This window comes from Rattus norvegicus, chromosome 1 (genome assembly GCF_021556685.1).
Source record: "Rattus norvegicus strain SHRSP/BbbUtx chromosome 1, alternate assembly SHRSP_T2T, whole genome shotgun sequence".
Lineage (NCBI taxonomy): Eukaryota > Metazoa > Chordata > Mammalia > Rodentia > Muridae > Rattus > Rattus norvegicus.
In genome coordinates this window covers 206670866-206958079 of record NC_141534.1, presented here as the reverse complement: position 1 = coordinate 206958079, position 287214 = coordinate 206670866, and the positions used below count along the sequence as shown (strand labels likewise).

Sequence of the window (287214 nt, the reverse complement as noted above, 5' to 3'; positions counted from 1 at the left end):
TGCTTTGGGAAACTGGACTGCCTCCCTTCTGGCCATCCTGCAAGGGCTCCTCTGACGAGATCTATACCTAGACATGAGGATAACTGTGACATTCTCTCACTAAGAAATGTCTCAAGACTAGGAAGAGAACTTTCCAGAAAAACACTGGCCAAGGGTATGGACTCTGGACTCTGGTTAAGATTGTAGTCTTCTGTGTGACCTTGGAGAGGGTGGGGGTGGAGAAGGGGCTGCAGCCGTAGAGCAGGGGCTGGAAACACAGCCCGAGGCTGCCACTCAGCCTGAGATCAGAGATGCATTTTACTATGGATCTGAGTTGGGGAGATTTTAACATCTAAGTAGTGGGTGAGGTGTGGGAAGGGAAAGACACTCAGGAAAAGGCAGACACAGAACCAAGCAGGCCTGTGGCCCACTTAAGAGAGCCACACTCAAGCGTTCTTACAGTAATAGGAATTTGGTGGCATCTGAAGTTATGTCTCAGGGGCTGCTAAGGAACCTTTCCTTCCTCGGTACATAAGAACAAGCTGGCTCCTGGTGTGCACTGGATAGGCTAACAGCAGAAAAGGTAACACTCTAGGTCACAGGAGTAATGTGGAAGTCGAGTACTTAATGTAAAAGTTTTATGGTTGTCTTTGCGAGGTTTCACCCAAAATTTAAAGTTTCTATCCAGATAGAGTGAGACCATATTTGAAGGTCATAGACACGAGAGTCTTGTTATTTTAACATTCTTGGGACCTTCTTAGGATTTAAAGTATCATATGAAGGGGAAGGTAAGAGGGCTTGCAAAAGCATAGCTATTTTATGATTTAAAAAAATTAGCTGGGAGATGGGAGGAATAATTATCTCTGTGGTAAGAATGCACACTACAGGGCTGGAGAGATGGCTCAGTGGTTAAGAGCACTAACTGCTTTTCCAGAGGTCCTGAGTTCAAATCCCAGCAACCACATGGTGGCTCACAACCATCTATAATGGGATCTGATGCCCTCTTCTGGTGTGTCTGAGGACAGCGACAGTGTACTTATATACATTAAATAAATCAAAAAAGGGGGGATACTTATATACATTAAATAAATCAATAAAAGGGGGGAAGGAAAAAAGAAAGAAAAAGCAGGCAACCAGGAGTGGATGCACATGCTTAAAAAACAAAAACAAACAAACAAAAACCACACTATACCAGCCTGGAGAACCTCCTGAATTGCAGCTTATAGACCTCTGCTGCTTGTTTTGTTTTTCTGAGTTCTAACCCAAAAAAGCGTTTCTCTCTCTTCCTCCTTTCTGGTTTAAGACAGGGTTTAACTTACTCTTTAGATCAGGGTTGGCTTAGAACTCAGAGATCCACCTGCCTTTGCCTCTGGAGTACACCATCACTCAGCGTCCTCTTAATTATAAAATTTAAACATCTCGGTGTGTGTGGGTGTGCCAGCGTGTGCCATGGCACCCTGATGGCCACAAGACAACTAGTGTAAGTTGGTTCTTCCCTACCATGTGGGCTATGGAGACTAAAGTCAGGTCATCAGGCTTGGCCATCCCTGGCCTCTATCTCTCTCCTATGTCTTTTTTTGAAGTCAGCCAAGCTCAGAAGCTTGCTTGCCCTAACCCACAGGGCATTCTTATCCTTCTCTGAAGGTCCACCCCACCCCCATGTAGCTGCTCACAGCTGATTATCACTAATGTTAAAACAATGTCTCATGGGCCAGGAAGATGGTTTTGCCATTAAAGGTACATGTTGCCAAGCCTGATGCCCTGAACTCCATTCCCAACGAACCCACATGATGGAAACAAAGGACTCCCCAAATTATGCACACATATGCGCACCACACACACATGTACATACATATGTACATATACATGCACATACACAGGTACACATGTACACATACATACACACACACTTTTAAAGGAATGGCTTTCTTCCTACCCTTTTCCTTTGTCCCAGCTTTCCTGCCTTGTTTTTCTCTCAAATAAAATGGTCCTCAAGCTTCCTTCCAAATCTGTTTTCTAAAATTACTTTTGTTTGTGTATGTGTGTTGTCTACATGTATGTGTGTGTATCATGTAAGTGCCTTGTGCCCACAGAGGCCAGAAGGGGGTGTTGGGTCCCCTTGCCTGGAATTAGATGATTGTGAGCTGCTGTGTAGTGCTCTAGAAGAACAGCCAGTGCTCTTGTCCACAATGCCATTGCTCTAACCCTTCAAATACGTTCTCAAATTCTTTTGTTTACAAGACTAATAAATTCAAAAGGGGACTCTATGTTCCCTGGTTATGTGCTCAGAAAAACACATCGGCAGAGTAGAAGCCAGGAGAGGAGTGAGCATCGTCTGACCCAAATCTACCAGGAGAGGGGTTATACCCATTCAAACATCCAACATGCACCAGAAGACAGGGACTATTCCGCCTAGACACCCTGACCCATTCAAACATCCAACATGCACCAGAAGACAGGGACTATTCCGCCTAGACACCCTGAATTTCCCAGGGTGAGAGGCTAATGCAGCTCAGATACTTCAAATCCAGGAGAGGAGTGTTATCTTAGACCATCCCCAGAATCTACAGTGAGGGAGAAGTTGCATAGATACTCCAAGGATCTAGAAGCCAGGGGCCCAGTCAGGATCAGGTCAAGTCTTAACCAGAACTTACACAAGAGGAAACAGAAAGCCCGAATAGTTTTCTGTCTGTCCCCAACATCTGAAAGAAAAAGCTTTGCGTTTATAGTCACACTCAGAGCTGCCCCAATTGTCCATGCAGCCCCTGGATTAGTGTCAGAAGGATTATGGGGGTGAGGTGGGGTGGCACCAAGAGATTTTAAAGTTGGGGGTAGGGTAGGGGTGGGCAGTTGCCCAGGGATCCTATAGGGCAGAGGCATGTCTGGGGCTAGGTGTCACTGTCCCTGTGCAAACAAAGGGCCAAACCAAAGGACGGTGGTCTGAACAGGATAACGTGCGCCACTGAACAAAGATGGAGCTGCAGAAGTCAGGGCAGCAGCCTCCCCTCCCCCGGATCAGTGGAAATTAGGACACCCTTGTGGCTTGGCTGAAGGCCCCCGTCGACCCGATTGGTGGAATCAGCGACAGAAGAGAACAGTTTGGCTTGCTTGCAGGATTCTTCCTTTTAATGCAGCTAAACCTTGTATAGCCTCAGAAAGGAGTCAAGTCTATTAAAAGCCGCAGCCTGTGGAGCAGCTGAAGACCCACTAGTCGCTGTCCCAGCCAGTCCCCACACCGCTGTGGGAGGTACTTGTCATCCCTGCTGACAACACCACTTTCCTAGTATTTTGTGTTAAAAAATATATTCTGAGGCCGTGATGCTGGTGGGTGAAGTGAAAGGTTTCCAGTGAAAGGGGGAAAAGAATGGTCTTTGTTCAAGGTCATCTCCAGTTTCAGTCTCCTTAACTCCTCCTGAAGTTTCTTAGTCTTTGGGGAGAAGAAGAGATGTAAGTTAGACCAGTCAGGACAGATGAATCCCCACCTCGGTGCATATGGGGTGTGTGCAGGGAACACTCAGGATACCTTTTCCCCAGACACCCACAGGCTGCATCTTACTGTAGTCTCCTCAGTGGTGTGAAGGGGCCACACCAACTGGACATGTGGTAGCTCTTGTACCATCCTTCCAGAGAGTTAGCAATCTCATGAGCCACTTGCCACAGTGTCCCCCTGGCATGCCCCCCCAAGACTTCTGTGCAGGCAGCAATATGAATGAGGGAAAAGAGAGGCCCACTGAGGCTGGTACTCCTGGTACCTGGTACCGTACAACTGCGGCTTGTGGGTGGGATATCACCCTAAACATAATCCCAGCCAAGGCTTCTAACTGCCCAGGAGCAGAGCCAGCCAGCCAGAGAGGGCCAAGGAAGGAAACTGCCCAGCCTAGAGTCAGGTCTGTGCTTTGTGTTCTGTGTTCCCCAGCCCTTCTGTCAGACATGAAAATGTAAACCCAAGGAAGAAGCCTGGTGGTCCCAGGTGGGCAGTGTTATCAGTAACCAAGCTCTTCTCACCTCTGCCTGCCCAGTGTCTCTCTGCTGTGGCCAGCTGCCTGGTCCTTAGGTGGAAACCTTAGCCCATCCCTCCACCCCTCCTGCTGATGTCCTCCAGCCCAGCCCCACCGTCCTGGCCCAGCCCCTAGAGAACGTCCCCACCCTGCAGAAGCCTCAGCCCAGCTGAGGGTGTGCCCACTCTCAGCTCTTCAGTCCACACCACACCAGGCAGCATTGCTGTTGGCTGGTTAGTATCTGCCTTGTGGAGCCTCATTTTAGACTTTGCTGTTCCCTTTGTGCCTGTTACTTGGTGTTTCCAAACTGGACACCTTCCTAAGCTTCTGCTTCTCTACAAACCTGCTTCTTTCTCATAGCCAGATGCTCTGGTCCTCTGATGCCCCGGCAAGCAAGGTCTCCTGTTTTTGTTTTTGTTTTCCCTCCCCCCTCTCTCTCCCTCCTTCCTTTCCTCCCTCCTTCCCTCCCTCCCCCTCTCTCTTCTTGCTCTGCTTATCCCTCTCAGACAACCTCCATGGGTAGAATTTATTCCAAGCCCTCTAGAGAGGCTGGGCAGGAAATAACGTTTTTGCAGGCCCGAGGATCCTCCATAGCATTTGTGCTCGGCTGACCTCATCCTCCATGGTCAATCTGGCAGTAGGATCATTGAGTGCTTGGTCAGGACATCAAGCTTCCAACATGTGGACTACCCTTTCTCTAACTGAGAGTTTTTCTCTTTTGAGACAGGGTGTCGTGCAGGCCCACTCTAGCTTGGGCCCCACTACATAGCCACGTGTGACCTGGGACTCCTTATCCTCCTCCCTTGATTTCTGGGATGGTAAGCATGTGCCAGCATGTCTTGTGTGCTGCAGAGCAACCTCAGGGTTTCACACATGCTAGGGAAGCTAATTTTTTATTTTTAAACGTTCCCTTCACTTACTCCGGCATCTCCTGGACTATGCTAGCACATGTTGGACCTCCTGGACCAATCTTCTAGTTGTCTTAAAATCTTGTTTCAACTCTGTTGTCCATATCCCCTTTTCTTTACATTGTGCTTCCTGGGGCATTTATTTAATTTCACCTCCAGGCACTTGCTATGTTTCTATCGATGCCCGGGAATTAATGCTATTATCATTACTGTTATTATCATTATTGTCGTCTACTTCTAACATTTTAGATGCTTCATCTGTTTTATGTGTATGAGCTTTTTCCTACATATATGTATGTGCACCACATGAGTGCCTGGTGCTAAGGGAGGTCAAAAATTGCACTGGGCCCTTTGGGACTGGAGTTAAACATGGTTGTAAGCTGTCATGTGGGTGCTGGGAACTGGATTTGGATCCTCCAGAAGAGCAGTGCTCCAGCCCTACTGTGAGTTTCTTAAATTTGGTATCTGCTTATTCCTTTTGGCTTTCCTGTGGGCTTGCCGAGGCCTCTCCTGAGGGCCGAGTGCAGGCTGGTTCCCCATTCATCAGGATGAGATCCCATCACCACCAGACCTCACAGGTGTTGCTGGGTACCCGCTGGCCACTCTGTATTGGGTTGGTTCTAGGGAACACCTGTGTAGTCTGTCAGGTGAGAGGGTGGATAGTAAAGAAGGCTCTTCCTGCCTTGACAGAGGCAACCCATCCAGCTGGTGGAAAGCAGAGGCTTTGTGACAGTGGCAGCTGGGTAGCCATGTAGTTGTAGCTCCCTTTTTACGTTCCTAAGACCTCAGGATTCCAGGGTAGCTCCCCCACATCTACCTGCTCACTAAGGGCAAACCCCCAGGTACTCTCCTCAACTAGGGTGACAGGTCCTTCCCAGAGCTCAGGCAGGCATCATATAACCATTGTCACCACACCTGATCCCCCAAGAAGGACAGGTTCTGCTGTGTGGGACAGTGGAGACAGTGGTTCAGGGGACAGACTCTCAACTTTTACCCACTGTTCCTAGGTTTGAATTTTTTTTTTAAACTTTTGTATTAGTTCCTTTGAGATCGTGTTTTAATCATATTTCTCACCTCTTCCAAGTCTTTCCAGATCCACACCCCCTACCCACCTAACTTTGTGCTCCCTCCCACCTTAAAATTCATTAAGACCAATTTGTGCTTCCCAAATAGTCTTGGATGTGTGGCTCACTGAGGCGTGAGATTGACCAAGGACCACACTATCACCCGGGGCAGACCCCTAGGGCATCCTCCCTCTCGCACCTATCGTTTGCCGATAGCCTCTCTGCTAGGGGTGGGACTTTGGACCAAATTCATGTTGGAATTTGGTCTAGGTTTGCATTCTTGTGTCCCAGAGTTCTAGGGAATAAGTCTCACAACTGGTTGGTGTCCCCCCCCCCGCACCCCCCTCCCCCCCGCAGTCAGGCTCTTAAGACTTTATCTCCAGGGACTTTCTTCTTATAAAACTTTGCTGGCCTCAGTATGTGTGCTAGGATACAGGCTCAGTTGTTATGCCAAAGGTCAGATAACAGTGACTGAAAACCAGGGCGTGTGGCTTCTTGGGGAAGCCAGAGCCCAGTGCTGCAGACTCACTGCAAATGTTACTGGGGATCCATGGATTTCACCTCAAAGCTGTCCTGCCTCTACTGTACCTGTCCAGAAGGGTAGCTCCAGTTTTGTTTATTTTCTGGCTGTGGAGGATCAGTGATTAATCTGGCTGAAAATGTGATGTGCTGACCTGGAAGGCTCAACCTCATGGTGGGGTTGAGGCCAGGATTTGCTTTTGTCTATCTAGATAAAACAGACATAGAGCCACAGATAGGCTGTCAAGAAAGGCTGGTCTTGAGCTAATGCCAGACTGACCTGGAACTAAGCAATGGTGGAGCTGTGGGCACCCAGGTACCACTATCACAAAACCTCTGCCTCCTTCCACCAGCTTCCTGTCAGCACAGGAAGGGCCTCTGCTCTGTGCTTCGCTCACAAGCTGATGATGTCAGTCACTATGTAGGAATGTAGTTAAACTCCAAGAGTCTGGGAAGGGCTTAGGGACACAGTTTGCCGTGTTTAGGAGCTTAGGACCACGGTCATACAGACTGTCGATTTGACACAGTCTTCTCTTTCTAGACAACAGCATCGAGCCCTTTCCAAACAGCTCCCTTTCACAGGGCTTCAGCTCACCGACGGGGTGTGAGGCCTTAAACAATGACTTCACACACTCGTGGGGTAGACCAGTTCCAGACCTGATGCCCGTCCCTGACCTCAAAGGCCCTCAGCTATCACGTTCATGCCATTGTGTCTGGTGTGGCTGAGGGCTCAAAGTGTGGCCAGGCTGTTTTCTGGAGCTGCCGCTGCACCCACTACAGACAGGGCAGGCAACCCACATGGTTAGAGGATATCTGCTCAGCAGTGGTGTAGAGAGTTCCCTCCATTAGTGACACATTCCCACGCAGGCAGCAGACACTCACGGTTTCCAGGTCCTGGTTGGCCGTCTTAATGTCTTGCGTTGGGTTGGTACCCAGGAAACTGCGAGCACGGATCTGCTGTGTGTGCCGCCTTATCTTGTCCTCCAGCTCTGCCAATGGTGAGGTGCTGGAACACAGACACTTGCTGTTCGCGATGCTGGCCTTAGGCTAGAAGTGCCCATTACAACCAGAGAAAGTGCCTTTTCCCTGTAGCCCACTAGGCATCCTGAGGCACCAGGTAGCTATGGCTCCTTGTCTCCCACTAGAGATGCTGGGCTTGAGGAAACATATTTTTACCCACAGGGCCACTCTGCTTTAAACACCCTCAAGTTGGGGCTGGAGAGCAAGCTCAGAGGTTAAGAACACGGTGGATCTTACGTAGGACTGAGGTTCAGTTCCCAGCAGCCTGGTGGTGGTTAACAACCACCTAGATTCAGTGACAAAAGATATGACGCCCTCTTCTGCTCTCCTCAGGCACTATACATACATGGTACACAGACACACGTGCAGGCAAGACACCCATACACATAAACATAAATCTTTAAGTACCCTCAAGTCCATGTGTGGCTTTGCCTACCTAGAAGCCTGTTCTATGCAAGTGGAGGACAGCGTTTCTTTTCATAGGTGAACAGATTTACTGGATTTACCAAACCTTTAGACAGAGCAGAACATCTCACTGACCTGAGATTCTAAACACATCTCTATCTCTGTTAACTGTCACTCTAAGGTTACTATTTCTTGACTGTAAATGCCATGATTTAGAGTGGCAGAAAGAGGTCAGGAACCGCTCTGGCTAAATGCAGGGGACCCCTTCCCATCCCCTTCCTGCGCGGTTCATTCTCTGCCACCTGCGCTGGACACTGCAGTGCTTCTCCAGGGTCCCAGTGGCTTGGCTCAGATCTCTCCCCTTCCCTGTTGGTCTTTCATTGGCACCTAGCTTCCCCAAAGCAAACCCGAGCTCTAGGCGCGTCTGCCAGCTGGTCAACTGCCATGCCACCAGTCCTGTTATATCCCCCACAGAGACTCTGATACTAGGGCATCAAATCCTAAGGTACCATGAACTGGCCTTCTCTTGTGTTTTCCTGTCTTTCTTTTGGCAGAAGGCACACCCAGCATACCACTATGGGAAGGTTAGGTGTAGTCTTGAGAGCAGAAAGGTCAGAGCTGGGGGTGAGACAAGTGGTCAGGCACTGGAATAACTGGGGCAGGACTGCGGGGGGCGGGGGGTGTACCTATAGGAGTATCCCTATAGGGGAGTCGTCTAAGTCTTCCTGATCATCTGGCAGGGTGATAGAATTCCAAGGGCAGGGACCATGTCTTTCCAGATTGCTCTCTGTGCTGAGTGTTCACATAAGGCTGGACACTCAGAGGCACTGAGCTGGGGAGCAGAATACACAACTGTCACCAACCTTATTTCTATACGCTTTTGTGCTATCCCCTCTCTTCTGGGCTTTACTTTCCCAAATGGACTCGCTGGCATTTTCTCATAGTCTGTCAGATCTGTGGCAAAGGGAATCTTCGATGCCATCTAAAAGAAACCGCAACAAGGTGTTTCTATCAACGGGCGGGCAGGAAGGCTGCTCTTCCCACAGGCCCACTTGCCAGGCTCACAAACCTTCCCTTCCCCCTGCTAGGCCACCCAGGGACAACATAGAGGGGACATTCTCTACAGATGCCCCCGCATCTCTCAAAGGCCCCAACAACACAGGCTGGAGTACAGGCAGTGCCCATCGAGGGATGCTGGGTATGTTCAAGGTTGCCACAGTTGACCCAGGATACCCTGAGAGTCTATTACATGACAGAAAACACACTACAGTTAACAAGACCAAAGTCATTCATACAGGTGGGAATTAGTTTTAAAATCACAAAGTTTCAAGCTAATATGTAAGTGCTGATGCAAACTGAGTATATCAAGTATAGGCCTTAAACTTGGCCAGCCTGCAGGGTAGCGTTGCAGGCCATGGGTCTAGACATTGCGGGTGGGACAGGTGTCTCAGTTGTTCCCTCTGATAGAAGAGCAGCTGCATTCCGAGGGAATGTCCAGATATGCCTTTTGGTACAGCCACCCCCCAAAATCCTTGGCCCTTAAGGCCAGGTAGTGCTAGATCTTTCAACAGCCTGGAGTGCCCTCAGTGTTTCCAGGACATTCCTCAGCCATTTTGCCATGTTGCCACAGCAGCCCTTGTCTCTGATTTCAATGAATTGTGAGAGCAGAGCATGGGGAGATGGGCCCAGCCCAGAGCAGGGACTTCTATGCTCTTTGTAATATTAATGGGTTACTTGGAATCATGGAAAGAGTCCACCCCTCGCAGCCCCCTAGGCACACTTATTTCTAGCCAGCCTGATGCCACTCAGGATTTATGGCTGCCCACACCTTATTTGGCTTTCCTTACCCACTGTGGTCCATGTAGACACTGAACTGGTCTCCCTTCAGCAGCCCTGCCTTCTGCTGTAGGCCTTCCTCCAGGGCCTGGGTCAACTGTCTCCTGACTGCTGTGGCCTTCCTCCAGGGCCTGTCCTCAAGTCACAGACACACCAAATCCAGGCTAGTCTCCAAATTCTCCTCTGATTATGACCCAAGAGATCTCCCGTCTGCTCTCAGCTTCTCGTGCCCATCCAGTGCCTGTATCTTCCTTGCTCTGCTCAGCCTCAAGAGCCAAGCAAGGCTCAGCCCTAATCCTGACTCCTTCAAGAACTGAGCTGTCCTGTTCCCTTTTAATATTGGGAGGCGAGGGGACTTCATCTTGTTTGGTTTAGGACCCTGAGACAAGAGACTAAGGTGCATATTTTACATATCAAAGCAGACCTGGCCTCCAGGTTCTCCCAGCAAGCCTCAGTCCCTACCTGGCATATCCTGCCCTCAACTCTGAACTTTCCAGCCTAGGGACAGGGCTCGAGCCCCTCCCCACTTCCCCTCTTTCTCCTCATCTCTCTATATCTCTGTGCATGTGTCCTTTCTCTCTTTCTCTTCCCTTCCCTCCCCCTCTTTCCCCATGGTGATTTCCCTGGCCTCAGTCCTTGGGGCCAATGAACTCAACTGAGAGCAGTTTCCTAATAAACCTCCCTTTAATATAAACTAATCTGGCTTGAATTGGCTCATTTCATCGGCAGAGAAATAACTTAACACATCTCCGTGATTAAAGAAACAGAAGTTGAGACTAGACACATTTCTATCTTTCTATCTTCCTCCCAGGTCTCCTGCTGTAATGGCCAGCTTCCTGCACAGCCATTAGATGGCACCTAAAGCTGTTTCTGCAGCTCCAAGCAAGCCCATGTGCCCCAATAGGACCTGCTAGTAAGGGCAGCAAGGACCACGTGACCAGAGCTGCTCACTGAGCTGCCTCCAGGGGGTGCTGTGGGGAACTAACCCAGCCCCAGATTCAGGACTTTAGGTGTGTGTGCATGCATTTGCAAGGCGCCCGGTACGCAAATGGGGAGGCAGGTTGAGAGACTCCAAGGCTGGCTTAGTAGAGTGAGAGTGAGTTGAAGAGGAGGAAGGGATGAGTTTCCTGCCACGGCTCCTGCTGTGCACTATCTCCCTGCAAGGGTGGACTTTGAACTCAGCCAGACCCTGCCTCCCTATCAGATCTGCATCTTCCCTTCCGAGCAGAAGATTTCCAGGGCTGGAATCTTAACTGCCAGCACGTGCAGTTCAAACCCAGCATGCCTGACACTCGGAAGGGCCTGGGACCCAGGAAGACACAGTGAGGGGACAAGAGCTACCACACCCTTCTTTTACAGCCACCCCCACCCCGGAAATGCACAGGGCCGGGACACATCGGAATTTTGCATGCCTGCTGACTGTGACAGCTGCCTCACCTCGGGAGACCAAAAGTCTTTCAAAGAAATTCCAACAGAAAGAAATGTATGATGTTAAGTCCAGGTGATTTTTTTTTCTCATTAAAGTCAGAGACTTTACTTGTTTTAAAAAAATAAAGGCATGTTTGTATGGGGCTTCATCTACACGAGTTTACTATTACAGAAAAATATAGACAAGAAAAAGTCATCCAAATACCTTATTCTCTAAGAACAACAACAAAAATCTAAGTGCATGAAAATTGAGCAACGTTTTAGGTCCAGGGAGCGTTGGTGGCTGGGGAAGCTTCTCATCGGCTTTACAAGAGAGTGTCAAACCCTCAATTGCTAAGGAGGCCTAGGAAAAACAGGCTCAAAGGTCACAGGCAAGGCTTCACAACAACATGGAGAAGAGAAATGTCAGCGTTTCTGAATAGGGTGGTAGACCTGGATGAGTCTCACCAGTGTCCAACCTCAGAAGTCTTTTTACCAGGCTGCACCTGCACAGGATACGACCTACACACTCATGGGTAACAAGAAGCAAGGGAAAGGCAAGTGGGCTCAGTTTGGATTTCCCCAGTTTCCCCACTCATACGTGGTGATTACTCAGCTTGGTGCACAATGCTCAAGGCTGGAGCATCAGCTCCACCCAGCAGCCTCTAGCCATGCTCGGCACCCTAGCGCCCTCTAGTGACTTCTTGCCCAACTGCAGGAGCCCATACAGGTTGAGAACTCTTCCAAGGCTGGCACAGGGATGCACCTTCTACTGTGAGTCCCAACTGTGTGTGTGTTTCTGCAGATGACAAAATACACCACCAAACCTCTTTGCTCATTGCTTCCTATTAGACTGCTGTCATCTCTGAAGAATGAACTCGACAGAGTCTCCAAAGACACTATCTTGTTTGTTTTTTGAGATGAGGCCTCATGTGGCCTCAAACTCCATTGTCAGCTGATTCTCCTGTCTTTGCCTCCCGAGTGCTGGGATTACATTACAAGACCATGCCCAGTTTCTGTCGTGCTGGGCCTCTCACCCAGGGCTTTGTGAGTGCTAGCAAAGCCCTCACCACCTGAGAGATATCCTCCGTCTGCTTGTCCTGTTACTGAGATGATCTTCCAGGAGGCTGCTGGGGCTGTACTCACAGAGTGCTTACAGTGCAGGGTTCTTAGCTGGACCAGTGAAGTAGCTCATACACGATGAGCTCATACCTCTGGCCATTTGGGTTTTCTCTTGGGAACTTGCCTGTCACATCCTCTTCCCATTTCTCTCTTAATCTTTGGTTTCTTTTTAAAAGGTTTTTTTTTTTTTTTTTTTTTTTTTTTTTTTACTTTATGTATACTGAGTTCTTTGCCAGCATGCCTGTATGTGCACCATGTGTGTGCCTAGTGCCCAAGGGGACTAGAAGAGGTCGCTGGTTCCCTTGGAAGTGGAGATGGTTATGAGCTACCAGATGGGTACCTGGAACTGAACCCAGGTTGCAACAGCAGCAAGTGTTTGTAACCACTAAGTAATCTTTCCAGCCCTCTTTGGTCAGTCCCTCCCTCCTTTCTTCTTTCTTTCTTTCTTTCCTTCCTTTTCTTTCTTTCTTTCTTTCTTTCTTTTTTTTTTTTTTTGAGACAGAGTTTCCCTGTGTAGCCCTGGCTATCCTGAAACTCACTCTGGAGACCAGGCTGGCCTCCCCAGGGCTGGGATTAAATCAGTGAACCACCACTGTCTGACTGATAAAATTATTTTTAATTTTTTATACGCATGAAAAGAAGCTGGGAACTATAGAAAGAATGATGGACAGGAAAGTGAACAAGGAAAACACACTCCTCTCTGACATCACACACAGTGCAGAAGGCAGTACCACGGTGGACCAGAACAGAGCATCCTTCAGAATGAACAGAGGAACCAAGGCTAGCTTTCAGCATGTTTTCCCTGAAAGCCTCTGTGGTCCTCACTATATCATTTAGGAAGATCCTGTTTCAGGGTCCAGGATGGCTTTAAAGAACTACTCTTGAGAAAGGCTTCCTGGGTAAGGAGTGTCCGTGACATGAGGTCCTGTTTAAGCTGGAGGAGCCCAAATCTTTTGAACTTCTATCCCAGGAGATGGCAGCGCTGTGTCTCTACCAGCCATGAGCAGTGGACCCACATCACCCAGGGACCCTACCTGCATCAGAATTTGAAATCCCTACCCTGTACCTTCTGTCACTCTCCTATGACGTTCCTCTTTCTTCCTTTCTTTTTCTTGTTTCTTAAGATAACGACCCATTGTTTGAGTTGGATGAACAATGGCAGCCTGCCCTACCCAGCCATCAGCTGCCCAGCCCCCACTGCTGATGAGCCACACCAGACATCAGTGACAACAATGAGTTCTGCTTAGACATCAGCAAAGGTCTCTGCTTCAGGAAAGTTGCACTAGAAGTCAGTGACAAAGGGGCGTGGCAGATGGTCAGCAAGGCCCTGCTACAGATTTGGTGATGACGGTCCTGGTAGAGATAAGAACGAGTCTGGAGGCCTAGATCATTCATGGAGGGGAGGCCAGCGTGACTGCAAGGGATAAACATGCTATCCTGAAAGGGATCAAGGCTCGTGTCTTACTTTTCTTTTGCTGTGAAGAGATACTATGACCAAGGTGACTTATAAAAGGAAAAGTTTACTACCGAATACTAAATTTGCTTCCTGATGGTTTCAGTGAGTTAGCCTGGGGCCACCATGGCGGGGAGCCTGGCAGCAGGCGGCAGGCATGGCATTGGAACAGTAACTGGGAGCTTACACACTAAGACAACCATGAAGCAGAGTGGGGGTGGGGTGGGGGGAGGGGATGAGGGAGGGAGGGAGGAAGGGAGGGAGGGAGAGAGAGAGAGAGAGAGAGAGAGAGAGAGAGAGAGCGCGAGCGAGCTAGGAGAGAGAGAGAGAGAGAGAGAGAGAGAGAGAGAGAGAGCGAGCTAGTTAACTGGGACTGGCATAGCTTTTGAAACTTCAAAGCCCAGCTCTGATGACACTTCAACAAGGCCTAGTCTTTCCCAAAGGGTTCTACCAAGTGTGGACCATGCATTAAAACACATGAGCCTGTGGAGGCCATTTTCATTCAAACTACAACAGCTGGGTACATGTGAACGGGTGGCCAGCTGCTCAGAGAAAGATACTTCGTTGCTTTGTGGTATCCATATTCCTAATACAAGTCTCCCTCTCACTAAACCCCAGGACACCGTGAGACACAGGTCAAGCCAGAGCATACCAGGCAGCAAGAATGCTGGTTGACAAGGGGACCCGGCCAGACCAGGGTGCCTGGGTCTTCATATCGCAGCGCCAGGCATGACTATTCTGAGCGCTGCTCTGTGATCTGGGGAGAGAGCGACATCAAAGGAAGAGAGAGGAGGGATGCACAGGACTCTGAGCAGACACTGGAACTTTACTGTAGATTCTAAAACTAGGTGTAGGTGTGTGTGTGTGTGTGTGTGTGTGTGTGTGTGTGTGTGTGTTTAGGATTTGAACTGTGCCCACTGACCTCACAGAGTGGTTAGAACACACCATGGCCTTGGGACCTTCCTCAGTTACTAACTTAACCAATGGCTTGCTTGACATGGGAAACCATTTTTGTTTTTTGACACAGGGTTTCTCTGTGTAGCCCTAGTTGTCCTGAAACTCGCCCTGTAGACCAGGTGGCCTCGAACTGACAAAGATCTTCCTGTCTCTGCTCCCAAATGCAAGGGTTCAGGTGTGCAACACCACCGCCTGGCCAGGCACAGAGAATATCTTTTAGAAAAAGTTTGAGGAGACATTTGTAAACAAGCTGAGCAGCACACTGCCTGTCTAGACACGACTGCAGAGGATACCAGGTACATCCTGGAACAGCAGCCAGCTCCCTGGTGCTGATTGCCCGCTGTGCCCTACAGGACTAGGATCTGCAAGGAGTGCTGTACAGACACCCTGTGAGACACAGCCTCATGAGGACCCTGGGGTCGAGGGTAAGTTGCAAGGCCACTGTTCTTTACATCCCAAAGTGGCTGTCATGTGGGCACACACTTGAGAGAATGACGCCCACAGACACATCTCAGCCTACTGCTTTGAGTCCTTCAGATGGAGCCAGTAGTCAGTGGGCAGAGGGCAGCTTCAAAAACCAGGGCAGCTGCAGTGCTCACAGGGTGGGGCTGTGTGCAGCACCAACTGACTTAGAGGAATAGTCTGGACATTGTGTGTGAGCTCACCCTGCTCACGCATGGGACCAGAGCCAGCTCGCCTGCCACGTACCGTATTCCTATGTAGAGGTTGGAATTTACTGAACTCCCTCCTGTGCCTCATCAGCTGGGTCTGCTCTCTCCAGTCCTGCAGAGCTCTCTTGTCTCTGGAGAAGAAGCACGGTCACATTAAAGTCACAAGCTGCAAGTTACTTCAAGCAGAGCTGGCAAAATGTGCTGTCATTTCGGCTTCACTAACCCTTCTTCTATCTATCTCTCCAGAGCGAGAGACCTGTAGCCTTTTCCTCCTCTCCCCTCTCCTTCAGCTGGGCTTCTTCCACAACACTTCGAGCAGAGACTGGGGTAGGCAGATCCCAACTGAAAACCCCTGGATGCAGTTGCACTCCATGCTGCAGGCTGATACCTTGCTGTGGCAGCTGGGCTCTCCACGTCCCTCTGCCCAGGGAGGAATGAGCTAGGGCCTGGGTACTGTGTCACAGGCTGCAGACCCTGCTGTGGGTCATAGCAGCTTCTCAGATACTTGATAAAGCACATCTTCCATCTCACTCGATCCCTGGGGGCCAAGGGAGCTTCTAGGGATACAGAATGTTCGCAGTGTCCAGAGTGGTAGGGATGGAATGAAGCCTTGCTACATTAAAGCCACCTCTGCTCCAGTGGCTGTTACCCTAAATCCTGTTCCAGATCAGCCTCTTCTTGTCCTCTTCAGAGAGAGACAACTGTGCACTAGCTCGTGCATTTCCTGCCTTGGTTTGGACCTCCCCATCTCTCTTTCCACCCTGAACTCCATTGCCTTAGAATTTCCAGGGCCCTCTGGGTTCCAACATGGCGTATAGAGCTGGGTCCTCCTCTATACCTCCTGCCAGGTGTCCTGCCACCAGCCTAGATGGTCCAAGTCCCCAGCCCCCAGTGCTCAGACATGCTCCAAATCTTCCACTTAGCTCCTGGATGAGGGACTCCATTTCATCAGCCACCTCTCCATCATAAGAAACAGAAGGGATTTGCTCACCTGTGAGGAAGCTCTTAATTCAGAAAGTGAGGGCGCCTGCCCCCCATAGCTGCTCAGCAAGGGAGCGCAACACAGGAGTAGGACAATGGAGAGAAGTCACAGGTTCTTTGTATACAAGGATGTTCTCAACCAAAGTGGACAACCCATTGTGGAAGAGGACAACCGACTCCAGGGTGATGCCATGAATGTTGCTTGTGAGCAATGTGTCCCCAGTTAGGGCCCAGACAAACAGAGGCAGACTTCCTGACTGTGGCCTCAGGAGGTTTATTTATAGGCAGGTTTCAGAGGGGAGGAGTGGGAGGTTTCAGGGACATGTGCCTGATGTGGCCAGGATCCCAGATCCTGACAGAACAGGGAAGGGACAGTCAGAAAAACTAAAACTAAACGGGAGAGAAGACGAAGTCAAAGGCAGCATGTGGGATATGACTAGGAAGGTCACAGAAGCTAAGGACATAGAGAGTCTGTCCTTGCTTTAACCAGCGCTTGCATATTCACCGGGATCCCCCACTGGCCAAACCCAACCATGAGGCTCGGGGCCCTGTGGTACTGTGGATGTGGTCCACTCTGGCTGGCTGGAGGGTGTCCATAACAGGACTCAGCTGGGTTGTCAGCAGAGCTATAGGGCAGAGGAGAATAGTTGTTGAGAATGGCGGGCGTGACAAGCTGGCCATCGGAACTCAAGGGCAGGGAGTGTGTCAGTGTGCCACCAACATGAGAAGCTCACAGGTTGCCAGTAACTTCTAACAATAGTCCTTAGATATGACGACAGGCCCTGGTGATGGGCAGGGGAGGAGAAAGGTACTTGGCCTGTGGGCAGACAAAAAGCTCAAGGCACTTGGAAAATGTAGGCAGGCCTGGGGGGGGGGGGGAAGGCAGGGGACAATAAACTTCTCAAAGGATACCCACTGACTACCATGCTGTGCAAGTCCAACTAGGAGTCTCTGAATGGCTGAGCAAGGGCCTGGGCATCTCTGAGAACTGTAAACCATGTGAAATGTGCAACCCAGGGCTTCCAAATGAGGAAGCTGACCCAGTCTGGCCAGGAGTACTGAAGCCATCAGATCCCTGGTGAGGCTGGTGACAAAACCATACCGACATGCTTGACCACTGGGAGGTCTCCCAGCTCAGGCGCACCTTCTCCGCTGCTCTAGCATTCTCTCCTTCTCCTGGAGCTCCTGAAACGCCATCTTGTGAGTGTCATCCATCCTCTTCGTATGAACTGTGTTTTGGTATGTTGAAGAGAGGTTGGGCAAGATGCCTCTGAAGGAGGTAGACCTCTTTCTAAAATCACAAAGTGTTTATAGCTGAAAATGTAGCTGTGTGATGGCAGTCAGGCTCGCCGGAAAGACAATGGTGAATACATACAGATTTAAAAGAAGATCACAGAGTTAAAGGGTTACATTGTAAGGCCTTGTCTCAAGAGACAAAAAGCAAAACCAAGACCCCAGCTCCTGCTGTAATACATAGCAGGAAAGCTTAAAGCAGGCCTGGTGGTCCGGTCACACTGAAATAGTCACTGTTCCCAACTACAGCAATCCACAGGAAGCTTCAGTACTGATCTGTGTCCTAGAGGACTCTGTCCTCTAGGTGTCCATCAGTTACTGAGCTGAAGTCCATAGGAAAGGGCAGCCTTAAACCATTCCCAGGAGGTGGCACAGTGTCAGCGGGGGGAGGGGACCAGAGGGAGTGTGGTCACACACTCAGTGTTCCAACCTCTCAAGCCACATCAGTCTCTGGTATCTATGTCCGACAGAGAGACAAACTTAAGTACGTTTAGAGAGTGGCCCACGATTGCCGGAATAAACTGGCAGTACTATTCATTACACTGAGCATAAGGGGGAGGAGAGAGGGTTCCACACAGCCGAGCCGAGTGTTTGCTCTCATTGCCCGTGACTCAGAGTGAGAACATTTCAGTAGCCCCAGGCCACCAGGACCACAGGCCATGGTGCAGGGCGCCAAATCATTTTGGCTGTAATGTGGATGTATGCTTTGAGATTTAGATGAACGCCCAAGCCCAGGAACTGCAGAGCTGGCTCAGTAGCTGAAGTGACCGCTGCACAAGTGTGAGGACCCGAGTCTGCTCTCCAGGCACTTGTGTAGAAAGCAAGTGCGGTGGCATGCACCTGCCACCCCGGCAATGTGGGGCGGGGGCCGGGGAGGCAAAGACAGATGGCCGGACAGACTAACAGAAATAGAAATGTTCAGTGAGAGAGCCTGACTGGAAGATCAAGATGCAGAGTAAGACATTTGAAGTCATCCTCTAGCCTCCACGTGTGCACATACAGGCAAAGATACCCTCACGTATGGATATACACACTCACAATAACATTTACACCATTCAAAACCACAGCATAGTTAAAGAGCTAGCTGTTCTCTCCAAGCAGGTCTCTGCCTGCCATCTGACTCCCACAGCTTCTGTGGATATCTTCCCAAATGTCCAGAGAGTTTTAAACCACTGGCTACTGTCAGTTCTAAGAGTCTGTCACCCCAAGGAGCCCATTGTTCCCGGAGATATGATGGAGGGTGTGCGAGCCGGACTGAACACATTCTTGTTCTCTCTGCATGCAGCACCATACAGTTACCACACACATCAGCTGCATGCACAGGCACTGTGCGCCACCCATGAGCTGGATTTCAGCTACATGCCCTACTCTGCCACGTGTGTTCAGGGATACTGGTCTGCTCTGCTCCTATACTCAGGGCTGGACCAATGCACCCCAAACAATGGTTTTAGCACAGGCAAGCACATTAGGAAGTAGACACTGTGCTTCAGAGGACCATGGACTAAATTTACAGCTCTGTGGGTCAGGTAGTCTGCCTTAGCACGGCCTCACCTGAGTGTGGGCCATGGCTTCCTGCACTTTCTTTCCTTGGCATTTATTGCTGCCTTGAGATTTGGTGGCAGCTCAACAGCCAAGAGCTTGTTCTCTTGGACCTCCACCTGCTCATTTTCCACAATCTCCTGCCTCAGCTTCCAGAAGCGCCTGATCTCCTCCTTACTGGGCCAGATCTCAGAGGAGGAACTGGATTTGCGGAGCTCACTCAGGTCCAGCCTGTCCATAGGTGGGAAGAAGTCACCTTTCTCCTTCACCACTGCTGCCTCCTGGTCCAGGACATTAAGCCCGTTCTCACTGGACAAGTCTTTATGGGGCAGAGGGAGCAGAAGGTCGCTCTTAGCTGTTGGGACTCCTGGAGGAATAAAAAGACATTTCAGTATTTGTGGGGTCAATCTTCACTGGATTTAGAATCACCCGGGAGACCCCTGGGGCCTGTAAGAATGTTTTCAGAGAGGCTTGACTGAGATGGGAAGGCCCATCCTCAGTGTAGGTGGCCCTACGTTAAGAGCTGGGGACCCAGACAGAAGAGCTCCAAAGTTATCTCTTTCTGCCTCCCAGACACTGGCACATTGTAACCAGCTATTTCAAGTGCCTGCTGCCATGACTTCCCCAGATGGACTGTCTCTCCTCAAATCCTGAGCCAACAACATAAGCCTTCCTTCCTTAAATTACTACTAGTGGGCATTTTGTCACCCAACATGAGACTATGCCTACAGCAGTGGCTGGTAAGTCAGTGTCACTCTCTCAGCATCAGCTAGCTGTCAGGCCCAGAGCCTTTGTTTCTTTGCTCGGATGTCTGGAAGGTGAGAGGGTGTCCACAGGCTGCCACAGACCTACAGCAGCTACTGGGTGGGGGATGGACACATGTCAAAAGCCCTGAGCTCCTCCCGCCTTCTCTACCTACTCTATCTTTTAGCCCCTGTGCATGAGACATCCTTGCCACCCGTCTGGCATGTCTGCTCCCCTCCCTCAGGATATCTCAAATCTTTATTTCAATGAGAAGCTAGCCTAATGCTCTGCTGACGTTTAGTTCTGGGTGAGCTATTGAGAAAAAAACCAAAACAAAACAAAACAAAAAACCAAAAAACCAAGTCCAAGGACTGCTGAGGTAGGGTGGCACCCACCCAGTGGAGACACAGGCTGCAGATTTGCTCTCAGGCTGACAAAGGCTTGGCAGCATGAGCCAGGAGGTGCAGGACTGGACAGGAGCCAAGGTGCTGGGTCAAGCAGAGTGACCCCTCCACTGTCTAGTGTCTTCTGGTCTTAGGTGCTAAACACCTTGACCACTCTTGACTACCATTGATCCCCTCCTTGTACTTACATAAAACATATCAGAACAGGAGTGACTTCCAGCCCCAAACTCTACCCCAGAGCCAGGGTGTCACATTGACTTCTGTCATCTGTCATAGCATGTGGACCTGGACCCCCACAGCTGTCCCTGTGACACTCTTGTATTATTTCCTGGTGCCAGATCCAGTGTCTTCCTGAAAGTGTGGTGTATTTAACTTCCAATGCTTTTAGTCTCCTCCACCCTGGAGTAGAGCTTTTCCTTCTCTTTCTTGGCATCCTCACTTCTGAATGAACAGAATGCTCTTTCACTGGGGTCTGACATACATGTCCTCTAGTATTCTGCACCACTTGGCCCAGGAGCTGCCCCAGACCTGCTCCAGACCCCTGAGTGCAGTAGCTGATGCTTCCAGACTCTCACCCCTGCCTCTCGGGATTACATAATTCCACGCTTGCACCTGCTTCTGCCAGGCATGCAGTGCTGTCTATCCTGCCTTTCCTCTCTTATCCTGTCCTCGTCAAGCTGTTCTTCAGGGACTGAGGGTGCCATCACAACCTTTCAGAGGCTTGCTATGTGCGGCTTTCCCCTAAATCCTGTGCCTTTGCACAGGCAGTTGAAGGCATTGGAGTTAGATGCTACCCAAAGAGGAGCCCTCAGCTAGGTCCCCATGCAGGCACAGGAACCCTTGAGGCCTAGACTACACACTAGGGTCCCAAGGGCTTGCTAAAGTACTGCTCCCTGCTCACCTTCCCTGCTGCCCAGCGCCACTCCCTCTAATGTTTCTGAGGCACCTCTAAAACCACCCACAGGCTCTTGAATCCCTGACTCAGAGCTAGGGCCTGACACAAGCTAAGGCCCTTAATGAATGAGATTGCTTTAAAACACAGCAACCTGGGACACTCATGGTGGACGATCAAGGCAAATACTGGTACACTATTCCTGTCCCCTTCCTCCTCTCTGGCTGCTCAATATGTTGAAAAAACGGGGCAGTATAAGTATCTGACCACAGGGGGACAACATGTTTGTTAAGCTAGTTCTTGGTACCTAGGCAGGGACAGGATGTGTTCTGTGGAGCTGTTTAAAAAGTTGTCTGGAGGAGCACAAGGCCCTCTCAGAGCAGCTGCTTGCTAGTAGCTTGGTGGCAAAGACTGCTCCACTTGCCTTATCCCATGAACTTTTACCATATCTACCCAGACAGGTGTGTACGGCTCAAAGTGGACTTGAGCCAGGGCAAGGCATGGTGTTTGGGGGCAGTGTATGGGGCTAGCCTTTGCCGTGTGAGCCCCACAGAGGCCGGAGAAGCCATGCTCCCAGTTCTTGTCTAGTAATAGAAAATTCTCTACAAACCTGGAAGCGACTCATCTCCAGGGAAGGCATTCTCCACTGAGCAGATGCGGAGGAAGGTGAGGATGGATACCAAGCCTTTCTGCACAATCAGGTAAGGAGGGAATTCCAGAGGGCAATGTCTCAGGTTCAGTGCCGTCAATGTAGTGACCTGCCCTGGGGTGGAGAGGAAGTTTCAGTCCTCTGCCCCCTTTTTGGAGAGGGACACAGAAGGGAGAGGAAAGCGGATGGACTTGGGGAGCTCCTGAGTTCAAGATCGTCGGCCACATGGGGAGTTCATGGCCAGCTTGGTTTACAAAAGACTGGCTCAAAAGAAGGAAGAGGAGGCAGGAAAGATGGGGATGTGAGCAATGAGAATTGACAGTTATTATTCATTTGTCTATTGTTTCTGTGGAGACAAGGTCTCACCCTACTGTTGCCCCAACTGGCCTGGGATTCACTGTGTAACCCAGGCTCTCCTCAGACACACAGCAATCCTCCTGTCTCAGGTCCCAAGTGCTGGGATTACAGGCATGAGTCACCAAACCTGGTTGGATCGATAATGTCTTAAGGATTCACTTCCCACCCCAGTCTCAAGGCCAGATGAAAACCAACTGCCATCTTCTGTATTTGCTCGTGTGAAGACAAACTACATCATGGTCTCTCCTTCCTCCCACGTTCATTCATTTGGCCACCTTCTCCCACATTCCCACTTCTGGACAGGCTTCATGGTCAACTGACAATGTCAAGAAGACCCAGGGAAGATCTTCTTCCAAAGATAGTTGTCCATCTTCTTTAAAATGCACAGTGCCTCAGTGACACAATGACGTGAAGTGACTCCTGTCCTCGTGCCTGGCCTGCTGCTTCCCTTCCTCCCGTCCAGCTGCTCGAGCCTCCTGCATTTTAGTAACTGGGTGGGCTGCATACAGTTGGCTTCTGTGCTTTTATCTGGCCAGAGCGTCTCTGCCTTTTAAATGGCAAAGCACTGCTCACCACAGGAAGCCAGTGGAGAACCTCTAGTTTTGTATAAGCTAAGGAACATGTGCTAATCTTCCCTAATTAACTGGGCTGATGTGGAAACCACCCAGGTGTCTCCCAGAGGCTTAACTGAGAGGAAGGGGAACCTGCCCTGAACCTGGGGAGGCACCATCCCATGGATTAGAGACCTCGACTGAAAAGGCAAAAAAGTAGAGATGGATGAGCAGCAGCATTCCCTGTTCTCTGCTTCCTGACCCAACCCAACCTGCATACTCCTGTCACAGTGCACCCTGCCACCCCTGCTTTACCATGGGCCAGCCTGTCACAGTGCACCCTGCCACCCCTGCTTTACCATGGGCCAGCCTGTCACAGTGCACCCTGCCACCCCTGCTTTACCATGGGCCAGCCTGTCACAGTGCACCCTGCCACCCCTGCTTTACCATGGGCCAGCCTGTCACAGTGCACCCTGCCGCCTCTGCTTTACCATGGGCCAGCCTGTCACAGTGCACCCTGCCACCCCTGCTTTACCATGGGCCAGCCTGTCACAGTGCACCCTGCCGCCTCTGCTTTACCATGGGCCAGCCTGTCACAGTGCACCCTGCCGCCTCTGCTTTACCATGGGCCAGCCTGTCACAGTGCACCCTGCCGCCTCTGCTTTACCATGGGCCAGCCTGTCACAGTGCACCCTGCTGCGCCTGCTTTACCATGGGACAGCCTGTCACAGTGCACCCTGCCATGCCTGCTTTACCATGGGCCAGCCTGTCACAGTGCACCCTGCTGCGCCTGCTTTACCATGGGACAGCCTGTCACAGTGCACCCTGCCGTGCCTGCTTTACCATGGGCCAGCCGGTCACAGTGCACCCTGCCACCCCTGCTTTACCATGGGATGGGCCAGCCTGTCACAGTGCACCCTGCCGTGCCTGCTTTACCATAAGCCAAAACAAATCCTCCTGCCTTCAAGCTGTTCTTGTCAGGTATTTAGTCACAGCAGAGAAGAAAACAACTCAAGCATGGCCCATGGGTGAATTACGTCAGAAAACACCGTTGTGCTGAGGGACAAGTTGGACCCCATGGGTGGAGTGAAGGCATCGTCTAGAATAAAGTGCAGTTCAAGTGTATGTTAGAAAAGAGGGACGGAAGCCAAAACCCAAGCTTCCAACTCAACAAAGTTGAAAAAGGAACAAGCAAAGCAACCCTAAATAGACCAAGATAAGAGAGAGCAGAAACTAATGCTGTAGAGGAGAACATGACCATCCTCATCTGCAGCAGAGAAACTGCACACGAGGGAGTGAATGGTACCCCGCACCCACTCGGGAACTGAGATTAAATCCAGAGGAGGGCACTGAAACAAAGCAGCTGGGACTCAAGGGTGAACTGGTCCCCCAGGAAGGCAAAGCCATGTGATGGCCGCATGCAGAGTTGTATGGCCAGGTTCTGTTAGGCTGTGACCACATGCAAAGCTCAATCTGGTCTTGGCACAGACAACACATGTAACTGTTAACTCCTCTACCTGAGAACAGGCCTGAGATCTATAAGGAACTTGGAGACAGCCCTCTGGACATGCCTTAGGGTGGCAGTATTATGGTAAGGTTAAATGAAGTAGAAAGACCCCACTACCACCACTGTGGGCGGCGCCATTCCCAGGGCTGGGATCCTGCACTGTAGAAAAAGGAGAAAGTGGGATGAACACCAGAATTCACCACTTTCTGACACTTTCAGGTTCCTGCCTGCTGTGAACCTTTGAACTGTTTTTCTCGAGTAAGCTGTTTTGGTCAGAGCGTTTTATCACAGTGACTGGAAGAGTAACTAATAAACTGCGAGAGGGACTTTGAACACCTTGCTGCCTTAGCTTTTTGGCCATGCCTCTCAACTTCATCGAAAGCCCTTGGGACTTCAAAGCATTTAAAGCCACCTTCCATTTTATTGCTATAGTACTCACCTAGCTCAACAGGTAACGCTTTGATAGGATTTCTTTCTAAAAGCAAAGTTTTCAAATGTCTTCAAGAGAAAGAAAAAATAAACAATTTAGAAAACAGAAGATTAAATGACAGTCTATAAAATATGCCAAAACTCCTCATTTTCCTTTTCTTGCGTCCTAGATGTCCTAACACAGACCTACACCAGCACCATCAGCAAACACCTCAGAGTCTGAGGGCAAAAGGAGTGTGGCACCTGTTCTGTTTTGTCTTTCAGATTTAATTCTTAGAAACCTGCTATTAATTTGTTACTCTCTCCCCTTTTACTTCTCAAGGACCCTCAGCCAAAATCTGGCACAAGCTCTGAGACAGCCTGTTCCTGCTCTGTGCTGTTCATTTGAAGATAGCTAGGCTTTGTCTCAAGGCCAGGGCTAGCAAAGCACAGAACTCTAGGCCTGAGCTACACCCAGAGACTCTGAACGACGCAGAAACCATTGTTCTCTGTATTGATGGGCACAGTGTGACCCCACCTGAAGAACCTGAGGCAGAGAGGAGACTGCTGGGTGGAGAACACTGTAGCCTCAGTGCCCAGGAGGGAGGCTCACCCTGGCTTACTTACTTCAGCATCGCTGTGGTGCTACTTTTTGAGGAATTCCATTAGTTGAAGTTTGTTTTGGAGACAAAGTTTCACTTTATACAATGGCTGGTGTAGACTTTGCTATGCAGATTAGAGTGATCTAAACCTGTCAACAATCCTCCTGCCTCCACCTCTCCAGGATTAAGATTAGGGATGCAAGCCATGTCTTCCTTTATTTGAAGTAACGAATAAACTCTTCTCTCTCTCTCTCTCTCTCTCTCTCTCTCTCTCTCTCTCTCTCTCTCTCTCTCTCTCTCTATCTCTTTTGACAAAATTACTATTGAAAGAAAATTAGGGGTTGGTGATTCAGCTCAGTGGTAGAGTGCTTGCCTAGCAAGCGCGAGGCCCTGGGTTCGCGGTCCTCAGCTCCGGGAAAAAAAGGAAAAAGAAAATTATGTGTGTGCATGTTTTTTAGGGCCTACATGTATGTACATGTACCATATGCCCATGGAGGCCAGAAGAGTGTATCAGATCCCATAAAACTGGAGTTACTGAGTCAAGAACTGTCCACGAGGGCCTTTACAGAGAGCCTAGTCTGCTCCCCAGAAAGCCCTTTCAACCGCTGACCTATTTCTTCCGCCCCAAGAAACTCAACGTGATGTGCACAGGGGTAGGTTACTGCAACCTTCCTGACCCAGCTCACGGGCTCTGCTGTACCGCCTTCAATCTGCTCACAAGGGAACGGCCAGCGAGGATGTGCCAGCTCTGTGGGAGCAGCTGACTGTGATTCAAGAGACTGAGCAATGTGCCGTGGGCTTCTCCGGCACCAGAGCCAGAGCCATTGCAGTCCATTTGGCTTGGCTTCTTTTGGAAGAATCTTTATTTGATACTTAACATTCACCAAATGTTAAGCTGAATGCAGGCAGGACGGTCTCTGCTTTATATAGCAATACCCATGTGATGAAGAGCCCGTGTCAGGCTGGATGTTCCGACAGTACCAGGCTGTCCTCACTGGTCACGTCGGTGCCATCTTAAATTGCACACACATCTGCCAGCTTGTAGTCTCAGGAGAACAAATCAGCAGGCCTTGTCTTAATCCCTGTGCCCATGCTCAAACATCCACGCGTGGTGAGGGCGGGGAGGGGGGCTCTGATGATACTATTGTTTTAATTATTTTTTAACTCTAAAGCCTTTAATGAGCCCATAATTACTTAAAATTTCTAATTAATATGTTTCAGCCCTTCAGCAAGTGGATTCAATTTTAATGACATAATGGGTGTAAAATCAGAGGCTCAATTATAACTTAAGCAACACAAAGCAGCTGGCTTCGCCTATCAAAAATCCAAGGATTCCCGATCTGGGGATGGAGCACCTCTTTGGGGTCGAAACAGGAAGTGGGCCCCTCAGCATCAGAGTTTATGTGACCTTAACCCTCCAGGACAACAACTACTTGCCAGACCCAGTGTTAACAATAAAATGTTTTGTGGATGAAAACACTCAGATATCCCGCATAGAAGATGGTTCCCTTGTGAGGAAGAAAGCCACTCTTACACAAGATATGGGCCCAGAGGACCAGGTGGCCTGGACAGGCAGCCATGACTGGGTGGAAACAGCCCAGAGATCCACTCAAGAGATCCATCCCCGAGGTTTCACCAACAGCTAGCTGGCCAGACACATGCCCTCCCCTTGTCAGTCCATCCACAGCTTGCACTGCAGGACTCAAGGTCCCTATAGCGCCAGAGGAGGGTTCCCGTAGCATCCCCTGGCTCAGACACAGCAAAAGCAAGCTGCTTCCTGCTGAGCTGGACGCTGAAAGCAAGGACGTTTGCTATCACCATCATCTGTGCCGAGTGCTTGCTTTTTTTTTTTTCTCATTTTTATTTACATTTTCCCAAACAGTATAACCTCTGCAAACCTTAGGCTGTTACACAGTGGACTCGTGATACCACCACTGGGACACCCCCTACCCAGGATCTGGGGTCACCCCTGGATGACTCTTGTTTTCTGGTCTCATGATGCCAATCCCAATAGCTCTGAGATGCCCTGAGGCCCAGCTGAGGTCAGCTCGGCCAAGCCTCCTGCGTGGACCTCTTCCCTGGCTGCCTGCCAACTCTTCCTGCTTCTACCCTTTGCCCTACAGCTTCCTTCCTTAGGCAGTGATCTGAGGCCAAGCCTAATTCTAACCCTCCCACGTTTGGTTAGTTCTTTCAAAAGAAGTTTCAAAGTTGAGAACACAGATCCCAAACCCTAGAGGCCTTCGTCAGCTTTGCCTCCTACCACGTCCCTGACACCTGGTAAGCCCCCAGTTGCTTTGAGAATTCTTGTCTGCCCTTTTCCCTCTGTCCCAGCCAATGAGGTGATAGGGGGTCTGAAGGTCAGAGCTAATGCTGGTACAGGGGGACATATGGCATGGAGAGAGAACCCAAGAAAGGAGATGGTGAGCCTGCAGATGGGGTACGGGGTGGAAGTCTGGGTGTCGAGGGTGGGCTAGACTGGGCTCTGCAACTGGGAGTTCCAGGAAATCCTGGGAAGCCAAGGGGCAGGAATGTGGTAGGACAGTCCACACTGCTTGCTTAGAGATTTCTAGCTTTCTAAAGGCGGGCAAAACTCTTCCCCAATAGTCGGGGGGGGGGGATTCCCCACAGCCCATGGCGATATATGGTGGGCTTTTCATATACACAGTGAACTTTTGACCTTAGCCTCCCACAGCAGGGTCAGGTGGAATCAGCTGCCCTAGAAAATGTCAAAGGGCCCATCATGACATGGTTGGCTGCACCTGAGAAGGCTGTCTAAACCATCTGGACTTGGATAGCTGACCATACACCTCTGGGCTCTGTCTAAACCATGTGAACTTTTTACATTTTGAGATGACAGCTCATTATGTAGACCAAGTTGGCCTCACACACTCAGACATCTGCCTGCCTCTGCCTCTTAAGTGCCCAGCCCAGATCAAGACAATCTGATTGCACATCTAAGGACACTTACTTGTGAGAGCCAATCCCAGGTGGAAGAACCCTGATCTTGTTGTAACGGAGGTCCAGCCATGTCAGGTTGGGCAGCAGCTGGAAGAAATCCTGTGGAATCTCGCTGAGCAAATTCCTCTGCAGGTGTAATTGCTTCCACAGAAGGAGACCAGAGGGCAATTTGTCAGCCAGTGAAATTTAAAACCGTCTCCAAAAGGACTAAAACAACCACAGCTACACATCAAACCAAACATAGAGTAGTCTCAAGAACCAGAGAGATTTAAAACCTAAAACTGTTTTCCTTTTTTCTGGCCACACCCAATACCACACCCAGCAAACCCAGTGAACAAGCAGAAGAGCCAGGTCTGATTGATTCCCAGTTGGCAGTGAGGGGAAGGCTACAGGGACACAGACACATTCTGCTGTGGCTTGATTTGTAATGACACAGAAAGAGGCCACCACACAGGCAAGAACATGATACATGTGGCTTGATCTGAGTCCTGTGAAGTGTTGCCCTGACTTGGCCAGGGTAATATTCTATGACCCCTCAGTGGATGCTTGAAACCACAGACAGCACTGGGACAGTCTGATTTCCTGTCTGTGTGCTCCCAGGATGAAGTGTAGCTGCTGAAGCCAGCACAGCGAGAGGTTAACAATAACCAACAATGCAATAGAATGGTCATAAATACATGCATGTTATTAAAACAGTTTGTTTCTGAAATTTTCTACTGAGCACTCCTGGATAAGGGGAAAAGCTACATATGTGTGTGTGTGTATGTGTGAATACACTATATATATCTGTGTGTATGCATGTATGTGTGTATACTATCTATATGTGTATGTGCATATGTGTGTATCCACACATACATGTACATTATATATATGAAATGCACAATACTATATTTAGAATCATATATAATGTATATGTTAGAGATTTTACTATTATTTTGTGTTGCATGTGTGCATGGTGAGCATGCATGCATCAGCACACGTGTAAACATCAAAGGGCAACTTCGTGGATCCAGCTCTTTCCTCCCACCTTCACATGGGTTCTGGGGATGGAACTCAGGTTACCAGGCTTACTTGGCAAGCACTTATGCCTACCTAGCCATGTTGCTGGCCAGAAGTGTGTTATTTCATAGTCTCAGTGTAGCTGCATTATAGGGTATGTTTAACATGCTTCCATGATGTTGCTGCTATATGCTGTCAAAGCATCATTTTGCACGTTTACACTCGTGTTCACACTTGCCATGGGGGCAGCATCACATGTCAGGGATGCTGACCTTAAAGCAAAACTTCCTGAGTTTAAATCTAGGTTTTGAAAACTCTTAGCTGTGTGATCTTAAGTAAGCTCCTACACCTCTCTGTTCTTGGGTGTCCTTGCCTGTACAGTGGGGCCAATGGGGCTTCCCTGGCAGGATCACACAGTAGGTGTGAGTGTATCAGCCATTAGATCACACAGTAGGTGTGAGTGTATCAGCCACTAGATCACACAGTAGGTGTGAGTGTATCAGCCATTACAATTGTGCTGCCTTCCTACTCAAGCAGCCGTGGGCAGCTTCCCCTGTCAGAGTGACACTGCTCCCAACTCTATAGATCCCATCTCCCTGATATAAATGACTTCCAGGTTCTTGAAGAATGTTGATTGCAATAATGGTGTTTTGTAAGCATGAAAATAGAACATCAGTTTGGAGACCATCAGTCCCTGCCTGCTGGCAGCTGGCATGGTCTTTTGAGATTAGAATGGCAGGCAGCTGGCATGCATGGTAGGACACATGCCCTTGACTGGATGCTTATGAATACTTCCACATACACAGAGTGCACGCCCCACATAGAACATGAGAATGCATATCTCCTGCACATACGTTCCTCAGGCACATAAGAATACACATGCACATACATACACATGTGTCTCTAGACATGTGAGGATACATTCCCCCTTCCCACATGTGTACATGCTTTCTTCAGTCATATGGTGGCAGATGTCCCCTCCAACACATGAGGAGACACATCCTTATACATGCATATGTGTCTCTGGGCACATGACACGCACATGCAAGACCCCATCATGGCCCTGCTTGACTTTTTAGAGTGGAGGCTTTAACCTGCTCAGGCATGCTCTTTTCCTCTCTGTGTAAGCTAATCCTGACACTCAGACTGGAAACCAGGGTTCCTTCTGGACACGGGAAAATGAACCTCAGAGAGGGTAACACGCCATCCCTCCCCAGCGAGCCCGGCAAAGCTGGCTCCGTGCTGTCTGGAGTCATCAAAGCACATTCTGCTGTGCCCTTCCTCCAGATCCCAGCGTGAACAGGGTTTCTTTGTATGTCTTCTGAGCACCAATGTCCCTAGCATGGAATTTATACCTTTGGGGACTGATGGCTGCACTGTTGCAAAATGAAGCCCATGACCCCTAATGGTCTAATAGCTCTGGGTAGTTATTTCCTCACAGACTTTTTGGCATAGTAATACATTCATAGCAATGCCTGTTTTCTCAGATAGTTATGAGTCTGGGTTAGACCTGAAGGACTTTGGAATTTCCTCCTTCCTCTTTGAGTAAAGGCAATGGGTACTGCAGTCTCCTTGAGTGGACTCCTGAGAATAGAGAGCTTCACTCCTTAGTGACACCTGAATAACTGTAGCTGGAGGAGGTGGGCCCTGTAATGAAGAATGCACTCCCAGAGGTGATGATAACCAGCCAGGCAAGGCCACGGGGACTGTTGACTCTGAGGCCAGTTTGGGCCACACAGCAAGACCTCATCTACAAAAAAGGGCAAGAGCGCCTGCTCCTCTCAGGCCTTGGAGAAGACGTGGGCAGAGTGAATGGACAGCTTGCCTGAGTGCTGTGATGTCTCTGATGAGGTCATTACGTATTTGACTCTGTGTTCTTACAATGCACCGCAGTACTATTTCTAGGTTCCAGATGAAGCTGAATGCAACTTAAGGACACTCAGTGCCACCAGGGCAGTGCCAGCACTGCTGGGGCATCCTCTATCCTGTCTGCCATCAATGCTGCTTGCTCCAGAAAGCACAGGGACAAGGCAACATTACTAGGGAGTGCCCTGAAGGCCAGTTTGACACAAGGAGAGCAGTGTGTAACATCACGAAAATGAGAGAAAGTTTCCAACTGTTTTCAGAGTGTTTGGGGAGTTCAGAAGGACATGTGTTTTAAATCAGAGACCCAGGGTGTTTGGGCACTGATCTCCACCCAGCTTTCTCAGGGAGAAACACAACCCACGGGTTGGAGAAGGCTGCCCCATCCTGATACCTAGCCCTCTCTGTTGCCTGGCACCACATCTCAATTGCTTTGTTGTGGTTGGCCAGTGAAAGGCCAGTTAACCCCCCTGCTCCTTCTAGAATTCACCTCTCCTAGCACAAGGAACAAAGGGCCAAGCTGATTCTGCTTCTAGCCGCAGACACACGTGCATCATACCCTCCCAGGATCTGGACTTACTTGAAGGTTGGGAATTTTAAAGAACTTTCCCAAATGGCGCAGGCCTTTTTGACTCAGGTCTAAAATTGGTGAGGAAGAATAGATGACCCCTTCAAAATCCACTTGATCATTGTCTCTGGAAAAGGAATCAGGGAGGCTCTTGGCGGTGGCAGCAGCATCCTTGGGATCTTTAGCAGCCTTCTCGGCCACTGCTTGTGGGCTGGTGTCCTCCATTTGATGCCTTCCAGTGGCCACTGCTCATCCTTCTTGGTATGGAGTCACCTGGAGACAAGGGAGGTCAGTGTGTGTGTCCTAGCAACCAGAAGTCACATGGGGCCAGGGGCAGGGGTTGGGGGTGGGGTGGGGTGGGCAGAATAGCTAGGGCATGTCTGTAGGAGCTCGAGTTGCTAAAAAATCAACAGTACCATGAATTTAGCTTTTAAACTTGTAAATACAGGAATATAAGAAGGTACTGGTTAAATTCTTTGCTCCTCACACTGTATCACGAAGTTTGAGGAAGAAAATGATTGTGATTTGAGAAGTGGGGCTCAAGAAGCCCAGATTGGCCTCCAACTCTCTGTGGTAAGCTTCTAATTCCTGGTCTTCCTGCATCCAAGGTGCTGAGATCACAAGCAAGCAGCTATCTGACTACAGTTTATCTTTAACTGGAAAATACCAGTAGAAACAAGCATCCAGCGTGAAAATAGAGGGGGAACTTTTTAAGTTTGCAAACCTCCTGCAAACTGGGGAGAGGCTTCTGGTAAGACAGTTTCCTATTTCCACCCTGCCAATTCCTCTGCTTCTTGTATCCAAGACTGGACAGGAAGCCAGCCCCCAGCTCCCACTCTGGCCCAGACTAGACCAAAGAGGTATCCAGGTGGGCACTGGTCAATGACAACCTTGCATCTTAGTTCAACGATCCTTTTGCTTAGCCGGAGTATACTTTCAAAGCCATCCAAGCAAAGAGGAAGGCTGGAACGCTTATAGGCTTAAGGACAGCTGTCAGCTAGATTGGCACGCATGTCTCGTTTCACTCCCCTTTAAGGAGAAGGTAACTTTCCAGTTAAGGAGCTTGTCTCAAGGGTGTACAATTCATGGGGAGCCTAGGTCTGTTTTGGCAGGAGATATGCCACACAAACCCACAACCCTGGGAGTGGGTCTCCCTAAGGTCTCCAAGCTTTTTACAGTCTGTGGTTCATTGTATCTTTTTTCTACATTTTGGAATTAGGGGGAAAGATTCTGCCTCCAACAGAAATTACATTGGTAGAAATTACATCGGTGGACATGACGTTGGTGGAAAATGTGTGGACAAGAGGGAGGCAGGGGACTAGTGATTCCCTTTCCACAATGCTCTGGGTTAGAGGGAGGTTCGACTTTTGGGTCTCAACTCCCATCTTCCCAGGTACGGCCACTGTAAAGGGGCAGGGGGACCTAGTCATGGTCTCTCCCACCACCGTGTCATCAAAGGCCAATGTTCACAGGATCCTCAAGAGACCACTCACTTCACTGCCCGATGGGGCGGTGCCCTCAACCCCAGAGTCTACGCCCGTTAGTTTGTGACCCCGCCCCGCAACCTGGCGGGTCCCATCCAGTCCAGCCGGCCAGCGGTGATTGACGTAACAGTTATCCCACCCTCCAGCCTCGTTCCTCCTCCCCGCCCACCTGAGACTCCGCCCTAAAACGTCGGCTGCCCCGCCTCCGAGAGGCTCAGGCACCGCCTAACAAACGAGCGAGCTACGCGGCATACACGGTCACCACGGAGACGCTGCTGCGGTACGGAGGCCGGAGGGCATCAAGGCGCGGGTCTTGGGTGGAATGGCTCCAATACGCGTGCGCTTACCGCCTCTTACGCTGGAGGTGGGCGACAAGGCCAAAAAGAAACGTTGAGAGGACGGGCTGGTGGATTCCGGGAGGGCTTGGGGACCCGAGGGAGGTCGAGCGATGCTTCTGCAGACCAGATCGTCTTCCAGAGCAATGGACCCTCGGGCTTCAGGCCTCCGGAGCTGACCGCTGCCCTCCGCGCCTGCGCAGAAGCAGTAGCTGCAGTGCCTGGCTCTTGGCTTCCTAGGCTGGTGCAGGGTTTGCTGCAAAGAGGCGTCCCTTTTGTAGCGGGGCTTGGTTCTGCACAGACCCTCTCCGTGTCGAAACTTGGAGGCTACCCTTTCCCATGTAGAAACCTGCTGGGCAGGGCATTCTAGGAGGCAGGTCAACCAGGTCTGTATACCCTAAACCACATCATCCTCTAGAGAAAAGGGATCCCTCCCGAAAAGAGGGATTATTGGAGCATGGTAAACTGCCTTAATAGCCAGATCTGGTGGGGATAGAAGCCCTGCTGCGGATCCCAGAGGATCCTGAGCAATGAGGTGATATGGGTTACTCCTTTCTGGGGACCAGAAGTTGGGATCTTAGCAGGTTCCACAGTTTTTAGTGAGTAATGTGTCACACACAGAGCAACATGACACGCGATCATATCTAAGGGAAACAATCGGAAATGAACTAGCCTGGACATTGGATTGTACCCTTGGCTAGCGTGCCCATTGATATAATCTTGCTAAATATTTTTGAAGCAGCAAAGCAGGCCTGAACTGAAGGTATAAGACGGAACTAACGTGGAGTCTAGATCTAAAACAAATTTGGTTTATTCGGAGCAGCAAGATGAGAATATTCTTAGAACGTAGGTAGGAGAGAGCCATTTCCACAAAGTTGTCTTGTATGAATGCAATAATAAATTTAAAAATTTCAATTCATTTACTAATAGATTCCTTAGAACTGAAAATGGGATGGGAGTGAGTTGTAAGAAAAGATTCCCAAATAAGAAAACAACAAGGGGTTGGGGATTTAGCTCAGTGGTAGAGCGCTTGCCTAGCAAGTGCAAGGCCCTGGGTTCGGTCCCCAGCTCCGAAAAAAAGAAAAAAAGAAAAAAGAAAAAAAAAACAACAAAATCTAGAAAACTCAAGAGCTGTGGGAGTCCAGTAGCCCTCTGATCAAATGTCTCCTGATGTCCCATCAACACTGCAGAATCAACACTGCAGAGATGGGCTGGCAGCTGAATTTCCCCCAGGTGTTCTATTGGTTACAGGTGGATAAAGGTTGGGGTCAAGAGGTCCTGTGAGACAGAGTAGGCAGGCCATTCCTGCCTGGCCACACATGCCATCAGAGAGGCCCCTTTCTGGTGGCTCTCAGTGAAATGCTTGCCACGCACTCATGGGAACCCCAGAATCCATTTATAAGTTCAGGCACAGCAGTGTATGCCTGTAATTCCTGCTCTTGGGGGACAGATAAGTGGATTCCAAAGGTTCATTGGCCAGCCAGCCTAAACCACTTTGAGAGCTCCAAGCCAATGAGACCCTGTGTCAAAAAACAAGATTGACAGCTCCTTAGGAAGAACACCCACAGTTGTCATTCAACCTCTACACAAGTACATGTACCCACCCACATATGTGTGCAAACATACACACACACACACACACACACACACACACACACACCTTCCCTGCTACTAGGAAAATAGAATTTTATCCAAAATTGGACATTAAGTTATACACATTTGACTGGCAAACGAGACAGTTGGTGTAATGTTCATGTGCTGACAATCACAGGGTCCTGCCTGCAGGGAACTGGTATCCGTAGGCACCTCGGGGAGCCACTGGATACTTCCTCACAGCACCATCTCAGCCCATTGCTTCGTCCCACTGTTGTCTTAAGTTTTCATTTCCCTTAAAAGCCCATCAAATCGGTTATTTTACTCGGTAGTTAATTATATGTAGGAACCTATCTTGACATTTTTCTTGCTCACTCATTATCCAGCTAAAACGCCTCTGTTGAGTCGTTCTCTTGGCAAGTGTTTCTGGGCTATTCTCCTTAAGCTTCCGAATGTACCCTCTTTATTTTCATCTAATTCTTGAAAGACTATTTAACTGGTACGGAGTTCCTTGTTGACAGCAATTTTCTATCAGGATTTTAAAAGCTATTGCTTGCTGGCTGCTGTTGAAAAGGCTGCTGCCAGCCCCACTGCCATTTCAGTGAAGAAATCTGAAACCCTTCTCAAACTCCCACTCCCGTGTTTCTAGGTGCACACTGGGTTTTACTCTGGGCCTGGTGAGGACTATGTCCTCTGCTCAGGCTCTCCCCAGCCTTTTTTCTGTCATTTTATTACATGTTTACATCCTGATCTGGACTCACATTGCTAGCAATCCTTCACTGTGCCCCCTCCCCGACTCAGAATGGTCATTCCTTAGAGTTACTCATCTCTGTTCTCAGGACCATCTACCAGCTCACTAAATCTTTTCCCTGGGGTGCAAACCTCATTTTTCATGTCTAATTCTCTTCTCCCCTCCCTCTGCTCCCCTGTGTGTGTGTGTGTGTGTGTGTGTGTGTGTGTGTGTGAGAGAGAGAGAGAGAGAGAGAGAGAGAGAGAGAGAGATACACATGTGACATTATAGACATTTGATTGGCAAAATGATTTAGTATATTTGTAAGTGCACCGTAACTATCTTCAAACACACCAGAAGAGGACATAGGATCCCACTACAGATGGTTGTGAACCACCATATGGTTGTGGGAATTGAACCCAGGACCTCTGGAAGAGCAGTCAGTGCTCTTAACCACTGAGCCATCTCTTCAGCTCTCAGTGGTCATAGCGTATGACTCTAGGTTCTTCTTAGAGCAGCTGTTGAAGAAGTGCCTCTGCTGGGCTAGGGCGTCCACAGCAGTGTCATTTGATTAAGCAAAGAACTGCAGAGGACTAGAGAACACATGGATTGGTGAGTTTCATGAGTCAGTGGAGCATCTCACACCTCTTCCTGACTGAGAGCAATGGCTGCCAGCAGCAGTGAGAAGGGACCTCAGTGTGACACACCCTCATGATGGCTAAAGCTGAGCACAAGTGAATGACAGCAAGAGTGAATGATAATGCTAAAGCAAAAGTAGATGGAGGAGCATCCCATAGTCCAAGGCTGGGAAGAGGGATGGCGGGAGTGTACCCCATGGTCCAAGGCTGGCAAGAGGGATGGCCGGGTGTATAGAATGCTGCTATGGATTGGACATGAGCTCATATTGTCACAAGTAAGTAAGTAAGGTCAGACTGGTGAGGGCTGAGTACAGGCTTAGTCTGAAACAACTACTGTAATGGGGCTGAGCCTGGAGTGGGGTGGGGTCTGGGGAAGCCAAGTTTATCCTGGACTCTAGGTCTCTGGGCACAGCTGTCTCTTGCTACTTTGTGGGTTCTTTCTTCCACCCTTTCCACCCCTACACTAGGTACAAAAGAGAAAAAGGGGTAGAGGGGAAAGGGGACAATGTTATGCTAGACTACTTCCTGCTGATTAAGGGTGTCGAGTTCCTTGGGGCAAGTCTGATCTTTGCTATCAGGATGTCTAATTTCTTCCTCCTCTTCCTCTCCCTCTTCTCATCTCCCTCTTCCTTCTCCTCCTCCTCCTCCCTCTCCTCCCCCTCTCCCTCCTCCTCCTCCTCCTCATCATCCTCCAACTTCTCTGTGCATGACTACTTAACAAACCACAACAACAGCCACCCTGCCTCTTGGGATCCTAGCATTTATATACCTTCTGAAGCTTCCAGAGTTCCACGTCACACAATCACAGAAATTATCTGCCACTGGCAAAGTCACTGCCCTGCTAGAGCACAAGGCAAATCATAGTCATCTGCTGGGGACAATCTGAAGTAGCCCCATATCCCACACCTGGGATTAAAATGAAATTCTTATTTAAATGAATAGTCTTACACTATTCTCTCTCTCTCTCTCTCTCTCTCTCTCTCTGTGTGTGTGTGTGTTTAAAGAAACTACAATTCTGAAAATGTCATTACATCTGGGACTCATAAAGGGAGAAGGAAGGATAAGAGAGGGTGGAGCTGGATTCAGTGAGATCAGAGAAGGGAAACATACAAGAAAATGGGAATGGGCTGGTTCATGTGAGGTTCATCAGGGTTTGCACACCGCCCCCCACCCCCAGAAGTGCCCAGCCTGCAGGGGTGGCTCAATAAACAAGAAATACTTTTGGCAGACTTGAGGGTTCCTGGAAAGTGCTAGGGAGGTGATCTTACTAGTGAGGATTGAGCAATTAGAAAAGTCTCTATCAGTTGAAAAAGTCCCTGGCTGGAACTCTGTCAAGGGCAGATTCTGTGTTCACACATTAGTCTTGACCCCAGTTCTTCATTGTGTCACTGTGTGGAAATGAGGCCGTTAGAGACCTCAGCAGAGTGAAATGTGGATCTATAAGTGGGCCCCGATCCAGTGTGACTAATGTCCTCATAAGAAGAGCCCAGGGCACTGCCACAGAGCTATGGAGCGTGTGAGGGCATAGGGAAATGTCATCTACAGGCCAGGGAGAGAGAGCTCCAAATGAATGGGTCCCACCATGCCAGCATCTTTTCTCCCAGTCACCACAAAAGTCAGGAATAAATCTGATTTGTTAACCCGACTGCAGGACTAACTTGGCAGTACAAGCTGACTAACTGTGGAGGGAGTCACTCAGCTCAGGCCAGGGAGAGGCAGGAAATGGGTGTGGGAGGCTGATGTGGGAGTCGGAGTGAGGCAGATAAAGAGGGAAAAATCCATCTTCCTGGGTATTTAGGCAGAAGTTAAACACTGTCAAAACACTTGAAGTCATGGTTAGTGCTCACACAATCCTTTAGTTTCTTACAGTAAGCACTCCTTCCGATGCTCATCTTCCTGTTAGTCAGTAAAGATCATGGGAGGTGGGGGCGATTTGGATCTCTAGTTAGCATCTGTTGAATTCCCCTTTGCTGCCCTTGCTGCCCCTGATGCCTTGAGCCAAAGGATTGCCGGTCAAACCTACAGCCAAACACGTAGACCATCACAACTGTTTTGAACAACCCATAGATGTCCTGAGACAACTACAACTTCTTGTTCTGGCTCCCGAAGGCACAGCCCCAGCCAAGGACATTTCAATTTGAGTGGTTACCCTGCAACCATTTTCACTTAGGCTAGAGGAAGCACGCTGCCCCCTGGTGGTCAAGTAGAGAATCACTGTGACTGGTGATAATAGAGGTTAGGGGGAGGGGGCAGCAACTCCCTTCAGAGAGATGGTCACAGCAGTTGGTACTGGTCAGAGGCTACCAACAAAGGTGGTCTGTGGATGCCACCCGGAGCAGGGTCGGTGCATAATGTCAGATAGTTCCCTGTGCTATATGGGTGAAACAGAATTCTTATTTCTGAATATTACAATGACTAGAAAGTGGGCTTCCACCTGTTTTGGAGTGATATGGGTCAGGAGGGACCTTAGTAAATCCACGTTTGGTAAAAGCATCTGGACCAATGAGAGACTTTCCAATTCCTTGGAGACTAGTGTTTTATTTTTCATCTCCTTGGCTATCTAAGAAGTTGAACTTTGAATCTGTCTATTTCTTTTCAATTCTGTTCACTTCTGCTTCCTCAGCTTGTTATACTGGTTTTCAAAGAAGCTGTAAGACCGATGGTAACTGTCTTTGAACAAAGAATACACACGCTGTATGCTTCAGAAACAAATACACTGGGGGTGGGGGACTGTTGCTTTATGGAGCACATCATACGTAAAGGGGACAAAGAACTGTGTCACCACCTTTCAACGTCAGCTTGTCCACTTTTAGGAAGTGCTTTGTGGATTCAGGTTCAGAACTCAGTATTTGTTGGACCAGCTTTGACCATTAAAACCTGCCGTGCTGAAAATGAACACAGGCTGTGGACCTGGAGCCATGGTTCCTAGGAAAGAGTGCTTTCTCAGCACACACAAAACCCCGTGTTCTAGCCCCAGTACTGCATAAACTGGATGTTGTGGCTCATGCCTGTAACCCGGACCTCTGGAAGTAGAGGACCCAAAGTTCAGAATACCAGCCCGGGATGCATGAGATTCTATCTTGAGAAAACAAAATGACAAAAAAAGGAGGCCTGCAGGTGCCTCTCCCTCACCAGATCTCTGTTCTCTAGGGACTTGACTGAACCTTGGTGTGGACCCAGCTTCCCTCCTTCTGTTGGCCTGCCAATGCTTCCTTCCTGGGACTCCCTCTAGTCACACCAGGCAAGGACTCAGGTTGACAGTTTTTACTGTCTTTCCTTTCTACCATTGCAAACTTGCCTGTCTCACTCAGAGTCTGTAGCAGCCTGTTTGGAGGTGGCTCTCCTCCCTCCTCACCTGGGTTAGGTTCCTCTACAAATATACAAACATTAACAGCCAAGATAGCGTTCTTCCACTAGAACATGGTAACCTTACTCCAGTAGGCTGGGAGAAACGCAACGCAGCTGAAGCACTAGAACAAGAGTTCAAACGGCAATATGTGCAAGGCCTTAGAGGGGATATGGATAAATCCCATACTCAACTCTGAAAACACGAACAATAGAATGAAATGACGAAAACAATTCACAACGTTAAAGTAGAATTCAACAAAGAAATAGGCTAAAACACACCAGCGAAAATCCCAAAAAGAAATAAAAGCAGAAGAGGAAAATTCAGGAAGTCAACCAAAAACTACAGAGGTAAACGTCACCAAATCCGACTTGGAAGAGAGACTCTCAGACATTAAAGCCAAGGTGAAAGAGCTGGATAGCTCAGGCAAAGAAAATGTTAATTCTAAAACATTCCAGGCACCAAACCTTCAGGAAATCCAGAACGCTATGAAGAACATCTATAAATAATAGGAATTGGGGGTGGGGAGAGCAGGGTCAACGGAAAGTATGTTCTGTAGACTCTAAGGGACCACAGATTCCAGCCTAGACTACTGTGCTCATCGAAACTTTTAATCACAATAAACAAAACCAACTAACCAACCATTTCATCATAAAATCAAATTTATGCCATTTTTGTCTACCAATCTATCTCTACAGAAGGCACTAGGAGGTCTGAAGAGGTTAAACACACTCAAGAAAACAAAAAATAAATAATTCCATAGTAGCAAAGTCAAAAGAAGGGGGAAACCCACACACTGTAACAAAATAACAGCAAACACTTCTCATTGATAACTTTTAATATTAATGACCTCAATTCCCCAATAAAAAGATAATACAGGTTGGATTTGAAAACAGGATCCATATTTTTGCTGCATCCATCAAGGATAAACACCACCTCAGGGTAAAGGATAGAAAAAGGTATTCCAAGCAAATGGACCCAAGAAACACGCAGGGGCATCCATTTTAATATCTGACAAAATAAACTAGTAGATTTGCCCTTTTCTCAGGAGCCCATGGAACTTTCTCCAAAACTGACCACATTTGTGGTCAACAAATCAAGTCCCAACAGATGTAAGAAAATTGAAATAACAGTTTGCATCTAAGCCATCCACCAGGGATTAAAGCTGGATATCAATGACAGAAAGTGTGCAAACTCAAGGAAACTGAGCTGAAGGAAAAATGGGTCCAGACAGAAATTAAGAAGAAAATTAAAAAACTTTTTAGAATTGAATAAAAATGAAAACAGCATAACTAAGTCTATGGAACCCAACGGAAGCAGTTCTCAGTGGTGAGTTCATAACAGCAAGTGCAATAAATACATTAATAAATAGGAGAGAGCTCATATCAGTGACAAAAAGAAGAAATAACACTCAAAAGAGCAGATGTCAAGAAATTATTAAACTGGGCTGGAGAGATGGCTCAGTGGTTAAGTGGCTCTGTTCTTCCAGAGGTCCTGAGTTCAAATCTCAGCAACCATACATATGGTGGCTCACAAGCATCTGTAATGAGATCTGATGCCCTCTTCTGCTGTGTCTGAAGACAGCAACAATGTACTTATATATAATAAATCTTAAAAAAGAAATGATTAATCTTAGGGCTGAAATCAATAAAATAGAAAGAACAGTAAAAACAAACAATACAACGAACCCAAGAAACAAAGAGTTGGTTCTTTGAGAAAATCCGTAAGATTGATAAGCCCTTAACCAAATTAACTAAAAGATGAAAAGATCCGAATTAATAACATTAGAGATGAAAATAGGGACACACAAGAAACATACAAGAGACATACAAGAGACTAGACTGGGTCAACAATAGACATTACAATAGAAATTTAAAGATTCATAAGGACATACTTTAAAAATCTGTAATCCATCAAATTGGAAAAACCTAAAACAAATTGGTACATTTTTTGATATACACAACCCACAAAAGTTATATCAAACTCATATAAACACTTTTAAAAGATCGATAACACTTAGTAAATAGAGACAGTAATTAAAAGTCCCCCCAATAAAAACAACAACAACAACAAAAACAGGGCCAGGTAGACTCAGGGAAGAATTCTACCAGACCTTCAAAGAAGAGTTAACATCAATACTCCTCAAACTATTCTGAAAACTACAAATGGAAGCAACATTACCCAATTCTTTTTTATGAGGCCTCAATTACCCTGATACTGAAACCACACAAGGACCCTTCAGAGAAAGAAAATTACAGACCAATTTCCTTCATGAACGTAGCAAAAAATGCTTAATAAAACATCAACCAAATCCAAGAACTCGTAAAAAAGACTATTCACCACAATGTAGTAGGCTTCATCCCAGAAATGCAGGGATGGGAAGCAGTATAAATCAATAAATGTAACCCACCATATAGACAGACTGAAGGATTAAAAGCACATGATTAGGTGCAGCAAAGACCTTTGACAACATCCAGCATCCCTTCATACAAGTCCCGGGGAGACGGAGGATACAGGCACATACCTCAATATGACAAGGGCAATGCACAGCAAACTCAGGGCCAACATCAACCTAAGTGGGGAGGAACTCCAAGCATTTCCACTAAAATTGGGAACAAGACAAGGATGTGCATGCCTCATACCTATTTAATATAGGTATTGAAGTCTTAGCTAGAGCAGTAAGACAACAGAAGGAGATCAAAGGGATACAAATAGGAAAGAAAGAAATATCTTTATTTGCAGATGTGATTTTATACATGTAAGACCCTAGAGTCTGCAGCAGGAACTTCCATAGCTGATAAACATGTTCGGCAAAGTAGCAAGATACAAAATTAACACACAGAAATCAGTAGCCTTCCTATACACAAATGACAAAGAGACAGAAAGAAATCATGGAAACAGTATCTTTTACAATAGCAAAACAAAACAACGAAACAAGAAAACCCCAAACAAACAAACAAATCCCAAAACCCTTGATAATTTTAATCAAGCAGGTGAAATTGTGTAATAGAATATTTAAGACACTGAAGAAAGAGTTTGAAGAAGACACCAGAAGATGGAAAGATCTCCCATGCTCATGGATCAGTAGGATTAATATAGTGAAAATGGCCATCCTACCAAAAGCAATCTACATTTTCAATGCAATTCCCTTCAAAATTCTAACACAGTTCTTCACAGAAATCAAAACAATTTTCAACTTCATATGGAAACCATGAAATAGCTAAAACAATCCTGAGTAATAAAAGAACTGCTGGAATAATCCCATCCCCCACCTCAAATTGTCCTACAGAGTGGTAAAAACCACAGTAATAAAATGGTATTTCGGGGTTAGGGATTTAGCTCAGTGGGCAAGGCCCTGGGTTTGGTCCCCAGCTCCAAAAAAAAAAAAAAAAAAAAAAAAAACAAAACAAAAAAAACAAAACAAAAAAACCCCCAAAAGACATAAAATGGTATTGGTATAGAACAGACTGAAGATACACACACACACACACACACACACACACACACACACACACACACACCCCTGCATATATGCCTGCTTGCCAGAAGAGGGCACTAGATTTTACTATAAATTATTACGAGCCACCATGTGGTTGCTGGAATTGAACTTAGGACCTCTGGAAGAGCAGCCATCTCTCCAGCCAAGTGGGACCTGTTTTTTGACAAACCAAAAATACACAGGGGAAAAAGGACAACGTCTTCACCAAATGGGGCTGGTCAAACTGGGTTTCGGCATGTAGAAGAATGCAAATAGATCCATACTTATCAACCCACACAAAACTCAACTCAACATAAAGCCAGATGATACCCTGAACCTGATAGAAGAGAAAGTGGGAAATACCTGAACTCATTGGCACAGGGAAAGAATTTCTGAACTGTTAGCACAGGCACTGAGATCAACAATAAGTGGGCCTTCATGGAACTGAAAAGCTTCTGTATAGGGCACAGATTGAACAAAACGGAGGCTACAGAACGGGCAACGATCTTTACCAATGACACCGCCAAGAGAGGGCTAATATCTAAGACAGAGAACTAAAGAGCTGGGTGAGAAGAAAACAAAAGTGGGGTACGTATCTAAACGAAAGTCTCAAGTGAAACACAAATGACCGAGACGTTACCTAAAGAAATGTTCTGCTTCCTTAGTCATCAAGGAAACGCAAATCCAAACTACTCTGAGATTTCAGAATGGGCAAGATCAATAAAACAAACGACAGCTCATGGTGGTGAGGATGTGGGGAAAGGAGAACACTTATTCATTGCTTGTGGGGGTGCACACTTGTACAGCCAGTATGGGAGTCGGTGTGGCAGTTCCTCAGGAAGCTGGGAATAGATCTAGCGTAAGAGCTGTCTCTTCCACTTTTGGGCACATACCCACAGGACTCCACATCCTACTGCAGAGACACTCGCTCATCCTTGCTCATTGCTGCTCTACTCATAATAGCCAGAAATTAGAAGCACCCTGGATGCCTATCAGCAGATGAATGGATAATTAAAAAAAGTGGTACATCTACATAATTGAATATTATTTGGCTGTAAAAAAAACCCAAATTATAAAATTTGCAAATGAATGGTTGGAGATAGGAAAAAATATTCTGAGTAAGGTAAGGTCTGGACCCCAAAAGACAAATACTGTATATATTCTCTTTTATGTGGATGTCCATTTTTAAGCCTTTGATAGGCATGCTACAGAGGGGTTAGATGTAGAATAAAGGACTGGGGGAAGGAGGAGATCTTCCAAAGAAGGGGAAGCAGAATATATAGCTATGGAAAGGCATGGGCAGAAGGCTTAAAATGGGTAGAGGTGGGGAGGAAAGAAGAGGGAAGGGGGGATACAGGGAGGGACAGCTTACACTAGGGGCCCTTTGAGGGGTCATACTGAAACTATATAAGGCCCAGGGAGAACCAAACACTGTTGTTCTGCTAAAGGAATGCAGCAGTAAAAAGATTTGTTAGATCAGTCGGTGCCTCGCCCAGCCATCATCAGGGAAATTTCCTCACACAGTAGACAGGAACTAACACAGAGCCCCACAACTGGACAATGTGCAGAGAGTGACAGACTTTGGAACACTCAGTCCTGAATGGTCTGTCTTCATCAAGCCCCTTCCCTTAGAGGTCCGGGATCCATGCAGAAGAGGAGACACAAAGATTTTAAGAGCCAGAGGGGATAGATGACATCAAGGAAACTGTCTTCCAGGCACAAGAGGACTGGCAAGTCAGAGGAACTCAGAGAGACTGTGGCAGGATACACAGGAAGCTGGGCCTGCACAGCTTCAAGTCAGATTGGATCTCAGTGCTGAGAGGGGGAAGTGAATACAGACTTCCAGCCATCACCAAGAAGCTATCCCTAACTGACACTTACTTGCAAAGGAAAAAATAATTTCCTCCAGTGAAGTCTCATGGGTATATTAACCACACTTAAAGGCATTGCCCATGCGCAGAAGCAGACTGGGAAGGCATAACAAACTGGTATTATCGTAGACATTGCTTTGTTTGTTTGTTTTTGTCTTACTGGTCTTTTGCTGGTGTATTATGGTTTCTGATTTTGTGTCTTTATGGGTGTCTCTCTCTCTGTGTTTCTTGTGCTTACTCTTTCTTTTTTCTAAATTATTGTTGGTTTGGTTTGCCTGTTTGTTTTTTTAATGAAGACCCCCTGGTATTTGGTATTTTAAAAACAGTGAGGTCAGTGGCCGAAAGGTAAGTCATGTTTGCTGTCATTTGCAGTCTGCCTATAGATACTTTGTCTGCCTTTCGGTAATGCTAATTGTGTGTCAAATTGTATCTACCACAGTAGGCAGCAGGTGAAAATAAGTTGCTTAATATGCCTTCAACACGACGAAACTCTCTTTCCTTGTAATTTCATATATCCACTTTCAATAACATATTCAAAGCTAATAAAAACAGGAAGGAATTCGTAGCTTAATAAAACAAATCTGTTTACCTTTGCAGTTACTTTAGTGATTAACATCCTATATTGTTCCAATGTGTATCCAGATAGGAATAAAATGTAACATTTTTTTTTTTAAAAAAAGCCAATTCTGCCATTGGTTTAAACACAAGTCTCTGCATGGGCATTGTGCTCTATTTGGTACTGCTCAGGGTATCTTAGGAGAGACAGCCTCCCTGCGCTCCCTCGCTGGTATTTCAGTCTTAGGTTTAATAAAAAGGCTCCCCGGAGTGTGCTTTTCTTACGTGCTTTCAGTAGAGTGGGCTGAGCTTGTAATATGAAGGGAGAAGCACCAGTACCCGATGACGAGTGGCATCGAAGGTGATGGCAACAGTGGTAGAAACAGCACCAGCTACTGCACCCAGAGTCACTACAGCCTTAGCAGCCAGGAGTCACTGTCAAGGGCTGAGCAACCAGGACTTCTAGGAGGACCTGGAGAATTAAGGTTACCCAAGGACTGCAACAGAACTGTAACACTAGAGGGCAGCACTTGCTGCTTCTCCTGCAAGCCTGGGACCACTATTCCCGTTGATCAGCATCTGAAGAGTTTGTCCTTGCCTACCCAGGATTCCTATCCAGGCAGAGTCCTAGCTAGGTGACTGGGAGCAAGAAGATGAACTGCTAGGTGGGGGCCAGCTGTGGGCGTGTCCTTGTTACACTTCAGGGCAGTCATATGTTCCTTAGTTAGTGTTCTATTGCTGTGGACCCTATCTGGGTCCTCTTACAAAGGAAAGCATTGGGAGCTTGGCTACAGTTCCAGAAGCCTGGTCCATTATCAGCATGGCAGGGAGCATGGTGGCAGGCACGCCAAACATGGTGCTGGAGTATCTTGATCCACAGGCAGAGAAAGAGCAAGCCTGGGTCTGCTATGGGCTTTTGAATCCTCAGAGTCCACCCCCAGTGATACATTTCCTCCAGCAAAGCCACCCTTCTGATCCTTTCAAAGAGTTCAACTCCTTGGTGGCTAAGCATTCAAATATGTGAGTTTCTGGGGGCCATTCATACCCCCTTTTTTGGTGTTTATAGACAGGGTATCTCTGTGTGTATTCCTGGCTGTCTTGGAACTTGCTCTGTAGATCAGGCTGGCATTGAATTCACAGAAACCTGCCTTCCTGTGCCTTCTGAGAGCTAGGCCTGTGCCCCAACTGTGTGTGGGTAGTATCCATTTAAACACCACAGAAAGGTTAAAGCTCACCAGATCCTTATTATTATTATTATTTTTTTTTGGTTCTTTTTTTCTGAGCTGGGGACCAAACCCAGGGCCTTGCGCTTCCTAGGCAAGCGCTCTACCACTGAGCTAAATCCCCAACCCCAAGATCCTTATTTTTGCTACAGCATTTGATAACATGCTCTGATCAGGTCTGGAGAGATGGCTCAGAGGTTGAGTACTGTCTGCTCTTCTAAAGGACCCAGGTTCAATTCCCAATACCTGCATGGCAGCTAAAAACTGTAACTCCTGACCAGGCTGTCATGACATCTTCATATAGACATACATACAGGCAAAACACCAATGTACGTAAAAATAAAAATAGACAATTTTTTAAACAGAAATTGATATCTGTTTTAAAATGTGCTCTGACCAAAGCAACTTAACAGTTAATTTCTCTTTGGCAGTATATTAAAATTGGAATGGTATATGGATTAACATGGCCTCTGAACAGGATGACATGGAAATTTCTAAAGCATTTCATATCTTTTAAAATGTCTATTTGGGCTCAGGGTTCAGGTAACAGTCTATCATGGTTGGAAAGTAACAGTGACAGAACTAGAGGGAGCTGGTCTCATTGTATCCAGTCGAGAGGGGACATGCCTGTTTAGTGCTCAGTTTGTTTTCTTCACTGGCTACAGTCCAGCATCCCCTGCCCAGGTAGTGCTCTGCCCACAATTTTAGATCTCAATCAAGAATAACAGTACCCATAGGATCCTGTCCCAGGTGAGCATCCATGGAGCATCTGAGGCCAGGTCAGAAGGTATAACCATATTGTGAAACTATTCCTCACACGCGTCTGTTCTGGGAAAGCTCTGAGCTGAGAAGCCTGCTGGTCTGGTTGGGATGCTGGGCTGGGTCTGTACGGTACATAGGGCTACGGTTACTACCTCTCTAGTGAATGCTACAATCTGTATCCGTGGCCAATAATGCCTATTGGAAGCACCCAAACCTGCCAGGAGCTTCTGGTGGAAAGTCCGTAGCAAAGTCAGGTGGCTGTCCCCAACCCCACCTCTGAAGACTGATGTTGTGCTGCAAAACCTGCCTTTTTTTCCCCCATAGTGTCAAAAGCGGATAAGACTCTAAGCCTATTTTGAAAAGAGGATCGTGGGCTGCTAAACCCAGATGATTTGGGGGAATTGGTTTGGCCCTTTTCTAAAGATTCTGGAAGTATTTGTACAGGATTCCCTCAAGAGCAAGGATGGTGTTGATGCAGAAAGGAGGGTGGGGTCTTCACTCTTGACAAGCCAGTGGTTTTATAATTTGATTTTAATTTAAAGTGATAGTGGATGCTCCTGAAGAGAACCATATGACCGCCTCTACAGTGCTGGAAGCTAGACTTGTTATCCTGGTTTTATACCCAACAAATTGCACAAGCATGGTAACCCCTGGAAATGAGAAGGGAGGTAGCAAATTGGTCCTGCTCCTGAGCCTCTAGGCCAGAGGTTCTCACCCTTCCTAATGCTGCTGCTTTTAATACAGTTCCTCATGTGGTAGTGACCATAAAATTATTTTGTTGCTGCTTTATAACTGTAGTTTTGCTACTCTTATGAAATATGTATATGTAATCCCTGTGAAAGGGTTGGTTGACTTCCCCCAAAGAGTCTGCTTAGTCTCCAGGTACCTATCCCACAGCAGCAGAGCACAAGAAGGATCTCTCACCATTCAACATTTTGTTCCATGTATTTATCTAAAATCACCATCATCACCATCATCATCACCATCACCATCACCATCATCATCATCACCATCATCATCATCATCATCATCACTGTGCTTATGGTATGTGTGTGCCACATGGCAGGAAGAGTGTGTCTGTCTGAGTTTGTACCATGTCAGCCAGAGCAGGGTGCAGAGGACTTGGGCCAGAACCAGGCCACACATCACAAAGGTTTTACAACCTTTCCAAACAGCATCAGTAGCTGGTGACCAAGTGGTCAATCACAGGAGCCTGTGGGGGACAATTTACATTCTAACTGCAGCACTCCGTGGAGATGAAAAGATGACGGAAAGAGGAAAGAAAGACTTTGGCCTCAGCCCACCGTGAAGATTCCCAGTGGATCTGTAGTCCCCACCAACACAACTTAGCCTCAGAGAGCCTCTGTGCTCACACCCCGAAGCCTGTCTGCGGTCTACCCCGTTCCCACCCAGTCCAGTGAGCACTGACATCCTGTCTGTCTCGATTCTTTGCTGGTCTGGGCATTTCTCACAGACGGTGTCCTGTGACGCGGAGGGTCTCACGTGGCTCCGTTTGTTTGGTAGGTGGTTGTTAAGGCTCATCTGTGCCACAGCAGCTGCTGGTGCTCCATTGCTCTCCCCTGCTGGGCTGCACTTCGTGACATCGGTAAGCGTCTCTGTGTCCATTCACTGGGGGACAGACATTTGGACTATTTATAGCTTCCAGTTATTATGAAATAATGCTGCTATGAATATTCATATTCTGAGGTGCATGGTAAGTATGCTTAACAATTTAAGACAGCGATTTTCCAAAGCAGCTGTACCACTAGATGTTCCTGTGAGCCAAATATGAGTTCCAGACCAGCTACCTCGTGTACTCAGTGTTGTTTGTTTTATTACCACTTTTTCATTCTTCTGAGTAGATAATCCTGATTGTGGTTTAGACTCCCCTTGCCTGGTGACTTGTGATTGTGGGTCCCAGTTTCATGGGTCTGGTAGCTGTTTGTATGACTCCTTTACTGTAGCATCTGTTCAAGCCTTCTAGCTACTTTGTAATCGAGTTGTTTTCTTGTAATTGGGTGTGAGAGTCTTTTATGCGCTCTGCGTACAAATCTAGTTCTAGATATAGGATTTGGTATTGGCCTCATCCACTGCCTTGGCCCAGTCTGGTTTTTTTTGTTTTTTGTTTTCTCTCAATGGTACTCTCTGCCATATCAAAGTTTTTATACTGTTAACAGGGATCAACTTACATTTTTCTTTTAATGGATCATTTTTTTGTTTCGTATCTGTAACATAGTTAACTTCTGTCTATCCCCAAATTAGAGCTTACTTCTAGTTTTGTAAGTGTTAGGGTTTGGTTTTGCCTCTGCTTCACTTTGAGTTACTCTTTGTGTAAGGGTTTATGTGTTGCTCTTGTGTGGGTATTCATAGCCTCAGCCGACTTCAGTTTTCTTTGTGGGGAAGTTTTTAATTACATGTTTTGCTTTTTTTTCCTGTTCCTTTTCTTTCTCCTTCTTTCTTTGAGACAGAGTCCTTTTCTAAAAATATCATTACATTAATTTATTCAGTTTGTGAATGTGTGTGTGAGTGCATGCGTGCTTGCAGATACGCACCACAGGGTGTGTGGAGGTTGGAGGTCAGTTGCAGGAGTTGACTCTCTTCCTTCACTATGTGGATCTAGGGGATTGAACTCAGGTTGCTAGGTTCCACAGCAAACTGCTTACGGTTGTATTGTTATATAATCAGGATGGCTTTGAACCCACACGCCTCTACTTCTAGAGTGATGGTAAAGGTGCAGGTATGCACCACCACACACAGCTTAATTACAATACTTCTTTTACACATATGGGTTGTGTTACTGTCCCTGAGAAAACATCATCTTAAAACCAGGTATAATAGTACATGCTTGTAATCCTAGCACTTGGGAGATGGAGACAGGAGGACCAGGAGTTCAAAGTTATCCTTAGCTGGGTAGTAGATTGGAGGCCAGTGTGAGAATCTGTCTCAAAAAAGGCAAAAAAGAGGAAAAGCAAGACAGCTGGCTGGCTCCATTGCTTCAGCCAGAGCGTCACACAATGAGTGTGTGGTACAGCAAAGTGTCTCACCTTATAGCTAGAAGGGTCTAGAACGACACACCTGGAGAGGGTCCATGATCAGCTTCCTCTAATAGACCCTGTATCCTCTTGGTCCACCCACACTGGACTCAGGTGATTCACCCACTGACGACAGGAATGCTTCCATGATCCATCAGTGTTGAACTAAGCTTTCAATATTGGAGCTTTTGAGAAATTCCTCTATTCTGACAATTATGTACGAATTACCTTTTTCAAAGAATTTTCCTAATTATCCTGAGACGAGAATATATTGGAGGGAAACTTTCATAATATTCCTTTAATGTGTCTTTAAGGGTCTCTCCTGCTGACCCTTTCTTCATATCTGATATGGAAAATTTCCTTCTTATCCTGTAAGGCTAGATAAGGTTTTTATAATTTTTATTGATTTATGTTTTAGATCTCTGTCTCTCTGCTTCAGTCTCTGTCTGTCTCAGTCTCTCTGTCTGCCTGTCTCTGTCTGCTTGTCTATCTGTTGCTCTGTCTCTCTGTCTCTGTCTCTGTCTCTGTCTCTCTCGTGTGTGTGTGTGTGTGTGTGTGTGTGTGTGTGTGTGTGTTGTGTTCGCATGCACCTGCTTGCCTGGTTGCTCATGTACTGCTAAGAGGGCAACTTTTGAGAGTTCGTTGTCCCCTTCCACTGTGGGTTCTGGGATCAAGGTCAGGGCATCAGGCTTGAATGTTGTCTTAGATAGTGTTTTACAGCTAGGAACAGACACCTCAACCAGGGCAACTCTTATAAGGACAACATTTAATTGGGGCTGGCTTACAGGTTCAGAAGTTCAGTCCATTATCATCAAGGCAGGAGCATGGCAGCATCCAGGCAGGCATGGTGCAGGAGGAGCTGAGAGTTCCGCATCTTGTTCTGAAAGTAAACAGGAGAAGGCTGGCTTCCAGGCAGCCAGGATGGGGGCCTTAAAGACACACTTCCTCCAACAAGGCCACACCTCCAAATAGTGTCACTCCCTGAACCAAGCGTATTTAAACCACCACAGATGTTAACCACTTTTACCAGCTGAGACATCTTGCCCACCCTTTGAGATTTCTTAAAAAGACCAATGATTTATTTTGCTTATTTTGTTATCACCTGTAATGTTCTGCTTCATAGATTTATGACAGGGCGTTTCCCCGTTCTTTTATTCGCATGATGTTTAGATTCTTCTCTCTCTGAAGTGCCTCCTCTCCCTCCTTTTTCCACACTCATTTTTTCTTCCCTTGCCTGTAACTTCTCACCTCTGTTAGATTGGCTTATAGAGTGATGTTTTAAAGTATATAATATCTTCAATTTTATTTATTATGTTCTTTTCAATTGACAACTAAAATTGTGTCCATAGATTGTTGAGCGACATTCTTGTCTTGCCTGCGTCCATCCAGTGTCCCTGCATGAACTTCAAGATACTCTCTATGTCCCCGCAGAGCTGATCCTTTAATGGGCAGGGACTAGATGTTTATGCCCACTTGTCTGGGAGTAGCTTAATAAACCCTAATGTAGGAGTGGCTGGAAAGACATTTTGTGGGTGTGGCTGACTTTCAGCACAGGAAGTGGTCCTTGATAATCTGAAAGGGGCTTGTACAATGTTCTGAATGAGATGGTTAGAGATGTGGCCTAGGAAGGGTTTGGGGGTGGAAGGACAGGTGAGAACACATTCCTAGAAATTGGATGAAATGCATCCCCTTCGTAACACAGCAGAGATCAGGAGGGAATAGTGTTCTGTGTTGAGTGAAAAGTGGAGGGAGAACCTTGGACGTGAAGGTGAGATTTTTCAAGCACAGTATAAAGATGTTGAGCCTTTGTAAAAGTGGAGGGAAGAAAAGGAAGAGACAAGCAAGATCTGTTAAGTGAACCGAGTTAGCGCTTTATCACTTGGGAGCCTCCTGGCTTATCCAGGTCACAAAAGTTGCTCAAATTAGGAAATTCACTGTGTGAAAAAATACATCTAGATGGTTGCCGAGGTGATAAAACTGAATGAGGAGTGGAGACGGGTGTCTAGGACTCCATTGCACTCTTCTGATAGAATTGGGAGATTCACAAGGCCTTAAAGAATGTTCTGTCAGCAGAAATGCTGCCAGCTGGGGTTGGGATGGACAGATTCAGGACAGTGAGAGAAAGCTGCTGGACTTCCATGATTCTGCAAGTAGAAAACTGGCTGGATTGTTACACTGAAATGTGTGCTACGTTTCAAGACAGAGGAAAAGGACCTCTGGACCACCCAGAGGCATCAAGGGTCTCTCCAGGCCAGGACACGGAGCATGGAGTACAGAGGAGTCTTAGGAGGCCTGCACTCTTTCTACTAGGTTTCTTTTTGCTTGGGTCTGGCTGTTTCTTCACCTCATATTTCCTTCTTCAGAATGGAAGTTTCTGCCTTGTTCTCATCTTGGTCTTACAACTTGGAAGCAGATAACCTGTTTTCTAGGTGCTGGGACCCCAGGTGGAGGGAGGTTTTGAGTATATCCAAGACCCCCAGAGAAGCCTTAAACAGAGGGTAGCATGTACATGTGCATGTGTTGCACATGCACAACACACACACACACACACACACACACACACACACACACACACACACTGCCTTTCCCATCTTGTCAAACACTATGGTATAAGTTTAGCAGTTTGGTGAGACAGCAAAACTAGCACATATTTCTTCATAATTTCACAGACAAGGTTTATTCTTAACCACTGATCTTAGCAATCTCAGTACAGGATTGTTTATTTCCTTCATAAGGGGAGCATTTTCCTCCTTTTCTTACTTTCTCTTGGGCACATGTCCAAATCCTTAGTGTCACTGTTACTCTTTGGAGCAGGCATGAAGTCAAGTCACTTAACCATGAGTACCCACCCACTGGTTCTAATAATGGAGAGGGGGCTCCCAGTGAGGAAATGGTTGAACTAGGCTTGCTGATCACTAGCCTGTCCCATCTCCTCAGTGCTGGCATCACCAGTGTGCAACACCCTTCTTTGCTTTTGGCACGAGTGCTGGAGATCTAGCAGGCTTGTGCTATGAGCACATTACTGACTGAATTAGCTTCTCAGCCTCTGTAGCTAACGTTTTTGGACAGCAGTTTACCCAGGATAACAGAAGCCACTGAAAGTGAAAATGTGTGGGGATGGAGGGGAGGAGTGTGTGCTTGATTTAGATGAGGAGATTCGAGACAGAGCTGAAAATACCCAGGTGGGATTTGAGACTTGGTGTTTATGTTGAGACTCTTGGAAATATTAGAGAGCTTGGGAACCCCTCCTAGCCTTCTAGCTCCCCTTTTAATCATGGTTGGTTCCGACTCTAGCCTCGGTGGTGGGAACAACATGCAGCATGCAACTGGGTAAAGCAGTTCCTGTCTTTGTTCCTGTTATGAGCTCTTCATTAGCCTGGTTCTTACTGTCTGTCCTCTGAATCTCTGGAGCCAGATCTATGGATAGAAGCAGGAATCTCTCAGTTTTCCATCAGACATTTTATCTCAGTGGCAAATACCTGAATGTACTAGCTAGCTTTAACTCTGAACTTGACCTTGAACCTGAGAAGGAAACCGGAGTTGAGGGATTGCCCAGACCAGACTGGCTTGCAGGCATGTATGTAGGGTGTCTTGATTGGTATAGACAGCTCAACACCATCCCTAGACAGGCTGCATAAGAAAGCCAGGTAAGCACGAGCCTGTGAGTGAGGCACGGATGAAGCATCCCCTGGGCTTTGTGCTTCAAGGTCCTGCCCTAAATTCCCCGGAGGACGCACTGTGGTCTGTAACTGGAAGAATCCCATTCCCTTCCTAAGTTGCTTTTAGTCAGTGTCTTACCACAACACCACACTGAAACTAGAACAGTAGTGGGGCAGAGCTGCTCATCATGGTGAACAGGTACAGCACGTCTGTGCTGATGGGCTTCTTCCTCCTTCCCCTTTATCCCACCCAGGACTCCATCCTATGGGTTGGTGTGGCCCATGTTTTGGGTTGACCTTTCCCACATGTAAGTCCTCTCTGGAAAAACCATTTGGGTATCTCTCAACCCAATGAAGTTGACATTCAAAATTTAATACTTGGGCAATCAGAGGCTTCGATGTTACTGCTTCTTTTAATTCACCCTTTACTTATTTTTTGAGACAAGGTCTCTCACTAATCTAGGAACTCACTTATTCAGTTAGACAGGTTGGCCAGCAAGCCCAGAAATCCTTCTGCCTTTGCCTTCCTATGCTAGGATGACAGTCATTCAGCCATGACTGGGAACAGAACTCATGCTTATGTGTCAGGCAAGCACTTTACCAACTAAGCTGTCCTCCAGCCCCTCTCCCATTTTGTCTATGGCACTCTCTTCTTTCTGTCCCCTAGGCCGTTCTTAGGAAGCCAGGGGTGGGGAGGAGGGACATAACTCTGCATTTTATTTACTTCCTGACATTTTTAGAGGTCTGGGAGGGAAAGGTTGCCACTATTTGGGTCAAGGTCCTTGAAGAATTCTGATGTGCAGAGTGGGTTTGCTGGCTTTCACTCTCTCCCACACAATGAAAGCTGAGGACCTCCTCTGAACAGGCCGTGCATCGGGTCTCAGTAGGCTTATGGGGTCCTAATGGAGCACATTACAGAAGACTGTAGACCTCTGCCGGGACTTATTTCACTGTCTCTGCCTTGGACAGTGTACCTTGAGACTCCTTGGAGACTTGTGGTAGCATGGCCGATCCCCCTACAACCTCTAAACATCTGAAGCCTCCCTCGTGCTCTGTCCTGGGTCAGCAGACAGCTCTGTTCATTATCTGGCCAAGAAAAAAAGGGCTCCTGTTTAGCCAAGACCTGGTTCTAGCTCCTAAAATGCTGGCCCAAGAAAGACCTAGGTTACCTATACTTAGCTTTTTCCAGCCAAGCAGGTTGGGGGCGGGGGCCTTCCTGAATTCCTAAGTCGGTAGGGGTGGATGAACCTGAGGGCTACTGTAGAAATTATGAGAGGGAAGAACCTGCAGCCTTGTGGTCACCCATAATCCACATAGGGACAGAAAGAGGGTCATTTCAGGTCTTCCAGGTGGTGGAGAGGGGGGCTGTCTTTGTGACCAGGTTTTAAGGCAGACTTAAGCAGGCAGAGACTTCCAAAGGTCAGAGCACTGAGTAACCGAAAAAGAGTTCCCAGTAACAAGGCCGTAGACACTGGAAGCCAAGCATCCCGACCTCGTGAAGGAGCAGGAGCAGAGACAGAAAGGCTAAGCTACGCTGCAGGCTTCCCGACATGCAGTGAAGACCCTAGCGAGTACACAGGACCCTACATAACTTGTGTTTCTCACCAGGCCTTTGGCGCAACCTGTACTAGGGGACTCTATTCAGTGCCGGATAAGCTATACAAAGAGGTCAGAGGAGCTAGAATAAGCACAACCAAGTTTCTGGACATGCGCATCTGTACATATGCGCCTTCTTGTAGCTAAGGGTCCTAACGTCCGCTCTGGGCGGGGATTCCGTGCCAAACTCCGCCCTACTCCCACCCTCCTCAGGCATCGAGATCCCGCGCCGCCTGTGGCCTCAGAGCGGGATAGCACCCTGCTGCCACCGCACGGCAGCTTAAATACTTCTCGACCCCCCCCCCCCCATTAACGCGCACAGTGCAAAGCCGCGGCCTAAAGTTTGAGGTTTCTAAGGATCGATTGGCAGAAATCTGCAATTGACTTTTTGTACGAAGACAGCGGAGGTAGGAAGGCCTAGGGAATTCCTGATTGCTCGCCAGTCACAGCATTCCTGAAGGGGTCCCAAAAGTCTCCGCCGCTCTGTGAAGGTAAGAGTCCTCATGTGTAGCCTCTTAGGCAATTCAAGATAGGAGGAAGGCGATTAGCATCTGTCCTCTCTCGCTTTTATCTCCGCTGCCTTTTCGGTGCAAGGGTCGAGCCTACGCAAACTAGACCCTTGTCCGCTGGTAGCCCGCGCGGCGCAGGGAATCTAATACCAGCCCCGCCTAGGCCCCGCCCCGGTTCCGGACTCCACCCTGAGTCCACCCCTCCGGCCCCGCCCCGCTGCTCGCAATCAGCGGGCGGGTCGGCTGCCCCGGAGAGCCAGAGCCAGTACTAGGAGCAAGGCCGGCGCTGCCGGCCCTTAGCGCTCTGCTCTCGCAGGGTCGGGCGCGGGCCATGTTCCGGGCTGTGGCCGCTGCGCATACCCAGGCCTGGCGATGAGGAGCGGCGCAGAGAGAAGGGGCAGCAGCGCCGCGGCGCCCCCCGGTTCTCCACCTCCCGGTCGTGCGCGCCCCGCGGGCTCCGATGTGTCTCCCGCCCTGCCGCCGCCGGCAGCTAGCCAGCCCCGGGCTCGGGACGCCGGCGATGCCCGCGCGCAGCCGCGCCCCCTGTTTCAGTGGAGCAAGTGGAAGAAGAGGATGTCTATGTCGTCCATATCGGCATCCAGCGCGCGGAGGCCGGTGTTTGACGACAAGGAGGATGGTGAGTGAAACCGCCCACTGGGGACTCCCGGGGACAGCCGGGTACCCGGGCCTCTGGAGACCTCGCGCGCTGTCTCAGGGTGGACGCGGGGGTGGCATTTCTCTGCGTTGGGATGCAGTCGCCACCTGGGTGGGACCGCTTCTTGGGCGTCTGCGTTTCCGGGGAAACTATTGGACCACGACTGAAGTCCCCGTGGCGCGTCCTGATTCCAGTGACAGCGCAGCGGGCAGATGAGGCTCTGGCCCGCCTTTCGAGGTGAGAGTCGGCGATGGTGGAGGCTGCTCCGGGCTCAGGCGCGACACCGCCCACTAATGCACACCGCACATTTTCATTTTCCTGTATGGGTGGTGTGCAGGCTGCGTGGTTACTTTTCATTCCAGGAGATTCTGCTTGTTGTGCAGTTTGTGAAGTGAGGTGGCTGTCCTACAGGTGGCACAGGGGCCTGGGCCCTTCAGTTTGAGGTGTTCCACACGGCAAACCCAGACCCTACACCGGATTATGCCTCACAGTTTATCCATGGCTTTGTGCTAAGACCCTCGGGAAACTCGTGCTCTGTGAAATCTTTCTGCAGAGATAGCTGTTGACCTGGGGGACCTGTGTCTCTTGAGTAGCAGCAGAGCAATCTGGTGGGGAGGTGGGGATGGGAGGTCCCAGACATCTGGCCCTGTAAGCACAGCAGCTGGAGCCGTGCTGGGTACAGGGACCTTTGACTTAGCACCTGCTGGATGCAGCCTGGGGGGGGGGGTTGGGATGGAGTCACATGTAACATATAGCTTTTCCCTACAGAAGCCATGCGAATAATTTTAAATGGTGCAGTCATGACACATTTGATGTTTTTTTGACATTTTCTTAAAATAGTTGAATATGCATTTTCATTTGTAGGCAGCCTACAGAGGTATGATGGATTTTTTTTTATAATTTTAGAACACAGTTCAGCATAGGAGCCCAAGCTACTTATTTCCAATAAATAATTTAAGCATTTAGTAAATTACAATAATCAGAAGTCAGGCCTGTGTTGGAGAGCATGTGAGGCTACATGCTGGCATTCCTATTGGAAACAGGAGGCGTGAGGCCAGGCTAGTGAGTTCCAGGCCTCTGCTGAGTATGGTCAGCAGGGGAGGGTCATTCAGGTCAGCCTTGTGTTCTGAGGTGGCTGGTCACTGTGCTCTGAACTTGGGGACAGCAGGACTCACATGCTTTCATTGTCAGTAATCAGAGTTAAAAACCAACCAACCAAACCAAACCAAACCAACCAACCAACCAACCAACCAACCAACCAACCAACCAACCAACCAGCCAGTCAACAAACCAAACAACCAATAAAACTGCCCCGTTGAAGGAAGCAGATCATTAAGTTGGTTTGCATCGGGTTTCTGGCTACAAGACGAGAGGTCTGGGAAACACATTTGCTTTCGTACTTGCTGGTGCCAGCTAAGGGCTGGCCACCCCTCCATGTCTCTGAATCATGTCTCCAAGGCAGCAGGGTAGAAACAGAAATTGACGTAGTGCAGGGGCTGCGGTTGTTGGTCTAAGTCTATGTTTTCTTCTTCACATTGTGCTGCCTCAGAACTCTAGGGTTAGCAGAGGGGCACGGAGCAAGACCAGCTGTGGTGCTCTCTGCCACTTGAGAACCTGCCTCTTTACTTGCTTGCAGTAGAAAGACAGAGGGTACTAATTGCTCTGGGCTTATGTGAGGTGAGCTGCTGACGTGCCTCACCAGGCCTTGTTTTGTACGATGTGTCACAGGCAGTGCTCATCATTGGCTGTGTGGCCCTGGACTGACACACCTCGAGAGCTTAACTAGGTTTTGGTGGGTTCGAGTGACCAAGTGGGTCCTGCTGGCTGAGAATGCTCTCTGGGAGGGTAACCACTTGGTTCTTCTTGTCTATGTCATTATCAGGGCACGCATAGAGTCAGGGTGTAGCGTCTCCTTCCATGCAGTGCCTTGAGTGAAGGTGTTAGGATTCGTGTACACAGAACGAGTATAGCCGGACCAGAAGAGCAGCCTTCAGGTGGGACTAGGGCCTGGACTCCTGTGTTCCAGGGGACACAAGTCACCCCCTTTTCCTGATGTAGTGGGGCCTAAGAGGCAGCCGTGCTGTGCTGGTGACTTGCATGTACTGGAACTATACAGTTGCCATGGCAATGTGAGACCTTCTGATGAGTTTTTTTTTTTTTTTTTTTTTTTTAGATTAAAACACCTAATTAATATATCAAATTTGCTCAGCAAAGGGGGAAAAAAGGAAGAAAATAGGAGGGCAGTTTAACAAAGTAGCAGGTAAATTGCAACTAAAGAGTATAGTCTTGCCAAATAAGATCTTAAATGGCCTCTGTTTCTATTAGTCCTCCTGGAACCCAGCGTGGCTGTTCCTCCCTGGCTGATATTTGGGGCAAGAGAAGAATTCCTTGCCTTTCTTTTTTCAACCAAGGGCTCTATTTGCTTTGCTCTTTGCTCTGGCTTCTACTAAATTCGCTTGGAGAGTGGCCTCCTATCACTACCTCGGTGCCTCTGATACTGAGGGGTTTCCAGTACCTTCCCACTCCAGTAACCCGCTGAGACATTGCTCCATCCCAGCAAACTAGGGCTTGCCACTGCAGACCCACTGTGGTGTCCCCTTCACAGGAGGGAATTCCTGATAGCTGAGAAGACTTGCTCCCGTCCTGGACCCTGGAAATGAGTGAGGGTGCCTCTCCAGTGTGGTAAGTTGGGGAGCACAGTGGAGGACATTTAAAACACTCTTTTAAAAAGAAATGAAAAGAAAACCATTTTTTTCTAATTAGAAGTGTGTTGCAATGTATATATTTGAAAAAGAAGTTATACTTCATGCCAGAATGCACGTTCAGCATGGTGAGGTCCTCAGGCGAATGTCTGGGTGCCTGCCCAACCTCAGGTCTCTTCCAGAGACCCAGGAATGCAGTCACACCTACAGCTGTGTGGACACCCTTTCCCCGGCTTTTGTACAGAAGTGGGACCACTTTCTACACACTGTTTTGCTGTAACCTGCTCTTTTATTTATCAACATGTCACCAACATCTAAGAGATTGGAAGCATCTCTGTCGGCTGCTAGATCCCTGTCAGCAGCTCTCCACCTGGGTAGTGTGTCACATTCAGTGGGCACTCTTGAAGGACACCAAGTCCCTTCCTGGAAAAGCTGAGGTTCAGCTCGTGGAGATGGGCTGGCCCAGGGTGAGGCTCAGACATCTCTTGTCTACATCCCCGTGACTCTGAGGAATAGGCAGCCCTTCCTTCCTCTGTGTAGATGTAATTTCTCTGATTACTTAATTTCCAATGGGAGGACATTTTTGAAATACAAGCTACATGGCCATGAATGTCTTTGCATGCTCATCTCTGGCACTGTCACCTTAGGATGAAGTTTCAGGACTGTCATAGCTATGTAGGGTGGAGATGGAGACCGGGAGACAGCAGACTTGGGCCCTCATACTGTAGCACATATATGGAAGTCTGAAGACAACTTGAGAATGTTGGTTTCGTTCTGACATGTGGCTTCCAGGGAATAAACTCAGGTTGTCAGGCTTGGTAGTCAGTGCTTTTACCTGCTGACTCATCTCCCTGGCCCAGTTTTACTTTTTATATTGAGAATTCACCCACTGAGAATGGTAACACCTTGTTCTCTGAGTTCCGCATTTTCTTGGACTGAGCATGTTGAAGGTATTTGTAGGCTCGGATTTTTTAGTCTTCTTGTATGTTGGTTCCATCGCATTGCTGGGCTGGGTCCCCCCCACCCCCCTCCACTGGTTCTGCTTTACGTGGTTAATGTTGGCTGAAGAGATAGTTGGTTCAAATATTCATTTGCCAAGCATTGGTCATAATCTGAGACAGGAGGGTCATGACAAAGCTGGGCTATGTAGTGAGACTGTCTAAAAATCAGAAAGCAGACTGACCAACCAAATAGCTACTTTGCTAAAACCCTTGCTAGGTTTTATAACATTCTGGTGACTTTTGTTGGGTGTCCTGGGAGGTCTGTTATGCCACCTGCAGCCCAGGGCTCTAGATATAGAGTGACATTTGCCTCTCTTTCATTGATGTTATCCCCCAGAGCTCAGAAAGCAGAGTCTGAGGCTCTTCTGTGTTTCAAAGTGTTGTTTGGCCCAGTTTACTAAGTGTATATGGTGTGTGTGTGTGTGTGTGTGTGTGTGGTATGTGTGTGTGTGTGTGTGGTGTGTGTGGTGTGGGGTGTGTGTGGTGTGGCATGTGTATGTGTGAGTGTGTGGTATGTGTGTGGTTCAGTGTGTGTGGTGTGGTGTGTATGTGCGTGTATGTGTGTGTGTGGTGTGTGGTGTGTGGTGTGTGTGGTGTGGTGTGGGGTGTGTGTGGTGTGGCATGTGTATGTGTGAGTGTGTGGTATGTGTGTGGTTCAGTGTGTGTGGTGTGGTGTGTAAGTGTGGTATGTGTGAGTGTGTGGTGTGTGGTGTGTGGTGTGTGGTGTGTGTGGTGTGGTGTGGGGTGTGTGTGGTGTGGTATGTGTAAGTGTGGTATGTGTGAGTGTGTGGTGTGTGTGGTGTTGTGTGGGGTGTGTGTGGTGTGGTATGTGTATGCATGGTATGTGTGAGTGTGTGGTGTGTGTGGTGTGGTGTGTGTGGTGTGGTGTGTATGTGCGTGTATGTGTGTGTTTTTGTGTGCTATGTGTGCATGTGTTATGTGTATGTATGGTGTGTGTGTGTGCATGTGAGTATGTGATTGGTGTGTGGTGTGTGCATGTGTGTGATATGTGTGCTGTGTGTGGTATGTGTGCTGTGTGTGGTGTTTGTGCAGTGTGTGTGTGGTGTGGTGTATGTGTGTGTATGCTGTGTGTGTGGTGAATGTGTGTGGGGTGTGTGATGTGATGTGTGGGTGTATCTGAGAGTGTGTGTGTGGTGTATGTATGTGTGTGTATGGTGTGTTTGGTGCGTGTGTGTGGTATATGTGTGTGTGTATGTGGTGTGGTGTGTGTATGTGTTTGTGGTATGTGTATGGTGTGTACATGTATGTGGTCTGTGTTCATGTGTGTGGTGTGTGTGCAAGGTGTGTGTGTATGTGTGTGTTATATGTGTGGTGTGTGTGGTGTGTGTGTGTAGTGTGTACATGTGTGGTGTGTGTGTGTGGTGTGTGTGTGTATCTGAGAGTGTGTGAGAGTGTGTGTGTGGTGTATGTGTGTGTGGGTGTGTATATGGTGTGGTATATGTATGTGGTATGTGTGTGGTATATGTGAGATGTGTGATGTGTATGTGGTGTGTTCATGTGTGTGGTATATGTGTAGTGTGTGTGTGGTGTGGTGTGTGTAGTGTATACATGTGTGTGGTGTATGTGTGTTGTGTCTGGTGTGTATAGTGTATACATGTGTGTGGTGTGTGTAATGTGTACATGTGTGTGGTGTATGTGTGGTATATGTAGTGTGTACATGTGTGTGGTGTGTATAGTATGTACATGTGTGTGGTGTATGTGTGGTGTGTGTGGTGTCTGTAGTGTGTACATGTGTGTGGTGTGTATAGTGTGTACATGTGTGTGGTGTGTGTGGTGTCTGTAGTGTGTACATGTGTGTGGTGTGTATAGTGTGTACATGTGTGTGGTATATGTGTGGTGTGTGTATGTATCTGAGAGTGTGCATGTGGTGTATGTCTGTGTGTGTGTGTGGTTGGTATGTGTGGTGTGTGTATGTGTGAGTGTATGGTATGTGTATGGTGTATTGTGCGGTGTATGTGTGTATGTAAGTCTGAGTGTATGGTACGTGCATGGTGTATTGTGTGGTGTATGTGTGTATGTAGGCCTGAGAGCAGTCTTGGGTGTTGTTCTTCAGCCTATCTACCTTTTGTTTGTTTTGTTTTTGAGACAGATCTCTCACTATCCTGCAGCCTGCCTAGTAGGCTACGCTGTTTGGCTAGTGAGCTTCAAGGACTCTCCTGTCTCTGCCTCCCCAGTGTTGGTATTACAAGTGTGTGGCATCACATTTGACTTCTAGAGTGTATGTTCAGGGGATTGAGGTCAGACCATCACGCTTGAATGCCAGTTGTTCTACTGAGGAGCTGTCTCCCCAGCCCTTTGCCTGGAACTCCAAGGCAAGGGAGAGGAGGACTCTTGTGTAGCTCAGACCTGGGTTGTTGATGATTCTCTCTCCCCAGCCTTGGAGAGGCTTCGGAGAAAGAGGCTCTTCCCTGGTTGTATGCCCTGTCTGAATGGCATCAGGTGTGGGTGGTAGAACATGTTTACATGTTTGGAAGGAGGGCATCTGATCCTGACCAGTAGTTCCTGTCTTGGCCACTGTGCCCCTGCTTCTCTAGATGTTTGCTCTTGAGTTCCTGAGTTCCAGGTACAGTATATATGTCCAGGAGGATCCTTGAATGACTGTGAAGCCGAGTGCTTCTTTTCCTTCTGGCCAATGAGGCCCATCTAGAGTGGACTTGGGACCCACAGTCAGACATTTTTATGTAACAAATGTCATCTCTGTGTGTCTATCCATCTGGTTGTGCAGTTTACAATGCTAAAAATAAGCCAGCTTTTTGTTTAAAAATTTAGCCACCCAGTTTTCAGTTGAGAAGCAATGCAGATAACACCGAAAGTCATTTTTGTTCAGAGCTTCTCTCAGCTGGTGAGGCCCACAGAAATGGAGAGGGGAGTCTTAGGGAGGCCATGCTGTGCGAAAGCATTTCTCCCAAATAGTTGGATTGAAGAGCTCACATAGATTCTCAAAGTGTCGTGAGTGCCTCTGTGCCCCAGGGGGAGGGACCTGAAGACATGGATTCTGGTTCAAGAGGGTCTAGAGGTCTAACAGACCAGCTCCCAGGAAATGTTGCTGGTCCACTGATGCAATTCTGATAGCAAGAACTTTGAGTGTACAGTGAATGTACAGTACGTGTGTTGTTGAGCGAGGACAGGGAGCTGGTAGGATCTGCATATCTTGAGCCCTGATGAGCTATGAGCAGTGAGGAGGATGTCTGTCTGGTTTTGCTGGGAGCTGGGCTTGACAGACTCACCTGTGACTGAGGCTGTTGTCACTTCCCACTGAGCTACCTACCACTTGCTCCCACTGTCACTAGAGCCTTGTAGTCAGTGTGTTTTTTACACCTTGCTTCCTCTTCCAGGTGCTTAGGAAGGTCCTTTCCCATGTGTAACCACTGTGCTCGTGTGGCCCATTTGCTTGGTAACACAACAGTTTGCCTCTAGGCATGGCCGCTGAGAGATGGCTGTCCTATTGGTCACTGTGTCTTTGTTTTGCAGGGGTAGCTACGGGAAGGTTGTGCGTTCCCACCAGCTTCCATACCTCTGGGTGCTGAGGGGGCTGTCCATGCTGCCAATGGTCCTGATGCTGAGGGCTGGTGCCCTGTGGTCCCAGTTGCTTTTGTGGTTCATTTAACCAAAGGGCTGGGGTCTCCACCGGCGCCATTCTTCCTTCCCAACTCGACTTTTCCTTCGCACCTGAAACTATCATGAGCGGTGTTATATGTTGGATTTGCTCCTCAGGCACTATCTACCTATTGTTTGCTTTGGTCTGTGCCACAAGCCCTGCTGCAGTGAGCTTTTATTGCTAACATGCTGGCACATGGCAGGGGTCTGGTCTTCTCAGCTGTGCCTCTTGCATTGGGCAGGGTGCTGTCACCCTGGGTAAGCACCGAGTTCCAGTGTGCCTTATTCTTGCTGGGGTCAGGGCCAGTGCTCCCCTCACGACCCAATCAGGCAGAGACTCTGTTGCTCTTTTCATTACTGTGACGAAACACCTGACAACACCATTTAAGAAGCATTTATCTGGCTCATCGTTTGAAGGCACAGTCCGTCATGGCAGGGAAGACATGGTGGCAGGAGTGTGAGTTAGGTAGTCACACTGCATCTACAGTCAGGGAGCAGGAAGAGGTGAATGCTGGGGCCCAGCTTTCTCCTCTTTATGCTGTGCAAGGACCTCAGCCCCTGGAATGGAGATGCCCAGAATCACTGTGGTTTTTCCTACCTCAGTTAACCGAATGCAGTAACTCCCTCACAGACATGCCCAGAAGCTTGTCTCTCAGGCAATCCCAGATCCTATCAAATTGTTGATATTAATCACTACCATCCCACGTGTTGAATAATCATAATGATCAAAGTTTAAGGATAATATGGAGCAAACCGAAATTAATACAACGTTGTTATTTTTGAAAACCAGAGTGTCTGCTTCATTAAAAACTTATTCCCTGCTGACTTGAAATCTGTTGTTTAAAAGAACCACGGTGGTTACACAGGTCAGCACGGCTGGGAAACCAGCACAGACCCAACACTTGCCAACTTGCTTGGGTCCAGCTCTGAGGCAGGAGTTCTTCCTATCCCTGTTCCCCAAAATGTGACCTGGTCTTCAGCACGTTTCCTCCCATACCCTGGCCCGTGTGGATTGTGTGAAGCCCTAGCTTGCTGTTATTTCAGTTCTGAAGCCAAGGAGATGCTGTAGGTGGGAGGCAGTGTCGCCCCCAATTTATTAAAAATAGGAACAGGCACACTCCATTTTTTCACAGCGATTTAAGAAGTTGACTTTGAAAAGGTTTCTGGGCTTTCAGAATTACCATCTGACTCTTCATGCTTCGAATGCAGAAGGCTTAGCTTATGACCACAGCAAACACTAAACACCATGTGTATGGAGTTTCTCCGAGTTCACTCTGGGGGTCGTTGTCACATAACTATTTGTGCGTATGGCATTTTGTTCTTGTTGTTTTGAGGTGAGGCCCTGAAGGTAGGAACCTTGAAGCAACCTTGACTGCCATCTTCCTTCCGGGCACCCCCACCTTTCCCTAGGTGCTGTGGTCACCATATCTAACCTTGGGGGTGCTGCTATTGTAAGCCCATTCATGGATCAAGACAGACCCGCTGACATTGTCTCTCAAGGCAGACTCACTTGGTGCTCTGGGGACCATCGTGTTGGTTGTCTTTTCCTTGTAAGGTACACCAAAATATAGTGACTTACACAATTTTATTGTTTCTTGTGATTTCATGGGGTCAGACATCAAAGTGGCTTTCTCACTCACGGGTTAGATCATAAGAGTTCTTGCTGCTGCTAGTGTTCGGATATCCTACTGTTTTATGAGTCACCTCAAGGCCTGATGCATTATCCAGCCGTCCCCTCGAGTGGCCTTCACAGCAGAGCTGCTTGGTTATCCTTCCGAGATTTCCATATGTCCCCTGGGATGCCCTCTCTGAGGGCAGAGGGGCTGTGGGATCTGCTTCTAGCCTCAAGTCTCCACCAAATGAACTTTCAGGAATGGCACCCTCTGAGGTCACACTACCTCAGCCTCGTCCTTCTAGAAGTTAGGAACTAAGGAACTCAGTGTACACTAGGCAGGAAGGTTGGGGGTTGGGCTCAGCCTTCTGAAAGGAACACCCAAGAACCTGGGGATGCATTTGAACTCAGTTGTCCTCATGGTCTCAGGCTTATTGCTTCCCATCATCACTGAGGTGGGTACAGAGCAGAAGTGGAAGGTACCAGGCTTCTCGAGGAGCGGGCTTGAAGGCAGAATCCCTTCTCCTGTGTCTGCTGCGGAGGTCACTTCCAGGCTCCCCTGGGACACAGGAAAGGAACTTCCCAGGGCTAAGGTCCCCAGTGAAGCACCAAGTCTGTCCTGGTGGTACAAACCTGAGCCACGCATGATGCCAGTTCAGCTGAGGCTACTCAGCACACGCAGAGGTCCCCAAACCAGTTGTCACACAGTACCTGAAGCACCAAGGTGGGGGCAAGGTGTGTGTGTGTGTGTGTGTGTGTGTGTGTGTGTGTGTGTGTGTGTGTACTTATCAAGTAAGCAACTTTCTATTTTTGGAAAGTGAGTCCAAAGAGTCAGGGGTTTGTGTCTGCTGTGGGCTGTGTATTTGTGAATGTGGGGGGATGGGTCACTGCTCAGCTGTGGCCCTGTCTCCATCTGGTTGGGGGGGGTCTTTTCTGGAAACCTCTTAGACTCTGGACTCAGTTCCTAAGAGGCCTCTGTAGGATCTACCCAGGTCTGTCCAAAAGTCTTGTTTGTTTTAGCCCCATCGTTTTGCTTTTTCCTCCTGTTTTTTTTTTTTTTGGTGTGTGTTTGTGTGTATGTGTGTAGTTCATGTATATGTTCGTGTGGGTACGTGCAGGTACGTGTGCACATGCCTGAGGAGCCCAGAGGTCAGTGTTGAGTGTCTTCTGAGGCTCTCCCCTTTGCTTTTTGAGATAGCTTCTCTCACTCAGCCCATACACTGGCTAGATCGGCTTGCCAGCCAACTCTGGGGACACACCCATCTCTGCCTGCTAAGTGTTAGGTTATAAATGTGCAGCACTGTGCTCTGCTTTTTGTGTGTAGCCGGAGATCCGAACTTAGATCCTTGTGCAGATACTTTACTGGCTACGCTACCACTCTGTTTGCTTTCTTGTGTCTCTGGAGTCATATATTAGTTCCACAGGCAGAAAAGGGGTTCTTTAAAGCTCAGTGACAGAGAGATGAAGCAGGGGGGATGAAACTAAGAGGGGGAGAGTGCAAATGGCTTTAAGAGAGGCCGCAGGGTCCCAGGCCCCTTGTGTCCCTGCTCTCCTCAGGCCCTTCCAGCAGTGCCAGGGTGTCCCCAGCCAGAAAGGCTGTGACTCAGGAGTTGGTTGGTAGTACATGAATGGGCTGGCTATTCTGAACATACAGGGCACAGTTGCTGAGAGGGTGACCTTAGGTGTCCTGAGCTGAGATGGCTGCCCCAGAAGGGTCAGCATGCGAATTTGAGTGGTCACCAGTGACTGAGTTCTGACTTATTCCAGGAAGAAAGAGGGTAAAGATTGCCACCCTGCTTTGGGCTTCATACAGGCACCAGCAAGCAAGGGTGGGGCGATCTAGGAGGAGCTATTCTGGATGGGGAGGTGCCCCAGGCCCTTGCCTTATTTTCCTATGTCACATCCCCTTTCCCATCTGCAGAGACTCCTTCTGCCCTTCTTTCCCTAACTTGACCTCCCTGCTGACCCTTATGTTGCTTCCCAGGGTTGTTGAAGATGACCTAGAGACTGTAACCTGTGAGCCCTACTTCCATACAGTGATCAGGCACCTAGGGTCACCTGGGACATTGGCTTCCAGCTGCTGACCCAGCATGGTTATTAATAGTGTCCCCTTTCCCTTGTGACGGTGTCCTGGTTTGGGTGATAAATTACATAGATCCTCTACCGAAGCGCCAGATACTCACCAGACGATCTCCCCCCGTTTATAGCTTTTTCTTATGTAATGAGAGTGACAAGAAAAAAAACTTAAGAAATCCGTTGTCTTATGTAACCAGCACTCATGCAGAAGCCATTTTCCTGTTTGTCATCTCTCTGTCTTACCCACACTTGCACATATACAACAGAGACATTTCTTCTTAGCAGTTTTTCTCCCAAGACATTTACTTTAGAACATGTAGATTGGTAGGGAAGTCGTGGAGCTGGTAGGGGACCCATATCCCAGTGTTTATGTTCTTTCACATGAAGATCTTATGTTAATGTGATGTGTCGGCAGTCTGGTGTAATGGTACACACCTGTAATCTCAGCACTGGGAAGGCTGAAGCAGGAGGGATGTGAGTTTAGGGCCAGCCTTAGCTACATAGTCGGATCCTATTCCAAACAAAGTGCAGGGTATGTCAAAGCCAGTGAGTGACACAGTAGGGCTACACCGTTGGTGAACTGTGTTTCTGCCGTATTCAGACTTCTCCAGTCATCCCTTAATGTTTCCTCTGTCTCCAGACCCCACCTGGATCCCAGATGAGATTTAGTGTTGTAACTCCTTAGTCCTTTCGTGGTTGCTGTAGGATCTCTTGTCCTGTGTTCTTGATGGCCATTCATATGTCCTGCAGCGTCCCCCTCCCAGTCAGTAGTTATTCCATCCTTCCCTGGGGATTAGTCGGGGGCTGTGGATTCGGGGAGGAAGACCTCAGAGGCAAAGGACCATTTGATGTGGCTGACTGAGAACTCACACAGCCCACACCACCCATGGTGGCATCTATTAGATGGCATGGTTAAGGTGCTGTGTGAGTCAGCTTCTTTTTGTCACTGTCGTGAAATACCTGACCTAGGCTTCTGAGACACAGAAGGAGGTTGCAGGCTCAAAACCTAAAATTGGGCAGGAGGAAAAACCATTGTCTTGGCTCTGGAAAGAATAGCAATGAGTGGTTCAGTGTGTGTATGTGTGTGTGTGTGTGTGTGTGTGTGTGTGTGTCTGTGTCTGTGTCTGTGTGTCTGTGTGTGTGTGTATCTGTGTGTGTCTGTGTGTGTGTCTGTGTGTGTGTCTGTGCGTGTGTGTAGAGACAGAGAGACAGAAAGATAGAGAGAAAGACAGAGACAGAGAGAAACAGAGAGAAAGACAGAGACAGAGAGAAACAGAGAGAAAGACAGAGACAGAGAGAAAGACAGAGACAGAGAGAAAGACAGAGACAGAGAGAGACAGAAAGACAGAGACAGAGAGAAAGACAGAGACAGAGAGAAAGACAGAGACAGAAGAGACAGAGAGAAAGACAGAACAGAGAGAAAGACAGAGACAGAGAGAGACAGAGAGAAAGACAGAGACAGAGAGAAAGACAGAGACAGAGAGAGACAGACAGACAGAGACAGAGAGCACATGAGTGTGCACAAGCAGGTGAGCCGTGAGGGTTTTGTCACCTTGAGGTGACCCCTGTTTCTGCATAGATGATTTGTCTCTTCTCCCACTATGTGGCTGTTCAGCCACTTGTGTTACGATGTACTCTTGTTTCATGGAACGGGCTGTGATCCAGCTCTACCTAGCACTGCTGTTCGCATTGCTCCCCTGGCTCCATTGGCACGCCTCATCAACATTTGTGGCAGCTTTTTGTTGAAAATGTTCTTACGTCCTGGCACACAATATTCCAAGCTTAGCCTGCATGCTTCCTGACCCAGCCCTAGGGTCAGCCAACTCTTCAGGGAACACTGGCTTCTGTTTCTAGATGGATGTTGTAGATCTGAGCTCTATTCACTGGGTGAGCTCCTCGCTTCTAGGGGGATTTAAGCCCACGCCTGGTTGTATTGTTTATGATCCAGCTCTTCCCATTGCTTCATCCGTTCAGCTCATCTTGCTCTCCGTACTCTCACTGCGGGCCATTTGTGTGAGCATGGGCTCGCTCCTCACTTTGGAAAAGTGTCTTGTCTTTTGAGGCTGCACTTCTCCATGTCCTATGGGATGGGCAGCAGCCAATACCATTGGTAGCTGGCCTGACCCTCTTAGTGGGGCTTTGCTATTCTCTGTGGAACACAGAAGATTCACAGAACACCCCATAAAACTCTGATACCTAGGACCAGGACCAAACAAGACCTTTACCTCTGAATGCCACCTGAAACATGACATGTCTCATCCTAAACCATGAGCGCCCACCTGGGCTAGCCTGAGCGAGGACTGCTGCTCCTTACACTGGCTAACATGGGGACAGTGTTGCTTTGCCAGCCACGGTTTCAGGTAGCTTCATTGTTCTGATGGAAGTGTTATGAAGATGCCCACCCATAAGGTTACCCCATATGCTAAGCACATCAAGGCTCTGGTACCTCAAACCCTTGGAGTTCACCTACCCAAAGCCCTAAGTCTTCTCAAACACCATCTTCCAGAGGCACCCTACCTCCTCCATGGTGTCCCCTCTCCCCCTCAGATTGCAATAAGCCTTAAACCCACCTTGTTCAGGCACAGGCTACTTCTGACTTCTCTGCTTAGAGTGTTGAGCCTATAGCCCAGCAAGTATAGCCCTGAGTAGACACCCAACAAGATGTCCATGTCTTTGTCTTCAGAGGCACAATGGCAATGCCCATATGGCTTTGTGTGGGCACTAAGAGTTGGAACCAGGTGACCTACAGGCCACATTCTTGTGTGTTGATGCCACAGAACCCTTTCTCAATGGAACAGAAGACCTGCTGCACATGGCAGCATGGTACAGCTCATAACCATGCTGCTGAGGAAAGGAGTGGGGCACAGAGTTCTTGCTGCTCAGCCCCACCTGGAAGAAAGCTCAACAGAGGTGTTCTCAGACCTCCACTGGCAGCTGGGGCTTGTCTTTCTGTGTCCAGCCTCTGATTTGACTTCATTCTCTCTATGTCCTGTGAGATGTTCCAGATTCAGCATGGTCGAGAGTAAGCCCCATAGTCAGGCTTGTTGGCTCATGCCTGTCATACTAGTACTCAGGAAGATAGGTCACGAAGACAGCTATGAGCTCAAGGCTAGTTTGAGCTACTCTGCCTCTAAACAAACAAACAAAAAACAAACCCCACACTCTGTAAATCCCTCTTCAACCTGGCATCTCCATGTTTTTAAACTCTTCCCCACAGGTGCTTCTTGTCCCCCACCATGATCCCTGCCTGTCAGGTCATTTCTCTGTGGATCTCAGCTGCAGACTCAGAACCATGACCTCTACAACGTGTCCCCAGGTCTAGGCCCAGTGCTTTCTCTATTCTCCCTGTCCTGAGAACTCTCCCTGAAAGTTAGAGATGCTTCTGGACTCTCAGTGATCACCACCCCTGAGGGGAAGTACTGTAAGGTTCTTCAGAGAACCCTGGATGCAGGGAATTTGGGAGGTGAGGGTGGTGGTGTTAGTAGTGGTGGTGAATTATGAGTTGTCTCAAGGTCCTAGCTGTAGGGCAAGGTGTGTGTGTGTGTGTGTGTGTGTGTGTGTGTGTGTGTGTGTGTGTGTGTTACAAAGGGAGTGCATGGGGTTGCAAGACAGAATTATTATCTGGGGATTGTGCAAATTTAGTTGGTGACTTGTCGTGCCACAAGCTCCTGAGGGGGCATGAGGGTGGATCATGCATTTTTTTGTGACCCTCGAGTAGAGCTTAACATGGTCGCCAGGTGGCATTCCACATGTGGTTGCTGAGTGAATAAGCAATGTCTTTTTTTTTTTTTTCTCATGGTGGGGAAGATTTACTCGATCCTGTGTCCGCACTTCTTAGCACCTCCCACCTTCTCAGCCTTAGCTCCTGAGCTGTCTTGTACAAGTCCCTTCCACTGACACCTCTTCTTTTTTTGCCCAATGACTGGGGGGGGGATACACATTCTAGGGCCCTTCTCATCCTTCTTGACTGACCCCCTCCCCGGGCTCCATCAGGCTGGGGCACCCTCCCTCTTCTCACTCCACTCATGCGTTAGTGATCTCATGGCTTCAAATGTCATCTATATGCCAGCATCTTTAAATTTACATCCCCAGCTGGGGCCTGTCTTCCACGTCCCACACGCTCTGCCCAGCTTCTGACCCCATGTCGTTCCCTATATGTCTTTGAAAATGCCTCACACACTTAGCATGGCCAAAGCTAAATGCTTCTTCTGCACCTCCCCGTGTCAGCTCCACCAGAAGCAATGGTGCTGCTGTCTTGTGCTGGGTTAGGCCTTTGACTCTCTCTTTTTCACAGAATCAGCCTTTAGGATGCCCTCTTGGCTCCATGTTCAGAGGAGTGTGTCAAAGCATGGCCTTGTTTCCTCATGTGTTCTGAAAACTATCCTCAGCCAGGTCTGGTTGTGTCCCCAGGGGTCTTTCCTCTGTTCCCAGGGCAGTGACCCCATCTTCCTGCTCTTGTCTGCTTGGTGTTTACTTGGCTTACCTGATAGTCGGGATGGTGGGACACACTTCAGTGACAAGCCCTGACCCCCTTCATTGCCCAGGATCACAGAACTTTCTTCTGTCTCTCATTCCAAGTCCACCTCCTCCCAGGGGGATAGCTGCCTTGTCTCCTCACATTGGCCCAAGCAAAGGTTCGGGGTTGGAGGCAGTAGGGCTTTGGAAGGGTCCCTTGTTGGCAAAGACTTTCCATGACCTGAGAGTGACTCACAATTTAGCAGTCAGAGTGGCAGTCTCAGAGGTTAGCAGGGACGGTTGCCACACCCAGGCCTGATGATGGAGAACGGTCACCACCTGAAGTCTTCTTGCCTTGTGACACCTGCTCTTCCTTTTGCTTTTTCATGCCACTGTCCACAGTACGTCACGTGTGTCCTCAAGAAGGTGGCTCCTGGGGCACAGATCTCTGAGCTTCATCACTCCTGTATCCTGAGAAATTTCCGCCAATGCTGGGAATGTCTGTAGGACTATAGACATGGGGTATAGGATCCCAGTGTTGTTTCCCTGTCGTGGAAGTCATCAGCACAGTATCCATCCTTCTGTCTGTCCCATGGAAGGGCTCAGGGAATAACAGCCAGCCAGAACTCAGCCAATGTTCCCAGTTCCTCACCCTGCTCCTTCCCAGAGGACCTAGTGGTTCTGCGACTTCAGATATGATTCCTGTGCCAGGTAGAAAGGGACCTGGTGTCAAGCGGTCAAGTAGTTCTGGGCTTCCCTGCCCTTCTGATTATCAGCCTCCCAGGCCCTGTAGGGCAGCTTTCAGCTGCCGTGCAAACTCCCTGCCCATTATCTTACAGGCACATTTTTGTCCTGTGCTGCTACCACCCTGCAGGCTATCTCACTGCATGAGCTATCTCACTACATGGAGAAACTGACAAATAAGTAGAGTGGCCCAGTGAATGGCTGCCTGAACATCTCAGGAGCTGTTTGAGGCTGCCCTGCACTTTTTAACAGCCTGAATATGACTGTTGGGTCTTGGTCACTACAGGCACACCTACCTGGAAATCCTTTCCCTGAGGCAGGAAGGAAACTCTGAGTGGAGCTAGTTAGGAATCAACATGAGCTGGAAATCTGGTTTGGGGAATGGGCACAAGCCGTGAGGGGGCAGCTTTGAAGCATGCTCAAGGGTTTGTTCTGAGTCACGTACAGGTAGATGAAGCACCTATGCTGAGTGGGTCCCTGAGCCATCTCAACCCAGGCTGGGCTGGTCTCAACACTGTAGATATCAGGGCTTGGTAACTCCACTGGAAAAGCTCCCCTCTGCACTGTAAGGTGTTGGCAGCATCTGGCCTCTGTCCACTGCCACCAGTAGCAGCCTTCTCCGTGTTTGCAGCTAGTCACCACATATCCCTGTGAGCAGCTGTGCCAGCAAGTGAGAACCCTGAGATGTGCTACTTCTGCAGCTGCTGGGGAGGGGTGCAGTTGCAGCCATAGCTGAGTATGGCAGGTAGGTATTGCTTCCAGAGCCTGGCTAGGGCTCATAGACTCCATCGACAGCCAAGGCCAAAAGCAAACTGGAGAGAGGTTACTCTGAATAGCCTGTAAAGGGCACTGGCCTTATGTGGATCATAGGGGGAGGATAAGGATAAGGTCTCCCAGAGTTGTATGGGATAGCCCATCCTTGCTGGCCTATTGGATAACCATAAGACCTGTTTTGGTTGGAGGAAGAGTTCCAGAGATCCAGGCTATCCCTGAGGTTCTGTGGGTTGACGTGTATGAGTGAGTATGTAAAGGTGTGAATGCATGTATGGATGAAGCGCTCACTTGTGTAAGCATGAGAATGAATCTACAGGAGAGTATAGGCAGGCAGGTGTGTATGTGTACATGCATGGTGGTGTGAGCATTCACACTATGTGATAGCGTGCATGGGAACTGTGGCTGGTGGAATCAGCAAAGAGCCTTGGCTGCCAGGCTGTACCAGGGTTTGCAAGCCAGGGTTAGGTTGGGGATCCCGGATGATTCTGCCCCCTTGACCGTCACATGTGTGGATACCTGGCACAAGTGTTAGTGGTGGATCTTGTTATTCAGAGAAGTCTGTACTTGATGCATCTTTAAGAAGTGGCTGGAGCATCAGAGTGCTGTGTCTGCTGGGACCCGAGGCCCAAGCCAGGAGGTGCTCTGTCCCAGAGTAGCTAAGAGGGCCTTTGGGTCTAGAGAGTGTCCTCCCAAGCTGGGGAGGGGAAAAGAGGCTGGTGAGCCGCCCTGTATGAACCTCACCTCTTCCTTGCAGGTTTTTGTGAGGCCTGTGGGAGGTGGTTGTCCCCTGACACACAGACACATAGGCCTCTTTAGGCTGCCTGAGGTGTGGTCCGGCCGTAGGTGTTTGTGTATGAGAACAGATTGTATAAGTGTAGCACTAACCCAAGGCTAGTGAGGGGACTTCTGGGAGGTCCAAGGCCTACTCTTATCAGAGACTCTGCCCATTCTCACATGAGGCCCTGTTCCTCAGAGATGGCACTGAGTCTTAGCTTCACGCAGCACAGCTTAGCCACAGACCTATTAAAGACTGACAAGAGAGATGTTGTAGCCAAAGGATCTCTGGGTCCATGGAAGGCAGAGCTTGCCCTTTCACAAGAATGACACACATCCTAAAGCCCCCATATGTACAGTCTGGGAGTGAACATATCATGGACTGAGAGAGTCCAGAGGGTTCAGTGGCTGCCCAGAGCCAGGTGGTTCCTTCCAGGCTTTGGTCTTGTCTGTGGTGGTGTCTGGTGGACTCTACTATGGTGCACTCTCCAGAAACCTTTGCCCAAACAAATGCAGATTCCTTTCAATTACACTCTAGTACCCTCGAGAGTTCAGCCTGCTCCTCACAGACTGAGCTAATTAAAAAGTTCAGAAGTTCCTGTTAATTACACCTGCCACCGAGCAGGCTCTTCGCTCACTGGTGCAGTTGCTCTCTCGGCTGTCTTCCTGCTGTATGGTGAGTTGCAAGTGAGTCATCTGGAGAAAACTGAAAAGCAGTCAGGTGAGCTGGATGAGGCAGAGGCTCTCTTCCAGGTCTGTTGGTGCCTTGCCCATGCTGACTTTCTTGGGTGTCCTGGATGGGTGTCTCACTTCATCATCTTTGTGTGCGGTGTCCATCAATGAATGCCTGAATGGATGTCTCTAGATCCTGCGTGTGATATTCTTCATGATTCCCTGTGTGTGTGTGTGTGTGTGTGTGTGTGTGTGTGTGTGTGTGTGACCCCTGGGCATCCCTGGGCAAAGAGCTGGAGTCGTGGTCCCTCGGGGCATCAGACCCTAGTGCCTCAGGCTGTGGGCAAGAGGGTGGTGCTTCAGGCCTCATCCACAGGACTTCCAGAGGCTTTTGACTTCTGAAGGGCCTCTGGGAGCATCATGAGTGTCAGTTCAGATGGTCCAGCCGTAGGATCTGGGATTTCTATTTAAAGTGACATCTATTATGAGCCAAGTAAACACTCCTACACACCACCAGTGGACAGACACTTTTCCAAGAACCACCTGAGGCAAGAACTCACGTCTATAGCAGGTGGAGAAGCTGTGAAGTCAGGGGCCACATTATGCTCACTCAGAACTTCACCCGGCTTTGCACAGTAGGTGTGTGGTGCATACTGGTTAACTAAGGTGGGCTGGAAAGAAAATGGACAATTGATACGGAAGAACTTAGACCAGGCACTCTGGGAGCTGGACTTGAAAATTAGTGTCAGGGAGTACACAGTGTAGAGGACCACACTGTGCTCCTGGGAATGATGTTTCTTCTGTGGCATTGACAGACATTTCCAGAGGCAAAGACCCAGGAACTCTGGCTTTAGGAGCCTCCCATTTCCTGATGACTATTAATATTGACTATTCTTTCAAGTGCTTGTTGCTTGCTATGATGGACCTAATGTTTGGTCCCCTCCCCCACATTGATTACCTGAAATCCTAGATCTTGAGATAACAGTGTTATGAGATCCGGTATTTGGGAGATGACTAGGTCGCATGGGTGGATTCCTCATGATGGAATCAGTGTGTCTTTATCTATTACATGAGGGTATGTATGGAAGAGGATGGGCATGCCCCAAAAAGTGGGCCTTCACAAGCCGTGACATCTTCTAGGCTTGACTTTGCGTTTCTGGACTCCAGAACTGTGGGAAAGAATAGTAATGTTTAACCCTGTCCATGGTCATTTGTTGATAGCCTGGACTTAGAGTGTCATTTTGTGAAGTGTATGTTCAAGTCTTTTGCACTGTGTGTGTGTGTGTGTGTGTGTGTGTGTGTGTGTGTGAGAGAGAGAGAGAGAGAGAGAGAGAGAGAGAGAGAGAGAGAGAGAGAGAGAATATTGAATCATAGGATCTTCTTAAGTCCATATTCTAGTTCCTGGATGAATATATGCACAGATCCTGTCTTCTGGGCTGTTGCTCACTTCTTCATTCTTCCAGAATTATCTTTTGATGAATAATCTCTTTTCTCCTTCCTTCCTTTTCTTTCTTTCTTCCTTTTTTGAGATAGTTCTTTCCCATGTGGCTCTGGCTGTCCTGGATCTTGATCTGTATACTAGGCTGGCCTTGAGCTCACAAAGATACACCTGCCTCTGCCTCCCTCTGCTGGGATCAAGGGTGTGCGCCACCACTGCCAGCTGAGCAATCTTTTTTTTTCTTCAAAGATTTATTTTATGTATATGAGCACACTGGTACACTGTTGCTGTCTTCAGACACACCAGAGACGGCATCAGATCTCATTACAGATGGTTGTGAGCCACCATGTGGTTGCTGGGATTTGAACTCAGGACCTCTGGAAGAGCAGTCGGTGCTCTTAACCGCTGAGCCATCTCTCCAGCCCCGAGCAGTCTTTTACAGTTAGTGATTTCTTCATTCTCAGGATGTGCTTTATGTTGATGAGCACTCTGTTTGCATGTAAACCTGCACGACAGAAGAGGACGTTAGATCAGATTCCCTTCTACATGGCTGTGAGCCACCATGTGGGAGCTGGAAATTGAACTCTGTAAGAGTAGGCAGTGTTCACAACTGCTGAGCCATCTCTCCAGCCCCTGCTTTCTTCGTTTTTGTCTAAGAAGTCTTTTTAATCGAATGTTGCCCTCAGGATCATCATTCCATGTACGTGTCACAGAACTGCACGCCTGTCTTCCGAGATCTAAGATGTATTTTAGATGGATATTTTTGCGCACAGAGTGTGAGTTGGGGTGGAGGTTCACGTCTTCCTCGTGAATGTCCAGTCATTTCAGCACTCCACACTGAAAGTAATTGCCATTTCTTCTCTGGATGCCCTCTAACCTTGGACAAACCTCAGTAGTAAGTGTTGATTTCTGTCCCGTCCTCTCGTCTTTCCTTATGCCAGCCATACACTGACCGCTCTGCTTGTTTAGCTTCACTGTAGATCTTGAGTGGAAGTGGCAGTGTGTGTTCTCTAAACTTGTCCATCTTTCTGGACTTATTTTTAAGATTTATTATATGGATATGAGTGTTTTGCATGCATGTATGTATATGTGCCGTGTACATGCTGGTGCCTGTGGATCAGAAGAGGGCGTCAGAGCCCTTGGAACTATAGTTGCAGATAGTTGTGAGCCACCACGTGGGTGCTGGAAACCAAACCATGGTCCTTTGCAACAGCAACAAATGTTCTTCACCACTGAGCCATCTCTCCAGACCCCAACCTTGTTTTGACCATTCTAGATCCTTACTATTCCCGTATAAATTTTGAGTCAGTTTGTTTTGAATCTATATAAAACCTGCTAATGTTTTGATTGGGATTGCATTAAATATATAAACCAATTTTAGGGAGACCAGACATCTGTATTCCTATCTGTTTTTTTCAATTCGTCAACATAGTATATCCCATCTGTTCACTCATCCTTTTATTTTTGAGACAGGGCTGGCCCGGAACTCTCTCTTGAATCTCTGTGACTAGTGGGTTTATCTTTTGGTAATCAGGTCTTACACAACTCTAGCTAAATTTGTCTCTAACTGGTTATGGTTATTTGGTGCTATTATAAGCGGCATTTTTCATATGATTCTTTTTGTTGCAAATACATGTGAATACAGTTGATTTCCAAAATCAGTTCTATTGAAATATAGATTGTAAAAAAAAATTGATCCATTCTAAGGATAATTCAGTTACTTATTTATTTATTTATTTATTTTGAGGACAGGGTCTTCTTATTTATCCTTTGTTGTCTTAGAACTTGCCAGTAGACACAACTGGCTTTGAGCTTACAGAACTCTGTCTGCTTACACTTTCTGAGTGATGGGCACAACAGTGTGAATGGCCACACCCCAGCTTTCAGTGAGTTTTGAACAGAATCATACCACCACGTAACCATGGCTACTGTCAGAGAATGAAAACTCTGATCACCCGTGAGCCTCCCTTGACACTTTCTTCCCACCGACCCCACATGTGTGTGCCTTACTTTTGTTCACAGGAACCATAATGAACATAGACGTTCACCAATTCTGCACATTCACCATTCCTTTTTTAAAAGATGGTTTTATAGTGGTACTTTCAACTGTAATAAAGGTGTGTGTGTGTGTGTGTGTGTGTGTGTGTTGTCCTTTTCAATTTCTTATATAGTTTATTCTTTTTGTTTTCTGCTAAGAAATATTTCCCCAACTCAGAGCTACAAAGATTTTTCTCCCGTTTCTTTTTAGTGGTTTATAGCCATTAATTTTTGCCTGTGGTCCACATAAGGTAAGGGCTGAGGGTTCTCCTCCTTCTTTTCTCATCTTCCGTCTTTTTGTCCACTAGTGCGCATTTGGCCCAGCATCATTTGTTGAGTTGATGAGTAGGTGTATTCCTGGGGCCTGGAGGACTCAATACCGGATGCCATGTTGACGGTAGTCCTTTGTGAGGCAGATCTCTTGACCCAGAGAATTTGGCAGGGCTGGCCTTGTCAGCTATCAGTTAAGCGAAGCTGAGACAAGCTGATGATTACCGGCTCTTGACAGCAGATTGGTGCTGTGTCCTCTTGAGCCACCTATAAGCATCACAGTCATGGCCCCAACTCAATGGTCAATGGGATTTCACAGCTGAGTGGATCTGGTCACTAAGAAGCTGTGTTCAAGAAACTATCAGGACAAGTGGGTCAGTGGCGGTGTACACCTTTAATCCTAGCACTTGGGAGGCAAAGGCAGGAAGACCCCTGAGTTTGAGGCCAGCCTGGTCTACAAAGTGAGTTCTAGGACAGCCAGGGTTACAGAAAGAAACTCTGTCTTGAAAAAAAATCAAATCAAACAAGCAAACATAAACTACCAGGATGCCTGCCTAAAGGACACTGTGCCTGGCTAGCTGTTTCTGGCACCCAGCGAAGGCCAGGGCTGGCATTCTGTTCCACAAGGACACGTGGCTCAGAAGAGGCTGCGTGGTGAGTTACTTCTCTCTGGAGAGTGGCAGTGGGTGGCTTTGTGAGGCCCTGAGGGTGCTGCTACATCGTCTGCACCTCTCAAGCTCTGCCTGAGTATTTTAAGCACAACCCAGCCTCTTGCTCGATGCACCGACTGGCTGGAGTGTTATACAACTTAACACCTCTCCCCACTCAGCACGTGTGGTACCCCCAGACCTGTAGGGTACAGATGGTGACTCTACTCTTGGGCTGCCTTAAAGGGAGGCGCCCCGCACGGCACCGTGTGCAGAGGTGGCCAGCTGGCAGCTCGTCTGACCACAGTTCTCGCCGGAGAGCCAGCTCCCATAGAGATGTACTCCAAGGAGTATGCTCACATCCTGCCCTTGCTGGCCCAGGCTCCTCAGGTTGGGCTGGGATGACTATTCTTTGGCTGGGTCTCAGCTGACAACAATTGGTATTTTCATCACTGATGCTTCAGGGCTTCTGTGAACCCCTGAGTCAAACTCAAAGGACCTTCGACGTCTGCAATATTCATGTTTTCACTTGATAATAGCAAATGCATCCGAGGACTTCCTGTTGGAGTAGTCTCTACCTGGGAGACATTTACTCTGGCTAAGATTTTATTTTCTAGCTACAGAACAAATTCAAAGTCAGCCTGGGCAACCTGATGAGACACGGTTCAAAATGCACTCACCGAAGAGGACTGTGGATGTCGCTCCGAGGCAGGGCACTTGCTTCCCATGCAAGAGGTCCTAGGCTCAGTCCCCCAGGTCACCATGAAACAAAACCACAGCAGCAACAGAAAGCAATGGCTAAAACACCCAGAGGTCAGCTTCTGAAGCTGTATTATCAAGGTTGAATATGTGTCTATATTCTTAAAACTTTTTTTTTGTTAAAAATGCACATTTCCACAGAGCCTGCAGTTCAGGTTCAGGACCACAGTCCAGGGAGGTAAGCTGGGGACAGTGACAACTGATTCTGCACAAGGTCAGTGGGTTTCTGTTTTAATTGTCAGAGACGTACGAGAGCCAGTAACCTCACATTCAGAGAAATGGTCCTCATGTTCAAGTTCTAACATGGCCGTCTGTGGTGGAGGCGAGTAGATAGAAAGGCTCTTACCAGCCGCACGCGCTCATGCACACACACACACACACACACACACACACACACACACACACACACACACACCTCTCATGTGTACTTCTTCATGTGTGTCTTCACACGCATTTCTTTATGTGTCTCTACATGCTATGTGTCTCTACATGCTTCTTCTTCTGTGTTTTACACATATGTGTTTATGTGTCTGTGGTTACTCCAGAGAAACCGTAGCATATAAGAAGAGTCCCATGAAACATGCTCTGAATTTTTTTTTGAGAATTTTTTAAGTTTTAGAATTTTATTAAAGTTGACATTCCATAAGGTCACTCAGATCAAACTACAAGAAACTCCAGGAATTCAAACTACCATTTGTAGAAATGTAGCATCTTCTCCAGATGTCAAAAATGTACATGATATGTAACAAGTCTTTAGGAAGTAAATTCCACTGTCCATTTGTGTTGGGTAAGAATCATTCATTTCATGGAATCCATATTAAAAGAATCCTGTGTTGGTTGTGTAATATCACAGCATTCTTGCATTAATCCATTTTCCTCAGTTCCCCATCATGGGCTGCCATCTTGATTTCTCAGTGGTAAAGTCCATTTCAAACTCTTCAAGCTGGGTGTAAATGCTTCGATGTCTATAGTATATGCCTTTCACTCCATCTCAGGATTCCTATTTTTGATATATACAATACAGAATTTCCCAAGGGTTCTCCTTTATTCTTAAAAACTCTATTGTCTCAGTCTTCAAAATGGCACACCTGGGATAAAAGCTGATTAATCAGATAAAGGAGGATTAATCAGAATCATCGGCAAGCAGGGGTTCCACAGTGCAGCTGCCGCCCTCTCCCAGCCGGCTTGGACCGCAGCACAGCGCCGGGTTGTGTGTGCAGTGGGAACGCAGTGGCCCGACCCGGTGCTCCAGTGGCATCGGCCCTCCGCACATGTTCTGAATTTCTATAAACACTTTATGTTATCTCCATCTGTTTTTTTAAATCAGCCTATCAATCTATTTAAAACAAAATGACACATATAAAATAATAACGTAAAACATTTTTATTAATTCTTTGAGACTTTACCACACACATACAGTGTATTTTGATAATTCCATCAATTTCTCTGGGATCTACTCCACCCCCATTCCAACTTCACATTCCTTTAAAAAACGTTTGGTTTTGTTTCTTTTTTTTTCTTTTTCTTTTGTCTTTTACAATTCACCAAGTCCAATTCGTGCTACCTGTGTACTTGAGTGTAAGGCTTCGCTGGAGCAGAGTCAGCCTACCGGGAACCAAACTCTTAAAGAAGACCGACTCTTCCTCCTCTGGTGTCTGTCGGCTGTCAGTAGCTCCTCAGGTGTGGGTGGGGTCTGGGAAGCCCCTTTCTCTTTCATGTGGACCCTGTGCAAGTCTGTGCGACCTACCACTCTGCCCAGTCCCTCCTCGCTCCTTTATATTTCGCTTTTCTTGTTTTCTTTTCTTCATGTGGCACTGTATCCACTTGTACATTCATATGTGTGCACTATTGGTTAGAGTCTACACATGAGAGAGCACATGTGTTCTGCCTGTATGCATAATCTGTGACCCATGTGTGTTCAGTGCCTGAGGAGGCCAGAGAAGGAACTTGGATCTCCTGGAACTGGAGTTATGGGTGGTCATAAGCTGCCCAGTATGGGTGCTAGGAGCTGAACTCTAGTGCACTGGAAGAGGTATATGTGCTTAACTGTGCAATGTTCCCTTTGGCCTCAAGCTACTTCACTTTTAATACTGCATTTCACTTTAGGGTGCTATCCCAGGACAATCCCTGCCTAGAAGGGCCCTGGCTCTAGTTTTGCACTTAGCTGTTAGGTGTTGCTCACTGACCCAAGGAGATGAGATGGGTTTGAGGTTCTGAGTCTGCAGAAGGTAAAAACTCATTTTCTCATAGTAGGACAGCATGGATGAGTGGTCACTCTTGACTTTGGTCACTGTTGCTGATAACATGCTACCATGGCATATGGGTGGCCCATACAGGCTATGAGCACTGTTTCATTTGGTAAGTCAACACTCCTTGGCATGTCAACTGCATTTAAGCTGGGACAAGGAGGCCACATGCTCCTGCCTGACATGTGGCTTTTGTAGATAGGTCCCCGTATCCTTTTCAACCTTTCTCTTGGGTTCTTTTTCTTGTCGATTGGTACAAGTTTGTTGCACTTTAGGAAAATTTGTCCCTGATATATCACATCTATGCAAACACTTTTAGCTGCTTCATAGAATTTTTCTCTTCTTTCCTTTTGTTTGTTTGTTTATATGGGGAGTAGGGGTGTATTTGGCTCATGATTCTGGAGGCTGGGAAGCCCAAGAGCTCAACTTTGTGCCAACCTGTGGGGCTTCATGGCACACCCTCACATGGTTGCAGGCACTTCGTGGTAAGACAGTGCTCTAGACTGTAGAGCCCATTGTTGTAGGATGGTGTTGATTTTTCTCTGTTTGGAAGTGGTGGGTTAGGTGCTTCAAGACATCTATCTGAAATCCACTATTTCCCCTTTGGCTTCTGGGGTTTACTTTTTGCTAGGAAAGGCTTTTCCTAACACAAAGCTACAGATAAACCCTCCACTTCTCATGGCCATAGAACGTTAGGAGAGAGGGGGAAGGGAGGGAGGGAGGGAGGGAGGGAGGGAGGGAGGGAGGGAGAATTTTGCTGCATCTGCAGATTATTTTGTCATTAGGAATGAGGTAGAAATCCAGGTTTCTTCAGCTTCTCCTCTTACGTGTCACATATTGAGTTCCTAGTATTCTGGATCTTTCTAGAACCCTGCAGGAGCTGATGACCTGCCTCATCTTGCTCTGTTCTGACCCCTTTAGTTCTGTATCTCCTTTGAATATACAGCTGAAGGCCAGGTTATAGGATGTGCCTGCAATGAGGAATGGACAGAGAGGGACTCTAAGAGATCTTTGGGTCTAGGGTCTGTCCCTGGATAGAATCCATCATGACCAGCCCTGCCTGATTCCAGAGAGCCCAGAGTCTACAGGACAATTAGCAGAGACTGGGCTGTCCCGGAGATGCTGGGCTGGGATGTTGGAGCACTGGATAAGAAGCCAGTCTCCTGAAGCATGTGGTAATATGAAACATTCCAAGTCAGGGACAAATAAAGTCCCCTCTAGGCCTGGGAGCATAGACCATGGGGACTGTAGGCAGGAACATGACAGCTGTGGCTGCCTATGGGGCTTTCAGGTTGGAGTGCTCAGGGCAGTGGTGAGGCTGAAGACAGGCAGGCTTTCTAGGCTCTGGAGAGCTGTCAGTAGGAGAGAGAAGCTGCTTAGGAGGGCTGGAGAGACAGCATGGGCACAATCTGAGGTCCAGAACAATGGGTGTGGCCACAACCATCCCAGCCTTCCTCCTGTCATGAACAGAGTGTGGACGGGGCTGTGCTAGATTTGTGGTATCACTGTGCTGGGGTCTGGAGGCCTAAGTCTGGTGCAGACACTGGGCTCTGAAGTGGCTTTTAGGGAAGACCCTCAGACCAGGCTGCCCTTGTCCAACCATCACAGAATTCCTGACTGCCCTTGTCCTACCATCACAGGCCGTGTCTGGCCAGGACACTTATTCTGGAAACCACAAGTTAGAGATGACTCCTATCTCTGCTGTAGTTTTGACTCTTATTTTTGGAAACATCAAAGAGAACAGAAGTCTTATGCTCTGTGTAGAAATAATGTCTTTCCTTAATTCAATTCAGTTGGTTAAAAATAGGTATGCCCCTTTGCAGGGCAATAATCCCATCTCCTGAGCTGGAGGAGAAGAGAGGAAAGGAGCTGGGGGAGGGGCCACCACTGCCTATTCCCTCGGAGAATGAGCTGGAGTGTAGCTGTGGCCTTGAGTCTTCAGACCTTGTGGTTTCTGGTCAGTTGGAGATGAATTGGCCAGGCCAGGATAACTGGGGCTCTCAAGGGATAGCTGGATGCTGTGTTTGCTCTAGACAGTCATGGATGAATGGACTAGACCAGTTAAAAAATGCCATTGGAAACAACATACTCTGTGTTTGCTGGACAGACAAGGAGGGGTGGATCAGGCCAGGGTGACTGAGATCCTCAGAGATAACCACACCCCTTTGTTTGATGTGGACATATCAGGGAGTGTCAGGCCAGGCTAGGACAGTAGAGGAGTCCTTGAGATGGGATGTATTTGTATTTGAAAAGCATTTGGCTACACAAAAACTACAACTGTGCCTTGTGGATGGGTGTCCTGGCATTTGTGAATACTAGAAAAACCCCATTAAAAACACCTTTTAACTGGCTTGGGATGGTCATCCTGACCTGGCTCTTATACTTCAAGGAGGTGTGTCTAAGGGAAATGAGCCAGAGAACCTATGGGAGACTGATGAGTTTTAGAGAGTAAGTTAGTGGGGGTTGGGGGTTCAGTGCTTGCACTTCATCACTAATCACTGGTGTTGAGCTAGCCTTTGCAAAGCCAGCCCAGGGACTTGGTTTCTTTCAGTGAACAGATGAAAGTTCATCCTGCCCCCTCACTGGGCAAGCCTTGCTGTGGTTTCTGGACAATGTTGTATTTGTGTCTGTGGAGCCCAGTATCTGAGACTGTACTTGCTATGCTGTAGGACCGTGTGGAAGAGTGTGAGGGTCTCAAAGGTTGTCCTGGGAGACAGTGAGTGTGCGGAGGATAGACCTCCAGGACAGTAGTCCGGGCTCAGGCCAGGGAAAACTTGGGTGGAATTGGCTCAGGCCAGGGTGAGACTGGCAGCACCATGGACAGCTCCCTTGGGTCCTAGCTGCCTTTGGGACCTGTAGGAAGCGTTGTCTCCTCACTATGTAGTAAAGGCTGGGGTTGATTTTCTTAGAGTTTTGGTTATGACTGTTTCCTTTGTTGTTGATCCTCTCTTGAAGCTGGGGTGTTCTCTCAAGAGTGGAAGAAAGATGAATTGAGGCTCCTTTTAAAGGACCTCTGGATATGACCCAGTTTGATTTTCTTGACCCTGAACTCAGGTGACCTGGAGCTTGAGATGCCCCAAATTCCAAGGAGCCACTGGACTGGGCTATCTGTGATTGGCTGTTGGACAGGCCAGTACCTGAAGGATTGATGCATGTAAGTACATGCTGGGCAAGGGTCAGGGTAGGGTCTGTGATCAATCCTATTAGATTTCAAATGTTGAGTAAATGTCAAGCCTTTGATTCAGCTTTCACAGACCAGTAAAAGGCTCTATCAACACACATTTTCTGAAAAAATAAATAACCATGTGACTTGTTAATCCTCAAATATCGACTTTCCGTCAGAGCATATACAAAGGAAAGGAGTCCGAAATAAAACCTTATATTTACCATGAGGTAGAATTTAGAATAGCAACTTTTCCTCCACAGTGATGCGTCGCTTCTGTTTACCCCATTTGAGATGGGACTGATGTTCTGCTTAGACCCCATACCCCCTCCTGAGTGTGGAATTGGAGCATGGCCATCTGCTGCCTCCCAGGCCAGATGGGATCAGTGTGCACGGGCATGTCAGGTGGTGAGGACCATTCTCTTTTCACAGGCTCTGCGGGGGTTGGGGTGGGGGAGCTGTTGCTTGTGTCCGCACTTTCTGGAGGCTTCATTCCTTGTGGGCTCTGACCTGTGGCCTCTTCCTTCATTCTCCAAGTCCTCAGTGTCATATCTTTCCCTAATCTTCCCATTGTTTCCCCTGGTTACATCCTCCTCCGCACCATCCATATAAAAACACTGTGATTACTTTCTATCCCACCAGGATAATGCAAGGTCCTCGTGTTCTCTCAAGATCCTTCACTTTGCCATACCTGCGAAGTGCCCTTTAGCAGGGAAGGTGACTCATTCACAGGCTCCAGGGATTGGGGCCTAAAGAGCGTCTGGCTATCATTCAGCTAAGCACACACTGAGTGTGGTAGCCTCCTGGATTCTCGTAACTATGGGTGCTACTCTTAACACTGCGCCAATGAAGCCAGGATGAGAGATCAGCTGGCAGATTCCTGCATGGTTGCCAGGAGACTGTGACCATGGGTGAGGAGCCCTGCTGTCAGATACAGAGTGGAGGTGCAGATCTGAGTTACCCTGCAGGGTTTGGGGGGGGATAGGCCTGGCTCAAGAGAACAATAGTAAGTCACATTCAAGAGAGACCATTCTCAGGTATCAGTTGCCATGGCCTTGGCAGGCTGAGGCCTTACCTAGATTTCCCCCACTACTGACTGTAGGGCTTGAAGGCTGCAGCCTCTATAGCTGTGGTTTGTGAACCACAGGCATCAGGAGAAGCCTAGGATGAGGAGGAACATGGGCTATCCCACCTTTTCATTGTGCAGTAGGGGTTCAGCATGCTCCTGATGAATGTGGTACAGAACAGCTTGAGGTCTTGTGAGCCAGACTGTGGGGGTGAGGCCATCTACTGCCTGTCAGCTTAGCAAGCAGTCTCATCAGCTGGCTGTCTGCGGCCCAGCAGCCAGCCAGGGAGGAGGTAGCAGCCCCAAGCAGAGTAGCGATGGTGATAAGTGGTTGTGAGCCCCATGCTCTCCCTCAACAGCAGGTTGGGATGGGAGAGAGCCTCTGAGGTCTCCTGGGAAACTGACTCAGCTACCAGCATCTTCATTCCACATCCCTTGTGACTCAGACCACAGAGCTGTGTCCAGGCTTTGAGGAAATGTGTGTCAGTGAGGCCTGAAGCAAAGCAAACCCTCTCAGAGAGAACCTCGCATATGACCTCTGTGAACTACTGTGTGCAGTTTACACACACACACACACACACACACACACACACACACACACACACACATGCACGCATACAGATACAGGCACAGAGCTGCACCCTCAGAGTCATGCATGGCACACAGATACAGCTTGCACATGCACACACATGGACAGAGTTGCACTCACTGGCACATTCCTACATACATACATACATACATACATACATACATACATACATACATACGTGATCTGAGGTGTATCTAAGAACTCTGGCGAATTCTGTGCACAGACATCTCCCATTATAGCCAGTTTTGAGGCAATTCCAAAGACAGACCAGCAGCCCACACTAAGTGCCCTGCTTCTAAAGGGGAGCATGGTTCCCAGTACATCGGGTTCCTCCTGCACTTCTGAGCTGGGGCAGAGAGCTGACATAGTATGGGGATGAATCAGAGGGGACTTCTAGGTCACTGTAGGTCCAGCCTTGGGTTTTGGACATTGCTGTCCACTCAGCTGGCCCAAGTTCCTGACATTCAAGGAAGTGGTGGAGGTGGAGCTTTGGCTCTTTGGGACCTGCAGCATCCACCAGCCCTTTCAGCCTCCATTGCTACCCCTGGGCCCAGACTGGCTCAGAAATTCTGTTGATCTGATCCACCATAGCACTGCTTTAAAGGCTCTCCTTGTATCCCCTCCCACTGCCACACCCATCTTCAGTGCGCAGTCTCTTTAGGGTCAACTCCCTGTGACTCGGCCTCCTGTCCTTTTTACCCCACACCATCCCCCAACCACAACCTAGCATTATTCAGATCAGCCCTATGGTCTGCCTCTCTCACCTTTTGTCTGTCTCTGATGCTCATCCTGGAAACAGATTTGGGTCTTGTTGGCACTGCCCCTCAGCTGGCTGTGAAGAAGTCATTCAACTACTGAGGTTACTGAGGGTCACTGTCATCCAATAGCAAACACTTCTCCAGAAATATAGATTAAATGTCTAACATTCCCTGTAAGACCCATAAATATGTCCGGCTTTTTTTGAGTTGGAATTACAGGTGGAGATCAGAATCCCACAGACTGAGAAGCCTTGGTGAACATGCATTCCATGAAGCTACAACCCCCTTCCCCCCAGAATACAGAATATTGCCATCACTCTAGAAAGCTCCCTCCTGTTCTCTTCCAGCCATTTCTCTCACCCCAGTGACAAACATGGAAAACTTTTCACCATTCTTGGCTTTTGTTTCCCTCCCTCATTTTATGTTTGAGAGTTTCTCACCATGTGGTCCAGGCTGGCCTTAAACACTCCAGCCCCCTATACTTCTGGGTTCTGGAGTTACAGGGTGTGACACTGACCCAGCTGTGAGTCTTGTCACATGGGTTGATATATCTGTTCTTGAACAAATGGGCTTGTGTAATATTAAGGCTGACCTCTGCCATTCACGTGCATTTGAGATTCACCCCAGTCATTCCGAGTCAGTAATCTTAGCAGCTCAGCAAGTCACTGAGCAGTGTCTGTTGCATGATTATAGTAAGCAGGGTTCCCCTGCATGAGAGTTCTGTGGACCACACCCTGTGGTTTCCGGCACTTGGCTGTCTCCACACCTCATTTCTCTTGGGCTGATATCCAACAATAGAATTACTGGCTGTGCAGCCAGTGTATTTTTTGACTTTCTAAGAAAGTTTTGTGCAGTGACTGCGGCCTGTCACGCTCCCGCTGTATCCTGTGGTTCCAGGGGTCCCCTGAGTTGCTCACACAGGAGACACAGGTTTTGCTGTTACTGTAGATGCAGGACTACGGTTAGGGTCTAGTTGGCATCTCTTGATGAATAACGAAGGCCAGCTTCTTTTGTCCTGCCTCGGGTCTTTTTCAACTCCTGTCCTTTTGCTTGCGTTTAATTGTCTGTTTGTTAATGTGTTGATTTGTGGGAGTTTCCTGTATCTTTGGCTTATGGGGCTGAACCCCGCTCTGAGCCTCAGTAAGAAGGAATTGCATTAGCCTGGGTGGTGCCCTGAGGACTGCTCAGAGCCTGGCTGATGCCTGCTGCTTTTAGTCTTTGTTTTTCAGACATGCTGTTCTCTCTACTAGTTCAGGCTCTGGCAGGTTCTCCCAGATGCAAGGATGTTTGCAGCCTCCTCCAGGTTCAGACCCATTATCCTAATGAGCACTGGGGTGGTCTAGAAGCCATCAGAGCAGGGCAGAGTGTCAGGGAGCTGGGCCCTGGAGAACTGGGCTACATTGGAGGAAAGGGACAAGTGGGGTTGGTACATGGAAGGGCAAGCACAGGACCCCATGCTCTGGTGTTCCTCATGCCCAGGGCTGTGATTGTGGGACCACAGTTACAAGGGCGTGGTCACAGTGCTCAGTGTCTCCCTTGTTTCTCTGATGTAGAGGTGCACAAAATAGTTGTGACCCATCCCCAGTACTTTCTTAAAACTTGGCTGACTAGACATACTGTACAGGTTTGACAAGCAGGGCCCAAAATCTGATTGAACACAGTTTAATGCTGTTTGCAAAGAGAAAGAAAAGCCAGAATAAAGCTGCCTTGACTGGTCATGGTTAGTCTTTGTGGGAGTTTCTGCCTCTACCTCCCAACAAGGGTAACGAGCTTGCACAAAGAGAATATCATATGCACCTTACTGGCTTTAGGGTTATGACATGTCTCTTAGCTATGTTCACTGTCCCTGCATTAAATGGTGCCCTGTGACTACTGCTAGTTCATACAAGTAGGGCACAGGTTGAAGCTAGGTCCAGATGCTCTGGGATAGCAGCATTGTGTGTGGGCCTGAATGGCTTCTGACAGTACCTGCTATTAGGGTGTTTGTGATAGTAGCACTGTCCCCTTTTAGAGGTGTGGTCTCCCAGGTGAGAGATGGGAACCAGCCCCCCCTGTCAGCACCTAGGACAGTGCCATGACTACTTTGACATGCTCAGGGCACTAGAGTTTGTGGTAGGGCCTACTCTTGCTGGTGGGGGTTGAGTGAGTGCAAGGGAGTGGATTTCATGTTGGCTGTGACTTGGCTGTGAGGGATATGGTGCTGTTCACCTAACTCTACTAAGGGATCTCCTCATACCCTGGTTCTCTTTTGAGCTGGTCATTCCTGTACAGACAGCCATTGTCCTAACTAGTGGCGGGGTTGTTTTGGGGTGATGAATCTCCCGGAGTCTGAAGAAGTTCCAGGGAGCATGGCTATGTTTGATAGTGCAGGGCAAGCAGTTATTTATGGCCTAGTGTCAATGCAGGTCCACAAGCTGTGTGATCACTCTTTTGAGCACTAGGGTTTTAGCTGGATTTGATTTTCCTTGGACCAAACTCAGTGATGTTTGGGTTTGTGATGTGCATACTGCAGCCTTAGTGATACACGGCTTTCATCAGGAACACACATGGAAGACTCACTAGTTGCAGGGAACCATAGCAACCCATCCCTAATGACCAGTTGTCTATGTTAAGGAATGTTGAAAGCTTGCCCCCTGACATTGGTGTGCCCTGCCCCAGCTAGGCACATGTCCCAAGAAGATGGAAATGCTTGGGGACAGATAGCCACCTGAGAGATTTCTGGAAAAATGACTTGTCTTGTTCTAGAAATATGACTTGTCTTACACTCTTTTATCCTGGGAGGAAGAAAAGACGCAAAGCCAACTTCCCACCTGACTGAGGGTCTGGGTGGGAGAGGTGCAGAGCAGGGCATCTCACCCTGGGTCTAGACAACCTTCCTAGGGTGAGGCCTGGGAAGAAGGGGGTCAAAGTAGCATTCACAAGGTAGTCACAGTGCTGTGGGTCAGGACTGGCTGGTTGACAGTCCCTCTGGGGTGACAGTCCCACTGGCGAGAATTCAGGTGGGCCTACATATTGAAAACTTATAAACACACCAATGAGCATACATGTATGTGTTTACACATGCAAGCAATTCATAACTGAGCACAACATACAGGAATGAAAGTTTTTGACACACATACAGGTACACATGGCATAATCACATCATAACACACACACACACACACACACACACACACACACACAAGCCTTAACTAAGCACAACATGCAGACATGTGTTTGATACAAATATACACACGTGAATATGCAGGCACACAGCGACCTGTGCCAGAAAACATGAATGTGAGCACACATGCAGGCACCTGTACATGTGAATGTGTAACCGTGGTCTCACCAGTCAGACTCCTTGGTCTCACCAGTGAGATAGCATGATTCATTGCCACCCTAGTACCCTGGGCCTCTCTGCTCCTGGAACTGGGGTCCTGGATCTCCCTTTATAGTCTGTACTCTCATGTTCTACTGGTTCAGCTGCCTCCACAGAATCCCACCCTGCCACCCCGAACCACCCAGAAATGCCTGTCTCCTTTCTGTGGGACAGCCCAGCTCCCTCCTCTAGGAAACCATCTCTGACTCTTCCAAATGGCTCGAGGACCCACACTGCATCCCTTAGTGCTGGCCTTAGTGCATCACCGAGGCTGAGATACCTATTTGAGATTTCCTAGTGGCTCAGGTTTGGAGGCCTGCCCTGCAAAGCTCTCCCACATTTCTAAGAGTCATTGGAGGCATGCTGGGGCAAGGTGGGGCCTGCCCCAGTGGACTAGAATCTCAATCCCAAATTTACATTTTGAAAAGAAGTCCTCAGAACAATTAGTCTCCAAATAGAAATGGTTTCTGATTGAATGTGTAATGATGGGTTTGGGAGGTGGTGGCATTGCCCATTGCCCACAGTTGCCAGAGCAGCCATCTCAGTAGGCTGGGTGGGGACAGTGTCTCTTAAGAGGTCTGCCTGGGGAGGAGGCCACTGCCTGACAGCCTTCTTAGGACATGTTTGTTCAGCAAACCCAGAACCTGGGGATGATGCAAGACCTTGCTGACACTCTCTCTCTCTCTCTCTCTCTCTCTCTCTCTCTCTCTCTCTCTCTCTCTGTGTGTGTGTGTGTGTGTGTGAGTGTGTATAGAGAGGACCTCTAAGGACCTTCCCTACATGACCCTGACACCAAGGAGCATCACCTGTTAAGCCACTGTAAGGGAACGTAGCTTAGAGAAGAGTCCTCCGCTCAGCACTTTCTGAGTCCTCACCACCTTCAGGAATTCCAAGGGGATTCAGTGCACATTCATGCGCAACTGGGGCTTAGAGAGTTCCCTGAGGGTGTCCACATCTAAATCCATAGAAGCTCTGACTGTCACTTTACACGGCAAAGAGGACTTTGCAAATGTGACCAAGTAGAAGGTCTTGAGGCTAGGAGGTTGCCCTGCAATACCTGGGTGGGCTCTATATGCAAACCAGTAGTCCTCATGAGCAGGGGGCAGAGGGGCAAAGGAGGCTGGGAGATGTGAGCAGAGACAGAGGTTGGGAGAGGGCGACTCCAGGAAGGCAGGCTGCTGGCTGTGGATGGAAGAGGAGTTGCCAAACAGCGGAAGTTTACTCCTCTCTGGAAACTGAAAGCAAGGAAGAATTCTTCGCTGGTGCCTCAAGGAGATAGGCTGTTCTGCTTCCCAGGGCTGTTGTCACAAACACTTAGGTCTCACAGTGCAGGAAGCTGGAAGTCCAAGATGAAGGCACTGGCAGACTTATCATCTACTGAGGTCTGCCTCTTGGTTCATGAATGGTGTCTTTCTGCCATGTCCTCACTTGGTGGACATGACAGGGAGTCCTTTGGGGCTTCCTTTATAAAGGCACCAGGGGATGGGACATCCTCAGAACTTGACATCTCTAAAGGGCCCTATGGCTTAGTGCCATCACCCTGGTGGGGATGTTTGGCCTGTGCAGCTGGACAGACACATGCCATCTGCCTGATGACACTTGGATTTTAGCTCAGCCAGACCCACATGAGACTTCAGCCCTCAGAGCTGTAAAAGATCAAGTGTGTACTGTTAAGCTACATCATGGTCACTGGTTAGTGATTAGAGGAAGTGAATAAGTCCGGGGACTTGATGGAAGAGCTCCCCTTGGCAATGTCTCTGGGTAAGACGCCCCAGAAGGAGAAATGGGAGAGTGTGCACCCATAGCAGATAGCCATGCGGGTGTGAAAAGAACCACCCAGATCAGTATGGGTAGATCCATAGTCATAAAGAGGAGTGAGACCCCAGGGGCACATGTGACATAGGGGTCCTGGATAAGGTCTGAGGATACTGAACGGATTCCTGGTGTGGTGAACTAAAATTGAGTGGCTAAGGGTAGTTTAGGGAAAGGATGACTAGTAGGGGGAAGTTAGGGTGTGTAGAGGGGTCCACAGGCTCTGGACCAGTCTCCTGTCTGGCCTCGGGACTTGCTCTTCTGTTCTCTTTATGACTTGTATGCCTTAAATGTTTCATGAAATGTCTAAAAATGGCTGAGGAACCAACATGAATTAAGGAGTGTGGGACTCTGATGGCTGTGCCCAGGGGAAGGGATCTCAGCATTCTCAGCTTGGCTACTGTGTCCCAGTGTCCCCAGCTCGTAAGTTCTGTGAGGTGAGCTGTAATGGAGGCTTGTCAAGTTCCACAGTGTCTTTTCTTGGGACTCTGCTGGGTAGAGCCAGGAAAATCAGGTAAGACAGTGTGAACCCTCCACCTGCCATTGCCTTTCCCCAAGTACACAAGAGGACATTGCCTGGGTTTCAGGAACCTAGCCGTTCCTCCCTTTGGTTCAAAGTCTGAGATTCGGAGGTGACCAATCTCGTTGTGTGAGGGTCAGCTTCCCAGTCTTTACTGTGCTATCAGTTCATGTCAGGGCTGACATTTACATGGCACTGGGCAGGACTCCTCATGCCAGCCAGCTGGGCTTGGGGTTGGACAACCGAGTAGGTTCCAAGGCTCAAAGCACAGCAGACACTGGGGCCAGGCTTGGTAAGGGTGGGGGTGGGTACCTTGGAGATCGAGAGGTGTAGTTCTATGTCACATACCTCTGAGAGCCTCTACTGGTCCCTGTCTGTTCCTTCAGAGTAAGAACTTAAAACATGGTTTCAAGTTCCCTGGCTGTTGCAGGCAGGACATAAGTGACCAGTGGGAAGTGAGGCTTCCCAAGCTTCTGGACTGGGTGGAGAGCAGATATGTGTGTGTTGGGTGGGTGTGAATGCCGTGGGTGTGAAATCGTATGAGTATGTGTGAGGATGCGAGTGTGCCTGTGCTAGTGTGGGCAAGATGAATGTGTGAGTGTGTAGGTGTATAAGTGTGTATGACTTGTGCTCTGAGTGTGTAAGACTGTGTCTTGTGCTCGGGGCCCTGGGTTGTAATGAGTATGAGGAAACAGTCTTCTGCTGCTTTGGTGCATGCACAGACGCTGACGCTCCTGTATGCTCCAGACTCCTCCCACACTGCACTTTGCCCGTTGCCTTAGCAACTTTCTGAGCACTGGTAAACCCCTGTCTGTGGAAGGATGTAAGAGATGCATCCTGCTGAGTCTTAGATGTTTCTCTTTCATGGTCAACCCTCCAGCTGAAGGAGATAGGGAGGGTGTGGGAGTGGGAAGTGGGGCAGGACCTGTCAAAGCACGGGGAGGTAAAACCCAGAGGAGGGACCACATGGTCTTGCATGTCTGAGGACTGTAGCCTGCTTCCCTGAGAATTGATGGGCAGTTGTCTTAGGTCAGCCTCCTAGCCACTCCTTCCTGCTGCCCTTGATCATGTTCATCCCAGGGCCTGGTGGTGAGGGCCAGAAGGCAGCAGCTTTTCCTTTAGTCTCCTCCCAACCCCTCTCTGCTGGAGGCTGCCGCTGGGGCTCATCTCCTAAAGACATCTATGGGGTTCTGTGTCTGCAGCTCTCTTTAGAGACCAAGGCAGCATTCAGACAGAACTTTTGGGTTCTGGTTGAGGGTTGGGCTGCTTAGACCCAAGGTTCTAGGGTTCTTCCTCTCAAGTGGGAAGGCAGAGAAAAGTGTGTTCTGAACAAAGTACTTGTACCTGCAGTGTGTATCAGGTGGAGAGCTCCACCATCCACCAACATGTGTGAGTTGTCCTATGGTTAAGGCACTTTAGCAGGGAGGATGCCTGGGATGTGGATTTCATGAAGGGGCTTTCTTGGGGTGGCTCTACTCTGGCTGTGACCTAGCCCTTCCCCTCTGTTTTCTAAATCCAAAGGGTGGAGGTGGCTGGCCCCTCTGTGTCATGGTAACAGTGTCCAACTCTGGCATCTCCTGGTTCAGTCCTGAAGGCCACTGTGAAAGAAATGGCTGTCCTTGAGCCCCGAAAAGCTTCCAGGCAGCGAGTGAATCCTGCCTTTGGGACAATGTGGAGGGATGCTTTTAGCAAGTTGATATTTTTCTACCATTTATTGTTAACATTTTTAGAACAAAACTCTTTCACGATGGAATGCCCTGTTCTCGCCCTTAGTCTGTGTGTGAGATGTGATTTTTCTGTAGTGAAATAAATGTTTCCTGTCCCAGTTCTTGGTGCTGTAGTATCTGACATGTGCCCTAAACTGTATAGAAAGGACTGAAGCATAAACATTGGTGTGTGTGTGTGTGTGTGTGTGTGTGTGTGTGTGTGTGTGTGTACATCCTTTTGAGAATCTGTGTGGATTGCATGAACAGGGACTGACAACTGGGACTCAAGCCACACAGGGACCATCCCTGAGCCCCAACTCTTGCCCCTGCTGGACATGGAGGAATGGTAGAGAAAGCTTTGAACCTGTATCTCATGGATCAGGATGCGAGTGTGGGGCTGTGCCATTCCTGACTTTGGCATGCCGAGGAGAAAGGGCACAGAGCATCCCTTGTCCTCAGTGAGCATCCTTGGCAGGCAGGGTACCAGTTGCTTCCCCTGTGCCCTTCATTCCAGGAAAGAGGAGGCTGAGGCTGTGGGAAAGTGCTGTTGACAGTCAGGGAAGGTGTTTTCGCCTCTGTGGAAGTGCTAATGTGTGTGAGAGTACTGAGTGAGTTCACACCTGCCTGGTTGTGAAACCCTGCTGCCTGCGCTAGGCAGATGCTGGCACTTCTCCCTTCCCCTTCTCTGCGCACTGGGTGTCTGCAGGTGATGGCGGAGAGGAGGTGAGGGCCTAAGACTGTGCTGGGCTTTGCTTCTTTCAGTAGCCCTGGGGTCTACACAGCCCTAGCCTTCATTCCCACCCTCTGGGAGGGACCGAGAAGTGAAAGTGCTGGGGGCAGCTTCCCCTGCAGCTTCCCCTGCATGAGGCCTGCCAGGCTTTTCCTGGCAGCTGCTATCCGAGGTCCTGACCAATTTCAGACGCATCAGAGTTAAGCACTGGTGTGGAGCCTCCCTGGGTTCTGTGGCTCTTGCGATGCTGCTGTCTTTCACCCTGCAGGATCTCAGCCTCTTTCATATCACATATTGCACAGTAGATGGGGCTCCCCTACACAGGATGTGATCTAGAAATGCAGAGACTCAAGCCTTCTCCCGCAACTGGGGTCTAGTACCTATTGCTTCTTCCTAGGACCCCTCCGTCTTCCCCCAGGCTGCTGATGGCCTGCAGAGCAGATGCCCAGATGCTGCGGCAGCCAGTGGAAGGGCAGCTTTGAGTCAAACTCCTTCAAGCTTTTGGCCTGGCCACATTCCCTCCACTCACCTTCAACCATGGTTTCAGGCAGAGAACTTGTTTCCCACACAAAATCCAGTTGCTGGCAAGGCCATCCCAGGTTCCTCTCAGGATGGCCTGTCTGCTTCATATTTTCATGATGAGGCTAATACATTCCTGGTACCACTCGGGAGAGCTAACTAGTGTTCTAGGTCCTTGGCTGGACTCTTGCTGTGTGAGGCTACTGCTGTACTCCAGCAGCCATCCACCCCAGCACTCAGGAGCACATGTACTCCAAACCTAGAATTCATATCTGCTGGGGGAGAGGGTTCCTGTGGTACTGAAAGGGGCCAGGGTGGCTTGCAGTGGAGGAAGCTCTGAGACCCTGAGCAGTGTGGAGGTATGGATAGTCCCTAGCAGCAAAGAGGTCTACAGAGAGTATGTATGGCTGTGATCAACTTTGGGGCAGCAGAGGACACCACAGGTTTCCTGTCTGCGATCCTGGAATCCTGTGACACAGCTAGACCCCGAATCCTTTAGGCCTCTGCAAGGGAAAGCCTGGATAAGAACTCCACTATATCCTGCCTTACCAGCTCAGAGATTTGAATGATGGGAGCCCGGGCAGGTTTGGCTCTCTGACTCCCCAAACACCTGAGACCAGGAGCTGGTGGAAGTCCAAGTCTGGTGGTGACTAAAGCCAGCTTGGCATTACAGCAGTGGTACTCCCTAGGTCTCAGTGTTAAGTCATGGCAAGAGAAAGTAGAGCCTATGTGCAGGTATGTGCGTGCATGCACGTGCACACACACACACACACACATGCACACACATCATCAGGATCAGTGTGTTCTCCCTTGTCTAATGTGGGGTGCTAATGGACTTGAATCTCCCAGGTCTGTCCCTGTGATTCTAAGGGTGTCGAGCACCTGAGGGGTTAGGAGAAGACAGGCTTTGGACAATAGGCTTCCCTGGGCCTTCTTGGGGGAAGCACTGCTACCCACAACTGTAGGAGAACCCCATGTTCCGGCCAGTATAGGGTAGGCTCTCTGCCCATACCAGGCAGCTTCCCCACAAGCCCCAGGAGCTGTGCTGTGGCTGGCCAGAGCCACTGTATTGATCTGACTGCTGCCCTAATTATTAATTTATGGAAGTTTCCATTGCAGTCTGGGGATGTCAGAATGGAACACGGGAACAGGATGCCAGATTGGCTCAGGTGGCAGGGCCAGGGTAGGCAGAACAGTCTGGGAAGTCATTACCAGCGGAAGCATTTACTGTAAACAAAAGGTGGGGGATGGGCCAGGTCATTGCCCCTACAGAGTAGTGGTGGAAGATCTCCAGGTTCCCCGGCCCTTGGCATGATCCTGGTTATGAGAAGCCAGGATTGTTCTGGAATCCAGGATCCCTCGGGAACTTCAGCTTTATCACAGCTACCTCTAAATCCCATGTCTGCTGCAGGGAAACACAGGAAGAGGTCTTTACTCCAGCCCCAGGGCTAGAGACAGAGACTACAGAAGATACAAGGGCAGGGCTCTGAGGGGCACCAGACCTCAGCCAGCTTCTGAGAGAAGGCCTGAAGGCAAGCATCAGGTAGCTAGGCAAAGAGATGGCAGAGGATGTTTCCAGACAGGACCAAAGGACCTGGCTGTGTTTTCCTGTGTGGCCTGGCTAACTGGGGTGACAGCTGAGGACAACATCCCTGGCAGTCCACAGAGTGACAGAGGCCACAAGTTCATGGCCCTAGAAGGCTACAATGCTCTGCTTGGGGCCAGCATGGTGGGAGATGGCTGAGGGAGTCTTCTGGGACTCACATCAGTAAGTACACTTGACTATTGCCTGCATCTTTGATGCTCTGGACTGAGGAGTCCAGCGTCAGATCCAGAGCAGACATCAACTTCCATACTCCTTACATCTGAACGTTTGTCCTTGGGGCCAGCAACATCTTCAGGATAAGGAAAGAGGTAACGTGGGGTCCAGCCAGGGCAGAAAATATTCTCCATTTTCACACCTTAGGACCCTAGATTTCTTTGCCGGCTAACTGGTCGATCCCATTCAGCTTTCTCGAATAGGAAAGGGTGCCATTTTAGTCTTGAGCAGCTCAGAGTCAGTCAGTCAGTCAGGCAGAGAGGGCTGCTCCTGGGTCCTGCCTGTACCATGTAGGTGTCCAATTGCAGAAAAGAGTTGGATTTGCTGGCTCTTCACTGGTTCCTACCAAGGCAAGAGACTGTACCCCAGGTAGCCCATGATTCTGGGCCACACATTTTATAGAAGCCATGGGACCATGGCCAGCCAGGCCAGTCATTCCAGGTGGAGGATTTTCCTCATGAGACTTTTCTGGGTCATGGACTGAACGGTGAATTTTACTTGTACTGTGCAATCTTGTCATCACTTTAGATGCTTTCCCCCTTCATGTGGAGCTGTCCTGTGGGTGAGGGACTGGCACTGTAGGAGGATGTGGAGGACTTGAGGCTCTCACAGGTTACCAGGAGAGAGAGTCCGTACTGTGAAAGGCTCCCAGCCTAGACTCCATCTGAGGCTACTGGCAGCACCGTCCATCCTGGCTTTTCTCTGTCCAGCACTTAAGTTCCTGAGTCTCTCCTGGATTTGGACAGGACTCTCTGGAGACATCTTGGGAATGTGGAGAGCACAGCTGCCCCTCCAGGCCTGCGGGGGAGGCCTTCAGGCTGTGCATTGATTGTGTCACGGATAACAATAGAATGACTCACGGTGCAGCCCTGAGTCTATTTTTACTTTCCCGGGGACCATCTTCCTTCTGCCTTCCTCACAGGGGCATGCTTTTGTCTGTTTTAGGAAAGGACCGTGTTTTAACTTAGAGCCTAGTGACTTAGCACTTTCCCATTGCTTCCTCTTGGGAAACAACTGCTTTTATGCTTGCCATAGTCTGCCTGGTGAGCTCAATGTCAGAGCTGAGGTGGCCTGTTTGGCAGGGGAGGAGGCCTGGCCTGGTCACTTGCACCCAGATTGTTTGTTTATTTTTTTAGGAGAAGCATGTTCAAATACCTGTTGGTTTTGCTTAGAATTTTGTGTGAACTGTGATGCTTTTGGCTTTTCCCTTGACTGTTTTTGATATTGTCATAGGAATGATTGCGTCATCTGCCCCTTCCAGCTACCCTTCATTTGCTTACCATCACAGGACCAGTGGGCAAGACTCCATGAATGATCTAAACAGGCCAAGGACTCTTGTGTGAAAAATGCCTGCTCGGGCCCCACTGTCAGAGCAGCTGGCAGACACAGAGAAACCAGAAAGGAAGGAGGCCGTGCTGACCATCTTCAGCCAGAGAGCCCTTGTCTTTCCTTTGGTGTGTGTTTCCCACCTCACTCCCTCGGGGTTGAATGAAGGTCTCGGGATCATGGTCAGACGTCACATCGAGGGCACACGTGTCTAGAAGTTGTCTGAGTTCCCAGGCTGGGACACTGAGATACCCTGTTTGTTCCTGCTGGGTTTAGTTTTGTGGTTGTGAACCCAACGAATGACTTGAACAGCACTCTGTGTGGCTCCTTGGTACCCCACATCCTTGAGAAAAATAGTTTCAGGGCTCCAGGCACAAGAGAGATGACCTGCCCCATATAGCAGTGACTGCTTGCAGCCACACTCTGCAGAATAAAAGCTTCCCTTGAAGAATAAATATTTTAAAAACCCTCGATTCTGAAATATTTATTTGCCCCGGGAAGCGTCTGTGCCCACGCTCTTCAGCGTGTAGTACGAATGGAAGGCATCTGGAGGCCTGGAGCTCTGAGCTGGGCCACTTCCTTGCGTGCGAGACAGACCGCCTCCTCTTCAAACACCAGTTTTGATTGGAGCAGGGGATGCGTACATGTAAGATGAATCTGTTGGGGATTGAACTAGTGTTTTCTTCTTCTTACTTGATAATTTATGAGGTGTTGAACACTGGGGATGGGTGATTTCACCTCACAATTACAGGACGAATAGCGCCGTCTTGTACAGACTGTCCTGTTCAGCCCTCATCTGGGCTCTTTCTTCTGCCCAAGGTCAGCTTCGAAAGTGTCCCCTGTGGTGATCTCCTAAAAACGGGCAGTCTGCACCCCCTTTCCCAAAAGCCCTTCCACTCATTTACCTAGTGTATTTTCTTCCACACCCGAGTTTTCATGTCTCCCAAATGAGGAAAAGACTGAAAAGAGGCCCCAGGGCTTCAGATTCTTCTGGGTACCGGGTTGGGGGAGCGTTGCTGTTATCTGGACTCCTGGCTGCTATGGGACCCTAAAGAGAGGGGGAGGAGCCTGCATCTGGGGATGGTCTGCATCACGGCTGGTGCTAACCATCTTCGGAGCTGAGGCCAGCCGAGTTTGCCAGGAGACTGATGGTAAGTAGAGCTGGCCTGGTGGCTCACAGGGACAAGCCTGTAGTTGACAAGGCAGGTTTGGGGAAGTCAGGAATCTCTGTTTTGATTTTTTTTCACACCAAAGACAGCTTCACATGCCCATTGGCCATTGTTGCCATGAAAGTGGGTTGTCTCAGTGAAGAACTTGGTACCCTCAGCTTGGCGGAGTCTTCCTTGTACAAGCCATGTTCACTTCTGACTGGGGAACTCCCATAGCAGCCGCATCTCCCTGTTTTTATGAATTGGTTATGAAATGATTGTGCCTGAGAGGCTTGTGTACTGAAACTTGAAGCCACCTGGCACCTGCTTCTTTTCAAGGCCACAGCCAGCATAGAGTTGTGCCTGCCTGGCTCCCTCACCTACTGCAGGAGCTGGCAGAGGAGATCCTCATGTGCCCCGAGCAGAGGAGGAAACCAGAGCTCCAAGGAGATGGGCACACGGGCAGCAGCCACAGAGCTGCCCAGCCCACCACAGGAAGCTGAGGGCTGGTGGGAGGCCACAGACAGGCCAGTGTCCAAACCACCGGTCTCACTGAGCCCACGCTGGCTCTGCACCCAGCAGATCCTGTAAGGAGGAGCCTGGAGACTTGGTTGTTGTTGTTGTTTGTTTGTTTTATTTTTTTTCTTTTTTTCGGAGCTGGGGACCGAACCCAGGGCTTTGTGCTTGCTAGGCAAGTGCTCTACCACTGAGCTAAATCCCCAACCCCTGTTTATTTGTTTTAAAACAGGGTCTCATTATATATCCTTGGCTAGCCTGAACTCGATATTTAAACCAGGCTTGCCTTGAATTTGTAGAGACCCACCTGCCTCTGCATCCCAAGTTCTGGGATTAAAAACATGTGCCATGACACCCTGCCTTCCTAGAAGGCTTCATCCCACACACCTGGATGGTGATATTGGCTGTGCAGGTGTCTGAGCATGGCGTAGGACAGACGGCTGCGGCAAGATCCCCACATGCCTCTGACCTGTTATTTAACGTATTTTATTCCCTATCCTTTCCTGCCAGAAAAGATTAAACTCAGAAAATCACTTGTGTTCTGCAAAGGCTAGTTGTCTTAGCTGAGTTCCTGTGTGAACTCACAGCTGTTGGGTAGACACTTGATGCTCTGCCTTCTGCCGGATGCCGAGGGGCTGCCAGGGACATCACAGTGAGCCGCCCACAAGCAGGGGGATGCCTAGTTTGTTTCTCAGGTGGTTTGGGGCTGGACTCTAGGCACCACTGGGGCTGGGGGTAGGGGTCCAACAGACAATGCTGGCATTCTGGAGGTGGGCAGGGAGTCTCATACTTCTCTCCATCTGTTGGAGTGGATGAAGCTGCTAGACTGTGGGTGGGTGCTTGGGGGAGTTAGGGTCTCATGTGCAGCTGTAGGAGGCCAAGGACCTCTAGATAGCAGAAGCTGTATTTGAGTTCAGAATGGGCAGGCACAGGAATCAAAGCTTGCTGGTGGAACCCAGTCTCCAAAAACTACACCGTGGCTGGCCCAGGCTTGTTCCCCTCCATCAAGATGCTGGCACACACCCTAAGGTTAGTGCCTAGCCTCCACTCACAGCCTGCTGATTCTGCTTCTGATGCAGACCCCTTCTCCAGTCGCTGATCATTGCAGTTAGAACCTTGTGTGACACTTCATCACATCTATCCCTTCACCTTGCTTCATGGCTTTGTGCAGATCCAGGGCTATGTGGCAGGCTGGAGCCTAAGAGAAGATCCCAGTACATCGGAGCCTCTGTTGAATGGTGTCTACACATTCCCACTGTGCCCACCATGCCGCCACTCCCTCACCATACTCTTTTAGCTTTGTCTCCGCATGAGTGGGCTTGGACAACCAACCTTCCTGCCCTAGCTGGAAGATGTAATGGCTTGTCCCAACAGCAACTGTGTTTTCCTGCTCATCGGAGCGGGGCAGTGGGGCTGGCTGCCACCCACCCTGCTGTGAGTGCTTTCTCATTGCAGTATTCGGGTTTTCTCAAAAATAAAAGAAAAGCTGTAAAGTGATGAATGGCTGAGGAATGAGGTTCGGATGAGTTTGAGTACTGAGGGCAACGTATGTGTGTGTCGGCGGGGGTGGGGGAGCTGAGGTCTCCAGCAGGTGGCTACCAACTAGGCTGCCTTAGGGTCAGAGATCCCAGCCTGGAACATGCTGTCGCATGTTGTTCAGGCCTGGTGAGATGCTTGTGTGTTCTCACCCGTGAGACCTGCACCCATTCCCTACAGGCCTCCCTGACATGCTTGCCAGCCCTGGTGCTTGGCACCCTGTCTGTTTCACTTACTCCTCAACCAACCTAGTTTCCACTCGGGCAGCAACACAATGCCTGCCTCATTAACCATAAGCTAGGAAGAAATGGAAATCCCACCCCTCCCAAAATCTCCAGAGAGAAAGTGGTTATGGAGTGAACGTGTAAGGTTCCAGGAGCCACAGGCAGCCTGGGTCCTCTCTGGGGTAGGCATCTATTCAAAAAGGCCCAAAGCCTTGGGTAGACTTCCAGGTGGAGTGGTATACACTTGAGGACCTAGGCTTCTATCCTGGATTAGTTAGAGGGACCTGTCTAAGTGGTGCTGGGCAGAAATCCAGGCTGCCTGAGCCCATCCCTCAGGCCCTACATGAGAAAAGGACAGTAGAAAAGACTGGCCCATATTGACCCCAGGGGATCAGGTCACAGCTAGAAGTCTGTGAATCAGAGCTCTCCTCTGACAAAGATTCGGTGCACAGGTAGGTGGTGCCCAGCTCATCAGGCCTGTGGCAGCAGAGGCTGCATCAGTGGGCACTGGCGATCCCTGGGAAAAACAAGCAGGCTGTGTTGAATGTTGTCCTGTGCTGTTCCTCATTGTTAATTAAGAATCATTATAATCCCAGGCCTGTCCAGTGAGCTGTAGCAGGGCCAGCGCTCCATCCTGTTGTCAGTGAATCCCAGAGCAGGGGCTGGGTCTCCAAGGGCTGAGATACCTGGCTTTCCTGTTGCACATTTTTTTCATGGGATACGATGTCAGTGGAGTTGCTGGTTTGCAGATTTGCAGCTGAGGAAGTCTGGAAGCCTGACTGTGGTCGTCTACGTGTCCCTACCTCATAGTAATCCTGCAAGGAGGGTCTGAGCCATCCCTTGCACAGCTGGAGTTCACCCAAAGACCTGATTAGCCCTCCTGAGGGGTCGAGTGGATGGGTCTCTGATGGACTGCAGGATTGTTAAGCAGGGGCATGCATGCTTCTTAAGGGTGGGGCTTGTGCCTAGTTTGGGGCCTTTCCACTGCCTTACCTGGTATCTCTTTGCTTTGTTTCACAGTGAACTTCGACCACTTCCAGATTCTGAGAGCAATTGGGAAAGGCAGCTTTGGCAAGGTAAGGAAGAGTCTCTGGGTGGGCCGGTGGAGGGTGGAGACGTATGGGACCATGGAGCTACATACAGATTTACTCCATTCTTCCTTAGAGAAGCCCTCCACCATCTTCTAGGCAGGGTCTCTGAGCTCTCAGCTCAGCTGACAACAGATCATGGTCTGGTTTAGTTCCATAGAACCTTGGTCACCCTGTAAGGGATTCTGTGTTCCAACATGCACCCACTCACAGTACCGTAGCTATCTTGCGGTCTGAGTGATTTCCTCAATAAGTCTTGTAAGGCTGCATCGTGGGGCCAGCTCCCCAAGACTCAGGATCTACTGTGACATCTCATGGACCTGCCAGCTGAGACATCAGTTCGGGCCACACACTTTAGTTCAGAGGCCAGGTTGCATCTATGTTGTTTCCTTAGGTGCAAGGTGACAACCCAGTGTGTCTGCCCAGCCTTCTTCCTCCAGACCAACCCCAAGCAAGGCTCTTGTCCCTCAAGCAGGCACCCTGTGGAGTCTGTCTCCACTTGTCTTTCCTCTCTTGGCCAGATCTAACTTCCTGATTGCTGCCTTGTGGTAGCTACAGATTGGGGGTAATTATAACTCAAAGAGATTTAACAAGAGCTCTGAAAAGCCTGGAATTAGCCCTCAGCTTCTGCAGCACGACGTGCTGTGGATGGACCCCTCCTGAACAGACGTTTGTGTTCAGCTGTCCGGGCACTTCCCTCCCCTCTAGCCTCGCAGCTGTCTGTGCTGCTGAGTCTATTTAGGCTCCGAAAGCCTTCTCTAAAGAGATTGTGCCGCCACCAGAGTACAAAGCACAGGGTGATTGAGGGTGATTAATTGCCCCTACTTCATTGTGTCACAAAGGATGGCTGTTCTGGTTGCAGAAGCCTGGGGTGAATTAAGTCACAGCAGATGAGCGCTTAGCCCAGTGTGGACAACAAACCACAGGGAGGCGTCTCTAGTCCCCTGGGCCCCAGAGGCTCCTATGGGCCAACTGTCTTGAGTCTGTGAGGATGGTTAGCCTGAGTCTAGTTGAGACTCCTCTGTGCGGAGGTTGCCAGGGCCGCAGAGGGGGCAGGGAAGGGGGTCAGGCAGGTGAGGTTTGTGCAGTGGCAGAGAACAGCGACTGGAGCTGGGGTTAGGAAGTAGCCGATCCTGGGAGGTGCCCTGATCAGGAGGCATTCAGAGCCTAGGTCTGAAGAGGGCTGGGTTGTAACATCCGAGACTGAAGACCACCATTAGTGGGCTAGGTTGGGCTCAGGAAATGAAAAGGGTAGGTGCTGTTTTCCAGGGATGTTTCCATTTCCTTCCCCTGGAGGCTTTCAGGGCACCTGTTACCCAACCCTTCTTGTGTCTACTGCCCCCCTCTACTCCTTCGGGGGGTATCCCTGACCCTCAAGAAGGCAGCATCTAGCATGTCCTATCTTATGTCAAGTTTGGAGAAACTCAGGGTTATGGCTCCTGTGACCAAGTCTTGTCTTTGAGAGCTGTTGAGCTGGGAGCAGGCTGCTGTGGGGGTTGGGGGTGGTACAATTGGAACGCTCCTTCCAGACCCCAATTAGCTGCCTAATTGGGTCACCAGGAGTCTTAGGCTGTGGCTGTCTGGTGGGTATTTGAGAGAGTAATAACTCACAGACTAGGTTCTGTCTTTGCTACTCTCAGTGGTCACAGTACGAGACTCGGGCTGGAAGGAGTGGGGGCCTGGAAGGGAAGCTGGGCTGCGAATCCATCCACCTGCATGCTCTGCTTCAGAGGCTGACTTCCCTGCAGACAGCTCTTCCTATAGGTGAGACAGATGAAACCCACCGAAGCCCCGCCGTGTGCAAGGCAGTGGCAAAAATATGTGCACCTGAGACCAATGTTTCCAGTCAATGTTTCTTTAACCAATGGCTACTTCCCCTGTTGGAGCCATGACTCTTGGAGATGGGCTATACAAATTTGTTATAACTAGTCCTTGACTGTTTTCTCAATTTCTTAAAAAAATAAAAACAAAAACCCTGGTAAACTATATATAATATTGGTCATGTTTTGGATGCACAATCCCCATGTCACCATGGTCATGTTGCTATGTGACAGATTTCAGTTTCATCCTGCAAAAACCAAAGTCGTCTTTGTTAAGTGGTAACTCTCTCTTGCCCCCTTTCCAGGCTCTAGCAGCAGAATTCTGCGTTCTGTCCCTATGGTTTTGCGTACTCAGGACACCTTGCCTTAGTTATTTCTAGCTGCTATGACCGAAGCACCAGTATTGGATGCTGGAGCAATAAATATCTCTAGTAGTTACTGATGCTGGAAGTTCAAAATGGAGACAGATATGTGCCGGGTGGCAGCTAGCTTCCTGGATTTGCCCCTCAGATGGTGGAGAGAGGTCAGAGTTCCCTGGGGTTCCTCATCAGGACATGCTTATTCATGAGTCTTCCCCACCCTCAGGATTTGCTACAAACACCTACTTGCTTAAGATTTTAATGCAGGAATCTGGGAGGGGGGGTCACAAACATTAAATATGCTATAGTAAGTGGAATTGTGAAAAACGTGTCTTTTGTTTCTGGTTGGGTCCATGTAGCTAAGAGTCCTCAATGTTTGTACGTGTTGTAATGTGTGTCAGGATCCCTTCCTTCTGAACGTGGAGCAATCCTACTGACCCGTGTACAGTGTTTTCCCATTGATGGACTCTTGGCTGTGAACATGAGTGTACAATGGTTTCTTGATCTTCCTGCTTTAAATTCTGTTGCTCAGAGGGGAATTGCCGAATCACAGGGTGATCTTTATATGACTTTAGAGGGACGGCAAAGGCTGAACTGTGTTAAACCATTTTACCATCCTACCATAGGGCATACCATTCCACATCCCCACCCATACTTGTCAGGATTTGGTTTCTGGCCGTAGCCTTCCCAGCGGAAGCAAGAGGCTGTCTCCTTGTGTTTCCTTGATGGTGACAGATAGATCTGCTGATGAGATTTCTTATGTCTCAGAGGAGCCTGGCAGGGCAGTGTCTGAGGCTCAAGTCTCTGTTGTGGAAGGCCCAGGCTCCTCTGGCTTCCAGCTGGAGTCTTGAGGGCTGATTTTATTGCCATGAATTTGTTGAGCAGGAAGCCCCTTTAAGTTGTTCCTGGGAGCAGAATCTGCTGGGGTTGTTTCCATAAGGTGGAGTGAACTGGGACACACAGGCAGGATGTTTGGGAATATAGCTCAAGACAGAAATACAGAAATAGAAAGGCAAACATTGAATGACTGGCAGAGAGATAGAGATGAAAACTAGAAGGACCAACTGGTTGAAATTCCCACCATCAGTTTGAGATAGAATGATGTTGACCCTGACCACCCGATGGGGCCATCTTTTTGAATATTGGCTTTATACTATGTCCTCCTTCATCAAGCATGAACTGAGTGCCCAGAGTCACCAGCAGGCTCTAGTGGCCTTCTGACTCAGGTGTCAGAGCTTCGCACCCAGCTTTCTCATTTAACCAATGCCCTGAGAAACATCCTATTGGAATCCTGCACATCTCTGTGGGAAGGATACTGACTGGTGCTACATAGACTTGCTCTTCTTCTAGGCGTCCATCCATTCTGGGAAAAACAAGCTGGTCTTGAAGAGCAGGAGACCCAGCTGCTTAGGAGTAAGACCTCAGGCCTAGACTGGAGTAGAGGAGAAGGAGGCTAGGTTTCCCTCCCCAGAAGTCACTAAGACTTCATTCAGACCGCCTGAACGAAGCCTCTGTGTGAGCTGTGGCTGGCTTTGACTTGGGCATAGACAGAAGGAGAAAGGGGGTCTGAAATATGTTGGGGGAAGACTAGCAGTGAGAGCAGAAGTGGTAAGGGACCTACAGGATGAATCTTTAGCAGATCTGGTGCGTTCTTAGGAAACCGTCCCTGCACTTGTTGCTTTTCTGTGCCTTTACCACACAATATTCAGGACCACAAAGTGGCAGGCCTGGGATGTCAACTGAACCCTTCATTCATGTGGTCCATATTTTATTGTCATGTGTTCTTAGAGTTGTGTACTGTGCTATTCTGTGTGGTGTTTGGTTTCTGTAGTCAGGAATTCATTTTCCTAGTTGGAGACTTGGTTGCTCTGTGTACCCCATGTTGCCCCTGCCCCAGGGGCAAAGGGAAGGACTGCTTCCTAGAGCTCCATTATGGCTGGGCAGAGGCTGGACAGACTTGAATACAGGACTTGTACCCAATCTGGGGTCCAGGCAGTGAAGAGAGTGATCTTGCAGCCTGTGGGCTTTTCTTGCTGGAAAGATAGGATCTGCTTCTGGTTTCCAGTGGGTGGGAGGAGTTTTAGAGGCAAGTTTCCTGTGATGTGCTAAGCAGGCTCAAGGCTGAATGTTAATGTTGTCATTGCTATCTGTAGGCAAGGTGTCAGTCCTAAAGATCCTCTGAGACATGTCACTAGCAAGTGGAAGGTCAAGGAAACACTAGGAAGATCCCAAGGAGACCCCTGACTCCTGGGTCTGGATGTCCTTTAGGGAGTGCAAGGGCACTGGTCCAGGTGGGGATTTGAATACCTTGGTTGGCTTTGGGACAGCAGACATAGTTTGCTGTTTTGGCAGGAGTGTTCTTCCACCCTAGGGCCTTATGAGCCTAGTTTCAATTTGGATAAGTCCCATCCATCTTTGTCTCTAACCTCCCTACTTCTCTGGTCACTCTCTGTTCCTTAGACCCCCTTCCTTCTTCTCTCCGTCCCCAGACCACGGCCAGCCATGGCTCATACATACAGAGAGGCTTCAGGGTGACTTCTGGGGAGGGAAACCTGGCCTCTTTCTCCTCTACTCCAGTCTGGGCCTGAGATCTCCTAAGCAGTTGGACCTTGTATTTTGGCTGCAGAGCTCTCGCAGAAGGACTGATAGAGCCATTGTGTGGAAAAGGAAGGACTGCGCACCAATAGAAAGACTCAGACCCAAATACACAGTCACCTTCTTTTCAGTTTATAGAAGAAGTAAGAGATTTGGTGTGAAAGGCCTTTGACATCGGCCTTAACCACTCCCGGAGTTCTGCCTCTGCTCAGTCCCCAAATCCTTAGATTAAATCCAGGGGAGGCTTGAGCCAGAGGAAGACCATCTTCAGGTGTAGACGTGCAATTTGGGGGCTTTGTTGGCTGTTGTGCAGCTGGACCAGGGTCCTCTTGCCCCTTCCTGACAGATCTGTTAACATGGCCCCCAATGAGGACACCCTGCCTCTGCCCAGCATTTCAGAGACAAGGCAGCACTGGTTGCCATGGCAACCTCTCCGTGGCTGCATCCTGCCAGGAGTATTGTGGGACATCACTGGGCCTATGGTTCACTAGCTCTGTCTGTGGAGGATCCGGTTCTCAGATTCTCCACACAGCAGCAGGAGGCCAGTCACAGCCACAGAGAGCTCAGAGACGCCTAACTTCTGGGATGTGATTGCTGGCATGATTAATGCTGCATCATGGGGTCCAGGGTCACCCCTGGGGCTGCTGGAGCCAGTTCTGCCTGGAGCTAATGTGGATCACTCACGATACCAGGATGAGAAGGTCACTGGGAAGCAGCCTGTGTCAGCTCAGTTGGGCAAGTGGTACTGTACTCTCTGGGTTCCTTGTTCTCAGCCAGGGGACTCTGATACATCCAGCCGGATGGAGGGCAGTGTTCCGACCTTTGATGCTTACATCAGTTGTCAAGTGACTTTCTTACCTTTAATTGCCACCATTTTCTTCCAAGACATCTAGGCCCTGAATCCTGAACTCTGTGGTTTTGCATATCAAATATTTGTGCTGTAGATGTTAGGGCCATTGCCCTATGGCCCCATTATGGTTAGCTGTCACAGTGTGGATGTCATCTATGAAAAGTACCACTAGAGTAAGTTCAATGTGGCCACTAGAGTTGTCAACGGCAGTGACAAGTTTCCAGATGCTGCCCGGTGCTGCTAACCCTGGTCACAGATGCTGTGCTCCCTGCAGGTGCTTGGGCTTTATTTTCGACAGCTTGTGACCCTCCAGTTCTACAGCACACAGGCTCTGGCTAAGGCATCTGCCTCTTCCCTTCTTACAGACATCCTGCCGTCTACCCCACTGGCAGAAGTTGATGAGACCTTACTAGGACCAAGCAGATTTGGTGGTGCCATCTCATTTGTCAGGGGGTGTGCCCTGGAGACCTCAGAACAGTGACATCTGTTAGCTGTGTTGGTTGTGAGCCAAGACGGTTTGAAACTGCCTCTTGTTTGTACCTTTGCTGATTGTGGAGAAAGTGTCAGAAAACATGTACACATTAGTCATGGAGGGGAGGGGTGAGGGGGCTCCTGTTAGGAGGACCTTATATCCCCTTGTGGGACCACAGCAGCAGCAGATGGGGCCCAGAGAAGGACTGCAGAGACACTCAGACTGGACAGTTGTCAGGTCCAAGTGAGTCTTGTACAGGGTGGCCCAGCTGCAGGGTGCTTGCCCTCACCCGCCCACCAAAGAGCTCTGTCATTCAGGCCCAGGTTGACTCTGGGATGTAAACTTTGAGTGAATCATGACCTTTTCTACCTGGGACGCTCATTGGAGAGGTGGCCTTGGGGCACTCAGTTTGCTTGATGGTTTTTGAACTTCTTGTGGACCCCCAAGCACACACCTCTACAGATGCCATCTGGGCCCTGTCCTCACCCCAGGAGGCTCCCTGTGCCTGCCCACATCAAGCGAGTCTCCATGAGTAGCCTTTCTCCATGAAAGCCAGGGCTGCTGGCTAGGGTGGCTTTGAAGAAGGGAAAGTGCTGAGGATCAAAGAGACCTCCACCCCATCCAGGGGTGGGGGTAAAAGAAGCCCCACAGGAGTCCTGAGCAGAGCTACAGGGGTTCCTCAGATGACCTGAAGGTCAGGAGGTGAGGTCAGCATCAGCTGCAGAAGGCTGATCAAGGGGAGGGGCTTAGTTCTCCTGAGGGCAGCTACACTTTGAGTCTTGGCTGGGAGTACCACCAGGGCTGTGGGGGCCCAGGAGTCACATGGTAGGCATCAAGGTTGCTGTGGGAGCCAGGGACGCTGTGGTCTGCGGTACCAGGAGCCTGTTGCAAGTCCCTCTTCTAACAGCTTGTTCTGGACTTGCCTCCTGGCCACCGCCCCACCGAGCCAGCACGCAGCAGAGCGTTTACCACATGCTCCTAAGTGGGACAAAACACGATGTGAATGTGCCAGGCCTGCCTCTCAGGGTCATCCAGGCAGCGCTGGTGCCTTAAAAATAGCTGTTTCCCTTGCGACAGGCTTAGGCAGAGAGCTCTTGCTTTCCTCCCTGCACAGGCATATGAAGGCCACCTGTCATCCCCCTGGCACATCTGGTCCCTGGGTGGCTTGACTTCGGAGGACCAAGCAAGTGTGTTCAGCTGAGGGTGGCCCTGCTGAATGCCAGGTGCAGGATGGTCACCCCCTGCTTCTTGGGCTTGGAGGAGCTCCCCTTGCTGGTGAAGTTCATGGGGCTGACAGACAGAGCCGTCCGAGATACGGGTCGTGCTTTGAGGTTCTTAGGAAGCTATGACTGCCTTGCATGACCTCTGCTCACCGTGCAACTTGCTTCCTCCTCTGCCTGTGCACCCCAGAGACCCCTTTGTTCTGAGACATCAGCTGGCTCTGGTTGTCACCACCTGTGGGAGCCTCATGCCTCGTGATATTAAACAAGTTTCTGTGTCCTGGACAACAGGGCAAGTGTTGATCCTTTCCAGGGAAGACTGTGTTCATCTTAGGCTGAACTTGGGGTTCCAGCCTCTACACAGAGCAGAGCTCAGTGCTAGTGCTGAGCAAATCCTCCACTGGTCACTGCAAACAGCAGCCTTCAGGTCATCCGGAGCCACTGAAGTCCACAGCTCCAAAACAGAGGAAAGGCTTACAGTGGCCTACCACACGCCTGTCCACCCTGTGGAAGCCAAACTTCTTCCTTGTCCCTCCCTTGTGTTAAACTGAATTACAGAGAGCAGCCCACCTCTTATGTTTGTGCTGCAGTTGGTACCTTCACAACACAAGGTCTTAAGCATGGCTACAGAACTTTTGCACACCTCAAACAGTCAACAGTGTGGTCGTGAGAGCACTCAGCAGACTCAGGGTCTTCCCAATGGCCTTATGGCTGTTATCATTGATACTGCTCAGGTTGACGGTGAGTCTGTACAGGAGTGTTTGGTCCCCTTGCTCCGTATCGGCCTCTCCTTCCCCTGCTGTGTGGTTCTGATTGAGGCCCAGGCTGCTCTGTCCTGAGGGACCCTATCTGTGAGCTTTTCTTCATCTCCACGTAGTCTTTATCAGATTATCAGAAGCAAACCTTCGTCCTCAGAGAGCCATGCTTCTGCCCAAGACCCCTGTGCATCTGACGTTGGCAGTGGCTATCCAGAGAGCCCACCATTTGTATATTGCAGCCTGGTTCGGGCTGCACTGCCTTCTTTCTGAACACTCTGGTGTAGAATTCATCTCAAATTTGCCTTCCAGGTCTGGAGGAGTTTCTCACTGGTAGTCTCACTGCTGTTTAGGCCTGTTTCTGTCTTGTGTCTCTTCTCTTACTTGGGCTCTCCCTCTCCTCCACTCTATCACTGCCTTTTTTTTCCCCGGGGCTGGGGACCGAACCCAGGACCTTGCGCTTCCTAGGCAAGCGCTCTACCACTGAGCCAAATCCCCAACCCCCTATCACTGCCTTTTAAGGACCATGGGGCAGCATCAGATGCCCTTGGTCCAGTATGATATCCTCCTTTCTAAGGGGCTGTAAAGCCCCTTTCCCACGCATAGTAACACATCTACAGGTTCCAGAACTAAGCCATGGGCACTTCTAGAGGACATCATTGCTGGCCGAATCATGATCTATTGCTATGTCTTAGGTGTGCCGACAAGCCCACAGGCCTTACGTCTCATGCTTTAGCCATGCCTGTGTGCTTCTGCAATATGACTTAGGGTTAGTTCCTGGAAGTGGAGTATGTGGGCTGGAGGGCGGTGAACACGAATTGTGCTTGAATTGCCAAGTCCCCCTGTATAGGGGTGGCACCATTGTCTTCCATGGGGTGACTGCCACAGGGCGTGTTGCCAGCTGCTTGGACTTTTGCCAGCCTGGTAGATGAGGCATGGCAGCTCACTTAGCTTGGCCTTGCACTCCTCTTATGGTAGTCTAACTTGCCTACTTTATTTCTATTTTTCTCTTTAGTTGGTATGTTTGTTTCTAGAGCATAATGTCTATTAGAAATGACAACCCTTATTTCTGACCTAAGTTGCAAATATTTCCCATCCGTTTATACAGGTTTTCCTTTGCATGGTATTTTCTTTTATGCAGCTGCTTTTAAAATCAATTATGTTCCAAACTGTTTTTGGATTTCAGAGCCACAGAAATGTGTCCGTACTTCTATTTAGAGACATCGTCGTGTTTTCTTCTATTGCTTCTGGGTTTTATGTGTCAGGATAAAGCTCATAACCTGGAGCCCATTCTGGCTTGCAGTGTCAGGCATGAATCAAATTTTCATATAACAACTTAGTTGATGCTGATAACATCACTTATTAAAAATTCGTTTATTTTTTTTTCAGAGCTGGGGACCGAACCCAGGGCCTTGTGCTTGCTAGGCAAGCGCTCTACCATTGAGCCAAATCCCCAACCCCAAAAATTCGTTTTTTAGCTTAAGTCCGAGAGGCCACTGTCATGGCACAAGAAGTGTCTTTGTGCACTTTGGTCCGTTTCATGATTATCTGTTCTGTTCCACTGGCCTGCTTGTCTCCTCACATATTGGTGGCATGCTCATGAGACCATCCCTTGGTGTGCATGAGAATGTTTCTAGAGAGTTTTACCTCAGGAGGAAAACCCACCTACAATGGGCACAGCGCCATTCCATGGGATGGAGATGCAAACTGAAGAAGAGGGGAGAAAGGGGGAAAGAGCCAAGCACCAGCATTCATCCTGCTTCTTGATCCTACGGAATATGGGTGTTCCTGCCATAGGTGTCTGCTACCGTGGCCTCTGTCATTCCTTCCCGCCATAATGAATTGTGCCTTATTAGTCTGTGAGCTCAAACAAACCTTTCAGCCCTTGAGCTGCTTCTGTCAGGTGTCCGTTACAGTGATGAGCAGCGACTGACACCATGACACCCAAAGCTTCCTTAGTTCCACAGCTGCTGCCCAGGGAGCAGCGCTGAGAGCTAAAAACCAAGTCTTTGTCACACCTGCTCCTCTCTTCTTTGCTTGTGTCCCCCTCCTTAGCACATGGAGCTGTGGTACCTCCTCAAGGACAAGCATTCCCCTGAAGTAAGTCTCTGAAGGACAGAGGTTAGAGGAGACAGTAAGGGAGAGCCAGAAACAGACATAGAGGTGAGGGCGATGGTCTAGATTAAAGTACATTATCTCACTAGGGAACTGCAGGGGCTGGTCCAGGAAGAGGCCCAGGACGGGATTTGAGGAGCACCAATCTCTTCAAGATCACAACCTCTTGAGAGAAGCTGGAGACTCTCGTGGTCTCTGCTGCTCGGTCAGGGAAACCTGTGAGTTGTCTGAGCATCCTTCTCTGTTCTATCTATCTCTCGTCCTGCTGTGCTTCTATGTGAGCTGCCTGGTTCTCTGTTCAGGAACACTGTTCTTATCGCTCATTACCCAGCAACCCTCTCCTAAGGTCAACTCTCTGGCAGACACATACACCTCCAGAACCCATCCTGTTTTTTTTTTTTTGTTGTTTTGTTTTGTTTTTTTTTTTTTTTTTTTGTGCTGCTGGCACTGACAGCAACAGAGTCCTGGGGAAGGCAGGCTCTTTCCCTGGTGCACTGTGGTCCAGGCTCGCCTTCCCTGGGCTCTGCCACTCGCAGGAGGTGTGCTCGTTATGGCATTCTGGGGCTTTGAGTACCTGTTGTCAGCTCTTTGCGTTCTGGGGAACAAAAAAATGACTTGGAAAGAAAAAGAGCTTGTGGCGAATCACTTAAGTCTGCAAGATGTGTAAACAGCATTCAATTAGAATGGCACTTACACCGCCATTAGCTTATTCCAGGCTGAGCAGTGGCATTTCGAAGGGCGCCCTGCAGACCAGGAGCAGCAGGGCTCCCTCCTCTGAGACCTGATCCCACTTCCTCTTTGTCTGGTGTAAGTGGATTACTGAGGAAGTGGCCCAGAAAGCCCAGACCAATTTCCTTTGGGGAAACAGTTCACTGGGGCATGCAACAAAGGTTTAGTCGTGAGAGGCCCTGGGTCTCCTTTCACCTTTCGAAATATTGTTCTGTCAGACCTGCCACACTTGCAGTCCCTCTACACTGGGGCAGCACAAAACTCCTCCTTGCAGCCTTTCTGAAGGGGCTGGCATTGGAGGCCAGCAGAGCCAGACTTTTCCAGCTGGTCTGTTCCTCAGCTTCGGCCCTAGTAGCTGTGAGTGTCTCCATAGTCCAGAGCTCTTGGGCCAGCCCCACTCAGCAGTGACATGGCCAAGCCAGCCTGGGTGGGAAGACAGCTAAGGTTAAGATAACTAAGGAGAAGAAGGACTATGGGCCAGATTAGGAGAGAGAAAAGAGAGAGAAGACGTCAGGTGAGGGTGCAGTACAGGGTTAGGCCAAGGTCTTGGCTCCCCAGGGAGCCTGTGTACACATGATAGATATGCTCAGGGTGGGCATGCTATTTGACTTCTTGGGACAGCAACAAAGTCCTACCACATGCCAACCCAAGCAGACACTGCTTGTACTCTTTAAAGACTGAGATCTGATGTGGAGACAGGACTGGCTTTTCCTGCAGGCAAGAGAGAAAGGCATTTTGAGGCTCCTGGACTCTGGCTGCTGGAGGCTGCTGCAGTCTCCATGATCTTTGGCAGTTGTTGGCTTGTGGCCATCTGCCACCATGGTCTTTACATTCATCTTACTTCACGTGACCTTGTTCCTTATTCCTGCTTTTATTTGTTTTTCCTATCTTCTGTGAGGACATCTGCCATTGGTCATGTCCTCAGAGACCCTCACCATAGCTGGGCTAACGTTAGACTTAGGAATCGAGAGCGCAACGATTCAGGAAACCCACATCTGCCTGCTGCTCTCTTTGTTTCTTCGTGACTCTGTAGCTAGTAGCAGCTCCCAGTGGCTCATTGTAGTGGGAAAATTATAGAGTCTCCTTGGCAATGGCTGTGGGGTTTCTGCACTGCGTTAGGGAAGGTCCCCCCCCCCCAGCAGGGATCCTGAAGACAGGGCCTGTAGTGTGTGTGGGTGTGTGTAAGTGACCTCAGGAGGGCGGGAAATTACACAGGCAGCTTTTATAGGGAGGGAGGCACAAAAGGGACAGAATCACCCAGGGATCTGCACCTGCTAGGCCAAGATTGCCCCCCGCCCCCAAAGGGAGCCTTCCTTGGGTCGTTTCCCAGTCTGCTCACTTCTGCATCAGAAGTAATTGGCCTTCTCTGCCTCCTGCTTGAAGGTATATTTGCAAGAGAAGACCCCCAGCCCATGCTCTGACTGGTCAGGGCTGTGACCAACAGGCCCCTAATTCTGCTCACTGGGAGCAGAATAAAGTGTCAGTCAGAGAAAGGCCTGGATTCAGGACCAGGTAGGATGAGTGGCCTGCTGGGGCTGACACTTATTTTCATTCTGAAAATTTCAATAGGCTTTCAAAATAATAATTTGAAGAAGGATTGCTGCTAGCCCAGGGAGAAAAATATCTGCGGCTGAACACTTGGCCGTCACTGCTTACCCTGTTGTTCCCCGCTTTGGCCTGCCAACCTCCTGCTGGTTTAGTCTTGGAGAAGATATGGCCTCTTCCTACCTTCAGGATTCCTCTGTTCACCCTTGACGTCTCAGCAGCCCCCCACTCCTGCTCTTCCTGTCACATTCGTGGGATAGGGCAAAGTGATCTGCGTCGTCCACTCACTGGAGCAGATCACTTAGGGACCGGTGGTGAGTGACTGGGTCATGTTCTCCAGCACCCATTGCCCTCCAGCCCCAATCCACATAAGCTCTCCCTCACAGGCCATCAGAAGGGCTTTCTGGCAGCCTATACTAGATGGACTGCAGCTGCCCTGTCTCCTGTATGCACCCTACACCATAACCCTGGAAAACTAGAGAAAGAGAGGGAAGTGTGAGTCTCAGAGAGGGAATTCCAGGGACACCTTAGACCCAGGCAGGTGCCTCCAAGGGCTACATGCTAATCGTTATAGTTTCCTCAGTGATCACAGAACACCCCCCGACAAAGCTTTTCAGAATGGCTCAGGCTGGGTTCCAGCTGCACAAGAAGGTGGCAGGGTGCATATGACACCTAAAAATGTCTTGGTGCAGAAGCTTTGGGGGCAGCTGTGAGGGAGCCTGAGGCAGGGAGGGACACACCCTTCTGTTTCTTTGCTGCAAGTGTAGCATTGATCTGCAGCCAGTCCTGTGACCAGAAAGCTGGGGCCGGAAGACCTGGGCCAGAGGACCATATCTAAGGCTGGCTGCAGGACAAGGGGTCCAGCCTGGCTAAACAGTCTTTATAGAAAACCCTGAAAAGCATCTCTCCCCACACTGCGGAGGACTGAAGTGACAAATAAGCACCCAGCCCTTGCATCTGTGCCTGAAGGCCATGCCTCCTGCAGGGACTGCTGTCACCAGCAGAAAAACAGAAGACAGGAGGGTGAGGTTCCTGGGTTTCCTTGGTGGTTGCTGGTGCCCTGAGGGTCTGAGTCACAATCTTCTTTTAAAGACAACCTAAACCAGGGATGTTATAAGCCCCTCTACAGGTGCTGTCCCCAAAGTGGGATTTCCTGCTGCCCAGGAGATAGCGAGTGCTACTGGCTTGACGCATGTGCCCAGGGGAGGGACCCCATGATAGCCCAGAGCCTCTGGACAGAGCTGAGCTCAAGGAGGACTGCGGAGCAGTGGAAGTCAGGGCCACTACTTGGGCAGTGTGCAAGACAGCTAGCTGTCTAAGTGGTCTGACCAAAAGCTACTGGCATCACATAGCTACTGACCTGTAAAAAAGCAAGCAGGTCAGGTAGGAGGATTAAATAGGAGCATACAAGTGCGGTCTACACAGGTCTCTCATTCTGGTCTCAGGTTCTGAGTAAGGATATTGTATTGCTTCCCTTTCAGTTTAGGGAAGGAATTTCAGCTCTTGCTCCTAGGAGACAGGATGGTCAGCTATCGGCTTATGCCGGTTCATGCCACAAGTACCTTTAATTCGAAACAGTCAGGGGGCCAGTATGGCATAGTTTTAACTCCCTCGCTAACCTTGCTGTCCTTGTGCTCAGTCACAACTCTATGCTTAACTTGTGGGAGAGCTGTGGGCAGGGCTATTGAATGGGAGGGTGTTGTACAATAGACAACCATGGCTGACTTGGCCTGAGCCCCAGTCCTAGACTGAGCTGCAATGTCCAGAGGCTACCCTATCTCAGCCTATAAATTCATTCTGGGAACATCTATTGGTCCTTCTCTGCAGCTGCACAGTTAAAATCATGGAGTGGAATTGGTGTCAAAGTCCATCCAGGTTCAGAATGCCCAGGAGAGCCAAGTAGTCTGAGAGCCACGCAGTTTTGCAGGGATCGTGGTGACCTGTGCACAGACCTGGCTGGGCTCGTGCCAGTGCTGGCTTTGGGGACGGGCAGACTCTGAGAAGTGGTCAGATGCTAGTAAAGGGTTGTGGCGGTGTTCATTCCGGGGTTTTCTGTTGTCCTGAACCGTGGCCAGGAGCCTTTGAGTCAGTTCTACCTGTTGCCCATGACCCCCGCCTGCAGCTTACCTCCAGGACATTTCTATCTCCAGTGAGAGGGCAGCTGGATCCTTCTCTGCAGGGGAGAGGGTGGAGAAGGACCCAGCAGTGCTTGGCTGAGAGCATTTGCAGAGTGTGCCGAATCAGACGATCTGGCTTTGAGTGTGGCTGTCCTTGTTCACACACATTTGCATAGTTGCCCGGTAGCCGAGCTTTTCGCCCTTTTTGTCAGCTTGATTTCTGGGTGACTGACTTAGTTTGACAGTTCATGGAACACCTACAGGGACACAGAAAGGCAGGTTAATCTTGGCTGTCTGAAGCCCTCTTGGGAGACTCTGGGTTTGTGTTATTATATCCCGGGAGGTCAGCAAGGGAATCCTATGGCTTCTTGGAAAAATATTTTTGATATTGCTCTCTCTCTCTCTCTCTCTCTCTCTCTCTCTCTCTCTCTCTCTCTCTCCTTCCTGATTTTCCTCCTCCCTCCCTCTTTCTTTCCCCCTCTCTGCCTGTCTTTTCCCTTTCCCCTTCCCCCCTTTTTTCTTGTGTTTTAGTCTTGTGTAGCCCAGGCAAGCCTTGGACTTACTATGTAGCCAAGGATGACCGTAAACGTCTGCCCTTCATCTTCCCAGTGCCAGGATAGCAGGGATACACCACCACACCCAGTATTGTGCAGTGCTAGGGGCTGCCCAGGGCTTTGTGCATGCTGCACAGTTGCTCTATTGACTGAGCAACAGCCCCACGTGGCTTTTTTTTTCAATGAAAAGAAAGATTCGAGAAGGTTCTTTGCCCCAACCCACCCTCAGACACAAGACCCGTTCTCTGAATGTTCCATATGGGCCCTGCAATCCCACACATGCTCCTACAGGTCTGCCCCTCAAAGGGCAGCACAGTGCTGAGACTGGGGAATAGCACTGTGGTCTTTGGAGGCAGGAGCTGGTGCATCTTCCTGGGGCATCAGATCTAGCAGAAGAAATTTCCGGGGGAGTTTTGCAAGGATCTTTATGACCTGCATGGGGACTTGGCTGTTTTTGTGCTACTGGTGGCTTCCTGCTGAGGTATATGGACTCCTGGAGGCACTCAGATGTCCTCTCCATACTCTGTTGTCATCATGTCTCAGGCTCAGCTCCCTTGGGCTTACAACATCTGTGGGCAAGGTGCTATGTGTTCAGTGTTGCCTTGGAAACTGCAGCTGTGGATACAGAGGTTGTGTCTCTGGATGATGGGGGATCCATAGGCGGACTCAGAACCGAGAAGCTGCTCGGTCACTTCCTCTACAGACCCTGAAAACCAGAGTGCCAGACAGGGCTAACGTCACTGCTGCAGAGCGGGGTCCACAGAAGCACCACCAGCTGTCACCAGAACTGCACAGTAGTGTGACAGAAACCATAGCCAAGAAGTGTCTGTGCGGCTTCTCCATCCCAGCTGCCTTCATCCCCACGGCTCACTTCTGCCTTCTGTGCACACTGTGTGTGTCACGCCATTGTTTATACTGCACAGCTTAGTGTGCTTGCCTGGAGTTCCAAACTTGTCACATGCCATTAAAAGTCCTCTCAGTGGCTTTTCAGTGGTTGTGTGGCAGTCATTAAGCTTACCGGGCTGTGCCAAGAGGCTGCAGGGTGCAGGGTTAGAAGTCAGCTTGCTTTATGGAGTCCTAGAGACCTTGTGTGCGTTCCCAGGAAAGGGAATGTGGATTCCTTCAGGGTGGATCCAGAGATTTGGTCTGAGGCCAGTGCCACTGAGGTATATGGCAAGCTCCAGGCTTTCTGGTGACACCTGGGAGTCTCACCCACTTTGCCAGCCAGAATCATTCAGAACAATGACCAGTGTTCCACGAAGACCTGGAGACCATACTCTGTGGAAACCCTCAGCAATGGCTCTGGTTATGTGAATCTTGGCACTGGGCACGGGTACTGGTTCTGCACCAGCTCTTTGTGTCTTAACTTCCTGTTGCCTTTGGGGAATCTTTTGCCCTTGGTTTTGATTGGCATTTCATGGCCACAAGGGATATCGGCTGCTTTTCTCCTCTCCTCATTCTTCCCATCATGCTACTCTCTGCTAAGCGATGCCAGTGTTGGTAGTTGGCCATGACAGTACAGCGCTCAGAAAGTTCTGTGCCTTCAGGATTCTCCAGGGACCTGCTATCATGGGCAGTCCTTGCTTGGTGGAAACGGAAATCCTGTGGTGGATAGAGGCTTCCTGGATGCACAGCCTCGTGCTAAGAGAATTCTCTCCTCCATTCCTGTAATATTTATCTTGAAACATGTTGACTTGATGGTGTCTGAAATCAATGGCGACACACGCCCAGATGGGTTTGTGAGGGCATTTCTAGGAAGCAGTGGACAGGAAGTGGGGCCAAGCCAGACCCTCAGTTCCTGGCTCAGTGAGCTTTTTCCTCCAGCAAGGCTTTCTCCATCTGCTAAAGTTTCTGCAGACTTCCAGAACAGTGCCACCAGCTGGAGGTTAGGTGCTTAAACACATGAACCTGCGGAGGGAGCATTTCACACTGAAACCCCACAGCAGTCCCCAACATACCTCAAAGCCATATGCTGACCACCCCTGAGAAGGAGGTGTTGAAGCTTGGTGAGTTGAGACAGCTTGTATAGGTCATGGCTGGTAAGGACCTCACCACCACGTGCCAGCCCATCGCGAAGCTAGGAGTCTTGTCTGGGTGCACTGTGACTGGACTCTGTCAGCCTATGGAAGGTGCCTGTTCACAGCCTTGTCCTGTTGCTGGCTAGGAACCCTGGTTCTATCAGGGCAGAGGGAGCTGAAGAGTTCTGTTTCTGGCATTCTGCTGAATGGTCCTTGGCCCTCCAGGTGTGCATCGTGCAGAAGCGGGACACAGAGAAGATGTACGCCATGAAGTACATGAACAAGCAGCAATGCATCGAGCGTGATGAGGTCCGGAATGTCTTCCGGGAGCTGGAGATCCTGCAGGAGATCGAGCATGTCTTCCTGGTGAACCTCTGGTGAGTGATGACCCTTGCAGCGGGATTTACCCTCTGGAGTGGGACAAGGGGCCCAACTGTTCTTTGGCTCTGATACTTCCGGGATACTCCCCACGTGCTAGTCCTCCCTGCCCCTCTCCCCGTCGATTTAGCTTCTGTGTTCAGGACCTGGAGGGACCAGGGGTCCATGGTCTGCCGGGATTCGTGTATACTCTTCCCAGGGCCTGCTGGGAGCCCAGTGTTTAGCACTAAGTCATACTGCCAAGTGTAGGGTGGACCTTCAGGTTCCTGCCGGACACCTAAGAATCTTGGGCTGCTGGAATGTTGGTTCCTTCCTCTGCTCTCCTCTGCAGGACCGCTCCCAACAGCGGACTTCTCTCTCAATGCATGGACATTCATTCCCTGGCCCAGGGGTTCTCCTTGACTGCTTGCTATAGTGGGCTCTGTTCTCTGCTTCACTCCTTGACAGGCATGATTGACAAAGGCTCTGTGGACCACAGAGTTTCCAACAGCAGGGACCTCTGTCAAAGTAGCCTCTAGAAGACGTTGGGGCCCCTCCCCTGTAGGTGACCCTGTGCCCATTACAGAGCATCAGGGAGAAGCAGCTGACTGCTGTTTGGGGTAGTGGAAAGCAAATGCGTTTTGTTTGACAGTGAACCTAAGATCTGCTTAGAGCAGAGGACCCCACCCCCCCTGCCTCAGCTGCAACCTGCTGTTTTGTTTTTTGCTACAATAAATCAAGAAACTGCAAAGTGGACAGTGGCCACTTCCCAGAGGCTACATAGCATGGCCCCAGAATGACTTCCTTCCTACTTAGAAGTTCCAGCATGCTTGTGGCTGGCTATTTCTAGGCAGGCTGAGGAGTGATAGCGTTTTTGTGGCACACATTCCATCTTGTTTTAGCATGCTGGACAACATCCTAAAGTGGGGAGAAGCTCTAACCTGCCCATGTCAGGAGGTCAGGCCTGGGTACAGGGATAGGGTCAGGGGAAAGGAGGGAAGTTTGCTGTGAGGTGGGAACAGTGTTGGCTTTTCCCAAGTGAGGCTTCTTGGGAAAAAAAGAGACCAGGAATTTTATCTTTGGGGCCTCAGCAACCCAGCGTCCCAGACTTTCTAAAAGACAGTGATGTCTAATGGTCAGGTGCATGGATTCTGGGTGGAGTCTCCAACCTTGCTGTAAAACACACACACACACACACACACACACACACACACACACACACACACACAGGTGCTGCTGTGATATGGGCCACAAGCAGACTCTCTTTCCTTCCCTCCTGCAGCCACACTCCCTTTCCACACTCCAGCCTTCTAGATGTCACCTGCCATCTAGGACTGTGTGCACTGGGGCCACCACAGCATCCCGAGTCTCTTTGCCTCTTTTTCCTGACCCCTTCCTCAGAATCCTGCCTGTGCCAGCTTTTCCAGGCTCCTTCTACTGAGGTTAAGAGTAATTCATGGAGGGCAGGGGATAGGACATCACAAGAGAGTGATGCAAAAAAAAAAATTACAGAGTGGAAGGAAGTCCTTAAGCTTTGTTCTGCTACTGTTGCCATTGTTTTAAGTATCATCAACATCAATGTTGCCACTACCACCACCAGCATCTTTGTTACTGTCATCACCAACACCACCACCATCACTATCATCACCACCACTCTCACTATCATCACCACCACCACCATCACTAGCCATCATCACCATCACTATCATCATCACCATCACTATCATCATCACCATTACTATCATCACCACTACTGTCACTATCATCACCACCATCATCACTACCATCATCACCACCACCATCACTAGCCATCATCACCATCACTATCATCATCACCATCACTATCATCATCACCATTACTATCATCACCACTACTGTCACTATCATCACCACCATCATCACTACCATCATCACCACCACCATCACTAACCATCATCACCACCATCATCACCACCATCATCACTATCATCATCACCACCATCACTATTATCACCACCACTGTCACTATCATCACCACAACTATCACTATCATTACCACCACTATCACCATCATCACCAGCACTATCACTATCATCACCAGCTCCACCACTATCGCCAGCATCACCATCAGCATCACCAGCACTACCATGACTGTTGCTATCAGCATCACCACCACCATCATTATAGCCACCACCACCACCACCATCATCACCATGGCGCCTGGTCATTAAACACAGTTCCTCACCCAGATCCGTATTAAGCCCAGGCACTGTCTCACATTCTTCTCTTACAAACCATTCTTGTTTATCCTCATAGAAGAAGCCAGGGAAGCCTGGGCTGGCTCAGGAATGTGCAGTTTCCATTCTCCTCTTGTCACTTATGGACATCTCTGCTCTGCAGCCAAAGCACCCTCATGGACATGGTTGTTCTGTTTTCCCTAGGGTCTTCGTGCAGCTCTGATCAGGGTGAGGTCACTGCCTCAGGCAGGATGGTGATTGGACTGGAAGGAGGGAGGACCAGGCATGGCAGGAGCCATTGCTCAGGCTCATGTCAATTCATATGCCAAGCCATTCATATGCCAAGCCATTCATATGCCAGGTCTTCCCCTGGTACCCACAGGTATTCATTCCAAGATGAGGAGGACATGTTCATGGTGGTAGACCTGCTTCTGGGTGGAGACCTGCGTTACCACCTACAGCAGAACGTCCAGTTCTCAGAGGACACAGTGAGGCTGTACATCTGCGAGATGGCCCTGGCCCTGGACTACCTGCGTAGCCAGCACATCATCCACAGGTGCGTGAACACCGGTGGGCTGAGGCATCTGCCTGGGCTGAATGGTTGGTGATACCCTTGGATCACTTAAGCAGGTATTCCTGTTCAGCAAAGCCTGATCTGGATCCTCACCCCACTTTTCCAGAAGGACTTGTTCACAGAGGTGGACCCTGTCCCAACTACCCAGTGTGAGGATGGACACAGGGGACTTAGCCCTCACAGGTGTACCACGGTGCCTGGCCACACCCAGTGGCTCTCATTTGACCTCACCATGGGACTTCACACTGATTGTGGTGTTTGTAGAAAGCAGATGGAATTGGGAAATGTCTAATTAGCAAGCAGGTAGAATCAGGAAGCAGAAATTCATCTGAGATCCTGCAGCCTCGGTGCAAACTGAGGTGTGTTATAAGATAAACCTGATTTCTGCCTCTCCGTCTTGGGATTCCATTGTCTGGCCAGGACTCAGGTATGTGATGGTTATTGAGTGCTAGGTGTTGTATCTTGAAGTCAAGGTGGAGAGGCCTGAAGCCAACTGTGGGCAAAGTGTATACCAGGGCTCTGGTGAGGGCATCATTGGTGAGGTCTTCTGCAGTTCTCAGAGGCCTCCAGCTGCAGGTGTCTTTGTGCGGTCCTAGATGTCCTCTGGCCACCAAGACTCTGAAGATGGATTGCTGGTGGCTCCCTTGCAGCTGGCTTCTGGGTGGCCCTGGTGCCCTCTGAATAGTGTGGAGTACTACTGCTCCATGACACCAGGTTCTATGTTACGATCTGTTCTAAATACTAAGCCAAGCCTTCCAGGCCTCTGCCGCTGATGGGGCATCTGTCAGAGATGTCAGGGCATGAATGACATGGGTCTGAGCTCATCTTCTTGTCACCTTCTGTCCTCTCTAGAGATGTCAAGCCTGACAACATTCTCCTGGATGAACAAGGTGAGTCCCCAGAGATCTGGGACACAGAAAGGAGTATGGGTGCATCCACCCAGGACCTGGAAAGCCATGTCTGCCCTCCCTTCACAGGGCACGCACACCTGACCGACTTCAACATTGCCACCATTATAAAGGATGGGGAGAGGGCGACGGCTTTAGCTGGGACCAAACCGTACATGGGTAAGCCGAGGGCCTCAGGTGACACCTGACCATGCAGAGCCATGCCCCTGCCTAGTCCTTACTCCCGTCAGATAAAGTCTCGCAGGACTGACAGCCAATGTTTTTGTTTATGAACAATCAGATACGTGCAGACAAACCTGAGGGTGTACACGAGGGTCATGGGATGGAGAAGTGAGGTAGCACCCTCTCTCCCTGCAGACTCTTTAGAGCAAAGGACCTGGGGTTGGACCAGATGGCCATGCAGTGTTTTATCTGCTATGGGCTAGCCTAGAAGGGGGCTGCTCCCTGCAGGTGGGACAGTGCAGAATCATGGTGGATAGAGCTCTCTTTTAGATCTGGTGCAGACTTGCCTGAGGGTTGCGGGGTTGTCAGGCCCTTTAGCCAGACAGCTCAGCTCTTTCTTTTCTTTGTTGGGAAGCTCCAGAGATCTTCCACTCTTTCGTCAATGGCGGGACTGGCTACTCCTTCGAGGTGGACTGGTGGTCGGTGGGGGTGATGGCGTATGAACTGCTACGAGGATGGGTACGGAGCCTTGTAACCCCAAGCCAGCCACTTCCTTGCCCCAGACTGGCTGAGAGTCATGAATGGAGGAGGATACCCATCCCCGTACAACCTCAGAGGACTCGGGCTTTTAAGCAGATTATGATAGATGCTTGAGTCGGCAAGTCTCCTCGGGCGGCTGGTGGTGGACAGGATGTGTCCAGCAGGTTCTTGGGAGGGACTTGCTTCTTTTTTCTAGGGGCAGAGGCAGTGATCTGTTTAGGCCTCATACTGCCCTCTGTATCTTCTCTTGGGGTACCCTCCCCCGTTCCATGAAGCCCGAGACCTGATAAAGACAGCACCTCCTGCCTCCTGTCCTTTCGGACTGACCCACTGAGGCCTCAGATCTTGGTGGTGGTAGGGAGGGCAATACCCTTGAGAGATGAGCTTCAGTCCGGGTGAGAGCGCTACCTCCTGGGCCCTGGGTCAGGTGGCTGCTGTTCTCAGAGCCCCGCCTGCACCTGGGACTGAAGCTGGGCTCCTAGGGTGTTTGCACTTGTGTCTGGGTGCAGTTTTGGGGAGGGCTTCTGGTGCAGTGCATTCCTGCCCACAGAGGCCCTACGATATCCACTCGAGCAATGCTGTGGAGTCCCTCGTTCAGCTGTTCAGCACTGTGAGTGTCCAGTACGTGCCCACCTGGTCCAAGGGGATGGTGGCCCTGCTGCGGAAGGTGAGCCCCTTCTCTTCCCCCACAGTACCCACCCCTTCTGCCACTTTTTCAGGAGCTCAGGGAGACACCCCATCTTTCCACGGGCTCAGACCCTTTCACTAGCACAGCCATAACCTTTCCTGGCAACTCCTCTGAGACCCTGTCTACCTCAGAGAAAAGGAATCAGCTACCAACATGTAGGTTGTTCTTAGCAGCAGGGTATCCATGTGCTTCTCATAGCCAGTCTGGTTGGGCCCTCATGGTGAGCTAAATATTAGCACATCCCAGTCTGTAATCCTCTCAGGAATCAGTGTGTCAGGACGTGGCCGTCACCCACTTCACATAATGCTCAGACCCAGGCAAAGAATTTAGGCTCCAAGCCTTCTGCATCACACGTGTAAGGGGGAGAAGGGTACCAGGCTGTCCCAAGCTCAAGTTATGATCTCGTCTCCTTTGCCCCTGTCCACACCTCAAAAGGTGCACAGGGCCTGGATTACTACTCCCAGGGAGCAAAGAAAGAAAAAGCAAGCCCCCACCTTCCACCTGTACCTCCAACAGCCAAGCTCTGTCTTTAGCTGCTGGTAGGAGGATGGAGGATCCCAGCCATCAGGGATACAGGGACACTGTATGTCCAGGGACTGGACTAGGGGCCGTTTTTCACATGAAGAGCTGTTCCCTACTATGATGATTGAAATATTGGAAGGGGTGGATCCACAGAGCAGAGCCTATAGCTGGGACAGGTGTGAAGAAAGTGTCATTATACACAAGACCTGACCAGGAGGCACCTGGCCCGTGACCTGATGTCCTGATGCAGTGATGCAGTATGGGTATGATGGTTTCTGGACCCTGGAGGTTCTACATGGTAACAGAAGAGGCTTTGCAGTAGTTACTTGGGCCTACATACTATTATGGGAGAACCTTAGCCAGGCCATCACTGCCACCTGCTGGCCAATCTTGGCAGGACATCCCTGCAGCTCCTCTGTTGTCCTTGGATATGGGGCACTGGGATCAAAGAGTCCTTCGTGCCATATCCCTGGATACGGCCCTATGATGTGAGGAAAGGTGGCCACCTTTCCTCACAAGCCACTTTTGATCCTGAGGTGCCAAGCCTCGACCTGTGGATGCCTTCAAGGGTTGCTCCAACCTGGGACAGATAGCCATTCTTCTGTGGGGTTCTATTTGAGAGGGGGGTCTCCTTTTCAGCTCCTCACTGTGAACCCTGAGCACCGGTTCTCCAGTCTCCAAGACATGCAAACAGCCCCATCGCTGGCCCACGTGCTGTGGGATGAACTGAGTGAAAAGAAGGTGGAACCAGGCTTTGTGCCTAATGTAAGCTACGTGCGCCCAGACAGATGACTCAGGCTGTAAGGGTGGTGGTGCGGGACCCACAGGCTGGGCTCAGTACCCTGTCTCTCCACAGAAAGGCCGCCTGCACTGTGACCCCACCTTTGAGCTGGAGGAGATGATCCTGGAGTCAAGGCCTCTGCACAAGAAGAAAAAGCGGCTGGCCAAGAATAAGTCTCGGGACAGCAGCAGAGACAGCTCCCAGTCGGTGAGTGCTGGACTAGGGGTTCAGGTCCTCACCACCCCTGTATGTAGCATGCAGGATCTCTTCACAGCACTCTGCATGGCCTCTGGGCAAAGTATACACTCTACACTCAAACAAGAGCCTTCCTAAAGTCCCAAGGGGTCTATGACCTTCTCTCTACCTTTCCCAGCTTTCCTTGTCACCCTACCCCCAGCCTGTCTACATAGCTGCCCTTGGCTGTTTGCTCCTCCTGGCCAGCAATCACCTGGAGAACTAGCTGTGGCAAGAGCAGGCACTGAGAGTGAAAAGCCCCCGATGCTATGCCCGGGGCATTAGTGCTCCCTGACTTGTGCCCTACTACAGCGGTGCTCAAGTGTGCCATGTCCAACATTGAAGTGGCAATCTGCTCTCTGGAAGCCCAGGAAGGAAGCTATTCCCTGCCTCTCTGATTTTAGGGGTAGCTGTCAGTTTTGAGTATCCCATGTAAAGTCATATTCACTAGTCCTAGGGTTTAAGTTCTGAACATATGTGAGGGTGGGAGAGTCGCCGTTCAGTTCCTAATACCAGGGTATACAGATGATGTGCATAGGAGTGCATAGGAGAGCAACTATGTGTCAAGCGGTGGGGATCAGTGGTCTGTGTTTGCTTCACTTTGGGCCTGTCTGAGCCTGACACTGTGGAGTATAACTTCCCAGATCCGATGGGTTCTTTGTTGTTCCAAAGAGGGTGTGGGATCCAGGGCTAGGGTCATCCCCTGGTGTCTTGATTTTTCAGGCCTAGGTGGTGGGGCTCCTGTCCTCTTGTCTCTCTTTCCTCCAACTGCCCCTGGTGCCTGTGAGTTGGTGTTCAACCTGACAGCTCCTGGGCCAGGTTCCAAGAGTAGTGATTGTGGAGATTCTTTCTGGGGCATCTAGAACGAGGGCTTTGGGGAATAGAAACTGGCTTTGTGTGGGAGTGGGTGCCTTGTGTGAGAATCCAGACGTGGAGGGTTTACAGGCTAACTGCCATGCTGACTTCTGGAGGTTGTGAACGGGAACCAGCTCAGGTCGACACCTGCACTGGGAGGAACTCAGCTCCATCCTGCAGCAGTTGGTGGGAGCTTCCGTTGGAGGGTGGGAGGTATTCTGAACACTGGCTAGCACTGAGAAAACATCCAATGTTCTTATGGAGAATTGAGAAGCTGGAGACTGAGGAACTTTAATGAACACCTTTGTTTTCTTACATTTGTATAACATACAGCGCACACACACACACACACACAGGCACGAAGTGCATCATTGTTGGCTTCCAGCACACCCGCTACCACAAACAACCTAAGTGGAGAGCTTTCCCATGGCCCCTTCTCATGAGCTGCTCTTCTCCAGCCTCCCGCTGCAGGCTCTGTCTCTGCTCTGACATTTCACCTGTCAGAATGTGTGGTTCTGCAAGCTTCTTGCACTTGGCACAATGCTCAAAGTCTTGGCTGTCCTGTCCCAAAGACCAGCACCTCCCTTCTTCTGATCGTGAAAGCATCCCCTTCTATTTAGTGTTTTATTCATGAATGCATCACATTTCACTCAGCCATTTGTCACCGGGCTGGAATTTGGGCCACTTCTGCTTTTGAGTCATTGTAACTCTACTGTGAATGAATGTCCCTGGCTATGTCCTCTTGTTTTTCCTTGGGAGGGACATCTGGCTTATGCAACACCTCTATGCCTCAGGTTGTATGGCGTGCTCCACGGCTGTGTCATTTTATACTCCCACAGGCCACGTAGGATGGTTCTAAACCTTCACATCAGTACCTGTTCTTGTTACCGTTCAGTTTGCATCTTAAATTGTAATCTCGACACTGAGTCTGAAACAGTGAGGTTTTCGTTTGTTTGTTTGTTTTTGCTTTTTGTCGTTGTTGTTTTGGTTTGGTGTGATGTTTTATTTCTTTGCATGTTTTGTTGGGTCTTTAATTTGTTTTTGAGACAGGATTTCATATAGCCCACATCAGTCTTGAACCCACTTTATAGGCAAGAATGACCTTGAATTTCTGCTCTCCGCCTTTACCACCCAAATGCTAGGCTTAGGGTGTCTGTTCCACCATGCCCCACAATGCCCTGTGAGTGCTGGGTGCTCTGCCAACTGAGCCACAGCCCCAGTTACCACAGCTGTTTTGTATTTGCAGTTCAGTGACTAAGGAAGACCTCTTGTACGTATTACACACTTCTTATTGGAGAACTGCCACTTTTGGTCATTTTAAAACTGGATTATCTTTTGCAGTCTGCTGTGCCCATATCTGTCTTTAGCTGATGAGTTTGGGCCACTGACAATGGCAGGGTCAGATTCCTATCTACTGTGTTCGAAACCAGTCCACTTACCATGTGCTTTCTTCCCTCTCCAGCTTTGCCTCCTCGGGTTTTTCATCGAGTGCTTTAGATGCTTTTCCCCATCTCCTCCCTTAGCTCACCAATTGCTCATCTTTCTTCTCCCCATCTCCTCCCTTAGCTCACCAATTGCTCATCTCTCTACAGTTCTTTTAGGAGGGCTGGCAAGATGGCTGAGTGGGTAAAGGTGCTGGCTGCCAAGCCCAAGAACCTGAGTTCGATTCCTGAAACCCACAGGGTGAAGAAAACCACATTCCAACAGTTGTCCTCGGACAACAGTTGTCCATATGCTCACCACGATGCATGTGTTTCCTCGTGCATACACATGGATCAATGTAAAAATGTTTCCAGTGGCTGTAGATCTCTTCCCCAGTACAGTGGATTTCCCACTGGACAGTGGGTTCCACTTCTCGTGTTTCTCTAGCTGCTCTTCTAGACTGGAGTGGGAAACTTTCTGGGTTCTCTAGCAATACGTGTTGGGCTCCTGGAATGAAGCCAACAAAGGAACGGGGCCCTGTGTGTGGCACCCCAGGAATTCAGCCTTTGGGTGCTCCATCGAGGGCTCCTGCAGCTCTTGATCCACTGGCCATTTCTTCTGGGATTCTGTTGCCTCTGTTGCCTTCTGTGGATTTGGAGGCCCTGTGGCCCCCTGTTTTCAGCTCTGACCAGTCCATGATCCCCAGTGTAGCAGCTTTTTCTCTGGTTGAAAGGATGGGAGCCATTCATAGAGCAGAGCCCCACACAGAGATCTTTGTGAGTTATTTCTTTACACGTTGGGTGCAAGTGCTTGTCAGATGTGTGACTGTCACGTGCCTGCCTTTTTTGGCAGACTGTCTTGTCTTTGTGGGCGTGCCGTCGTCTACAGCTGGAGTCTTTTGATAGAACTGCTGGGAGCATTGGTTGCTTGTGTTTGTCCTGTTGGGGAGAATCGTGAGGATTTTGCCTCTGTGCTTTGTAGCTCCAGGGATTGTACTTAGGTCCACTTTGAGATAGTTCTTGTGTGTGGTGTCAGGGGAGGGTCCACCTTCATTCTTCTGCATGTGGATCTCTGATGTTTGCAGGAATGTGTTGAGAAGGCTATGCTTCCCGCACCGAACGTCTTGGCACCATTTTCACAAATCAATTTGACCATAAATAGCAGGGTTTATTTATGGATTAGTTCCTGCCCCATTGATCTGTCCTTGTCTAGCACACGCTGTCTTGGTCACTGTCACTTTGAAGTAGTGCTGTAACCAGGAATTGGGGCTCTTCCCATTTTGTTCTTTTCTTTCAAAAATTATTGCCCCGTCCTAGGTCTATTGCATTTCTAGTGAATTCCGAGCAGTTTAGGAATGGTACCTGCGCTCCCTAACACATCTGCCTGCAATAGAGTTAGGGGCTGGACCTGGTCTCCGTTTCCCAGGAGCTTTATTAACACCGGTGACATCTGCAGTCTGGTGCTGAGTCTGAGCATTTATTTGGGCTCAGATGACAACTTCTGGACCAGAGGGTCCATGGACAAATGAGCCACCAAGGAAGGACGGCCAAGAGCAATCATTGAGGGGTGGAGCCTCATCCTGAGCCGGCAAGGTGCAGACTGTGCTGCAGAGGTGACCGGCTCCAAAGAAGCCAAGCTTTCATGCTCCTGCACCTGACTCAGTAATGACACCGTTTTTAGTGTCCCCTTATGATCTGGCAAGCGCTCCAACAGCCTGCAGTAAATGACTGGAGAAGAGCTGAATCTGGGCGTTCAACATTCAAAGGTCCAGTAGACCCAAACAGGAGGACATCATACGGGTCCCCCTGAGGAAAGTGCTTGCAGAGGAGAGTCTGTGGGAAGGAGGCTCATAGGACACTCAGAGTCCATAGTAGTCTATCTACTCAGAGCCACTTTTCCTAGATGCTTCTGCAGCGGCTCCTCAGGCTGCTGGGGACTTGCCTTCTAGGAATGTGTCGAGGTTAGTGGATAGATCACAGCCCCTTGTGGTGCTGCTCACAAGCTCAGGGCCAGTGTGGCTCCTCCCCACCCTCACAACACACCTCTGCCAATTTCAGCATTTTGTTGGATGAATCCTGTCTCGAGCCATGATTCAAACCCTCATCCCCGAGGGGGCTAAGCTTATGACCACCTTTACTTCTCAGACTAAAATTTTGTATCTGTCTGCTTACCATCAGAATGAGGCCAGAGAGTACACAGAGAAACACAGCCTAGCCTCTTCTTGGTGATTGAGGTCCAGTCCTCTGCTGGAATGGAGGCCGCTTTCAGGGTGGCCAGAGGTGGGGCAACATGCTGGGGTGTGATAGCTCCTGCAAAGAAGAGAGCTGCAGAGACCTGGAGGCTTAGTACTAGTTAGTACTAAGTACTAAGTACTAGTTAGTCTGTACCTGCTGTAGACACAAGAACAGGAGACACTCAAGGGGGGACGGAGCCAGCAAAAAGGATCATGCAATCATGATCACATGCATGCACCACGAATTAACACACACACTCTCTCTCTCTCTCTCTGTTTCTCTCTCTCTCTCTCTCTCTCACACACACACGCTCTCTCTCTCTCTCTCTCTCTCTCTCTCTCTCTCTCTCTCTCTCTCTCTCTGTGTGTGTGTGTGTGTTAGTTCATGTTCCTATCCTTGACATGGTGTCAAGATGGGTTCTGGAGGGCTTCCTACAGGAGTTGGGAAAATCAGTTGCCTTTCAAAGGTGAAGAAACAGGCCAGGGTCTGTGTCACTTTCCCAGTAGGAAGAGGTGTGAGGTATTCTCATTCTCAACCTTGGGAAGGCTGATCCCAGAAGACCTTGCTTGTTGTGGAACGACTTTTGAGCAGAGTGGGGAGTTTATGAGACACCATAATGGGAAGACAGAGGTGAAGACAGGACACTTCTGACTGTGGCTCTTTTTCATCACTCCAGCCTGGGGGCCATGCTTCTCGGTGACGCTGTAGTCTGGTTGGTGTAGGGGTGGGGTACAAATCTTGTTTATTATAGCCTCTGCTTTTTAATGTGTATGTTCTTGGGAGGGGCACACATGTGTGCACATACATGGTCACATACAGACAGAATGCCCTGTGCCCTCTTCACCCTCTTGATTTACTGAGTCATGATCTCTTGATAAGCCCGGAGCTCCGTGATGCAGCCCAGTCTAGCCAGTCGGCCTGCCCTGCTCCCTTGCCTCTACCTCCGGAGCATGGGGTTTACAGGTGGGCTCCCATGCCTACCTGCCTTTCTATGTGGATGCTAAGAATCAGAATTCTAGTGCTCATGTTTGCATGGCAAGTTTTTTACCCACTAAGCCCAAGCCCCCTGCAGCAGCTGTTTTAAAAACAGCTTTAGTTTGAGTCATTGGCCTGAAAGCTATAGACATGTACGGTGTACAAACTTGTGTTATTACAAGAAAAAAATTATAAATTATCGCCAAAGCCAAGCCAAGTAATGTACCCATTATCTCCACATCATTATTGTACGCGGGAGGGGGAAGACTGAAACGCAGAATCTATACATTGAGCAATCTCCCGTATACAACGCAGTGCTGTTAACTGCTCTTACCATGCTACGCACTCAGGCTCGAAAATGTGCTGGTCTGTAAATTTTCCCTTTACTCTTAAACCTACATCTGCTCCCCCTTCCCTCTCCCATCCGTAACAATTGCTACCCACAGGAAAGCAGCACTGACAGATGCCACAAGCCTTACCTGGGTCTTGCCTTCAGCATCCAGGGAAAGGGTGGGTCTGTGGCCACTAGGCCCTGTGAGAGGGGCTTGGGTGTTAGTTCAGTAGACTTCTAAGCACCGAGTACACCCTTCGTGGAGACAGCTGCAGGCACCTGGTCCCCATAGCATTCATTTGCTGTGAACTAGCTCTTAGGGGACTTAGCCCCTCCCAAGTGATGGATTGTAGGGCTGATATTGGCTCTGGAAAGCAAGAAAGTAACTGTGTCCCCTCCCCTAGGCAGCTGATAACCTTTCCTATCTAACCCTGATTTCACTGACCACCCAGAGACCCAGGCCCTGCTGGATATTATCACAGGCCCCTATTCCAGAACCAGTGCTCTCTCACCATGGACACAAGGGGTTGAGTTCCAGCGGTAGCTCCCATCCCAGTATCCCCAGCTCGTGGCTCACCAGTGTGTGGGAGGAGAACATGGCCATCGTGTGGGTACTTCAGCATTGAATCTGCAGCCTGCCTGTGCATGTGCTTTCTCTTCTCATCACCCTTCTAAGAATAATCTGGAATCTTCCCTTGAACTCCATAACAAGGTCTCCCAAAGCTGTGGTGTTTTGAAACCCAGCCCCAGGGCTCACACCAGGAAACTGATTCCAAGTGTGTGTGTGGAGTGGGGGGGGGGTCTTTTGCAGACTCCTCTCTTTAGCCTCATGTTCTGACTTACAGTCTGTCCACAGCCCCAAACCCCACTCCCAGGCTGTTGTCCTGGTCTTACTGATGTGCATTAGCTGAGCCCTGAAGCTCCCAAGAGGGCCCATCAGCTCTGAGCCTGGCCATGCTGCTGGGAGACACAACTAAGGTTCTGAGGGAAATGGGTAAGTGGAAGCAGCTACTGAGGGAGCGATGTGCCTTCAGAGTTACTACCAGATCCTCCAGGAAGAGACATGGACCAGGGGGCCACACACAGGCTCACTGAGAACAAGAGAGTTAAGGTAGCTGTCTTTCCTGGTCTTTCCCATGTCATGATCTCCTCCCCTCCCTGGTCTTTAGTGAGTCTGCTCTCAGCTGTTGGAGATGGACTTCTGAGGAGCAGAGCTCCTTGGGAACCAGGAGTTTCCCTCTCAGAGCTCAGGAATGGGTGGTTGGTATTTGGGGACTTCCCCCAGTGTCCAGCACAACCCACTGGATGGTCTTTCTGTCCACAGGAGAATGACTACCTGCAAGACTGCCTGGATGCCATCCAGCAAGACTTTGTGATTTTTAACAGAGAAAAGTGAGTATATAAGAGACTGAAGAGGGAATCAGGGGCCACATAGCATGAATGTCCCAGCAGCCATATGGCTTGTGAGGCCTTGCCCATGCTCTCTGGGAAGGACAAGCAGCAGATGTAGAAGGTAGAGTTGAATGGCCTCATCTTAGGCCCCGGAAGGGGCTCCTTGGGATCTAAGGTGGACTTAGATCCAGGGGTTGGAATCTCAAGGACACACTTGGCTCAGGCCAGAACTAATCACCTCCTGACTGCCTCTGAGGTCATGCCTGCCACTCAGTCACTCACCCAGAAAAGCGTTCCTTAGTGTCTAGTACAAGTGGGACAGAAAGGGTACTGGTGGCTGAAAGGGTAAGGGGCCTAAGGAAAGGGTCAATCCTCCCCCTGCCTCGGAAGCAGGGAGGTGTTCCCAGGGGCAATGGATTGGTACTAGGCTGGAGAGGACACTGGCCCCATCCTGTGGTTAGAGCACAGGACGAATTGTGGACATGGCCACGCTCTTTAAAAAGCTGTTCCAACGCTACCCACTGAAACAGGCTCTGGACTAGAACTCCCTCCGCTGCTTCTGCATGAACTGAGATGCAGAGCCTGTGGCTCCTGGCCTCATAGCTCTGTGGCCAGCAGTAGAGGGGCTGAGCCTCCCATGCCTCTAATGTTCTCAGCATCCATGTCTGCTTTCTGGCTTCCTGCGTTCCCAGCATACTGGTCCTAAAACAGGGCTTCCAACAAGTGATATTCTTGGCATCCCATATCACACCCCGGTGTGTCCTAGCACGTCATATAGTCTACATCAGCGGGTCTGGGGCTGCGAGTGATCTACACAGATCTTGTGTGCGTGTGTTGTCCTCCCTTCCCTGCTCTAGGTTGAAGAGGAGCCAGGAACTCATGAGCGAGCCCCTTCCAGGCCCCGAGACTTCAGATATGACAGATTCCACTGCAGACAGTGAGGCAGAGCCCACAGCCCTGCCCATGTGTGGCTCCATCTGCCCCTCATCTGGGAGCAGCTAGGCCATCTGGACTGTGTCCGAGGGCAGTTCTCTCTCAGGCTGCTTTGAAGACTCAGGACGGCCAGAAGGAGGCAGCAGTGGGGCAAAGGCCTGACCGCCCAGCCTGCCCGTGAGGCTGTCAGTATGGTGAAGGTGCTGGGAGCCATGGGTGCCCGTCGAGAGTGGTGGTTGGGCAAGGAGGGCCCTTGGTACCTAGACCGTGGCTACTTGCAACATAGAGGGAGTCATGCAGCCACCATGCTGGCTGGCCCCTCTGACTGTAGGCTGGCAGATTACAGGTGGCCAGAGTGGAACAGTGGAGCAGGAGCCCTGGGCTTTCTGGACCCTTTTGAAATGGCTGTACATAGCCTTGTGGCTGGTCTTTGCTGTGGCCTAGCCAGAATATCTTTGAGCTCACTGCTCAAGGCTGTGGGCATGGGAACAGGCCTTTCTGATTCGGATATGCTACTAAGGGTGAGGGTTGGGGGAGGGAGCGGGTGGGACGGCAAAGAATGTTTTCTAGTGACACACTGCTCTGGCAATTTCTGCAACTTGTGTATAGTTTTCACCTCTGAGAATTACAGTCTAAGAACTGCTGTGTTGCGTGCTCTGTGTGTTTGTTATATGCCTGTGGAGGGATGGCATCCAGTGTCTGCAGTCTTCCATGGGAAGGGTCTATTGGCAGCTGGGTAACAGTGGCATTGTGGTGGCTATCCCAGCATTTATAGAGACTAGAACTGGACTGCAATTTCAAGATCCAAACAAAGTGAACGTTGCCAAAAGCCAAGAAGCCTCAGACTAGCACCCAGACAGCAAGGCTCTTACAGGACTGGCTGGGGGAGCACAGTCAAAGAATATGATATCTGCCCTTCACGTCCCAGGGTTCTGTAGTCAGAGGGGCAACTCATCTGAGGATAAATTCTGCCCCTGTAGCCCAGGGCTCCACAGGCGTATGTGGGTTCACTTGGGAGAGCCCACGTCACATTCTGTGCCCTCCCAAGATCGAAGCCATCCTGATTAATCTTACAGAGTATCTGGGTCTGGGTCTGTGGTTCCAGTCAACCCAAGTGAATACTGCCCTCCTGCCTGGCCATGCTATGGAGTCACCAAGGACCAAAGTGACCACAGTATCCTAAGAGCTAGCTGTGCTGAGCTCAGAGCCGAAGCCGCAGGACAGAGCAGGCAGCTCCAACCCTTGCCTGCCTCCAGCCCACCCTCAGTGGGATTGACTAACCACAGGACTCCCAGTGATGCCCACACCTAAGGCATTCAGCAGGGTACACCAAGGCACTGCCACGCCCTGAACCCCGTCAGGTAGCCATGTTCTGAGCGAAATCCTAGCCAGGTTAGGTGTACCTTGGGGGATAATTCTGGGGTTTGGTATAAATGTGCAATGGGTGACTGAGATGAGAGTGCACGCTCCCTCTTTGATTCTGACAGGGATGTAATTACATCCTCGGTCCCTTCAACACCCCTCTCCTTGCTGGGGAAAGTAGAAAGACACTGCCATAGAGCACAGCAGCCAGCCGAAGCCCAGGATTCAAGCCTAAAGCCTTGCTGGATATGATGGTGTACACCTTTAACACCAGCACCGGAAGGCAGGCGGATCTCTGAGTTCGAGGCCATCCAGGTCAGTCAAGGCTCCATCGGAAGACTGTGTCTCCAAAACAAAATGAAATCCAGTCTGAAGCTTACTGACTGTATATATGTGGCCCAGAGGAAGATCTCCCTTCCCCTCTGCCCCCCGAAAAGGTGGCAGGGCTGCCAGGTTAGGCCTTCAGCAAAGTTGCTGCTAGGACCAAAGAAACAGTGAAGGTCCTGGATGCTGACAGTGCATTGGTTTCCATGGAAATGCTCCTGCTGCTGAGAATAGATGTTGGGAGAAGGGACAGGCAGTTTGGGGATCCCTTGCCTGGGATAAAGAACTAAGACCACTGCCATGAGACTTAAGGCCAGCAGACTAGCCTGGGATTTCTACCCTCAGGAAGGCACTCATAGGAACAGCTGAGCTGCCTTCCTTCCAGGGCTGGGCCCTGGCTATGAGGGGATGCGCTGGTCTCCTGGGCTGCCCTCCATAGCACACCACACCACACCTGCAGGGCATGCCTCACAGTCTTCCATTTACTAGTTCACTCGGGCTGGGGTGGTTTGAGCCTGGGCGGTCAGAGCCGAGCATCCTCCTACTGACCATCTGGCTATGAGACACAGCCAAAAGCCCTACGAGGAAGAGCCCTCTCCACCATTCAGGTCCAGCCATGCCCATGGCCCAGAGCAAGTAGAGACCACACTGCTAGACAGCAGGCAGCTGGGCAGAGGCGGTGGTAGTGGCAGGGGCTCATTGGTCCCTGTGCAAATACTTGTGAGGGAGGGCGGTCCGGCTGGCAGCACACAGGCAGCTTCGAACCCAGACTTTTTATTGACCTGACTCAAATCAGCTTGGCCGGTGGCCGGTGTCTGGTACAGCAGCATGCAGATCCCTGGCTATGGTTTCCTCACAGTCCAAAACAGCTACTCTAATAAACCTATGAAAACACACTTTGTAGGAAAAGGAAAGTGTCTTAGCTAAGGGATCATCAAACTCCCTAGAGGGCGGCTGCTATAGGAGCTCAGGTTTGGTCCTTGCAAGGGACTATGTGGGAGGGAGCGACCCTGCACTGAGTAACTGGTGGATCCCTGAAGTCACAGCAGCTCTGCCAAGCGGAGGCTCCGCTCACCTGCTCTCCTCCCTACACCAGGGCAGCCAGAGGGGACAGGCCCCCAAGGGGTCGCTGCACCTTTAGCAACATGGAACTGGTGGAAGCTTGGGGGCTTCCACAGGGCAGTGATTTCTGAGGGGGTGGCAGCAGCAAACACCCACCCTGCCTACCACCAGGCCCTGGAAAGTTCACAGGCTGGAGGCTGAGAGCTCTCGTGGACGGCCTTCATGGTAAGGTCAGGGGTGGGGCAAGAGGCACCAGCTCACTGCCCTGCCTAATCCTCTCACTCTGGCAGTGAACCCTCCCTGGATTCAGCCCTCTGGAGGGGGTGCCTCAGACTGGGGGCTGGGAACTTCCAAAAGAGAGTTTATGGGGAGGGGGAGGGCAAGGCTGAGCACCTTTCACAATAATGATCTACAAAGGAAGGAGCTAACTGAAGAGAGTAGTCCCCACACCCTGCCAGTGGGGACAGCACCTGCATTGCCAGACCCCAAGTCTAAGAAAGTGAAGTGATGTTGGAGCGTCCTCCGGGGGGTGCCATGATCTTCTGAGCTGTGCGTCTGGCAATGTGATCGTCAGCCTGAGAGCCTGAAGAAAGGGCAAGTAAGTCAGATAAGGAAGTTGAAGGGGATGTAGGGCTCCCTCCATCCAAAAGGCAAGTCAGATATGGCTGGCTGCACCCATTGAACCAGGACCACAAAGCCTATCTACCCAACCTCATGCAATGTGGTACACGGGGTTGGTTTTCTCCCCAAAGCCATGTCTGACAGGGCAGATGGCCAGGAAGCCTGTTCATCCCTAAGGCAATGGGAGTGGCCAATGGAGGTGAACCACCATGAGGACCAGAAGGCAGAGGCTAATCCTCCAGGAGGCCTGCCCTGCTTGGTCCCTGTGTGGATCTTTGTGATGTCAAGCGCTCGCCCTGTCTTTAAGATGGTCTCGCATTCTGAAGTCCTACCTCACCGAGTGGCCAGGAACTGTTATCACCTCCCAAACAGGAAGTGGAGAGAAGTAAGGTAATATGGCCATAAAGCCCCCACTCAAAGGGGAACTTGGTAGAGAGGTCTGCCTTGGTAGTCAAGAGGGGGACAGAGAAGCCCTTCAGCTAGTGAAAGCCAACTCTGTTGGTCAACATGGCAGGCACACTCTAGTGTGTCCCCATGTGCTAAGGACACAGCTCAGGCCCATGCCTCACACGTTACCAGTGATTCTGGAAATAGTGGGGCTGAGGAAGTTGCATTATAACTTGGGTCCCCACAGAGGTGGCACCTCTCTTCCCATGGACACTGAACATTCTGTGTTTAGTCCTCGGCTGACCTCTCCCAGCTTGCTTGAGTCAAGGTGCAAGTTCATCTCAGCAGCACTCCAAGGGAAAATGCTAGGACATAGCTGGGCTTCCACAGCAGGGGTGCACACTTCATTGCTTCTCACCAAGGTCAGTGTCCCCTACCCTACAGTATCCACACTGGCTGTCCACAGGCCCACCCTGGGATCTGCCCTCTGGGCACACACTGGACCTAGCAGAAGAGCCTCTTACCTGGTACCCAGACCCAACTCACCAGATAGGCTGAACCCTGACTGGTGCAGGTTGCGCACGGGTGGCACTGAGATCTTGCCTGGACAGGATGCACGGGCTTGTGTGCCGCTCCCTGGCTTGGCAGGTAACATCACTTCGTGGACAGGCCCATCATACAGGCCTCGGGGCACACCGTGGATCTCTGCTAGCTGTGAAACCAAGAGAGCTGGGTTTTAGCTAGTTACATTGATGAAGGGTAGTATCCTGCCGATCTGCTCTGTACCCTAACTTGGTCCTGCTCAATAATCCTATGCTCCCCTGAAATAAAAGATTACACACAGCTTCATACACACCTCCCTCAGTGTTCTCCCTGCACATCAGTCTGTACACACACACACAGAGGGAGGGGGGACACCTTGGCTACAAAAGATGTTCAGAGAAGGCCATTTAAGAGCAAAGCAGGCTCAAATGGAACTGGAGCAAGATCCTGGCCCTAACTATGACCAGGAGGCAGCTCTGGGATGAGGTTTTGGATCCTGTCTGCCCAGAAAAGGGCTCCCAATGCCAAAGGCATTTCCTAGGACTCCAGCATGGACCATTGACCCAGCTTGTACTCCTGGCTAACCTCTCCCTCTGGGTTCCTGAGCCTACTTGACAGTCTGATCTGGGCCAGCCCACAAGGCTCTAACTAGATCCTATTAGCAAAGGGCAGGGGTGTGACTACCTAGCAGATGACAGCAAATAGGAATGAACCGGTTTCCATCACCACGTCCCCTCTGCACATGGGACTAGGCTTGCCTCATATAGAACTGTCCAGTGCAGGCTCCTTCTAGGGTCTCAATTCCTGCTTTACCCCTCAGGGAGGGAGTAGAGTATAGGTGGTGTGCTCTGGACCATATTAGCACATCTAATGTACTCAGGGAGGGGGCTATAAATGGCTTTATATCCACCGTTCCTATGGGCAACTGTAACAGAAGGTATATACCACTACCACCACTGAGAAGGCAATGGATACGGCAGCACAGGAGGGACCAGGACTGCTAAGGGCCTTCTGGTCACCTCCCTTACAATAGGCAATGATCAGTAGGCCTGGGGCAAGTGAATAGTTTTCTCTACGCCTTCAAAATCCACATGAGCCAGGAGGCAGAACCTCACACAGGGGCTCTCTGACTGCACTGGGAACTCCACGCTTGCCACCCTGGGTGTCCTGTCACCCCGGCTCAGCCACTTACCCTGTTACGAGCCTTTATCCTCTTATAGACAAAGTCTGGGAATGTCTTCCGGGGAATGAAGCGGCCAGCCCCTGGAGTGACAAGCAGGTTTCCGTCCTCCAGCACCACTCTGCCCTGACTTATGACCACCGTGGGCATGCCTCTGCACTCCACTCCTTCGAAGATGTTGTACTCTACATTCTGAAGAGAGGCCCACAGGTGCAGCACCCTTCAGACCCGATCCTAAGGCCGGTCAGCACCACAGGTAACCTGTGTGCGCTGTACTAAGACTCCACCCAGAAAAAATGCAACAAGTAAGGCAGACAAGTGACACACAGAAGGAATGACCCCTCAACCAACCTAGCACATCCCCCTCTCACCCCCAGGCACGGGAGTCTTATGAGGTCAAAAGGCGCAGAGGATGTTGTGGGGGTGGGGTGGGGGGTGGGGCAGACCTTGCCTAGGCAAGTGTGACACCCTCTGCCTCAGTCTCCTAATTTGTAGGGTTGGTCAATAGGCTCAACCACACACCCATGAGGACAGCAGACAAGGCACTGGCTAAATGAGGTGCTTGGTAGATGTGGTGCTGGACAGGTTAAAGCTATCAAGAGCCACATTGAGGATAGACAGCTGCCACCTGTCCTGGAAACGCCCCCGGGGAAGCAGGTCCAGCCTGGTTTGGCTAAGGAAGGGGCATCCTCACCAGGTTATGGCTCTTGGCAGAGATGACTTTTGTGGCCCTGGGGTTCCAGATGACCAGGTCAGCATCAGAGCCCACAGCCACACGCCCCTTCCTGGGGTAGAAATTGAAGATTTTGGCAGCATTTGTGCTGGTCACGGCAACGAACTCATTCTCGTCCATTTTCCCTGAAGCCTGAGAAGGAAGAGGACAAGGTGAGGGGAAGGGTAGGCTGGTAGTTGTCATGGGATATCCCAAGTTCAGGAAGTGTTCCAGCCATGACCTCACCATGGCAATAACCCAGTGGTACAAATGCCCACCCAGACAGGGGCATTAATGACAGTGACCAGGTAGTCCAGTTGTATGACTGCTCCTACAGACACAGCCCCATTTCTAGTTTCCTTTGTGAATAAATGGTGATGCTTTGATCCCAACACCAGTGTCCCCTGAGACACTGTGAAAGTCTTCCTGGTTTGTAGGCATGGCAGAGGGAGGAATTCAAGATGGGGGCTAGGATACAGAGGAAGGAGACCTGCCCTCTAAATATGCACCTGCCTGCCTGCCTGCCTTCCTCCCTCCCTCCCTCCCTCCGTCCCTCCGTCCCTCCCTTCCTTCCTCTCTCCCTCCCTTCCTTCCTCTCTCCCTCCCTTCCTTCCTCTCTCCCTTCCTCTCTCCCTCCCTCCCTTCCTCCCTCCCTCCCTTCCTTCCTTCTTTTCTGACAAGATTCTGCTATGTAGCTCAGGCCAATTTTAAACTCTAAATATCCCTTCCTTAGCTTCTAGAGTGCTGGCCTGCCTCACGTTGCCTGGCTATAAATAAATCCCTTTTAAAAATTTAAAGTTCTTCATTAACATGTAACAATTACACATTTATGGTATGCAGGGTGATGGATATGTCATTAATCTCCATGATAGGGAATCCATAAATGTGATAGTCTTGTCCCGAGGACTAGGTGTCTAGGTGCCGTCTCTGCTCAGCTAAGGCTTGGAGGGGTAAGGCTGGTCTCTCACGCACACGCATTTCGGGTGGTGGAGTCCTCCTCCAGCATGCTGCTGACAGCCCTTGCCTCACCCACATCTCCCCAGGCCTAGACTTACCACACATTTCTCCCAGACCACAGACATGCGTTCTTCTATACCGTTGATGCCCTCGGGGATCAGCGTGAAGTTATCTTTGCCAACAGCCTTCTGGGCAGTAGTGAAGGTGCAGTGTGCACTGCCTGTCACCTGGAGGTCCCCACTGAGAACAAGCCAGGGTCAGAGTGGGCCAGGGGCTGGCCCTTCTGAACTGACCACAGCCGGGTCAGCTCCAGCTTCCTGGGCCATCAGCCAGGGCTATGAAAGAGATCGGAGCTGGTACTTTATGTACAGAAGGGAGAGAATGGGCGATGTGGACATAATACTGAAGGCATGAACAGAATCGGGAGCGGCCAAGGGCAAGGCAGCATAGTGGTGGGGAACCCCAGCTGGGACCAGAGAGCTAGCTGTCCTGTAGAAGCCTGGGATTCCTCTGGGGGTGCCTGGAGGAAGCACAGGCTTGGAGGCTGCACACATGCTGACCTGAGCTTTGGTGTGGTAGTGCTCACCTGGACAGCAGAGAGGTGAGGTGGTCTGCAGTAGTAGGGTCCGGGTTGATAGGGGGTGATGTGACGAAGGCTGCAGCCTTGGCCCAGTTCTTGCTCCAGTAGTGTGAGCCATCAGTGCCCAGGCTGGCAGTGATAGGTTCCCCAAAGACGACCACCCCTAAAATGAGCAAGGGTTATGGCAGGACCCCACTAACCTGCGCCCACCAGGAGCCTGAGCATAGTGTGGGTCTCACACTGCTTCTCACTCTCTGTCCTTACTTTCCTGGCTACGCAAAACTTGTCTTCTGGGGCCCCTGGCTAGTCACTGACCCCGTGGGGTGGGTCTTTGGGAGGTGTAGTGACTGAGACACGGATCCTTTCCACACCCACAACCTCTGCTTGTGGTCAGGCAGCTGGGCCCTCCAGATGGACCACAGAATAGAATTTGACCAATTAAGCCCATCACTTCAGGCCTTGTGCCGGATCTCTGAGCTAGGCTGAGTCTTTCCTATAAGTGAATGGGAAAGCGCCAGGCTCAGAGTTGGGTGGGGACTGGTCCTTGCTGCAAAGTCGCTTCTTGGGAGGAGGGGGGAAGCACCAGGGCAATCCTCTCTCTTGTAAGCATAGTTGGTTTCTGTGCCAATCTTTGGGAAGAAAACTTGTCCCTGTCCACCTCCACTTCCACCTCAGGGACTCCACAGTCTCCAGGCAGGGTTAGAAAATGAGTTCTCATTATGAGCCTGGGTGGGGAAATGGATACTAGACCCTCCATTGTACACGCTGCCTCTTTTATGTATGACCTTGGTCCTATGCCCCAGTCCTAGCCCTCGCCAGTGCTCTGGTGACTGTGGAGGCTTCCCTGGCCCTCTGAACTCACAGCCTTTCTGGATCCACACACAGTCTAGCCCCTGCCAACCACAGCTATGGACCCCCCAGGACATAGGTGTCTGCCCCTAGATAGTGTAAGCACTATGGGCAAGGAGCCCTTGGCTCTCAGGATGTGTATCCCGGCTCCTGAACCCATAACAAATATGAAAGTGAGCCTTCCTATGGAATTGAGAACCCCTCTCATATAAATACTCATAATTCTGTCCTTGGGTCCCCTGGGGACAGAAACACAGGGCTCCAGTTTGCTAAGAATCCTTAGTAGGCAGTTATTACTCTAACAAGGCTGAAGCCAGGGTCCAGCCCTATCCCTCATGGGGGCGCAGGACTCCTAAACGTCCCTTGAGCCTTTATCCCTGGGACTAACATAAGCGGGTGTCCCATGAAGAGGCCGACTTTTCCATTGAGTCTTCCCTCCTTGCCACCTGGAGGTCCTCAATTGTCAACAGAGCTCTGAGAAGCTGGGAACATATGGGAAGCCAGTGCTGGCACTCACCCCTGCGCTTGGCTTGGGCAACCATATCAGCCGCACCCTTGCTCATCACCTTGGTGATATACAGTGGGCAGTTGGCCTGCTTGGCAATGGTCACAGCTCTGTACACAGCTTCGGCCTCTACCTGAAGATGGCGAAGGGAGAGGCCAATCAGAACACAGCAAGCCCCAAGGTTTCCTGACCGGGTAGGTTCTGGGACACCCAAAGATCACCTATGAGAGTGTAGGCACTGGAGGCATCCCTGTTGGAGCAAGGGCCCAGGTGAGGCCTCAGTGTCTAGAATCTGGGTTGACCCACACCATTCTCAGGGCCTAAGCATAGCCTGCCTTCTTGCCTCTTGCTGTGGAGTGAGAAGTGGCTGAGATGATTCGGGTAGGCAGAGGGTCCTTGCATTAAGCCCCTTAGATGAGGACAAAATGAGCAGAGTACTACTCACGCCGTGAAGCAGGGCCAACGGGACAGCGCTGGGGCTCGGGGTGGGGAGATGGTATTCTCAGCAGGGCAGACTTACCTCTTCTGGGTGGCTGAGCACATGGCCCTCAGGACCAGTGATGCCCTGCTCCAGCAGGCGCTTCTGTTCCTAAAGGACCAATAGGATTCTTTGCTCCAGCCCCAAGGATCCCAAGCCCTGGACATGAAGTGCCTGGCTGACAAGCCCTGTATCTCAAACAGAGTCCTAGGCCCCTGGACCTCCCAGAACAGAACAACCACAAAGAACCCATAGCAGAGTGGACTGGCCCAGGACGCAGGCTCTTGGCAGGCAGTCACCTCCCTTACCCCCTCCTGAGTGTCATACTGCATTCATCTAAGGGACTGTCTAGGGTACTTTGGTAAGAACTGTGACCATCGTGGGAAAACCTGTTTTTCCTAACTCCCTAGCTGTGGTTTAGGGAGTTATAGCTCCCTAACTCACAGGCTGTTTGACCTTTGACTTAGCATTCCCCTCCCTCCACAGGAATCTTGCTCCCATCCAAGGGTCCCAGATGTCACAGGTCTCATATTGTCTCCCCCAGCTTTGTCTGCCCACTGGGGCCCACATACTAGGTATCACGTTGACCCACCCAGCCAACCCTATGGGCAGCATAGCATCTCATACCTCCTCCACGATGTCCCCGTTTTCTGCATGCACCTGGGCCACAGCTCCCAGGTCCCGGATGAGGCTGAAGATTTCATATATCTGTGGAGACGGAGTTCCATGCTCGTCTCTCCAGCAACTGCCCGAGGCACCCCACTTACTCGTTCCCTCTGAACGTGCTCTCACCTGGCCATCAGTACACTGGCACCTGTCCTTGTAAGCCATGAAGACCAGGAAGGAGTTCACACCTAGAAGAGAGACTAGAGGGGATCAGACACCAGGAGAGGAGCCCAGAGACAGTGACATTCTCCCACAGAATCTGTGCTGGCTGGCATCGCATCCTGCAGGCAAACCTTCTCCATCAACAAGCCAAGTCACACGATAGAGTTGGCTGTCTCAGCCACTCCCTCACTGCTGCTCAACACCCCGAGTTTGGAATGCTTTGCTTACCCAGTAGGTACATGGGGAAGAATATACCTACTATCATCACCACCACCTGTCAAACAGATCTCCACTCCTGCAAAGCACAGGACAGTGTAATGGGTTTGCTGCCCAAGCCCCATCCTTTCTCTTGAGGAGAAGCAGCCAGGCCTGGCACGCTGTGGGAGCCTCTCTCAGCCCATCTGCCATGTCACCTGCCTACAGGTCCTGAGTCCTGCTTCACCACACCACAGCTCACAATGAATGTTCATGATACTCTGAGAGAGGCAGGCAAGTCTCAGGGTTGGGACCACAGACACGTAGGAGGAAGGGAGGGGCCAATGCCCACAACGTTGAAGTCCAATCAAGAGCAAGGTTGAGCCTCCCCAACTCCTGGGCAGTCAGAATCTACCTAGGACCTCCCAGGACCAGGACTGATGAAGGTCCATTGGGGCCTGAAGGCAGACCCAAGCCCGCCCAGTCCAGGGCCCTATTCTCTTGCTAGATAGCAACAACCTGGGCACCCTGGGGAAAATGGGGCCATCTTGTGCCATCGTTCCAGGTGATGACTTGCACGTGATGTCAATTTCCAATTAGGAAGCAATCATGACAGGGAGAGGGAATGCTGCAGGCACCCGGTTCAGAGACATGAGGCTGCAGAAACTTAACTGCTAACTGGAGAGCAGACTCCACTACACCCAAGTAGAAGAGGGGTAGGGCCCTATCATTCTCTGGAAACTGGAACCCGAAGAGATGGCCTTGGGTCCTTAGCAGGCAGACAGCAGTGTCCCTTATAAATGTCAAGGGTTCTGCAGTCAGGAAGTCCAGTGTCTTGGCCCAACTCATCTCTGAGTTACAGATGCCCCTTGGAACTCAGAGGAAGACAAGCATCCAGTACAGTATCACTCTTTGGTAGCCCTGGTAACCGACTGATAAACTCTGGTGTGGCTTTAGCTTTAGGACTTTGTGTAGGATGGAGCTAGTCTTTACTTACAGGTGAGTCAGTTTTAATACAGAGCTTAAAGCAACCTGTTAAAAGAAAAACCAAGTGATGGAAACGTGGCCTCATCTCTGTCATCAGGGCATATCTCTTTAAAAACAAAACAAAACAAAAACAAAAACAAAAACAAAACAAGAAAACCAGAGAACCAAGGACAGCATGCTCGCTGCACTTTCTGTGGGAAGTCCAATTACTGGATGTGTTCACGGCTTAGGACCTCCTAGTCCTGAGTCTTTGAAAGCAGAATCGACTTTGGATGCCTCTTCTCCAACTCAATTCCTAAATTCCCACCTTTGGATCAGGCTGACAGACTGCAGCAAATCACAGGGGTTCTAGAAGGGACCCCTTGGTCTGCCTGCAGACACGGCCATCCCCAGGTACCACCACCCCTCAATGCTGCCCACCTTTGTCCCTGACTAGGGCCTCCAGCTCCTCTTTGGTGCTCTCATGCCAGCGGGGAATGTCCACGTGTAAGGAGTAGTCACAGCAGGCTGCACTGTCTGCTCGCTCCCGCCACTGCTCATAGGCCGCCAGCAGGCTCACGCCAGCATCAGGAAACACATGGTCCACTGTTGGGGACAGCATATTTAGTCAGGCTCCCCAGCCTGGCTAACATGTCCCACTATTGTCTCCAGTACACTTATGTGTACTTGGGTACACATTTTGGAGACCAGAGTGGAATTGGAGGAAGATACGGCAACGGGAGGTCCTGTCTTGCTACTTTCCCTGTTCCTTCCAGTCAGCTCATGGGTATCTTCTGTGCCACATCCCTCCAGTCTCTCTGAGGAGAGCACTGAGAGGGGAGCCCAAGTTCAAGCTGCCCCACTTCCAGCAGATCTTGGCTCCCTGGGGAGCAGCAGTGATGGTCAGGATCTCCAGCTATCCACAGTGCTGGCCCTGTGGACCTGAAGCCTTCTAGAAAACTCTTTCTACTGAGTGAGTTTCCATGGCCTCCATGACTCCACAAGGCCCAAATAGTACCAAGTCACTCCTGCATGTGGCCACTGTGCTGGCTCCTTCCCACTCTAAGGTCCAAACACTGCTCACTGGACAATTCTGGGATGTGCCAGGAGAGAGCTTTGAGGGGCTACTAAACAGAACGGTGCACCTCAGGAACCAATGGCTGCCTCATCTCCAGGCCACATTCCCAATTGCCCATCACTCAGGTCCTTAGCCAGGAGTGGGCTCGTCCCCTACACAGCCTACGCTTCAGCCTTGAGTATGTCTCATTTGTGTTTTCAGAGACACCTCATGAACAGGTCATATAGCCAGTGTAGCCATGCTGGTTCACTTGGGCTACCACAGGCACTTGAATAGGAGCCTGAGGTGGCTACATTGCTGCTAATCTTCCTTCAGTCTGTGACAGGGTGTGGGTTCAACAATGGCTGAGTGTCGTTGTGAAGTTCCCAGAATCCCTAGTACCACTGGTAGCAGTAGGGACAGTACTTAATGTGCGCCAGGTGTACAAAGAAACTTGTATGGTAAATCCTTTATCCTCAGACCTTAGAGATGAGCCCTTTCCTCCTATCTTGAAGGCCTATAGCATGAGTGTGTGGGGCCATAATAATAAGGACAAATACAGAGACGTGCACAGAGAGAGCTCAAACATGGGAGTATAACTATCTTATCTCAAAAATCATAGCCTCAATTCTTACTGCAAACAGATTTCAAAGGCAGCGTTTGGGCCACAACTCTTCTGGTGCAGAGCTCTGGGATTCCCAAACCCCAGTTCCTGGCCAGCCGCCAGTCCCCTAGGGGGAGTAAGTGGGCACACTTCTATTTATCCAGAGCCCATCAGCATCCTAGGCAGAGCCCGAGGCAACTGGCCCAGAAAGAGATGCGGGAATGGCAGGGTGTGCCCAGCATGTTTTAAATGGAGACATAACAGAGAAATAGAACTGAGAAAAACCAACTCATGCAGTAAGGAGATGGGCTGTGCACTGTCTAAGGGCTTAATCGTCTACAAAAACCCAGCCTCGTACTAAGTGTTGTGATAACACAAAGATACACATGAAAGCTGGGCCCACTATGCTATTCAAGGCTTCATGACTGCCTGGCAAATGGCCTGCACACTCACATATCATCGTGGTCCCGCCTGCTAGGGCAGCCTTGGTGCCCTGACAGAAATCATCGGCTGGGGTCATGCCCAGCACAGGCATCTGCAGCCGGGTGTGGACGTCAACTCCCCCAGGCAGTACCATCAGACCATGAGCATCGATGGTTTTGATTCCCCCAGGGACGATAAGATTTTCTCCAATTTGTCTGAAAGCAACAAAAAGAGTCATCCGTTCATAGAGCGCTCCAATTAGATCTCAAACAAGCTGTGTGGCAGTGGCTTTAAGAAGTGAGGGTTTGGAATCTTGCCTGTGAGGAAAGGGCAGGCCAGTTGGCTACCTGTCTACTCAGATGTCTGAGAATAAAACTCGCACTATCTCGGGAGAGCAGTGCAGAGAGCCCAGTGCTGTGCTAATATGGCTTTCCTCCTGGCCTCCACTGAAGCCCCTGGATTGACCAGCGCTAGAGCTCCTTGGCAAATCAAGCAGAGGAGTGAGCAGCTCAGTATTTACTATTCATCCCCAGGAGCCCAGGCTTGGACGAAGGGCTGTGATAGCACAAAGATACATGGACGCTGGACCCATTGTGTTTCTCAAGGTCTTATGATTATCCAGCAAGACTATCGTATCTCAAGGACTGTTCCCGGGGACCGGATTTTGGTCGGGGGAAGTATCTGCATGATTTCCATCCCAAAGCAGATACCTGAGTACCAGGAAACCAACATTGACACGGACACAGATCTACAAATGACTGTGGGTAGAAACTTACTTAATCAGACCGTCCTCCACGTAGAGATCCGCATGAAAGGACTGGTCATCATTCACAATCTTCCCACCTTTGATGAGAAGGCGGTCACTCTGACAGAGACAAAACAATGGGTGCCGAGGGAGACGTCTTAGACAACTAGGCATGTGTCCCCTCCAGTGAGTGAAATGTTTTGATGCATTTTGTAAGCTGTAAGAACCAACTCAAAGGTGTGTTGACGCTACTCTAAAGCAGGATACCCAGAGCAGTGTCCGACATGGCCCTTGCACTAACTGTTCAGCAGATGCTGAAGGCAGGGGGCTAATTGAGGACATCAGACCAAAGCTGTGTTGGTGAAAGTACGGTGGGTGAAGCAGCTGCTGTGCTTGAACCTTCCTTCTGACCATCAGGGTAAAAAGAAAAGAATCTGGCCTGAGGGAAGGGCTGGTGACATCACAGTTCTGAATAAGCACCTGGATGCTCCTCTCCCACCTGTACTGACAAAGGTAGATGGGCAATAACAGAACTGGGCTTTTGCACCAGAATGCTATAGGCCTATGATGGGGCTAGAAGACAGACACTGTAGTCTTGAATCCAGAGGTTACAGGCCCGGTATAGACAGATGGAGGCAAGGTGTCTTGTACTACCCTCCACCAAGGCACAGGTCATAGATTTGAGAGAGGAATCCAGGCTGTCTTGAGCATCACTGGGCTTGTCTGGGAACTGGTCCTGAAGACCAGTGTGATGGGGCAGAAGCAAAGGATTGCTGCAGGCCAGGAAGCAGCTATACAAAGGTCCCGAGGCAGGAAAGAGCTTAGGTTGGTATTATGCCTCGGAACAAGGTTGGAGCTACAGTGAATGGGGAAAGCAAGAGGAAGAGCAGGCATCAGAGTTGGGCAAGTTGAGACATACAAGTTTTGAGATAACACTGGGGCCAGGATTGGTTCTTACTGATACAGAGATGACCTCGGATGTCAGAAAGAAGACTGATTATGATATGGCAAAGGGAAGCAAGATGGCTGCTTGAATGGCTTCCTAGGTTGTTCAGGGAGGTGAGGGGCTCTTGGTCAGTGTTACTGCATGAGCATGAGCAAACAGATTGTTGGGTATTGATGGACAGAACTGACAGAAAGCCCACGGACATGAAGGTATGGTGGGGTTCAGGGGAGGGGGGAGAACCAGGTAGCTAAAGGCTCTGATGCAGTGGGTGAAGAAAGGGTTTGTGGGTAAGGCAAGCTCCCTGTGGGCTAACATCAGCAAAATGGAGGCAGAGAATCAAATTGATTGGTTCCAATGCTTAGCATCCATAAGACAGATACTTCGAAGACAAACCAGGAGGGAGGAGTCAGGCAGAAAGAACTTGCAGATGGAACTCTTGCATGGACCTCAGAGTCAATAGCTTAGCTTTGGTGGCAAACAGTGGAGACACAAGGAATGGAGGGGCAGATGCAGAACACACATGGGAGAAGAAACCTGTGGCTGCCCGTTTCCTACCCATTAGAGCCCCAAGTCTTCCTGCAAACTACCCAGGGAAGTCACTCTGCGTCGAACAAGAAATCCAGGTTACATGCCCCAAATTCCTGGGGTCTATGTGGCAGGCAGGTCAGACCTCCAGGCCAGTTTCAGCTGTGTTTTACTCTCAGTCTGAGGCCAGGAGAACCAGCCGAGAGTGTACCAAGCAGAACCGTATCAGCATACAAGGATGACAGGGAGCCCTGTGTATACTTCACTGTTTCACCAACTGCCTGAGCATTTTGGGCTGAATTCTCAGGGTTCTCAAGTCCTGTCCAAAGGCCTGGCAACTAAGCCCCAGCCTACAGCACCCAGCCCTCTGCCCACACGTGATTTTTTTAAGTTATATGTTGGTTGGGGGAAAACATGAGAAGAATGACTTATCAACATCTCGTGAAACCTGCATTACAGCGTCTACAGGTGAAGTTCATAAGTTCATTTATGTCCATGGAATCACCCTGCCCAGGAGGCCTCAAGCAGGACAGACATGGAAGCCTGTCGTGGAAGCTGCTTGTTAACTGTACCTGGCACGGCTGCAGATCATTTACAGACTCTCTCCAGGTGTCCGAAGATGCTCACTTACTGGCCTCACTGAGCATTAGTATCTACACAAGCCTACTACAGCCACCCACCCACTTTGCAGAGCTGGTGCCCTGGACCACACCCCTCGTCTTCTGCTCTTGGCCTAGCCACTCTCAGAAAAACCTAGGAAAACTCAGTCTTTAGGAGGGATCTCTGAGCCAGAAATCTTGAGTTCTGCGGTCCTTATTTAGACTCTGTTTTCAGGCACCAGGATTTGCCTTCTGAGGTCCCCAGGATTTGGGGGAGCATACAACACTGTGATATACCCCATCTAGATGAATGGGAGTTCCAGTGAGCCCTCTCTCTTTTCACTAGGCAGGAGACTGCTACCACCATCTCTACTCACTGTCAGGTTGATGGGATGTTTTCCTCAGGCTTGGACCCCTAGAAATAGTAGACAGTCGAGAGGTAGGAACTTCTGGTCCCTTTGGGAGAGAAAGAGGACTCTCCCCACCAGAAGGCTAGGGAGCTGACCTCACCAACAGTCTGATTAGACTCCAGAGCTCTTATGGTAAGAACAAGTCTAGAGCTTTTTAAAGACTTCCTGGAGCCCCCGACCTGATCCAGCTGATTTCAAGAGCAATCCTTGTCTTCCCCCAAGGCTTTAGGCCGCCCCAGTGGGAAGGCTTTGTTTCCTGGCCATCCCGGTGGACAGGCTGACCTCCTACTTTTTGCGTGTCAGTGTTGGGGCAGTCTGTTCTGAAAGGAGGCTCTGTAGGGATGCTGGTTTCAGTGGTCAGTTAGTACTCACCTCCCCATGGAGTCTCCGAACCCAGCTTCCTGCAGGGGATCGGGGCCTCCAGGGACACCAGATCTAGTACCCAGGGCTAAATCGCTTTGTCTCGGACAAAGCGCTAGAGATATGAAAGTGGCGCACCCAGGGGGTAGGCGGCCACGGGCTGCTCTGGCAACAGCTTCGGACGTCCGAGTGCTTTGAGGCCCGGAGCCAACAAAGGCTGTGTCCGCTGGCCATCCTGGAGACAGAGCTCCAGGCAATGTCCACTTGAACGCCATCGGCCCCACGCCAGACCCAGCAGTAGGCCGACCACCTATGCTCTGGCTAGCAAGCCGCCCGTGCACCCGGCCTCTCCAAGCCGATCACCCGAGTTCAGAGAGCTGGCGAGCCCCGGGCCTGTGCGCCGACTGAGCAACGGGTTTCGCGCGGCCTGGAGAGCTCACTCCGCTGCTGGCGGCGCGCGAAGGAGAAGGTAGAAGAGGCTGGCGCCGGGCCGGACACTGGAACAGGTGTAGGACTCACGGACAGGGCCCGGAGGGTCGTCCGTTGAGCGTGCAAGCCAAGCCACTCCCGCCGTGGGCAAGGGGCACAGAAGCAGCGGGGGCGGGGGCCGACTCACCGTTATCCGGGGAATGCTCTTCTTGCCTTGGAAGGACATCCTGATCCACGGGCGGGCTGGGTGTCCTCGGTAGGGGCTGCGCGGGCGTGGACGTGCCGGCGGGGACACGCGCGGAGCTTAGGAAGTCCGAGTGTGAGCTAGCCCAGCGCTGGGCTCCGATTAGCTTATTTGCATCCAGGCCCCGCCCACCGACCTTCATTAGCATCCGGACCCCTCCCCCCTGCTCCAGATTGTGCTGGCTTACTGGAAATCTCTTCCTTCCCCTTTTCTTTTCCCTCCTTCTCTTCCTGCCTTCCCCAAGAGCACCCTAGAGGCCACAGGCTGGGACCACTGCATCCCGGACCCCCTGTATTGAGTGGAAAGGAATAGGTAGTGACCTGTCAGGACCAACATATATGAAGTTTGTAGTAGGGGAAAGACAGAAGAGGTGCCTGTCCAGCCTGGCCTCATCTAGCCTTGTTCTGTAGTGGCCCGAGTCACCCCAGGCTCTAGGGTTCAAAACTAATTCTCATATCTTGGTGGAGGCGCTGCAGGAGCCAGAATCTAGCCTTGTATCTCGGGCAAAATCCATATGTATTCAAGGAATGGGTTGGAGCACAAGAGCCTAGCCCAGTGTGACCGCAGGACTAGGGAGTGGTGATGCCTAGGCCAGACTCTCCCTTGGCAGGTCACACCATTTTAGGATAGGAGGGGGAGGACAAGTTGAAGAGGCAGAGAGAAACAGCCAAGACAGACAGAGAGAGAGAGAGAGAGAGAGAGAGAGAGAGAGAGAGAGAGAGAGAGGAGAGGACTGGATTGGGCAGTACCAGGGAAGACGGAGGTGAAGACTCAGGATACAGAAATCCAGGTGGAGCCCATAGCTGGCCAACTCACTCCTAGTCTCAGGGCTGCTGCCCTTCCCGCCCCAGGCCTGAGTCCTGCTTCCTTTACCTGCTGAGGCCTGCAGGCTGGGCCCGTTTTGGGGCAGGCTCTGGGGACAGGTTGTATTGGCTGGATCATCTCTGCCTGGCTCTTTGGGGTCCCTGTGGTTCCTGGTGTCAGAGGATCTCTGCAGACTGTCGGGTGGTACATCCATTGATAGCTCTTATTTGCCAAGGTGACCTCCACACAGCAGAAGAAAAGCCTACCAGAGGCTTCACAGACACGTAGGGCCAGCCATTGTGGTGGGAGCGGGAGATTTGCCGGCAGGTGACCCCAACCCCTAGCATGAAATCTGCATGGAGAATGTGGCCCGTGCTGCAACCTTTTGGTCTCCCTCCCCCCTGGAGCCCACATAAGCCTTTCTGAACTGATGCTGTCCATAAACAGAAGGTGCTGAAAGCGTTGTGCCAGGTTAGAGGCACCAACTGTCCTAAAGAATCCTGGTGACTTGCCCTCAGGACACTTCTACCCCCATTCTCAGAAGGAAGGCTAAGAGCCGAGAAGCTGGCGTCTACTCCAGGTGCTGTGCGAGCATCCATGCTGGGCCATGATGCAAGAAGAGGGTCTAAGGACTAGCAAGGACAGCCTATTCTAAAGCAGAGGTTAAGGATTTGGGACAAGCCAGAGGTGCTCACAGACACATCTCTTAACCCCAGCAAGTCACAAGACATTCATTGTTGTCATCATCGTGGAGTCTACAGTGATGGATTTTAAATAAAAGACCCCACCTTCACATTGTCCACCCAGCCAGTCCTTTAGAACACATGCCTGGACAATGAGTTGCTGTGACACTCTGCTGGGGGCACAGGCCTGGCAGTGAGCCATTGCCTTTTCCTACCTGCCCTGAACTTCCCCTCCCTCGAGTGCAGCTGTAAGACTTGAGCTCCTCATGGGTATGAGAGAGTCTACAGTGGTTGTAGACAACTCTTCTTATTAAGGTGCCAACGTTTTTGTTTTTTTTTTCCCTTTCCTAAACTACTTGAATTCTTCTCCCTGTTACATGCTGAATGAACCTGGAAGAGACCTTCCAGGTAGCCATCTTTAGCTGGTGACTGCCAGAGTCTTTTGACTGAAGGGACTGTCCTTCCAATGACTTTAAGTGTCTCTGGATGAGGCTGCAGGTAAGGTGTGGGCTTCCCTCCCCCAGTAGGCACAAGGTCCAAATGTTGAAGGTGGAAAAGGCTAAGACAGATAATAAATCCACACTTTAATAACACTGAGACACCTTGAGCTAGGATTTAAAACAAGTTTTATTAAAACTGTACAGTAATTTACAAATAAGTAAAAATTCTCTGGTATATATTATAGGAACCACAATACAAAAATATGTGTAAAATTTATAATTGACCACGATACAAACCTAGTTGAAGCCTGGGAATACTGTTGAGCACTGAACGGAAAGGTTGCGTGTTGAGAGGGGCATGTTAAAGATCGCTTCGTCAAACACAAATACTGCCTGGCACTCTGCCACCAGAAGCAAAGTTCTGCTCCTTTTTGCATAAGTTTACAGTAAAGCTTTTTTAGAAAAGGTACAATAAATATATGCCTTGATACATATATTCACAATATGGTTTTCCTGAGCCTAAACTTAGATCCATCACTGTGTTTTAACACACAACCCCAACTTAAGGGTTCAATGACGGAGTGATGGCAAGAACTGATCAGCTATCAGTGTGCCACAGAGCCACTCTCCACCCTCCCTCCTGACTCCCAGTTGGTGTTGACAAGCTGCGTAAGGCACTCAGGTTTCCTGAAGGCTACAGAGTCTACAAGGGCAAAGACTTCCATCACAGCCATAGGCCTTCAAGCAACAGAACACTAGACCATGGAAACAAAGTAGACACCACAGGGCTGCTCACAAAGGGCTCTGCAGTTTACGTGGATTTCTAGTTTAGACAAACGGAAATACTTATGCTATTCCATGTCGTGCACACAGAGTGGGCGGGCTGACAATTCATCGCAATGTGAAGCCGAGGCCCATGCCTCAGTGGTACAGTTTGAGTCCCTGGGGGCCATGTCAGGGTCCCTCTTCTTGCTTCACCAGGGCAGTGCCATTGCACACAGATGCCCTGTTTTAGGAGATAGCAGCAGGGGCTCAAACGTAGGAGGGAATCCTGTCCAACCCAGCATCTGGGATAGAAGATTCAGTCTGGGATTTAGAAAATGCACCTTGCGTTTTGAAGTGCTTGAGCTCCTCAGAGGCTCATTGGCAGCAAGAATCGGTAACAGAGGTTCACATTTGCTCCCCCACGCCTGCCCCGAGTTCAGGTCTGACTTTGGGATCAGGTGACAAGATGGTGCTTATGACATGGATAAAAACGATGAAGCCTAAAGGAGAGGAACAGCCTTCCGGCTCAGCGTGTGCTTTCAGGAATACAGCTGGGTGAAAGTGCCGTCTGGTTTGTGGGATGTTATCGAGCATTCACTCAGCCATTTTCCTTTCTATGTACATATACTTTACACATAAACAGAAACGACTTAATGAGCGTTGGTACTTATTTACATGCTTTTCTTTCCTGTAGAGCCATTCTTAAAAACAACAAAGTTCCCAGACCTGTAATTTAGAGTGTCAGGGGGTATTATGAAGTACTCCGGACACGCGAACAACATGCAGACCCACGATCCAATTGAACTCTAGGGGTATGAGGTGGGGTGAGTTTCCAGTGTAACTTTTTGTTCCTAATGAGCTCCTGTTCTCTTGCAAGTTCACCTGGGGCTGGGCCAGGAGTGCTGGCGGGCAGAGAGCAGCATGGACCTGAGACAGCTCCGAGGTCCCTGCATTGCACAGTCCATTGGTCACTAACCCAGTGGCTTCCCCTCACCTACAGATCTGTGGCAGCATCACTGACACAGCCTATTGCTGCCATTCAGAGAGTACAGCAAATGGGCTGAGAGAAGGAAGTCATTTAAATAAGAGGAGACCATGCACTAAGGACTAAAAATTTCAGACTCAAAGACCAAACCCAACATCAGACTCAGTTAGAGAATCGATGACTGGGCATGGATGGCCAATGGGAAGGACCAAGAGCACTGAATGCATTTCCTAGCAGAAATCCTGGAGCCACTGAAGAAAGGGGCCCATGTGTCCAATCCTGTAAGCTTTTCTCTGATTTTGACCTAGGGGTCCATAACTACTTGGTCATCTGCACCACAGTGGAACATTTCTCCTGACACAAATATAAATTGAACCTAATGCTTTCAGACAGCACTCTCGTTCCTCCCCCTGGCCACTGGGCTTTGTAATATACAATGCTGGATGTAATGGTCACACCTGACTGCATATCTCACTATCCGGTGTGTCAACTTCTAGGTGCTTTGAAAGGGCTCTAATCCAGGCACTGACTTCTCATTGAGCAAGCTCACACATGGACACACATGCACATGCATGCCCTCCTAATTTCAGCACAGAGGGTGACAATCTTAGACTAGCAGGGATGTGAAGGGGGCGAAAGAGCCTCCTTCAACAAGGATGCATCCGGTCCACACAAGGGAGGACTTTCCTGGATGCTGGATGTACCATCTAGCACGATGGAAGCCTCATTTGAACCGTCCTCATAGCTGTACTGCTTTCTCTCTGCAAAAAGAGTAGAAACAAGGGCTTTAGTGTAACATACTCAACAGACACACACATGCACGCATGCACACACACAGAGGAGTGTTTACAATGTGGGGCACTCAAAGGGCAGGATTAGGAGGAACACTGAGAATGAGGGCTACATCCAGACTGGCAACTAGTATCCCATTCTGGAGGTGCTGGCTTTGGGGACACTGCACTAATGGCACATACGGAGCCTCCATCTGATCAGACACCCTTCCAGGAGACTGTACCACACGTTAGTCTGCACTCCTCATTGTAGAATCCATCTGAACCTTCCGCAATAGTCCCTAGAGATTGCCAATTTCTTCTCAACTTGCTCTTCTCTTCTGAGCTTAAAAGGGGCGGGGCGGGGCGGGGCGGGGCTTCTGCTAGCTTCTAACGTTCTCTTATTACCTTAAACTTTTTAGCGTTTCAAAACACTGAAGGAGCTGCTAGAGTTCCTTTCAAGCTGATCAGTGGGTGGGGGAAGACCCAAGACCACAGACATTAACATCTACTTAAGAGAATATCACCTCACATAGAGTAAAAAGTTAGGGGCTGCAAAAAAGGCTTAGTGGTTAAAAGCACCAGCTGCTCTTCCAGAGAACCAAGATTCGATTCCTAGAATTCCCATGACGCTAATGGAATGCCAGTTCCACGGTATCCCATTCCCTCTTCTGGTCTTCGCTGGCACTCTGTGCACATTCTTCACAGATATACAAGCAGATATACACCCATGCACATAAAAAAATTAAAATAATAAAGGTTAAAATGTTTTAAAGAATTAAAATAAACAGCCACATTGTGTATATGCTAACTTCTGGGCACATTTAATTGGAATGAATGCTGTCATTTTAACAACATATTACCCTGTGCCTTTAACCGGATCCACTTCTAGATAAGTTGTCACAGAACCACCTATTTTTAGAACATTAAAATGGGGGAAGGGGACTATTTCAATCCTAGGTCTTTTATTTTTTAAGGTAGAAAGTCAAAGCTCCAAGGAGGAAAAGGGAGAATGCCCAGGAGACACTTGAGACTGATGAGGCCTGAGGCCCCGATGGTCTACTCTCCCACCACACAAAGGATCAGGCTACAGCAGGTCTACCTTGCTTCCCAGATCTGGGACTTAGTGGACCAGGGTTGGGTACCTAACCAATCAAACCCCTCAAAAGCCCAGAACGATGCATCTCAAGTAGACTTTCCCCAGCAGAAGTGCTACATAAATGCTCTTGCATTTCCCTTCTGTGGGGAGTGTGCTCCATAGAAACCTCACAGGAAGAAAACAACAAAGAAACCTGCTCAGGATCCCATGACCGTGCCTGTGCAGCCCTTGTGTTGATGGAGCTGTGTAGCCGATGACACAGCAGTGATGACTCAGCCACAGGGGGTTCAAGTCCTAGGGAGATGCCCAGCATGGGTGATCTTGGTGACCAGGGTGTGGTGGTTTGCATATGCTTGGCCCAGGGAGTGGCACTATTAGAAGGTATGTCCTTGTTGGAGGAAGTATGTCACTGTGGGGTGGGCTTGGAGACCCTCCTCCTAGCTGCCTGGGGATGTTCAGTCTGTTCTTGGCTTCCTTCAGGTGAAGATGTAGAACTCAGCTCCTCCTGCACCATGCCTGCCTGGATGCTGCCATGTTCCCACCTTGATGATAATGAACTGAACCTCTGAACCTGTAAGTCAGCCCCAATTAAATGTTGTCCTTTATAAGAGTTGCCTTGATAGCGGTGTCTGTTCACAACAGTAAAACCCTAACTAAGACACCTGGGATACTCCATTTCCTCTGCCACTGAGAAGTTAATAGACTTGGGTGGGATAGGACATGGCCCTTAGCGATCACGAGCATGGTCATTTGTCCTTTCAGGTAGCAAAGTGTTTCTCTGGGTGTGTCAGGGGTCAGATGAGGACTCCTCAGTAACAAATGCAGGCTCAGATTGCTGCTTATCTCCTCAAGAGCTCACAGTTTACAAAGACAAGCGCTAAGAGTGGAATTGACAACAGCATATAAGGAAGATGCTGGGTGCAGAGGGGAAGTCTCCTGCCAGCTCCAAGCTGCTTCAGTTAGAGACTGTGAGGCCATTACCTGCCCCATGGCTGTGTGACACGTTGAAAGGCCAGCAGCAGGGCCATACCTCCCCTCTCTCTCTGGTGAGTGAGCAATTAATGAAGCTTCAGTATTGGGCTTCAGTGGAGTTGGAGATGCACCGGGAATTGGTAACACGAGGGCTCAGCTCATAGAACCAAGATGAGTAGAGTGCGGTGGGGATGAAGACCAGGACTTCGCTATTGTCCCCGCCCCCTACACTTGAGGTAGGGAGTGTAGCCAGCAGCCATGAGGACTCAGGCTTTCGGAGCTGTGGAAGCAACACCCATGGGTAGCACATGAAATGGCCCTGGCATATGGATGAGGAAACAGCAGGCTGATTTATGTCAAAACAGAGCTGGGGAGAGGCCCCGCCGCCTGTGTTTGCACTGAGAGCTTCCACAGGCTCTCAGCTGTTGGGAAACAGAAAGCTGTTGGCACAGGAGATGAACACCTTCCCGGGTCCCCAAGAGTGCAGCTTGGATCATAATCAACTGCTGCAGATGGTAACACTGGAAAAGCTGGGGGCCCACAGTTTCAGGGTGCAGAGACAAAAAAGCTAACTGTGGAGCCCACTGGAGAGGCTGGGACCCTGTAGACCCCAAACACTATTCTCCAGGGCTCCCAGAGTACTGGGCCTCAAGATACAAAGGGGTGGGCTAAATAAAGAATTTTTCTGATAAGCTCTGTCTGTCCAGTCACATCAGCCAAACATGTTCAAGCCAGACAGAACCAAGCAGCAATACCAAGGCCATTTTGGAGCCCAAACCTTCTTCCCCAACCCTGCGATCTGGGGTAATATGAAGGAATAGGCAACCTGATGAGACAGTGACTTAGTGGCTTTTTTCTCTCAGACACTATCTAAACCCTAGGTTAGCAGATGAGCCAGCTCCCCACAGCTTCCCTCAGTCTCCAGCTCCTGAAGCCTCAGCCTCAGGTCAACCCGGCCCCTCACCTGCCTCCTGAAAAGGGCTCAGCCATACCTGGCCTCCCTCTGGAGCTTCCCAGAGGCATTGACCACTCTGTATAAGGCTCTCTTCAGCTCAGAAGCTTCGCAAGGCCCCAAGCCCCTCCCATTTGAAATGCAGTGGGGGCTGGGGTGGTCTCGGGTCTCCTTGCTTTGATATCTGCCAGCTGGCAGGCACAGATGCTGATCCTGCAGGCCTGGCCTCTTCCTGCTTTGTAAGTCACTTCCCTGACTTTCCTGAGCAGGGCTCAGCTTGATCCCTGGCTCAAGCTCCCTTTGAAACTAACTCTCCCTTTGAAACGTCCAAATTGCCACTGCAGGACTAGGAACAGAGCTCAGACCTCTCGGCCCCTCCTCCTGGGACTCCAGCTTGAAAGCAGCAGATTGGGGAGGTGTGTCTCAGTCTCCGTGCTTACATGAGCCAACCTCTGCAACCAGCCCGTTCTGTGTATATGTCTGTGTGTCTTCAATGAGTTGTTTCTCTAGAGCACCATACTCACCCTAGGGACACTGCCATCCTCCCAATAAAGCAAGGTCAGATGTTCCAAGGAAATAGTCGTGGTTGCCTCTGGGATCCCAAGGCTTGGAGGACCCCATTTGAGATTCTGAATGACCCTTTGTTTAGGTGGGAATCCAAGAGCCTGACCTCCCTAGGCTCAATATACCAACCCAACTCATTCCCCAAAAGAGTAGACAAGAAATACTTGGTTCAGGGAGAAGGCTGGGCCACATCCTGAGACATAGAGGGACTCATATTCCCAATGCTCCTACCCAAAATTCACCATGTGGAACCTCTAGTAATCTCTCTTTTGTCCCAGCCTCCTAGAGGAGGCCCCAGTAAAACAGAGGGGGAGGGTTACTGCCATAGAGTGCTACACCCCAGGGATGATGAGGACAAGGCAAGCAGAGGTTGGAAGCAGACAAGAGAGCCCAGCAGCAGGCAGAAAGGAGGATCTGTGCTGTGGAAATGTGCTGTGTTCTAGGCTCACTCTAACACAGTAGGGTGCACTGTGATCTTGCCTAATGGCTTGGAGACAGAGGCTCATGAAAGAGCATGTGAGGACCTCTGGACACTCCCTTCTCACGCTTGTGAGAAAGGAGTATGTGTAGCATGGGACCCCAGCATCTCTGCAGCCACCCCTGGCTTCTGCCTGCTGTTTCTCAGTTGCTCTGTGATCCTTGAGGCTTTAGGAGCAGCCTCTGAGGTTTCCTGGCTTCTTTGTTTACAGAAGGCCCTTTGCAGATGGAGGCAGCAAATATCAATGGAGGCAGCTAATATCAAGTCTAGAGAGCCAGGGCTCTTATGAGTGCGACTCCCAGAGCAAGAGCAGGAAGCCCAAATTGACTAGAACCTAAAGAGCACCCTCTGGGCTCCACACCAGGCAAGAAGGGGGATTTGTGCTATGGAAATGTGCTGTGTCCCATGGAGCATGGGGCAGCACAGTGCCATGACCACAAGCACTACAGTTCTCCTACCTTGTCATCTCCGTCAGGAGACATGAAGCACTGGCTTGTTCTTACCCAGAGGCCCTCACCTCAGCTCTTAGAGGACTGTTGAAAGTGAGAAGCCAATCCTGGGTAAAGGTAAGGAGTAGTTTTCAGGGGTGGGGCCAGGCTAGACACATCAGGGCTTTGTTCATGCTGAACAGATGGGCTATGGCTTTACGCTACTCAAGGCTCTGCCTATGCTCCTGACTGGATACTGAGCACATTGCTCAAGCCTCCCTCCCTTTGCCTGACTATATACAACTAATCCAATGGGTGGGTGTGCACACACACACAACCAAATGGGCAGGCACTTACATGCAGGTGCTCACCTAAAATCAAATATGTATAAGCATGTATTCCTGCAACCCTCCGAGCACATGCAGGTTTGAGCACTTTTCTCCTGCTTCTTATTGGTTCGTGGATTCTTCTGTCTTGGCTGCAGGCAGCTGCTCTCAGCTGACGGTGGGGGTATCCTGCTTACGTTTCTGACACTGACCTCTCTAGCAGTGACATCTCTTATTAATGGCCTCCCAGTCGTGCTATGAAAGGATCCATTATTGCACAGACCAAGATGGCCATGTTATAGTGGGGCAGCAGCTGTCCCACAGGCAAAAGCTCCCTGCGGTGGGGGTGGGGGTGGGGGTGGGGTTTAGACAATGGAACGGTGAGGGGGAGGGGATGCCTTCCGTTTCCCAGCGATTATTCCAGTCTGGTCTGAGCTTTTAGTGCAACACACCCAGGAACATTTGAGAAATGTCTTTGCCAAGAAAAGCAAAGATTTTAAAGACACAGCAAAAATAAAAGCATTGTAGCCAGGACAAACTGGAAAAGGGTCCCAGAGCTAGACACTGATGTCACCTGACCCAGCAGCATCTTCATTCCTCAGTGGGTAAACAGAAACAACAGCAGCAACAACAACAACAGCAACAACAGCAGCAGCAACAACAGCAGCAGCAACTCTCTCTCTCTCTCTCTCTCTCTCACACACACACACACACACACACACACACACACACACACACACACCAGGGAACACTCCTGCAAAACACTTAAGAAGTGCCACTTACAGGTAAACAGCACACAGGTTCACCAGGTAAGAGGTAACATCCTACCGAGAAGGAGTCACCTCCATTTAAGGATGCTCCTGGGTGAATTTCAGCACAATGCTATAAAATGCTAAACCCACACCCACCAGGTCCTTAATAAAATCTTAAGAAGTAATGATATCCTCTGCTACATATTAAGTCTTTATTAAGGACCCAGTGGGTACGGGTTTTGCACTTTTCATTTCCCCAGTGTAGGGGAATGCCATGGTGTTAAGGTGGGAGTGAGTGGGTGGGAGTGGGAGCATCCTCATAGAAGCAAGGGAAGGGGGATGGGGGGTAAGAGGTGGGGGAGGGGATAACATTTGAAATCTAAATACAGAAAATATCCCAGAAAATAAAATTAAAAATCCAATTTAAAGCCCAAAAAAGTTATAAAATGAAATTTAAAAAAAAAAAAAAGAACCAATACAATAAAAGCTATCCTCATAGTAACACTGGAGTTCTCTGAAAAGCTCTATGGGGGAAGGGCCAGGCCTCGGATGGCCAGCTGGGCCATATATCAGAGCTGGGTGTTGGTTATGTATAATAACTCCACAGAGGTCACGAATATGAAAGGACCCAACACCAAGTACTGATTTAGATCCTGTGGCTATTGTATGGCAGGCCCCAGCAGCAGGATGGGCAGCTTAACAGCCTGATACCTAAGGCCAGGCATTGACTAGATGCTTACCAGAGGCCAGGGGGAACCTTTCTAAGTGTAATAATTGCCCTAGGAAGGGACAGCATCCCTTCAGTGTCCACATTTATGAAACCATATATATATATATATATGAATTGTAATATATATACACATACATACATAATTCCATGTGTGCACAATGCTCACAGACTGTGGGTGTACTCTGAGAAGAGCAGTTTATCCTTAGACTTAATATCTACACATCCCTTCTGGCCTGCCTGAGCCACAGAGCCCTGGAATCGGCCTGTGACTGTGCTCAGGAGAGGCTGCTCATTGGCATTCGCGTGCAGGCTTCATGAGGAGCTGTAAATCTGAAGCTGCTGACAGTTAATCTCATACTCTGTGAGCTTCCAGTCCCTGAGCTAGAAGGAACACAGTCCCTGGAGATCCAGCCCCAACCCCCAGGATCAAGTGGGACCAGACAGTTTGTCTGGGCCAACAGGGAAGATGCCACCAGCAGCCTTACCCTGTCTGTTCCCTCAATGGGAGGACAGGGTCACTCTAGCCAGGATGCATTGACTATCAAATGCAGGCTTGTTCCAGCTCAGCAGAAGGGCTTATCAGGAAGAGGGGTGCTCCTTATTAGGGATTCAGGATGGACAAGGCCATCCATGAAAACTGAACTTCTACGTTCACAGTGCCTCCAACACAAAAGGAATCATAGACATTTTAGACGGAAACAAGGAAGAAAACATCTGTAGCTTAGGACAAGGCAATGTTTTCCCCCCACACCTGAGAGTTCACTGCTAAAAAAGCTGATCTGTGTACATATACATACACTTATACTTACACATACACTTATACATACACATACACTTACACATACACTACACATACACACACACTTACACATACACATACACTTACACATATACTTAAACATACACTTAAACTTACACTTACATATATGACTGGGCAACTGTGTATGCATACATGTCTATATGTGTGTGGACACACATGTGTGCGCACATGGAGGTGGAGCCCAGAGATTGACTTCTTGTTCTTCCTTCATTACTATCTACTTTATATGTTGAATAAGGGTCTCTAATAGAACCTGGGGCTTGCCAGCTTGTTCTGGGAATCCCTGCCTCTGACTTCCATCTTGAGAGGCTATAGGCAGGCTGTCACACCTACCCAATATGTAAGTGTGAGCTGGGGATTGAAACTCTAGTCCTCATAATTGCATGTTAAGCTGAGCTGTACCCTTGGCTCCAGTTGATAAATTAGACTTTATCAAAATTATAAGTTCTTTATGGCATGCTTTCAGGAGACTCAAGAGAAACAAAGGATTGGGGTGGGCATGGTGGGTAACACCTGTGATACCAACATAGAAAGCTGAGGCAAGAGAAATGCTGTGAGTTTGAGACCAGCCTGGGCTACATAGTGAGTGCCTGGGCTTCATAGCAAAATCCCCCCCCACCTCTCTCTCTCTCTCTCTGTGTGTGTGTGTGTGTGTGTGTGTGTGTGTGTGTGCGCGCGCGCAGGTGTATAAGGATGCATGGGTACATGTATGTGTATGTGTGATCAGAAGACAATCTCAGGTGTCATTCCTTAGGTACCACCCACTTATAATTTTGAGATGAGTTCTCTTATTGGCCGAAACTTAGGCTGGCCAGGGAATGATTTCCTGGGACCCACCTGTCTTGTCCCTCCACTGCTGTGGTGACAAATACGTAACCCAATACTTGGCTTCTTTTTTAAATGTGGACTCTGGGAATCAAGCTTAAGTTCTCTTGTTTGTACAGCAAGCTCTTTATCAAATAAGCCATCTCCCAATAAAGTCTGGTTAAGATAAAAAAAAGACATGAGGAAATGATTTGGAGATATATATGTATATATATATATATGGAAAACAAATGTATCTCGACTATATGTAAAAAATTATAATCACCACATTAGGTGGATATAGCAAGCAGCCCATTTTAAAAAGGGGTAAAATAAAATAACTGAAAAGAAACATTGCCAAAGAAAATATACGGATGGAAAATCAACACAAAAAATACATCTAGCTTTGTTAGTCATTAGAAAACTGCAAACTACAACCAAAATGAGATCGTGCAAGACTAACCATGCAAAGCACCACAGAGTAACAGGAGTGCTCTCCTGCATTGCCCATGGGAATACAGACATCAGTGCACAGCAGCACTGAACAGTTTCCTATAAAATTAAACATAGCATTGCCAGGCAATACAGAGGTTCCACCCTAGTTATTGTCCCAAGAAGAACGAAAACTCCCACTCATTAAAACTTGCACACAAGTCCTATGGTAGCTCTGCTCATAATTGCCCCAAACTGGAAGCAGACCTGATGACCTTCAGCTGGAGATGCTTCTAAATAAAAAGGGAATTCAGAGGAAAGCCAGGCCCTAGAGCTTCAGATTATGTGATTCTATTTATATAACTTGAAATGGCAACGCTTAAGGGAAGAAACAGACCAGGGCTACCAGGATATGCTGAGGAGCTGAATAATAAGTAGGTAAGGAGTGGGAGTGTCTGTCTGTCAAGATGGTGGTGGACAATGTGTCATGAAAATATCATAACCCAAAGAATTCTTACTGCACATCACAAACAGTAAACAGCATTACATGTGGAATTTTAAAAAATCAGATTGTGGGATAAAGAGAATACAGGCTGTCACCAAGGATCCCAAACATTAGGGACAGAACATAACTGTTCTGGGAGAGGAGGAGGGAGAAAGACTACCTGCATTACTGTGCTGACAGGCTTTATGTCAACTTGACACAAGCTATAGTCATCAAAAAGGAGGGAGTCTCAATTGAGAAAATGCCTTTATAACAGTGATATGGAAGTTTAAGCCAAATAAATCCATTCCTCTCCAATTGCTTTGGTTATGGTGTTCATCACAGCAATGGTAGCCCTGACTAAGCAGAATTGGTACCTGGATGGTGGGGTATTGCTGTGATAGTTCTGACCCATGTTGTTTGGGGGAGGATTGTGGAAGGACTTTGGAATGTTGGGCTAGAAAGGCCTTTGGGTGCTGAAAGCATGGTGAACTGTTCTGTGGGAGCTTAGAAGAAAAGAGTTTTGAGAAAACTGCAAATGATGGAGGCCTGACTTGTGAAGTACCAGGGGGAAGTTTGAGAGCTACACACTCTATCAGGAAGTATGTCTTTGTTGGAGTAGGTATGACCTTTTTGGAGGGGCTGTGTCACTGTGGGGGTGGGCTTTAAGGTCTCATGTATATATGCTTAAGTCTGACCAGAGTCAGTCTCTCCTGGCAGCAATGGATCAAGATGTGGACCTCTCGGTTCCTTCTCCAGCACCAGGTCTGCCTGGACATTACTATGCTTCCTGCCATGATGATAATGGATTGAACCTCTGAAACTGGAAGCCAGGCCCAGTGTTGAACCTTATAAGAGCTGTCTTGGTCATGGTGTTTCTTTGCAGCAATAGAACCCTAACTAAGATAAGCACCACTGAAGTGAAACTTTCGCTTTGCTGGGACAGTTGATGCTTGTTACTTGGAGCTGAGAAATTAGTAGTGACTAAGAAGAGACTTGCATCATTGATATGAAATCTTCTGGGAAGTATTTCCTGAGAGTAGGCCCACAGAAGCTGTGTTCCAGAGGCAGCTAAAGTTGTGCCTTGCACTGGCGGTCAAACTTGGTACTGTTAAAAGTTACTCTGGTTGTACTGGTTTTGAAGGCATGAAGGGGCCATGCAGAGCAGCTGAGGCTGCAAGAGGCCAGGGAAGGGCACTGTTTATGGTACAGCTGCAGTAGCATTTGAAGCCCCAGGATTGAAGGGGTCATGAAGAAAAGTTGAGGCTTGGCATCATAAAGAGAGCCCAGGAGAGGCTACTGATGAAAGTACAACCCAGTTGCAGCAGAGACCCCAGTAATTTGGAGGTGCCAGCACCATGGAGAGACAACTACCAATAGCAGCAGTGATGGAGTGGAGCTGGTCTGAGCCTAGAAGACATGCAGTATGTGCAGGAGAGAGTAGAGACAGAGATGTGACCCAACCCCCTCGAGGAGCCCAGACATTGGACATTGAGTTATTTACACAGTTGGAGTTTGGTTTTGATTAGATTTGATTGTGATTGTGCCCTGGCTCTTCCCTCTTGAAGTACAAAAGTCTTTCTTTCTCTCTTTCTTTCTTTCTTTCTTTCTTTCTTTCTTTCTTTCTTTCTTTCTTTCTTTCTCTCTCTCTCTCTCTCTCTCTCTTTCTTTTTCTCTCTCTCTTTCTTTTAAAGATTTATTTCTTTATTATATATAAGTATACTGTGGCTGTCTTCAGACACACCAGAAGAGGGCATCAGACCTCATTACAGATAGTTGTGAGCCAGCATGTGGTTGCTGGGATTTGAACTCAGGACCTCAGGAAGAAGTCAGTGCTCTTAACCACTGAGCCATCTCTCTAGCCAAGTACAAAAATACTTCACTTGAGCCCACAGTTGACTTTGAACTTGTAGGGAGATTTTGGATTTTAAAAGAGACTTTGGATTTTTTAAAAAACCAAATTTTAAAGTGTCTGGATCTGTAAAGACTATGGAACTTTTTAAGTTTACAAAATGTTCTATATTGTGATGTTTCTGTTAATGTGTGATCTTGGTGATAAACAAGAAAGGAAAGGTTGTGGCTTAAAAGGGATGTATTTGTGTGTCAAGTTGACAAGAGCAGCTGTGCTTACTAGTTTTATGTCAACTTGACACAAGCTAGAATCATCAAAAAGGAGAGAACCTCAATTTAGGGAATGCCTTCCTAAGATCAAGCTATGGGCAAGCCTGTGGGACATTTTCTTACTGTATCTTGGAGGGGGGCCCAATCAATTGTGAGTGGTGCCATCCCTGGGCTGGTGGTCCCGGGTTCCATAAGAAAGGAGGCTGAGCAAGCCATGAGGAGCAAGCCAGTAAGTAACATCCCTCCACGGCCTCTGCATCATCCCTGACCTTCGGGTTCTTGCTGTTTCAGTTCTGGTTCTGATTTTTTTTCATGATGAACTGACATGGAAGTGCAAGCCAAATAAACCTTTTTCTTCCCTAATTGCTTTTGTCATGGTTTTACCGCAGCAATAGCAACCCTGTCTAAGACAGTTTATTTAGGGGAAAAACATTTTGTGTGGACACCATAAGACCAAGGACTGTACACAGTACTGCATTCTCGGTAGTGATCTTGTGTCTTAGCGATTCTGAGATGACACACATACAGAACTGAACAATAAACAAATGAGTGCACAGTACGAGTCACATGCCCTACCACTGTCAAAGTAAGAGGTCAGAAACAGGAAAAGAGTGAGGTTAGAGTAAATCTGGCATTGTTGGTCTGAATCTGGGGGTGTGGTTAAGAATCTATGGCATTATAATAGCAACTGATAGATGATAGGTGGAGAGATAGAAGTCGGTAGAAATAATGGGGAAATATAAAAATAGCTAACACATTGTCTATGTCTATTACTGTCCAGATGAGGAGGAGCATCTGTGGGGGCCGGCCCTGCCATGCTCCCAGCACCTCTCACCTGCCCCGTTTTCCCTCCATCCTGGTCCTGTGTTTTTATCAGTCTGACACAAGCTAGAGTTATTTAGGAAGAGGAAACAACAACTGAGAAAATGCTCCCATAAAACTGGAGGAAGGCAAGCCTGTGGGGCATTTTCTTAATTATCGGTTGATGTGGGAGGGCCCAGATCATTGTGGATGCTGCCACCATCCGGCAGGCATGTAAGAAAGTAGGCTGGGAGCTGGAGAGATGGCTCAGTGGGTAAGAGCACTGCTTGCTCTTCCAGAGGACCCAGATCCCCAGCACCCACATGGCAGCTCACAACCATCCATTACTCCAGCTCTAGGGATCTAGCACCCCTGGCACTGACAGCATCAGGCATATGCTTTGTTCACATGCAAACATGTCAGTAAAACACTCATGCACATGAAAAAAATAGCAAAAAGGAAGAAAAGGAGGGGGAAAGAAAGGAAGGCTGACCAAGCTGGAAGGATTGAGCCACTAAACGCCACTCCTTCATGGCCTCTGTATCAGTTTCTGCCTCCTGGTTTCTGCTCTGCTTAAGTTCCTGTCCTGACTTCCTTGGATGGTGGACACTACATAAAATAAGCCCTTTCTTCTCAGGTTGCTTTTAGTCATGGTGTTTATCACAGCAATAGAAACTCTAATATATCCTTCATGTGGGAACTGTCCGGATTTAAGGCGCCGTAACTGCAAATCCCAGAGGTCTACCTGGCCACAAGTGTAGGAATGGTTGCAACCAATGGGACAGGCATATTCTGTCATCTAGGAGCCTTCCCAGGAACTTAGGGCTGTCTCCATAGGAAGATAGCATTGAGCAGACCTATGTCTACAGTCCTTCATCCAGCTACCAGCAACCTTTAAGGCCAGGCACCTAAGGATGTGAGATTGGGATTGTTCTGGCGAAGCAAGCCGAAAAAAATGAACAATCAAAAATAAACAAAAAACGTCACAGGCTTTTTAGGTACAAAGAGCACACAGTGGGACTTACATGGCCTGAGCCTCTGCAGCCTGTTGCTTAGTCACACAGTTTGCTTGATTGGAGTGCCCCCGTGTGGCTCATGCTGGCATTTCCTGTAGCTCTGAGCCAGGCAGCGTCCTGCTCCCTTCTAGAACTAGCCTTTGTGCCAGCTTTCTGACTGTGTCTATAGACACTAGAAGCCACAGAGGTCATACCGTGTCCTGAATAGGGGGTCTGGCCCACACTGAAGACCAGAGAATGACCTAAGACTTGCTCGTAAGAATATGTATTTGAATGTGACATAAAAGATGAATAAGTACCTCCTACCACCTGCTGAACAGACAGGTCCCACAATCTCATGAAACTTTTACACAGGCACATCTCTCCAGAACAAGGCTGTCTCCTGGAATTCTCCTGCATAGCCCCACCAGGGGAAATGCCCATCGCCCTGAGAAGAGGCTTGGTGGGAAGACATTCTTGCTGAGCGGTTCAGCATGCCACACAAAAGCCAGCTCACTGTCCATGGGGCACGCTAGTCTTCCTGACACCCTTGTTTAGATACTCAGATTGTGGGAAAGTCTCAGCATAGAGGGCTCAGCCTCAAGGGCCTCCTAGAGTGGAAAGATACTAGAGAGAGAGGGACACTGGGCCAACCCACAGTGCTCATGAGGAGAAGCATGTGTACTAGAGAATGTACTCTTTGGCTACTTGGCATTTCTCTTTTACTGTAGCTGAAAAGAGGGCTAGTCTCTACCACTCTAGAGCATGTGCTGGGTCTCCATATGTGACATTGTCTAAGCTCCAATGCCTGCCTTCATAAACTCCTGTCCCCTATGCTCAGCAATAGATTCCACCATGTTCCCTGGTAAGCTCTAGGCTCTGTTCAGTCAGTGCCAGGACAGGTGGCCTCACCAGGACCACTTAACAGGAAACCACAATACATTCTTAGGTGGTGGGATGTCTCTGATGAACAGGCCGTATTGGAGCCCTACTGCAAGCTGTAGATAGCCCTTGGTGTGAGAACTTGGAATTTCTGTGCTCTTCAAGCAAGCTCCATCCCTCAGAGGACACTGAAACATGCTACAGCAGGCCTTCATGTCCCAAGAGACACATACAGAGACAGTGGCTTCCCAATCCCAGAGAGCCTCAGAGTGTCTCTGGGAGTCTTTCCTCAGTTACCTCATCCCCACAATGGTCTTGCTGTGGCCCATAGGGGACCAAGCTCTTTTGATTTGCCACAGGGCCTGGAGCCAACAGGATCTTCCTGTCATGGGAATCTGTTCAAAACACAGTATAGCTAGGGCTCTGATCCCAGCTACTCAGAAGGCTGAGTCAGCAGGATCACGATTTCCACCCCTGGGGTTCAGACTGAGTTCCAAGCAACTTAATAGGGCATTGAGTGAAAATAAAAAATAGCTTGGGGTAGAGAATTTTCTCGAATGTGCCAGGCGCTGGGTTCATGTTAGGTGTGTAGTGGATTGTTTTTACCCAGACTGTTGCTGGTTCTGCCATCAGTGGGGACTGGGCAGGGTGGAGCACTCTGTATCACAGGGATGAGCTTCCAGTGTGTAGGGATGGGGACAAGGGTGCCCTGTGTTTATTTGATCACCACTGTACTGGGGACATGGAAGTTCCCACTGTGAGTGGGGTCTGGCTACCACGGATGAAGTAGAAAGCTTCTGTCCCAGTTTTACTAGTAGCAGGGTGGGGCTGGAATGTGCTAGCCATGGTAGCTTCCCCAGAGAGCGCTGGCATCTGAGTTAGCATGAACGGGGACAGTGAGGAGCCTATATCTCTGGGCAAAATCTAGAAATGGATGCAGGAGGCCCCCAGCCTATTATCCACATAGGCACTCCAGGCTCCTCTGGAGGGGAGACCTCGTTCACATCTCAAACAGCACATTTGATCAAGCTAAAATAGCAGGCTTCAAATAGTGCAGGAAGGAAGGCTGTCCCCAGTGGACAGATGTTGCCACCTACCTGTAGGCCACTGCACTGTGGCTACCATCCGAAGTTCATGGACCCTTAGGTTCATCTTCTCTTCTGGACCCTTTCTTATGTGCACAGGCTGTGGACGAAGCCATCTTAAGCTACCTTCATCACTGGCCCTTGTCACATGAGGCTCTCAGGCGAGGCTCATCTGCTGAGGGTCTTCTAGGCTAGGAGGGCCACAACTCCACCGTATTTTGGCTGTGCTTTGATCCACATTCTTCAAGGCCAGGCCTCTGTGTACTCATCCCATGTGCTCCCTGGCCTCTTCTCTGATCTTTCCACTGTGTTCCTGGCCAGCAGCTGGGGATAGGATTCTAGCCTTTGTGTCTGGGAGTAGGGTAGGCCAGCGGGAAGTCATGACTCTATCTGTCCTCACAGAGATGCCAATGTAACAGAACAAGGTTGGGCATGGGATGTGTCCAGCAGCAAGTGCTCAGGACCATAGTGAGTGTCACTACAGGGTGACACTCAGGGTCACCCCTGAGACCACAGCCTTCATCTTGCCATTAGGGGCAAGTCTGGGCATTCTGAGATCTTCTTCCAAGAGTACTGATGGTCACTATGGGAACGAGGGGTGTGTCCAGCGTGGGCTCCATCGCTCCACTGGCGGAGCAATCCTTACCCCTGCATGGCAGGGAACAAACATTACACATTGCTGTGATTGGGGCAGGGCCTACTTTCTGGGCTGAAAGTCACCAGCAGCCAAAGCTAGACTTCTCTTAGAGAAGCGCTAGCCAGCAAGACCAGTTCTAGTCCTGGCTCACCCCAAGTGGACAGTGGCTGCAGGCCACAGTGTTTTTGCCCTCATCCTCCACAAGGCGGGGCGCAGAGCCTGAACACTCCCGAGTCTTCAGTGTTGAAATGCAATTTCCCACACTTTCTCTGGCACCTGCTGCTCTCTGGTCCCGTTAGAGGACAAAGGTCCACCTTCGCCTTCGCAGAGGGCTAGAAAAAAGGCGGAAACAAGCACAGGGCTTAGTGGATGAAGGGAGATGGCAGAGGCCCCGAGATGAACGGTATCATTATGTCCCAAGTGTCCACACCTCTGAGCAGAGAGTGGTGACCAAGTGTGACCTTTGTGTGCAGCCAGAGCAGTGGCTCTACATTCGTACCATTCCTGTGATTGTAGGTGACCCAGTAACTTGGGGATATGAAATCTGAGCTACAGAGGACACAGAAAATTACAAAACCACCTTCTGCTGGCTATGAACACTGACTTCTGCACTGGGTGCATGTCGTGAGCGTGCCTTATACCCTCTCATGGACCTAGTGCCTGGAGGAGGGCTTCGGGTTTCTGAAGGGTGGGTAGGTTTTCAAGGAGCTTCTGGAAGACCCTGGAGTGGCATTTCTGCTTCCTTGACGGCAAGTAGGCAGCTGCCTGGGTGGCATGGTACACCACTGTCCCCCATAAAACGGAGCAGGACCAGGAAGTGCCGGTCTCTGATCTACTCACCAGTTCAGGGTGCCAAGAACAGCTATGACCAGAGAATGAAAGCTAGGGAGAAAAACAAGAACAAAAATAAAAACTGAAAAGGAAAGGGAGGGATGGAAAAAGACAGGAGAGAAAGAAAAAGAAAAGAGTTTTTAGCTTGTCTGGAAAGAAATGAACCAAGACCATAGAGAAGGGGGTCGTGGCCAGCTGGGGATCAGGCAAGGATGGGGTAGGTGCAAGAGGCCCAAGCTTAGGGTGACAATGCTACCCCAAATGGTGGTGGGGCACTAGGCACCACACAAAGGCTCTGCAAACTGAGCTTCTTGGAACCAGGGGTCTGTGGAGAGTCACTGAGCTGAGAATGACAGCACTGGAATGGGAGGGCAGTCCTAGTACCCAGCAAATACAAAGTACCATAGTTTGGTGGAGGTTTCTTTTAAACAACAAAATATACTGACACCCTGAGTAGATTTGACACTTTAAGAATTGGTTGGGTTGGGGGTGGGGCCAGACTAACTTGAAGAAAACCAAGCAATCATATTCAGGCACTTAGTTCAGTTTGAAAGCCCAGACACGGAATCTAACATTGCTCTACTGTTAATTCGAGCATGAGCCCTTGGACTAAGATACAAAATGAAACAAGTATATAGTCTGGGGACTACATTGCCACCTTAGGGATTTGTATTTATTTGATGGGCAAGTGGCCCATAGAGTAGACAGCCTGCTGGCCCAACAATGAGCTACCTAGCAGTCCCCAACTTGCCACTTGTCTCTAAACAGAGTGGTCATCTTTCTCCAGGATTCTACTCTCGGTAGATTGTCAGGTCAGAAATTATAACGTTAGAAGCTCAGGTAAACGTAAGACCATGTCCCTTCCCAACCTCGCTGGGTGCCTAGTGTGCACATCAGGTGTTTGCCCATGTGGCCAAGTTTGTAGGCGGTCCCTGTTGGTACCTTCTTTCACAGCCTATGCCCTGCTCAACTCTGAGGTCCTCTCTTCCTGGTAGATTTATGAATTTATGTGAGGTCTGCTGAACGGTGACAACAAGTGTCCCACAGATGACAATCTTTGTCATGGTTAAGGCAAGATGGCCTGGCTGAAATGGCCAGCTGCTGGGGACTGTTGTGCAGAGAACAAGGAACACCTTCAGGCTCTGGCTAAGACTGGTGAGGAGGTGGTCTAGAGGGTGTCCTGCCCAAGCACTGCTTCCTATTCTCCCAGAAGGAATAAGGCTGGCAGATCGGTCCCACAAGCCACCTCCTGTGACTGGTCATGTGAATGGGATCTGTCCCACGGGAAGGAACAATTACAAGACTCAAGAAAGCACCTGACTCGAGAAACCTGGAAACCTGCCCCAAATCACAGAGGATATGGACTTCCCCGAAATGAATGCACGGCAACCCACAGGGGTCAAGTTTTCTAGGCACACACTTTCCACTTGGTCTGGGGAGTCGTGGGTCTGTCGATACCAGTGAACAGAGGCCCTGCACCCCAGGCTGCAGACACAGGGTCTGGAGAAAGTTTTTGAGCAGGCACACTAGCATCTCTGGTACTGGAGACACTTCCTGGGGACCAGGGTCAAAATGTCCCTGTGCCCTAAGAGCAGCTCTTGGGGATCATGGTCTGTGTTTCAGGAACTTTATCTTCAGACAGCCAAGCGTGATGAGCCTGGAAGGTTAAACCCTTCTGTACCATACAAGGCACCAGCATGAACCAGGTCGCTGGTTCAACATATGGGTCTAAAGGGGAAACTGAGGCAGCACAGAGGCTACAGGGTGAAGCTGTGTGAAGCTCAGTGAAGGGGCTCCTGGCTCTGGCCCAGTGGGCTCCTTTTGTTTGTCTCCACTCTACTTTGCGTGGGTCACTCTGCACGCCAGACCTCAGCTCAGAGGCCTGAGCTTGAGTTCTTGTAACGTGATGTCAGGCAAACCCAAGTTCCCTCCCTGCAGCTGCACCCTCCCCCATTCATTTGCTTTACCTTTTCTTCCAGCTCCTTTATTTGTCTCTTCTGGGTTTCTATTCTTTCTTCTAACTCCTTAATTCTCTGCAACATTAAAAGAAGGAAGATATTCAATAATCAGAGGACTGGGTGTACCAATTATAAAAGGGTCAAGGTTTCCCCTCACTTATTTGGTGGACAATATCCCACAAAGCTGTGTTGGTCCAGCCCTGAGCTGCTTTGTGGTCACCAGCTCACCACATCTATTGAGAGAGAGAAAGAGAGAGAGAGAGAGAGAGAGAGAGAGAGAGAGAGAGAGAGAGAGAGAGAGAGACCTTCCCCACTTCTCCTGTGATGGGACCTGTGTCCTCTGAGTTGGTCAAGTCAGAAACTACAGTGTTTAAGTGAAAGAGCGAGGAATTATCCTACTGTCCTTCCCAGGACTGTTAGACAGAGCATCAGGCAACCAGCTGTTAGAACTATCAACTAGAAGACTTCCTTCTGAGGCTGAGGCCTGGGGCCTTGGAAGCAGCTGAGTGACAATGACAGCCCATTGATGGAGCAAGAGGATGGGGTGAACTTCCTCTCCCTGATTACCCAGGAGCCCAAAGGGACCTCTGGTGGGTTCATGAGTAAAGGGGCTACAGGCACATCCAAGTAGTCGATAAGCCCTGTCAGAGGCCTACTGACCATCATGGGAAAGTAGCATTCAGTCTGGTGGTTTATCGAAATCTGCAGTCCAAGATCTTTTGGGTTTAGGATAGCCTGGCTTGGGCTGTGTCCATAGAATCTGCTTTCAGGCCAATTCCATACAGGCAGACACTGCGACTGCCATAAACAACAGGGCTGGGTAATGGTCGTTCTGCTGCTGTCCACAGACAACACTCTGACCATCAGGGGACAGCATCTTGTGGAAAACGTGGAAGGCAGGAGTCCATGGAGCTGCCATTCAAAGGCTTAGGCAACACAGCTGCCAGGCTAGGAGCTAGTTAGGGAGGGTTGTGGACTGAGTGTGAAAGGGTGTGGTCAGTCACCGGTCACCGGTCACCGGAGGGCACAGCTGTTGGACCTGTGGGAAGCTCCCCCAACCCCCCACCCCGGACAAGCCTCTATCCCAGCACCTGCTGTGCGATCTGTAGCAGCTCCATGCGCTCTCTCAGGATCTGTGCATCTCGCTCTCGCAGCTCGCTCATGACCTGACGCTTCCACTGCTCCACGGCCACCTTGAGCTTCTCACGCTCTTCTTCCGACAGCAGCTCGGCCACTTTGGCCCCGGCCTCCTGTTGCAGGGCATCATACAACATGGCTTCCAGCTCCAGGATGTGCTGGGAACAGGAGACAGGCATCAGCCCTTCCCTTCCTCAGGAGTGGGCCCACCATCTCCAGGGTGGACAGCCCTGCCTCTCAGCAGGGGTCCTAATGGGGAGAGCATACGCCCCCTAGAAGAGCTGAGGACAAACACCAGCCAAGACTCCCTGCTGATGTCCTCCAGTGTGCTTATGTTCCTGCATCAGCTGCTGCTGGGAGAAAAGGGGACTTTAAGGAAATCAGAACCCCACTATATTAGCATTTGTTTGGTGTCGTGGATATCAGGGATTTTAGGCAATAACTCTGTCCATGAGTTATTGGTCAGATCCAAGCTCTGAACACCAGCCTTTTAAAAACAAATGTGATTACAAGTGGCTTAGAATAAACATCGCAGAGGCTTCACATACCCCTGCTAGTGAGAATTTTTATTCTGGACTTTGTTTACAGACAAGAATATACCACAGGATGTGCCATAGGCCGCCAGAGGGACTGTTACTGCCTTTAGGTAGCCTATAGCCTGCTTACTGTCCTTAACTAGCAATGACCCTAGAGTAAATGTCACCACCATCTGACATACAGCCTTCTGCAACCCTGGGGAAAAGATAATAGCCCTTCCCTTCCTCAGGAGTGGGCCCACCATCTCCAGAGTGGACAGCCCTGCCTCTCAGAATTGCCGTTTAATTCCCCTAACAATTGCAGGAGGAAGAAATGAACATCCTTACTTGCCACAAGGGCCAAAGCCACCAGACTCAGATCTCCTGTTAGTGAGTGACCGAGAAGGCCAAGCTCAGGGCTGTCATGCTCCAACTCCCACACCTGTCCTCAGCCACACCTCAGACCACTGGATGCTCTTCCTGAGCTACTGCCATCTGTGCCTCTCTGTGCCTTTAAGGACTCTCAACTGGACAAGACAAAGCCCTCAAGATAACTATTCTACACAAGTGTAACTAACTCCTAGAAAGTATATGCAGGCTTTGGTTTCCCTAGGAAGTCTTAAGAATTGAGCATTAAGTGTCCCTGTTAAATCAACTCTCATTCAACACTTGAGTGAGTTCAATGTCCTTCTTGGAATAGAAAGGTTAATAAATGTTCCAGTGAAACTCAGGTTTACAGGCAGATGCCAGCAAGGACTGCTTGTCAGAACGGAGGCGAGCTACCTAGTCTGGAAGTGGTTTGACTGTGCCTCTGGAGGGCTTGTGCTGGGACCTTGATTCTGAGCATAATGGTACTAAGGTAGTGGAACCTTTAAAAGCCTATGGAGACCATTTAGTCATCAGGATACTGACCTTAGAAGGAACCAGTGTGGTTCTCTGGGACTCAGAAGTGGAAAGCAATCCTGACCTCCAAATCCCTTTGGCTGGCTGCCTTCTGTGAGCTTTCCTTTCCCCAGACACTCTTACAATGTTGGAATACAAGCCAATTCCTCACCTGACCCCAGAAGATGCACTTCCCCAATTTTGGACTTTCAGGCTCCAGAACCTGACTTCTTTACACATTACCTAATCTCGAGTATTTTTTTTTTCCAATAGCATCAGAATGCAGACTAACAGGTAATCATGAAGCATTTGGGGCTTTCAATGTTATCTTTAAATAGGATATTCCCTTTAGGTTATGACTCTCCAAAGAATGACCAGATACACACCACAGGTCAAACTTGCATTTCTCCAAGTTTCAGACGAACAAAGGGAGGGTCTCCAGTGGAACTGTGCTTCCTGTGAACATCTAGCTGTCTTCAGTTAACTCTTACATGCACTGTGCTCTTGTTAATTGTTTTTTTTCCCTTTTTTCAGAGCTGGGGACCAAACCCAGGGCCTTGTGCTTGCTAGGGCACTGAGCTAAATCCCCAACCCCAATTGTTATATCAACTAACTTAATGTATCTACTAGTCCTCAGTGTGCCTACACTCTTGTATCCAAGAGTCCTCTTGTGCTTGCACACCATAAGTTTTTGCTGGATGAGCAGCAACATGTTTTCTGAACTCAGACTGGCAGAGAGTGACCCCACAGAGTCTTGGTGCCTCCTCAAAACTCCGAGACTGGCCACAGGTCTCTGAGATATTCACTAGGGTGGGTAAGCAGGCAGATGTCTGCCACTGCTCTCACCTTGTGGGCTTGGTCCAGGGCTTGCTTCCTGTAATCCAGCTCCTCATCCAGGTAGCCTTTCTGCTTACTGAACAGCTCCTGAAACACAGAGGGCCAAGCCTAGGCCTCAGGCATTCAGACCTGGTGACATCAGCTTCAAGGGCACTTCGGGAGATTCCACTGACCTTCTCGCTCTCCAGATCTACCATTTTCCGCTGTAGTGCTGACTCCGTCTCTTCAATCCTCTGGAGCCACTAGGCACAAACACAGTAAACAGGTGACAGTGATTAGCACCTCCCATATGAATATCAATGTCAAACACCCCCCCACACACACACACATACCCAACACCAAGGAGAAGGCCTAAAAGAAGATCGAGGGAGGCCAGCTAAGAAACCGGAGTTAGAAATGAGCAGGCATTGTGGGCTCTAGGTACCCAGCCCAATCCAGAACCCAGCACCCATCCCGCCTGACATTCAGAATGCCTGGTACTCCTGATTTCCCTAGGAGAGAAGGGTCAATTTGTTTGCTAGGGTCCCCTTTTCCTGCACGGGTGTAGGTCTAAGTAAGTATTAATGGTGGCCTGCTAAACAAGTCTAGGCTGGGGCCAGAACCAGGATGAGGCTGGGAGACCAAAGAGAATTAGATAGGGAACCAAGGAACACCATCAGTTTTTATAAGCTCAATCTAATTCTGGAGGGAGGTTGGGTGGAAGGCTACATTGGGGAGTGTCTTTGGGAGAAGGTGGTGTCAGAGGTGTTTGGGCCAGTGTTTGAATCTTTACAAAGGCACATGGTACAGCTGTATAACCTGTCTGGGCCAGTTTCCCTAGACAGACAAGAAAGACCTAGGAGACCATGCTCTCCCTGAAGGCCCTCCTCCCAGGTCCCAGGGAGAGAATCTACCTACAGGAGCTTGGCCCTCTCCCAGATATCCAGAAAGTCCGTTACCTTTTCTGCCAAGGTCAGGACTGTCCTGGCTTGAATGACAACCACTTGTTCCTCATTGGTCAGATTCTGTGTGCAAAAGCAGAACAGAGTCAGAATCAGAGGTGGGGGTGGGGTAGGGGTGGGTGGCAAATGGATGTGGGTTGGGGTTATTGCTAAAGGTACTTTTACTCTGTCACCTTCTGGATCTCTGATGCCCTTTGTCCCCACCTCGTCTATTCTGGGGCACTGCCCATATCAACCCTCACCATCAGACCATCCAAAGTCTAAGTGAATCAGCTCTTGGGGCAGCCTAGCCAGCAGGTAGGCATTTTGGAGTCATGTTTCTCTGGCCTGCCCTGCCCCAGTCTTAGAGCCAGCACTAGGAACGTGCAGCCATGTTGAAGACCAAGTATCCATGGCTGTGAAGTGATCCCAGTGTCTGTGGGGTGTTTGTTTTTGCCTTTTTCTACATTCATGTTTTGTTCCCAAAGGGCCTCTAGGTGGTCCTAAACAGCGGGATTTGTCTGGCCTGGGGGTCCTCTCTGGATGTAGTCAGCCACACATTCACACTCAGAGGAAGACTGATGGAGTACCAGATGTGGCTCCCCAGCCCCTATGTGAGATGAACAAGAGGAGAAGGAGGCATGGCCAGCTAAGGCTAGAAGAGAGGAGCCCGGCTCTACCCCTAGCATTTCCATGATTGCGTCATCACTTAGGGATCTTCCCTCCTAGGTGAGCTCCAGAAAGGCTCCGGGTGCCTCTTTCCTTCCCCCAACCCCCAAGTCTGAGCAAGATTCCTCACAGGTGACCATTCTGACAGGAAATAGGCAGGTGGCTGTGCTCCCTGGGATGGGCAAGGAAAGGGGCAGCCTCACCTCCCAGTGCTGGGCCTCAGTGTTTTTAGTCCTCCACCCCTGCTCTTCTCCCTCCTTATCCCTCTGCTCCTCCTCTTCCTCGCTTATCCTCATCCCTCCTACTCTTCTTCATTCCTCATGTTCTAGAAGCCCTTTGAGACTTGGAGAAGCTCATTCTCCTAAGGGCTGGGTGACTGTAGTTTTGTCTGCTGGTCAGAAACACGAATGTTGGGGAGGCTGAACAAAGTAGTTTCAAGGTGTTTGAAGGGTCTACTTGGATGTATCAAAGCAAGCTGATACATTTTTGGGTAATGCAGTCTGACCCTCTGACCCCTGGAGGTCTTGTCCCGATGCCCTTCTTTGTCAGAACCCTATTTAATCAGCCTACAACCCTCTCTTCTCTGGGTGACAGCAGGGTGTGAGTGCAGCATCCTGAGCTGAGCTGCACACCCTCTCTTCTCTGGGTGACAGCAGGGTGTGAGTGCAGCAGCCTGAGCTGCATCATCTGCAGTGAAGGATGGGATTCCATTCTAATCCTGTTGGATTCTCCACTCTGCCCCTGGTATCCTGGCTCCTGAGGGACATGCAGCTGGTGGGAAATGCTCTGGGATTTTGTGCGTAGCAGCCATGACACTTATGTGCTCAACTATGACGATGACAGTCACCTGGTTCCTCACGAGCAGGGCCACTGAACATTTCCAGACAGGACTCACAAGCTCAGGGTCTCTGCACAGTACAATGTTGTGACAACTGCAGTTAGAATTTGGCCCATTGGTAGGAACTGCTGGGGTCTCCTAAGTGTGAGATCTGGTCATATTCCCTTCAGTTACCATCCTTCTCTGACATACTGGTCTGAGAGTGATCTCAGGGGCTGTGTGATGACCCTAGGGCAATCATGCGAATGGTGCTTTTAAGTAAGCAGCTACTGGGTTAAAGAAGGGCCTTGGCCCATATCTGGGTGGGACCATCAGCTTAGCTGCCATTATATCAGCTCTGTAACTTTCTGAGGCCTCAGTTTCACTAGTTGGAAACCAGAAGTTAGATTCCATGACAGAACTTATACCTAAGATTAGACCTCAGGGTACAAGGTCCCATAGCTATCCCTGCTATGGAACTGGGCTTTGCCACCGTTGCTGTAATGGAGCCACCAAGAGTGAACACAGCCATCAGGGAGTTCCCTGAAGGCATTTCTCCCTACTCTGCCACTCAATGCTTCCCAAGAGGTGAGTAGATAAAGAGAAAGGATCCTATCAACACCAAACCTCACATAGGAGAAGTGGCAGAGATCAACAAGTACGTGATAGTGTGTGGAGGATAGACAGATAAGTAGATGGAGGATGGAGGAAAGAAAGGAGAAGGTAGAGGGAGGGAAGAAGGGAGGAAGAGAGAGAGGACTGATGGAGGATGGAGGAGTAGAATTAAAATGGATGTCTGGATAGATGAATGTCTGGATAGATGGATGGATAAGTGGATGGATAGATGGACAGATAGATGGATAGATGAATGGATAGATGTATAGATAGATAGATAGATAGATAGATAGATAGATAGATAGATAAAAGGTGGATACATGGGGGATGGTAGGCAGAAGATGGATGAAAAGATAGATTGATGATGGAGAAGGAATTGGTGGGTAGATGTCAGCAAAGATTGGCTGGATAGAAATGTATGGATGAGTGGAAGATGTACATATGTATGTATGTATGTATGTATGTATGTATGTATGTATGTATGTATGTAGATGGTTGACAGAGAAGGAAATGTGTGGAAGAAAGGAAGAAAGGAAGGAAGGATAGGAGGTATGGTGAAGGGTTGAATTCACTTTGTCTACTTAGTAATTAATAGTCTTTTCAGGAGTTGCTGCAGAAATTGGAACTTTTCTCCAAATGAGATTTAGAGATTACCTATGGGTAGACTCTGCTTCTGTCCTCAAATCACAGAATTGAGAATCCCAGTGATCCTGGGATGCCTAAGAGCAATGCTCCCCCAAACCAGCACCCTGTGGTCACATCACAGAAGTGCTATGATAGCAAGAGGGTCTAGAAACAAAGCATCCATGACTGGAAGTAACGAGAACTAGAAGACTAGGCCCCAGGGCTTTAGAAGCAATGAGTCAACATCAAATTTTCCCAAATGCAGGGGTCCATTCTGAGCAGGCTCTTCACCTCAGGAAAGGTCTTTGTCCAGGGTAGCCTATGGTGGGATTGGGCTGTGCTCAAGGGGCCCCTGGGCTGAGGGCTGGGCTGGGGTGGTCAGCATGAAGAGGCATGCACAAGTCAGGAGAGCAACATACACTTACGGCGTTATCCCCCAGGATATCCAGCTTCTTCATCAGCTCTGTGACCAGGATGTCCTAGGAGAAAAACAGAGGGACAGGAGGATATGTGAGTGGCAGATAGGTAGACCATGGAAGGGAAGGAGGAGAGAGCCTTACCGTTACACCTTCAGCCTCACAATACACCTGCAGGGGGCTCTTCCCATCCACAAAAGGAGTATGGTGGAAGTTGATGGCTGGGGACTTCCTCTCTCTCTCCTAAGACAAAGAACAGAAGGCTGGGCATGGCAGGGTTGGGCTGTTCTCATCCTATCTCCTCCCCTCCCAGTGCTGGGGCCAGGGGAGCACTAAGACCATCCCCTGAAGAGTTAAGGTGATGTTGTTCAAACTCAACTCTAGTGGAGTCCTTGGGCAGAAATGTCCATGGACTTGCCCAGAAGATTATCCTTGTGTGCTTGCTGCCCCAGGTAGTAGGATGCTGGCTGTATGGAGTCCTGCCCATGTGGTTTACTGGGACCCATCCCAGGGTTCACTTGCTCATCCATTCCCAAGCACCAGGAAGTTTGAGAAGGCTTAGAGGACAGGCCTCAGGTAGAGCCACCCATGGGACTGGCAACAATAGCACTGGACGAGGCAACTGATAGCGCTCATGGACCTTATACAGAGGATACACACAGGGGCCCAGGACTCATGGAGGACAGTCAGATTCATAACCCTCCAGCACAAAGAAAGGTGTGTGGGAGGACTCTGAGCAGTGAATCCATGTGAACTTGGTATCCAACAGGCTTTCTGCCAACTGGACTGAGATGGAGGACACAGGATTGTGTAGGAATGTCCATCAAGGATGTAAGAACTTCCCTAGCTATATTGAGCCACACTGCCCATCCATTCTCACAGTGAAAGGTGACATAGTGACACCACTCCCCAAGTCCAGCTTGACCTTCTCCCAAGGATCTCTGTCTCTCCCACTCTGTAGGTAATAGCAGAGGTCACAGACCAGGGGCAGCAGGGCAAAGTTGAAGGGCGCCTGACCACTGCATGGTACCTCTGCCCCACTAAGAGACTTCTACAAACAAGAATGAATGTCCACTGGGCTGTACTAGGCCTGGGCACTGGGGGGCACAGTGCTTTGCTGAGGTCACAGGTCTAGAAGCTATCCTGGGATTTCATTTGTTTGTTTGTTTGTTTTCCTCTACAGCAATACCTTCTTGCTTGTCCCCCTCACTCCTACCCCAGGTGACCTCACTCTATCCACCTGCCCCATCTTCCTGGGAGCTACAGTTGACCCCATGTGGTCTTTGGGTTTCTATTCTTAGACTCACAAGAGCTGAGAGGTTAGAGAAGAGGAGCCCAGCTCATGGCCCTGTGGCCTACCTACTGGGGTAACCCACCTCCCTAGCCTACCTCGAGCTCCAGGATCCTGAATTCCAACAGCTCATTCTGGTCTTTTGCATCCTGGACCTCATGCTTCAGCCGCGCCTCCTCCGTCTCCATTTGTTTTATCTGAAAAATAGGAAGTGGACGAGGTGAGAAGTCATCTGATTCTCTCAAGAGAATGCAGACCAGGTTTCTGGACGGCCGTTTGTTTCTGTGAGAAAAGGGCACTTGCACAGTACAACAGGGCTGCCCAGGGAGACAGACTCAACAAAGGTGGAGCAGGAAGGAAGCTATTGAGGACATTGTCCCTGTGCAGTTGCTGGAGCTCAGGCTGGTCTAAGGCCCAGGGGAAGAGTGAATGCGTATGTGGTTACCTGGCCACATTCCAGATTTAAAGTACAAAATTCATGTGTAATGTAATGGCACTAGCAATAAATGGACCAGATGTAGTGTCCTGCCTTCCTGAGAGTGAAGACACGGGACCCGTATGTAGTTCAGTGTTAAGTGTCCAGGTACATGCTTAGCACGCACAAGGCCCTGGGTTTGATTGCTGGCATCACAAAACAAGAAGCAAAGGTTAATACAGTATCTGCCATTCATGGTTTACATTCTCAGCAACTCCATGAAGATAGATGTCCACTGTAGAGCAGACAGCGATATCCACTTCTCCCTGAACTGAACTTTGAGATCTGTAAGCCTGTTCTAATATGGAGAGCGTCAGTGTGGACGGATATCCTGTAAGTGAGCCAATTCAGCCATCACTAGATCTTTCCACAGGAAGTGGAGGGTCTTGGGCTCCTACAGGGTGAACCGCAGAAAGGCCTGGAACTGTGCTCAAAGCCTACCACCAGCCCACAACGTCTACCACAGACCCTGCAAGCACAGAGGCGTCTTGCCAGAAACACGCACAGCTGGAGGGTAGGCCGTACCTTTTCTACAAGCTCTTGATTCCGTCGATACAATGCTTGCTTCTCTTCGATCCACTTCATATCCTTGAAAATGGAGTTGAGATGCAGACATGAATAAGCTGCACGAGAACACTGAGGGGCTACCTCCAACAGGACTGGGCGGGACTGAGCTCCAGCCCCTGCTTCTGAAGTGACCGCCCGTGGGCAGTGTGTGGTGAGGGAGACCTTTGTGCAGGGCCTGTTCTAGCTAAGGGTCTTGGGCAGGTACAGCTAGCCCTGCATCGAGAGGACATCTCCATGGCGTACTGTGCCACAGCGTGGGCAGCATTTCAGGCCGGGGTCCTAACCAGGCACTCTATGAAGTGTAAATGTCAACATGTCCAGGCAGTGCTGACTTGTGAGGACTCAGGCAAGAGGGAGTAGGTGGCACACGTAGGGCAGAGTCCTGTTCACTTTACACTTAGGGTGACACCTGGACAGATTGCCGGTTTGTGTTCTGTCGGAGGACATGTGTGGCTGCCTCCTGACACAGCCTCCAGCTCTGACTTGGGAGGAAATCCAGTGAGCCCAGCACGTCCTTCTCACCCTCCACCACCTCTCTTAAGTTTGGACCTGTGCTAGGAAGACAGCCCCATGCCTTAGACACTGGGCTTCACTGAGAAGCTTCTCCCCACAAAGGCCCCTGCAGAGGTATGGTTAGGTCTAGAGATGAGGGACATGGTGATCTATTTTTATGTATTAAAAACTTTTCCCAGATCCACCCCACTTCATCACACATGCAAATCCACGCACACCCTTTCTTTCTCTCTCTCTCTCATTGGAACACAAGCAGGTATCAAAAAAGAAATAATAATAATAATAATAACAATGCAAACCAAAATAGGACAATAAGCAAACGGAAAGAATAGAGTCAAGGAAAAAGAGCACAAGACATAGAAATGTAAAAACACACACATTTGAACACACAGAAATCCTATAAAAACAGCAAACCAGACATCACAACATACAAGTAAAAGACCTGTAAGATTAAAAGGGAAAGGAAAAGGAAAAGGAAAGTGCGTGCAAAGCATTGTAAAACAACAAAAAAACCCCTACAATAACATTGAGTTTGTTTTGTGTTGGCCATCTGCTGCTGGGCCTGAGGCCTGCCCTTAACAGTGGTTTGTGTGCCCAGTGAGTCTGTGTTGGGACAAACTGATTTTTCTTTGCAGGTGGTTATCAGTTGGAGATAGCTCTGAATTAGGGCTTGGGGCTTGGTGTTCTGATCCCTGTTTCCTGGCCACTTTTCTTTTTTCAACACAAACAACAGAACAGCAGTCACCTGGGACATGACCCAGCTGTGCTAACTAGCTCAAGACCACCCCTTGTTCTGTGAAGGCTGTGCATGGTGTGATCTGAACACCATCCATTCATGGTGGCCAGGGAATAGAGGTGAGTGGGTTCTGTGTGTCAAGAGACGACTGGCTCTATGGCATTGAATTCTAGGACAGTGGCCATGGAGTGTCTTCTTGCTTTTCCAATACCTGGTATTGGGGCTGGACAAGGGCCAAGGGAGCATGGCCACAGGGGACAGATCCCTCCATGGGATCGAAGGATCTGGAAGTGGTGTTCTGGTATGAGGAGTGTTAACAAACACTTTGGGCCATTTGATTCCAGGGAAACGATGGGTCCCTAGAAACTCAGGTCAGGGGCTAAGCTAGGAGTAGCTTGGAATTTCCCCTCTGATGTTGTAATGGTTTGTATATGCTCAGCCCAAGGAGTGGCCCTATTAGATGTGATCCTGTTAGAGTATATGTAACCTTGTTGGAGTAGGCATGGCACTGTGGGTGTGGGCTTTAAGACCCTCCTCCTGGCTTCCTGGAAGTCAGTCTTCCACTAGCAGCCTTCAGATAAAGATGTAGAACTCTCGGCTCCTCCTGTACCATGCCTGCCTGCAGGCTGCCATGCTCTTGCCTTGATAATGGACTGAACCTCTGAACCTGTGAGCCAGCCCCAATTACATGTAGTTCCTTATAAGAGTTACCTTGGTCATGGTGTCTGTTCACAGCAGTAAACCCTAACTAAGACAGATATCTATGGTGAAAATACATATGGCCTGAAGTTCTGACCCTGGCTCAGAACAACGGTGGACAGGCCAAGGAGAAGCCCTGTTCCATGCACAGGTAGACTCCTGCTCCATATGCAGTTTACTAGGGAATTCATCCCACATATTAGAAACTGTGAGACGCACTGTACCCGCTTAGCTTTGCCATATGCAGTGAATACTTCCTACATACATATGTGCTTGCCCACGCCATTCTTCTTGAATGGGAAACTTGGGAACCACTGAGGGCCATGCCCCTCCCAGGACTCCCTAGCACAGATAGAAGCTACAAGCAACCAGGGGAACTCACCTGCCCCTGCTCAGCCAGAGCCTTTTCCAGGTCCTCCACCCGTGTCTGTGCTCTCTGTATTTCTGCTTGCAGCTGCTCACGGGTCTGTAGGATAGGAGGAAGAATACATCAAATTTTCTCTAACAGCCCAGACAGACAGACATACTCAAAGATGCAGGCTGCAGAGTACTACGCCTCGGTTCAGCTCATCGAGAAGTAGTTGTGTTGTTTTTCCAAAACCCTAAGTTGACAAATTGCCTGTTTCCCTGCAGAGTGAATAGGAAGACTGTGGCCAACCAGAACCAAGACCTCACAGCTGCCTGATCAGAGGAGCCCCACCTCTCCCCAGCAAGAGGCCTGTCTCCTTACTGCAACAGCCACAGCTCCTAAAGCAGACGTCCCTGGAAAGCTGTGAAAAGGGTCACTTTCCTGTGTCCCTCCCTGAGGCTTGATGCCCTCACTGCTTCCAAATAGCCAGCAGAGAGCCCCCACCCACACTCCCAGTCCTGCTGGTCAGTGTTGCCTGGATGCTGCTGACTGATGGGACATATCCAGAGGAGCAGGCAGGAGCCCCGCAGCTCCTGCTTACAAACCCGTACTTCAGCACTGCCCTTAGCGTAACTGATTTCAGAGTCTGTAAAGCTGGTGTCATCTTAGAAGACTTGGGCCCTGTGTACACCAGCTACAGCCTTTGCTAGAGATAGGGACCCTCATCCACATCTGTGTTTCAACCAGCCAGCCCCATCCCTAGCTTACACCAACCCAGCCTCAGTTTCCATATCACTGGCTTTTAATGGCTTCAGTGCTAATACCTAGGACCCAGTAACTGTGGGGTAAAGGAGCTTAGCTCAAAAGTTTAGGCAAGTGGAGTGCCCTGTAGGGCCTTAGGAACAAATGGGGAGGAGCTGAGTGGGAGCTGGAACGCCGCAGAGTAGAAGTCATTTAGACCTTAACTTCTCGCTCTGCATCCAGGGTCCCTCCAACTTGTTCCTGCAGCAAGGCGTAGGCTCGCTGCAATGCCTGGTACTCCATGGTCAGCTGCCGGAACCTCAGCTCGGTCTCCTCCTTGGCCATACCCTAGAGAAGCACACGGGCACCATGCAGGCACCACATGTGCAAAGAGAGAGAGAGAGACAGCATTAACCTGGGTCCCACACAGTAGCACCCCCAAACAGCCAGGCTCTACTCTGCCCTGTGAGGTACAGTGAATAATCTAAGAAGTGTGCCAGGAGGACTCTGCAGCCCGTGGGGAGGAGTAAGACTTGGGATCCTGAGTGACTAAGAAGGAGGCTTTCCTGGGAGGTAACCCTTGGGTCCTGGGGAGGGGTGAATTAGCCATGATGAAGGCGAGCCTCATTGGTTGGGAGCCAGTGACCAGGGGTTCCGTTGCCACTCCTATCTGCCCTGACACAGAGGGTTCTTTATGAGAGAGGAGGACCTGAGCCAAGGTTGTTTACTTCAGGCTCACACCGGCAGACCCACCCCTGGATGTGTGCTTCTAGATGTGCTGACACATACTGTCATAGCTAGAGAGCAGGTGCAACCGCTCTGATGTCACAGTGGAGTCAGTTTGGACAGTAGGCCATATCTAGGAGTGACCGAATCCATCTTTCCTCCCTGTCTACTAGTTCCCCAAGGCTGATGGTAGTGGAAGTGCTATGATATCTTAGATTTCTAAGCAAGTCCAAAGTCTTTGGGACACACTTCTGCATCTCAGGGAAGGCTATACATAGCCTTGCCACAGGGCCTGGTCAAGGCTGTGAACCACCACTTCCTGTCCATAGGGGCTGGAGCAGTCCCCACAAAGACGAATCTTCATTTCCGTGCCTGGGTGCTGAGGTGGTTGCTGGACGTCACTTGGCCATTGTTCTGGTGGAAAGGGCTAGCTAGACAGGACACTTGACTGTCTTAATATCCTGAGGGCTCCTCTCAATACATTGATGCTCTGATGGGCCCTGAAATGGTGCTGGCCTCTTGCTTGGAGGCTCAGAAATATCTAGGAAGCCTTTGAAGGGACTAGGGAGCCCGCCATACCCCTCATAAGGGTCTCAAACTTGATGGAGAGAAGAAGCAAGACCAGATACTATAGGAAAGGAGTAGCCCTCAGGAGCCACACACCCAAGCAATGTAAGTGGTGTTCGTCATTGTGCAAATGGGAGGACTGCCAGGGTGGCCTAGAAGACCCAAATGGAGCAGGGTTCACATGAGACCTCCACCCTATCTCTTGCCCCATCTGACTGTGCGTCACCAATCCCTAAGGACTGGCTAGTCAAATAACTCTATGGGAGACCCAGATTACCTCTTCTAGGTCATCTTCGGGGGTGCATGGGGTCTGATCCGTCCTGTCAGTTTGATAAGAAATGGAAGATCCATCGGACTCCAGGGAAGCTTCTTCATCATATCCAAAGAAGGTCTCCACGACAACTGGCTTCTGGGCCAAATGCAATGCATTAGTGCAAGCCCAGCTGGGCATGGCTGAAGCCCTAGGCCTCCTTCTGTCTCCTCTTCCTGTTGCCCAGGTGTGCAGTCACAGCTGAGAAGCGGTTCCCCACCACTGGGAAGCTCCAATGTATTCACCCCCTTATCTGTTTTCTGCTGTCCTTCAAGAAGGACTGGGGCCCTTCTCACACAGCCCCATATAGAAGTCTGGGCCTTATAAGCCAGCTTCGTTATCATGGAGGGAGGATGGAGAAGTGGCCCCTGGTCCCTGGATAAGTGGGTTCCTGCCCCTCATGCCTGCTGAACTCACAGAGGGAGGACAATGAGCTCCAGTCTGCTGTGAGTTCACCCTGCAACCACTCTCTGTGACAGATCAGACTAGAAACTGGAGAAGCTGGGTCCTCTGCTGGCAAGTTTGAGAAGCTCTCCCTTCAAAATCCTAAGCTTTGTTCGTCTGGGTTTTGGGAGTGTTACAAAGTCCAGAAGGCCCCCATCTTCTTTCAGCCCCACTCAAGATCTCTCCCTTCCTCAACTGATTCTGCATCACTGATTGGCCCTTGTCACCTTGGTTTCTCTATTGGTCCTTCTTCCAGAACCTTTCAGAGAGGCTTGCACCTGGGATCTAGGAACACCTGGTGCCCCCGAGGACCACTTTTCTAGCCCTTTTCCTCATGTCCTTTCCTGGGTGATACACATCTTCCTCCCACATAGCAGTGCTGCCCACTTTCTTCCTGTAGCTGCCCGCTATCTCACCTTTCTGGTTGAATGACTACCAGACACTTGCTTAACAGAGTCCTGCACATTCAGAACAATTCCCCTAAGCCCCAACCTTTCCCCAACCCCTCTGAGGCAGGCTTTTTCCTGTACCCAAGTCTTCCCCAAACTTTCTCATAGAAATCTTCAGAGAACAGGTAATTTTATCTCAGCCCCTCTGGTTTCTGATTACTGAACTGAAACATACTGGTGGCCTGGTCTGTCACATCACCCTTCTCTGAAGGCCTTCATCCTCGTACAGTCCACCTCCTGCTTGGCTTCGTCCCCTGTTGTCCCACATGCTGGACTGCAAGAGCTTCTGTGCTGAAGCCCCACCAGCTCTTTGTATTCCCACTTTTCACTGGCCAGTTCCCACCACACACTGGTACCTGCTGCCCGGCCCCAGGCTGATCCTGCAGGCCTTTTGACTTTGACCTACCTTCTGACCTGGACCTCATGCCTCTCGAACCCTGAGAATGGGGTGGGGTTGTTTTGGTGGAATAGGTCCCAGGTGTGTCCAGTGCCCTGACTGTTGAGCCCAGCTGGCTGTACACAGCACAGGGGCACACGCTGACCACTGGCCTTAGAAACGCATTAAAGATCAACTGAGGGAAGCAGTCTCAACCGCCTATCTTCGTAAGTGTGAGACCCACCCCTCTACTCCCAAGTTAGAGGCCTAGTTTCTTTCTCACAATTTACTGGAATCAGCAGCATTTCTGACACTGAACCTAACATCACCTTGGGGTTTGAGCTGTAAAGACAGCCGGAGCCTCTGTATAACCTACTGAGTCTATCAGTGCTGTCCGTGGATGAGGAGAGGGATTGGGAAGGAGTTGGGGAGGTGGGGATAGGGGGTTGATGTGATCAAATACATTGTATAAATACATTGTATGAACTTCCCAAAGAAAGAATGAAAATTATAAAAATAAACAGCCACAAACACAACAGAACAAAACCCATGAAACACACATTCAAGGCCACTTGAATTTGATGCTCCCAGCTACACTCCATAACCTGAAGATAAATAGTCCTCTCCTGGATGACAAAATTTAAAAGGATAAACAGAGGATTTGCTTTGTGTCTTATGTGGGTTATTTCATAGTGACCCTTTTTTTTTTTTTTTTTGGTTCTTTTTTTGGAGCTGGGGACCGAACCCAGGGCCTTGCGCTTCCTAGGCAAGCGCTCTACCACTGAGCTAAATCCCCAACCCCCATAGTGACCCTTTTTAATAAAATCCTCTTTCCATGTGCAAAGGAAGAGATTCACTCCTCTTACGTGGTCTTTAGAAGCTTTCATTTTATGCCCGAGCCCTCCACTTCTTTTACCTTGGGGAGCTTCGCCATTTTCTTTCTTTGTTTCCGATACCTCAACAGCTTATCACGCTCCTGCAAAAGCCATGTGAGAGGTCTGTTTAAGCAGCTGAGCAGGTGTCTGGCAAGCGCATAGGTTTAGGCTTGCACCACGCCGTGAAGACGGTGGGCTGGGGCATGATGGCTTTTAAAGGAGATCATGCACACTAGCGATCATTTGTCAGCCTGAGGTCAGCAAACCCCAGGTGGGTGAGCTCTGGACTTGGGGTAAACTGTACATTCAAGGAGGATGGGTGGTCCAGGCCCCTTCTGCTCCATGAGAAGTGTTCTTGCTGATGGAGAGGTAGTTCCCAAGACACTGCCTGCTTCACTATTGGGAAGCTGTTCTGTGCCTTTGTGTTTTCTCTGTCACGAGCGAGGGTGAAGCAGCTATGGCCATGTAGCCTGCTCCTGCCATTTGAGAGAAACTGATCGGGGTGGCAAAGGTGGCCTCTTGGTTCTGGCCTTTCAGGAGTAAACAGAAAAACCACTGGAGCTGGTGTTGTGTTGCCTAGAGCAGTTGTTCCAGTGTGATCCAGGCACCACTGCAAGATTGGCTAAGGAGTACTGTGAGAAGTCCCATGCAAGACTGCTACAGCTGCTGCTGTCTAGACTATAAGGGGCACAGAGTGGGTCTACACGGGGCAAGGGAAGCATGCAGCAAGCAAGGTGGTGCCAGTCAGTGCTTACCAACACACTCTTCACATAGCCTGCTGTCTCCAGGGTCTAGGGGGAGAAAACACCACGTCACACCGTGGACAGTGCAGAGGCCAGAGAGAATGGCCACCAGAATCTCAGAACTCTAACCTCAGAGTAATGTGGTTGGTAGAGGCCTAAGGGCCATGCACTCACTCCCCAGAGGGAGGTTTGGGCCCTAAAACTCCTTCCTCTTTACTGGGAGGGAACTCCCTCAACCTTCTAGAGTACCAGGGGTCTTTTTTACAGTGGGTGGCCCGTTACTCCCTCAGAGCAGCAGAAAGAGGCCTTTCAGAAACTGCCATCAATCCGGAATTCTACCTTTTCCCATTTCTCTTATCAGACATCATTGTTGAGATTGAATGACAAAAGGATTTAGGTCCCCAGCAGGGACAGTGAGGGCCACTTGTGTGAGACCACCATAGTCTGGGGAGTTGGGAGAGGGTTTCCTGTGTAGTTTAATGGGGGGCGGCAGGTTCGGTCACTACAAGGCAGGCCAGAGACAGAGTCTATGCCACTGTCTGCTGCTGCTTTCCAAAGGACACGGAGTGACTAGAGGCACCTCTTTTTGAAACAGCCGTGTCATGAACTCAACCAGGATTCCAACAGGAAGAAGATGCTCCAAGACAGGATTTTATGAAGCACTGGCTACCAACCCGTGCTGGGATGTGGGGGCTGACACAGGGACAGAGAAATGGAAACGCCGATGTGGTAGTTTCCACAAAATGTGTCCAGGTCTCTATCCATCAAACCTGTGAATGGAACCTGCTTTCAAAATAGGGTTCTGAAAGGTATATCTAAGTGAAAATGCTGTAATGAGACTGACTGTTCTAGATTGGGATGGACCAAGCCCAGCAGCAATGTTCCCTACAAGAACCAGAAGTTCCAACAGAAAAGAAGGAAGCCACGGTGGTATTGAGAGGAGAGATAGGCCCACAGCAGGGAACACTGGAGTCTGCAAGGACGGACCAGGGGAAGGTTCTACCAGAGTATGTGGATGGAGTGCAGCCACCCACTCTTTGATTTTGGACTTGTGTCCTTGGCCTCCACAACTTCGAGAACATAGATATCGTGTTCTTAAGATAGCTGGCTATGGTGGCTTGTCACCAACATGGGCAATGCTTGCTGGCTTTGGGCTCTGTGTTCATAGTGTCAGGAGACTCAGGGTCAGAGAGCCGTTTAGAGAAGTCATTTTAAGTAGTGACTGTGGTGGGGCAGCTGAGGAGACCCCCACAAATGCATCCCTGCTCTCCCATGCCTCATTTCTACCGTAGAGAGCTGAGGCAGGGAGCACAGCAGCAGAGAGTAAAAGGGGTGTAGCAGATTGGGGTGTGTGGCAACAGATGGCATGTGATGGCTAGGGGTGGGGCGCAGAGGGCATGGAGGCAGAGGACCTGTAGTGAGCAGGGGTACTGCTGTAGAGGGACACAGGCTGCCAGCGGAGGGCAGCTCCAGTTGGTGCACAGGAGAGCAGAGGGCATGGCTCCAGAGGGCACAGGGCAGCAGGGAAGTGTAGTACACTCACCTTAGAAAGCTCATCAATGAGGTTCTGCTGCTCCACAATCTGGAGCTTTAGGAAGTCAATCTCTCTCTCATCTTGACTTTGATCAAGGTCATTTAAGGAGCTGGGTCTCCGGATGATCCCTGCTCTCTGCCTCTGAAACACCAAGCAAGGTGGGTATAGTGACTGACCTGGATGGTAAGAACTGGGACCTCCCTGAATGACAGTTCAGGTTTCCTTGGTGTGGGCAAGGACTGTTCAGCTTGGGCTTGCTGCAGACCACAGGGGAAACCAAGGCCTATATCTGGATTATACATTAGCCCCAGACAGATTCCCAGATAGTCCAGACAAACGACCTGTCTCACTTACCTCATGGGCTCTAGGACTTTCAGGGCAAGAAGGAACAGGTGGACATCACTAACCACTCTGCCATCTGGCTTAGTGGCAGAGGCAAGAGTTTACCGTGACCCCTGGCTTGGTGCTTCACACCAGGTCTGAAAGTCCTGTCCTTCTATACTCAGGGCCTCTTGCTACCTTGTACATAGGACTTTCTGGGCTATCAGCTTGTTTGCCCGAGCCTCTGGCATTGGAGGAATACAGCGGAGATGAGATGCTGCCTAGCTCTGCGCAGGAGGCTGTTTCTGCAGACCTAGCAGGTGCTTACCATTTCTATGTTCTCCTGAGTGACAAATTTCAACTTGCTCTCTATGCGCCGCAGGGTGTGAGACAAGTCTTCATTTTTCCGAGTAAGGCGCTTGTTCTTATCCAGCAACGGCTTGTACTGGCTTTCAGCTTCTCTCAGCCGCTTTAGCTGAAACAATATTTACCCCATAATGTGAGCTTTTAAGTGACAGGATGGACAGGTCTTTATACAAAGACAGCATACTGACCGGTCAGAGCTCTGTGTCTGGGAGGTGGCTAGGCCGAGGACTCCAATATGCAGGTGCTCAAGTTCCTTGTGTAAAGGGGCATGGTATTTGCATGGAACCTACCACACTCCTGCTGTGCTATACATTGTAGAGCTGTTTATAATAATCTGCTCACAATGTAAGTATAGTTAGTCGATGGAAGATATTGTTTAGGAAACAAAATCACAGAGAGAGAGAGAGAGAGAGAGAGAGAGAGAGAGAGACAGAGACAGAGACACAGAGAGAGACAGAGAGACAGAGACAGAGACACAGAGAGAGACAGAGACACAGAGACAGAGACACAGAGAGAGACAGAGACACAGAGAGAGACAGAGACACACAGAGAGACAGAGACACACAGAGAGACAGAGACACACAGAGAGACAGAGACACACAGAGAGACAGAGACACACAGAGAGACAGAGACAGAGAGACAGAGAGGTGGCTTATTATGGTGCAGGATGGATGCACTTCTCAAAAAGTTACTTTTGATCCATGGCTGGATTCCTGATCGCATACAAAACCTATAGGTGTGGAACCTGTCAGTACATAACTGTAGATGCAGAATACGTAGATCTGTGGCTACAGAATCTGAAGGTGCAGGATCTGTAGGTGTGAGGTCCACAGAGTCAGAGCCTGTAGGTGTAGAACTTGTAGGAAAGTTTGGCTCAAGCTGCAGGTGGAGTTCCTAGCAGGTAACTCTGCCCACGTGACACCTAGGTGAGCCAGAGGGATCTCAGGAGATGTAACTCAGCTCATCTGCAGATGGACAGAAAGGTGAAGGCCGGCAGGGTGGGACCAATGCTCTGCTTACTAGGAAGTAAGTGCGGTGCGCCATGGCTCACATCTGTTTGTTAGTAAAGCGTATTATGTATGACAAGAAGCCTTGAGGGAAGGCTTACCTTGACACTACCACTCCTCATTTTCATAAGGAATTCTGATATGAACACCCTCACCTCTCCCCAGGCTGCAGTCCTAGCCTATGGAATACAAAGCCCCCTTAGCAGTCACTTACCAGCTCATTCCTCTCTTCAGACAGCAAGGCGTTGCGGTCTTCCAGCTTACGGATGATGGCACTTAACTCCGCGATTTTAAGTTGGAAGCGCCTGGCGTCCTTTTCGTCCAACTGCTGTTCCTAAAACAAAAATCAACTGCAAATAACTGCTCCTAGATTCGAGGCTGTGCAAACCCCAACCCAACCGGAGACCAACACACTTCTGCCTTGTGATTGCCTTTGCTTCCCAATGGCTGCTGGCGGGGTCCTCCTGGCAGAGGGGCCTGGCCTGGACCTCATGCACTTCACACAGCAAGATGGGAAAGCAAAGATGTCCGCAATATGCAAATGTGGCGGGTGAGGGTGTGCAAGTGTGGGAGCCCGAGAGTGGGTGAGGACCAGCCACATGCTTCCCTCTCGGCTACTGCCCAGCTGTGCCTTCCAGACGGGCCTGCACTGCCAAGCAGCAAGTCGCTCTCAAAGGACAAGCACAGGAAGAGACATCCCTTATAGACTTCCTAAAGCTGCTCCCTCAAATTGAGTTTCTAAAACTCACTTTTGGAACCATGGGAATGTTAAAAAAAATTAATGAAAACTTTCCAATGCATATTTGGCGTCTGGAGTTAGCGCAGTGGTCTGTCCAGAACAAGGGGGTTGGTTCGAACTCAGTTTGGCCATTAGTAACAAGCTCATAAATGATATTCTCCAAAGTCAATGGTCCAAGGCTGGATCAGCTCGAACTTTTGTCCCTGAATCATAGAAAAAGATGTCCAGGAAGTTACCGGACATGGGTCAAATTCCTCATTCAACAGGTGCAGGAGAGGCTGGGGACCAAAGACTTAGAGGGGTAACACTGAGGGTCTCCCAGGGTACTGCAGACCACCACAGAGACTCTGAATGAGGAGCGGTGATGAGACGCATGTGCTCACAGCTGTGCAGCCACTGGCTACCCCCACAAGGTCGCTAGCAGCCTGAGAAGGAGCAGAAAGTGTCATGGTCATAGGAAAAGCAGGTGGGCAGTGACTGATGCTAGTGCTAGCAACGGCCATAAGAGGGGCCGAGCCAGAGACATGGATGAAGGAGAGCTGGAGCCCGTGCACAGGAGGATGGAAGGGAAGGGAAGCAGCTCATGCTTGGACTGGGTCCTCCCCACCAACCGAGGGCAGGGTATGACTGGCAAGTGACCTTTAGCATCATGGAACCAGGAAGCAACAAGATCATTGCTTCTGCCGGGCAGATAATGAAGGAGAACAGTGTATCAGCCCTTCTGCCCAGAGCCAAGTAAACAGGGGCTGGCTGTACAGAGTCTGGGACAGGAGGGGCTGGCTGGATATAGGTTCTGGACTACCCATGGAACTGCTGCGTGGGGTCATAGAGCTACTTGGCTCTATGTTTCAGGGACTCGCCTCTGGCTGAGACGAGACCTGGGGGTGCTTACAGGGCTTCCTGAGTGGTCTGAGGCGTCTCCTGCACCGCTTGCATAAGGAAGTTCCCGTCTGGGGCTGCCTGGGTGCCGCTCAGCCTCTTTGGCCTGGGAAAGCTGCTCATCTAGAGCCTCTTTCTGGAGCTGCAGTCTCTGGGCATGCCCGGCTTGAACCCCTAACTCTCTTTCCAGCACGAAGACTGCTCTGTCTTTAAATCTTATCTCCTCCATCTACAAGGAGAACAGAACACAATCACACGCACAGGCAGGGTACAAGATCTGCAGTTACCATAGAAACAGGCAGAGGGGCATTAGGGGATAAAATCCCTGTGATGGTAGCCGCACCAGCCAGCATCTTGGACTCTGGGACCAGAAGCAAAAGCAGACATTCTGGATGAGAGCTGGGTATCCATGCTGCACAAAACCCAGCCTTAGGCCACCCAAATCCAACTGGCTCACCCTGGGCTGGTTCCAATGATAGGTCCCTTCTAGAGGCCTCAGGTAATGTGTGTTCTCTGCACTGCCAGCCAGGGTGGCCCAGCAAAAAACCCCCACCCCTTGCTGTACACACTGTCCATGGTATTGGGCATCACTGGGCAGGGTTGAAAGACCTGCAGATCGTGCTTCCTGCAGTACAATGGGCAAAGCAGAGAATCATCCTGACCTATCCACACCTGCCGCTAAGGGTACAGTGGACGAGATTCTTTTTTAGAATAAGTAGGAGGTAGACTTGGCTCTAAAGTACAGCCAAAAGCTGAACACAGCACAGCCATGCATGTCTAGGCCACACATGCTTCCTGTGCATCTTGCTGCAGGGTGAGGCTTTCAGGGTAGGGTAGGGGCTGCTGGACAAGCAGAAGGCAACATCCACCATATCTAGCCTGCCACAGTCCCTGGACGTTGTTGGGCTAGTGTTGGCCCTCTCACCTTCCCTAAAGGGCAGTGTGATTTGTGCGTGTCCTAATTATGGCAGCAAGAAGCCCTTTTAGACACGGATACTATCTGTATCCTGGGTCTTTTACTGGAGCTGCCCAAGTAGGTGTGAGCTCTCCATGAGGCTGACCCTACACGGGGAGGGAGGGACCTGGGTGTTGTAAGTATTATAACTAGCACTGTTTGTAACAGGACATCATTGAAGGGAACAGCTCAATTCAAAAACAGATTTTCAAGAAGCAGTCTTTGCTCGTTGTCTAAAGTTTAAAACTTCTAATAAGCCAGCCATTCGTTGAAGTTAGCTGGAAACTCAGACAGATATCTAATTAACCCAGACCTCAAATCCCAGGCAAGCCATGGGCAGACCAAGATAAAAGAAACCCTTTCTGGCTCAATTCCTGTTCAGTGGTGCACGCCGTGGTGCTGAAAGGACAGTGTGCTCGATCAGGGAAGCAGAACGGCTGGGCTGGTAAAAATAAGACCATATGAAAGCAGCTAGGTTCTGAGGCTAGGTTCTCATTCGGTCATTCATCGATATTCACCTCTGGAAAGCTAGACAGGAGAGCCTCTGTGCAAGCATGAGACAGCATGAGACACCGCCTGAGTGGCTGGCTGCCTGAGCATCTGGTGTGAGTGAAGGCTGCCCTGTCTTTGAGGTCATTAGGCCCCAGATACCCATGTAGGGATTGGTGATGGGGTCTTCCAAGTCCAAGACCATGGGTTTTCTCACTCAGCTGAACCTGGGCTTCTGTCTCCTAATCATGCTGGGCTAGACCAGCAGGCCTTTGTGGGAGGAGAGCATATATCTGAAGTATGCCAGACCCAGCCCAGATGGGATGTTCTACCTAGTTGGATGGCCCCTCATAGCAGGCACTACTGTATGTACTGAACCACAGAGAGTGAGGTGGCCCAGGACACCATAGCACACAGCCCAGGGTTCCTGTGCACATGTATACTGGTGCCCACAGACATCACTCCCTTTCTGTGAGTGAGTACTAACCATGTGCCTTGTGTCACTGCAGGGTGAAGACTGGAGCTCCTAGGCCAAGACTGCCCCTCCCTCCTCTCCCACCATTTAGCTTTCCAGTCCAGAGGGCAGGCTGCCTTTATTTACGTTCACATCTGGTAAGCAACATTCCTGTGAGTCTGGGCTGAGAGGTTTCAGTGCATCTTCCCTACCATTGAACCTAGGGAGTCCCACTGACTATGTCATCTACGCCACTGTCTCTCCTAGATGTTGGTGGCAGTTTCCAGATACCACGTGCCACCACATGGCCTCTCTGGTACCCATCTGCCCTGCAGCAGAATCAGTGTGGACACATGAAACCATGTGTCCTGGCTCCTGTGTTGGGAATACCCTTCCCAGATTGAGATTTGAACTGTGCTGGAGCCTGCTTGCTGGTTACCACACAGATTCCTCCTGCTTTTTGTCACTCTCTTGCCCCTGCCCCTAATTCTCAGTTATCTACATTGTCTGGGAACCACAGAGAGGTTCCTGGGAACTGTCTTCAGGAAGGGGTGTTTGGGGTGTGCTCTACAAAAGCAGATATCACATGGCCCACAGAACAAAGCAGTATGGTGTCTGATGACAGCACAAGAGTGTTTGTGTGACCTCAGGGTAGGTAAAGGATTTTTAAACAGGACACAAACTGCACATTAAAAGAAATGACGGGGGAAAAAAAAGAAGAACTGACAGGTTGCATCTCCTTTATGGTAGGAGCAAAGCTCATCCAGAAATGCTGCTGGTGTATCTGGAGCAGCCACACTGAAGAGACCAGTGTGCTAGCCAGAACACGGAGAGGAGTTCTCGAAATCAGGAAAAAGACTTTCTCCAGTTTAAAGAGCCAACATGTGTGAACAGGAGCTTTATGAAAGGTAGTGTATCCATGGCTACAAGGATAGGGAGACTGTTCTCTCTACATGATCCCACTGCAGTGCTGGCTGTGACCTCAATGTAGCCAAAATGGGGTCCTGCTCTCTAGAGGGAGGGTAGAAAGTGGGTTCACCCACCTTGGTCAACTGAGTGCTCTGATTGGTACTGGGTTTCCTATGGCCCATCACTCCCTTTGGCCACACAGATGGCAGGAGAAGCCAGTACATGACACCACTCAAGGACATGATGGGGATATTTGCAACAAACCCAAGACAACTTGAACTCCTTCTGCAAAAAAATGGACAACACAGTGCCAGATCTCCAGGGAGCTGGTGTGGTTCCCAGGAAGCTGAGACCAGCAAGAGTATGTGGGAAGGCGTCTCTGGGAAGTGTTTGCAGGTGCTTGGTCACTTAAGTAAATGGTGGCTACACTCAGACCCAAGCTGCAGTCAACTGCACCGTCCTCTGGATTTGTGGCCTTCCTGCATAACAGTTATCTCTCAGTTTAAACAAGATGGATGGAAAGAACAAGGACACATGACAAGCCTTCAACCCCAGCTATGCCTGGATCTAGTCTATCTGTGGACTGAGGCTTTTAAGGGCTCTTAGTTTGCCTAAGCATGCTCCAAAAAGGCACCTTCAGAGGACATCTGTGGCCCCTGGGATCATATCTTGCCTTGCTGGGAATGTGTTTCCCAGAAGTTAGACAAATCAGCTGTGAGGTTGGAAACTGAGCTGTGGTGGCTTAAGTTGGAATTCATGGACTTTTGGCAAAACCCCAAAGCATTGTCAGAGAGCAGGGACTTGGGAAAGCTGCTGTTGCCGTTGGTGGCATTGTTTTGTTTTATATTATGTGTGTTTGGCCTGCATGTGTGCCTGAGCACAGATCCTTCTGGAAGTGGTATGTTAGGGATGGCTGGGAACCATCATGTGGGTGTTGGGAATTGATCCCAGGGCCTCTGCAAGAGCACCCAGTGCTCTTAACCACTAAGCCATCTTTCCAGACAGTGGCACTGTTTTCTTTTCTTTTCTTTTTTTTTTTTTTTTGGTTCTTTTTTTCGGAGCTGGGGACCGAACCCAGGGCCTTGTGCTTCCTAGGTAAGCGCTCTACCACTGAGCTAAATCCCCAGCCCCTGGCACTGTTTTCTAAGAGAACTAGTGACTCCGTCTTTCTCCATCTGAGGAGAGTGCCTCAATGCCTGAGACCCATGTCCTTGCTGAAACAAAATCATGGAAATTCAAGGCTAGGCAGAGCTCTCCACCAGGCACCGGGTGCTTTGGGGATTGGTCTCAATTTTACAGCTTTCTTTATAGGGTTTTCATTAGAGCTGCATATTAGCACAGCACATTAGCTAACAGCTCTGATGGCTGGGCAGAAGGAGCTAAAACTGTAAACCACAGACTTTTATGAGGGAGAGGAAATTGCTTTTTGTCTGTAATTCCTCTATTTTATAGAGTTTTTAATAACAGCCTGAGGTTGTATTTTAGAAAATGCACTCCGTGTGCAACTGCTCCGTGCTTGTTCAGCAGAGCTCTCCCAGACTCAATGGCAACCAGCACAAACACTCCAGTGCTTATTAGCAGAGCCCTGCCCTCAGGGCTGGCTACTCTGAGAAAGGCAGGGGTGGGGAGGTAATAGTTGCCCCTGTCATCCCTATCTGAGACCACAGTGAACCTATGAAGAATGTTCCAGAAACTTTGAGCATGAGATTCCCCACTCGTCCCACTTCACTATGACATTACTGAAAATTTGACCCACAAAAGCCACCAGGGATCCACCTGCCCAGAGAGGCTGAGTAGGATGTACGCAGAAGCAGCCAAGAGAGCTGTACAGGACCCACCTATTACCAGAGAGGATCTGACTTGAACCCCCACACAGGCCAGGAGTGGACAGACAGCCGTGACTCCTCCCTCCCCACACGGTGACAAAGTGAGGAGACGGGAATGTGGGGTGGTAGTCATCCCTCCTTACTTTAGAACCCGTATAGGAGTCTCAAAGCCCTTGCTGTCCCAAGCCCTGCCCCGCTCAGGACAGATGTGCTTCAGGTGTTCACTGGTGGCATCTTGGCCATGATTCCTTTTCTGACTTCTTTCTACCAGCCTCTCTCTGAGGTTCCTGAGTTCTACCAGGCCACATCCTAGTCCACCACCATTTAGGACTCTGGCTCTGCTGGCTGGTATGGCTCAGCCTGGCCCCAGACCAGAATCTAACTATCAGCTGTGCACCTCCTATATGCACCATGTGAACAGACTTGAATTACAGTCAAACAATGCCACTGGCCAGGGCAGAGAGAGAACTTCAGATTACAGGGTCTGTTTTGGGGACTCTGAGATGAACCCAGAGACTTCTCAATTCCCTTCTCCAGCGCAGCTCTCCCAGAACATCTGAGCAGAGGATCCTGGTCCACGTGTTCTATCCCCAGGGCCTGGACTTCAGCAGGATTCCCAGGCATCCCACATCGGTCTGTAAGGAGTTCCCAAGGTTCATGGATCTTTTACTACCATCACTGCTGACCTGGAGTTCTTGGCCTTTATCCATACCACACTGGTCTAAGGCTCCATGCCAGCCAGTGTGCCTGGTGAAGAAATGACAGTTTCTGCCAAGCGGTGTAAAGGACATAGACTGAGAAATGTTTCCAAGTGTAACTGCAGCCAAGCTTTCTCCATGGGAAAGGTCCTGAGAATCCCAGATTATCTTGCCTTGCTTGGGAATGAGTTTAGGAGGGAGCATTCTCTGCCCTGCTGGGCCCAGGGAGGCCATTGCCTCATCTCTAGGTCAAAGGCCCAGCAAACCTCTGTACACCCAGACAGACTGGTCCTGCCCTGGGACCCAGTGACTCTGCCATTTCTCTGATCTAGAACCCTCTCAGTCCTGTCCCCAGTCCCCGGGTTAGACTGCCTGTGAGCAACTCCCCTCCCCACTCTTTGGTCTGCCCTGCTTTAGCTTCTGCTCCAGAAAGCTTCTATCTCTGGCATCCTCAGAAATGCCTTAGGCTCTTTGCCCCTGCCAAGCTCTTGCCCTCTCTCCCCAGTGCTACAGGCCTCTGCCCTGCTATCGAGACCTTCCCAGTTCACAGCGACTTGTTTTTAAGCCTGACACTCGCCTCAGATACATCTGTACCATGGAGTCTATAGAGTCAGGCTGAATTCACAGTTGGGTTTCAGACAGCTGAGTGTTCTCTTTCGGACTACAGACCAAGTGGGATGATAGAGGCAGTCCTGAGGCCTTCTTCAATAAGGAGATCCCCACTGGGCAGTGCCACAAGAAGACATGGTCCTGCACCCAGAGCCTTGAGCCTAGCTTCTGGACTCAAGTTAACAGTAGTTTGGCCTAGGGTGACACTGACTTGCTCTAGCAACTCCTTGGCACAGGGTCCAGCCCGTTCTTTGGGTTTTTAATTATGTCATCTGCACAACACAATTTATCCAGGGCTGGTCTCTGGAAGCAAGCTGGGGGTGGATTCAGGAGTAGGGAAGAGGTGAGCTGCACCTCTAATGGCTATGGGTGGGCAGTTGAGGTCAAGGGCCAGAAGAAGGTTCCTGTCCAGCATGAACATATGAACAGTCTCCAAGAGTGACACCTGGTGGCAGTGTTTAGCAATGCAGCAGATAGAAAGGGAGCCTCAGGCCTTCAGTATTGGATGGGATCCAATGTGAAGAAACCGCTCTTGAACTGTTGAGCCTGGTCTCAAGAGGGAAGTACCTGCCCGTCAATAAGGTGTGCATGTCTTCAATGACAGGTAACCCGGACGGATTATGGATTCTATAGGGGAACCCTGAGAGACTTTGAAACGGGCAAAAACACTTCTTAATTGTCTTTTTTTTTTTTTTTTGAATTCCAGGGCCTGTGTGGTCTCGTAGAGAAGGACATCTTGTATGTATCTTGGATATTTCATGGCTCTGTGAAGAGAATGGTTGTCTTGGCGAATACTGCTGGCATTCCCTGTGTCTGACGTGCAGTCGAGAGCCATCTCTGTGGCTGTGTAGGATCTTACCTCTCTCCTCCTGAGTTTAGTGTGCTCTGGGGATAAAACTAAACCCAGGACTTAGAGCACGTGAAGCAAGGCTCCAGCGCCAAGTCCACCTTCAGCTCTATTTTTGTGTATTTATTAGGATACTTTACATACAAAGTCGTTTTTACCTACAATCAATGAAAGGTTTAGTTCTTCCTTTCCTTCCTGATGCCTTTGGTTTCTCTTTCTCCAACTAAAGAGACTGGAATTCTTCTTTGGAAAGAAAAGAAGAAAATGGCTCACCTCGACTCAGGTAATTTTTGAAAGTTCACTTTGGATCTGCAGGTATCAGACGTTGTGCACGTGTGCATGTGCTCGACACACACACACACACAGACACACACACACACACAGACAGACAGACAGACAGACACACACACACACACACACACACACACACACACACACACACACACACGCCGTGTGTGGGCTGTCAGGGAGAGCCTAAGAGAATTGCTCAACAGTAAAGACAGGAGTGGAAGGAAGGTCTGCGCTCCCACAGACCATGAAGAAGCGGAACCTTTGAATGTAGAATGTTCTCAGAGAAGAGCTGCGATAAGGGAGGGAGCCAAAGGGTTTACTTCAGAGGGTGGGTTTCTTTGACAGAATGACAAAAACGAACAGGGAAGTTGAGGGCGTTTCCTAGAAAATCTAAGGTTGGGAGGAAATTAATAAATTCAGTGTGAATGGAAAGGGCCAACTTCTGATGAGCAGATCTGGGAAGGAAGATGAGACATGGAAGGGGGATTTGGACACTCACAGCAGGTTTCCCCTGCTGGAGGACAATTAGAGAGAGCTCCTGCCGGCCTGTGGGAGAGGAGGAAGTGTCTGTGTTATCCACACAGCGCAGTGACATTTCAGAGGTGTCCTGAGCTCTAGGAGAAGGTAGGGCTGGTGGGGAACAGGGTGGAGGAGAGAGAAAGGTACTCGAACGGTGAAGAAAGGTCCAGAATTACTGGGCCATGTCCTGTTTAGCTGGGTAAAGAGACAGGAGGAGATACGGTGCGTAAAGGATGTACCTCAAAGGCAAATGGCTGAAACTCCATTTTTGACATGTCCAGAGGTTTCCGGTTCTGCTGGGCGTCGCGTGTGTGGTGCATTAATGACACCGACGCTTAGAAAACTAAGCAAACAAAACAACTCAAAAGGATACATGCAGGTGTGTGAGCTACGTGATCCAATCGGGATGGAGCCTGCGTGACTGTGTGGAGCACAGGCGTGTAACTCTCAGCAGCAGGGATGGAACCGTACCCTCCCCTTACCCAAGACAGAGCTGTACACCGGGTGCTTGCTCTGCCCCTTGACCCCCCCCAACCCCCCATCAGACTCTGTAACCCAAAAGATGGAGGGCTGGGAATGTGGCTCAGTAGTATGCTTGCCTAGCATGTATGAAGGGGGGACACATTCCTACCCTACAGGGGGCACCCTGACTTCTGCAATGTTCCCACCGGATCCCCATGTTGGCCTCTGGTCTGTGTCAGTGGGGGGTGAGTGGTTTGGACATGTGCTCCCCGCTCTCTGTTAGTAGGGAGTTGACAGTAACTGGCTGGGTCCTGCCCCTGATGCTCTCCTGGGCTGCAATGCTGCCCTTTCTTTTGGGTCTGGAGCCCCAGTGGTCAGAGCTAGTGATTACCTATCACACCTAGGACCCTTCTCCTCAGCTTCCTCCAACTTTCCTCAGGGGCTTCTCAGAGGATGTTTCCTGCTGAGATGTACCCAGTCCACTATGGTGAAGCAGTCTAGGAGCAAGAAAGGTACAGCACTTTGAGAGGGAGGCATTTCGTGCAGGAGAGAGAAGACCACGTAAACTGAGGTGAAGACACAGGCCAAGCATGCTGGGACATTCCGGGATAAAGTTCAGGGATACCAGCTGGCAGAGTCACAGGGGTTTGTTTGCCTCTGGGGACCCAAAACAGAGTGGGAAGGGGTCATGGAGCACAGTTGTTTTCAGTTACAAGCCTTGGGGGGAAGTAAGGTTGCCTTCCTCTGCTGCTTACTCTAAGTAAGACAAAAGAAAGGACCAATGGAGCAGCCTGACGGTGGCTTCCTCACTTTCCCAGAGCCACACAGTGTTACATTACAGCCCGTGGAATCTCAGGATAACCTGGAGCCGTGAAAGGCAATGACTATGGTTCTGAACAGATAGGGAGTGGAAGGGGTAACTAGAGCAAGGAATATTCTGGAAAGGGGCTGGGCTTGCGGGTTAGGAATAAGGTGAGCATCTCTGTTTATCATGGTAAAGTTGTGGTTCCCTCACAATGTCCACATCCTTTGTCCCGTCTCCTGAAATCCCATGCAGTGATGATCTGTAGGATGTCTCTAGACACCAGAAACCCATGGAAGTGGAGGAAGGATGACTGTCTGGTACCACAACCAGAAAGATGGCTACAGCCTACAGAGGAGTACCTCAGTGCCGAGGGTACCTGGATCCTTGTGGCAGCTTGAATGATGTGTACCTCATACATCCCTGGCATTTGGATATTTGATCCCCTGTGTGGCTTCCTGTGAAGGATTAGGGGGTGTGCCACTGGGGGCAGGTTTGAGGTTCCTAAGGCTCTACCTCCACGGCCCCCAGTGCTCTTTCTCCTTCCTGCTTGTGGCTTGAAATGTGAGCTCCCAGCCACTGCCCCAGGCCTACCCCCTGCTACCTCCACAGTTTCCTCTACAGCCCCTTGGGGAAAGGCAGGAATTCCTGACTTGAAGCTTTCCTGTTCTAAGTGGAGATCCAGGATGGAGGAGTAGATGGGGTCTTACCTACCTGTGGGTACCTGGCTCTGGAGTCCTCAGAACTAATACGGAGGGTGTGAGGTAAGTGAGTGAGAAAATGCCCTGCTGCCCACCCCTCCCGCCTGCCCACCGGCCACGTACCAGCCTGCGGATCTCACGCTCACACTCCTTCTTGATCCGGGTGATTTCTTCCTGGTGCAGATGGTAGACACTCCTGATCTCCGCAGCCTTGATCTTGTCGGCCTGGATGACCATGGTCAATGCCTCCTCCACCTGCTTCTTGGCCCCCTTGAGCTCTGAGATCTCTTGCTGCATCTTGACCTTCTCCACCTCAAACCCCTTCTTGGCCTCCTCCTTTGCCTCGCACAGGAGCACGGTCTTCACCTTGTCGGGCGCGCCATCCCGCAGGGTGTTGAGCAAGGCCTGCAGCCGCTGGTTCTCATTGTCCTTAATCTTGATGACCCTCAGCAGCTCGGCCTCGTGCTGCCGCAACAGCGCCTCCCGCACGGCCTGCAGCTCCTTCATCTTCTCCTCGTGCAGCTTGGTCTTGAGCTCCGTGACCAGGACGGCGTGCTTACGCTGCTCGTGCTCACGTACCTGCTTTAGCTCCTGGCTCTTCTCCCGCTCAACTTTGCTGACCTGAAAGACAAGCGAGACTGAGGTTGTTAGAGCCCGGAACCACCTGTACTGGCTGAAACATGCCTACACCAGCTTAAACAGGCCTGCACCTGTTGAAACATGCCTATACCAGCTGAAAGATGCCTTCACATTTAAAGGATTGCTTGCCTGCAAACTTAGGTTGTCTGACATTCCAATTGTCCTTTTAACTGTCAATTAAAATTAGTCACCCTGCTTGGTGGATGGCATGGATGTGCATGGTGGTCTGCAGCATACACAGCCCAGCACTGTAGCAGAAGAGGAGGCCACGGATATTCTCTGCTCGAGGAAATCTGTTCCCGGTCCCTCCAGGTAGAAGCTGAGCAGGATGACAAGAGAAGCTTCTAGATGGATGGTGGAGGGGCACTGGCAGCTCCCTGTCTGTGAAGAACTTTGAAGCCAGTTTCTGCTGGCTCCTTCCAGATTCCATTTCCTGACACAATGAACCTGCTACACTTACCTTCTAGGGCATCCTTTGCAAATGGGGAAGCCTCTGACCAGCCAGGCCAGTTGTCTAGATGACACCTAGGTTTTGGAAACACTGTGACCACATGCTTCATGTTCATCCAAATGTTTGGGGCTCTGTCTAAATAGTCACTCCACTATCACAAATAATGTATAATGGCTAAAATTTCCACACGCCCTGTCTGTCCTGTGGTGGCAAACCCAAGAACTGGCCTGTGGTCCACAGAGCTCACCTTCTGCCTTTACCCATGCAGAGTCCCAGTTCTCCCTGATGAGCAGTTACACTCACAAAGCTCCATGGTTGTCTGCCTTCCTGGTAGCATTTGAGTTTGCATCTCTCCATGAGCCCCGCAGGTCCTGATTAGCTGCTTCCACATAAAGACTTCCCCAGATCTATAGCTTACACCTCTCTGACCACTCAATCTGGAGGGTACCCACCCCTTTCCTTCCCCTTGCTTCCCAAGGCTCCAGGCACACACATACACTGATCCCCAAACACTTTTTCTTTCTGGTCCTGACTCTCAGATCTCCAAAGGCCAGTTTGCTTGGTGACACTGAGAGCTATACCCCACCCTCTGCACCCCAGAGGGACCTGCAGCCTACTATGGGCCTGATGGTTTTGCTGGCTTTCTGAGCCCTTCTTGGGGATCAGTAACTAGTACCCCAGCAGGATACAGGGATGGTGTCACAGCCCCATGGATCCCACTGTCTGGTGCAGGAGCAGTCTGCTTCTGTTAAACATCCCTCTCTCAGGCTGCTACTGTTCTGATCAACTTCCTGCTCACAGTAGGGTGAATATTCTTCAGACCTGCTTCTGGAAGACAGTGCCTCTGTGGGTCTCAGACACTCTGGGGAGCCACCTGCTTGCTGCCAGGATCCTGAACCAGTCACCCTCTGCTGAACTTCCCAGGTCTCGATTGCCTTCAAGTCTCTCCTCCCCATAGTGGGACCCTCAGCGGTGATGGGACTGACAGACTGCACAGGCCACTGTTCCCTAGCAGCCAACTGTAGTGACTCCTTTCCGTGCTGCATATCGATTGGCCCTTGCATGCCCCTCATTTCCACTTCTCCTTATATTCTTTGGGGAGAATCGTGCTAGAACGAGCCATCTTCGAGGGTTGCACGTTCCTTACCACCACCAGCAGATCAGTGGCGAAGCTGGCCACTCTGCCTCCGAGTATATCTAAGGTCCTCATGCTTGCACAGCAAGCATTTATCTACCGAGCTGTCTCCCCAGTCCAAGTCTACTTCCTAAAGGCTCCGCTATGCTTACTTAGTGCCATGATCTTGGAACAAAACCTTTAATGCGCAGTCTTTGCAGTCATCTAAGATCCAAACTGTTCCTGATTTATTTGCCTCTCTGGCTGCCCTTCCCCCTCCCCCAGCGGAGGCCATTTTCAGGGGCCAGCAGATAGGCCTGTTTGCTGATGCTTCCCCATGGGACAGGCATGTGACACTGACTCGCACAGCTGGCCCCAGGGCTGGCAGCCCTATTGTCCTCCTAAAGTCCAGTCCCTGACTATCCCTTGTGTACACAGGGCAGCAGGCAGCCACCCGGCAGTTTGGAATTCTGCTTTGCTGAACAGAGCATTACTGGGAAGTAGAGCACACAGGCAGCCGCCACCCCAGCTCGACGGGACTGTACTCTTTTTCCAGTTTTGATAGCACCCCCAGATATGGAAAAAGAAAAAAAAACAGTGTTTGGTTTTAGTCTTTTGAGACGGGGTCTCACACTGTAGCTGAGGTTGGCCCAGAGCTCACATTGCATTCCAAGCTAGACTTAAACTCACAGAAATCTTTCCATGAGATTACAGGCATGAGCAGCCACATGGTGTTTCTGAATTAATTGAGGAAAATCCTTCTCTTCCTCTGTGAGTCATATGCAAAACAGAACACTCTATATGTTTAAAGGAAGGAGCGAAGAATGGCCGTATGGATAGCTACCGTGGACTAGACCTTGAAGGGTGCATTGAGTCTCGAGTAGGACATGGTACTCCAGAACCAACACAATATCTATGGACATAGAGCCTGGCTCTGTTCTCTCAGCAGATAAATACTCAGACCTTGTGAAAACGTTCCAAATGGGCACATCCTGTGCCACAGAGCAGATTATGGAGAACAGTGTGAGCCCAACAGCCCAAGGTTGGGTAAGGCTGTATCCCACCTGATACCCCTGCCTTCAGCTACTCCTGCCCGGGCCCGAGACTTGGTCATGGACCAAAGACTCTGCCTCTCCCCCGAGTGTAGAAAGATTGGCTAAAATCCAGCCAACCACCAGAAGACCTCTCCTCTCTGCCCCTCCCAAAGTACTCACAGTGCCCCCAGGCTGGGCCACCAGCTTCCAACAAAGCATGTGGCAGAGTGGGATACCATCCAGGGACAGTCATGGAAACAGGGCAGGAGTTAGGCCCTGGAGAAATAGCTCTAGGCAGACTCAAGGCTCAACACAAAAGGTCTCTCAGAATTCTGGGAGGCTGGCTAAAGACAGACTTGCTGGGGAGGAAGGATGGTCTTAGCTCACAGTGTCAGGGGTTTAGTCCATGGTCACTCGGCTCCACAGCTTCTGGGCCTGTGTGTGGGGAGGAAGAACACCATATCTGGGAAGAGATAGGAGGGAGAGTAAAGTGAATGACCTCATGGTGGCCAGGAGAGGATGCTGGCCACCTTCTGCCTCTCCCTTTCGCTCCTCTGGCCCCCAAAGACTACTGGGCAGTGCTATACACATTTAGAATGGTTCTTTATTTCCTAGCTGCTGATCATGCCACCTGTCTCTGGGCTCCCTCCCAGACATGCCCAGAGGTGTGCTTTAGTGACCCAGGTCTCTCTTAGACTAGCCAAGTTTATAATCAAGATTAATGGTCATAGCCACTTGACTCTCTCAGAAGCCTGTGGCCGGCTGAGATGCCGCAGGGGTGTTAGCTACTGTGAGAAAAGCTAAAGCCTTCTCAGACACAAGGCAGCCAAAGAAGCCTGCCCGGCTCAGAGGGGCAGGGCCTGCCTCTGCATTCTCATGCATGGGTTTCACTTTCCTGCTGGTGCTTCTGGCCTTCCAGCAAGATCCAAACAGTGCAATGGGAGGGGGGGTTGTCACTAGAGGTTGGGGGTCCTTCCTTTAGCTGCTGTTTGGTTGTGGTGGCAAAGCAAAAATAAATAATTGATTCTTTCCTCTAATTACTCAGCTGTGAGCTAATAAACTGGCTCCCTGCCAACCTTGAGGTACCAACTAACTGTTTCCTGAGGAGCGTGTGGGTTCAAGCATACTTGATGGGCTTTGGCTCTTTGCAAGTCTCATTCTCTTTGAGACCTGGAGTGCTGTTCACATTTGAGGCCAGTGAACACCTCTTCAGGAGGCTCTTGAATCCTCTTGTTGAGACCCTCGCAGTTGCTCAGGGTGTGGGGTGTGGTGTAGCCCAGGCCTGTTTCACTTCTCTCTAGATGCTCTGACTGCCTTTCATTTTCACAGAGGGTAATATTTCAGGGACAAGTCATAGTGTATGTATGTATGTATGTATGTATGTATGTATGTATGTATGTATGTATATAGATGATAGATATAGATGCAGATGATAGAGAGATAGATACACAATGTAATATTACACGCACATACATCTTGCAAGTTCACATCAACATTAAATTCAAAGGCGGGACCACAAATCCTCTGCCTGGCGCCTGCCCTCAGCCGAATCTCTGTTCTTTCACACTGAGCATTTTGTTCTCAAGTGATCAGGAGGTGATGTGATCACTCATCCCCTGCACTCACATTGTACAGACAACGGTTTCAGGACTCAGTAGTTTTGATAGTGACACCCTGAGTGTGATAACCATGAATGGATGGTGGCTTTGACTTCCCATATGCCCCCCACCCTCACTGTGTGGTTGCATCCTAACTGCATGGACAGTCCCACAGCCATTCTAACCTGCTGATCCTTCGTATTTTCATTAGTTGCACCCCCAACACCCTGGTGAGGAACCTCAAAATACTTCCTATTTCCCAATGGATCTATCCAGATCGAGCCTGGCAGGTTGCCCTAGGTACAAGTCACATGTGGCTTCTATGCCTTCAGTGGGGTCTAGCTCACAGAGGGGCTCTGGGTCCCATGCTCATGGCCTGGTTGGTGTCTCTGATCACTTCTGGGATTTGAGGAGTCCTTAGGGGCAGCTGTAGGAATGACACCACCTGACTTCCTGCATGATATCCACTCTGTGACTGGATGCAGGCTTTACCAGACACACACCCTTGACCTTACCCTTGCCACTCATCCTGCTCTCAGCTGACCCACGATCATGCTTTTGTCTCCTTTTCCCTGTGCACAGGGTACATAGGCCCCTGTGACTTCTCTCAGGTTGCTAGTGGACTCTCTGGGGCTGCTGCTCTAGGTATTGGTTTCATGAATGTTCTTCCAATAAACAGTTTCCTTTCTAAAACCTTTTTTGTGTCTCAAAAGATAAATGAACTCACTACCTTTGCAGAGGACCCAGGCTGGAGTCTTAGCATCCATACTGAGGCCCATAACTGCCTATAACTCAAATTCCATGGGGATCCAATACCCTCTCTGGTCTCCACAGGCTTCGCTGGCTTTTGTACATATGTGGTACATAGAAACTCATGCATGCACATAGAAAAAAGTAAATATATTAAATGTAAGATTACATTATTTATATTTATTTACTTACTTGATTATTTTTGGGCAGGAGGCACATGTTACGCTCTTACCCTCTGAGCCATCTCAGCAGCCCCTAGCTTCCTTTTGAAGCAGCCTAAGTGGCATGTTTCTGTACTCTGATTTTGTGTCTCCGTCATCTGCAAGGACCCCCTACTGTCCTTATGTTAGGGTAACTGCTCATCTTTGGTGTTGGCCCATTTTCTTTATATTTTTCTCAGTCTCTCTTTCCATTTCTTATAAAGTATTATTTGTTGGGATCACATGTTCACGTTCCTTACATCTATACTTCTAAAACTTCGTTTCTAAGCTGAGAGTTACGCACTTCTCTAACCTGAATTTATGTCCTGTCTTGCCCAGTTTTCTTGACGTCTTTCCAGTCCACTGAAAATAACCTTCTTGGTCTCTTCTGCATGAGAGTGGGTTTCTGTGATGTGCTTTCACTGTTTGTACGGACACTTGTTTCCTGTTCCCTGTCTCTCCCTATTGAATCTGGGTATGATCTGAGATTCTCCAGTGGTCATTTGTCATTGACACCCCACTCCATCCCAGCATTTCCCCCTAGACGGTTGTGTCCCCCACCACACAGATGCTCTGGAGTTTTCTTCCTAACATCTCCACAATGAGACGGCAGCTATAAGCCGTGTAACCACCTCCTCAATACATTCCATGGGGCCACAGCTAACTGGAAAATTTCCAAAATGACCAATGCCACAGGGCGGAGCTTCTCACCTGTGATTTCTGGAGTTGTTTGTCCCCAAGCTCCCTGGAGTAAGCTGGAAAATCGGAGGGTGTTCCTGGTGCTTTTTTGTTTTTTATAATTTACATATGTGTGTTTGTATGTACATATAGTCCAGGCTGGCCCCCTGCCTCAGTTTCCTGAGTGCCAGGATTACAAGCAGTTACCCCCCCCCCATATCTACTTTTCAAAATCTCAACTAAAAGGTGCTTGGCTCCCACAGCAGAACCCCTTTCCTGGTAAAGAGGCGTGCCAGGCTCCCTTGGTGCTTTACATGTATGACCAACCACCTCTCTCCATGCTACATGTATGACCACCTCTCCCCATGCATCTGCTGTTGCTGATTTTCTCCCTTGATCATCACTGTGGGGCTATAGATCCAGGCTCAGCTCAGCTCAGCATCCCAACATGCCTGGCTAGGAGACTGGTTCATCACCAGGTAGATCACAACCAAGAGCCTCATCTCTTCTTTCCTGGGGCATAAACTTCAGAGGATGCAGAGACTGGAAGTCTGCAAGCCCTTCAGTGTCTGGGTAGCAGCTGAGGGAGTGAGTGGCAGGAAGCCCAGGGACACAAGTTTTGCCATGAAGGTCAGGCCCCACCCTATCTGGTAATAGACACTCATAAATTGTACTTCTTCGACAGTGACGATTTGCTATGTGTGTCCCTTTCCTTCCCTGGTCATTGTAACTAGTTATAGAAAACTCACATTTAAGATGTTTTCATTTTAGAAACTGAAACAATTTCCTAAGGTTTCATCATATGTTTGCCAGCCTGGTCTCTTACTGTTGAATACCTAGACTAGCTCTGATGCTTCCATTTTTTAAAAAAAAAATATTTTATTTTTATGTACGTGTGCATGCACGTATGTATGTGCCTATGTGTGAGTACTTGCAGATTCCAAAAGAAGGCACTGGATTCCTGGAGCTGGAGTTGTAGGAAGTTGTAAGCCACCTGGGAACCGAACTCTGATCCTCTGCAAGAGCAGTAAGTACCCTTAACCACCGAGCATATCTCCAACCCCATCCACCAAGTTTCCACCTGTGTGCAGACACTGAAGGCTGTGACAGGACAAGCCCAGCTGTAACACCTTTGCCACAGAATACTTAAACAGAGAATTTGATCCGACGGGACCTGTGCGTATAGTAGCGTTGACCTGGCTTAGTGATCCACCAGATGCAACATAACATGAGTTGTCCCTTGTAGCCAAGTGGATGAGCCCCAGCCAGTAACCGAAGCCAAACACCTGCTGAGACTGTGACGTTATGTACCAAACATGGCCACCACACTTCACCTTTCCTGTCACTTCCTGGTTACAAAACCAGCCACTAGACGCAACTCAGGTCAGCTTGTGGTCTTTCTGATCCAATCTAATTATCTATCTTGTCTGACAACTTCACAGCGTGTGCTCATATCTATTCGGAACAATTCTCCCTACTGTCCAGTTTATCCAGGTCCTACCAATTCTTGCACACTTATACTCCCAGGTTAGAACTGAGGGACAGTGACCTTTGGCATGCAGCCTCTGCCTCATACTATAGACTGATATACCTTACACCCTTCTACTTGAAGCTCACTCGCCTTAGAACGGCCTCCTTAAGGGGCTGGAGAGATGGCTCAGTGGTTAAGTGCACTGGCTATTTTTCCAGAGGATCCAGGTTTCCAGTACTCATATGGTGGCTCATACTGTCTATCTAGTTCCAGGGTATCTGACACCTTATTGGTCTCCATGGGCACTACATGCACACGGTGTACATACTATGTGTGCAGACAAAACACTCATCCACATAAAATAAGTCTAAAAATGTCTAAAAATGTCTCCTAAGTAGTATGCAGTCCAAGCAACAAATTGCTGTATGGACTTGAGAGGCAGCACACAAGAAGGCTTGAGCAGATGCTCTTCAGAACGGGGGGTAACTGGACCAAAAGCGAAGTGCAGGCTCAGAGGTTCTGTATCAGACACGGTGCCAGGACTCACTTGGGATGACCACCTCCCATCTGAGGGAGGGTGCCAGCCCCTGCCCCCCAGGAATCCACATCTCAGTCGTTTATAGATGCAGCTGCCATCCACATGGCGGTAACAAAAGTATTTATGGTTCTAGAATAATAGTCAACAGTATTGCCGCACCCTGCAGACAGGTTGAAGGTTTTGAGGTTTCAAATTAGACAGATGACAGGGAGCACTCAAAAGTGATGCCTGGTTAGCCACTTTCTGCTGGGAAGGACACGATCTCTGATTATTTTTACGAAAATAGTCTGCTAGCCTTCAACTATGAGTGTTCTAGAATCAAGGTCATCTTTAAAGATCAACTCTCTGAGGACTAATTCCTTCATAAAAACAGACACCGAACAGAGCACACACACCTGCTCTCATCCACCATGTCTGCACCCATGGTCTATCTATTTTAATTTCACCAGAGATGGTTGGAAGATGCTAAAAAGAGCTGTCATGCAAAGCTTTGCCCTGGAAAGACCCCAGTGAGCAACAGAGATGATAGGTAGAATTTGCTGAGGCCTTTGTCTGGCCATTAGTTGGGGGAGGAGTTCGGTTGTCTCTCTGGTCTGGTGTTAGTGTGTGTGTGCGTGTGTGTCCTTAGGTGACCTCTGCTCATTAGAGCAGTCCCAGAGGATCCCCAGCAAGGCTGCGGGATGATTCAGAGCTGTGTTCTGTGATTGCTTGATGGCTCTAATTTGGACAGGTTGGCATGTGCCGTATGTAAGAACTGTCTGTTGGGTTGGAGGACCACTTCTAATATTTCACACACCTGCTGTCAGGGGCACGTCTTCTCACTAGGAGCACGCGCCCTCACTTGTGGCTCCCCCACATCCTGACAAAATGTGTGCTTTTAAAGATCGGCTGAATGAATTTGATGAGGGACGAGAAGTTCAAATGTGAACCAATCAGCTAGAGTGCTATGTCATTAGGGATGGGAGTGCTAGGCTGTACCATTTATCGGGAGAGCATACGCCTGTGAACACACGCTAAGAATGACATTTGGGACCTCTGCACTGAAAACTACAGCCTGCTAGAAATTCAAAAGGGTGAAAAAACAGAATCAGTTCTGTATCATAAACCCAAATATTATAAATTAAACACCCAATAATATTATGAAACAAGCCAGCTTTCCCTAAACTGACTGATAGATTCAATGCAATCCACCCACAGGAGTTCTATGAAAACAGAAATTAACAAGGAGATTCTAAAATTTGTACAGAAATACAAAGACCCAAGATGACTTAAAGCAGCTTTTAAGAGAAAGAACAAAACAAGAACCTACCCACTGTAGAATCAAGTCCTGCCTGCCATGGAGGAGTTAGGAACAGAACTGGCCTCAGGCCAGAAAAATAGACCCCTGGCTCACAATGGGGGCTGGTTCAGCTAGTGGTTAAATGGAGCTTCTCTTGAGAGTAGTAGCTAATCTAGATGAATCTTCCTTGGAGTGATGCCAGAGGCAAGAGGATAAGCAGGAAAAACAGAGGTCGAGGCCCAAGCCTAGGCCACTCCGATGTTGTCAAAGCAAAGTTGGACTCCAGAGTCACATGACGTGGGGCATCACTTGGGAAGGCAAAAGATGAAGCCCACAGTGCTGTCTTGTACATACTCACATACAAGTGCCTTCCGGGGTTATAAGCATGGGCTACAGTGCAAGGTATAAGGCCACTTCTTTATAATTAGGATCTTGGGGTTGGGGATTTAGCACAGTGGTAGAGCACTTGCCTAGAAAGTACAAGGCCCTGGGTTCGGTCCTCAGCTCCAGGAAAAAAAAAAAAACCAAAATATAATCAGGATCTCGCTAGGGGTTGTAGGCTGGCCTGGGACTTGCTGTCCTCCTGCTTCCCTACCCCAAGTGCTGAAATCATGTATGGGTACCCTCTTGTGCTCTGTGTTACAGCCTTGAAAAGTAAATATGTGGATGGAGGGAAAGGAATGAGAATTATATAATTATATTATAATAATGCTCAAAATAAAATAAATTATTAAAAATAAGTGAATGTGAAGCTGTACACGCCTTTAATCCCAGCACTCAGGGGTCAGAGGCAGGCGGGTCTCTGTGAGTTCAAGGTCAGCCTGTGTACAAAGTGAGTTCCAGCACAGCCAGGGTGGTTATGCAGAGAAACCTTGTCTCAAAACATCCCCAACAGAAACATGGTGCTATGTCTATTCCTCATTCACATGGAAAACTGTCTCTACACGCGTGGGGCACAGAACTCGACTCTAGAAGAGCTTTGGAGGTATTAAAGGCAAAATATAGGGTTTCTAGAAAAGAGACTGGAGAGATAGCTCAGTAGGCTTAGCACTTGCTACAGAAACCAGCAGCCACATAAATGTAGGGCAGCCATGGCAATCCACTCATGGTTCTAGTGCTCGGGGTTACAGAGGATCTCCGAAGCAAGGAGCTAGCTTGATAGCTAGACTAACCTCACCAGTGAACTCTGGGTTCAAGAGAGAGCCTCAATATCTAAGGTAGAGAGTGATCGAAAAAGATATGTGGTGTCAACCTTGGTCCTTCATATACATGTGAACAGGCATGCATACATACCCACACCCGTAAACATCCCCTACGCATGCATACATGCACGCACACTCAGTCAAAACTGAACTTGTAGGAAAAGGCATGGGAAAGTGTCTCTGTGACCTTGGCACAGGCAAGAGTTCTTCTCAACAAACAGGTTCAAGAGGAATCTGCACAGCTGTCCTGCCTGCGCTTCCTGGGCCTCTCAACCATGCAGCAATGGCTTCCTCATCAGCAACCATTCCTTCCCAGCACGGTCCCTGAGCCCTAAGTCAGCGCACTGTGTACGCATGCCCTAATCTCCTTGGCTGTTTCCCAGGCCTGGATAATGAGGTGGCTGTGTACTGTTTCCCCCTCGTTAGCAGAGCTGAGAATAGCATCCTACACATGTATGCTCATTTCTGACTCTTCTCCTACAGCAAGCACTGTGACAAAACCACGGCAGCATCTTTCATGTCCTGGTACCTGCTGTGGAGTCACTTGCAGAGCAGGGGACCCACTCCACTGTCTTCATCAGCTTCAAAGGGTGTCCACCCCAACCAGTCACCTTGGAACTCGAGTACTAGGGACACATTAAAGCAATGTGATAGACAAACATTTGCTTTCCTTTGTGTTACTTGGAGAAAGCGCTCTGGAGCTTCTGGTCATTGTCTACTTTTTCTGGGCTGGATTAATATCTTCTGGAAGCTTTGTTTGCTGGAACCAGGTCAAGACCATTAGTAGGCAATGAATTTAGGTGACAGGTGCTTTGAGATTAGGTGTGTGGGTGGCGTTGCGATCACAAGGTAGGCACATTTCTTACTTTAGGTCATGCTAACAACACAAAGGTGTGAGGTCACAGCCTCAAAACCTAGCCATGCAGCTGGAGAGATGGCTCAGCAGCTAAGAGCACTGCTTGCTCTTCCAGAAGACTGGAGTTCAATCCCCAGCCCCCACATGGCAGCTCACATCCATCTGTGCCTCTAACGCCAGGACTTCTAAGGGCACTAATTATGCATGTGTTGCACAGTCATACATGTGGACAAAACACCCACTATATAATTTTTTTATTAAAAGAAAAAAGCCTAACTACAATGTAGTATCAGATTTAGAGACCCACAGGGTTTCGTTCTGTTTTGTTTTTATCTGTTTCATTATGAGGACTGGGGAAAATGGGAAAACCAGTCAAGACTGTAGAGAGAGACAGGTGAAGAGGAATAGAGGGGATTACACCCAGATAGCTGAGGTCTGACACGTGTACAGAACTAGGCTGGCCTCAGGCAGGGTCAGGAAGCCAGGTTACTTGCAGAGAGCTATGGGCAATAAGAAGAACCTTATTCTTTGAGCCCCAGCCATATCCAAAGCTCCTTATGGGAATATTTTTCCCACTCCACGAGCACAGAGCATTAATACCCAGAATAGTATGGGCACAGTCCCCCAGGGAAACACTAGCAAGTTCCCTCTATTTAAGTTCAAGACATTAGCATCAAGTGCTGTGAAAATATAGCCACTTGGGACTGTGCAGACAAAAACACAGATCAGTCATGACTGTGCACAATCAGTGGAGGAAAGGCTCACAGCATGTGCCTATCAGTCATATAACTTAATAACGAAGACCAGAAGAGAATTCCAGCACTAGGCCAGTGCCACAGGGCTTCCTTTCTGCTCGTCTTCCTTCACTGCTATTCACGTGAAGGCGCCACACTTGGCACTGGGTCCCTGTTCCTATAAAATCTCAAATTGAAATTCCCCAGTACCTAGTGACTCCCACACTCACTCAAGCCCAGTGCTCCCCGAAGGATGCCCAGCTGCCCAGCTAACAGCCTCCACTGGCTATCTTGGCAAATCTCTCAGGTCCCTGCCAAACCACAGGTCTGGACGCCCCCACGAACTCCTCACCCAGAGCTCTCTCACCAACTTAAGCCAAAACCTGGGGACTATCCTGCATGCATGCCACAAGCACACTCACAGCTTTAAGTTGGTCCATCCAGGCAGGGCACAAGGAACAGGCTACCATCCTCTCCACCCTCCCGACTGCTCCCTCTGCTTCCCCAGCCTCCACAATATCCTGCTTGTGTTTTGAACTGTCAGTGTGCATTCGGCCCTCTGTATCTTAAGTTATAGGAAATATTTAAAAATGAAAATTACCTCTGTCCTGAATAGAAGCAGATTTTTCCTGAGTAATACAGTACACCGTGTAGACATTCTCAGACAACAGTGCCTAAAACACTGGGACTTAGATGCAAGGCAAACATATTGTGAGCCACAGAGTTTTTATTGTGCATAGTTTCTGCTCATGTAGACACATAGTGACTTCATTATGTGGAAAAAGACTTTTAATATGTGCGGTGGTTTAAATATGCCTTGGTTCAGGGAATGGCACTATTAGGAGGTATGATCTTGTTGGAGGAAGTGTGTCACTGTGGGAGTGGGCTTTGAGAGACCTTCCATCTAGCTGCCTGGAAGCCAGTCTTCTCCTGTTTGCCTTCAGAACAAGATGTAGAGCTCTTAGCTCCTCCTGGAGCCTGCCTGGATGCTGCCGTGCTCCCACCTTGATGATAATGGACTGAACCTCTGCACCTGTAAATCAGCCCAATTAAATGTTGTCCTTTATAAAAATTGCCTTGGTCATGGTGTCTGTTCACAGCAATTAAACCCTAACTAAGATAATATGTCCCTACCATCATCTCTCACCATGAAGTATCAAATGACTATCTTTGGACTATAGTGCATTAGAATACTTATTTTTTTAAAGATTTATTTATTTATTTTTATGTATATGAGTACACTTCAGACACACCAGAAGAGGGCATCAGATCTCTTTACAGATGGCTATGAACCACCATGTGGTTGCTGGGATTTGAACTCAGGACCTCTGAAAGAGCAGTCAGTGCTCTTAACCACTGAGCCACCTCTCCAGCCCCTAGAATACTTATTTTTAAAAACTGCCATTTGAACCTGGCAGAGGTGGTGATACCTTTAATCCCAATATTTGGGGTGCAGAGGTAGGCAGATCTCTGTGAGTTTGAAGCTAGCCTGATCTACAAAGCAAATTTCAGGACAGCTAGGGCTGTTTTGGGGCTTGCTTTACAGTTTCAGAGTCCGTTGTCATTAGGGCAGGGAGCATGGCGGGCAGCAGACCTGGTGCTGGAGAAGGAGCTGATCTACATCTACATCTGCATCAGCAGGCAGCAGGACGAGCAGAGCCACTGGGCCTATCTGGGGCTCTTGAAATCTCAAAGCTCACGTCTAGTGACACACTTCCTCCAACAAGGACCCACTTCTTAATCCTTTCAAGTACTGCCACTCCATGGTGGCCACGCATTTAAATCTATGAGCCTATGAGGGCCATTCTTACTCCAACCACCACACAGTCCAACTATAAAGAGGGCTGAGGCAAAGCAACATTGTCTGCCTGCCTTCCCTTCTGAGTGAGCATGTCTATCCCTGCAGCTGCCATTCTCTATCAACCTCAGCATCCAGCTACTTGAACCTTCCTACATAGTCTGAATGCCAGTGACATCCCAAGGAACTTCGGGTTTCAGTGCAGTATTAGGACTGTGGGAGGCAGCTGGCTTAATACCCTGACAGGTTCTGAACTTCTCCAGTGTGCAGACAGCAGACAACCATTGTTGATTTACCCGCCCCACTGCATGAGCTGGAGAAGAGTCCTCTTTGATTGGTGCCCTCCACTGACAAGCCTTAGTACACTTAATACTCAAGAAGGCAGCTGCTCATGAAGTCTGAGGTGCTTAGCTTCTAGCTGCTGCAGTTGCTGGCTTCCTTCCACACGTGACCCTGGGCGTAGCAGAGTAAGAAATTGCCGTTGCAGAACACTAGGGCACTAATCATCTGCAGACAGAGAAAGGAGCCTGAACCAGGCAGTAGGCCACGGCCATGGCTGAAATACTCTGAGGTTGCAGGTTGGTTGCTAGGTCCAAATGGACCCTGCATCATCCAGGGAAGTGGTCTCACATAAACTACAGCTGTGCCCTTTTGTCAGTAGGCCTGAATCTGAGACTTCCATTAGTGTGTTAAAGGCCAGGCTCTGTCAGGAAGTAGTACTTTGTGAAGCGTCCTACCTGTCCCAACACATAGCACAGGGCTAGCTGCCCTGATCACCAGTGAAGCATGGGGACCACCAGGCCCAGTGGGGTTACAGGTGGTTCAAGGGGCTATATGTTGCTTCCAGACATCCTTGGAGGTCTACTGCAAGTTTATCTAACTAGGAAGGTTCCCCTGGCCAGCTATTGGTGTTCCTTACCCACCAGAAGCTTCTAGAATCTCTTGAAAACTAGATATGCATACCAGTTCTAGAACTAGTTCTGACTTACAGTTGGAATTATGATCTTATTTGGACACCTCCAGAGGACAGACTCCAGAAAGACTAAGAACCGGCACTGTTAGTGACTTTAACACTCAATTTCATAGTTTACTTCCTGGTTGGCCATGATTGTGATGCAAACATGGTTTTCTTGGCAGGATCCAGACTCAAGAGACGAAGCTTCATGCATGCCTGCGAAGGAGTTTCTAGACTTAGTTAGTTAAGGTCAGAAGATCCATCCTAATATTGGGTGGAACCATTTTGTGTTGGGGTCCTGGCATGAATAAAAGGAAAAAGCGAGATGCAACCAGCATTCATCTCTCTGCTCCCTGGCCATGGATGCGGTGGGAGCAGCTGCCTCACGCTCCTGCCACCACGCCTTACCCACCATGATGGATTAAACCTTTAAACTGTGAGCCAAACTAAGCACTTCCTTCCTCAAGTGGTTTTTCTCAGGTGACAGCAACAAGGAGAATAGCCAATATGGTGACTCATCGTCAGCTGAGTGGGAAGTAGGAGGGGCCATGAGAACCATATGGATCCCTGACAGCTTCCTACAGTCTTGTTTCTAGTTGCTGAGAGAAGCTGCATTGCAGGGAGACTTGAAGGATGTGTCTGCTGTGTGTCTTCATTTAATGAGTGGGTTGTAAAGGGAAGAGGCAGATCCCAATGAAACCTGGAGAAGGAACCAGATGTGAGTCCCTGTGCCACGTCTTCCCACTAGCCAGCATCTGAGGACTCTGAGCACATCTGGCTTCTGGGACCTCCTTCTGCAGCTACCTGTCCCTGCAGTGGGCTCTGGGTTCACTTGGACAGGCGCACCTTCTTATTGCTGTCACTCTTGTTAAGTACCTGGTCTGTGAGATTTCTGTTACACATGGTTCCAGAGCTGCTGGGGCTTAGAAGCAGCCAAAATGCTTTTTATAAGCAAGTGAAGGGACCCTCAGGATGTTGTGAGGTGGCTGTGTTTTAACAAACTCCACACAACACACACACACTGCTGTAGTGGGCTTGGTGACAGAGCCTCTGAGGATGTGACAGAAATGTTCTGCTTGGTGATCTCCATGCATAACATTCTTTAGATGAAGAAGACCCCTGTCGTTACATGAGAACAGAAGGCACCGCTACTGCTGGGTCCCTCACAAGTCACTCACCCTATCTGCAAAATGCTTTGGAGGACAAGCAAAATGCCTGGGGTTGTGAGAGCGGTCACGGATGTAATCCTGCCACGGCAGGGGACTCTCGCTGCACACACAGGGTGGTTTATTCTTCAGTGCACAGCCAGTACTGGCCTCACGAAGCAGCTGTTGAACGCTGCATTTATGTGTGTTCACACCGACTTACTCTGTTCAGTTCAAGTCCACTAGGAACACCCCAGGCAAACTCAGTGTTGTTGGGTCCAGGGTTGTGCTGTTTGATGAGGCCCCACAGGGACCCACAGCAAACACCCTCTGTAGGGGGGACACCCCATTGGTCAGGCGTCCCTGTGTTGACTCCCAATGGATTTTGAGCTCCCAAGTCTCTCCACCTGCCATTCTCTTCCCCAGAGATACCCACCAGGATACTGAAGGGGACCTCTGCAGAGACCTGGTCACATCCTCCTTTATATAGGATCATTTGACTCCAAGGGCAGGAGTTTGGGGTCAGAGACTTGGGAAAGGAGCTTAGGGCAGGAAATCTGGGGTGAGGATCTGGGGCAGGGGGCTGAGGCAGGGGGCCTGGGGCAGGAGCTCAGGACAGGGGACCAGAGGTAGAGGCTTAAGTGCCCACCTTGCTCTTCTCCTGCTGCAGCTCGATCTGGATGTCCGTGAGCTTGGCTCGCAGCTCCTCGTTGGCAGCCTGCAATGCAGCGAGTGTCTCTGCTTTGTCCCCCTTGGCCCGGCTGCCTGCACCCTTCTTTGACATGGTGAGGCTGGATGGCCAGAAAGACGCCCAGGGGCAGCTGCTCCGGCTGGGCCAGGGTATCCACGCCAAGCTCTTGGCAGGTGTCACTCCGCTACATCTTCTCAGTCACCTGAAGGAAAACCACACCCACAGTGAGCAGACTGTACATGGCCAGATGCCACAGTAACTTCAGCCTAGAGCTCGGGGCCTTGGTGTCGGGGCAGGGGCATAGCTGATTCCTTGTCCACTCTCAGCCCAGATGCTGTCCTGACTATGTTTACTGAGAACCAACTGATCACAGAGGCATCTGCCACTGTGCAGTGTCCTCAGACAGGGACTCCATGCATCAGGCATGATACTCCTTTGCTCCTGTGCAAAGAATTTGGTTTGCAACTTTAAACCTAGAGTTTCAGATGTGGGTGTGAGACCCATGACAGCAATGTAAGTGGAAACCATGAGCTAAGAAAAGTTGGTGGAATAGAGGCTCCAACCCAGGGTCAATCCAGGGATTCACAAACTTCATCTAGGAAATTCAGGGGTGGGGCAGAGGGGGGTGAAGAGTGGGGAGGGAGGGGAGGGAAAGGGAAGGGGAAAGGAAGGGGAAGAGAGGGAAGAATAGGGGAGGGGAGGGAACATACAGGTCTCAAGGAGCTGTTTGTACTTTCACATATAAGTAGAGCACCAGCTTATCAAGGAATAACCAACAAACCCTGGCAGGACTCCCTGGAGAACTAGATCCCAGCTTAACCCTGGGCTAGCTGCCCTTACCTCCTAGGAATGGAAGCCTTGGGTGTGGATTCTCTGTTGCTATGCAACTAGCTGTGACACCTCCCAGGTGTCTGTCCATCACCCGTGTCTAGGACTTGGGAGCCACCTTTGCTGGTCTCTTAAATGGGTTTGTTTACTCTGTTGATACTATTGGCTAGAAACACCAGTATCTTTACAAAAATGACTGAGCAAAATGGTTGATTGCATTCAAGTACCCTGATGGTCTTGGGATAGGGAGTTCTCATGGTTGCTGGGGAAGGAGCCATAGGCCCTAGTGTGCTTTCACCAAACTCTGTGGCCAAGGTGTCACCTTTTCTTCAGCTTCTGGGTCTCCATACCCTGCCTAGCTAAGCCTGCTGCTCATCCTACCCACATCCCATCATGGCGATTCTGTACCAGCTTCCGGCCAATAGTATCAGAAACAGCCCAGAACCATCTACATAAGATTCCCTTTACTTTACACACACACACACACACACACACACACACACACACACACACCCCTCCCATTGCCTCATCAGCTTTCAGCAAGGTTCAGGGGCCCTGTAGGACCGCCATGGCCACTCCAAGACACCAACATTTACCCATGTCTTCAGTAGGTTTTGTTGTTTATGTTTATTTTAAAATAAAACTCCTCTAGGTACGGTATCACACACCTTTTATCCCAGCATTCAGGAGACAGATTCAGATTTCTATGAGTTTGAAGTCAGCTTGATTTACATATCAAACCATAAGACAGTCAAGACTACGAAATGTGACCCCCATCTCAAACAAAAGCGAAAACAACAACAACAAAAAAATCTACAGGTTTTGCCTCGATAAAACCATGCTATCAGTCCCATACAGAGGAAACCAATGTCAAGGTGTATGTGTCAGGGTAGTTTCCAGAAACTCAGTGCTCACAGCCCAAGTTGCTAGGCTGATGAGACAATGCAGGCCCATGGGCTCTGAGAAGGGTCATCTAGAGCCCTCAATGGGCAGAACCTGCCTGACGTAACACTGGGGGCAGAAGTCAGCAGCAGGCTGCAACAGGGCAAGTGTGGAGTAGTAACCTCAGGATGGAACCCAGAGATACAGAGCCCTGGACAATAAGGATGTTCTTCTTGACTTCACTCAGCTCAGCCCCAAACACAAATGCAGAGAGGATGAATAGCGGAGTCACAGGATGAGAGCAAGGCGCTCCTGAAATATGTAGTCAACCCAGAGGGCAGAGATCAGGGACAGCCAAGGGACAGTCACTTTAAGAGCCTCTGGTTAAGCATCTGTGACTTGCTATGCTTGTATAAGAAATAGGACAGGGCTGGAGAGATGGCTCAGCCGTTAAAGGCTAGGCTCACAACCAAAAATATAAGAAATAGGACACACGTGATTGGTTATTGAGCAAGAGAGGTGACTTGGGAGGTTAAGAGCACTGGCAGCTTTTCAAGAGGAGCCAGGTTCGAGTCCCAATCCTTGATATGGCAGCCCACAATCATCTGTTATTCCTGTTTCAGGAGCTCCAAAGCCCTCTTCTGACATCTGCACGCACCATACATAAATATGGCATATAGACCTACTTGACAAAAATATCATAGACAAAAATATCCACTCACATACAATAAAACCAATCTTCTTTTTGTTAATGCTGGCATCTTAAATGGTCATTGAAGTCTGCTCAATCATTAGTAAATAAGGAGCTGCAGACATTCTCCTCCGAGTCTGAGGGGAAGCCTGAGCTCTACCCCAGGGCTTCACAGCTCCCAAGCGAGCACGGCTTTGCTGTCCTCAGTGCTCAGCAGAATTGAATTTTTCATTTGCTTTGGTGAAGTCATTACATTAATAGCTCCATCTCCCATCGTCTGTTTTGGGGTCTCCAAGGAAGTAATAAATTTTCTTCCCAGGACCACGATAGAAGGGTTAGGGTGACCTCTGCCAATCCCTCTGTGAGGAGAGATACAGCAGACAGTTAGAGCTTTATGGTTGACAAATGTACCCCCTGGTGCGGGTTAATAACCACTGTAAACCTCAGGGTGCCCGCTGGAGGCCCATCTGGGGAGGCTACCTTCCCCGCTCTGTCCCTGCTGGCCCTTGGGTTTATTTAATATCCAGCTCTGATGTGTGTTTTGATGTCACTGTGTGACCTAAAAGACATCAATAGGTCAGAGTAAGCCCTCGACACCCAATGCCTTTGGGAGCACTGTTCCTTCCCTGGTCTGCCCCATGATTCACGATCTGTCTGGTTCTTTCTGGTTACCTTATTTATGGAGAAGAGATTCCCACTCTGACAATACATTTCCGTGGAAACCTAAAGTGAGGGGAGGCAGGTGACAGGTCCCCCCAAATCTAGGGTCTGAGAGAAGAACTGGGAGGAGAGAGAAAGCTCCAGGCCACAGGGCCAGCATTCCCTCATTCAGTAGGACCCACACAGTGATCCAGATGGCTCTGCTGCCCATAGAGGGCCATGGGGGAGGGCAGCAGAGTCCACACCTGAGTTACTTGTAGGGATACAGAGCGGGTAAGGCCCCATAGTAGTCAGATAGACACAGCTCTACTGCAGCTAATTTCCTGTAAACAGAACTGCCATTCAGGGTTTGGAGGAGTGGGAGTAAATCAATTGGCCATTGGTGTGTAATTGCGAATGCTGGTGACCGAAGAGCAGGATACAAGCTGGAAGCCAGAGGAAGAAGCACCCACAGGTGGGACAGGGGGCTTCCAGAGTGGAGGCTAGCATAGCATGAGGGATGGTTGGAAGAGGTGGGTCTCTGGATCCCTGGACTCAGTGATGCTGGAAAGCTGGAGGCTATAGGAAGAGGATTTGGGTGGAAGGCACTGGAGGACAAACAGCAGAGCAGAACAGAGCTGAGGTCTGACTGGATATGCTGAATCCCAGTGTTCAGAGTTTCTCCCAACTGCGCAACTGCACCATCACCAATTCTAGAAAAAGCCAACCAGGGGTCCTATGTGGGCTACCCTATCACACATGGAGCAGGCATGGAAGGATGTCCAGGAAAAGTCTGACTGCATTTGTGTTTTCTAGGAGCTAGAAGAGGCCCCAAGTGAAAGCATAGCCAGGTGACCACAGTGGCAGTTCCCTAGGCTGGCCAGGTACAGAAGTGGTTCCAGGGCAGCATGCCAGCCACTACGTGTCCAACAGGACACCCCACCCACCCCAGCCAGACCTAACACGAGGCTCCAGCTCAAGGCTCTCAATACACGTCTTTTGTCCTGTATTGGGATGAGAGAAGTCTACAACTCTGTGTAACTGGGCAGAAGACCTCTCCTCTTAGGAACTCAGCACTGGCTCCTTGGCACAGAGGGGAACTGGTTATATATAAGCCAGTTACCAAAGTGATGCTTATCTCTAAAGCCACTGACTCGAAATAGTATGGCTTTAACTTCCCTGGGTATCCCAGCACAGAGAGAACACGTCTAGGTACCTGCTGCAGCTACCATCGGGTAAGTCTGTGGTTAATTAAGGAACTTTCCTCTCTGGCCCTCAAGATGGGGCACCAAGTGACTATTCTTCCGAGGAACATCCCTTGTCCCTTCTCTCCTGCATCCAACTCCAAGAACATCTACTGTGCTGTGTTGCTTTTCCAGAAAATTTCAGGAAGTAGCATAATACCAACTCGACAAGAAAAACAAAATATTCTATCTGGGCACTGTCGAAGTCATCAGGCTGATAGATTTCTGACATGTTGTCCCTCGGTTATGACAGTCACCGAGACAGCTAGCTGCAGGTGTGATGGAACGTGAGAAGTGCTTAGCATGACGAGCTGACAGCAGCCCTTGGAAACGGGCATAGCAGCTGTCGTGTGTTAGCTGAAAAATGGAATTATCCAAGACTTGGGCTGTGGCCTCATTTCCAACCACATTTCAAACAAATCGCTTATATTGATCATTTATAACCCCCTGGGAGGAATGAAGTTTACAGAAAACAAATGGTGGAATTTTGTGGGAACTGGGGGAAGGGGAGAGGAAAAGGAAGCCTTCTGAGAAGAAAAAGTGTTAGCTTCGGTCTGGGGTCTCTGCGAGGCAATCACAGCCCTGCTAGACAAGCCATGTCCACTCTAAGGCTATGATTGACAGGAGCTGGGAAAGGGTCTTAGTTTGAACCCATTTTTGTACTGGTCAGTTTTTGTCAACTTGACACACGGAAGAGTCACCTGAGACGAGGGAAACTCAGTTGAGGAATTGATGTTGTCATCTTTCTGTCTGTCTTCTTTCTTCTTTCGGCATTTCAGAAGGTTAGGCTGCATTAGTCATACTTTAAAATCCTGTAACAACCCAGGTGTGTTTGCACAGCTTAGTTGCCACAAGCATACCCAATGAGGCATCTGCTAGGCTGCTATGCCCTGGCTCCTTGACAGAGGGATCTGGCTGTTCCCTCGACTGTACTGCCTATCCTCTGGTAGTTGATGGCTCTTTCAACTCGCCATCTGGGATATGTGAAGCAAAAGGAGAATCTGGAGTTCTCTGCTATGAGTTCCTAGGTCACCAGGCCCCTATTCAACAACCTCTGTTCCTCTCCAGTGTTTTTTTATATTGGTTTCACAGTACAAAGACCACGTTAACAGCAGGGAAAACACATTCATTGTCCACGTCTTCCCAGACACACCATCTTGCTGTAGCAAGAGAAAATCTTGGGCTGGCAATTGAACCATTACTTCATGCACACAGTTTGTGTGATTTAAAACTCTCCAGCTTCTTCTCAAGGTGGAAGACAGACATTATATTAATGATCACAGAACTCCTCACCCAGTGTGAAGAAACAGTACCTCCTGGAGCCCAGGGAATGACTATCTTCAGGATTTGTTGCAAAGCCTTGAGCTATGTGGGTCCAGCTGACCTGGCTAGTTTATTTGAGACTTAAGAATGAGCAGCAACTGAGCTGGCAAGATGGCATATAAAGTTACTGGCTGCCAAGCCTAATGAACTGAGGTCCATCCTTAGAACTCACCTAGAAGGAGAAAATCCCAATTCTGCAAGCTGTCCTCTGACCTTCATGTGCACACAAAGAAATTAAATGCAAGACAGACATGATAACCACTATCCTGTAGAAGCCAGGAAAATAAATGTTAAAAAGAAGAAGAGGAAGAGGAGGAGGAGGAAGGGGAAGAGGAAGAGGAAGAGGAGAGCAAGAGCAACAAGAACAAGAAGAAAGAAAAGAAAAATCCTTTGGACTCATGTGGTAGAAGGGGAGAACTAGCTCCTACATGCTGTCCTCTGACTGCTAAATATACACCATGACATCTGTGGGCCTACACACATGCATGTGTGCACACATATACACACACATCAAAACAAATAAATGTAAAACAGTTTTTAGTAAGTAAAGATTTTTTATCACCAAGCCTGATGCCCCAAGTTTGACCCTAGAGACCCAGTTGGTAGAAAGAGAGAACTGACTCTCACGTCTTCCTATGACATTCACGTATGTGCATGCCGGGGTACATGGATGCATGGATCACACCAAATAACTGAAGGAGAAAACGGGCAGCTTAAATCATTGTTTGAAATAAACACGGACATATTAAATGTCTAGAGGCCTTGGGTAAGCAGGGGATTCCAATTCCAGAGTCTGCAACCCAGACTGAATACTGAGGCCATCATGAACCCGAATACCAGGGCCCTGAGTTAGGGAAGTGGCTGCATAAGCTGGGGAGCGCAGGGCCTTTCTTTTCACACCCAGGCTGTGCAGAACAAGCAGCAGTCAGTCTGAGCGTAAGGAAACACTGTGATGAGGTGAGCAGCTGGGTCGACAGGTAGACAGGAATGGATGGACGGATGGATAAAGATAGGCCTACACCTCCTCCTTCGTGAAGACCCCATCTGAAGTTCTGACAATTCTTCCTACCTCTCCTGAAGTTCTACTGGGCCTGGATGAAGATCTGCCCATTCGAGGGAGAGTTATGTTTTACCAAAAATAAGCAAGAGGTATGCATCGACTTGCACTGCACCACCTTCCTTAGGACACATGTGATGCCCGGTGGCCTCTGCTTCAGTGAAGGGTCATACCTAACAGGGAGGCTAAATGAAGAACAGTTGACGAATGTTTGGAATCATGAAAAAGCCTGAGTCAAAGAAAACACTCAGAATGCAAATGCCTCACAAGAGGCTGTGTTCAAAATACACGTAAGACCTCTTACAGGCAATAAGGAAAAGCCAGACAACCAATAGGAAGAGACATGGGCAGGCATTCCCCAGAGAGCATGTGCATGCCATGAGCACAGAGAGGTCTGGGGGAGCAGATCATCAAAAAACAGAAAGAGTTCTGCATGCTGGGCAGGGGAGGGCTAGAGTGCCTCCCCAATTAGGGATGGAGGACAGAGACTGTCAGTGCAGCAGACCAGCTCTGAGAGGCCCGGTGAACCCCCGGCTAGGCCACAGCAAGCCTCACCCCACCCCAAATGCTCCCATCTCTAGATCTTCTGTTTCCACAGTCTGGCTCACTGTGGCCGCAGCCATCAGCAGCAGTCAGAGGCCGGGTTCCATCTGGATCACAGCCTGGGGCCCCTGTCCCAACTTCAGAGCTCTGCATCATCCAGGACTAATGGCAGAAGACAGTGCATGCAGTGTCTCTGTGGTGACCAGTTTGAAAGTCTTGAATGAGGCTGAGAACAGTTGCTTTATCACAACTACAGACAAATCGGGAAGGCCTCTTTTCACAAAAACCTTTTATTATTTGTAGTTTGTAAGTGTAATTTAAGAGAAAATGCTGCCGTCGTTGGTTCACTGTATTATTATTATTGTTGTTGTTGTTGTTGTTGTTATTGTTGTTGTTGTTAAAAGTAGCTAGAAAGGGCATATGTATCTTTCAAGAACAATGCTTGTTTATAAAGCAGAACCATGATGGGAACTTGGGGATAAGAAAGCCAAGAGCTAACAGCCTCAGGGCTGCTCCCAGCTGGTACAGGAGAGTTGAGGATAGCGTGACTCTGATCTCAAAGTTAAAAACAGAAAATAATTTTAGACGTGTGCGTGCCCGCCATGTGTGTGCAGGTGCCCACAGAGGCAAGATGAGGGCACCGTATTCTCTGGAGCTGGAGTTCAGGTGGTCAATTTACCTGACATGAGTGCAGGGAACCAAACTCAGAGCCTTTTAACCACTGAGTCACTTCTCCAGCCCATAAATCTCAAACTTTTACCCTTGAAGTGACTTTCCAGCAAATATAGAAAATGTGGTACATTTACACAATGGAGTACTACTCAGCTATTTTTTAAAAAAAATTTTTTTGGTTCTTTTTTTTTCGGAGCTGGGGACCGAACCCAGGGCCTTGTGCTTCCTAGGTAAGCGCTCTACCACTGAGCTAAATCCCCAGCCCCAAAATTTTTTTATTAGATATATTTCTTTACTTACATTTCAAAGGTTATTCCTCTTCCCAGTTTTCTGTCCATAAGCCTCCATTCCCTTCCCTCCCCCTGCTCCACACGGGTATTCCCCCTATACATCCCCCTTATTGCCCTCCCCCATATTCCCCTGCACTGGGGTCCAACCTTGGCAGGACCAAGGGCTTCCCCTTTCCCTGATGCCCCAACAAGGCTATTCTCTGCTACATATGCAGTTGGAGCCCTGGGTCAGTCCATGTATTGTCCTTCGGTAGTGGTTTAGTCCCTGGAAGCTCTGGTTGGTGGGCACTGTTGTTCATATGGGGTCTCAAGCCCCTTCAACTCTTTCAATACTTCCTCTAATTCCCCCCAAGGGGGTCCTATTCTCAGTTCTGTGGTTTGCTGCTAGCATTGACCTCTGTATTGGATATGCTTTGGATGTGTCTCTCAGGAGAGATCTATATCCGGTCCCTTTCAGCTTGCATTATCTAGTTTCATCAATCTTATCTAGTTTTGGTGGATATATATATGGGACACATGTGGGGCAGGCTCCAAATGGCCATTCCTTGAGTCGCTGCTCTAAACTTTGCTTCCATACCCCTCCTATGGAGATTTTTTCCCCTTTTAAGAAGGAGTGGGAACATCCGCATTTTGGTCATCCCTGTTCTTGAGCTTCCTGTGGTCTGTGGATTGCATTTTGAGCTTTTTGGCTAATATCCACTTATCAATGACTGTATACTGAGTGTGTTTTTCTGTGATTGAGTAACCTCACTCAGGATATTTTCTAGTTCATTCCATTTGCCTATGAATTTCATAAAGTCATTGTTTTTGATAGCTGCCTACTCAGCTATTAAAAACATGAAATTCATAGGCAAGTGGATGGAACTAGAAAATATCCTGAGTGAGGTAACCCAGTCACAGAAAACAAAAAACAAACAAACAAACAACAACAAACCACACATGGTGTGCACTCACTGATAAGTGGATATTAGCCCAAATGCTTGAATTACCCTAGATGCCTAGAACAAATGAAACTCAAGACGGAGGATCAAAATGTGAATGCTTCACTCCTTCTTTAAAAGGGGAACAAGAATACCCTTGGCAGGGAATAGAGAGGCAAAGATTAAAACAGACACAGAAGGAACACCCATTCAGAGCCTGCCCCACATGTGGCCCATACATATACAGCCACCCAATTAGACAAGATGGATGAAGCAAAGAAGTGCAGGCCGACAGGAGCCGGATGTACATTTCTCCTGAGAGACACAGCCAGAATACAGCAAATACAGAGGCGAATGCCAGCAGCAAACCACTGAACTGAGAATGGGACCCCCGTTGAAGGAATCAGAGAAAGGACTGGAAGAGCTTGAAGGGGCTCGAGACCCCATATGAACAACAATGCCAAGCAACCAGAGCTTCCAGGGACTAAGCCACTACCCAAAGACTATACATGGACTGACCCTGGACTCTGACCTCATAGGTAGCAATGAATATCCTAGTAAGAGCACCAGTGGAAGGGGAAGCCCTGGATCCTGCCAAGACTGAATGCCCAGTGAACGGGATGGTTGGGGGGAGGGCGGCAATGGGGGGAGGATGGGGAGGGGAACACCCATAAAGAAGGGGAGGGGGAGGGATTAGGGGGATGTTTGCCTGGAAACTGGGAAAGGGAATAACACTCGAAATGTAAATAAGAAATACTCAAGTTAGTAAAAAAAAAAAAAAAAAAGTAACCCTGACTAGATCAGAGCCACAAATAAACTTAAATAAATAAATAAATAAATAAATAAATAAATAAATAAATAAATAAAAAGAAATACTGAAGCAAAGTTTGGAGCAGAGACTGGAGGAAAGGTCATCCAGAGACTGCCCCACCTGGGGATCCAGCCCATATACATATAGTCACCAAACCCAGACAGCATTGCTGATGCCAAGAAGTGCATGCTGACAGGAGCCTGATATAGCCATCTCCTGAGAGACTCAGCCAGAGCAAGACAAATACAGAGATGGAAGCTGCAGCCAACCACTGAACTGAGAACGGGATCCCCATGGAGGAGTTAGAGAAAGGATTGAAGGAGCTGAAGGGGTTTGCAACCCCATAAGAACAACAGTAACAACCAACCAGAGCTCCCAGGGACTAAACCACTACCCAAAGAGTACACATGGACAGACCCATGGATCTAGCTGCACGTGTAGCAGAGGATGGCCTTGTTGGGTACCAACGGGACGAGAAGCCCTTGGTCCTGCCAAGGCTTGATGTCCCAGTGTAGAGAAATGTCAGGGCAGGGAAGCAGGAAGAGGGGGTGGTTGGTTGGGGGAACACCCTCATAGAATCAGGAGGAGAGGAGAATAGGTAGTGGGGGTTATGGATGGGAAACAGGGAAGGGGGATAACATTTGAAATGTAAATATAAAAATATCCAATAAAAAAGGGGGAGGCTTGCTTAGGGCACCCTAAACAGGCAGCTAAGGACACTTTCTCACACAGGGAGTCTTTGACCCTTTATTCAGTGTGTCTGTCTGGTTGAGGGAGTATGGGTATAGACACCATGTAGGCTGTCACTGGTACTGATGACAATTCCCTAATAACTAGCAACCAAGGACTGATTTCTGGTATGCACAATCTAAAAGGACTTACTGTTCCTGACTTGGGTCCATTGGCTTGGAAGCACTGCTGTCAGCCTCTGTCAGGACTAAAATGACCCATGGTTTCCTTGAAGTCCCTGCACTTCCTTGTTTGGTGTGAGCCTGTGCTTGCAAAGCTTACTGCTCACCACTCAGGTTTGATTTTGCCTATTTCGATTAACTAGTGCATATCATTTAGTTGTCAATAAAAACATACTTGGAGTTACAAAATACCTGTATTAGTGAGTTTTTATATGAAAGAATCACTATTATTATCAATTAAAACCTCTGCCTTTTTACCTATGGGAACATTTCCCATAGTTCCCTGCCTTTTTAGTATTAGTTATGTTTTGCTTGAGACAGGGTTCTGCCATGTACTCCTGGCTGACCTGGAACTCACCATGTAGCCCAGGTTGGCTTTGAACTTAACATCTGCCTGCCTCAGTCTCCTGAGCGCTGTAACTCCAGGCTTGCACCTGCAATGTTCTGAGTTGGTCTGAGTGTGAATCCCACACAAACTCATATGTTTAAATGCTTAGTTCACAGTTGAGGTTACTGTTTAGGGATATGTGGAACATTTTGTGTAATGGGTCTAGATGGACTTAGGGCAATCACAGGGGCAGGGTTAGAGGGTTATAGCTGCCTTGGTGTGACCTGAGGTCTCTGCTTTTGTCTGGTCAGTAGGCCAGATGGAAATAGGCTACATGACAGCCACATCAATGGCTCTCTCTGTCATACATTCCCCACCATAAAACTGCATTTTTCTCAAACCTTGAGCCATAATAAATCCTTTCTTTACAATGCTTGTCCAGGCATTTTATCAGTGAGGAAGGTAAGGAAGAGTCACATTTTGGATAGAGCATTTTTTCTTTAATATAACATTTTTCAGGCACACAATTTTTAGCAACAGAAGAAACTCTGCTAGTTTAGGGCAAAGAGTAAATAGCTGGGTTTGGACACATGGGAATATTATATGTGTTGGGTAGAATAATAATGTCCCAATATTGTCCACAGCTCTGAAGAGGACTGTGACTGTGTTATATCACAGCAGTACTACATAGATGACTCAGGACCTGGATATCAGGTGGCCCCATCTAGCCACGTACATCCCAAAATTCGAGTGTCTTCCACACAGGGGTTAGGTAGATGGGCATAAGAAGGACTTGCAAGTCAGGTAGTGGTGGGGTACACCTTTAATCCTATCTCTCGAGTGGCAGAGGCAGGTGGTTCTCAGTGAGGTAGAGGCCAGCCTGGTCTACAGACCAAGTCTCAGGACAGCCAGGGTTGCACAGAGAAATCCTATCTCAATAAAACAGAAACTTGGGGGCTGGAGAGATGGCTCAGAGGTTAAGAGCACTGACTGCTCTTCCAGAGGTCCTGAGTTCAATTCCCAGCAACCACATGGTGGCTCACAACCATCTGTAATGGGATCTGATGCCCTCTTCTGGTGTGTCTGAAGACAGCTACAGTGTACTCATGTATATAAATAAATAAATAAATCTTTAAAAAAAAAAAACAGAAACTTGGTGTCCCTGAGGCGGTGACCCTAATCAAGTACTGGCACATGCCACTAGGTTACACAGAGCAAAGGAGGAGGGCCTTCAAACTCATGGCCAAGCCTTATAATAAACACTGGGTGGCAGGTCGCAGGAGATGGCTCAGCTGATAAAAATGCTAGTCACCCAAGCCTGACAACCTCAGTTTGATCCCCAGAACCCATGCCAAAATCTAGATTCAGTGGCATGCATTTCTAATCCCAGGGTAAGATGGGAGGCAGACAGGAGAATCACAAGCAGCTAATCTGGAGTGCACTGCATGATAACAGAAACAAGAGAGACTTTTCTTGAAGCAAAGGGGAAAGAAAGAACTGGCCATCCCCCCAAAAAAAGTTGTCCTCTGGCTTCCACACATGCTCGTGTATTCACACACACACACACACACACACACACACACACACACACACACGAGCTAAGCAGTAAAGGATTAAATATGCATATAACAGAATGGAACCCTCTAGCATGTGGACTTTCAGACACTGACTGTGCACTAGCTTCTCTGCAGGCAACACATAAGCAAAGCATTTTTGACAAGGGTGCCTACATCACTCAGCAGAGGCAGGACAGCCTTCCCAACTCACAGTACTGAGGGACCTGCAGACCCAGGTGCAGAACAGTACTTCTGGCTGGACCCTAGCCTCCACCATATACAACTAACTAAAGCAGATTGAGTCTTCAAGGTAAACCCACAAAACTCCTAGACCAGTGGTTCTCAACCTGTGGGTCATGATCCTGTTAGAAAGCCAAATGACCCTTTCATGGGGTTACCATCAGAAAACACAGCTATTTACATTAAGATTCATAACAGTAGCAAATATATACTTATGAACTAGCAACCAAAATGATTTTATGGTTGGGGGAGGGGTTACCACAACATGAGGAACTATATTAAAAGGTGGCAGCATTAGGAAGGTTGAGAATCCACTGTTTTAGAAGATAACGCAGGGCAAAAGCTTTATGACATTGGAGTTAGTGATTAGTTTTCTGACACTAAGGCAGAGAAAATGAGACAAATTGGACTGGACCAAAACCCTCCTTGCATCAAAGAGTGAAGAGGCCCACAGGAGGAGAGAGAGCACTGGAAGATCATGGACCTCATGAGGTTGATATCCGCAGCGTGCAGGTGGTTCCCATAGCACAATGAGAGAGCACATTATCTTACTTAAGTGGGTAAAGACTTTGAACAGATACTCCCCTAAAGAAGATAGTCAACAGTCATCAAGCATTTAGATGCTTAGAGATGGTAACTGTCTCTGGAAATAAACAAAACCATCAAGAGATGTCACCTGATGCCACCAACTAGGTTGACTGCTGTCAGAACTAAATTAGTGTAGGGAAGGACATGGAGAATGGCACCTTGTGCATTACTGATGCCAGTGTAAAATGATGCGACTGCTACAGAGTGCGGTCTGGCAATTCCTACAAAATCAAAAATAGAATTGCCATGGGCCCCCGGAAACTCCACTTCTGGGCACACATTCAGGATGATTGAAAGTAGAATCTTGAAGAGATGTTGCACACCCTAATGTATAGTGGCAACACTCATTGTTATGTACCCGAAGGCAGATGCAACCAGAGAACCCATCTACAGATGAGCCATGAGCAGGAACATCACTGTATTGGTTACTTTTCTTGGTGTTATGACAAAAACAACTTAGGAATGGGTTTCTTCTGGTTCATGTTTAAGGAGAGATACAGGGCAGGGAAGGTCTCCTGGCAGATGTATGAAGTGGATAGTCACATGGTCACAAAGAAAACAGGAAGTAAGGATGAACATAAAGTCTCAAAGCCTGCTCCTACTGACCCACTGACCCACTGACCTACTGACCCACTGACCTACTGACCCTCTGACTCTCTGACCCACTGCCTCCAGCAAGCTTTTACTTTATGTTGCTTCCACAGTCTTCTAACTCATAGCTATCAACTGGGGCCCAATGTTCAAACACATGAGCCTATGAAGGACACTTTTCATATGAACTACAACTTCTAAAGTTGAGTAGCCTTAGAAGGGGAAAAAATGATAGCACGTGTCACAACATGGATGGGCTTGAAGACATTGTGCTGAGTGAAATAAGCCACCACAAAAGGATACTAGTGTAGGAATTCACTCACAGGAGGTCCTGGAGTGTCAGCCTCACAGGGACAGAGAGTGAAACAGCGTCGCACAACTGGCCATGAGACGGTTCAGTTTCCCAAGATGAAAGGCCCTGGAGATCAGCAGCACAGCAAAACGGATCTATTAAATACCCTGAATCGTGCGACTGTGAATTGTGATGATAAATCCTATCTTACATCTATTTAATTGTCTATCGCATCTCGACAATAAAAAGCTTAAGCAGTGGTATTTACGAGTGTCCCATAACACCATCTTTACTCTCGTTTGTACAGAAATAGTCAAACCTACCAGCTCGGATTCTGTCTTGGGAAGCACCCAGTTAACTATTGGCACCTGCGCTTAAATGAACATCTTTCAGACCTGAAACCACAGTTGTCAAGTTGATATAAAACTAGCTATCACAGCTAGCATATTCTATGCTCACATAGAAGGTAGGGCTTGTTCCAGAACAAGCATGTGGACATCAGTCTGGAGACCACCAGGAACTAATCCAGTGATCGAGGAAAGAGTCTCCAGGTCAGCAGCTCTTTAGCACTGCGGGCGACCCTGATCTGCTAGCTTTGGGTTCTAACACACACACACACACACACACACACACACACACACACACACACACACACACACAGGACCTCACTTTAAACTATAAGCACGTGCAACTGTTCAAAACAGCAATAGGAAACGAGCGCAGGCATTCGTGGAGGAAGCAGGGGTGTATGGTGCTACAGCTGTCCCCTGTAGGTGGCACCACGCATTGTACAGAGCCATCTGCAAACCACCCCCAGTTTCCCTCAGGCAGCAGGTCACCAGGGGTTGGTGGGATAGGGAAGATAACAGAGCAGGCCTTGTGCTTGCCCAACTCTGCAGCTTGCTGAGCATATGCCAGCGTGCCAAGGGCAGCTAGGTTTGCTGTGGTTAATACTCAGACTCAGGGAGGGGCCCACTAGCCACGACATGTACATCAGTAACAGAAATCAATCTCTCGAGGTTCTGGAAAGGCATGCCTAACATAGACCTATAAAGGAATCAACTGTTTCTAACAGGAGAAAAAGGTAATTTCTTTATTCTAAATGTAAGGTTGCTACCTCAGGGGTTGGGGTAACCTCATTGATGCTCAAATAATTGAAAAAGAGCACAGGGTCCTGGAGCAGACCCTACCTTCTATGTAAGCACAGGATATGCTAGCCAGGCTGGCTAGTTTTATGCCAACTTGGCATAAGCTAGAGTCATCTGAAAGGAGGGAACCTTGACTGAGAAAATGCCTCTATAAAATCTGGCTGAGGGCATTTTCTTAATGAGCGATGGAGGAAGGCCCAGCCCATTGTGGGTGGGAAAATTCCTGGGCTGGTGCTCCTGGGTTCTATAAGAAAGCAGGCTGAGGGAGCATGATGAGAAAGCCAGTAAGTAGCATCCCATGACCTTTGCCTCAGGTCCTGCCTCCAGGTGCCTGCCCTGCTTGAGTTCCTGCTCTCACTGTTTCTGATAATGAACTGTTCTATGGAACTGTGAGTGAAATAAACCCTTTCTTCCTAAGTCCCTTTAGGTCCTGGTGTTTCATCACAGCAAAAGTAACCCAGCTAAGGCACTAGACAATGGGCGAATAAGGAACATAGTCCTTCACATCGAGAGGGCTGGCTGGCTGATGAGAGAGGAAAATAACCCCATCGATATTATTTTCCTGCTGCCAAACTCCAAGTGGATTAAAGAGAATTGAGGGAGGGGGAGATATCAAAGCATGAATGCTGTTGGGACCAAGTGAGAGCGAACATTCATCAAAGCTCAGGAGAGAAGAGCCTTTCCAGCCTTAAACAAGATGAAAGGGATTCACGTGGGAAGGATCAATAACTTCCACACTACATCTCTTTATTATAGATGTGCAGTGCAATTAGGAGGCTAACAGTGGGGACCAGGCTTGCAGGAATGCACCGGGAAGTATCTGCAATGTGTTAACAAGATGTGGGCGGGGAGAGCCCACCTTACTAGACACACTTCCAGATGGGGCAGTTTACAGAAAAGAGAAGTTAAATTGATTGCAGAAATCGTGATGAGGCAGCTAAAGAGGTGCGGCTGTGGGAAAAGCATTTGCTACTTTCAGAGGGCTGGAGTTTTGTTCCAAGCACCCATGCGAGGAAGCTCACCACTACTTGCAACCCAAGACCCAGGAGATTCAACACTCTCTTCTGTCCCTCACGCATCTGTGACATTCATCCACACAGACGCTTGCACATAAATCAAAATAAAACGAACCAGCTGGGCAGTGGCGGCAGTGGTGGTGCACACCTTTGATCTGTGACCTGCCTGGTCTATAGGGCAAGTTCCAGAACAGCCAGGGATGCATAGAAAGACCCTGCTGTAAAAATATATATGAACAGATGAACAAAGAGAAGCAAACAATAAAAGAAGGATCAGTTGGCAGCGTGCTTGTCTAGCATACATAAGCCCTGGGGTTGGATTCCAAGCACCACATCAGTCTGGTATGGATCTTTAATTCCAATGCTTGGAAGATGGAGTCAGAAGGATCAGAGGTACATATGTGTAGATGTGAGAGCTGAGTGTGATGGTGCACACTTATGCTCCCAGAACTCAAGAGGGGAGCTGAGACAAGAGCATAGCAAACCTGAGCAACATAGCAAAAACATATCCGAAATATCTAATAGAAATGAGAATATAGCTCAGTGGTAGATCATTTGCCTAATACACATGAGGTCTTAAGGTTCCAATTTCAGCTAACACACACACACACACACACACACACACACACACACAGAGAGAGAGAGAGAGAGAGAGAGAGAGAGAGAGAGAGAGAGAGAAAGTTAATCATGAGAATAACTGCTTCTGCTTAAGATTTAGGAAATCACAAGATAATGTCTTCCTGAAAAGGCACATAATCTACAATATCCCATCTGTCCTCCAGACCAGTGAGGAAATTAAAAGATCTCAGGGGGCTGAATCCCAGTGACGAATGAAGAACTTGGGTGTAAGACTTCCAGAGCACAGGAGAAAGACCTGAGTAAGGAGAATGCAGGTGAAATGCCAACAACCAGATATGGCTAGCACGTCAGGAACTCAGACCATGTTCCTCCTGAGAGGCTCATCCATGCACCCACCAGAGAGACAGAGCACAGACACTGGGAGAGCTGGAGTGTGCAGCAAAGCCAGACACTGCTGGGGACAGAATGAAGCCCTTCTCACCTCCCAGAGCCTGTCCCTTGGACATCCTTTATTGCAAAAGCCCTAAGCCCCTGGGAGGGGGGCACCTGGGTCCCTGAGGGTGTGAAAGTCAGTTCCTCCTTACTGCTCCAGGACAAGACAATGAAAGCAGCAAGAAACACTGGCTAGACGAAGGAATTGAAGAATTCAATCCTTCGTCAGTGTCTGTGATGGTTTGTATGTGATTGGTCCAAGGAGTGACAGTATTAGGAAATGTGGCCTTGTTAGAGGAAGTGTTTCACTGTGGGTGTGGGTCTTGAGACCCTTCTCCTAGCTGCCTGGAAACCTGTCTTCTGTTTGTCTTTGGAACAAGATGTAGAACTCTCAGCTCCTTCTGCACCAAGCCTGTCTGGATGCCACCATGCTTTCTGCCATGATGATAATGGACTGAACCTCAGAACCTATATAGACAGCCCCAATTAAATATTGTCCTTATAAGAGATGCCTTGGTCATGCTGTCTGTTCACAGCAATGGAAATCCTAAGACAGACTCCTTTGTCAAGCAGGTAGAGCTGGCTGCTGCCGGGGCCTATAGAAAGACTCATACACAACAGGTAGAGATACAGAAGCTTTGCAGCTGCTTCAGAAACAGCAATGCTGTGCCTCAGTTTACCTGAAAGGAGCAAAATCTTGTCCATCAAAAGACTGCACACGAGCATCCACCGCAGTGTTGTTCATGTTAGTCTAAGGGTAGGAACCACCAAAACGTCATCAGTTAAGAAGCAAAATGGGGTCTATCTACACAATGAGCTATTGATCCACAAATGATGGCACACAATGGTCTCCCAATGCACGAGCCATATCTGGTTGTTGGCATTTCACCTGCATTCTCCTTACTCAGGTTTTTCTCTGGAGGTCTTGTGGCCAGGTTCTCCATTTGTCACTGGGCTTCAGCCCCCTGAGATCCCTTAAGTTCTCCAGTGGGCTGGAGGACAGATGGGATTCTGTAGATTAAAAGAACAGGGAACCAATACATGCCTTGAAAACACTGTTCTCAATGACAGAAGTCAGGCAGGAAACAGAACATTTAAGGTTCTATTTATATGAAATGTCCAGAATGGGTGAAGCCACGGAAGCGACAAATAGATTTGTCCTTGTGGCTGGGCAGGCAGACATGGTATGTGACTGCCAAAAGTTCAGAGTTCAGGATTGATGGAAATAATCTTAATTTATAGATGTTAAGTCTCATGAGTTGTCTTTACATAAATAAGCTGCATGGTGTGTGCATTGTACATTGTTAAAGTGGTTCCTAAAAGTGCAAAGGAGCAATCGAGACTTTTCCAGGCAAGCACACATTGGAAGCGCTTTCTGCATCGGATAAAGCTGCACACAAACAATGCGGGAGGAAGTCATCTGGGCAGAAATGGATGAATGGAAGCCAAATTTACACATAACCCAATGCCGCCCCAGGTAGCAAACTCGAGGCTGGATGTCACGGGAGACTTTTTTCCAACTTTCCACCCTTGAAAGAATAGTTCACCCAGAGTAGAGCCAGCGACAGAGCACTGCGGTAATGATAAGAAGCAGAAAACACCTGATGAAACACGCGAAGAAGGGGCTGGGGGCAGTTTGGGAAAGACTATGGCCAGCTAGTGATTTTAAAACTCTAAAGTGGGCACTTGTAGGACGATGTCATTATGCAGCAAGGTGGGTCCAGGATAAGGTGAAGCCTATCATTGGATGAGAAGGAAGAGTAGGCGGGGAAAAGATCTAGGAAGGAGGGAGAAGGAGGAGAATTAAGATGGAGAGACAGAGCAGGAGACCCAGATCCAGGCGGACTAGGTCAATTTTACCTTGTCTAGGTGGGCGGTTTATATCTTGATTAATTGGCGGTGAATGTATTGTGTGGGTGTATTGTGGATTGAGAATTTAACATATAAATCTGATTGTTGGGTTAGAGTTTGTTGAGTCTTGATTTTATGGGGTGGTTGGGAGTTTTTACTTTAACTACTGGGAGGAGGTTACTGGGAGTATGGGCAGGGAGCTGTGATAGGCCAGCTGCTGCCACACTTCTAGAACCATGATTTTTTTTTTTTTGGTTCTTTTTTTCGGAGCTGGGGACCGAACCCAGGGCCTTGCGCTTCCTAGGCAAGCGCTCTACCACTGAGCTAAATCCCCAACCCCTAGAACCATGATTTTGCCGGGTAACTGGAACCAGAGAGTTCGACACTAGCAGAGAGCCATCAGGAGAGATACTAATCTGAGATAAATTAGCGCTAGTTCAAATGGCCTGTTGGAGCCCAAACTAGGGACCGCCAGAGTACGCATAGGAACAAGCACTAAAAACTAACAAGAAAGGTATTGTGGACATGGTGGCAGAGAGGCAGAATGGCATCAGAGAGAGAGAGAGAGAGAGAGAGAGAGAGAGAGAGAGAGAGAGAGAGAGAGGACTCGTAAGAAGAAAGATATCATCCAACCGGACCCCCAAGAGCTCCCAGGGACTAAACCACCAACCAAAGAGCAAAGAATACACGTGGAGGGACCCATGGCTCCAGATACATATGTAGCAGAGGATGATGGCCTTGTTGGACATCAATGGGAGGGGAGTCCCTTGGTCCTGTGAAGGCTCAATGCCCCAGTGTATGGGGAATGCTAGGGTGGGGAGGTGGGAGTAGGCGGGTGAGTGGGAGAGCACTCTCATAGAAGCAGGGGGAGGGGGGACAGGATAGGGGGTTTGTGGAGAGGAAAGTGGGAAGGAGGATAACATTTGAAATGTAAATAAATAAAATAACCAATAAAAATAACCAAAAAGAAAAAAAGAAAAAAGTAGAAAGAAAAAGAAAAAAGCTAAATCTGATGCATATCACCAAATCTTATACAAAATAAGATAACTACATAAGACACTTTCAGGCCATAGTTTTTTAGAGGCAAGAATCTGCTTTATGCCATCTACAACAAACTCACTTCAAACAATGGTCAGGAGGAGGCCAAGAGTTCAAGGGTGTCCTTGGCTGTAGCTCAGATTCAAAGTCCCAGAACCAGAGGCTGAGAGAAGGCTCTGTGGTTAGGAGTGCACAGTGCTCTTGCAGAAGACCCAAGCACAGTTCCCAGCACCCACACTGAGCATCTCACAGTCACCTGTAACTCCAGCTCCAGAGGATCTAACACCCTCTTCTGGTCTCTGAGGACACCCAAAGGCACATGTGCACATGGACACACAAGCACAAGTAAAAATAAAATAATCCTTAAAACACGTGCACACACCCAAAACTCCAAAACAAAACAAAACACCCTCTTCAACTAGAAGCCGTAGATGGATGAAAAGAACACGGTAATGGAGCAATCGAGACCCTGAAGTGGCTCCTTTCCTGTTAGACAAAGGTCGGTTTGAGAGCAAGGAGGGTTCCAAGGGCCAGGAGGGGCGCTCTATGACAATAAAGCAACCACTTCATCAAGGAGACACAGCCGTCCTAACTGTGTGTGCTCTAAGCTACAAAGCTTCAAAGCTCCCAGGATAGAGGCCAACGGGAACAGTAGGAACAGCTGTGTCCCAGCTGGGTTGCAGTTACAGTGGCACATTTAACCTCAGTGAGAAGAAATAAGTACACAGATGTGTGTCAGGATGTGGAAGGCCCCAACATTATCAACCAATGCAACCTAACTGACATTGGTAGGGTCTAATTACCTCCAAACTGTATGTAGTGTGTTGGGTAATAAATATAAATATTAGTTAAATTAATGAAATGGCCCAATGTATATTATCTGGCTAAAAACAAACTGAATTGGGGATATGTACTAGAAAGGTATAAAATATTAACTGTGTATGTGTTTGAAACAAGTTCTCATGTAGCCCAAGTTGGTTCCAAAGTCACTATCCTTAGAGATAAAGAAGGCCTTGATCTTCCTGCCTCTACCTCCATATCCTGGGATTATAGATGTGTAACACATCACCCAGTTAGTTATCTTGAAATTTAAACAACAACTACAATTACTAAGTAACTTGTAGACAAAAAGATTATGGATGAAGAAATTGGAAAATATTTTTGAACTAAAAAATATAACACAATATACCAAGACTTGTGGGACACATTAAAGGTAGAAACAAAGAGCATTGTGACAATAAATTATTCTACTTATTAGTTGTACATTTTTAGTTAAACAAATTCTTATGTTGGAGGGCTGGCAAGATGGCTCAGTTGGTGAAAGAACTTGCCACCAAGCCTAATGACCTGAATTCAATTCCTGGGACACAAATGGTGGAAGGAGACAACTGGTTCCACAAGTTTTCCTCTGACTTCCACATGCATACTGTGGCATGTGGCATGTGACCTGTGTGTGCCCCACACACAAACGTACAAATCAGTCAGTCAATCAATACCATACAATTTTTAAATAAAAAATAAGAAGAAATCCTTTTAAAATGCTTATGTCGAAACACAAAAAGATCTCTAATCATGCTCAAACCTTCCTCAGTTAAGAATATAGGAAAAAGAAAAGTTAATAATGTAGGAAGACATTGGCAGAAATCAATATATCTGAAAACAGGAAAATAAAACCAAAATATTTTAAAAAATACAATAAAAGTGATAAACATCGGTTTAAACTGATGAAATTAAAAAGAGGAAACGCAATACCAATTATCAGGAGGAAAGAGGGGTGTCACCACACACCCTGTGACCAATCCTTTAAAGTCCCCCAGAAGAGGATGCTCACTGGCATCAGCACAGAGAGAGGCATCCGCTGGTGAAATGTGCCCATGGTTCAAAGTGCAGTGGTACCAAGTCTGTATTCATAGCTTCAGAAAAATAAAAGAGACTACTTCCCAAGTCACCTCACAAGGCCAGCCCATCCTGACACCAAAACTAGGCTGAAGGGATGCCTCAGTCAGTGAGCATGGGGACCTGAGGTCAACCCCTAGAACCCATGTAAAAATCCAGGCATGGTGGTGTGTGATTGAAATCTCAGTGCTGATGGAGCAGAGACAAACACATCACTCAGACTTGTCCAGACAACATAACCTAACTGGTGAGCTTGAGGCCAGCAAAAGACCCTCTCTCAAAAAATAAAGTGGGTACCTCCTAAAGAATGGCATCTGAGGTTGATTGCTGCTATCCAAGCACAAAGATACACACACACACACACACTCACATACACACACACAAACATACACACACTCACACACGTACACACATTCACACTCACACACTCACACACACATAAACACAATCACACTCACACACTCACACACATATTCACACACACGCACACACACTCACACACTAATACACACACTCACACACACATACAAACACACTCACACACATACACACACTCACACACATTAACACACTCACAACACATACACCCACTCACACTCACACTCACACACATACACACACACTCACACACACTCACACACACATACACATACACACACTCACACTCACTCACACAAATACACACTCACACACACACTAATACACACTAATACACACTCATACACACATACACACACTCACACACTCACACACATATACACACTCACACGCATGCACACACACGCACACACTTTCACACACACTCTCACACACACATGCACACACTAACACACACACTCATACACACATACACATACACACACTCACACACACACACAGAGCAAAAATATCCCCAAAGTGAGAATATCCCTCATGAAGATGGATTAAAAACTTCTTAACAAAACTAGCTATTCAAAAATTCATCCTTTGAACATATGGAGACATATTAAAGATAAGGACAATTGGTTAAATATTTTCAAATGAATCCATTCCACTTATCACTATATTAGTATACTGAAAAAATAAGCAACTCAAAAGATGCAGAAGTCATTAAAAACATTCTAAATACATCCACACAAACCCATCCAGTGAGTGAAGAATGAGAGAAGCCATTTCAGCTTGATAAATGGCAGCTCTTTAATAACTGAGCTGTGCTTTGAGGTGGCTTAGTGGGTGAAGGCCACCAAGCCTCACCACCTGAGTTCCAACCTGGGGACCCACATCCACAGACCACATGAAGTCAAGAAGGATGACCAAAGTGTGAATGCTTCAGTCCTTCTTAGAAGGGGGAACAAAAGTATTCACAGGAGGAAATACTGAGACAAAGTTTGGAGCAGAGACTGGAGGAAAGACCATCCAGAGACTGACCCACCTGGGGATCCAGCCCATACACAGCCATCAAACCCAGACAGCATTGCAGATGCCAAGAAGTGCGTGCTGACAGGAGCCCGATAGAGCTGTCTCCTGAGAGGCTCTGCCAGAGCCTGACAAATACAGAGGCGGATGCTCTCAACCAACCATTGAACTGAGAACGGGATCCCCATTGGAGGAGTTAGAGAAAGGATTGAAGGAGCTGAAGGGGCTTGCGACCCAATAAGAGCAACAATACCAATCAACCAGAGCTCCCAGGGACTAAATCACCATCCAAAGAGTACACATGGACAGACCCATGGCTCCAGCTGCATAATTAGCAGAGAATGGCCTTATTGGGCACCAATGGGAAGAGAAGCCTTTGGTCCTGCCAAGGCTCCATGTCTCAGTATAAGGGAATGTCAGGGAGGAGATGCAGGTGGGTGGCTGGCGGAATACCCTCATAGAAGCAGGGGGAGGGGGGATTGGATAGGGGGTTTATGGACAGGAAATCAAGAAAGGGGATAACAATTGAAATGTAAATAAAAATCCAATTAAAATATTTATGAGAGAGAGAGAGAGAACCAGTTCCTACAAGCTACCTTGTGACATCCACATGTGTACCTTGGCATGTGTGCATGTCCCCTCAATGAAGTAAATAAAGTGTAGTAAAGACTGTAGCTAACAGCACATTTGAAGAGTTATTTTCTTTTCTCTAGAACAGAAAGCAACACAATAGCCTCACTCCCTAATACGTCTGTCCAGAATTGTACAGGTTAGGGGTTGAGCAGAAGTGCTAAAGGCCATGCCATATAGAGAAAGGACTCCTTGGTAATCCACAGGGTATGATCATCTACATATTAAGGACTAAAGAGTCTACCAGGAGCACATGTGTGAGTTCCGGAAGTTAGAATGATAGAAGGTCAAAGAGAAAAATAAAGTATGTTTATCAATTCTGTTTACCATTATATTTCTGAATTTTACTTGAAGACAACTCCATACACTTTAGCACCAAAATAAAATGAAATGCTTAGGCATAAATATAACTAAGTAGTTAAAATGTGTGTGTACTTGGAGCTAGGAAGACATTCATGAGAGGAAATTAAAGAACCCTGCAGTACACAGAGAAACAAGCCATGTTTGTGGACTGGGGAACTTGATGAGGCTAAGCTATTGTTTTCCAAAATACAATATAGATTGAGAAGAATCCAAGTGAAAATCCCAAACAACCTGTTCCTAAATAAAAATGTAGGAAAAGAGGCATCTAGATTACTCAAGCAACTCTGGGAAACAAAGGGCCAACTTAGACTTAGAAATTTCTACTTGACTTCAAATTTACAATAAAGCTATAGCAACCATGATAGCGTGGGTTTGCATAAGGACTGGTATACAGATGGGGCGGGGGGAGAAAGCGGGAGGGAGGGAGGGGAGGGAAGGGAGAAAGAAAGGGAGGAAGGGAGGGAGGGGAAGAAGGAAGGGGGTAAGGGAGGGAGGGGAAGAAGGAAGGGAGGGAGGGAGGAAGGGGAGGAAGGAAGGAAGGGAGGGAGGGAGGGAGGAAGGGAGGGAGGGAGGAAGGGAGGGAGGAATGTCCTCATACTATGTCATCACTGATTTATGATAAAGGGCTTAAAAGACCTCCAATGGTTGGTCTGGTCAACTTGGTGGGATTTGTAGTCATCTAGGAGGAATACCTCTATGTGTCTATGAGAGCATTTCCAGAGGCATAAATGAGGCAGGAGGACCCGCCATTGAATGTGGGCAGCATCGACCCATCGAATGGGGTCTCAGTAGGAGGGGAAAGAAAGAGGAGAAACCAGCTGTTCGCCACCATTCAAATGCCGCATGACCAGGCTCTCCCTCTCACATTGCTATGCTTTCCCTGCCATAATGGACCAGACCTTCTCTTTAGACCTTAAGCTAAAATGAACCCGTTTTCTTTCCTTAACTGCTTTGGTCAGGCACTTTGTCACAGACAGTGAGTAACTACTATACATTTAAAGAAAAGTAACCTCTCATCATGCTAGGACCATGTACATTTGCATATACATCTCCAGGATGAAGCACACCACTCCATGACTGTCAGAGACCACCTAGACGAACACGGATGTGGAGATGAAAACAGGTAGCCTCTCCAGAATGCTGGACCAGGAAACGACTGCTTAGACAAGAATATTGTGGAACCTAAATTGGGATGGTAATGCTATAATCCAGCACTCAGGAAGCTGAGGCAGAGAGAGTTCCAGATCATCCCGGACTGCTTAGCAAGACTCTATGGAGGGTGGGTAGAGAGAAAGGAGGTGAAAGAAGAAGGGGAGAGAGGAAGGAGAGGAGGGGGTTGGAGGACAGGAGAAGATGCTTGCCGATGCATAAACAGAAGAGATGGTCTGTGAATGTTCCAGTGACTAACTTTCCAACCCAGCTCGCCTTTCTTGCTTTAAGGTCTCAGGTAGGGCCTCTGTCCTTGGCGTCATTTCCTTCCTGTTCTGAGGTCAAAGGCATAGATAGAGCAAACAACGAAATCCAAGCCACTGCCAAGGGTACTTTTGAATAAACTGTAGTGGGATTTGCCAGCTGGCACTGCCGGAAGCCAACCACAGAAACCTGAGGTTAGCACTCACGGTTAGCCCTGTGTAATCATGGGAAGCCACTTCAAACGCGCCATTGAACTTCAGGAACTAGCTCAGTCTTATCTATTTTCAGTGAGCGAGTTTATCGGGGTCCATGAAGGTCACTGAGGGTTCTGTGAGGAGATTAAAGCACCTGAAGGCCTCTCCACCTCTGACTCTTCTCTCATAACCAAGGTGACACTGGATTTTAGCTTAATGCAAAGTAGATGATGGTGTGGACCTGGAAGTGTGAGCATCACACGGACGCCAAACTCCCTCACAGCACAGACCCTGTTGGCTAGGCTGTTCCATAGCTGACCCTGACTATGTGTTCACACAGATTTCTAGTGGAGACTTCAAACCCTAGATTTTCTAGGGGTCAAAGCCAGACACAACCAGAAGGCAAGGTGATGTTGTATAAGAAGATTCAGGGCTAGTGGGATGGCTCAGTGGGTAAAGATACTTGCTGTACCAACCTGGAGACCTGAGTTTGATCCCTGGGTCCCACCGAAAGGTGGAAGCAACCTACTCCTCAAAGGTGTCCTCTGACTCCTACATGCACACCTACCATACTATGGACACACAGGCACACACGCATGCACATGTGTGCACACACACATATAAGCATAATAAATTACATTTTTTAAAGCAGGGGCTCATAAGAAATTTTGTTTTGTTGTTGATGATGTTTGTTTTGAGACAGTCTCATTTTGTAGGCTGGCTGGAAACTGTCAGCTATTCTCCTGCCTTAGTTTCCTGAGTGCTGGAGTTAGAAGTATGCTGGGCTGGTTAATGTCAATTATTAAGTCAACAGACTTGAAAGTCACCTGAGTGGGCTGGAGAGATGGCTCAGCGATTAAGAACACTGACTGAGTTCAATTCCCAGCAACCACATGGCGGCTCACAACCATCTATAATGAGATCTGATGCCCTCTTCTGGTGTCTGAAGACAGCTACAGTGTACTTATATATAAATAAATCTAAAAAAAAAAAAAAAAAAAGCATAGAAAACATCTCACCATGGAAGTTGTGGTGTGTCACCATGTGTCCCACAGTATACCCTTAGAAAATCACCTGAAGGTGATTATTTTGATTATATCAACTGAAGTTAAAATCCATCCTAACTGTGAGTAGGACGATCCCCTAGGCCAGGGATCCCATACTGTAAAAACAAAACAACAACAACGACAAGAACAACAACAACAGCAGCAGCAACAACAACAACAACAGAGCTGGCAAGCTGAGCCCAAGCATTCACCATTCTCTGCAGGTTCATTATAACCAGGGGCTGCATGCTCCCACTGCTGGAATTTCCTCACTGTGGTGGACTTTTGAACTGTGAAACAAAGTAAACCTTTTCTCCCGTACATGTTTGTGTTGGGGTAATGTTACAGTGACAGGAAAGGCAACTGAGACATTTCCACCTCTGCTCTTGGCTTAGAAAGCATTTAAATTTGCAAACAAACAAAAATACCAAACAGGGTCTCACTGTGTCACCCTGGGTGGCTCAGAACTTTCTTTTTTTTTTTTTTTTTTTTTTTTTTTTGGTTCTTTTTTTCGGAGCTGGGGACCGAACCCAGGGCCTTGCACTTCCTAGGTAAGCGCTCTACCACTGAGCTAAATCCCCAGCCCCAACTCAGAACTTTCTATGTAACTTTTAATGTACCAGGCTGACCTCGAACTCAGAGATCCATGTACCTCTACCTCCTGAGTGCTGTACTTAAAGGCACTCACCACTGTACATGCGCCCCAGAGAGAATTTTTTTTAAGATTTAATTTATTTATTTTATGTATATGAGTGCTTTATCTGCATGTACACCTACATGCCAGAAGAGGGCATCAGACCCCATCATAGACGGTTTTGAGCCACCATGTGGTTGCTGGGAATTGAACTCAGGACTTCTGCAGGAGCAACCAGTGCTCTTAACCATGGAGCCATCTCTCCAGCCCCAAGAGGATTTTAGTAAGTTCACAACCTAGGAAAAATACAACCTAGGGCAGGATTTCTCCTTTAGTAGGTTAAACATCCCATTTGCCCAGCTAAAGCAGAAGTTACCCCCATATCAACAGGGCCATGTGCTTCAGCCTTCTCCTTGAATGAACTCCTTCGTACAAGCTGGCCTGAACCACCAGGCACAGAATTGAGGCTCCTCCGAGGCTAGATGTTCAAGCTCTCTGTGTTGCTGACATGATCCCCGTGGCATCCGTGTCCTTAGACACCAGCCGAATGACAACACAGACAGCCTTGAGCACAGTTCTCAAGCTGTTGCACAGTGTAGCTGTCCTGGTGCGGCTCCTGGGGTCTTCCAGGGAAACACCAGGGTAGAGCAAGCAGGGCGTCATCTTTGATCTGGTCAAGGGTTTGATAAAGCCTCCTCTAAGGCCAGGCAAGCAGCGCTGGATGCTGGGGTGTGGATGGAGGACTTGGTGTGTGTTCCTCACATCCCCTGATGCTTAGCCTTTTCCTGTTATCTAGGGGATGAGGACAGCGTGCTGGTACTCATCTATTCAAAGGCTGCAATCCAGGAGGTTTTGCATCTCCAACTTTGATCTTGGATTCAAATGAGGAAGACTGACCTATTTGCAACATCTTCTCTATTAGCAAACCAACATCAGAATGACTGGTGATGGCCTGTAAAAGTAGCCGGTGTGTGCAGGTTCCTGACTTTTCAGATGCCTCATGGTATCAGTAGAATAACTTAGCTATTGCCAGTTACCTGCAATCTTTCCACTGTGGCCCTGCCAGCCCCAGTCAACACTGGGTTTTCTCTGAGCAACTGGAGAAACTGAGGCACACCATAATGATCACGGCTCCTTTCTAGGATATCAGAAGAATATCTCTTGATATAAACTGCTACTTTCCCTCGTGTCCTACTTAGAAGTGATTCTTAACTAAGTTTTAAGAGAAGACACCCTGGAATCAGAGGGCAGGCAGAAGATGAGGACTGAAGCCAAAACCACTCAAAGAAACAAAGGCAAGCCAATCCATCACCCCATTCATCGAGGAATGGAAAGGCAGTGGAGGCTCCCAGGCTGTGCCCAGAGTTTCCAGAGACTCTGCTCATGGGATTTTTGTCACCATGGAACCAAAGTTGCCACCCAGATCCTCCACCCCATCCCAGCTGCCAGGGACAAGGCTCTGCTTGTACAGTCAATCAAATAAGACAGCCATGTTTTAAAGGAGCGTTATATGAGAAGCAGGCCCCAGCCACCCCCCAAGTACATGCATGAATGTGCATATAAAAGCTTCCTCCTCTACATGGTCACTGCATACTCGGGATACCACAAACTGCTAACTTTTAGCACATGTATGTGCATGCTAAATACAGCAGAGAACTCAAACAGAATAAAACCTAGAGAGGCAAGCTTTACCCTGGATGGAAAAATAACAAAGTCTTTGCTGTACTCAGAACACATACTTACATTCTCAAACCTCGGGTTCTGCTCTTTGCCCAGCTCTCATTTAGATGCTGTGGCTCTCTCTGTTTGCCGGGGTTCTGCAAATCAGCTCTGAAGCTTCTATGACTCAGCAAAGAAGTCCGCTTTTATTTTTCAGATGGAATTTACCACGCTGTGATTACATCCAGGGGGAGGAACCATTTCTTCAGCTGTTTCTAGGCAGAACCCTGCAGCCAGCATGGCTGGAGCTCTCCCCAAAGGCAGAGGTTTCTCTTGGCACCCTAGGCTCACTCACTGGATGTGGAGGCCCAGAGTTCAGGATAACAACTGGGGAGGCTCCAGCACTGTACTGCCCCCGGGGATCCTGACTGCTCTGAGCTATACAGCCAATGCTGGCTTTTGAGAGGATCTAGACAGGTCCTCACATAAACGGGAGGGTGAGGAGTGGAGGGCAGAGCTGGACAGCTCCCACTCCAGCCGTTCTCTATCACAAGCTGCCTCTGTGTACATCCTGCTCCTCTCTTCCTCTGGGACACTGAATCCCCATAGGGATTTTATGTCACTGTAAGGTCACTCGCGTGATGTGTTTCCACTAAGAAGGGTATTTTCATTCTGAAGGACACATAGGTAAACACTGAATAACAAAAGTGGAAGAGCGTACTCAAGCTCAGCACTACAGTCTAAGTGACTCAGCTCACCCTGAAAAAACAGCTCCTTAGAAAGTGCGGGATCGGACTGGAGAGATGGCCCAGTGGTTAAGAGCACTGACTGCTCTTCCAGAGGTCCTGAGTTCAATTCCCAGCAACTATATAGTGGCTCACAACCATGGCAACGGGATCTGATGCCCTCTTCTGGTGTGTCTGAGGACAGTGACAATGTACTCACATAAAATAAATAAAAAAGAAAAGTGGGGGCGGGGGGTCCTTCTGAGTTCCCCCTCCAGTAGGAGGGCACTGTGGCTCCATCTGGTTTGGTTGAACTAGGGAAGAAACAAAGTAACCCTGGCTGCCCTGCCAGGTCTTAAGCACCAGGAAAAGAACTGTGGCTATGACTGAGTCTTGGTCCAGTTTAGATATGAGAATCCAGGCCTGGCTCTATGGAGCTAACCAGGGAGACACTGCATCCCCACTTTGCTCCCACCAGCCTCTTCTAGTCAGGCCCCAAAGTCATGTCCCTAAAACAGCAGGCATTGTACTCCACAGAGAAGACTGATGTGGTAGAACATAGCATACTGAGACAGGAGGCCTGATAGCTGCTGTCCGCCTGGGTCTGGAGGTTATAATCTGTTGGGAAAAATGAGCAGTTTGTGGCCACAGTAGTAATGCTCTGAGCAGATGCTGTCCCACACTCCTTCTTGTCCCATCTCACCCGCTAGTCATGGCAACCCCACAGCTGATCGCTACTGTTTCTGGCCTTCCACAGCTGAGGGAACTTAGGTCAAGCCACCTGCCCTCAACCTCACAACCAACCAGTGGGTCGCCAGGATGGGGAAACTGAGGTCAGGATCTCAACCACCCCCTGTGCTGTAGCACGAGGTAGACCATGAAGCTAGAACATCAACAGAGTGGGGCTATCCTGAATCCCAGCGTCCACTCAGGATGGCCTCTTCCCTCCCTGTCAGGGGCTGGCAACTATTATAATGTCCACAGGTTTTGCTTTATTTTACAATCCACTCAGTTACACCCTGAGCCATGCAGTGCTGTAAGAACTAAATACGACTCATCTGAAGAGGATTATAGCAGCGTTTCCAATAGTGCAAGAGCAGGAAACCGGAAGCAAACTGAAGATCCAACAGTGGAAAAAGAATTCACCCCAACAGCAAAAGGCGAACTAGTGTATAAATGGTACCATTGACAAGTGCCTGTCTGAGCTCCCAGCCCACCAGTGAGACAGAAACTGCTTACACTGCTGCTGTTTTTAAAAGGGCTCTACATGTATACAGATACCCACCACACGGTGGATCCCAGGCTCCAGTCCTGGTATGCTGAGAAAGAAAAAAAGTATGCAAAGTGTGTGTGTCTGTGTGTGTATGTTTGTGTGTGTTTGTGCATGTGTTTGTGTGTGTGTTTGTGTATGTATGTGTGTATGTGTGTGTTTGTGTGTGCACGCACTCATGCATGCACATAGGTGTACGTGTGTGTGTGTGTGTGTGTGTGTGTGTGTGTGTGTGTGTGTGCGCATATGTGCTTGCAAGAGTACATGAGTACCTTAGCATGGACTCCTCACATCAGTCACATAACACTCACAGACAAATAAAAAGTAAGGGCTGTGGGCACAGCTCAGAACAAGCCCTAACCCAAGTCTGATCCCCGAAATCCACATTTTAAAAAAAAATCAGAACACGCATATACTTAGAGGCTTTACCTCTAAGTGACAAGGTAGGTGACACTTTGCATTCCGTATTTCTGAATTGCATGCATTTTTAAGACAATGAATATGTATTATCAGTCAGAGGAGTCTGGTTTTTATTGTAAAACAAACATATGCAAATGTGTTGAGTAGATGTATTCATTTGTCACTGCGAAAATTCGAAAATTCGTTCCCCAAAGGCTGTCCTTACCTGGGCCTCAGAGAAGGACTGCATCCTTCTGGAGTCCCCAGGCTGAGTGGGAGTAGAGGGGGCAGGGTCTGCCACACTAAGGCACAACCCTTCAGTAGCAGCTAGCTGATTTAAAGGATGTATGTTTCCTAACTATAAAAACAAAATCTACTCATTGCTCAAAGAGGAGGCGGAGATGGATGGATCGCTATGATTTTGAAATCAGCCTGGACTACAAAGTAAGGTCCAGGACAGCCAGGGTTAAACAGTGTGACCCTAACTTTAAAAAAATTCTTTGGGGGCTGGGGAGACAGTCCGCCATCAAGAGCATGCACTCTGATTGCAGAGAACCTGGTTTCCATTTCCAGTACCCATGCTAGGCACAGACACACACATAATTTAAAAATAAATCTATTCATTGTCGAGAATTTGGAAAATAAAGGAGAAAATAATAAAGCAAACAAACAAAAACCCCAGCAATCCTTTCTGGGGCTCCTGCACAACCCTTTCCAACTGTTACATCCAGGGCTCAGCCTCCAGGATGGCCCAGCTCCCTGGTCAACAGACTAACAGGGGTGGACCCTGAGGCTACAGTCTCAGGCCTGAACTTCAAATAACAGGGCTACTCGAGTCACAGCACCTGGGCAAATGTGCCCCCTTAGGGAATCTCGTGTCATCTTTCTGGTCACCCAGTGGCCCTGGATTGACCTCCGCCAGGTCGCCCTCATCTTCCCTTCCCTTTAGGGGTCACTGTCACCTGTTCTCCTTAGAACTTGGGTTACTCAGTGATCCCCACACCCAGCCACCTGCCACCTCACCCGGCAACCCAGTTCCATACATTCTCCCCCCACTGGTCTCTCAGAGTCTGTCCTCCCCACAAGTCCGTTCTTCCTTCTATTTCAGCTCCTGACTCCTACCCACTAATCAGCTGAGTGGACTCCTGGCCGCTGCCTCTCTGGCACTTCACAGCCCCATCACCTGTCTAAGCTACCACCAAGTCAGCATCGGCCAGGAGCCTCTCTGGTGGGGCTCCTGTGTCCCATCCCTGCTCACACCTTGCACACACTTGCTGGTGACTGAGACCTCCTTTCACTCTCTCATGGCTTTGTACTTTCACTCCACGAGTCTATATTCATGACCATCCCGTTACTGCTTCACGAGTCATGGAGCACAGCATAAGTGACATCACACTCTGCAGAGCCTGTGCCCAGCATCGTGCTCTTGACGTCTGTCCACACTGGGGTGGGCAGATCTTCATTCATCTTCACTGGATCCCCACGGATATAAAACAATATCGTATCACTGAATTTCCCACCTCCTCTCTACTGGTGAGGAGTTTCCATTTTCGTATTATGATAAATGGCGCTACCATGAAACTCTGGTGTGAATCTCACACCCACCTGCTCAGGTGTCTCTGAAGCAGGCCCCCAGGTGGGAGGGAGGGGTGTCTACCTAAGGGAAACAGGATTCTTGACTTTGCTAAACATGGAAGTCTCCCGAGAGGTGGCCAGTTGTGGTAAACTGCTTCCTCCCCATGCCTGGCTGCCCCCCACACTGGCTGCACTGACTCAATATGATTTGCTTTCCCTAATGACCAGCGAGAACCATGTTAGCTGTTCTTGCTGGCTGCTCGGGCCTCTGTGTGCATGGCTCGCAGGGTCCCTTCCTGCACCCTCTTTCTCTCTGGGAGTAATTGTCCTTCGATGCCTTGAATGAGGCTTTCTTGGCTATTAACTCTTGCTGGTGAAATTGTCACTGTTTTTTTTTTTTCTTTCATTTTTTAGATTGTCTTCTCTCTACAGGGACCTTAAACATTTCATTCACCCTTTCTTCTGTATTTTATGATGTTTATTATATTTGTTGCTTAAGAAATCTTACTTTGTAAAGTAAAAAGTCTTCTTTAGGAGGTTGGTTTTTTGTTTGTTTGTTTGTTCTTGGTTTCCTGAGGCAAGGTTTCTCTGTGTGGCACTGGCTGTCATGGACCTCACTCTGCTCCCTCTGTAGACCAGGCTGGCCTTGAACTCACAGAGATCTGCCTGCCTCTACCTCCCGAGTGCTTGGGTTAAAAACCTGTACCTCCATAGCCTGCCCTCTAGGAATTCTTTGGAAGGATTTTCAGTTCTGATTTCCACCTGTGGTCTTCCCATGTCTGCTAGCCTGGTGACTCTTACTTGGCTGTAACCACCTCACAACGTGCTGGCCTCTGTCACTGGCATGGCCACCAGTGTTACCTCTCTAATGCTGGACAAGGGTCTGGAGTCTGGAAAGCTCCTGTCCTCTGCCTTCCTATTCAGACTTAATGTCTGAGCCAACGCGCCACGTTCAGTGAAGTCCTGTTTGGACTTTGGGACTGTCCTGAGGTTAAAGGGTCACTGGAAAGAAATCGTGACATTGCCTTCTTGTATGTGATTTGGTCTAGATTTCACAAGGCCCTGGGTTTGATCCTTAGCAATACACACACGCATACACACACATACACACACACACACACACACACACACACACACACACACGCACATGCACACAAGCTGTTTTTGTTGTCTTAGTTTCTTTTCATGTTTCTGTGACTAAAAATCTGACAAAAGCGACTTGAGGGAGAAAGTGCGCATTCTGGCTCTCAGTTCAAGGGTGCAGTTTATTACCGTGAGGAGTTTGGTGCACTTTGTCACGTCACATCCACCATCCGCCACAGGGAACAATGAATGCATGCATGGCTCTCTCTCTGTTCTCCATTCACTCCAGGATCTCCACCCCAGCAATGTTCACAGTGGGCAGATCTTCCCACCTCAATGAGGCTAAACCATCCACATGCATGCCCAGAGGCCCAGCCCCTGGGTAATTCTGGGATTCTGTCAAACTGACAATTAACGATAACCACCCTATCAGTGGAGCTGTATAATTTTATCCGAAAGGTTGTGCCTGACTTCAGATGCAAGTAACCAGGTGCCTAACATTTGAGAACCATATGGAAGACACGTACTGTTTTTCATCATAAGTAGCAAGAAGGTGGTGCAGAGACTGCCAGCTACTGTGGCTGGTTTAAATGTCAGCTTGCTACGAATTAGAGTCACCTGAGTAGGGATCCTGACCTGAATAACTGTCCCAACTGTCTCCATTGGGGTGGGAAACCCAGCCTGATTGTGGATGGCACCTCTGGTAGCAGTCCAGTGGAAAAAATGTATCAAAAGAAGGGTCACCCTCCCTGTTGCCATCTCGGCCCCACTCTTGCTCCTTCCTGAGTAGATTTGCCCTGTTGCTGCTATCACCAGGTCCCTCCCTGTGGACAAAGCCAGACTTTCCAAGCTTCCATCATGGATTAGGAGACAGCCAATCCTCAGGAACCTTTCAGGCTCCGGACACCAGACTGGAACTAGGGAACCTGCCTTATAGACTGAGTAGCTAGCAGTTGTTACCCAGTGAGAGGCAGCTACTGTGTGGCTGTTGAGGCAGTCAAGCCTCATGGAATAAATAACTAAAGGCTTCTCAGCAACTCAGGGGTAATTTAGCTGCTCTCATTTTAAAGATTTATTTATTTGTTTTATGTAGATGAGTACACTGTAGCTGTCTTCAGACACACCAGAAGAGGGCATCGGATCCCATTACAGATAATTGTGAGCCACCATGTGGTTGCTGGGAATTGAACTCAGGACCTCTGGAAGAGCAGTCGGGTGCTCTTAACTGCTGAGCCATCTCTCCAGCCCCTGTTATTATCATTTTAGAGCTGGAATTAATAAACTCTCTATACATACAACATATGCATATATATGCCATTGGCTCTGTTCTTCTAGAGAACCCTCACTAAAATGCCAGTGGTCCTTCTGATATTGGCTTTGGACTAGAAAGTTGATAAACTAATAAAAAGCTCTGAAAGTTTGTTCCATATACATGCATGTCTTCTGCATAGATGATATCATGTATGGATGATGTCGGGGTTTTTTTTTTTTTCCTTCCCAATTCTACTTTTGATTTTCCTACCTATGCTGGGGTTTGTTACCTTGGAGAAGTAACAGTAATACTTGAGAACACTAAGGGAGCCTCTTCCTGTTCAGACTTGAGAAATTCCCAATGGTCTCCCCTGGAGCACCATGTTGGCTGCAGGAGCCACTGGGCTCCTTTCATTGGGTTCGAGAGCCCACCCGCATTCCGAATTTGCTAAAGGTTTGTGTTTTGTCACCACGAATGGATGCTGCCATTTACAGAATTCTCCTTTTATATCTATTAGAGCCTTTATGTTGTTTTCGTCATGCCCCTCCAGGGGAACCTCAGATCTGTGGCTCACTGTCCCTGCTGACCAGGGTACCATGCAGACGCACCTCACCATTGCCTCTACAATGGAAAGTTTCAAGGCAAGCCTCGAGGGTGGGGAAGGAAAGACCTGGCTTTTCATGGTCTCCCTAAAATGCTTCCACACAGAGCTGATGGTGACAGGTACGTTTTTCTTGGGGCTTAGTGGAAGTTTTTAATCTGATCTCATATCAGGTAGCTGGAGGGGGTGGGGGTGAGCACTAACTAAGCAGGGTCTAAGTTGCAGCTTCCTACAGTAGAGTTTGCCTCCCAGTCCTGCCTATGAATGGTAAGAAAATGCACATGGGTTAGAAAGGGAGATGTGCCACTGGACCCAGCAGCTACAGCTGTGGCTCTTGGGCTTTTAGTCCAGGGTTCCTATTTCTGAGGCCTAAACCGGCCTCTCCCTTTCTCTCTTCCTTGTCTATCTCTCCATCTCTTCCTCTGGAACCTGGGGTAGAGCCAATTCCAGAGGCATGTAAGCCCAGCATCATAAGAGTTGGTGAAGGAGCATGTAGCGGGAGTTCAGTGATTCTATTTATTTCTTAAAGTAGCGTCTGTACTCTGACCCTCCCAGCACCCCTCAAGGTTGAAGTAAGTTTTTTCTCTGGCTGCCCGACTACGGAGGGTCGCTGTAGCTGATGACTGTGGTGGGTGGCTGTGTAGCCTGGGTAGCTCAGGCCAACACTCTAATTTGTCCCCACCTCCACTGTGAGTGGATAGGGCCTCTGCAACAGTCTGTGACGCTTGCAAACTAACAGCTGCCAGATTCTCCTGAGGGCCCTCAGAGCCCTGCATTGTAGAGCTAATGGCTTCAGTGTGGCACTTGAGGCTGGGGCATTCTCGGGCTGGCTTAGTGTCACCTGTCATTGTGGAGGTGGAAATCGGAAGACAAGAATAATGAGCCTGGTCCTGACCTCTGCTTTTATACATGGTTGGGGTTGCCTCCTCACCGTGGCCATGGTCACACTGTTAAGTATGCAGCAATAGGTGGATGCTGGAGATGTCAGAGTCCCTTCCCACATCCACAGAAACACAGCAAAGCTTGGCTTCTATAAAAGCAATACTATCCTCAGCTAGAAAACAAAAAGCCGGTGGCAGCACAGCCAGTGCCACCATTTGCACTATAGCGATGTCCCCACCCTGCCTGCCAGACACTGGCAACAGAGGGGATGGCACGGGGCCTCCCAGAAAAGAAGCGAAGTTTAGAAGGGAAGAAAGCTTTTTTTTTCATACCTGCAAAACCCAAAGAAAGTTCCAGTACGGGTGTGTAGCTGACACTGCTTTGGCATCACTGTGACTGACTGCCCAGGGTTAGACAAGTCAGCAGCCGCCATCTATCGGAACCACCTTGGGAGCTGTGCTGAGGGATGGATACCACAAGCCTGGAAGGGGTGGCCAGTGAATCACAACTGGGACTCTGAAACCTAAGGTAAGCATTGTCAATAGTGCCATCCACCCAGAAGAGTGTGATCTCCTACCCCTGATGCAGCTCTTCCCATGGCACTGTGTGACAGGTGAGAATACACACACACACGCACGCACGCATGCATGCATGCACGCACGCACACGCACATGCACAAAGTCACTGACCAATCTCCCATACTAGCTAGGCTCCAAGGCCTGGGCTGGGTCCACTCCGGAGACAGTGGCACTCACAGGTTCTGGGGAAGCACCAATAGGGTACCATGCATACTCATCTCTAGGAGCCTTGAGACCTGAGCAGTGCCCAGGAGAGATGTGGGCCAGCACACACTCATAGGAAGGAGGGCTAAGGATCCCACAAAACAGCAATCTGGCCCTGAGAACGGTTGATGGCAGGTCCTCTCTCTGACTTGCACTCAGTGTGCGAAGTGAACACAGCACCATTATGCTCACTGCTAATTGGCATATGTCATGCGGGCCATAGCAGAGAATGCACAGCATTCATGCTGGCGGAGCAGGGAAGAGGATGGTGCCGCTTTCACGTGGGTTAATATGGGGCACAGCTGCTGCCTTCAGCCAGAGCACCCAGCACTGAGGGCCCCACATCCCTGCCACATTGGAAGGGAGAAGGTAACTTTCCGTGGGGCTGTAGAGAGGCAAAGCTTTTAGGCCGTGAGCATGACTGCTGGTCTCTTGGCTTTGGCTGTAAGCTGGGTTCACCTGTGTGCTCTGCACCGGTCTCAGCCAGAGGTCCTGATACCAACCGAAAGGCTGTGTATGTTCTCAACACCCTCTGTCCAAGCATGGCCTGGCAGAGTGCTTGGCCATGTATTCCTGCACACTCCGGGTGCTAGCTTTGCTGCTACCACAGGCTGTGGCCCAGGACCTTCTCCGCCCTCTAGAAGCAGTTTCCTTCACGAAATGCACACATAAGCAATGTCCTGCCAGCAAGGTCAGGAGGGGGCATTCTGCACTCCCCTTCCCTTTCTGAGGATGGCAACTGTGAGCTTTAGTCCACATGCTTTTGGTGCTGGGGGATGACAGCCAAAACGCAGCCAATCACAGGAGCCAGATAACAGTAATCCGCACACACACACCCTGTGGATGGTCCTACCCTCCCTCCCTGAAGTGGTCACCCCTATCACTGATCCCTTCCTAAAACAGACCTGGTCTCAAATCCCAATGAGGAGGAGGAGAAGAATGTGATTGAACACAAGCTGACAGCCTGTGCCTGGGGTCAGGGTCTGGTGGTAGAAATCCCCAAAATATGATTCTGGGAGCTAAAGAAGGAGCCTGAAATACAGAGTTGGGAGTCTAGATGGGAGTCTAGAACCCAGGGTAGGGCATCTGGAATCCACAATGGGAAACTGGAGTCTGGAAACCATAGTGGGAATCTAGAACCCTGGGTGAGAACCTGGAACCCACGGTGGGAGTCTGGAACCCAGGAAAAAGAGTCTGGAATTCAAGGAGGATGACTGGAACATGGCAGGGTAGTTTGGAACCCACAGTGAGAGTCTGGAACCCCTGGTGGGAATCTGGACCCCACAGAAGGAAGCCTTAACCCAGGGCAAAGAGTCTGAATCCCGGGCTGGGAGTCTGGAACTCACAGTGGAGTTTGCAACCCAGGATGACAGTCTGGAATCCAGGGTGGGAGTCTGGATGATGGGAGAGCCAATCTCCGAGGAATTACATCACCTATGTGGAATAGTCACGAGCACACCCTGATCTCCTCCTCTCTACTGATAGGCCTGCAGCTACCCCTCACAGAGACTGTATCAGGGGAGAGAAGCACGGAACTTCTGAGGATGTTAGATATAGAGTTCAAGATGACAGTGACCACAAGATATATCAAATGCCATCAAGGGTTCCTGGGGAGAGTGGGTTGAGTTCCTCTGGGTAGTGGATGAAGCCAGTGTGGTACAGCTGTTTCCTCCAGACTTTACTGTCATAACCACCAGCATCTTGCAACAGAGTAGCTATGATGACCTCCTCCAGGTTTTGTGGAATTGTGCCCATTATGTTCTCTCCTGGAAGGAGGGAAGAGGGTCTCAAGACTCACAAGGCCTTTCTGAGATCCATAAGTAGTTTCTAAACTTCCCAAAGATGCCGATTGTCAATATGTAAAAACCAATCAGTTGACTGAGAAACTTACAGAAGTGTAGCTGCCTGTAAGTCACCCAAGGGACTTCCCAATGGTAAATCCCCCATGCTCCATAAGTAACCCAAACTCACTAACCTGGGCTTAGATTGAACCCTTTCCTTGTTTGGTTGATGGCCTATCTTTCTTGGGGGGAATAGATTTCTTTTTAGCACCTCCCCAAGAAAAGCCACAAAACACTCAGCCTCCCAGATGTAGAGCTGGGAGAGAGGCCCTGTATCTGCAGAGCCTCCACACAGGGCTCCTTCTCTGAGAAGTCAGAGGAAGCACACAGGTCTCCACATTCTGGCTGAGCCACCAGGGAGAATCTCTTTGCTCCAGGACAAGGCCCAGAAATGAGTTTCAGAGGCTAAGAAGGTCAGGGAGCAGCCACATCAATGTCTCCCAGTATACTTGGAAGACCTGGAACCAGTCATGGTAGGGTCAGGAGCAGGAGAAACTCTCTGTGCTCCAGTGACAGCTGCCATGCCTGATATAGGTCTTCACTGCTCAGACCAGGAGAGCCCAGGCCAGCTGTTCCACCAGTCACCTAGCAACCACCTCCTTTTCAAACTCCAATGGCAAAGACAACAGCTTCTTTCCATATAGGAGAGGCATCAGTCATCCCTCCTCCCCCTGGACTTATCTAAGGTTGTGAAGACCCCCCCGGTTCCACCCACGGTGGACTCACAGAGATCTAAGCAGACTTCAGTCATGTCGGGGATCTTGTAGGATGCGTGTAGAATGGAGCTTTGCTAGTTACGCCTGTGGGCTATGGGTAGGGAAGAGCTCTATAGTTCAGAGGCCTGCGAGAGCAGTTCACAGCAGGAATCTAGTCCCTTTCTGCACCAAGTCCACAGTCTTGGCATGACACATTCAGAGCAGATCACAAATGCAAACAGACCTGGTACAGAAGAGCAGCACCCAAGGTAGATCAAGAACGAGAGGCCACTAAGGGCATAGGTGACAGGAGAATCCACGCAAGAGGCACCATAGCTGAAAGAATGATGAAGAGAAACAAGTTTCTGGTGACTGGTGAGATAGCTCAGAGGGCAATCATAAGAATCTACCAATCATAAGAATCTGACTTCAGTCCCGGGACTCAGATGTTAGAAGGAAAGAAACCGACTCCCATGGTGTCCTCTAACCTGCACACATGCTGTACTCCACACAAAAATAAATGAATGTAATTTTAAAGATTTATTTATTTTATATATATGAGTACACTGTAGCTGTCTTCAAACACACCAGAAGAGGACATAAGATCCCATTAGAGATGGTTGTGAGATAGATGTGGTTGCTGGGAATTGAACTCAGTACCTCTGGAAGAGCAGTCAGTGCTCTTAACCACTGAGCCATTGCTCCAGCCCCATAAATGTAATTTTAAATGCTGTTAATGATTTATTGAACTTTATGTTAGGTGCACTGGCGTGAAGGCATCGGATCCCCTCGAACTGGAGTTATAGACAGTTGCGAGCTGCCATATGGGTGCTGGGAATTGAACCTGGGTCCTTTGAAAGAGCAGACAGTGCTCTTAACCACTGGGTCATCACTCCAGCCTCTTTTTTTAAGTGCTTAAGAAGAAAACCAAATGGTGTGTTATAGGAAGATGGCCTGGGTACACAAGGCCAGGGACTAAGTCCTTAACCTCCTTAGGAAACGCTTGTGAGCGTATGCTGTATGCTGGGCTTTGGTTGCCTTTATACAAAGATGCCCAGGGATGTAGGAGACGCACTCCAAAACTGCAATGGGAAGAGGGCATGCATCCCTGCCTACCCTGTGGGAAACTCTCTGCCCTGTACTAGTCCCCCAGCCCTAAACCAGTCCTGTGGGAAGCTCCCCCCCGATCCAGCCACCTAACTAACCCAGTCCAAGCTCAACCCCTGGACAGAAGCCCCTCTGCTCTCTGCAGTCCCTACTTCCACATGCTTTGTGGTCTCCTCACTTGCAAGCCTCAGAGGGTCTGCTACCTATGTCCACCTGCTGGGGACACTCATCTGCTACTGACTCTATATGCATGCTGTGACCAAGTCCCTGAACCTCCATAAATTCCCCTTGGGTGCTAAATTCAGTGTGGACGATGCAGGCATTAAGAGATGTCTGCCCACGTCACAATCTGTGGCCACAGGAACTAAAGGAGCCACTGTAACACCCTGAAGAGGCAGCTCGCCTTCGGGGCAACAAGGAAAACTTCCACTCTCATTCATAAGTGTTGATAAACTATGCTGTGAGTTCCACTTGCAACAGCAGTCCACTACGATGAGCCCTGTTTACCTGACATACCTAGCAACCCAGACAGCAGCAGGCAGAGTCTGATTTGAGGCTTTAAAGTGTTGAGTCTAAGGAAGAACTGCTTTGTTCTTTCAAAGCTTTTATGGCCCACTCATCATTACTGTGAGGACAGAGCATGCAGGCCAGGCAAGGCAGGCAGTTCAGTGCCTTTATACTCAGGAGCAAGGATGTTTTGCAAGCACTGAAAGCCCGTGACAGGGTCAGGAAGATCCACACCACCCACATCCTTCTAAAGAGCCTGATACCCCTTCTCCACCTGTGAGACTCACCTCTGGGACTTCCCTCAATGCCAAGGTTATTAGACATGTGCATCTCTAAGGCTTTTATCCTGCTTGTGGACAACTTGTAAGCAGTAAGCTACAAGAGCATCAGAGACACGCTGTATTTACTACTTCCAGGCATCTGACTCTGGGCACCTTCCTTACCCACCCTCATAGGCTGAGCTGGGGAAAAGGTCAAGGTGTTGAGAAGGCAGGACTTGGCAAGGCAAGAGGAGGTGCCCAAATCCCACTAACCACTGGGGACAGGACCAGGCTGTGCCCAGATTTTAGTCTATAGAGCCAGACTTTGATCCATGAACACCACTGTGTCTTGAATGAATATTCTCCAAAGATAAAGTTTGAAAGTCTGGAAAGTGGTAGAACCTTTAAGAGTTAGGTCCTAGCAGAGGGTGCTAGGTTAGAGGGTGTGCATCGAAGGGGACACCAGAACTGCAGTTATTGACCACCACTAGATGAGCGGCCTCCTGTGCTATGCTGTGCAAGGCTGTGACTCTGGAAGTTAGTCACGGCCTCTACGATCCTGAACCAAACAAACCTTCCTTCTTTGTAAGCTGAATATCATAGGAACAGAAACCTCACCCAAACATAATGACAAGTTTGTAGCCAATGCTGATAAGAGCAGACAGACAGACAGACAGACAGGCAGGCAAACAGGCAGACGGGGTAGCACCAGTGCCCAGGTAGACCAGGGTCAACAACACTGAAAATTCATTTGGAATAACATGGTTTCCTGTCAAATTCCAGTGCACAGGTGGGGCTAAAACTTCTCAGGGTCTTTGAACCAGATAAGGAAATTGGGGTTTGACACCCACATGTAGAGAAGACTGATTATTGGCATGAAGTTGTACAACCTTTGATGGGAGAGGGGTCAAAACCAGGACACCAATGCTAAGCTCCTGCTGACAAAGTCCCCACGTTCAAACAAATGGTTTAAGATGTCAATCAGAGAGAAGCAGGAAGGTCAGGCAGGGACAAACACATGCGGGCAGGCATTAATTAAAGCTGAGGCTTGAGGCAGTCTCCATGCCCCGATCCTGCCAGCTGGCTCTGCTGGCACATGGACCATGGTTCTGCTTTGCCACCATCTCTTTTTCCTCCTCTAGGTTCCATGGCAGTTGCCAGGCAACCTGGGAAAGCTGACTGGCACCTAGCACCCTCTACTGCTGGGGCAGGAAGGTGGTACCTTAATTCCTCACATCACATCTCAAATGCCGGTGATGCTCACTCTACACAAGGCAACAAGGCACAAATTCATGTGCTTTGTGTCACTCAGGGAAGATGTTCATCATGGGTACTGTGTCAGCCCACTTCATACCTGCTCCAGCCTCTCTAAGGCTGTCTGTGAGGATGCTGAGAAGAGTCTGAGGCCTTTGGTGGTGAGCCGGTTTTGCTGCTAACCAAGAACCAAAGGCCTCAGTTGGGTGTGGTGGCACACACCTTTAATCCCAGCACTTGGGCGACAGAGGCAGGTGGATCTCTGTGAGTTCGAGGCCAGCCTGGTCTACAAAGAGAGTTCCAGGACAGCCAGGGCTACAAAGAGAAACCCTGTCTTGAAAAACAAAAACAAAACAAAGAACTAAAGAACTCAGGTGAAAGTCTTGCTCAAGCCCAACTTTCACAGCTGTTGAAGAGCTCATGGGGAGACAGAAGGAATAGCCTGAGTGCCAGTGGCTAGCTCTAGAACCGTCAGCTGAGAGGCAGGAATAGAAGGATCCCAAGGCTTGCTGGTCAGTCAATTTAGTGAAATCAGTGAGCTCCAGAGATCCTACCACAAAAAGTATTGTTTTATTTTTCTCAAGACATGGTTTCTTTGTTTAGCACTGGTAGTCCTAGAACTCACTCTGTAGACCAGGATGGCTTTGAACTCAGAGAACTGCCTGCTTCTGCCCGAGTGGTGTGATTAAAAGTGCACACCACCACTACCATGCCCTGGCCTCAAAAAGTAAAGATGAATATTTAGGAAGATACTGATATCAACCTCCACATGCATGTGCATATGAGCGCGTGCATGTGCACGCGCGCGCGCGCGCGCGCGCGCACACACACACACACACACACACACACACACACACCTATCCTATGGTTCAGCAGTTCTACTCTGAGGAATTGCCCCCAAAATACTTAAGTGTCCACAGACTTGTACAAGAATGGTCAGACCATGCCTGAGACAACCCCCCTAGCCTGGCACAACAGGACCTAGGCAGGGAACAAGTCTGAGCCAACCTCCCAGTCTGGTGCCATGGGGTCCAGGTGGAGAGATGCCCACCTCCTGCTCCCCCTCTGACACCATGGGGCCTGGGTGGATGGGCCATGCACTTCACCTGGGCAACACATAGAGCTGTCCATGCTGGTGTGGGAGGGCATGAGTCTGTCCCTTGCAGATTGCAGTACTGGATGAGCTGGCCAGCCAGGGCATTGCTGGAGAGCCTGCCCTTGTGGTGTGGGTGCAGGAGATCAGGCAGGCTGACCAGCTCAGCTACCAGATCCAGGGCTTTGATTTGGTTCACCCCAATATCTACTCCATCTATGACCTGCTATAGCATATGAAGAGGCCAGTCCTGCAGATCCAAAGCTGCAGGATCTCCATGACACAGGACACCAGGGTATCTTAGAGGAGTCCCCATGAGGATCAAGTATTGATAGTGTAGCAGAACTAAGAGGCCTTGAACCAGACCAATGACCGTTGGAATAAGTATTTACAAGTGAAGATGTGTGGACAAAAGGATATACTGGGGGACACATTGTGACACACTGCAACTTCCACAAGACTTTTTTTTTTCTTTTGTGGAGAGAGAGGTTGCAAGGGTGGAGGGCTAGTACAACAGAATGGGAAGATGATTGGGATTGGGGTGCATGATGTGAAATTCATAAAGAATCAGTAAAAAGTTAAACAAAAAGAACTTTCTTTCATCACGGAAGATCTAACTTCCCTAACCAACTCCCTAAACCATACAACTAATTTCACCACCTTAAAAGGTCTTCACAGATCTACACCCTTGATCTTCACAGATCTACACTTAAAGACAGAAAATACCAAAACTGCCAAGCAAATGAAAGTAAAAGGGAAACGGAGCAGACCCCAGCCTGTATCACTCCTGCTGCTTGCCCTCTCCAACCGTGGGCCCTCCAGGCAAGCAAAGGCAGGCCCAGAACACACTCCAGAAACAGACAGGAGAGGAAGGAGCTAGCACACAGCCCAGGCAAGTGAGAGCCACCAGCCAGAGGAAACTGGGCAGGGCAGTTGCCGGCCAGGTCACAGCAGGGATCTCAAAGAACACAGAAGGCCCCTTTTGGGAAAAGAGCAGACAGGCAGACTTATGACTTAAAGACAGGTAAAGGTAGGGGTGGGGATGTAGTTCTGCAGCAGAGTGCTTTATGTAGCCAGTTTGAAGTCCTAGGTTCAATCCTCGGAGCCACCCATAAAAATCTAAGCTCTGGGATGGTACCTCTGTGCCATTGGACTTGCCTGAAGAGGCAATGGTTGCTAGGCATAGTGTCCACAGCTATAGTCCTGATACTGAGAAAGCTGAGGTCAGTGAACAAGCAAACTCAGAGCAAGTCTGGACTACACAGAGAGGAAGGAAAGGGGGAGAAGGATGATCTATGGAAGAAGGAGAGAGAAAAGGAGGAGAAAGCTGTCATTCAAGTGTCTGGATTCCATCAACCTGATAGAATGTGCCACTCAGCAGTCTTGTACAGGAAAGCCAAGAAAACCAACAACAAAAAACAAGACACCAACAAAAGCAAAGCAAAAGAAAACAAAACAAAACAAAACAAAACAAATGAAAAACCAACCTGCACATGGTTCAAACACCTATAATCCCAGTTCTCTGCAGGTAGAGGCAGGAGGATCAGTAGTTCAAGGCCAGCCTCAGCTATACAATGAGTTCAAGGCCTACTTGGACCACATGGGATCCTGCCACAAGAAGTAAAACAAGAAATACCACAAAGCAAAATGGAGAGAGAGAGAGAGAGAGAGAGAGAGAGAGAGAGAGAGAGAGAGAGAGAGAGAGAGAGAGAGAATGGGGAGGGGGAAAGAAGAAGAAGACAAAGAAGATGAAGAAGAAGAAGAGGAAGAGGAGGAGGAGGTGGTGGTGGTGGTAGGGAAGGAGGGGGAAGAAGAAACATCAAAAATACCTTAAAATGAGAAATTAATTTTGAAATGCTCAGGGAGAATAGACTCAAATGATTTAATAAGAAGCATTGAAGGGGGCTGGAGAGATGGCTCAGAGGTTAAGAGCACTGCCTGCTCTTCCAGAGGTCCTGAGTTCAATTCCCATCAACCACATGGTGGCTCACAACCATCTGTAATGGGATATGGTGCCCTCTTCAGGCCTGCAGGCATATATGCAGGCAGAAAGCTGTATGATATATACACAATAAATAATTTAAAAAATAAAAAGAAGCATTGAAGAATCAATAAGCCAGGTAATCTTAAAAAATAAAATGACATAAAGAAAACAGTAAAAGGCCTAGGTGTGGTAGCATGTTTCTAATCTCATCACTTGGAAAGTAGAGGCAGGAGGATTTCTCTGACTTCAAAGCAAGCCTAGTCAATACAGTGAGCTCCAGGCCAGTCAGGGCTATGTGTAGAGACCCTGACAAAGGGGAAGAGAAGAGAAGAGAGAGCAGAGGAGAGGACAGGAGAGGAGAGGAGAGCAGAGGAGAGGAGAGAAGAGACAAGAACAAAAGAGAGTAAAGAAAAGTATGAATAGGAGCCAGCACATGGCTCATGCTCTTAATCTTCAGCCACCTGAGTGGACTGTGCAGACTCATGGTAAGTTCAAGGTCGGGGTGGGATACACAGTGAATTCCAAGCCACCCTGGGCTACAGAATGAGACCATGTCTCAAGAAAGGAAAAGAGAAGAGGAGAAAAGAGGACAGGAAACAGAGACTGAGGCAAAAACAGACAAAGGGGCCAAAAAGCAGATAAGAACAGAATAGCAAAACAAAGATCATATTTAAAGCTATAACCGGGAAGACTGGAGACCGTCTCCGTGGTTAAGAGCACTGGTTGCCCTTCCAGAGGGCGCGGTTTATTACAGCACCCACACAGAGAGTCAGGCTTTCTTTAACTCCAGTTCCAGGGGATCCAACACCCTCTCCTGGCCTTCTTGGACACTGCACACACATGCTGCACTGACATATATATAGCCAAAATATCCAAAAAACAAACAAACAAACAAACAATAAATAAATAAATAAATAAATAAAATATAAAGCTATAACAAGAAAGCTTCCCATGTAGATTTTAAAACCACCTGAATTTCAAAGGACTCACCAGGTCCCTTGAGAACTAAATCCAGTTTATTGGCTTCAACACATATCTACTAAAACTATGAGACATCAAAGCTAAAGAAACAAAATCCTCAAGGCTTTCAGGCAAAAAAGATCAATAAAGTTCCAGAAGCAAGAGCAAACAGCAGGCATCAAGCTTGGGACACAGAGCTGGTACAGTGAGTGCATGTCTGTTATCCCAGCACTAAGGGAGGCTAAGGCACTGGGTTCTTAGTTCAAGGCCAGCCTGGGCTACAGAGTGAGACCCTCTCTCCTGTCCCAGTGTCTTAGTTAGGGTTTTATCGTGAGGAGACACCATGACTACAGCAACACTTAAAAAGGAAAAGATTTAATTGGGGTTGGCTTACAGTTCAAAGGCTTAGTTCACTATTGTCATGGCAGAATGCATGGCAGCATGCAGGCAGACGTGATGCTGGAGAGGTAGCGCAGAGTTCCACGTCTGCACCAGCAGGCAATAGAAAAAGAACTGTGAGCCACTCGGCCTAGTTTTGAGCTCATGAGACCTCAAAGCCCACCCCCCTAGCAACATATTTCCTCCAGTAAAGTCACGCCTACTCCACAAGACCACACCTCCTAATAGGGCCACTCCCTATGGGCCAAGCACTCAAACACATGGGAATACGAGGGCCATTCCTGTTCAAACCGCTACACCCGGGCTCATGGGAAGCTTGCAGAGGCCTCCCTGTCTCTGAAAGCTGAAGCTAGAGACATTTGTAGAGCTAAGTAAAGGTTGTTGTCGCTGGAATTTAGCCTTGGCGTAAAGTAACTACCTGGGTCCATCGCCCAGGAGTGGGAACCACCTTTCCTCATCACTCCACTTAATGGATGCGAATGGGAGGAAGGGGCTAGCAGCCTTGGGAGCTCCCCATCAGAACCCACGAGATGCAAGTGTCGACATTTCCGGTGAGCAGGAGAAGCTGGGAGGATTGTACTGGCTCAGTGTGACATTGACCAACTAGCAAAGGGAAGCTCCCGTTACTGAGCACTTCTCACAGGGTGGGGGCACTGGTGCTGGGAACAGCCGGATGACCACACTTTGCATCCAGTGTCTCTGCTGAGGGCTTCTAGTCCCAGATCACACCCTCCTTCAGATGGTGACACACCAGATAAAACTCAACTAGCAAACCTCTCCAAGTAACATCAGTGGCTTTCCAACCTCAAAGCCATGGGAAACAGGAAGGCTGAGTCAGGGGACATACCACCGGTACAACGTGGGGACCAGGATGGGACTCTGGGTCAGAAAATAAGTAAGGTTTCTATTCCATTTTCATTAATTATTTAATTGTGTAAAAGTCTCACTATGTAGCCCTGACTGGAGCCATGCTGGCCTCAAACTCACAGAAATCTTGCCTCTGCCTCCTGAGTACCAGGACTAAAGGCCAGGCTGATAGTTCCGTTTTAATATCCTGCTTCTGATAAACATGGGTTGTTCACACAAGATGGTGACCATAGGGAACCAGGTGAAGGGTGAACAGAACTCAGATGAGTTTTGTAGATTTTCTGTAAATCTAAAATTGAGGCATGAATGTAGAAGGGGACTGTGAGAGGGGAGGAGGAGGTCTAAAGGGAGGGAAGGTAGGGAGAGGAACCGGTAAGAGAGTAAAACACAAAAGCAGAAGAGGGGTGAACCTGAGAGGGAGGGGACTGGCAAAAGGGAGAGGGAAGGGGCAAATAAGAATGAAACATGGCTGTGTGGAAATGAGATAACGAAACCCATTTCTTTGTATGCTAACCAGAACATAAGTATATTTTAACTCTGTATGAAGAAGCCACAGTGTAACTCATTGTTTTGTATGCTAATCTAAAATATTTGACTGAAAAAATAAATAATTAGGATCAGCAAGATCAAGCCTGAGGAACTGAGTTCAAGTCCTACCACCTCCATGATAGAAGAAGAGAACTGTCTCCTGCAAATTATCCTTCAGCTTACACACACACACACACACACACACATTCACACACGCACGCATACACACACACATTCACACACACACTCACACACATTCACACACGCACACATACACACACATATTCATACACACATATACATACACACACATTCACACACATTCACACATATACAACACATATACACATGCACACACAGACACACAAACATTCACATACACACATACACACATATTCATACACACATATACATGCATACACACACATTCACACACATGCACACATACATACATGCATACACACACATACACACATACATACACACAGACACACACAAACATACACACATACACACACACACACAAATAAATACATGTTTAAAAAAAAAGGACCAAAACAAAATTGGGCAAAAATAAAATTTTGCCTTTTAGGAAAAGAATATGAAGCCATGCAGATGTGCTGTAGCCTTTAATCCCAGCACTCGGGTAACAGAGGAAAGAGAAGGAGGAGGAGGAGGAACATCAAGAGTCGGAACCGGGCAGCTGCCTGTGTCCATCAGCAGGTGAGTGGGTGAAAGGGGGACACAGCTACAATGGGACAAACGCTACTCAGCAATGAGGAAAGAACTATCATCTCAGATCAAAGTGGGTCAGCCCGGAAACCCAGCGCTCCTGAAAGAGCCCAGACACAAAGGCACAGCCCGGTGGGTCTGTTCCTGTGAAGTGCACAGGTTGAGCTAATGTGCTGAGGAAAGAGAGACAGACACCTCTTCCTGTCAGGGCTGCAGGGCTGGGGAGGGCTTTGGGGATGGGGATTCTCTGGCATGTGCCAGGACTGAGGTATGTGTTAGGTGTGCACGTGATTGCACACCCCCAAGAGGAAAGGTGGTCGCCGCCAAGAGATGCCACTGTGTAAAGTTTACTGCCCCCTAAAAAAACTAAAGATAAAGCTTAGTTTCATAAAGCACTATAAGTGCACTAATTTTTTCACTGACTTCGCTCACTACCCTCCAGGCTCCTCTAACAGGGGAAGATGCGGAAGGCCTGAACTACACCTACAGCCTTCCTTACCTGCGCCTGGGGGTGGGTGGGGGAAAGTCAAGTACCGTTCTTCTCAAAGAGCTTAAAATCTGCTGGAAGAGGCATATGTGTGTCCCCAAAAGATGTCAAGAAGAAGGACACCAGAGTACAGATGGCAGCAAGCATAGGGGTGGATGCTTACAGTCAGTGACCACTAGGGACATGCCAATCCAAGCCAGTGAGACACTGTCTTGCATCCACAGGATGGCGGGAATCCTCAGGATAAACAGAAAGCAAGTCTTCATGGGAACTGCGACCACTGGTGGGAGTGGAAACTGAGGCAGATACCACGGAAACAGCACGGCAGTACATCAAACAGAAGGCTGTATGATTGCAGGCTCCACTCTGGGTGGATTGGGTTTGGGGGTTGTCTTTTGTTTTAGTTTTTGTTTTTTAAGATCTCAGGGCTGGGTGTGGTGGTGCACGCCTTTAATCCCAGCACTTGGGAAGCAGAGGCAGGCAGGTATCTGTGAGTTTGAGGCCATAGAGAGCTCCAGGCCAACCAGGGCTACATAGTCACACCTTGTTTCAAAATGAATAGATAGATGATAGATAGATAGATAGATAGATAGATAGATAGATAGATAGATAGATAGATAGATAGATATAGATGATAGTCATGCAACTGTGTTTAGAGTAGACTCTGAATATAGACAGAATTAAAACAGTCTTAGCTATTGCCATAGCCACATCCACAGCGACACTGTACACAAGCTAAAATGTGGAGAGACACACACATACGCGTGCTGAAGGATAAACACAAACAGATTATGGTCCTCCTCAGCCTTAAAGGCTGGAGAGATGGCTTATTGGTTAAGAGCCCTTGCTGTTCTCCCAAGGATACTAGTTCAAATCCCAGCACCCATGTCAGGCAAATCACAACTGTTGGCAACCCCAGCTCCAGGGAGTCTGATGCTCTGTTCTGGCCCCACTAACACCAGAGACATGCACACATGAGTAAAAATAAATTATTTTTTTAATTAAAAAGAAGACAGAAGGGGATGCCATCACCTCCCAGTGCACCATGGATGAGTCTTGAAGAAGTGATGTTTGTTGAGATAAGCAGTCACGAGAAGGTCCACACTACAGCTTCACTTCTGTCCCCAGAGTGGGCGGATCCGAGGTGATGGGAGCCTGGGAGGTCAAGGGGGATTTGGTCTCTAAGGAGGATAAAGTTTCAGAGTTTTAAAAAAGATTTCTACTACTTCTTAATTTTATGGGTTTGTGTGTCTGCACGTGCAGGTTTCTACAGAAGTCAGGAGACAGTGTCCTATCTCCTGGAGCTGGATTACAGGCACTTACAAGATGGCCAACGTGGGTGTTGGGAACTGTACTCGGGTCCCTGGTGACAATGATGCTTTATTCTACTAAAGGTTGCCAGCCTGCCACGGTCCAACAGTCCACAAGCCTCCCCAACCTGGTAGAACTTTTGTTTACAAAGGTCTCCATGGATACAGTCACCATCTGCCTTAGAATAGAGACCAATTGCTATTCCTCCCCTGCTGTGCTTGATAGCCCCTTTTGGGTGGTGGAACACCCCTTTATCAAAAAGAAATCACCTTATCCCTTAGTGCGACATCGGGATTATTCTGTTTCTTACACTTAAGAGCAGAAAGGGCTCTTAACTGTGCAGCTTTCTTCAGCCCCTGAACTTTAGGTTTGCAAGACCAAAATAGATCTAGAGGTGGGTGACAGCCGTGACAGTTTCGTAAAAGTGTAAATGTACTTAATACTACAGAACTGTACTCTGCTAAGAGGCCCAGGTGCTGAATTTTATAACGTGCATACTTTGCCACAGTTAAAACACACACAGCCTACAAATTCACCCCCACCCCTCTTTAAGCCTATCATGCAATGGAATCCCTGGGGAGTGTGGGAGATAGCAGCTTCCTCTGTCTCCAGAAAGGCCTTATGACTTGTCCTGGGTAGCCCTACCTGCCCTGTCCCTGCCCTCAGGGAGAGTCAGGGCTCATGCTAAGATAAAGGTAGGCAGGAGTGCAGAAGGGGGAATCTTGAATCTCACTTCCACTTGTGTTTGCTTCCTGGCGTACATCCAACATGTTCTTCTCCTCTTAGGTTTTAATTCAAATGCTACAGAAAAACAAAACAAAACAAAAACAGAAACAGAAGATCTTTAGCCGTGGAACACACAGGATCCCAAGCCCTGGAGTTTCAGCCTGCTAGTTTCAGTTAGAGGGTTCCCTAACTCAGGCTTCCTAGTGATTCTTTAACACTTCACCCTGAACTGCTGAGGGCACAGGCGTCGCCAATGTCCGGTGGACATGGCAAAGACCAAGCACCTGCCAACCAAATCCAAGCAAAGGTGAGCACCAGAGACAACACAATCCAGCTGTCACTTGTCCACTGTAAAAGACACCAACCCCAAGAGTAGCCTGGGTGTAGCAGGAACACAGAATTGAAGTACCAAGGCCATAAAACATCAGCTGAGGGGAAATAGCCAAGTTAGAAAGAAAGCTGTCAAAAAGCTAGGTGTGGTGGCGCACACCAGCTATCCCAACACACAGGAGGCTAGGACAGGAGATCGACCATAAGTTCAAAGCCAGGCTGGACGACATAGTGAGTTCAACCCAAGGCAGTCTGGATCGCACAGTGAGACTCAAAATAGCAAAAGAAAAAATGAAATAAAAAAGGAAAAGAAAAGAAAAAGAGATAGGGCTGGGAGATTTATCAATAGATCTTTACCACTCTATGAAAGTATAAAAAACCTGAGTTTGAATCCCCAGGACCCATGAGAAAAAACCAGGCATGGGTAATGTCTGTGTTGCTAGGACCCTGCTGTGAGATGGGAGTTGGAGACAGGAGAATCCCAGAAGCTCTGGAGACAGCTAAGCTGACATGTGCAGTAGCGAACAACAAGAGACCCTGTCTCAAGATAGAAGTAAGGATTCATTTGACTCTGACCTCCATATATGTGTGATATGACGGGTGCACCCACATGCATGTGCCTGCATACACATGTGCGCGCGCACACACACACACACAAACATACACACACCCCATATACACATACACACCACACACGCACACACACACCACATATACACACACACATACACACACACCACACACATACACACACACATACATGCACACATACCACACATGTACACACACCACACATGCATGCACACCACACATGCACGCACACATACACACCACACGTACACACACACACATACCACACACGTACACACACCCCACATACACACACACCACATATACACACACATACACACACACCACACACGTACACACACCCCACATACACACACACCATATATACACACCCACATACACACACACCACATATACACACACATACAGACACACCACACACGTACATACACCCCACATACACACACACCATATATACACACACACCACACACGTACACACACATATACCACACACATACACACACCCCACATGCACACACACACACACACCACATATACACACCCACATACACACACACCGCATACTCATACACACACATCACATACACACACACATACCACACACACACACCACATATACACACAAAAGAGAAATGGGAGAAGGAAGGCAAATAAGTCACAAGGAAGGGCTTCCTGGCACTATCAGGTGCCAACTCAGAAGTGACTTTCTGAGAGCCCAGTCTACTACTTATGTCTGATATCCGAAGGGTGATTGGGATGGCCACCCTTCTGGGTTGTGTTGCCCCAGCTTGAACATTAGGCTGTAGAGAGACCCAGAGTATGAAAGCATGGTTGCAATGTCACCAAGGCCCCAGTGGTTAAAGGACTGGTATCATTAGTCACTCCATACTGGACCTTCAGTCCCAGTGGGTACAAGGAACACTAGGTGATCCAACCTGGCTCACTAAGGAGAGGAATGAAGAAAGAGAGACACAACATGGAAAGGAAGACCAGGGGGAAGATCCTTGTGGACACCACGGTAGACCCTGCCCTTGAGTTCTACTTACTGCCAGGGATAGTTTAAGCCCCTCTGCAGCTCAGGCGTGCCCTTTACTGTAACAGCCACACCAAGCACCAGCCTCTGTTTAATTCTGTCTGTTCCTGGACCACCACCAACTATAATGTATAACTACAGGTGTGCAGAGACCCAATGGATACAGTAGTCTTGCTGGCCTAGGCTAGCCAGTATGGGCTATACCCCAACCAAGCCTCCTATACTCTTCTAACACTCAAAGGAAGCAGTTGGCCAGTCTCCGACCTCTGCTAACTGCATGCCCACCCCAACTCCAGGCTGTGGCACCTGTGTCCAAGCTAGGTCACCAGATCCAGAAACACAGCCCTTGGTGCTGTCCTCTTCCCCAGCACCATTCTTGGCTCCCACAGGCAACCTCACTAGGACAGGGCAAGCCCAGCGGAGCACACATAGCCCTCTGAGGACGCTTCCTTCCCAGCCAACTGCTGACTCCCTGGAACACACTCATGCTGTTGTAGGTGACCCACAGCAAATGCATTAGCATAGAGCATGCCAAGAATGTTCATCAAGAAGGGGTTGGAAAATGTGGGGTGCCCATAGTGAACTAGTACTTGACAAAAAAGGAAATGGCACCAGGCTAAGGCCATGATGGAAAGTCAAACAAGCCAATCTCAGACAGATAAGAGCCACATGGCTCCATTCTGAGAAATCCAACATGATCAAGTCAGACGTTTGTAAGATTGCAATGGTGGGCAGTAGAAGTAGGCATGTGCTTTAGGAGTCTACTATAGGCCACTGTAGTCGCAGCTGGTAATTGGCCATGAATGACACTGGAAGTATTATGAGCTTTGTGTGTGGCTTTTCTCATTGCTGCCACCTAGTACTAAGCCAAGGTGAACTTAAAAGAGGAAGAGGTTTTACTGTAGCTCAGTTTCACAGCAGAGTGGGGGAGGGGGGAGCATGAGGGCTAGGGCTCGAGGACAAGATGTTCACACCCAAGCCTGCAGGAGACGTTTCGCACCAAAACCATTATACTTAGAATCTGTTAAGAGGCCCGACATCCAGAAAAGTGCTCTCACCCACCATAAAAATAAAGGCAAAAATAGAAAAGAGCCCATCTGGTTGTTCTGATGGAGAAGCCCATGCTTTTCTCACCTGAGACCTAGGCAAGGTGATGGTGAAAGATTCAGGTGAAACCTCTGCCCAGTAGGGAGTGCTCCTTACCACAGGATGCCTTTTTACCTTTTCACTTCACATAATAACACGTTCTACCGATCTCAGTATCGAGACAAGGTCCTATTCTGCAGCCCCTGACATATTTAGTATTGAGACACTGTCATATTCTGGATGCCACGTAGGTCCAGAACATATTATATAGCCCAGCCTGAACTCAAAGCAATCTTCCTGCCTCAAACTCCAGGGGGTGTGAGCCACCACGTTCAGTAATAATTTTTAAAATTTTCATAGCATTGTTCATTCTCCTGGATTTTGAAATCACAAAGAATACAAACTTTGGTACCCAAACCTCAAACCTTGAACAGACTGGCTGACCGCCATCAGCCGCTACTAGGATCAGATTGTGGGTGGTAGATTCTTATGAGAAACGGGAGAGGCAGAGCAGCAAAAGCCACTAGTGACAGGTTCTCTGTTCCATCAGGACTCAGCCAACATCCACCGTCTCCTCTCCAAACCACAAAGCTTACTTACCTATTTTTTGAACTAGCTGTGGTGGCTTATATATGGCTGACTATTCTCTTTTAGACTAGGGTCAGATCAGTGGCTACGGCATTTCCTTATAGTCACAGAACTTGGTTCTGACTGGGCAGCCCCCAGGAAGAGACCCCCACAGGCACAGAAACCACAGGGACCCATGTGGGCTTGGCCAGCGCTCTTCCTGCAGAAAACACTCTAATGTCTTCCGTGTTTGTGTGCCTCAAAGCTTGGCAACAAGAAAGTAAACAAGACTGCTAGTCCCACCAGTGTAAAGTGAAATTCTGCAGGCGATCGCTGTAAGGGTTTAAGTTCACAGCCACACGTTGGCTTCCTGAGAAAAGAGGGCCAAGGCCTTGTGCCCTGTGTTTTAATTCTGTATCTTGATGGAAAGAGGACCCTGTCCTTCACTCCACCCACAGGGCAAGCTGGAAGCACTCCCTCCCGCAATTCTGCAATTCTGCTCTCTAGCTCTCCAGCTTAGGCCCCACAACCGAGGCCAGAGCTTTTTCTGGTGCCCTGCTGTTCTGCTAGAGAGCACCCAGATCTGAATGTTTCACCATCAGCTTGCTGTATTTGCAGGCAGTCGGCAAAGCGGGCTTTGCGCGTTTCACCACCTTGTGGAGAAAGCCTGAATCTAGCTGGGAAGCAGAAGGTTTTTGGATTTGGGTTTTTTTTTTAACCCCAACTATTATTATTATTATTTTAAATAGGCAAGGTCAAATGGATAGGCATATATCCCTTTCCTAAGGAAACTGCCCAGGCCAGCGTCCTCTCACCTACTCCCAAACGCAAGCAAATGGTAATTCGGTGGCCTTGCATATCCTCAGCATGGGTCCCACTGCTGTGCGTTCATCCCGGAAACGGGAACATGGGAAAAATTTGAACCATCTGCCAAAAAATAAAAATCTAAAAAGGCTCGGCAGCACCATCCTGGAGGAGGTACTGTTAAGACGACGAGTCCCTGGCGGCGGCGGCGCACCTGCGTGTCCACACCCAGCGCAGCGTCACCGGCAGCTCCCAAGGCCTGCGCTGGGCTGGCCCTACTCCCACACACCGCGGGAAACCGGCGAGGTGAAATAAACGGCCAGTGGAACGCGAAAAATCTCCCAGAGAGGCAAAAACCCCAACTCTGGCAAGGCCTCCGGACCCCGGATCACCAGGGGGAGTGGAGCAAGCCCCGCCACCCTGCTCCATCCCGGCGCCACCCCGAGAGTCGCTACCCTGCGCCATCCCATACACCCTGGGCGTCGCCACCCTTTTCTATTCCGGTGCCATCTCCGCTACCCTGGGCGTCACCACCTCGCTCCATTCTGGTGTCATCCCCGGCACCCCAATGCACCTCCAGTCCGCAGCGCAGGGCATCCGCCAGCCCTGAATACTCAGTGCCAGGAGCCGGTGGAGCGAAAAGAGCCCTGCAGAGCGCGTCCCTCATCCCCTCCCGGGTCAGCTGTAGGGTGCGTGGGATCCTGAGGATCCCACCTCTGCTCACCAAGGTTCCCCTCGATCAGGCTTCTGGCGGCGGCGTCCGACGGCCGGGCTCAGCCATCGCAGTGGCGCGGCGGGCGGGGACCGCGCGTCACCACCGGCAGCGCCCCGAACCCCGGCCCGCCCCTGCGGGCGCTCCAGCCCGCGCCGGCCCAGCGTCGCCTGCCCCCTGGCTTCCCCAGATTGCGGTGCTTATTACTTTAAGAAATAAGTCTTGGGTCCCTTAAAGTGAGAAACGACATTGCCGAAGATGACCCTGGTGATTTAGAGGACCCCGCTGTGCCGGGTGGGGATCTAAAATCCAGCCAGGTTAAATGTGCTTGCGGGTCGCCCAGGGCCACGCGCCTACGAGGGACTATCCATGGTAGGAATCACTCACCCTCAATGCGTGCTGGATGTGAGCAGCCATGAGCAGCGCCCGCGAGTTGCACGTGGGTGTCCCAACCCTTAACCCCTTGCTTCCCGGCTCCAAAAGCTGCTTTCCAGGGCTCTGTAGGGAGAGAAATATTTTCAGGCTTCAGGGAACAAATGTTATTCCTGATCCCAAGACTTACAGTTCTGTCCTCCCTGCTTCTCTTTGCCTCTGCTCCTTCCTATACTGGACATGGAACCTAGGGCCAGGTGCTCTGTCAATAAACTGTATCTCAGCCCTCTTGTTCCCTCACCTCACCTTTTTGTTTGTTTGTTTGTTTGTTTGCTTGTTTGTTTTCTCCTGTGATAGTGCGTTCTAGTTTTATTTCCGCTGCTGTAATAAAGTCCCTGATGAAAAGTAACTTAGGGAACAAGTACGTATATTTCAGCATGCAGTTCCAGGTTGCAGCCTATCACTGTGGGAAAGTCAGGGCAGGAACTTCGAACAGCTCATTGCACATACCTGCAGTCAAGAGCTGAGAGAAATGAATGCTCTCACTTGCTTACTCGCTTGTGTTCAGCTCCATTTCTTCACTTGAAGAGGGGGGTGAGGGAGGTTGGAGGGGTGGGTTCCCCACACATAGGGTGGGGTCATATCACATCAATTCATTACTTCCTCACAGAAATGCTCACAGGCCTTGCCCCTTGTAAATGAACTCTCAGTAAGACTCTCTCCCCAGGTGACTCTATCTAGGTTGTGCCAAAAGACAATTAAAGGTAATCATCACATCCGGACTTTGTGGTGCATGCCTCTAATCCCAGCGCTTGGGAGGCTGAGCATGGGCAGAACTCTCTGAGTTCAAGGCCAGCCTGGTTTACATAGAGAGTTCCAGGGGAGCCAGGGCTACATAATAAAACCCTGCAACCAAGCAAACCTAACCATTGCTTAGGATCCTTGGGTGTTCTGAAACTTACTGTATATTAACCAGGCTGGCCTCAGCTTATAATGAGCTCCTGACTGCGTCTGCCTCCAAAGGGCTAGAATTACAGACACACTAACAACTGGCTACTCCTCTTCCTCTTCCTCCTGCTACTCCCCTCCTTCCTCCTCCTTTTAATCTTGTGACAGGTTTCCCTCTCTTCCTCTGGCTATGTAGCCAGGCAGCTCTTGAATTTGTAATATTCTCACCTCAGCCTTCCGAGCAGCTGAGAGTTCAGGTCTATACCGCCATGCTGGGTTTCCTTCTCATTTCTAAGTGTGTCCAGGCATGGTGGCACAATCCCAGCCCAGAAGGCTGCGGCCGGAAGACTGTCGGAGGTCAGCCTGGGCTGCATGGTGAATATCAGACTAGCACAGTAAGATTCTGTCTCTAAAGAGAACAACAAGAAACCTCACAGAATACGTAAGTATCTTGTCTGGGCTTTCACACGACAGAGAGAGTTCTGAACAGCTGGAGGGTTGACTGACAGGGTAGATAGATGCAGGAAGAGGGTGAACAGCTCCATTCCGGTAGCCCACGATCCAGCAGACTACACCATGTAGTATGCTTGTGCACATGAACATGCGTGCACCCGCACACACGCACACAAACACGCACACAAGCAAGTGGGGGGAGAGGGGGTGTGTAAGGTGAAGGGGTCTCCAGGTAACAGCTCTAAGTGACAATACCAGTGTGAGATCAGTGAACTGAAAAAGAAAATCATATCCAGAATAAGGGTCTTTCCCAGTGAAGTCAGCTCATTGCTGGCTCCCCGAGGTATGGGATGGGGCCACGTTGCAGACCAGGTGGAGAGCTCCGGTCCTGTCATGTGGCTTTGAGCCTGAGCCAACCACCCAGGCAGACTCGTCTGTCCCCTGGCTCTACTTCTCATACTTCTGCCAACTTGCTTTTAGGGACCTTCTCATAAAACTGTTACTGCAGGTGGAAGGACCAGGAGGGGGAGCGGGAAAGCAAATGCACTCAGAGGGACGCTGCCCGTGCCATGAAATGAAGATGTGCCCGAGAGAACTCTTCTGGGTATGACAGAGTCTAATGGAGCCAAACTGGCCTAGGACTTACAGGTAGCTGAGGCTGATACTGAATTTCTGATCTTGCCTCAAGTGCTGAGATAAAAAGAATGTCATGAGCCACCATACCGAGCTCCTTTAGTTTTTAAAATTTTTATTTGAAACAGATTTCCCCGTAGCTCAGGCTGACCTTGAACTTGCTGTATAACTGAGGCTAACCTTGAAATCCTGATCTTCCTGCCTCTACCTCCGGAGGACTGGGATTGACCAAGCACATCCA

The 287214-nt window shown here is 49.1% G+C and overlaps 4 protein-coding genes across 17 annotated transcripts; 1 reads left to right on the top strand and 3 right to left on the bottom strand.

The window, feature by feature from the left end:
- Positions 1 to 3077: 3077 nt before the first annotated feature.
- Positions 3078 to 33674, bottom strand: Lrrc27 (leucine rich repeat containing 27). 11 transcript variants are annotated; one of them, XM_087583076.1, is made up of 11 exons: positions 33308 to 33674; positions 31667 to 31927; positions 28235 to 28365; positions 24696 to 24754; positions 21803 to 21955; positions 19165 to 19519; positions 17465 to 17611; positions 15377 to 15470; positions 8757 to 8875; positions 7351 to 7474; positions 3078 to 3406 (listed from the first exon to the last, which is right to left on the bottom strand). In XM_087583076.1, the coding sequence occupies exons 2-11, from the start codon at positions 31877 to 31879 to the stop codon at positions 3260 to 3262; spliced, it is 1542 nt and encodes a 513-aa protein (XP_087439202.1). In that variant the 5' UTR covers positions 31880 to 31927; positions 33308 to 33674; the 3' UTR covers positions 3078 to 3259.
- A 22493-nt stretch (positions 33675 to 56167) lies between these two features.
- Stk32c (serine/threonine kinase 32C) lies at positions 56168 to 137742 on the top strand. Of its 2 annotated transcripts, XM_087577268.1 has the most exons (13): positions 56168 to 56447; positions 56782 to 57102; positions 104759 to 104814; positions 122201 to 122352; positions 124931 to 125104; positions 125975 to 126012; positions 126100 to 126189; positions 126608 to 126711; positions 127283 to 127399; positions 128582 to 128707; positions 128799 to 128930; positions 136099 to 136166; positions 137024 to 137742. In XM_087577268.1, the coding sequence occupies exons 2-13, from the start codon at positions 56838 to 56840 to the stop codon at positions 137166 to 137168; spliced, it is 1467 nt and encodes a 488-aa protein (XP_087433394.1). In that variant the 5' UTR covers positions 56168 to 56447; positions 56782 to 56837; the 3' UTR covers positions 137169 to 137742.
- Positions 137743 to 139543: 1801 nt separating this feature from the next.
- Positions 139544 to 155086, bottom strand: Dpysl4 (dihydropyrimidinase-like 4). The gene is made up of 14 exons (NM_012933.2): positions 154934 to 155086; positions 151509 to 151597; positions 150763 to 150947; positions 149090 to 149254; positions 147452 to 147513; positions 147287 to 147367; positions 146702 to 146770; positions 146194 to 146314; positions 144834 to 144990; positions 144346 to 144487; positions 143273 to 143443; positions 142591 to 142770; positions 141402 to 141567; positions 139544 to 140430 (listed from the first exon to the last, which is right to left on the bottom strand). The coding sequence occupies exons 1-14, from the start codon at positions 154970 to 154972 to the stop codon at positions 140339 to 140341; spliced, it is 1719 nt and encodes a 572-aa protein (NP_037065.1). The 5' UTR covers positions 154973 to 155086; the 3' UTR covers positions 139544 to 140338.
- Positions 155087 to 157086: 2000 nt separating this feature from the next.
- On the bottom strand, positions 157087 to 278586 carry Jakmip3 (janus kinase and microtubule interacting protein 3). Of its 3 annotated transcripts, none has more exons than XM_087577264.1 (24): positions 278438 to 278586; positions 226381 to 226624; positions 209413 to 209910; positions 199741 to 199956; positions 198324 to 198443; positions 197065 to 197211; positions 196425 to 196556; positions 194894 to 194929; positions 194180 to 194239; positions 191962 to 192090; positions 190611 to 190739; positions 189684 to 189767; positions 187312 to 187374; positions 186410 to 186508; positions 185165 to 185263; positions 185024 to 185083; positions 181898 to 181963; positions 181133 to 181201; positions 180969 to 181046; positions 178680 to 178883; positions 177598 to 177663; positions 175640 to 175681; positions 174175 to 175131; positions 157087 to 159428 (listed from the first exon to the last, which is right to left on the bottom strand). In XM_087577264.1, exons 2-23 carry the CDS (start codon positions 226513 to 226515, stop codon positions 174991 to 174993), a joined length of 2673 nt encoding a protein of 890 aa, XP_087433390.1. In that variant the 5' UTR covers positions 226516 to 226624; positions 278438 to 278586; the 3' UTR covers positions 157087 to 159428; positions 174175 to 174990.
- Between the last annotated feature and the right edge of the window lie 8628 nt (positions 278587 to 287214).

Bases quoted from the DNA above. Each gene is read 5' to 3' on its own strand.
- Lrrc27 (XM_087583076.1), bottom strand. From the start codon at position 31,879: ATGGAGGACACCAGCCCACAAGCAGTGGCCGAGAAGGCTGCTAAAGAT. The intron at 19,520-21,802 runs GTTTGTAGAGAA...TTATTCCTCCAG, and splicing joins TGGAGATGAGTCGCTTCCAG to GAGTCCCAACAGCTAAGAGC. The intron at 17,612-19,164 runs GTGAGGCCGTGC...TTGTGATTTTAG, and splicing joins AAGCCATGGCCCACACTCAG to AAAGAGGTCTACCTCCTTCA.
- Stk32c (XM_087577268.1), top strand. From the start codon at position 56,838: ATGAGGAGCGGCGCAGAGAGAAGGGGCAGCAGCGCCGCGGCGCCCCCC. The intron at 128,708-128,798 runs GTAAGCTACGTG...GTCTCTCCACAG, and splicing joins AACCAGGCTTTGTGCCTAAT to AAAGGCCGCCTGCACTGTGA. The intron at 136,167-137,023 runs GTGAGTATATAA...TCCCTGCTCTAG, and splicing joins GTGATTTTTAACAGAGAAAA to GTTGAAGAGGAGCCAGGAAC.
- Dpysl4 (NM_012933.2), bottom strand. From the start codon at position 154,972: ATGTCCTTCCAAGGCAAGAAGAGCATTCCCCGGATAACG. The intron at 146,315-146,701 runs GTAAGTCTGCCC...CGCCATCTTCAG, and splicing joins TGCTCAGCCACCCAGAAGAG to GTAGAGGCCGAAGCTGTGTA. The intron at 144,488-144,833 runs GTGAGCACTACC...GCTTGTTCTCAG, and splicing joins CTCACCTCTCTGCTGTCCAG to TGGGGACCTCCAGGTGACAG.
- Jakmip3 (XM_087577264.1), bottom strand. From the start codon at position 226,515: ATGTCAAAGAAGGGTGCAGGCAGCCGGGCCAAGGGGGACAAAGCAGAG. The intron at 197,212-198,323 runs GTAAGTGACTGC...ATATTGTTTCAG, and splicing joins CTGAAGAGAGGAATGAGCTG to CTAAAGCGGCTGAGAGAAGC. The intron at 194,240-194,893 runs GTAAGCACTGAC...TGGCTTTTGCAG, and splicing joins GCTATGTGAAGAGTGTGTTG to GAGCGTGATAAGCTGTTGAG.